Source organism: Gouania willdenowi, chromosome 1, assembly GCF_900634775.1.
Source record: "Gouania willdenowi chromosome 1, fGouWil2.1, whole genome shotgun sequence".
In the NCBI taxonomy this organism is placed as follows: domain Eukaryota; kingdom Metazoa; phylum Chordata; class Actinopteri; order Blenniiformes; family Gobiesocidae; genus Gouania; species Gouania willdenowi.
Window position 1 is genome coordinate 40,915,758 of NC_041044.1, and position 271,717 is coordinate 41,187,474.

The following is a 271,717-nucleotide window of genomic DNA, read 5'->3' on the forward strand; positions in this document are numbered from 1 at the left end:
TTGACCTTTGACAGCATGTGCAGACAAGGTTAAAAATATATGAATAAATAAAATAAAAAAACTGTGCTTTGATTGATTGGTTTTTTCACCATTTTTATTTATTTTGGGGAGATTTTGTTAAATGATTTCAGAAAACCTGCAGGATTTTGGAAAAATTGGATGCTTTGAAGGACTGGATTTGGCCCCTGGGCTTTGAGTGTGACACATGTGGTCTAACAGCTCCAGGAAAGACATCTACTGAGTATTTTGAACGTTTTCATGACTTAATTGTTAAAATCAGACATAAATCGCAGGACAAAGTTTTTTTTTTTAATGTTATTTTCTTTTTTAAACGATGAAATCATGATAATGTCATCAAACAGTTATCTACATAAATCCATCACCATATAAATGTTTAAGATTGTGGGAAAAAAACCAGATCACCTGGAGTAAACCCACGCAGAGAACATGCAAACTGCAACTCCTTCCCTTATTTTTTAAGTTGCAAACTAGATGAAAACCTGTTACAATGTGATCAAATTCACGACCCCACCACTATATCCTGTATATTCTATATTTACATTTTACCTCGACCCTCGAAAAAAAGCTGCTAAATGATCCAAAAATCAGGCTGAATGCTTCACTCCAATAAAAATCAATGGGATGTTTACAGGCAGTGGGGCCATGTGACGTCATCAATCATGTGATTTCAAGACGGCGGAACACAGGCTCTACAACTGTAAAGTATTCTTGTTTTTAAAATGCATTTAAATGAATATGGTGCATAATAATGTCTTGTGTAAGGCATAGATATTGTAATAAGTACATTTCAAAGATTTTAGGCCAATTGTGCGACGTCATATAGTCATCTATGTTGAATTGCCTTTGAAATGATATATCGCATGACTATTAAACAACTGTATTGTTTACTTTAATTTTGCCAAATATAAATCTATTTAAAAAAATTCTAAGCCACAAAAATCTCATTTCCCATAAGATCTTTTTGGCTTATTTGTTGTCTTTTTTTCTCTTTAACTTTTATTTAACCAGGATTGAGATTAAGAATCTATTTTCCAAGATAGTCCTGGAAACAGTTAGGTTTAGGGTTATGCTCAAGGTCCCACAGTGGGACCATTAGGCACCATTATGTGCGCCATACATGGACTTTGCTTTCTAATTTTAAACCATCTCTACTCTAAGGAGCAGTTAGGTTCATGTTGAGATGGCCCACACAGTGGATTTGAACTTGCAACCCTGTGCCTTTAACAGTCTACCGTGAACTATTAAATATCCAAGTGCTCCACAAATCATCCATGTTGCACTTTAGCATAGCACCACGTTGATTGATCAGAGCACAGAGCTGTCTTCGATCCATCTGATCAAACTGGTTGTTCAGATCCAGAAGTTCATCCACACTTTTGAGGCATCTCACCAGTTTTTCGATCACATCTTCCAGTTGTTGACTGACATTAGTCGCCCATCTCTGTGTAGAATCATTTCTATCACCGCATGAATGGGCCAATACTTTATAGTCATCACACAGTTTACTGATTTGTACTGACCATTTGACGAGATACGTCTTAATTCTTACTAAAGATCTCTCCATTTGCAGGGTTACAGAGCACTCGGGGATGCGCAGTAGGTCACGGTGATCCATATTGAGAACCTATGATCGCTCTGACAGCGTCTCGGCTTTGATTAGCGTCTGTAATGTCGTCACCAGTGACGTATTCTATTCTTGTCCTCCAATCAGCAGTTGCTGATGACAGTTGCATGTGCCCCCTGTTGGCCACCGTAGTTCTGGCTGAAGGAATGCTGCGTTCCAGGCAACTCGAAACTCTGCCCTTCTGAATTAAAACCTACAATCTCCTGAATTTCAGTGTGTTCCAGTATGGAGATTTGTGTCTTTATTATTCAATAAAAAACAAAAACAAAAAAATTTTTAATTAAAAAGTAAAATCAAAGTAAATATTTTCAATCAAAGCAAAAAAAGTGTTCAAATGCAATTTTTTGGGTTTCAATTTTTTTTATTTTTTTTGCATGTATAAACTGTATACATAAAAATTTGTGTAGAATATATATACAATGTGTATTGTAAAACTAGTAATACTTTATTTTATTTTATTTTTTTTACATATGATCTAAAGAGTCTCGTTTTGTTTTGTTTTTTGTAATGGGATAGGTGTGTATAAGCTTTTGAGTCAACCTTCACCCTTTCTGCTGATTAGTTAGACAATTGAGTGTTGTTTGTTCTGTTTGTTTTTTTTTTGTTTGTTTTTCGGAAGACTACCGAAATAAAATTCAAATTCAAATTATTATTATTATCATTATTGGTCCAACAAAGTAAGGCAACAATATGTAGCTAAAGGTGGACAACGTAAATATTGTCATATATTCTTAATCGGGGGGGGAAAAAAATGCTAAGTGAACAACTTATTTACAATTTAGAAACCTTTGTTTTACTCTTAGTTTCGTGGAATGAAAAGCTTTAAAAATATATAGGTTTACAACCCTTCCAACCCTTGCCTGCCATTGTTTTGCGAGCATTGTGGTTTGAAATTAGAAAGGGAGAAAAATATGTCCTGAAAATGTGCTGAAATGACATAGAACTTAAGTTTTACAGCTTTAAATAAGAGCATTTTTTTTTTAAATTGTAAACTTTTTTTTATTGTTAGTTTTAAACTCTGTTTAATATTTTCTGTTGCACTTTTTAATCATGTAAAGCAAATTGATGATATGCCTTGTGTATGAAATGCACTACAGAAATAAATGTGCACACTTTCAGTTATTATAACCAATAAAGAAACAAAGTCAACTGAAGTATTAACCATTGTTTGTTTCACTGTTCTGTCATTAATTTTGTCAAACCATGAAATCACTGACTGAAAATTTCCTCCATGACACAAATACCACAAAGACAAGTTTTTTTTTTTTGTTTTTTTTTTTTTTATACAAATGGCAGTGTATTGTTTCATAATTACAAATGTCAGATATGGTACAACAACCAGTGATACAACTTGTACAAGAATTAACAATGGCTGCAGTGGTTGAGCAACATGGCTGTACAGTTAGAAAAAAAAAAAAAAAAAAAAAGAAATTATACAAAAACAAAACAAAACAAAAAAAAAAAAAAAAAAACAAAAAAAAAAATAAAAAATTTCGTCTCCCGGTTTGAACGCCAACATTTGTCATTTTTCTCTTCAGAACAGTGCAAAAAACCCACAGCAGAATCTCTTGCATGTATTGGATGTTGTCTTTAGAAACATGAGGATTTCTCTTTTCTCACCCTCAACACTTGTTAATATTAATGAGCATTATATGTCACGTTTGTGGGTATTCAAACCGGGCTGGCTCAGATGCTCACTATGCCATTCATAAAAGATGTTCTCAGATACCAGTGAGATACGTGGCACAAGGTCGTCATTTACAAACACAAACCTGAAGTATTAAAACTGATACATGCTTGAGTAATAAAACATATGGATTTTTTTCCTTTTTTCTTAAAACAGGCATTACAATGCACTTAGTGCGGACATTCAAAACTGTTGAGCTGTTTAAAGTTCCTTTAAGATGAAGGAGTTTTCTCAGAATGGACGGAAAAAAAAATATGAAAGGAAGAAAAGAAAAAAAAAATGTATTAATTGGCACATATCACAAAAAAAAGGCTGTCAGTCTTCAGTAAGATTCTTAAGATAACTTATGCTGCTTTTGGTATCATTAGTAAATAAAGACACTTGTAGTCATTGTCGAAAAACACAACATAGTGCAATGAAACCAAGTGGTATTTTGTTACTGCTATAATAAGGATGTTAGTAGGAAGAAATCTCCTCTAAAACCAATGACAAAGAGGCATGGAAGCAAACAGTGTGTAGTTTGCCAGTGAGGTTGACCCAATGTGTTAGATAGATACACGTTAGAAATACATATTTTACAAGGTTTTTGAGGCTAAAGAGCTAAAAGGCTAATTTCTACACAGGCAAGCACAATCAGCTTCAGTGTGCCTGAGAGTCAATAAAAAGAAACAAAAACAAAAAAGAACACTCAGAGAACCAAAAGACTGTCAAACTAGCAACGGCTAAATGCACACGTTTGGATTACTAAGAATGGAATGTGCAACTTTTTTTTTTTCATCAGACTGAGGACAGACAACACACGTACCATTCCAAAACATGTGCGACATTTTTTTTTACTATGGCGGGAAAAAAAAAAATAAACGTTCCACCGAAATGTTCACGTTTGTAGTGGTGGGAACAGACACCGACCGCTATTATAAGACACAGAAATCCAAATGAATTTATCTGTCGTTAAACCAAAATCCCACAAAAAAAGTGGAGCTGATTCACTTGAATGCATCGGTGGTGACAAAGTTGCGTTAGCCTTACATTTGTAATTTACACACAGCTAACATTGAGCGTATGGGGGAGGGGGGGGTATTCACAGCATTAAAAAACGAGTGGTGGGATTGTATCAGAAAAGGAAGCTATAAACAGAACAAAACACAAAAAATGGATTTGAATGCCACTGAAATGCCAGTAAGACTTAAAAAAAGACGTGTGGATTTGAAATATGAATGGAATGTGAGAGAATACACATGCGTGTGAGGTTGTGGTTGCGTTCTTATGACATCCATCCATCATCTACACCTGCTGAGTGAAAATAAATGGAGCTATGAGGTTGAAGGGGGCTATTTTTTTTATTTAATTTTATTTTTTAAAACTTTATTCTGTATTTTTTTTATCACCTAAACAACTAAAGCCACAGGATCTAATTCACATTTAAAAAATAAAATAAAATAAATGCCTTACTGCATTTTGACAGTGCAGAGTCTAACGGCTGCAGACAGCACATCAAACGCACATCATCATCATCATCATCATCATCATCTAATGTGTAATGTACAAGTCCTTCTGCAGTAAAACCCTTACAGCAGGGGTGGTCAAACTCATTTTAGTTCAAGGGCCAAATACGGACCAGTTCCATCTCAAGGAAGCGGGAAAAAGAACAATTTTGACATTAATTGTGCCCTTTTTTTTTTTTAAAATAATAAAATGTCAGTCCCTGCCACATCTTCACTTTGAAAATCCCTGATTTTGTAACCAATTTTTTCTGTAATCTAAAGGAAATTTGGGGAATTGTTTGTGAGATATTGCAAGATTTGTGGGAAAAAGTTATTTCCACAATTTGCAAATTTAAAATGACTGCATTCATGTGATATAAACAAAGGTAAAACTGTGAGCCCGTGAAAACATTGTGGAGTTTCATTATATTGGTTAATTTGAGAAATATCTGGATTATTTGGGAATTTACACAATAACTCGTGTTTTCACTGTCTCCTGTGTGCCAAATTGGATGCTCGAAAGGTCCGAATTTGAACCCCTGGGCCTTGAGTTTGACACATGTGCCTTACAGGGTATTTATGAAAAACTACAAATACAGAAAGCAGACAACTGACAATCAAAGTAGGAAGGATCAGTTGTCACATTGGTTTCATCAACGAAGGAAGGAAAAGCAACGGGAAAAAGAGAAAATTGTTCTGCCTGAATAAATAAATCAATAGGAGAGTTTTAACTCCGTTTTGTTAAATTGTTGCACACGAAACCAAAGCAATCGGTCAGAGCGTTGCTGACTCAGGCAGAGTCTAACTACGGTAGTCATGTGGTCTAGTCTAATGTTCTAGCTCTGTTCTTCCTGGACATGGATTATCTAAACCATCTCATAAAGGGAAAACAAACGGAAAAAGAATGAGCAGCATGGCATCATGGTACACTGTATTAATTATCCCCTAAACTCAGCTTGATCAACAGGATTGATTCAGATCTACCTGGATTAGATTAGGATTAGATGGATTAATGACCGACGAATGGCAAGATGTTGAAACAACTGATGGAAAAACAATGCTACATTAAGAAAAATTAAAAAAGGACTACTGGTACTGTGCTTTAAACAAACAAACAAAAACAACTCCCCCAAAAACACATCATCCAAACTCATATCAAAGCAACATTAAAAAAAAAAAAAGGAAATAAAATAATGTCATGTATGCATTCAAGTGGTACTTTTATGGCTTTTTGTACAATACAACCTTTAGTGAAAATATACATCTAGACATAAATTCAAGTACAAATGTACAAAATCTTTAAACTCATACTTTTTTCTTTAATTATAATACACTTTTAATACAGCTCATAAATACAGGTCAACATTCACTGAGTTCCTAAGATTCTTGCTCGGTTGGAGTTGATGGAGGAGTCGGTGCAGGTTGGAGGGAGGGAGTGGTTTTAAAGTCGCGAAGGCTCCTCCACCTCATCGTCGCTGTAACCACCTTTAAAACACACCTGGAAGGAAGCAGACATGGCAACCCGTGGTCAACTCAGGAAACTTCTCAACATATGAGGTTTCTCCTCTAACGCCTTTTTTTATTCATCCACTGCAGACTATTGCACGCTTTCCTAACCTTTGGGGCCGTGAGACACTGGGAGGGGGAGGCGGTCTCCAGATGCCTTCAAGAAACTAGAAATATTTTTCTTTTACAATTTGAGCCCCATTTTTTGCTTATTTTCACCCTTTTTCTGCAACTACACCAAACATACCATATTTTAACCTATTTTCATCACTTTTTCTTGCCATACATTACTCCCATTTCTGCCACTTCTCCATCAAATTTAAAAACATTTTTTAGCACTTATAAACAATTTCTACCACTTTTCTCACCCAATGTCACAAATTTTGACCCACTATTGTCACTTTTACCTCTATTCACCATATTTAATGCTTATTTTAGCGAATTTAACCACATTCACGATTTGTCATGCCCATTATTTGCCAGTTTAAACTAATTATTCCAACTTTTTAAATGACGTCCCTGGCTCCTAGATATTGGGGGTCGCAGGCTGAAAAGGATGAGAACCACTGCATTATCGTATATATATATATATATATATATATATATATATATATAAAGCCCTGCTGCTCAGATCGTAAAGCTGCTGGAGACAATAGTTTTATCAAAATCAGATAAATCCATCATAAGACCTAAAAATCTAAGATCATTTGCTCGAGAAAAGAATGAAAAAGGTGGAATTTGCCACTTGAAAGTTTGTTTAAATCTCCACTGTCAACACTCTCTTATTGACATTGTCAGAAAAGTTTGGCCCATTGCATTGTGGGATGGATGTGGAGTCTTGTACACTTGGAATGTTATGATTTATGTTGGGCAAATAAGCATTTTTTGCTTCTGTCTGTTTTAGTCTTGTTATAGATTTGTTAAACTGAAACGAATAAACGGAAACTAAAACTTGATTTTTTTCCTTTTTTCCTTATACCACCGGCCGGATTCGGATATTTACGTGTTAGCTCCAAAACAAACACCGCCATCGTTTTTGCCGCAACTTTCAGTCCGTGAAAATACCAAAAAATTGTTGGGAAGTCACTTTGGGACAGTTTTTTGTGGACAAACACAAAAATTTTACGGTAAGAATGAAGTAAAAACAGTTCAACGCCACGGCTGCAACAACGAATCGATAAGATCGACTATAAAAAACGTTGGCAATGAATTTCATTATCGATTTGTTGACCTTCTCTGACCGTGACGCAGAGCCGTCTGCTTCACCTGCGAGTGTTTGTGTGCAGGCGCACGAGTGATTGTGTGTTTGAGTGTGTGCGCGCACGAGTGTTATTGTGTGTGGCGCACCATGAGTGTTTGTGTGCAGGCGCACGAGTGATTGTGTGTTTGAGTGTGTGTGCGCACGAGCGTTATTGTGTGTGGCGTACCATGAGTGTTTGTGTGCAGGCGCACGAGTGATTGTGTGTCTGAGTGTGTGCGCGCACAAGTGTTTGTGTGCGTGCACACGAGTGTTTGTGCGCGCGTGCAGTGTTTGTGTGTGCACGCACTACCAGTGTTTGTGCACGGGCGCATAAGTGATTGTGTGTTTGAGTGTGTGCGCGCACGAGTGTTTGTGTGTGCACGCACTACCAGTGTTTGTGCACGGGCGCATAAGTGATTGTGTGTTTGAGTGTGTGCGCGCACGAGTGTTTGTGTGTGCACGCACTACGAGTGTTTGTGTGTGCACGCACTACGAGTGTTTGCGTGTGCACGCACTACGAGTGTTTGTGTGTCTGCGCACGAGTGACTGTGTGTTTGAGTGTGTGCTCACACGAGTGTTATTGTATGTGCGTGCACGAGTATTTGTTTGTGCGTGCGCGCCAGTGTTTGTGTGACTTGCGTGCACGAGCGTTTGTTTGTTTGACACTTTTATTTCAGTTTAATCAGCTTAAGCAGGGTTTAAATGTGCTTTATATATAAACTGTGTTTTAAAAAAAAATTAGATGAATCAATTCATTTATTGACCGATTAATCGATTATGAAAATGACTGTTAGTTGCAGCTCTAGTCTAGGCATCCGTCAGATTAAAAAAATCCACACAATCTGCTACACTCCATAATGTTAAGGTTTATTTATAAATATAAATATATCCCTATTGAGTTGAAAAGGTCTTATTATTCTTCAAACTTTTCCCTTCCAAAAATATCTGATTGTATTGTAAAGTCAGTGCAGATGAATTCCTCACTCCACTTCACTTGATTGGACTCCGTAAGGAAATGAGGCGCCGTAGTGGGCGTGTATCATCTGAGGGAAGGACGATTATTAATGTCACAGTCTGATCTTTGACGTTATTTCAAAGTTAATCTATGCGAGTGTACAAGTTATTAGTGTTTTTTTCATGCCTCAGTGTTTAATTTGAATTCAGATCATCTCTAAATAGGTTCACAGACGGTCAATTCACAGTCTACTAAAATTAATCTGTGTCATAGATCTAGGATTTATCCTCCCACTATGAGCACACAGTGTGATCCTGCAGGAACACACACACCCAGTGACGAACCATTAGAGGTGAAGCAGGTCATGATGATCTCATGAAATCAAGGTTACAGTAGCCTTTTGGTTAGCCACCTTTTGTTTAAAAAACAGCGGCTAGCGTTGCTGAGTCACAATAGACATTATACATCAAATAAAGTCCCACAACACGCTACAAAACCACTGATTTGTTACTTTAGTTCTGGTTCCCATTAGATTCGCTCATTTATAGGAGCAAATACAGCAAAGAAGAAGAAGAAGAAGAAGAAGAAGAAGAAGAAGAAGAAGAAGAAAATAGAAATAAAAATAAATATATAAAGCTAAGGTTCCCAACCTTTTTTTGGGTCTTGACCTTATTTTTATATCACAAATGTCGGACATTTTTATTTCTTTCTAGAATAACTTTTTTGATATATATTTTTCAATATTTCTATACTGCATTTTATTTGACCTAGATTTATATTTGAGAAAGTTTAAGTATAGAATACAGTTTTTTTTTTTTTTTTTACTTAAGTTTTTCATTTTTAACCAATTACTAGACATTTCAGGGGACCCCATTTTAATTCCAGGCGATCCCACATGGGGTCCCGACCCCAAGGTTGAAAAACACTGATATAAAGAGAGATAGAGATACATTCCTTTGTTTATTTAAACCTTTATTTAACCAGATACATCAGTAAGAACAAGTCAGTGGATTCAAACCAATGACCCTCCTCCTTACCATTAGGGCAGGGTTTTTCAACCTTGGGTTCGGGACCCCATGTGGGGTCACCTGAAAAATGAAAATACATTTTTGATTTTTTTTTAAATTTATTATTCTTTATTTAATTATTCCCACACAATCTTAAATCTTAACAACTGTATTCTATCCGTTCACTTTGAGCGTCATATGATTAAATAAGTCAGACTTATTCCTACTCCTCTTTTGAACGTGTAAATGTTTGATTGAAATCTTCCTATTGTGTTTTTGAGTTGTTATATGACTTTCCTTTTTATTTATTTGTTTTTACATGTTAAAAAATAAACCAAATCAAATATTGATATTAAATAATTAAAAATTTAGTTCAGCTTAAGTGCAGTAAAAAAATATCTGTATTTATAATACAGTGTAACAAACATGTTCAAAAGAAAATTTTAGAAAACATTTTTTTTAGGGGTTGCTAGAAATACTTGTTTTCAAAAATGGGTCACGATCCAAAACAGGGTCGGGAACCACTGGTCTAGTAAATAATAATAATAATATTAATAATAATAATATTAAAAATACTGATAAAAAATAAATAAATCTGTTTTTTTTTAATGTAAAACAACAGAATCTTAACTAGATTATATTCTTTTACTTTCTCAAATATGAATCAATTTAAAATAAAATACACTATAAAAACTATATTTTTTAATTTTTAAAAATAGGGTCACGATCAAAAAAATGTTGGAAACCTCTGCATTAGGGTGTCACTTGTCTTTGGAAATAAGATTAGATTTAATTTAAAAGAAGAACAATGTTCAGAGGAAAGGAGCAGAGAATGTTAGAAATGACATTAAAGTGGGAGTGTCCAGCTCTAGTCCTGGACGGCTGCTGTCCCGCTTGTTGTGAACGTTTTCCTACGTTAACATATCATTAGCTCACATGTGTTGGAGCATGGAGACGTTAGAAATTAAAAAAAAAACACACACACATGCAGTACTGCAGCTCTCCAGGACTGAGTTTAAGCTCTCGTGGATTAGAAAAAGTAAGTCATCTCAAAGGTTATTATTAATAATCTGCTTATAAAACCATGTATGTACTCTATGTAGAGTTTGTAGAGGTTCAAACAAGTGTTTAGCAAAAGAACAGACCTTGCGAGCCAATTATTTATTATTACGTTAATGTACATTTAATGGTACTGAGAAGCTGTTGGCGTTATATTAACATGTAGTGCTTATAGTATTATTATAATTTGTTCCCTATTTTTAAACACGTCTATGTGCAAATGAATGTACATACAGTACATTTAAGGCAGTGTTTTTCAACCATGCGGGGTCGCCTGAAATGTCTAGTAACTGTATTCAAAACCTAAACTTTCTCAAATATATATCTAGTTGAATATAAAAATATGTTGTCACTGTGCACTAATTCTGGCTGCTCTCTATGTGTAACACACTTTAATAAACATGATTCATAACCATTTCTAGAAAGATATCCCGAGAAAATTGTGGTATCAAAATGGGCTCACAAAGGTTGGGAACCACTGATTGAAGATGTAATACATGTGTTTATAGACCTACTGTACTTACTGTACGTATGTGTTGATTTATGACTAATGCACATGTGTCAAAATGTATAAATGTTTGACTCATCATAGAATCTTGGTTTTCTAATTAGAAACATGAGTTAGGGTTCTTAATTCTTAAGGTTTTTAAACAAATTTTAATGTTTTAAAAAATTGTTTCTTATTTTATCATCTTTGTAATTATTTTATTAAATGACCTCTGTGTGTATTAGTCTCTAAACTTTTCTTTTTATCATTTGTAACTTTTGTCACACGTCAGCACATTTCTGTTAAGCACTTTAATCTACAATTGAATTGGTAAGAAAGGTGTGATATAAATAAAGTTAGATTGATTATTTTTATTGAAAAAGGTTTAGGTTTGATATCAAAGTGGTATAAAATGTGAGAGTTTGACATTATAATTAAGAATAATATTTTTTATCTGATTTTCACTGTCAGCAAAATCAACCCAAGGGCCAAAATTGGATGCTCTGGTGGGCCGGATTTGGCCTGCTGGCCTTGAGTTTGACACCAGTGGAACAAACTGCCAGCTGAGCTGAGGTCAGCATCCAATGTGAACATTTTTATATCCAAGTTAAAGGCTATTCTTATGTGAGGGAGATATTTTACGATTTTGATTATTTGTTGATTTAACGTTTTTACTGCTGATTTTAATGTTTTTACTGATAATTATAATGTTTTTACTTATAATTATAATGTTTTTACTGCTGGTTTTAATGTTTTTACTGATAATTATAATGTTTTTACTGCTGGTTTTAATGTTTTTACTGATAATTATAATGTTTTTACTGCTGGTTTTTATATTTTTACTGATAATTATAATGTTTTTACTGCTGGTTTTTATATTTTTACTGATAATTATAATGTATTTACTGCTGGTTTTTATACTTTTACTGATAATTATAATGTTTTTACTGCTGGTTTTAATGTTTTTACTGATAATTATAATGTTTTTACTGCTGGTTTTTATATTTTTACTGATAATTATAATGTTTTTACTGCTGGTTTTTATATTTTTACTGATAATTATAATGTATTTACTGCTGGTTTTTATACTTTTACTGATAATTATAATGTTTTTACTGCTGGTTTTAATGTTTTTACTGATAATTATAATGTTTTTACTGCTGGTTTTAATATTTTTACTGATAATTATAATGTTTTTACTGCTGGTTTTAATGTTTTTACTGATAATTATAATGCTTTTACTGCTGGTTTTAATGTTTTTACTGCTGGTTTTAATGTTTTTATTGATAATCATAATGTTTTTACTGCTGATTTGAATGTTTTTACTGCTGGTTTTATGGAAATGAAAGAGGTTAGACCAGGGGAAAGTAGGAAAATAGGAAGGAGTACCTTAGCCCCCACCCCCTCGGACAGTAGGCGGAGCACTAGCACTTGCCTCTCTTCTAAACAGGCGGTAGAAGAAGCCCCTCTTTGGTGGAGGGTTGGGTCGGTTCACGTCCAGGTCGGAGCAGAGCGTCCCGTCCGTCTCATAGACGTTGATTTCTTTGAAGCATTCCATCTCGATCATCTGCACAGGAAGGAGTAGAAGAAGAAAATACATCAGCTGAAAGTGGTATTACACATATAAAGCACTAAATCACATTACTGGCTGATTAATAACATTTAAATAGTGTTTATCAGGGTTAGGCTCAATTACATTTTTTAGTTACAACGACGTCTTCAATTATCCATGTTCAATTACAATTCAATTATGATTATGGTGACCAGCATTTTTCCAATGATAATTACATTCCAATTATTTATTATCCTCAGAAAGTCACAATTACAATTGCATTCTCAATTACTGAATTGCCATTACCGAGCCTGAAATACATAATCTAATAAAAGTTAACCTTCCTCTTGTGCTAGCTTTCTGTTAGCATCTCTTATGATAACGGGTCCTAAATCAGCTGTAAAATACACTAAAAACAACAAATATCTATCATCAAATTTATTTCCTATCTATTGGTTAAAATTGCTATGTTTCCTTATCAATGAAAATATAGGTTTTAATATATTTGGTGTGGGCATCTGAGCTTTTTTGTGTCAGTATAGCCCTCGATTTAAATTTTTTTTAATGGTAAAATGTGTGAAAACTTGCTATGAAACATATCATAACATTAATTACATATATTTTTAGAACTGTACATAGAACTGTAACATGGTTCTGCAGTTTTGGGTTAAATTAAAATGGACAATTATTATGGTAATTACAATTATGAAGTCAATTATCTAAACTCATTTACAATTTAATAATAATTACGACAGCAGCAGATTTATTAAAATTACAATTACGCCATAATTGTATTTAATTATCAATTACATGAATTGACCCCGACCCTGGTATTTCTCCACTGTGTGGCATCCTTGAGCTAGTATCAACAATGACATCATCTCCTGTCTGGAGCCTGCAGTACCTCTTTCTGCCACGGGATGGAAACGCTGCCTGTGACGAACTTGTGGTAGAAGTCGTCGTCTGTGGGGTCGAGATTCACGCCTTTGACTGTGGAGAACTGTTCAATGTCCAGGACGTCTTTGCAATACACAGCACGAGGCTGCAAAAATGAATAAAAACACAGACTTATTACATGTGTGAGCAATAGGATATGTTACGGAGAGAAATAGATATTTGATCATCAGTAAAAGTCCAAGTTTACAACAGTGAAATGGAATTTTCCAGTAATTAGAAGAAATAGAGAAAACAAAAGATGAAGAAAAAAAGAGGAAATGTATAAAAAGTGTCTTCGTTGCATCATCTCTGTGCAACAAAATGAAATAATTCCAGCATTTTCATTTAGCCTTTTTTTTTTTTAAAAAAAATAATATGTTAAGGTTTTTCCAGAAAATGTACTTTGATCTCGTGACACGTTTCGACTGTCAACTGGCAGTCTTCCTCAGGGGCGTCTGCTGATCGCTTTGATGTGTCCTCCTGAGTTTTTTTATGGGCCACATCTGGGACTCTCCCCCTCTCCAGAGACAATCGGGCAACAGGGCGTGGCCAAACTGACAATTCTGTCAGGCTGGCTACGCCCAAAAATAACTCATAAGGACACATCAAAGCGATCAGCAGACGCCTCTGCGGTAGACTGACATTTGGCAGGTGATCAAAGTGAATTTACTGAAAAAAAATTGTCAAAATAAAAAACAACCTTAACATATTAAAGAAAGGAAACGTAAACAGGTGAAGCGTCTAAAACATGCAGGACAGGAGTTCTCCAGGACCAGACTTGGGCACCTCTGCACTACTCCAATGTTTTCCCACTACAGAGAGCTTTTTAACACCTTTAGCAATGGTTCGGATGTAAAAATGGGCAACATTATCGGCCTTAAATTGTAGTATCGGTCGACATTTTTGTTGGTTTTCCACAGATATTAAAAAAACGATATGTGTTGTTGTTTGAGACAACATAATAAAAACTAAAATGAGACTTTTTCCAATACTAAAGATAAATAAGCATTAACATTTTGCACAGGTGATGTTTTATGTTGAATACATCCAATGGAGACTCTGATACAATACCGATATTGCAGCTTTGCGTATTGGCCCATACCGATATCAATCCAAATCATACATACTTTTATGACTTATTTTATAGTGTGGAATGTTAGAAAAGGCTTGATCAAGTGATGTCACTCAAACAGAGAACAATAGTCAGCAACAGTAGGTATGAGAAAAACTGACCAATTTATTATTAACCAATTGGGTTACATAAACTTTAACCTTCAACATAATATCTACGGTATTCTACAATTGAATAAATATAACATAATATATATCGGAAATTTTAGATGCAGTCCGCTAAATTCCGATCTTCGTTTTCTGGCTGATATCGGACAATATCCGACATCAATATCAGATCAGGACACCCCTACCAGTTTTATTATATATCTCTAATAATGCTGGGGGGGGGGGGGGGTCTGTGATTATATCAGTATCATTCAATATTGAAAATCGAATATTTAGTGTCATTTAACGTCTCAAATTAAAATGACTTGTAAGTGCAGCTCCTGTTTCCATGGACGCGAGACCATCACCAACAACCAAACCTGACCTCCTGATGTAAACGCGTTACGTTAAATCAGTGAACATTCATCTACAGCTGTGTCTTTATCAGCTCCTCTCGTCCGCCTGATTTCACCCTCAGCTCATTTAAAAAACATTTCTTTCCATCACACTGAGGCCTCGCTGTGGCTGTTTTTCTTCAGCGTTGCCCCAATGACCCCCAAATGGCCCGAAATAGAAATGTAGATAACACTATCTATTTTCAGCTATTGATTCAACCTCTCAGGTCAGGCACACGCTCACTCACTCAGTGTTTGTGAAGCTGCAAACGCTACGGTTTTCTTCTCTAACTGCTTTATGACCTCAGCGAAGGGGAAAACAGCAATAAACTGTTTATCAAATACAAGGCGAAACGCTGGTAATCTGTTTCCCCACAACTGATAAAAATGATAAATGATAAATATGTATCTAGGATGTCACACAGTGGTATATGTGGCCTGCGTTTTGCAGGTATAGAGCTCATTTATTTATCTAACGCAGGGGTGTCAAACTAGACCACATTTGGACACTGAACTAAAAGGAGATTGTGTTGCAGATTATAGGTGGAAAAATGAGCAATTTCTACATGAATGTGCTTTTTTTACACTTCCACATACAATTGACATGTATATAATGGCATAAAATATACCAATACTTAATAAAAAAAAACATAATAAAAGGTATATATTGAGATAGAGTATATTCATGCCACACTATATTTTGTATTTAAATTTTAATTAAAGAAATTTGTGTAGTAAATATGAAATAGTCAAATATTAATATTATGTACATGCATGTGTATGTGTTTAAATGTAATATGTACATATGTTTGATGTGCATGTATAAATTGTATATATAAAACTTTGTGTAGAATATATATTCAATGTGTATTGTAAAAATATTGATATTAGTCGCCTAATAATTTTTTTTGGTGATAATATCGAGAGCCTTGTTTTGTTGTTTGTGATGCAGTCGGTGTGTATAAGCGTTTGCTTCAACCTACACCATTTTGGCTGATGAGACATTTGAGTGTTGTTTGTTGTGTTTTTTTTTTCTTTTTTTTTCTGATAACTGCCAAAATAAAATCCAAATTAAAATGTGTAAAATATGTAAGTAATAAGTGACAGAGTTCAGTCCCTGCAGGAGCTTCACTTAAATATCCTTTATTTATTTATTTATTTTAGGATCAATTTTTTATTAATTTAGGGAAACGTGGAATAAGATGCTAACAGAAAGCTAACACAAGAGGAAGGTTTACTTTTAATAGGTTATTTATTTCAGGCTCCGTAATTGTGATTAATTGTAATTGAACTTTATCAATCAATCAATCAATCAATCTTTATTTGTATAGCGCCAAATCATAACCAATGGTATCTCAAGGCACTTTACAGTAGAGCAGTCTTAAGGACGGACTCTTCATTTTATGGATACACACATATGCATATATACGTATATACACATACATATGTATCCCACACCCAACATGAATTCATCATGGCGGCAAGGAAAACCTTCTGTTAAGCAGCAGGAACCTTGTGTGGATCCCATTCCTATGATGAACAGCCATCCACGTTATGCTGTGTTGGGTGTGTGCAGAGGAAAGGGTGGAGACAGAGCCGCTGAGACTCTGTAACTCCACACTGAGGATCCCACGGACCTGCAAGACAAAAGCCAGAAGGAGTACAGGAGCAAACACACAAGGGAGTAAGCAGACATAGAGGGAGTGTTTGAAAGAGGAATGGGACCCTCTCCGGTCCCTCTCTAACCTAAATGACCTCTCTCTTAACGCCCTCTCCAACCTCTCTCCAACCGAGCTTTTACTTTAGTAATTAAGAACGTAATTGGAATTTACTTTCTAAGAATAAAGAATAACTGGAATTAATTTGTAATTGTAATAAATGCTGGTAACTGTAATCAAAATTGAGTTGTAATTGAACATGGGTAACTGAAAATGTAATTGTAACTGACCACAACCCTGGCCCAATGGAATGCTCCAAAGGGCCAGATTTGGCTCCAGGGCCTCGAGTTTAAAACATGTGATTTAAAGGTGTGATTAATCATAAATGATCCACAATCGTCATCTTCCTTATTTGACTATATATTTGACTATATGTTTGAGGATGTGTTTGACTATATTCACTGATGTAATTGCTGTGAAGTAGAGCTTCTCATTTCTTCACAGAGCTACTGGATACACCCTGATCACATGCTTTCTGTTTATTTGTTCCAATGGCATTTCCTGCTAAGTGCGCGCACTGAGTGCTCGGAGCTCCTACGTCTGGGCTGAAGGGCGGGTCCAGTATGTTGGCCTCCAGTCGTTTGAAGTTGATGTTTCTGAAGATGGGATGCTGCTTGACCTCGATGGCTCCACGACCCTGGCAGCCTAGTCTCTCCTTAGGGTCTTTGGCCAAGAGCTAGGGGACGCAGCGGGGGGGGGGGAAGAGAGGAAACAGGGAAAGAGATGTAAACATTGGTCAACATGGGCCACATACTGCCCGTGTAAACGCTCAGCAAACACGATATGAGACGACAAGGGAAATAAACAAAACAAACTTTAGATGATGAAAAAATGACATTAAAAAAATTAGAAGATAACTTGCAAAAAATTGATAAAATGTCCTCTGAAAATAGACAAAGTAGACTATACAATTACATAATTTCACCCAAAGATGTGTGACAAATAGACACTTATACTTTTTATTTATCTTTCTATCTTTTTTTGTGTTTTTTCCTCTTTTTTTGTTCATTGTTTTCTTTGTTTGTTCTGTTCTGTTAAAAATAAATAAATAAATTGCAGTGTACTTTTGATGACATTTTACTTGTTAGTTAATGCAATAAAGTAAAAAAGAAAAATACACAAAACAACAACAGAAATACACATATATAACCAAAATACAGACAAGATGTCGCTATTTTGGTTAATTAATAACAGATACGTATAGAATAACGACAAAAATACACAAATATATATAAATACAAACAAAAATATATAAAATCACAACAAATTTATAAAATATTAACAAAAATATATAAAATCACAACACAAAAGCATAAAATTAACCAAAAGTTGCACAAGTCAACTAACAAGAAATTCTTATTTTCAATGAGGCTTTCCTGGTTAAATAAAGGTAAAAATGTTTTATATACGACTCGAGAAAAAATAAAATAGTGACTAGAATGAAGTGTCAAACACTTTTGTGCTCAGTGACAAAAAAGCAGAATCTGGTTTCTACTATGTAAACAAGAGCTTAGCAGGCTAGCAGCATCCTGAATACAGTAACATATACAGTATTTATATATATATATATATATTGTACATGGACTGATATGCAGACATGGAGCTGTGAGGAGGTGCAGATGTTTGTAGATGCTTCAAGAAACTCACAGGAATTCAGTAAAACTCTGTTAGTGGGAACACGACCAGAACAAGAGTAAACTCCGCCCCCTCATTCATAATTGTGCCAATCATCTTTGCACCAAACCGACATAAAGCAGCCTAAAGTCTGTTCATGTGACTTAAAGACCAGACCAACTTAATTGTGGAATTTTTTATTCTTAGAAAAGTCATGTGTTTTCAAACTGCTTTGGTCTGATACCACATAATCATTTTAAGGCAAAACAATTACACAAATGAGTAATTTTCCCTCTTTTTTCCCCTTAATTTTGAGAAAAACAACCTTTTTGTGTCATGCAGACTCTCAGCGCAGCTGGGCTCCATTTACAACTCACCAAACCACGTATGAGCACATTTATTTCCTGTATCTGATGCTAGCAGTGAGTTCTTTTCAAGCTTTTGTTTGATCGTTCTTTCACAGTTCCTCCCTGTCCAAAAAACTTGTCACTGAGATGTTCTCATTCTCACCTGTCTGCAGATGTCCTTTGCCTCCTCGGAGAACTTGTCTGAATATTCCTCCTGGTCTTCGCGCACTCTTCGGTCCACCTCTTCCCGTTTGACGCGCTCCTTCCGCTTACGGAAAGGCGACTGACCCTGGATCATCTCAAAGATCAGGCAGCCCAGCCCCCACCAGTCCGGACTGACGGTGTAGCTCTCGTTCTGGATCACTTCGGGAGCTGCAACCAGGACAGAGAGGCAGAAGTGAGATGTAATGGTGATGAGGAGAATAAAAGAGGAAGGTGAGGAGGTAGGTACCCATGTATCCGACTGTTCCAACTCTGCCTCGTATCGTTTCCCCTTCAGGGATCTGAACTGCAAGGCCCAGGTCGGAAATACGGATGTGACCTGAAATAAACAGAGATAGGGTCACATATTTAACACGTGTGGTTTGATACTAGGGGTGTGCATTGCCATGAATCTGATGATTCGATATGATTCACAATGCGATATATGTCGATAAATTCTGATACTAAACAATACGATTTACATCGCGATATATCACGATTTCAATACTTACAAATTTTGAGAACACTTTACTACCTAACCTCATTAGATCCCTCCACCTAAAACAAAAAATGCCAACATAGCTCCAAAAGTGTCATAATTTAGCAAATATCACTTATGGACAGCCTTTATTCTACACTAATGATAGCGTAATGTCAGCCTTCTGTATAAAACTTCAAGTAAAGTATTACCCAAATTCCACCTTTACAAGTACAAAATGGTATGAAATACTATTTATTTCATGTTTTTTTAAACAAGTAAATGGTAACAAACTGTAATTCCTGAGCCAATATCAAAAACAAGTGGTTTGTTTATTAAACGCATTTCATACACCAGGCAACTCAATGTGTTTTACATGATCAAAGAGTGCAACAGAAAAAAAATCAACAGCTTAAAAATCATTTAAAATCAGCAGCAAAAACATAGTCACACTCAACCGTCCCATAATGCATTGCATGCAGAATGTAAAATCACCCTGTGACCGGTGTCACGGTCTGAGTTAACCTCCGTACTGGGATTATAACCCTATCCTAACCCTAACCCTAACCTATTTCAGTAAACATATGAAACAATTATCAGTTCACTTTGAAAACAAAAATAAACAAAAATTAATATTTTTTCGAGCAAAAATTCATTTTTCGGTAGTGCGCATGTGCGCGTATGCCGGTTCAAGCCTCACCTGGGCCGTCACTGTGGGATGTTGAGCAAGTCCCTTAACCCTGAACTGCTCCCCAGGCGCCGCAAAAAAAATGGCTGCCCACTGCTCCTCAGGGATGGGTTAAATGCAGAGGAGGAATTCCATTAATGTAACATTACATGGCCAATTAAAGGCGAAAGCCCCGATTTAATCTTTAATCTTTAATCTTTAATATTCAATCTCAGTACAATGTGAACTCAGTACATGACACCGGCTTCAAGCTAAAAATCAAACATACCCTTTTCAAAATAAAAGCATCTCTTCTTTTCTCCCATTAGTTTATTTTTTTTTTAAACTCTTCTATAAATAGGGCTCTTGTTTTGAAGTTGACTGAAAGTTTTGTCAGTACGAGGGTCTGTGAAAATCTCAGAAATGTCGACATGAAATGTGTTTTCGTGAGTTTTATTGATCAAATGAGCACATGTTGATATTCTACTTGGTCACTTTCTCACTTCAAATGTTTTCAGAACTTTCAAAGGTGTAAAATCAACAGAGATATTTATCCTCAGTGTGAACAAGGTTTTTATCATTGTAGGTTCCAAATGCATCTTGGGAAACTTGGAAGTATACTTCAGTGGGAACGCTCATCATCCTAATCATACATATAGTTTATAGTACACAGTATATACTCATTGAGTTTGTAGTGTATAGTGCATTATTGTGACATTTCGAATACAGCCTAGATCTTACAAACACATGAAGCTAAACCCTTCAAGTATCATTTTTTGTAGATTATGAAGAAGAAAGAATGTTGAGGACGTACCACGATCATCGAGGAGGATGTTTTCTGGTTTCAGATCCCTGCAAAGGAAAAGCTGCGTTACACACAGGAATAAACAGGAACTCGTGGTTGTTTAAAAATGCATGAAAAGACAAAAAATAAATAAAAAATGACCCAGTGGTTTGTATTATTCACTGAGTGTGATTTTGTCTCTTTTTAGCGTCTTTTAATGGATTTACCTTTTCTAAAGAATACGTTTTCCTTCCAGATTTCAGGTCAGGTCATTACTTCCCTTGTTATCAACAGTGCACATTCAACGGCCTGTTTTAAATACAGTTCCCTGCAGAATACATGAGTACTGCTCATTTTGGCAGTGTAGTACTTTAATCTCATCCCTCATTCCAGTTTTAACAATTCCAGGCAATAAATCTGTTTTCAAACGGTACTTAAAAAAAAAAGGACTCTCCAAATGCTCTTTAAACTAAAGTACAATGAAGAGCCAAAGGATTTGTTAATACATATGTCTTGTGGGCTGGTGCCAGCCAGTATCAGTATGTCAAACTCGAGGATTGCGGGCCAAACGTGGCCTCAGAGCAATAAATCCAGCCCACGGGATGACTCGCACAAAGAGAATAAATCACAAGGGAAACCAAATACCAAATAAAATCCCACATAAGTCAAATCCAGATGTTTGAAAGTCATTTCCTGATTGAAACTCCAATGGAATGAGATTGGCCCCTGAAGTAAGAAGAGTTTGACGCAAAAGTTGTGCTTGGATGTCTGATTGATGTTAAGGGATGTAAAGGTAGACCAGCACAGTCCGATCCAACAAAAAGCTTTTTTTTAAATGATTAAATCATTGAAAACGGATACACAGAGCAGAGCATCAATGGTTGCATTGTCTCAGGTTCTGTCGCTGCAGTACAGAACCAAATCTATCAATACAAGTGTTCAAGAAACGCACTTAGGCTACAAATTCTCACCTAAATCACATGGATGACTGAAAGCAAGCCAACGGTGGCCCGCCAATGTTCTGAAGACCTTTGAGGACGTCCTTTGACATTCATAGCACTTCCTAAGCATTATTGCAGCCCCTATTCAACCCATAATAGAGACAGAATATCCCTAATGACAGGAACGAAGCAAACGTGCTTCAGGATTGTTCAGGAACATCTTCCTGGTGTTGACTTTGAGACTTTGAGTTTCTCAAAACTTGGTCCAACCAAGCATCAGTTGGACAAACATGATCAATCCATGGAGAGAACTTACACAACCTAAAACAGGGGTGTCAAACTCCTTTTAGTTCAGGGGCCAAATACGGAGCAGTTTATCTTAAGTGGGCAGCAGATTTTAGGTGGTAAAATATGTAATTCAATCATTATTGTGCTGTAGTTTGCACTTCCACCGTATAAATAATTGATCGAATATGTAACGCATTGATATCAAAGCAATAAGTGACTCATATCAGTCCCTGCAGGATCTTTACTTTCAATTTATTTGATTTTGTCACCCAAAATGGTGAAATTTTGGGGAATAATTTTAAGAAAATTGCAGGATTTGGGAGTTATTTAAACAATTTTAGATTAAAAATGAAATGAAATGAAAATGTGAGTTTCATTGAAAATAATTTGGAGATATCTAACTGAAATATCTAAAATTAGTTGGTCATTTACACAATGATTCATGGTTTCTATGACTTTTTTCCTTTCTGCTGCAGGCCGAATTGGACGCTCTAAACGGCCGGATTTGGTCCCCGGGCCATGAGTTTGACACATGCGACTTAAAGGATCTGCTCCTAAACTGTGCCAGATCAAACAGTCATCAGAGACCCAGTCCAGGGCAGAGCTGCTTTATCAGCAAAAAAAAGAGACCAATAACATTTATTAACCAGGTGCTCATTTTCCTATAGTTTCCTGCAGCAACAAAGATGACTTTCTGCACATTTTTGCAAAATTAGAGGATCATTTTTTTAAACTAGAGATTGGAGAGTAGATATTTATGTTTTTAACTATAATTGATTGATGTTTTAAAATGCCATTTTTTTTTTTTGCATCGACTCCAATTGTTCACGTGAGTGAAATTCAAAATGTTGTTAAATAAAAATAATAATCAATATTTGAGATAAAATTCTGATATTTTCCAAACATCTTTTAAAATGTATCAAAAATCTTGTCTTTTTTATATTTACATTGAAAATGTATTTCGTAAAACTATATTTACAATATAATTCTACTGTACTGTAGGCTAAATTTGTGATAAATCAAAAGTCTGTGTGGATAATTCGTTTAAAGATGTGCTGTAGAAAGTTTGGTGTCACTTGAGCAAAGATTGTGCAAGGGTTAATACGTTTTACAGTTTTTAAACAAAGCAGCATTATGGACTTCATAATTTGTGATAGGTCTGTGTGTACAAAAGTGTCTTTAGTATTTGGGTTACATTTTGGTGAAAGTTGCAAATCTGTAGCTCATTTGGTTGATTTGTTGTGAATTTTCAAATTTTTTAAATTTAGAGTCTTGCTGTAGAATCTGTGTACCCTTCGTTCTTTGGTTATTTCGTTTCAAAACCAAATTAAAAAATAGTTATAATAATTGTTTTTATTAAATTAAAACCAGAAACAGGAAAACAGAAAAAAACAAATACCAAAAAAAAACTGTGTATTTCTGATTGGTTTTAACATCACAATAACAATGGCAACACATTATATTGTTTTGTTTGTCTTTTTAAAAAAGCGCAGTTGATTCTATATCTATACCGGTGTTTAAGTAGCGACCATTATTACTGGCGACCGACTTCCGGTAGCGTGACTAGTTGCTGCAGCAACCGCAGATGTGGTCAAAGAGGACCAGGGTACTGAGCTGCCCTTGTCGATGCCGGGTAGCTTTTATTTATGTTGTACAACTGTTTAAAGTGTTGGTATGTAATTGTGTTTGCAGCTCTGTGTGCGGACACGTCTCATGTATTATCAGAATCAGAATCAGAATCAGAAATGTTTTTAATGGCCATGTACAGTTTTAAGGACAGTACAAGGAATTTGTCTTGGTAGTTGGTGCACAAAACAAACAAAAAAAAAAATAAAAAAAAAATAAAAAACCAAAAACCAAAAAAAAAAAAAAAACAAAAAAAAACAAAAAAAACAAAAACAACAACAAGGGATTGGACCTTTGAGCAAAATTTGGTGATGATGAAGAAGAAGAAGAAGAAGAAGAAGAAGAAGAAGAAGAAGAAGAAGAAGAAGAAGAAGAAGAAGAAGAAGAAGAAGAAGAAGAAGAAGAAGAAGAAGAGTTACAGACGTAGTGCTTCGTTCCCACTAAGCTCACCTGTAAACTATCCTCTCACGGTGCAGGTCTTCAAGGCCACAGCATATCTCAGCAGCGTAGAAGATGGCCCTTTGCTCATCAAAGCCAGAGTTGCCCATGTTGTAGATGTGAAACTTTAAGTCGCCACCATTCATTATGGTCAGAACCAGACACAGCGCATCCTTGGTCTCATAGGCATAAGCTAGACAAACCTAGATCAGGAGGGAGGGAGGAGGGAGGAGGACGAAGGAAAGAAAGAGTTGGGATGAAGAAAAAGAAAAAAGACACACAGGAGGGAGAAAGAGAAAAAAGTTTTGGTGAGAGACAGAACTGGCAAAACAACAACCATTTCTTCTTTTCTTTCCTTGCTTGGTGTCTGAAAAGAATAATCCGTTATTGGAGAGGGAATCTCAGGAATGTACACAAAGATATCACAGATTTAGAAAACCAGCATTGCTCTCAAATCCCCATCATCCATCTCTCTTGTCTTCCCATTAGCCTTTCCTCCTCTCCCTACTCGGCAGGGCAGTGACACACGGGTCAGTGTGTGTGTGTGTGTGTGTACATGTTTCTGTGTACGAGCAGGAGGTCAGTGTATTCTGGATGAATCCCATCTGCTGCCAACCAAGTCTTTTGAGGCAACAGAGGGAATGTGTGATGGAACAAAGCATTTAGCACAAACACACACACATACACACATTGGCTTTCATAATACGCAGTTTTAAATATAAATTGTTTAAACAGTTTCTGGTCCACCCTCATCTGCATATGACAGCTTGTTTCACTCTGTAATGGATCAAACTGTAACTTTACGTTGGACATAGTATGAAAATAGTTGAATCACTGTGACCAACGTGGACAGAAGTCTGCGTCTGTCAGAGTTTTAATTAATCGCGCAGCAGCAGCTGAGTGATCACAGCTGCTGCTGCATGACGCACGAGTCCCTGTGGCTTCAAATGTAACTAAGTCCATATTTCTAGAGCAATATAATGTTTCACCTTATCGGGGCGCTGCACTTATTCCAGGGTTAGAAGCGCGTAAGAGGAAAAGGACACGCACACCGGAGAATGCGCGTAAAGCTGGATTTGAATGTGAACACCCACATTTCAGGGCTGCTCTACCCACAACTGGGATGGAGGCGCGCAGTGACTGACTTCAGTACAGAGGGAGAATAGCGTGCAGCCAAAAACAGCGCCGCTGCACGGCTTTTTGGACTTAAGCACATGGGAGAATAGAGCCCTTAAAGAGTAACTAAAACCCCAAAACTCAACATTTTAATCAAAGTATTACAATATTTCAATTTGGAGTATTTTGTTGTAAAATGTCAGAGTGACTGCCCTCTATGGGTTGAAACCTGGCTATTACAAATAATTTTTGCCATTGGCTGAGAACAAGATCATGTGACGTTTTGTGACATCATTGTCTGTGCCTGATCCTTTGGGATCCTTTCAACGCATGTGCGTAGGCTACGTCACTTCTTTCACTCGCAATCTTTACGACTCTGGTGTTTTTAATTGTTAATTTAAAAAAAAAAAAAAAAAATGACAAACCATCGCAAGACAATATATTCAAAAACGAATCAAAACACACTACACAACATTAACAACCAAAAACCAAACAGAAAATAAAATAAAAACCAAAACAAATGGAATTAACTCAAAGCATACATTTGTAATTATTTTTAAATAGCAACCTTTTACATAGTACATGAACTACCGGAAAATAGGCCCATCGGATCTAGACGCGTTTCAGGCCCGTGAAAGGATTGGGCACTGACAATCATCTTGCATCACAAACAAAGCACTATTAGCCCCGCCCCATTTAAAAAAAAACTAGCACCTGTGGGCTGTACAATCTGTGGTGAGTAGGTTGGATTGAGAGAAGAGTAAATAGAGGGGAATATTGAGTAATTAGTAGCTAGTTAGCATAGCATAGATTGTTCATTGGAGATTTTAGAGTATAGACTTTGAATGGATGATTTTGTCCAATATAAAAGGTAAATGTTGTCCAAAGGAATGCACGGGCCACTGAAAGCTAAACAGAAGATTGCATGAGAGAGATAGAGAGAGAGAGACGAGAGGTTTGAGAGTGCACTTGACTATTCTCTCCTTCCTGGTGCTGTTTGGTCAGTGTTGCATAGCAACAGAGCAGCTAGGTAGGAAGGCACATGAAGAGTCATCGCTTCTGCCTGCAGCAAAGAACCAACACACACATACATGAATATGTAACACACACACACACACGCACACACACACACACACACACGCACACACACGCACACACAATATGCCAGGCCCAGGTGACATAAGCTGCCAGTTTAAGGTTCTCCAACAATCACGTGTTTCAAGTAGCATGCACAACAAAAAAACAACCATTTTAACTAAAGTTTGGGTGTGTAAACAGAGAATGGAGCAGAAGATGGTGTGTAGAGACTCAGATTTTCTGTGATCTTAGAAAACGGATGGAAAAAACTGAATTCAAGTTTGAAAACGGAAAAATCAATTGACCTGTTAGTTTTTTCTATCTATTAAAATAAGGAAATGCCTCATATGCATTATTTTGGATTAAAAAAAAAAGCGTTTACATGTGGTTTTTCACTGGGGACCGAATGTCGAGAAAATGTGACAAACGAACAAGGGTCACTTAGGATGTGGAGATTAACCATCACGAATCGGTATCTAGACACAAACGTGTGCGATGCGAGTGTATCGATTCATTCAGTGTGCATCGATACAATTGACGAGTGAAATCGTTCTGCATCGGTCACTGCGTGCCTGCATCGGTAAAATCCATGCTTGCATTGATTTTTTTCGTCCATACATTTTCTGACCCGCTTGTTCCTGTTTTCAGGGTCGCGGGGTGAGGCTGACTGTCGCCGGAACGTCTTCTTACATCGATCCATCTCTCTTCTGAGATGTTTCTGGGTTTGTTGGTTTGTTCCTGCTGTCGGCACTAACAAGAACTGACACCCAGGCCATTTCAGGTGGCAGTTCTCGTGACAGTGTTCAGTTTAGAGAGGCAAAGGAATGTTTTCATTTACTCATCTTTTAATTGTCATTACATTAAAATACGGGATATTTACGGGAACAACTAATACGAGACAATGGCGGGAAAGAAGAGTAAATTACGGGAGTTTCTCTGCCAAAACGGGATACTTGACAGGTTTGTTTATTTCCCCTTTCTTTTTCTCTTTCTCGTGTGCCTGTTGTGAAAAGGCACTGGTACTTACAGTAGGTACAGGTTTAGCTGATGGTGTATTAGCTGAACTGGTGATGAGTTTTCCTGGTGACATCACAGCAGAAACATGATTGTGCAGGATTTAGTGCAAAAACGTGACGATGATTCCCCGGTTGGTGGTAATTAAAAGTTTCACAAATAATGTGTCCTGTATTTATCACACACTTCTATGGTGTTTTTCAGTTAAACGGATTGGTGTGGGACTAGCAGTGCGGCTCTTTGCACTTCTGTAGAGATGACATCGTGGAGACGTGGGATCATTACATAACATCGCAGAATGAATGAATCTTCCTGCACTACGCAGAGGTGTCCTCTGAGCAGCAGAGCTCCATGTGGCTCCACAGCTTGAAAACAGCATTGAGAGAAGTCGTAAATTAGGTGACTCCCATCATAAAAAAAAAAGAAAAAAAAATAGTGGATGTGCCAAAAACCACGACTTACTCATCAGGACTATGACTCAATTTATAGAAAAAAAAACTCTGGGAAAAAAACCTGCCAAAAGCCACGCCCCCATGAAAGCAGGTGGCAGGGTGGTTTACTGGCAGGGCAACGATGATTCAAAACCAATGCTGGGAGTAAATAGAGCGCACTGAGTAAGGAACCATTGTTGTTTACTAAAAACTGTTTATATTCACAGAAATTAAAGCTGCTGAATACAATATTTTTTTTAACTGTCATTGCTCCAGAAAACGATATAAAATGGATGCATAAAAGTGTTTCAACCTTGGGGTCAGGACCCGACTTGGGGTCGTGGACACTGGGAGGGGGTTGCCAGATGCCTTTAAGAAAGTAAGAATTGTTTGAGCCCATTTTTCTGCAAGACCAAATTTTCATCACTTTTTCTTGCCACATTTTTGCTGCTTTTAATGCATTTTTTTCAATTTTACTCCCATTTCTGCCACTTCTCCATCAAATTTCAATGCATTTTCTGCACATGTTTTTCACCTTCAAGACATTTTCAAAACTAATAAACCCTTTCCACCACTTTTCCCACCTAATGTCACATATGTTGCCCCATTATTGTCACTTTTCACCATATTTTATGCTTGTGTTTGGCAATTCAAATTCACATTTACAAGTCGTCATGCCCATTATTTGCCAGTTTAAACTAATTGTTCCTACTTTTTTTAAGCAAAGTCACTTTTAAGCAAATATTGACACTTTCAACCCTTTTTACCACTTTTTCTGTTTGTTTACGGCCACTCTACTTTAATAACAACTTTTAACCAATTTCTGTCAGTTTTAAAATCCCATTTCACCACCTTTTCCACCATTTTTGGTCACTTTTAACCCATTTTATTTCTGATTGAAACAAAGATTTACATCTTTAGGATGACTACAGTATATACTATGGCACAAATAATAATAAACGTCCTGGATAACAGTGGATATTATTCAGATAAATAAATAGGTGTGGTTATTTTCATAGATTTATAGAACAATGGACTTTATGGATGGGCCACATCATCAACCTTTTACATCTTTTTCAGAGCAAACAATCTTCGATTACTGTCTTTATAATATAATATTGTAAAGACAGTCATCTCCAGCAGCTTTAATCCAATGCTCAACACACAATCTGGTAAAAAAAAAAAACCAGTGTGTAATATTAAGAAGACCACAACATTAAAAAACATTCAAATTTCAGACACAAACATACTGTATCACTCATGTTTCCAGCAGACTTCAGAAACAGATCGACACAAAACGCTACGAAAACCATGAAATTTGGCATGTGTGCAAAGTTGAACCTTCTTTTAAATGTTAAATTAATCTCAGGCTTCAGTGAAAGGTTAACATAGCATTTAAACAAAAATAAATATTTGAACAGCTTTCAGGATTTGTCTTGGTCAATAATGTCAGTCATGTGACTTTGTCTTTTGTGGACTAATCAGGTTGGTTTCCAATGAACTGCCTTTGCAAACATGTAATTTAATGACTTTTGCAGGATCCACACACACACGCACGCGCCCACACACACGCACACACGCACGCACACGCACACAGACAAAAGCAGAGACAATTCCATTTGAAATGTAAAATAAGAAAAAAAGTAGTACTTACTACAAAACTACTGTTAACTTTTTCTAAAATGCGTTTTTCGTTTAGTGCCATTGCTTCACCTTTTCTCTTCTTCACCCGTTTCTTTTCCAGCTTTTTACAGGCGTACATCTTACCGGTGGCACGTACTTGGCAGGCACAAACCTGGAAAACAGATGGAGACGCTCATTTAGTAGGAAAACACACACACACACACACACACATACACTTCAAAGACATTAAGTTGTGGAAGTAAACGTGTCACTTCACATGTCTCCACCTGGCGTCACCAGAGTGAGCACATAAACATGGCTGCATGAACTAGCTGCTAACAGCTACTTGGGTCAACTTCAGTCGATTTCCAAAAGTCGTGTGTAATGGAGCACAAGTTAAACAACTTCAACACGTTACACTCACCTCGCCAAATCCACCTTTTCCTAGTACTCTATAATGTCTGAAGGTATTTTTGGTTACTGGTTGCCTGCAGAGATGGAAGACACAGAGAGAGAAAAAAACATTCAATAAGTCAGGATTTAGATCTTTTTTCTTTTAGATTTTAGTCCAATTTTTGTGCATCCCTTAACACAACTACACAAAAGGACTTCACAAACACTCAAAACAACAACAACAACAACAAGAAAAAAGCACCCAAAAACACACAAACTGACAAAAACATACAAAATGTGTCCAGAAATACTTAAAGTGAATCAAAAAACACAAAAATTGATTTGAAAAAGAGCTACGAAAAGACAAAAAATTACGACAAAAAGACACAAAATTACATTAAAATACACTGAGTCAAAAAGTAGGTCCAAAGACACACAAAAAGACAACAAAAACAAACAAAATGACCCCAAACAACACATTAAATAGACAACACGGAATATGTCCAACAACACACAAACCAGAAACAAAGATAAACAAAATGAGTCCAAGAATACACAAAAGGACAAAAAAATCATATAAGCAATGACATATAAATACTCAAAATAACACTAAATGAGTCCAAAAATACACAAAACGTAAAATAAATAAAAAATCAAATTAAATGGACACCGAAACAAATGATCAGAAAAAACTCAGCTATGAAAACATAAAACACACAAAAAGACAACAGAAACACACAAAATCACATAAAAATACACTCAACGAGTCAAAAGACAAGGAAAATGAGTCAAAAAAAATACATATGAAAAGAATAAAAATGAACTTTGTGTTTAGAGTTTATAGTCCAGTTTAAACTCTGATAGACCCACGCAGGAAAATCACATCATATTCATTAAATAATACCATCTTCTTTTATTCTATGATACAAATTTAACCAGATGTTATAAACAATCCGGCTATCAAACCAAATTAACTCAGTGCAGCGTGAAAGAATAATGCCATGTCACCCAAATAAGGTGCTACATAAATCCAATACATTATTATTATTATTATTATTGCTAATAATAATACATTGAGAATTAAAGCTTCTTTTTTACAGAAATGTATCGATCAATTATAGTCATTGAAACATCAGTTATTTGATATCAATAGATTCACAGTCACTGCTCACCTTTCCAACCATTTCCACTGCAGGAAGCGAGAGAAGTACATGGACTCCTGGTAGGAGGAAAACGGAGCTCCACTCAGGTAGTCACGAACTATTCTGGAGGAAAAGACACAAAGAAAAACAGAGCTGATGCATTTTGACCAGGAAATATGGAGCATAAATGCATCATTTATTTATTTATTGTCCCAGCAGGAGTAAATGTAGACATATCCACTACCTGCAATTCACAGGTCTGTGTTTATCTGTAACTTACATGCATTGAACACTAAGGGTGTAAGCTATGAATCTAGATTATCTCTTATTGCGCTAACTTCTGGGATTTAATCAGTGTGTGCTGTCCTACTAAGCTCACTGAAGCTTAATCACTATGGCAATTATTGCTGAACAGCGAATCTGGTCGTGACCAGGTTTTTCTCTGGCTTGGATGTTGGCGAGTCCTAAAGCCCCGCCTCCTGACCAATCAGATCTCTTAGAAAACAACGGCTGAAGTTATTAATTAATTAATTAATTCATATGCTGGGGCTGACATTATCAGCAGGAACATGCACAATGTGCTCTCATACCAGTGTGTGTGATAGAGGTTTACTTGAATAGAAACACGTGTGTGCTGTAATAAAGTTAAACTGCAGAGCGCTGTCTGTCTATCATCTAATGGATTAATATAATAAATAATCTTGCGCTGTTGCGCATTAACAGTTTCAGCAGCTTCCTGCCTGATTTCTCTCATTCCTGCCTTTTCTGTAACAACAGGGTTATATTTGGTCTGAATTATGGATTTTAATTATTCATCATTTTCAAACTTCAGCAACCTGGTCGGTACCAAGTTATGAAGTGGATCAGATCTGAGCGTGTCTCAAAGCTCCGCCTCCTGCTGTGCGCTGCACTAATTCACTGTTGCTCTTCACTGTCATCATAGATTTATATTAATTATAATTGTTTAATATCATAAGCTGTTCCTCCATTCATTGTAAAGACACTCTCTCTGACAGTTCTCTCCAATGATTGGTCAGACGCTGCAATCTCCTCCCCTTTCATGTGCACGCGCACGTAGCGAGGCTGTAATCACTTGGCTTCAATTAGCGTGTTGTGATCATAGGTGATCGGTGTTCGTAGTACAGCTCCTGTCTGACAGGGAATGTTTGGATAGTTGAAGCCAGCTAAAAGAGATTAATCTAATCTGGATTAGTAGCCTAGGCCCTTTTACACTAAGCGACTCCAATAACACACACAACAAACATACAGAAAACACACAAACAACACAAAACACACAAAGCAAAAAATAATCCAAGAAAAACACACAAAAACTTAAAACTAAAATACACACAAGCACAAAAATACACAAACAGAAAACAAAAGTAAACAACAAAAAAATCAAAACAAACACAAAAAAACTCCACACAAATACATGAACAACAAAAAACACAACAACACTAACCAACAAAACTACACAAAAACTAGAAAAAAACACACAAAACCACAAAAATATAAAAAACACAAAACAACTAAAATACACCAAAAAATTTGGAAAATGAGCACACAAAATAACAAACAGAAAACAAAAAAAAACAGAACCACAAAAATACAGAAAAAACACATTAAACAACAAAATTACATCAGACAGAAAAGAAACCACAAATAAATAATAAACAATAATACTAAAAAACAACAGAACTACATAAAAACACACAAAATCTAAATTATACAAAAACAAACAAAACGAAAATACAAAAATTGTCCAAAAAAAAAAAAAAACAAACAATCATAGAACAACTGAAATACATCAAAAAAAAATTGGAAAATGAGCAAAACTACAACATTAATATACTCAAAACAACAAAATACACACTAAACACAAAAATACAGGAAACAAAATAATACACAAAATAACTCCCCAAATATACAAACTAACACATTTTGTTGCTCCTGCTAATCAAAGCTGTCCATCTGAGCTTTAAAGCTTTTTTCAATAAAAAAAAAAAAACATGCATGAATGATGACAATTCCCTTCAATAGACACATTCCACTGAGCTGAACTGGGAAATATAGCAAACCAGTATTTTCCACAGTGGATCATCCTCTCTCACCACACCTGCCACATGAACGTGCTCGTTACATCACAGGAAGAAACGTACACTTAGAGAAAGTTGGAAAGATGTGAAAACACCTGCGGAACATAATTCCCTGTTAGGTCAGGAAAGGTTGTCGTGCCATCGTCTCTGGGGCAAATGTCAACCATCGTTGCTCTGAGAGACGTTTGACACCAGTCCGTCAGCGTGGCGCGTTGGAGCCACTTTAACGGCTCTAACTGTGGTTGTTACCCATTACCAAATGGTTCTCTACCCAAGTGTGTAAAACACACATTTCTACAGATGCTTTAAAGCATGTGTCCAACTCGAGGCCTGGGGACCAAAATTGCCAGGGCTTGCAGTTTTCAAATGCTGAACTTGAAAAACTTCAAAAATCCTGCAATTTTCTTAAAATTGTTTCACAAAACTTAAAAAAAAAAAAAAAAAAAAAAAAAAAAAAATGGTCAAAGCAACACATTTTAAATGAAGACTCTGCAATAACTGACATCTGTCACTTATTGCTTGGATATTGTAGTTGAAGTGCGAAGAAGAGCACGTTAATTAATGCTGAAATTACTCGTTTTCCCTGCCTATAATTAAACTTAACAACACTTAAGCTAGTGTTTTTCAATCTTGGGGTCGTGATCCCATTTGGGGTTGCTGAAATGTCAAGTAATTGATTCAAGAAAGCGATATTACTTTTTTTTTTTTTAAATTGAAACACAACACAACAATCACTAGAACCACTTTATTCTGTCTATACTTTCACTTTCTCAAAAATACATCACATACAAAAAATATACATCATATACATCAAAAACATCATATACAGAATAAAAGGTGTGTTTATTAGCAGTGCCAGTAGTAAAAGCTATAGTCCAATCAAAAGACAGGAAGCACCATACGCGGAATGGTCAAAAAGTTTCATTACAGTTTTCCCAAAGTCATTCGAAAAATAAATAAATACACATATATATATATTTTCTCCATAAAATAGTCTGCTGCTTTGATTCTAACCAGAGCCGTTTAGAGAGAGAGAGTTGTGATAACTCACTCCAATGGTTCATTATTTTACAGCAATGGCGGCTCATGGACCCTCACAATAGTTCCTGGAAATGAGAAGTTTACTGTTGCAGCCAATGAAGCTAGTGCAGATTAGACAGTTTGTGACGCACTTTTGAACGGTAAGACGTTTAAATAATCACGTCGTATATTATTATTATTATTTTTATCAGTGTATCTAATAACCTCACGGGAACAAATTGAGTCTACATGAATCACGTGACGGTCACACATTTCAGACTTCCGTTGTCGCAATTCTCTCTCTATACGGCTCTGATTCTAACATATTACTGTTAGTTTCATGTCACATGTTCTACCTCAGGTGTGTAGTATACGTTTACAGTGAAAGGGTCGCACACTTTTGAGACTTTAGGTTGGTTCTTCTTCTGTTGCGCAATTCTTCTTCACAATGTAAATGGTGAAGCGACACTGCACCCAGCAGTTCATGTATGGTACTGCAGTAAAAATGAAGCAGAAAGCCTGATTTTATCATGAATTTACAACATTAAACGACGCGTCGACACAATTTTTTATCATCAACATGATCAATTATGTTACTAATCATTTTTGCATCATGGTATATGTTACACACATTGTGGTGGGCGTGAATCTCGAGATGGTGTATACAGTATATTTAATTGTATTTTGTCTTTTGCCCCCCCAGGCAAGAATCTCCAGGAAGCACCCGTGGAAGAGTTTCAAAGTAAAGCAGCCGTGACTGAATCACTACTATTCCACATCACGTTGGTCTGACGACTGCTGAGCCGTGTGAGCTCACATGACTGGAAAAAAAAAAAAACCTCATGTCACAGCAAAGATTTTACGTTTCCCGTCCAGTTGTTGACAAAACGCACACGTCTTGGCTGGGGAAGATTTTTCCCTTTAGCTATTTTCAAGAATTACTTCAACACTTTGGAAGATGGGGAAGCTGCCTGTGGTTACCTACAGCGTTGGAAATAGTAAAGAAAGAAAGAGAAGAAAGAAAAGGATGGAGATTTTCCACGGAAGGAATGACCTTTCCTGTGTGAAAGAAAAGTGAATCATGTCAAAACAAGGTCCAGTTCGGAAACAGATGAGCTTTATGGAGGTCCAACATGTGGCTTTGGAAAAGGTGGAGAGAATCATTTGTTTTAAAAGTTGTCATTTCATTCATTTCTATCAAGTATATTCAACAGTTACATCATACGTATATGAAGGAAAGTGCATAATATACACCACGTGTGTCAAACTTAAGGCCCGGGGGCCAAATCCGGCCCTTTGGAGTAACTAATTCAACCCGCAGCAGAAATTAAAAATGACAGAGAAAACATGAATCATTATGTAAATGAAAGTCAACGATATATGCAGGGGCTCACAGTTTTCCCCGTTGCTTATACTGCATGATGGCAGACATTTTTAATCTTAAACTATGAAAAAAAAGATTCAAAATTCGTACAAAACCTTTTAATGTTCCTTAAATTATTACCGGTACGTAACATCTTACTTAATTAAATAGAAATTGGTCACAAAATCAAACTTTCATCGATCACTTATTGCATGAATATTATCGGTTTCTTACATGTTTTGTATTTTATGCATAGGTAGAAGTGCAAACTAGGGCACAATAGTGCTGAAATTACTTGTTTTTAAATTTAAATTTTAAATTCCGTGGCCTACAAGAGATCAAACTGATACGTATTTAGCCTCTGAACTAAAATGAGTTTGACACCCCCGATATGCACACTAGGGCTGCACAATTATTTGTGATCACAATTTTGGTTGCCACGCTTAAATTAATCAGATCGTCTGCAATATCTACATCTATGATACTGGCTCTGCACTCAGTAATAGTGTATTTATTCAGTTAGCTTTTACGTTCTTGGGTAAAATAATTTATAATAATAATAATTATTATTATTATTATTATTATTATTGAGCTTAATTTTTCACTGTAAACTATACACAGTTTGATCAAAAGTAATGTAATAAAAACACAGATTTTTACCCCACATGATAAATAATTACAATATTGATAAAAAAATAATCGTGATTATCATTTTGGACATAATCGTGCAGCCCTAATACACACACACTGATTTTTTTATACATGTTTTTTAAAAAGCACCAAAAAGATTTCCCACACACTGACACTTGATATGAGCAGAATGAACTCCTTGGGACACATCAAAGCCATCTCAAGATGCTTTGATGCTTTGCTTATGAGGTCACCTCTGAGGAAGCCTGTCAGTTGATGGTCGAAACATGTCGAGAGATGAAATTTCCTGAAAAACCTTGTCTCGATGAACAAAACCTTAACATATGTTTAAAAAAAGAAGACAAAATGAACTTGACGTAATAATTAATAACCACAGCCAAAACAGGAAGAAATCATGGGGGACGTTTAATTAGTGACTCATCATTTCTAGCGCTTTGATCCTCTGTGAGTGGCTAACCAAAGTCACATGGTTCTTCTTTCACACACATGACCGTGTCGTACTGTATGCCTGCACTGATATCTTAACTTTTAGTGACAACAGGTGAAACAATGGGCGGATGATAAATGAAGTTATTTCTGCTCAGATTCCCATCAATGCTGGCTGGTGTTATTATTAGGCCTGAATGGAGCTCCACAAAGAGCCCACAGTGGCTGAGCTTTGAGCTGAGCTGCCGACAGACAACACCAGCTGCGGAAATAAACGCAAAGAAGGGAAGGGAGGGGTGGTTGTCATGGGGGGGGGGACGAGCTGAAGCACCATTGTCAAAACAAGTGTTACTTAAAAACTATGTGAAAAAAACCCCAAAAACGATGATGTGGTAATAATGAGTTGTTATGACACAACCACGATGTTCCACCAGTGAGCTCATGTGTTTCTACTGGGAGTGTTTTCCACGTGCACCACCACGCTTTCCTACAGGCTTTTACTCAGAGGGGGAATTACATATTGGAATAAGAATATTAAAAGGAAAATTAAGTAATAATGATAGTGGAAGGAAGAAGTCTGGACAGAACTTGGACACGTGCTGCTGCGTTTGCACTCTTTATTTACATCTCTTTTCATTTTCTTTCCTGCTTTTATTTTGAAATCTCATGTCGTGACTCGGAAACTACATTCAATGCAGAACTTTCCTGCGTGGTACTTATAATCCATTGTACTGCGAACATTTCGGGACATCCATCCAAAACCTCCATCAAATGACACGGCCTCAGGCTTCAAAATAAAAGTCGTCAGACTCAACGGACACAGTCTGTAAAACAACGGGAATGAACATGACGTCATCGATATGTGCTGCTTCGGATACGAGAGAAGGTTTTAAAATTTAAGATGCATCAACGTTTCATAAATTACAGGTGAAAGTAACTGTATGTTACCGTAATTGAGTTGCTTTTATGGGTACTTTCTTGAGTATAAATCTAAATCAGTAAATTTAATTCATCACATTTCTACACCCAACAGTTACTGAGTTAATTATTATTTTTTTATTTTAAAATGATCAACGGAAATTGTGAAACTACAAATAAGGAAATGATCAGACAACAATCAAATGCGTCACATCATAGCGGACCAATCAGGTTAAACTTAATGCACCACAGCAAAATAGCATTGAATGTTGGTTATTTTATCAGTTTTTAGAGTTCATCATTGTAGCTTTACTTACAGTAGAGCCTGAGAATTTTTTATTTAAATTTTGAATTGAATTCATTCGTGTTATCTTATTTAAAAAAAAAAAAAAGAATTGTACATTTTGACAAACCTTTAATTTTATACAGATGCCTTTGTGGAAAATAAATTAATTTGGTATCTTCCTTTTTAAATTTCTACATGAGATGTTTACTGTATGCGAGGGAACCGTGGCAAGATTTATTACCAAAAATAAACGTGGGGGGTGAAAGGAACTAGTAACTTTTACTTTTTAACTTTACTTTACTTTGTAATTGAGCAAATTTTTACTTGTACCGGAGTAATTTATGTATGACTTACTTGTACATGTACTTGAGTACAATTTTAATCAAGTAACAGTACTTTTACTTGAGTAGGATATATCAGTACTCTTTACACCTTTGGTATTTATTAACCAAACAATACATTCATATATCTTAACATTAAAAAATAAAAGGAAAGAACCGCTTTTCAACTAACTTCTTCATGTGTAGTTCCGGTTCCTTCAAAATAAAATGCCATGTCGTGTTTTGAGTGTTTGTCGTCGAGTCTGATTACTTTTATTTTGAAGCCTGAGGCCGTGTCACCTGACGGCGTTTGGTCTGAGAAGTGACGCCGTTTCATCGGACGGAGGTTTTGCTGAGTCATGAGTCAGTTTGGTCCAAGGAATGACTAATTTTGTGCGGCCCACAAAACAAAATAGAAATTTATGAATTTGGAAGTTACATGAAGCCCAACATAACACACAAATTGACAACAAAAGTAGACAAAATGATAACAAAGACACACCAAACAACCACTAAAACATGAAGTGACGACATAAACAACTACATATACAAGAGGACTTCAAAGACACACACAACACTAACGAAATTGCACAAAATGACAACAATAACACAAGAAATACAACAAAAACACACATAAGGACTTGATAAACACACAAAAAGGAACAAAAATTTGCAATATTGACAAGAAAATAGACAAAATAAATACAAAAACACAAAAAAAAACTGCATTAAAGGACTAAAAAGACAAAACCCATCTCTGCCTGAGGACGTCCTATTATGTGCACGTGCTGCTCAGACCCTCCACGGTGTCGTTCCACCTCCTAAAATCAACACGTCTGCAGCTCGACAGTCAGGGGGTGGGGGACCGACGTCCACAAAAGCAGCGAAATGCGTGTCCAAATAAATGTAATAATCTACAAGTCACTGGAAGAGATTTTTTCTCTGCCAACGCACAAACAAGGAAGATTTGTGAGGAGGCCGAACACGTCGTCGTACTCAATTAAAATCATGTGGTGTGAGAAAGTCCACGCAGGGCTTCCACTCAGCCTTGGAAACGTCTGGCATCGTCAGAGCTGTTCCTCACAGTGAAGGAGGAGCTCACAACACTGCGTGCTATTGATTTTAATAAATCTGACTTCTCCTCTAATGAATTCTGACACCAGTGCAGAACATACACCAACCAAATGTTTTCCCGGCTGTGATTCCCTTTTTCTTTTTCTCCTAAAGTTCCTTCTTAGAGACTTTTGGCTTTTCTCCGACAAAGCTGAAGCGAATCAGTGCTGAAAATCGCAGCTTTGTTCCACAATGTGGCTTCAGACTGACAGAGACTTTACAGGATTCAGGCTGGATTGAATAAACTACAGCCGACCTCCTCCATTCTAACGGGAAAAACGTACACAAAACTGCTTTATTTATTCATCAGGTCTTTATGTCACAGACGATGTTGGATCAATGCTTGTATAAAGTAAAGCACGGAGCACACAGAGGGGACCAGGACACATTTTATGTCTGATTCATTGGTAAATGTTTGATATTGCAGCCTGTTTTGGACAGATTCAAGTTGTGCAATAGCTCAGGGGTTCTCAACCTTGAGTCAGGACCTCATTTGGGGTCACTAGACACTGAGAGAGGGTCGCCAGATGCCTTCAAGAAACTAAGAATATTTCTTTAAACAATTTGAGCCCATTTTTGCTTATTTTTTTTTACCCTTTTTCTGCGACTACACCAAACTCGACATATTTCAACCTATTTTTGTCATGTTATCTTGCCATATTTTTGCTCCTTTTAAAACATTTTTGCTGCATTACTCCCATTTCTGACACTTCTCCTTAACAATTCGATGCCTTTCCTGCACATTTTTTCCACAGGCAAGACGTTTTCAGCACTTATAAACCCTTTCCACCACTTTTTCCACCTAATGTCACATATGTTGACCCATTATTGTCACTTTTAACTTCTTTTTCCTACTTTTGTTATTACATTACCTCAAACCCCAATGTTGACTCTTTAAACCCTTTTTACCACTTTTATACCATTTTTGCTACTACACCAAACTTGCCATATTTCAACCTATTTTCATCACTTTTTCATGCAGTATTTTTGCTTGTTTTAACACATTTTTGCTACATTAATCCAATTTTTCCATCAATTTTCAATGCGTTTTCTGCACATTTTTTCCACTTTCAAGACATTTTCAGCACCTTTTCCACCACTTTTCCACCTAATGTCACATATGTTGACCCATTAATGTCACTTTTTACCTCTTTTCACCATATTTCATGCTTGTTTTTGCCAATTTAATGACATTCACCATTTGACATGCCCATTATTTGCCAGTTTAAACTCATTGTCCCTACTTTTTAAATTACATTACCCCAACCGCCACTTTTAAGCCAATATTGGCACAATATGGGCGACCGTGGCTCAGGTGGTAGTGGGTCGTCTTCTGATCGAGAGGTTGGGGGTTCGATCCCAGTACCTGACTATGTGTCGAAGTGTCCTTGGGCAAGACACTGAACCCTAAGTTGCTCCCAGTGGTTGACTAGCGCCTTGCATGGCAGTCCTGTCCCACTGGTGTGTGAATGTGTGAGTCATTGGGTGAATGAGCTGATATGTAAAGCGCTTTGAGACTGCTTCAGTGTGGGGATAAAGCGTTATATAAATCAAGTCCATTTTACTTTGAAGCCTTTTTATCACCTTTTCTAACATTTTTGGTCACTTTCAACCCATTTTATTTCTGATTAAAATAAGGATTTACATCTTTAAGATGACTATTCACTATGGTGCAAATAATAATAATCTTCCTGGAAAACAGTGGATATTATTCAGATAAATAAATACATGTGGTTATCACAGATTCATAGAACAATGGACCATCATTTTGCAGATTTTATGGATGACCCCAAAAATATCTCCCCTTTATTCCCTCTGATAGATGCCCTGTCTCCACATGACACCTTTATTTTGGGGGTTGCAGGCTGAAAAGGTTGAGAACCACTGCAATAGCTCACTGGCCAATAGGAGCAACGCACAAAGTCACATGACTGGTGAAACGTTATGAAAACATACATAAGTCAAAGTAAAATTTGGAGATGATGAAAATCACCTGAACACATGTTGGTGTTATGTGTCGACTGGTGCCCCTCGTTACTCATTTCCACTTTTTGTTTCTGCCTTAGTGCTTTCAGGCAAAGAAATGCCACAAAGACATCGTCTGGTTTCCTGGAGCCACTGACTGACAGCTCAATAATAATAATACTGGTAAAATATTGCAAATGAGGGAGGTTTTGGATAATGTAGTGGATTAAAAGAAAAACTTACTTGGTGCAGTCATTGAAGAGCTCCTTACACGGACTCTGCTCCAACTTCTCCCGGCACCCAGCGACAACATCCTGGGGAATATCGGGAAGATGGGCTGCAGACTTAATGGGGAGAGGAGAATGGAAACGATTAAAACTCAAAGGGTTAAAGTGATAAAATCCTGAGTGAAAAATCAGGCTAATGACGCAAAAAAAAAACCCAGAATAAACGCACATTTCAGGGTAACATTTTAGTGACCTACACATTCAAAATTGTCCATAAAAGCCTTTAGAAATGGCAAAACTAGCAAAGGCCACAAAGCAGATCAATAATGGCAGCGTAAATGGCAATTGATGAATCCCAACGCAGCGTATTGGAATTGATTTTTTTTGACGGCTCATTATCGATCGCAGCCTGCTGTCATTACAGGACATGGAAACATAGCATTTGAACTGGCCAGACACACACACACACACACACACACACACACACACACACACACACACACACACACACACACACACACACACACACACACACACACACACACACACACACACACACGTGTCACATGACTGCTGTCGTCACAGTGCATGTGATTACAGCATGTAGTCTGTGTTATGCTGCGTTCATCATGCTTCACGCCCCTAGTTGGACGCTTAGTGCTCAATGAATCAGAAACTGGGAAGAGAGCACGTTGAGCGCATTTAGGGGAGGGGCTTCTCTGTTGCCGGTGGTGTTCATACAATGGATGATATTGTGGCGATCAGTTACGTTCATAATTCACCCAGTGACTGTGATATGATGGGGAACATTGTGTTGAGAAGGCAGTGTTTCTGGTCAGATGTATTTTGGTGTGACTCAGTGTGTGCACTGTGATGTCAGAGGGTTATAGAGAAGTGTGGTTGAATGGAGAATAAAGTTTGGAGTTCCTTGCTGAACACGCCCCCTCCGACTCCCGTTCATCGGCTCTACATCATCCAGAGAGTGGCTTGGTTTTATTTTCGCTTCGGCGCCGTTTCTGGATTCACCAGAGCTGCTCAGACAATAGTCGCTTTCAGCGTTATTTATTTTTTCTAATATTAATCTTGTTTCTTCTAATAATTTCTGTAAATTTTTATTCAATTGTAGAATACACTTACATTTACAGTACACTAGTGCTTGTTTTGCACTTAAATACCATATTGTATTTTTATTGGATTTATTGAGGTAAATTTTTGGGGTTTTCTAATTTATTTTCTATATATTCTATTAAATTGTTAAATAGTTAAATATGCTTATGTTTACAGTAAACTAGTGGTTATTTTGCACTTTAGAAAAATATATATTTTTGTTTTTATTGGATATATTGAGGTTATTGTTCAGGGTTTCCTATTTTATTTTTTTCTAATGTTTTCTATTAAATTGTTAAAAAATACTCATGTTTACAGTAAACTAGTGCTTATTTTGCACTTTAAAAATATTTTTTTTTATTATTTATATTGGATTTATTGAAGTTACTTTTCAGGGCTTTCCAAATTTTTTATTTATTATTATTATAATCATTTGTAGAATATTCTTATGTTTACATTAAACTAATGCTTACTTTGCATTTAAATAAAGTTGTTATTTGTATTGAATTTCTAAATATTCTATTAAATTGTTAAATATACTCAACTTTACATTAAACAAGTGTTTATTTTCCAAATACAATTTTTTTTTTTTTTTAATACATTTATTGACATTATTTTTCAGCATTTCCGAATGTGTTTTTACAAATATTAATTTGTTTTTTCTAATTTTTTCTATTCAATTGTTGAATATATCTGAATATGCGTATTTTGCACTTAAACGATGTTAATCTTTCATTTTTATTGGATTTATTGAGGTTAATTTTCTTGGTTTTCTCATTTATTTTCTAAAATATTCTAATAAATTGTTAAATATGCTCACGTTTACATAATAGGAGTGCTCATTTTGTACTTTAAAGATGTCTTTTTTTTTTTTTTAATTCAATTTATTGAGGTTATTATTTAGGATATTTTAACGTCATTTTTACTTACTTTATTAAATCGTAGAATATTCTTACAAGGTTAAAATGTATGTAACCCATTGGTTAATAATACATGAGTCAGTTTTTCTCTTACCTACTGAGTCCAATTATTGCTCCACACTATAAAATAAGCAAGAAAAGTATGTATAATTCTTGCTGATATTGGTATTAACCAATAGCCATTGATGTAATATCGATATCGTATCGGAAGTGAAAAAATTGGGTCAGAAATTCATACAAAAGACTTCCACATGGGTCACAACCAGTTGCTGGGATCCAGTGATGATGCACAACACAGCGTGTTTGCATATCTTACCCCGTTATTAAAGTAAGTGTCTAAAACATTCAGTCCACAGTCCCTCCTCTTCTCATCCGGAGTGAGCTGGTATAGATCCTGATGGAGAAAAAGCAGAAGCGTGAGCAGCCAGGGCCATGTTGTCTTATTAAACTTTTTAATAGCTCTCCAAATATGGCCAGAGAGACATGGACGCCAGGAGCCACAGAGCAGGACCAAAACAATAGGGGGACCATCGGGGACGGACATGATCAAAAACAAACACCGAAATACAGGGAAATTAAACCAACATTACATATGTTTCAAATGATTCACGGAAAAGGAAACAAAACTGGTCAAAAGTCTTCATCGTGAAGTTTTTACCACCATCACAAACATCATTTTGTAAAATCTATTTAATTACAAAAAAAGTGACAAATATCTTGAGAAAAAAAACCTTTCCTACCCCTAAACTAAAAATGATTTGCACTGACTAAATTATAACATAAAAGAAAATGTAACTATAAAACTAAAATGTGGCTTTAACTAATTCTCTTTGGTTGAAATTAAAAATAAAAATAACACTGCTTGAATAAAACAAGACGTTTACAATAGAATCAAAAATGTGTAGGTGAAGCTTTACCTGTTCTAACTCTCAACCAATAGAATCAGAATCAGAATCAGAATCAACTTTATTGACCAAGAATGTATGTTATACACACGAGGAATTTGAATAGTACGACACAGTTGATCTTGGCCCTGTCCACCAGCACTAATGGTGTTTTTGGTTAAATACGACCAAAGGGCTGCAGATGGGGGCTTTACTCTGACTGTTGTGTATGAAAACAAGTCGTGAGGAGAGGAGTGGAAACCTGCAGCCATGCTGCACGTCATCAGGAGAACGTGAGGTCCTGCAGAGAGGACTACAAGCATGTGTGTGTATGTGTGTGACTTTGATTGTGTGTGCGTGGTTGTGTGTGACTACTTTAAAAAAAAAAAAAAACGCATGTTCTCATTGCCCCCCCCCCCCCCTTCAGCCCAATGTTTTCCTTACCGCATACCACCAGAGAGCGAGACACAAGCTCAGGCCTGTGTTCTGTAACCTGCCTCTGACGTGTGTTTGACCTAATGGAGTACATGGCAGGAAAAGGGGCGGAACTTGATCTATGACAGCCTGTCTGACTCCATTAAACTCCGCCCACTCCTATACTGATCGCACTATCCCATGCTGCTGGGAGAGAATGACAAGAACCCTAAGGACGTTTCTCTAGACCAGTAGTTCTCAACCTCAACCAAGATTATTATTATTTACAGCATAGTATAGAGTCATCTTAAAGATGTAAATCCTTGTTTTACTCAGATATAAAATGGGTTGAAAGTGACCAAAAATGGTAGAAAAGCTGGTGAAATGGGATTTTTAAAATCACAGACATTGATTTGAAGTTGCAGAGTGGCCAAAAACGGACAGAAAAGGTGATAAAAAAAAAAGGGTTCAAAGTGCCAATATTGGCTTAAAAGTGGGGGTTGGGGTAATGTAATTTAAAAAGTAGGAACAATGAGTTTAAACTGGCAAATAATGGGCATGTCAAATCGTGAATGTCATTAAATTGGCAAAAACAAGCATGAAATATGGTGAAAAGAGGTTAAAAGTGACATTAATGGGTCAACATATGTGACATTAGGTGGAAAAGTGGTGGAAATGGTTTATAATATAACAAAATATAATATCCACTGTTATCCAGGAAGTTTATCATTATTTGCACCCTAGTATAAAGTCATCCAAAAGAAGGGTTCAAAGTGTCAATATTGGAACAATTAGTTTAAACTGGCAAATAATGGGCACGACAAATCGTGAATGTGGCTAAATTGGCATAAATGAGCAAGAAATATGGTAAAAAGAGGTTAAAATTGACCAAAAATTGTGGAAAAGGTGGTGAAAATGGATTTTAAAAACCACAGAAATTGGTTAAAATTAGAGTGGTCAAAAACAAAGTTGATAAAAGGGTTCAAAGTGTCAAATAATGGGCATGACAAATTATAAATGTGCTTAAGTTGGCAAAAAAAAAAGAGGTTAAAATTGACAATAATTGGTTAATGTTTGTGACATTATGTGGGAAAAGTGGTGGAAAGGGTTTTTAAGTGTCGAAAATGTCTTGAAAGTGGAAAAAATGTGCAAAAGAAATTAGTTTCTTGAAAGCATCTGGCGACCCCGGTTCCAGTGTCTCCCAAGGTTGAGAACCACTGCTCTATGAGACCCTGATGTGTTCAGAGTCATGAAGTAATTGATCAACGACAAAATAAAAGAGGAAACTCTCACCACAGCATCCATGAACTCGATGCAGCGCTTCAGCTCCGGCCTGGTGTCACAGTACTGACGGAATAACAGCCGACCAATGGGCTGCTTATCACATAGACTGGTATAGTCCCTGTCTGAAGGAAAATAAACAATATTTATTATTTACCATCACTAAAAATCCATTTTATTTCTCAATTGCTTCTTTAGACATTTGCCCAAACTGTGAAAAATGACAAAACCCCATAAACAAAACCCAGAATACAGTGGTTGTTTTGACATGATAGATGAAGTAACATTTAGAAGTGTCCTGATCCAATATTGATATGAGTCCAATATCAGCCAGAAAATGAATATCGAATTTTATCAGACTGCATCTAAAATCACCGATTTTCCGCTCCAGCACTTCTATCCATGTCTGACTGTGGTTCACACTCCAACAAGTTGCTGACTATTGTTTTCTGTTTGACTAACATCACTTGATCAAGCATTTTCTAACATTCTACACTACAAAATAAGTAAGAAAAGTATGTATGATTCGTGCCGATATCATATCGGATTAATATCGGTATCGTCCGATACGCAAGGCTGCAATATCGCTATCATACCGGAAGTGAAAAAGTTGTATCGCGACATCCCTCGTAACATTATACCAAATAAAACAATATAATCATTCACAGTATAAATTACAGTCGTCCAACATATATTTCAATAAACTAACTAATAACACATTTATTTGATTAATTAACGCAAATAAATGAAACCAAAATAATAAAAGAAATAAATAATATTCAATTGGAGAAAAATAAAAGAATAACAACAACAAATGACAATGAAATGGGTAAAAACAAAAAAAAAACAAGAAAAGAAAAATTACATAAATTACAGTCAGCCAACGTTTCAACCCTGATTAATCAAAGCAAATAAATTAATATATATATATATATATATATATATATATATATATATATATATATATATATATACTGTATATAGTTTCTTCAATTTGAAAAAATAAATAAATAAACTTCCATCCCCCATCACAATAAAATACCTTTATTGAAAAAGGTAAAAATTCAAAACTCATAAAAACAACATAAAATGTGCAACCACATACAGTATTTCAGAAGAGTAATAATACGGTTCTTTGAATGCAAAGGAAAAAATACTATACATTTTTCATGCTCACTGGGATTTCAAATGTGAGAATGCCTGACAGCGCCAGAGGAAAGTTCTAAAATGTTTGAAATATCATAATAATTCATTTGAAGCCTTGTCAACAAGTGACAACATGAGTTGATTTGAAATGTCCCTCAGTCTGTTCATTTTAGTTTAAACCTAGTAGATTTGTATTTTTCTACTGGAAATAAAAACAAAACAAACTCCAAACTTGTGTTCCTTTAAATAAGAACCTCTGCCAAAAACAAAAGAGTTCAATATGTCATTAGACATAATCACTGAAGAGAAGACAATCCTTTAATAATAAACATACAACACATGTTATATTAGGTTTTATTCTTAGAAAGTGCCTTCACTCGAGTAGCAGACCTTCAAAATAAAAGTGTCAAATGTCACATGCTCATTCTTTCTGTACGAGTTTGAGCATCAGTTTCTCTTCTGCAGCTGGTTTCATCTAATTAGCACTAATCGGTCCATTCAAGTCATAATTCCTCCTGCAGCAAATCAAGATGACACCACAGGACGTTTTCCATCTCTGGCCTACAGCCAGGACATGCATGCACATGCACACGCACACATGCACGACAAACGCACGCAGGCCGCACACGTTTAAATGCAGAGCGATGGAGGAGGAGGAGGAGATGGAAACGGTGGTGACAGCTTCAGGACAACATTCACTCGGAAATTCAATCTCCCCAGCCTCCCATCTGCATTGTGTTAGAGAGCCTTTCCTCTCAGCTCTGCCGCGTCTCATTCAGACCACAGAATGTCACTGAGCAGCAGATTCAACAAACACAAACAATTCAGACATCAGATCTCATCCTCTTTAGAAAAACTGCTATGTTTTACCCCTGAATCAGGTTTTTGATCAGACGGATACTGGTTGGATTGGTTATTGGATTTATTAAGGTTTTTTTCAGGGTCTTCTAGGAAATTTTTCAGCTATAAGTCGCTCCGAGCTATAAGACGCTTCGGGCTATAAGTCACTTCAGGCGATAAGTCGCTTTGAGCTATGAGTCGCTTCGGGCTATGAGTCGCTCTGAGCTCTAAGTCATTTCAGGTTATAAGTTGCTCTGAGCTGTAAGTCGTTCTGGGCTAAAAGTTGCTCTGAGCTATAAGTCGCTTCGGGCAATAAGTCGCTTTGAGCTATAAGTCGCTCTGAGCTATAAGTCGCTTCAGGCAATAAGTCGCTTTGAGCTATGAGTCGCTTCAGGCTATGAGTCGCTCTGAGCTATAAGTCATTTCATGCTATAAGTCGCTCTGAGCTATATGTTGCTCCGAGCTATAAGTCGCTTCAGGCTATAAGTCGCTCTGAGATATAAGTCGCTCTGAGCTATATGTTGCTCTGAGCTATAAGTCGCTCTGAGCTATATGTTGCTCCGAGCTATAAGTCGCTCTGAGCTATAAGTTGCTCTGAGCTATAAGTCGCTCTGAGCTATATGTTGCTCCGAGCTATAAGTCACTTCGAGTAATATGTCACTTCGAGCTATAAGTCGCTTCGGGCTATAAATCGCTCCGAGCTATATGTCGCTCCAACCAATAAGTCGCTCTGAGCTATAAGTCGCTCTGAGCTATAAGTCACTTCAGGCTATAAGTCGCTCTGAGCTATAAGTCACTTAGGGCAATAAGTCGCTCTGAGCTATAAGTTGCTTCAGGCTATAAGTCGCTCTGAACTATAAGTCGCTTCGGGCTATAAGAGGATATAAGTAACTTTTTCAACTTAAAATGAAAAATAGTAAAATACAATAATCCTTTAAAATGAAGACTCTGAAAGGCGGCTTCAGTGTTTAATGACGTGTTCAGGAATATTCAGAACTACAAGCCCCAGTGGGACAGTAAGCTGTGACATTTCCTCCAGCAGGATCGCTCAGCCAGCAGAGATCAATACTCAAATATTTGTGTCAGAAAAACTGTTAAAAAAAAAAAAGAGAGAAAGAAAGTGCCAAAAAAAGCCTTTAAAAAGTTTCACTCATTTAGTTTAGCACATGTTCACAATTACAAACACCAACGTATAAACGAGCCACAACAGACAGTCCTGCTTCTGTTTGACAACCTTTGTTTGTTTACAACCAGCAAATACAATCCAAAGTCCTACAAAGTCAACTTTTCCACAAAGATACCACAAACCTTGTGCCTTTTATCCCTTATTCCATATTATTGCAACAAGCAGGAAGTTTGAATAGGCTTGAGACCCTCCAGATAAGGCTTTAGAAATCTAGCCAGGAACTGGTTTTAATGGAGGGGCTAATTTCAGAATAGTTTCAGTCTAATTCCTGGACGTAAGTCGCTGAATCACATCAAACCTGGTTCTGTTTAACAGAGTAAGTCAATGATTGAAGCCTAAAACGTGCTGACATGAGTGGTGATGATTTGAGAAACTTTAAGTATAGAAAACAGTTGTTTGATATTTATTGTGTGATGTTTTAATATGAAAAATAATAATAATTAAAAAAAAAAATTTAATCTGTGACCTTTGTTTGTTTGTTTATTTCATTCAAGATATTAAAACTAATTTATTTCTCCTCCACAATGAAAAAAAAGAAGAAAAGATGAATGAAATGGAGCAGAAACATAACATCTGCACCTCCCATAAAAAAATTATTACATTTAAACAAAAGCAAACTGCCAAGCAGTCATTGTCACGAGTTCACTCATTTGAAACCACAATACAGTTACACTTTTATCTCAAATTTCTGCAACATAATACATTTCACATTCTTTTTTAACATATTAAGTGATTTTTGATTAGATTGAATTCTTTCTCTTATCACTGTTCTCAATTTGGGTTTTATGAATAGATCTATTTCTTGCAAGTTACAATTACTTTCTTAATTATTTAACATAATTAATTAATTAATCTTTTTTTTTGCAGATTTGTGGGTAAAACTTCTAAATGAGCTTTGTAGATTTGTGTGTATCCCTGCATCCATTAACTAGACATTTCAGGTGATACCATTTAAATTCCAGGTGACGCCACATGGGGTCCCGACTCCAAGGTTGAAAACCAATGGTCTTGTGCAAAACAGTGATTTTTTGGAGGATTTGGTGATTTTTGCACTGGCAAGGCTTTGACCTAAAGGTGCCACTATTGATCGTTTACCGAGAGGAAAATAAGTGATTGATTTTGTGCAAATATGATAATAAAATCATATAAAGATATGACAAAATTAATTTATTAACAGCAGCAATGGCTGCAAAACAGGAAGCTGAAAATGGAATAGTTGTAACTGTAATGTAGAAAAATAGGAATAATAAGTTTATACTTTCACCCACTCCCTTTCGAAGACAAAACATGTGTGTATGCAGTAATATATGTAATTGTTTTGTTTTTGTTTGTTTTTTTCTGGAGGGACGCCATCCGCATCAAAATGAATATCGGATTTTATCGGACCGTATGTAAAATCTCCGATATCAATATCGGATTGGGACAATCCTATAGAATACTGTAGATATTATGTTGAAGGTTAACATTGTGTAACCAATGGGTTAATAATAAATGGGTCAGTTTTTCTCATATCTACTGTTGCTGACTATTGGTCTCTGATCAAAGCCTTTTCTAACATTGCACACTACAAAATAAGTAATAAAAGTGTTTATGAATTTGTGCTGATATCGTATCGGATCGATATCGGTATCGACCAATACTTAAGGCTGCAAAATCCATGTATCATTCGTTTTTCATTATGTAACAAAAACATGAAAAAATGAAAGAAAAAAAAAAACACACTCATTATTTGATATTTGTTTCCAAAACCAAAATGAAAAAACGGAAAACGCCTTGTTTTTCAAATTCAAGCTCTTTTTCACGGATTCTGCAATATCGGTATCACATCGGAAGTGAAAAAGTTGTATCGGGACATTCCTATATGCAATATTGTTTTTTTTCATTATTGCATTTGTCTGAAATAAACCAGTATGTCAAAATGAATGACACATGTTAGGAATCACCTCCAGGGCAACAATAAATACAAAGATTTAAGTCAGATTCTGATGAACCTAAAGCACCAACCACGTCCACGCCAGCATCAGACCTGGACAGCAAGGCAATAGCAGAAGGTGGTCCATTCTGCTGACTCACAGTTTCTTTTATGTAACATGGATGACGAGGTGTGTGCGTGTACATGTGAGCCCGAATACAAGGCACAAGAACACACCATGAGAAGAACGAAAAGAAAAGAAAAGACGCTAAGCAGAGTAGTGAGCGTGCTCCTTTTCCCAGAGTTCTGCTGGGAAACCTTGGATCGACATGGATCACCTAACCTATAGAGGTTATTGTATATATTAATAAAACACACCGTCTGTAAAAGTCATCCCAGTTGATCTGTAGATTTTAAAATACTCAGAGGAGACAGTCTGGCACAAAGACACATTCCAAGTGAACCCTAAAGAGGAATAAAGGGAATCTGAGGGATTTTCTGAGGGATCTTCACAGATCTACTGGTCCTAAATCCTTAAAGCAGAAACCCATCACATAAATACACATGAAATGATCGTCTAAAGCTGAATAATAAAACTTTGTGACTTATTCATTTAAGGAATGTCTTTGAAGTGATTTATATCAACTTTTAGCCTCAAATATAGATATATCATCCTTTTATTTTGGAGATTTCAGCCATTTTCTTCATATTTCTTGTGAGAGAGAGAAAAATCGTCTCTATTTTACAATAATTGTAACTTTCAAATACTGTCATGTTTTGCAAAAGGAGCTTAAAGGAAACCACACAGTGGAGAAGTAAAACAGTTTTTGTATGAAAACTAAATTATTGCATTATAAACGTCTCTGTGAATGTAATTAAAATTAATTCAGTAATAAAATGACAGGGAATGTGTATGTGTTTCTAAGTGTATCTTTAAGTGACACACACACATGAATGCTCTTTAGATGATCGCTCAGAAGCTTATTAATAAAACTTTGTATAAAATGTTTTGTTTGACTAAATTCTATCAACGTTCAGCCTCAAAACCATGTAATATTACTTAATATGTGGGCATTGCTATTAATCTGACAATACGATACACGATTTGCATGTCACGATACAATACATCCCAATACTAAACAATACGATATACATCGAGATATCAATAATTACAAATTTCACCTTTACAAGTACAAAATGGTATGAAATACAATTAAATAAAAAAATGTATGGTAAATAACTGTAATTCAACTACAAATATCAAATACAAGTGGTATCTTTATCAAACTGTCAAATTACATTTTTTAAAAGGTTTAACTTTTGCTTCTGATTAAGTTAAAAAATTAAATTCTTTAACCACATACTGTACATCTATTGAACAAGGTTCACTGACACCTAGTGAACGGGCGTTTACGTGCTATGCATATGTTAGCGCAATTCAATGTTTTGGTTTTTTTTTTGTTGTTAAAAAACATGATTAAAAAAATTTATTTGGACATTTTTCTGATCAATACGACAATCGCACGGATGAAATATGGCAATATGTATCACCTGAATCGATTTTTTCTTACACCCTTAGTTCACATACGTTCTCAACACGTCATTTGAACTCCTAGTGTTTCCGCTAGCAAAGAATTTCTGTGACATCGCATTTTAATCCAACATTTTAGTGCTTAGTTGTGCGTCATCCAGTTCCTTGGACATTATGACATGGAAGGATTTGGACTTTTCACTTAGAAATAGAAAGAGAACTTTGAAGATGTCGGTGGGTGCAGCATTTGGACGCCACTATCGGACACCTTAACCCTCGGAGCATCTTTGTGACTAAAAGTGACCTTTTGGGTGTTTTTATTTGTTTGCCTCATCATTTTTAATGCTAGCTGTATGAAATGTTGCCACTATTGTTTTTTTCATTTTTATTTGCTTAATTCCAAAGTCCTGTGTATTAGAAGTGTATAGAAAAGGAGATATAATACGCATCATACTAACACTTAGTAACCTCATGACCTAATGTGCCCCATTGACTCCCATTGTAAGCATATATTTTTCAGACACTATAATTATGATATATAATGCTTTTACAATTAATATCTAATAGATCAAAGCCTCTACTTTCAAAATAAAGGGAAAATATGTTTTAGCTGTAATGACTCCCTACAAACCAGAGACCATAACGTTTGAAGGAAATTTCAGTGAAGGCCTGGATTTCTTATCTTATAAAATATATAAGGTATACAAATTCATTTTTTTCTTTAAAACTGTCCTTGTGCCAAAAATAATAATGCATTAAATCAATTCTTCCATCAATTATATAAGACACGATCAAGGCTGTAATATTTTGATCAAAAATGTTTAACTTTGTTCCTCATTTTTTGGAATACTGCATATTTAGTATTTTTTCCTGCTGAGAGAATTAGAAGTTCTTGTGATTAAAAAAAAAATCCATACAAACATAAAAAGGGTTTGAAAATTATAATAGATTTTCTATCTATGGAACGGTCTGAAGAAGTTGAAAAGATCTGATGCGGTGGAAGTAAAAATACAATTCACGGAGTACATTTTTATTGCACTTTTACGAGACGGGCCGTTTGTGTACACAGGGTGTCCAAGTGTGTGTAGATTTAAAAGAGTACACAAGGGTTAAAACAGGAAGTCTACGCTACCATGGCAACCATTGGATGCATTTTAACCTCATCAAACCAGTGTGAGTTAAATTCCTTGAGTAATCACCACATCACAGTTTTTCCAAACATGTCGACCTCCACTTGGTGCGTTTAAAGTGCTTTTTACTGAATATGTAGCTATTAAATCACCTCTTATTCTTACTAATAAAGTGTACATAGTTGAGAGGACTTTGTACATAATAAAGTGGCCGATTAGGACAAATTAAGAAAGAACTTCTTTTTGAACATCAATTTAACAGCCCTCTTCTTTTTCCCACAAAAACACGCACTTCCGATTGGGGAGTGCACGGCCACAGCATCTACTTATCTCCAGCTTCATTCTGCGTCATTCTTTGTTTAAAACTCTTGAAGGACACAAAGACCTGCAACTTCCTTAGCTAAGGACATGTGAATGATCTCTATTTAAAAAAAATAAATGTCAGTTTATTAAACATGTGCCACTGCTCGGTGTCACGACGACCTACGAGATGAAGATTAGATGAAGGTAAGTAGGTTGACGAGAACAAATGAACTAAGAGAGCGATGATGAGAGCCATAAACAGCATAAAGTAGCCGAGGAATGACAAACTGAAGATGGTAGAGGATAGTGCATCAATTTAAGTGTACACATTAGATGGATACAGTAAAAGCATATTTATACAGCATTTAAATCTATTACTTACATCTATCAGCAAATCTTCCCAGTTTTAGTAAGTTTACTCCAACGCTGTGTTTGAAATCACATACAAACGTACGACTCGTACTAAGTTTGACGTCAAAACAAGTATGTAGTGTGTTCACATTAGAGTAGATAGTATGGAGAGATTGAGTACGTGACAAATACCCAGATATATAAAGTATGTACAGCGAGCACACTAGTCATACTCAACTGCCCCATGATGCATTGCAAGTGGAGTGCAAAATCGTCCTGGGACCAGCTTCAAGCTAAAAATCAAACATCCCCCTTTCAAAATAAAATCATCTTTTCTTGCCTTCAATTAGTTTTTTAACGTTTTGAAAAGGCATACTTAAAAAATGTCCCCATATAGTATAAATCCAGGGCCCTACGCTCAGCAGTGCAGGCGAGAATCCTGGACGCTAACTGAAACACATCACCTGACCATTTCTTCAGCGCACAGTGTCCGAACCCAGACCGAGCCGGTGGAATAACGACGGAAATGAAGCCCGGACCGCCGGTCAGTAAAACACTAGAAAGTCTAAGCAGCAGCTCTTTAGAGAGGTACGTCTTATTGCTGCAGATGTGAAACCAACGTTTCACATTTCTTGGCCTCTAAAGTCAACATCTCTAATGGAGCCATTTGCGTCACAAATAATCAACCGACACATCTACAGCAGCTGGTAATGCTATAATCATCATCTATAATGTACAGTACATCATTTTAACACAGATGTGTCTCACGCAGTGAACATTAAACCTGTATCAGGGACTCTGTGTGTGTGCTTACGTTGACTAGCAAAGGGAAAGAAGACGAGGGTTTAAGGTGGAAAACGAGGGAAAAAGCGAAGGCGAGCAGTGGTGCTGGTAGACAAAGTGCCTGTAGCCCTCATAATGTAATCTGGCTTTCCAAGAACTACCGCTCACTTGTCAAGGCTAAGGTCAAATGCCTGGCATTATCGAGACACAACAAAGACACTGCTATCAGTGGCCGTACTGTACGTATCTCTCTCTCCGCGTGCCCGCTGTAAACCAGAAGACGGGTGTGTGTGTGTGTGTGTGTGTGTGTGCGAGCACGGACAAATCAAAGTGTTTTAAGAACATGGGGGGGGGGGATTATTTTGATCTCACACTCTCCGATAGAGGAATTACGCAATAGCATCTATGTAATAGTGACGTGCGTAACCCTCAACAGCTGGTGCAGACACACACACACACACACGCATGCAACGTCGATCAGTTTTCGACTCTGCAAAGTAATGACCCAAATATTGATAATTGCGTTACATAATATAAGCAATCCCAAAAAATAGATGTTTATTTACTTGTTTGTAAGATGTTTATTTATTTTGAACGAATAAAAAAATCTCTAAAATAATTTTAAAAAAAGTCAGTTTCAATATAATACACCACAAGTGTCAAACTCAAGGCCCGGGGGCCAAATCTGGCCCTTTAGAGCATTAAATTCAGCCCGTATCAAAAAGCAACAAACAAAAACAGAAAAACCATGAATCATTGTGTAAATTATATATATATATATATATATATATATATATATATATATATATATATATATATATATATATATAAGTAATAATAAAGTTGTATCTTAATTAAATCGTAAATTTATAAAATTAAAGTCAAAATATTCCAAGATTAAAGTCAAAATATTCCAAGATTAAAGTCATACTATTTCTAAATTAAAATAGTAATATTTTGAGAATAAAGTCGTAATTTTATGAGAATAAAAATGAAATAGAAACACTTGTCACTCGTGCGTTTTATGGAGAACGTGGAGCATTTAGTGAGATTATATTTCTTTATTGTATTGTATTTTTTCCACAAAGGCATCTGTATAAAATAAAAGGTTTGTCAAAATGTCCAATTCTTTTTTCAATAAAATAACACCAATTAATTCAATTCAAAATTAAAAAGAAATCTCAGGCTCTAAGCAAAGCTAAAATGATGAACTCTGAAATAGAGAAAATAACCAGCATTAAATGTTGTTTTGTAGTGGTGCATTACGTGTACTCTGATTGGTCGGCTATGATGTGATGCATTTAGACGTTATCTGGTCATTTCATTTTTTTAGGTTGACAATTTGATCATTTACTCAGTAACGGTTGGGTGTAGAAATGCAAAGAATTGCTTTACTTCTTTAAAAATGTACTTAAGTACTCGTAAAATTACTGATTTAGAAATATACTCAAAAAAGTACCCATAAAAGAACTCATTTACAATAACTTGAGTACTTGTAATCAGTTACTTTCACCTATAGGTAGGACTTGACGAGCCTCGGCTACTTCCTCTCCCTTGTCGAACGAATCAAATGTGTATTAAAGGGGCGTCAAACTCACTTTAGTTCAGGGGCCAAACACGGAGCAGTTTATCTCTAGTGGGCCACAGATTTTAGGTGGGAAAATTTATAATTTAATCATTACTGTGCTCTAGTTTGTACTTCTACATATCAATAAATGATAAAACATGTACGTCACTGATAATATAAAAGCAATAAGTGACAGATATCAGTCCCTGCAGGATCTTCACTTTCAATTATTTGATTTTATGGCAAATATTTATTGAATTTGGGGGAATAATTTGAAGAAAATTGCAGGATATGGGTTGATTTAGAGATATTAGTTATTTTCACCTCTGCCAATCGAGCTATTAAGAAAAACAGAACAAAAGAAGCTTCATTTTTTTTTCTAATCAAGTGAATAGTTTTGATTCAAGCAACAAACAACAAAAAGCCACACACAGACACACACACACACTCACACACACACACACTCTTCTGTACTTAAAAGATCTGTTTCTCTATGTTTCCGTTTTCATTCTTTCTCCCCCTTTTCTGCCACTCCAATGTTTCACTGAAGTGGCTGAAAGAGTGAAGAGAGACACGGATAGTGGGAGGGGGAGGGATCGAGAGGAGGGAGGGTAGTATGAGAGTTTGTGGGGGAGGGTAGCGCTGCAATCGCTGGCAGAGATAGCTTGTGACGCACAATGCCGCGCGCACACACTTGTGCTGTGGCATCCAGGGAAACTATGGTGGGAGGGAGTGGGTGGTGGAGAGGGGTGAGGAGGAGATAATGTAGTTGGAGGCAGCGGCAGCAGCAGCAGTGCTCGTCTGAGCTGCAAATGAGAAAAATCCTGCCAGGACTTTCATGCCTGGGTGTCGGAGAGCAGGAAGGAAGCTGGAGCGAATGCACATTGATCTGATGTGCCAACAGACACATGTGGGCCTGTGAAAAAAAGCCCACTTTGATACCGAGGAACAATAGATCCCCTGCCCCGAGACGTGGACGCAAACGCTATTTCCTGCCTCTCGCCTTCTCCGACTGTGGGTGGAGACGCATTAGAAGCAGGAAGGAAGCCCGATCTGACCTTCCTCCTGCAGCCTGGACCCACCCCGAAGCTGCAGTGTGTGGCAAACTGATCACAAACCAAACATTTAGCGTCTCACCAATAGTGCGGCGCAGCTCTTCACATTGGCTGATGTGCGGGAGTTTCAGCATCTCCTTCCATTTCTTGCTGCGGCCATTCCGCTTCCCGCCTCCACCTGGGACACACAAACACACGTTTATTATCATATTATCATTATTAACACTGCGTTGAGAAGTACAAAGACGTATTAAAGTAAAAAAATCTGGGCACTAACAATAATAGTCGGAATATTTCTCTTAAAAGAGAACACTTCACTTGACATTACGCTGTCATTATCTGGCATTAGCATGAATAGAGTGTCATGAAGACTGTCATTAAGTGTTGTTTACTTAAGTATGACACCTTTGGAGCTATGTTGGCATTTTTTGAGTTAGGTGGAGGGATCTAGTGGGGTTGGGGTTACTTTACTTTACGTTATTTGTTTATTTGGAGAGGACAAAGTGCAATACTTTGTGTAAATGTGCCAGATTTAGCCATAAGCTACTTTCCATCCTTAGGTCCAGACATGGACATAACATACACATTATTTACAAACAACCAAGCAAATTCTTATTGAAAAAAACTACTATAGATGATCACATGACTGATTTGCTTTCAACCATTTTTTCAGCTGTTTTTTAAAAGCCTTAAAGGTGGAACAGTCTTGAACAGTGAATGGAAGACTATTCCAACATGCATAAATTTACAGAAATGGTGTTTTGTCCAGTGGTGGTGAGTCTGAACGGTACGGGTTAAGGTTAGGTTTAGGGGTTAGAGCAGAAATGGGCAACTTCTAACAGAGCAGGGCCCACAAAAATGTGATCGTCTGATCCGAGGGCCACATTATCACCATTTATGTTAGCATTTAGAATAATGACCAATCGGAGCACTAATACAAGAAAGAACAGAGGGTTTCATCTTTGTAGTCATTTTGTGTGGGTTTTCTTGGTGTTTCTAGACATTTTGTGTTCATTTTGAACTTTGAATATTTGTCAATATGGCAACATTTTCTTGCCTTTTTGTGTGTTTTTTGAGTCATTATGTGTGTTTATGTTCTAATTTTTTGTGTTATTGTTGTCATTTTGTGCGTTTTCCTTTTGTATATGTTGCTGTTTGTGTAGAAATGTTGTGGTTAAGCAGTTGTTTAGTGTGTCTTTGTTATCACTTTGTGTACTTTTGTTGACATTTTGTGGATTTTGCAGTTGTTTTCTGTGTTTCTGGAGTTTTGCGTGTTATGTTGGGCTTCATATAACTGACAACTTCATGAATTGAAATTTTGTCATAATATTCCAATATTTAGGATGTAATATTTTGAGATTAAAGTTGTCATTTTAAGAGAATAAAAATGAAATATAAAATGTCGCTCGTGCGTTTTATGGAGAATGTGGAGCATTTAGTGAGATTATACTTCTGTTTAGGTTTGATACATGGTGAAATACTGAGCCTTTTGGCCCATCATCACCACACCATTATCAGTTTAAGGACTTTAAAGACACATTGCAGACATTTGGGTTTGTTCTGACCAAAGAACCAGACTGATTTGGAGCAAATAACCTCTTTTGTGGAGGAACAACTGGCTGGAAGTGGTCGATTTAAGGGCCATCAGTGTTACGTTTGCTTTCACTTCAACAGGAATTCTGAGTGCAACACCAGTGCAATTGTTTTAAGATACAACTCTATTCTAAAAATATTACAACTTTAATCAAATAGAATTACGCTTTAAAAGCTTTGCGTTGAAATGTGAAAGACATGCAGCGACGAGCAGCATTTTCCATTCCTCGTGACCACAATTAGCCTATCACAAACCACACGGGAGCAACACAGTGTTTTGCTGGCAGACATGGTTGGTCGTGATGACCTGCTGAACTTCAAAAGGAGCCTCAGAATGAGGAAGAAATATGCCTTTGAACGTGGAGTTAACATGTACTGAGATTTCACAGGGTCAGAGTCACAGAACAGTTGCCAAACTGAATGAAACGGCAACAACAGCCCTTCGAGTGGAACCTAATAGATAACACATGTCAAACCCGAGGCGTGGGAGCCAAAGTCGGCCTGTTGGAGTGTCCAATTCGGTCTACGGAATAATTTTACAGAGCAGAAATCACAGCAAAAGCATTATTCATCAAGAGAATTAGGGTGACCATTAGGCCTGGGCCGATAATCAATATATCTTTTAACCGGACGGTAAATAAAATGAACTCGATAAGTTTGCCGGCCTCGGTATATTGCCATATTCATGTGTATTTTGCAACCCGCCTGTCGGCTGCAGAGGCCAGTGTTAGCAACGGATATTAAACAGCAGATAACTCAGTCAGTTCTAATAATTTCTCAGTGAACCTGCAGCGTAATTACTCTAAAATAGTATACCACCGCCAGGCAATCTTCGATTTAGGTAAAGCAAACAGTCTGGTAGATGCGGAAACTCTGGACCTACTGCGTAGCTTCAGATTGCTACGCCGGCTACATCCAGCGGCCTGCGAAGCAGCGGAGCCTCGTACCCGCGGTGTCCGCCAGCGGAGGAGACGTAAGCGATGTGATCGGAAGCAGAAGCGGGGATGCCTAGCGGGGCTAGCAACCAAGCTAAGTCTAAGTACTTTGTTTTCCTCGCCTTTCGCCTCCAAACATGGATGGTAAGGGGGTTCACCCTCAGCACCTGCATGTTTGTTCTATAGCGGAATGAACGGAGTAAACTAGAAACTATTTGGTCTATTCTGTATAGTTTAAGACTGAATGAAAACAGAACAGAATGAAACAGGAGGGGCGGGGCCACTAAAATTGTTGTTTACAAAAGTTCAAACTGGATTGGAAGTGTCACCTGTTAAGGAATGTACAACTATAAACCGCTGTGCCTCAATGTTTCAAATTTATTGCAAGTGCAATTTAGTTTTTTGAGTGATTTGACTTGATAAAGCATTTTATTTATTGCTTTGGTTGTGTGTGGTTTTTCATTTGAGGTGTTTTTTTTTCTTAACAGAGACAGTGTCTATTTTATTTTAATTTTTAAAAGGTCTTAACATTCCAATTACAATGGTAAAAAATACTAATGAGAAATACAAGTCGATTAGATTTGAAAGGGTGTACTCGCTTTATTATGATACGTTATCATTACAATAATGGTTAATTTGGTCTAAAAAAGATTCGACAATTATATCATATATCGGCAATAATTTGTGGGACAATACAGTATATTGTTCAGCAAAACCTGTCATCGGCCCAGGCCTAGTGATCATACTTTGATTTGCAAAAAAGAAAACAATTGGGCAAACCTCGGAAGTACTCAAAGTACTCGAGGTTTTCTTGAATTTGCCTTAAAATGCAAAATACAATATAGTAGATAAATAACTTGTTAATGTCCATAGGGTTTAAAAACCATAAAAATCAATGTACACATAAAGACTAGCTACAGAAAAGCAGAAAAACATTTATTCATCAAGAAAGTTTCTCCCAGAGGCTTCTTCGTTTTCAAACCCCTCTCTGAACCTCCATGAGGAGGGTTTATCATCCAGGAGGATCTTCCCGCTAAAATTCTTCCATTAAATCCACCGGTATTTGGTCTCTGTTAATCCATCTTTGACTTTAGTCAGAGAGAAGAGGAGAGAGGCTCCTGTGAACACTGCTGCCAGCACCAACAAACTCAAACAGGGTGCAGGCAGTAGATCGTCATCTCTCCCCAATGACCTAATCTCAGTCTACACAAGATTCAAGAAGGACAACAACACCCAGCCCCGGAAGAAACAACGTCCATGCTCAAGCCCAGTGACTCTCACCTTCAGCACAGAAGATGTGGTGAGAGCTCTCAGGAGGACAAGAGAGAACAGTTCACCTGGTCCAGACAACATCAGTGGTCGCATCCTGAGTCACTGTGTTGAACAGCTAGGGGCCGTGTTTCAGACCCTGTTTCAGAGATCAATGGACAGCACTACAATCCTCCAGCTGTGGAAACACCTCACAGTTATCCCCCATCCCCCCTAAAAATCCCCGTCAAATCTCTGAATGACCTCAGGCCTGTGGCCCTCACCTCTCTTATGATGAAGCCAATGGAGAGGATCATAAACACATCATCAGAGAAACGACTCACAGATGGACCCGCTCCAATTTGCTTATCGCACAGGCAGAGGCGTCGATGATGTGAAAACAATCATAATAGACACTGTCCACAAACACCTAGAGCACCCTAACACCTCAGCCAGACTCATGTTTGCAGACTTCTCCTCTGCATTCAACACACTGCAGCCCCACATCCACGCTGTCAAACTCTCAGCCCTCTTTCATCGAGACGACCAGCTAAACCTGTGGATTTTAGACTTTCTGACCAACAGATCACAGAGAGTTCTGGTCAAAACACCTCCTCCGACCTCCATTACACCTCAACCGGTTCCCCTCAGGGCTGTGTGCTCTCACCTCTGCTCTTCATCCTCTACACTGATGACTGCAGAACCCCACAGCCTAACTATCATCTGGTGAGGTATGCAGACGACACAGTTCTCCTGTCTCTGCTGTCAGGCCCCTCTCATCACCACGGATCAGCTCTTCAGGAGATTGTGGAGTGGTGCGACAGCTCCTGCCTTGAACTGAATGTCAACAAAACCAAAGACATGGTGGTGACCTTCTCTAACAAGCAGAGGGAACTGGCTGCAGCAGCAAAAACTATAATCCACGGGAAGCCTGTTAAAGTAGTCGAGGAGTACAAATACCTGGGTACCATCGTTGACAGCCTGCTGAAATTCTCCTCCAACACAGAGGAGATCCTCAGGAAATGTCAGCAGCAGAAATATCTCCTTAGGAAGCTCAGACCCTTTGGAATTAGCAAGAACATCCACCTGACTTTCTACTACTCCTTCATCGAGAGCATCTTCACATTCTCCATAACCTGCTGGTTCCACTCCACCAGCCTCCAGAACAGAAACCGCCTGCAGAGCACGGTCAACGACTGCTCTCAGATCATCGGACTACCTGCAAGAACTCTGTCTTCCATCTATGAGCAGCAGACACTCAGGTTAGCAGGTGCAGGACCCCTCACCACAGTCTGTGGAATGCTCTCCCTGACCATCTGAGAGCTCCTCAGACTGTGGATTCTTTTAAACGTAGCCTAAAAACTCACTTTTTTTCAAAGGCCTTTCCGTAGCCTTTTTTTATGCCTCATTGTTTTTGGTTTTATACTGTTTTGCAAGTTATGTTCATCGTAGGTCTTAGGCTTTCTTTGTGGTTTGAGATTTCTTTAATGTAGTGCAATACAAATAAAATGTATTATTAATATTATTATTATTATTACACGCTCTTAACCCAGCGTTTGAGTGGCTCCCCTCAGGACACAGAGGAGAAGACCAACCTTTGTCCACAGGGCTAACCAGCTCCTCAACTCCTGACCCCCCACCACAAACAATCAAAAACAACCCCCAACCCCAGACTTTCAAAGCTGTGAACTTTGTTATATACCTTCCTTTTTCTTTTTTACCTCAGCTTGCACCGTAACCCCCTAATGATTTTTTTATGATGCTTATATTGGTCTTCATGCATGACCTCACTTTATTCTGTTTGATATCGGTTCTCATATCTTATCCATCATTGCACAACGGTCACTATATTCTTTCAGTAATCATCTTGTTTATATAGCTCTAGTATATATTTAGTCTGTTGTTCTATTATCTGCCATGTACCACTATCACTTTATTATTTACTATCTGCCTACTTGCACATAGTTATAGATGTATATCTATATTTATTTCCTATTCACTGCACTATAGTTCATTTGTTCACTACTGTATGTACAGTATGTCTGTTTAGTCCAATCACTGTCCACTTATAGCTTCTTTTTTGTATTTAACTTTGTCATTTTGTATTTTAACTTTGTACTTTTATCTTGATACTTTATTCTTTTGTTGACACTTAATCTTTGGTTGAATTTTAAATATAGCTGCTATTGTTCATTTACTGCCCCTGTGCCTTTAAATTGCCCCCTATAAGGGACAGCACGTGTGAGTGAGTTGGGTTAGAACGCACTCAGAAATCCATCTAACTGAGCTTTTCAGAAAGCAGCGACTCCAAAAACAAGATTTTTTTAAATACAAAATAAGCTCTAAAAATATATAATTGTAATTTTTCTTTTTTTCTTGCACTTTGTCTGAGCTGTCATGACAGTAAATGTTCCCACTGCGGGATCAATAAAGCAACTCTACTTTCCTATTCTACTATTTAGCAATGAGACTGCTGTGAATGGCCAGGTCACATTCTATCCAACATTTACGTCATCAAAATGTGATAACATCATCATGTTGTATCCCAGAAGGAGCTGCAGGGGATGGGGGGGATTCCCAGTGGAAGACGGAGTGGAAAATAGACACTTAAGGGTCGCATTCCGTTCATACTCCAAACTGATAGAAGATGCATTTAATGTTTAATATGAACGAGCACACAAAAAGTCTGATTTAAAAAAAAAAAAAAATCCAAATAAAGCAGTAAGACCTGCAGTGTGTAAGTAGCCAAAGTGGCTTCCCAACACAACTCTGGTGTTTTCATTGATTGAAAGCTGTGTCAAAACAATGGCGGATGTTTATTTTGTGGCTTTCCACAGAGATACTTGAATGTGTAATGTCTCTATGGCTACGTTCACACTGCAGGACTTAATGCTCAAATCTGATTTTTTTTGCCCCAATGCGACCTGTATCTGATGTTTTTATGGCAGTCTGAACGACCCAAATCCAATATTTTCAAATGAGATTCACTAGGGATGTCCCGATACAACTTTTTCACTTCCGATACCAATATTGCAACCATACATAATGGCCGATATCGATCCGATACGATATCAGCACAAATCATACATAGTTTTATTATTATGGTCGTTTAGTCGACTAATTGGTCAATTCCAAGATTTTCATTGGTCGACCAGCAATAGTGTCAGTTTCAATACCGTTAAAAAAAAAAAAATGCAATGCACTTATATAGGTGATAAGGATTAAATATCAATATAATGTATTTAATGCCTAAACATGATTGTATGTCTAGTAACAGCTGTGTGAGAGCGTGCTCACTGCTACAGCTGTCAGTGCACAGTGTGTTGTCGTCAGAGCAGAGAGGGAACGACAGGCTTGAAGCATGCTATTGATTCAATCCCTTTTCTGCACAAGAACATGGATTATCTTTATATTAATCCTTGGATCATGTAAATAGATCCTGTCTCTGCGCACCTGTGGTTGACGTGCGTTTGTTTCCCCGTGTGCTGATCTGATGTTGACATTAACAGTTTATTAATAAAAGCAGACTTACCACTAAAACAAATGTAAATATGTCATTTGTATGAGGAAAAAATAGGTTTTCATTGTCGGTTTCAGGTCGGGCTCTGATATAAACACCTAATGTCTGTCAGACCTGTAGGTTTCACGTTTGCTTTGTCGGGTTCTGGTCAAAGCTTGAATAAGGTTCATATGATAAATGGTCTGTGTTTAAAAGCAAATTGACACCACAAAACGAAAAACAGAATATTTGTCTCTATTTTTCTTTCTCCTCGTCCTCCTCTGCACCTGATCATTCATTCTCCGTTTTCTTTTTTTCTTGGTCGACTAATCACTACGTGTGCCATAGCCTTGGTCGACCAACCATTGCCTTCGTTGACTACAGCCCTACCTATTTTGTAGTGTGGAATGTTAGAAAAGGTTTGATCAAGTGATGTTACTCATACAGAGAAAAATAGGCCACAATTCAAGCTCACTTCCGTTATTTTGTACTGTCAATATATGTTTGACGGGGACAAAAAACAACAAAAACTTATCGGAACGCTTATATCGGAGATTTTAGATGATCTGGCTGATATCCGATATCAATAACGGATCGGGACACCCCTAATACAAACACATATGCGTCATTTGTGTGAGAAAAAATTAGGTTTTGATTGTCGGTTTCAGGTCGGGCACGGATATAAACACGGTCGGTTTCGGTTCTGGTCAAAGCTTGAATAAGGTTCATATCATAAATGGTCTGTGTTTAAAAGCAAATCGGGACCACAAAACGCTAAAACTAAATATTAGTCTCTCTGTTTCTTTCTCCTCAACCAGTCGTCCTCCTCCACCTGCTCATTCATACTCAGTCAGTTTGGAGTCTGATACAGCTCACATTTTAAATGGCAATGTGAACGGACAAACATAAAATCGGAATTGAGCATTAAGGCTCGCAGTGTGAACGTAGCCTAAGTCTGTGGTGCTAGGGATTGGCACCAGCAGCTTTGATCTAAAATCCAACTTTTGAGGCATTTGCCACCAAAAACATTCAAAAGATCAAATTGTCAAATTATATTCTTTCGTCACATCCATAACATTGATTACTCAACTATACAAAACAAACTGTATGCACACGACGGCTAAACGTTTACGTGCCACAACTGTGTGTGTACAAGAGACTACTACGGTACATAAATGTGGTGCCTGCCGACCTCACACAAGTATGCATTAATAATGCATTGGATTTTATATAGCGCTTTATCATAGACACTCAAAGTCGCTTTACAGAATTAAGGCATTATTCTTTCATTCCACACTTAGTGGTGGTAAGCTACTACTGTAGCCACAGCTGCCCTGAGACAGACAGACAGAAGCGAGGCTGCAATCGTGCTCCATCGGTCCTTCCGACCACCACCACCACCACCACTCACACATTACATTCATACTAGGCAATGTAGGTGAAGTGCCTTGCCCAAGGACACGATGACAGACACCACTGGGGGTGACTGTCCCCCACTGTGGCACCTGGAATTCTCAGAGGTCTCCATCCAACTACGAACCAGGCCCAGACCTGCTTAGCTTCAGAGATCTAACGAGATCGGCCAATGACAGACAAGTAGATTTAACCTGTTGTATTAAAAACAGCGCTAACGCTACAAAAGAAACCGTGCCACACCAAGGCAATAAAATGTATCAAATCTAAAATGCAGATGAATCACTCATGTGCTGCTGTGGAAGAAGTCAAATGATGGATCCTCTGCAGAAATAAGAGCCCACGAGATGTAAATGTACATCAACAGCTTCATTTAGAGGAGAGTCCAAAATATTAGAAAAAGCTGCTGGAGACAATTTATTTATTTTTTTAGTGTAAGCCTCGTAGATCAATAAATCAAAGATTATTTGCTCGAGAATAAGATGTAAAAGGTTGAAATTTTCACTCAAAAGTTTGTTTTGATGTACATTGTAAACATTTCGTTATTCACGTTGTCGTAGAAGTTTTGTGCATTGCATTATGGGATGTGGAGTCCTGTAGACAGAAAAATAGAAGTGTTTTTATTTATTTATTCTTACAGTGATTTCTTGTGTTTGCCTCCAAAAACTTCCCAACACATTTCTGATGTTTTCATGAACTGAGAGTTGCAGCAAAACAATGGCGGACGTTTATTTTGGGGTTTATACAGAAATATCCAAATCTGGCTGAAATCGAATGTCTCACAGAGTGAAGTGGTATCATACTGGGAACAAACTAGAACAAATACGATTTCAAGAGAACCACCGTCATCCTTGTCTGGCGAAGAAATCCCGAAAAGAATGAAGCGAAAACACTTCTATGATCTGTCTACGGAACACCACATCCCACAATGCAATGCAAAAACTTTTTCCTACAAAGTGTTTACAGTGGAGATCAAAACAAACTTTATCTGATTTTTTCTTTCATTTTTTGTCTGCTTTAAACCAACTTTTGTAAATGCTTTTCCAGTATTTAGTTCAATCTCCTCATTTGACGTTTTACGCAATCTGTTGAAAGCCCATCTCTAACAGTGTCCACTTAGTGACATTTTCATTTTCGACACAAAAACATGAAGACATGCAGCCCAGCGTGAGCATTTAAGCATGTTGACCTGGCAGTGACCAGAGGCAAGGACAGCTGGCTCATCTCAGCGGTCGCCTCAATGCATCATGACAGAGCGTTGGAGAAAGAATGTTGACAGCGTCAGACATCATGGGGCGTGCGCACGACTCGTCTCACACGCACGCCTGGGCTCCCACTGTAGCGGGTGGTTGGATAAACGTAACTTAAACCTATCTTTAAGAGATTATCTCTGACACACACACACACACACACACACACACACACACACACACACACACACACACACACACACACACACACACACACACACACACACACACACACACACACACACACACACACACACACACACACACACACACACACACACACACACACACACACACACACACACACACACACACAGAATGATCAGATGACTTGGAAAAGACAGTTAAATGACCTACAGGCTCAATAGACACTCCTCAGAGGATAGGGGTGGGAACCTCTGGGTACCTTTCGATACGATACGCAATACAAAGCTCACGATAACAATTGTCTCACGATATGGCGATACTGCGATTATCGATATATTGGTCAGAAATCAATCGGCGATAATCTATGACATAACAAGAAAATAAAAGATTAATTGAAAAAAATGAAATTTTTATTTTAAATCTCTGAAAGACAATACATTGAAAAAGTGTCCTATGAACAGTGACACTATTTTAGTGCAACATTTCTGTAAATAAGTGTCAACATACCAATGTAAATGAATAACTATCTCCAATAGTGCTTTCTGTAAACAATAAATAGGGTCTTTCTTACCAGTGACACCATTATAGTGGAATATTCCAGTAAACAATATATTGGTTCCTTCAACAAACAGTGACAACATTTCTGTGAAGATCTATCTGCACATTTTAGTGAAAAAGCAGAAAAGTTTTGGGGAATAAAAAAAAATAATTAAAAATCCATAGTTAGCGCGAGCATATCGATAACCGATCATGCAAAAAATCATTGTGATACATCGCCGTATCGAGATGTCGTCACACTCCTATCAGGGGTCCGATGTACATTTACATTACATTTATGTGTGTGTGTGTGTGTGTGTGTGTGTGTGTGCGTGTGTGTGTGTAATCCGTCTCATCAGAGGTGAACTGAGGTATTTGCTGCGTGAGTCACAGATTCTTTGGTCTAAAACAGGCACGTCAAACACAAATCTTATTTCACAATTATGTTGAAATCAAAAATTACAACAATAGCAAGTTTCCCAAAATCCATTAAAAAGAATCCCAATTTGGCCTGTGATCTTCCTCGGAAAAACCAACGGAAAAAACGTATTCTGGTTCTCAAATGGAAAAAGCTTTTCTTCTTTTCTTTTTTTTCGCTCCGCAATTAAAATCAGGCCCCGACACGACATGTAAATGCCTCACGTGCATGTTTTGGGACAATATTCCATTTACACAATAATTTTTTTTTTACTGGAAAACGAATGATTGAATGAGGGAATAAAAAGTTATATATGAATGAAACAGCACAATCAAATCACACCAAATCTTAAGGGGTGAGCAGAGGTATTTAGTGCGTGAGTCACATATTTTTTTGGGTCTAAAATAATTTTGTAATATTTCCTAAGTCTATCTCAGCCAAACATTTTCTACACATAGAATTGTTTTAAGTTGAAAAATATGGGTGAAATAAATACTGGTAATAGTCTCAGACAACATGTAGGTGGGGGTACATTCTGTCATGTAGATATTTCAATTTCAGGAAGTTAATTCTGTGATTTCCATCTGTTTTCTATAATCGTAGAAAATCGGTTGTAGACTTTTGTTTTTCTCTACATTTTTTGTAGCTTTTCTCCAAATTGTTTTTGATGAGTTCACTTTGCGTGAACAAGGAGAGAGACCGGACATCCCAGTGGAGGAGACGGAGATGATATTCTAGTGATTCCAAGGATGAAAAATCCACCAAAGACAGGACTTGCCATATAAGTTCCCTACAGGTACATTTTAAACGAACCAACACTGAGAGAGAGGTATGGTATAGTTTTCCAACTAGCCAAAAAGTTTGACTTAAAGTTTTTACTAGTTTTTTACAAAATGGTCACACACAAATTGTGAAAGTTAATAGAATTTGTTAGAGGCTTTTTCCAAAAGGTTCAAATGAAAACAGACAGGGATGAAACCCAATCTACTGACAGAGAGATGTGTGCTGCGTTGCCTGAAAAAGTAAAGGAAATTCATATCTATTTAGTTAAAGTATTAACAAATACATGAACCGACTGATCTAAACAGGACAAACCTGATTGATGATCGTTCAAGGCAAACTAGTGTGCTGAAAAACACAGACTAGAACATTTCCATTAGGCACAAGAAAGAAAAAAAAAAATGGGACAAATATTTTTGCTTTGTTGCAACATGAATATTGAGCAGGAAGAGTCACTTGTTTCAGTTGAAGACGTTTAATAAATCCCACCTTGTAGTTAGAGACAGGTATGTTGACAGACCTGTTGAGGGACTGCAGGGCACAGCAAGAACAGACACAAAAACAACCCAAAAGTACTTCTGTTGTAGGAAAATCCAACGGTAAAATGATGGAAAGCTGAATATTTGAATGCCTCCATGACTCCGTGTGGTTTCTGTGGCTTCATTAAAAATACTAAAATCTTTACTCTTTTCTTTCTGTTTGCTAGCCTTTGAAACACTCTCAATGCCTTTTTTCTTGCCCATTACAGGCACTGCAGTAAAAATCTCTACACCTTCCTTGTTGAAGGAAGTATAATGCATTTAGACTAATCCATAATCCCATTTGGATGCTTTTATATACTGTATATATTGTCTGGTAAGTGCTTTAAAAAGGAAGTTATCCATTTGTCTTGTTGTGTACAAAATCTCCTGCTTATGCATCTGTGAATAAATCTGCAGAGATTCTGTGACATTTCACGGGAACCTTTTTGGCTCCGAAGCCTTTGTTTGACATGCCTGAAAATAATCCATCTGACTGACAAAACAGGTCACACGATTGCCAAACGCAGGGAAGCCAAACCCATGAGGGATTAGTTGAAAACGTGACTCGTTTATGAAACTTGGAACAGTTTTGGAGAAAAATTCTGAGAAACACGGGCTCAATAAAAATTCTGTTCTCAAAGAATCACAGCTACAGCTAGCTTCAAAAACCCAGACAGAGTAGTGAGGCTTCATCACAAGGACCCTGCATGAAAAATCATTAGATAAGGTCATTTTCTCTAGAGTTAAAGGACCTTTGAATGCATTTTAAAATAGAAAACATAGCAGGAAGGGGGTGTGCTTGAGTGAGGTGATTGAATTTCTCCACATTATAATGTAGGAGAGACTTGAGTATTGCATTATTACTTAAAAAAGTCTTAGTATTCAGTAGCCAGGCCAACATATATACACGCTCAAATAAACCAAAAACATGTTTTTGGTGGAAGGAACCTGAATTAGGACAGACATGTTCATGCTTACTGTGTAGATCAGTCTTAGTAAATGACTGATGATGGTGTAGATTCACTATAATGTTCATATTATTACAACCAGAAGTTGGCTGATAATTGGCAATATTTTCGTTCGAAATTTGCCATACAATGTAATATCAGTCAACATCTGTTTTTCCACCGATATTGAAGAACCGATGTGTCACACCGAACACGGCTGAAGCGACTAGATTACATTCAAAATCAATGTAAATGACGCGATCTCAAGCGATCTCCCTTCAAGCGACCTCCCTTCAAGCGACCCGACTTGCGCGATTTCGGCGACTAGGTCCTGCGCGACCTAGCCGCTCAAAGTTGAAAAATGTGAAGCGACAACCCCCTCGTCCGTCACTGTCTGTAGAGCCGAGACAGCAGCCCCTCCCTCCCGCTACAGTGCGATGGCTGCACACTCCCTCAACTTACAGGGACAAAATTAAATTTGTCAGCGTCTTGAAAAAGCCTACATTCTGGGGGAAATCATCCTTTAGTAACTCCGTAAGTTGAGTTACAGAGTAACTAAAACTGCACACTTCTCATGATAAGTGCTGTAAACAACCGACTCATCATGGGCGATTGGAATGACTGCAGTCGCGTTCAGTGTGAACGCACCTTTAGGGCTGCACAATTAATCACATTTTTTCAAATGTGGGCTCTGTTGCATATTTATTCATGCACTTTATCAAACCCAGTAGTCGTCCATCCACCAGGGGATGAACACGATTAAGTTCTCTTGGAAAAAACATGGCGTGTGGACAGAAGAGGAGATCGAGACATTTCAAAGCATTATACCTAAAAATTATTATTGCCACATTAGACATGAAACAACAAAGGAATGTGGAGTGTTATAAGGAGGTTTGGAGCGTCCATCTGCCTCCAGCAAAGTCTCACAGGATGACAAGGCTCTAGTCCAAAACTACCTTCAATGGAAACACGTATAAAGCGCAATTATACTTTGTCCACATTTAAAAATATTGCTTTTATTTTTGCCAAAACCTGTAATGGAATCCCAACTGGAGTTTTGGAGGAGGCTCTGCATTTTTCAAATGCTTCATCTATCGTAGAAACACAACTTTCCAAATGGAGATCATGTTTAACTTTGTAAATGTCACAACCCCAACACTGAATAAACAACATTGGACGAAACACAAGCGAAGTCAAGCAAGTGAAAACATCCACAAAGTAACGGACAAGGGAAGAAAGAGGTTTAAATGGCCAGCTGTGCGTGTGTGTGTGTGTGTGTGTGTGTGTGCCACTCAGAGACAGCTAGGCCACCCCACCCTGTTTAATGTCACTCTGACGTCAAAGCCATGTGTGTAGGGCCTTAATGCAGACAGGATGGAGGGAGTATTTATTTAAGTTTGGTTCTCCTTCTGAGAGAACGGGGCCCTCCATAAACACCGACTCCAGCGCCGTTCGTGCTCATTCACAGCCGAGCCACTGAGATCATCAGAACATCACATTGCTTCCTTAAACATGTTTACATGAGCAGTGTTGTCTTTAGAAGCGCGGGCAGGTAACCAGAAGTCACTGGTCTGAGTTTGGCTGACCACAGTTTGCCTCACATCAACCCCAATCACTATTTCCTTATGTTTCCTGTCGTTCACTGCTTACTGTGAGCCAACAAAAGCAAAACATTCTGTAGAAAAAAGGCCCAAAGAAAGTATTGATGGATATGTGATAATTGAGGATGTTTGACTTGTTTCCAGGGACTTTGTGTAATCTAACAGACAGAGAGTATTTCACTTTTCTTTCTTTCTTTCTTTTTTTTTATGTCACAAGACTATCGCTGAAATCTAATTTGCAGCTCTATTTTGAGCAGATCAGGATGTGTAGCAATAGTAGTGAACTGCATCTGAGGCACATGTGTCAAATCTGGCCCTTCAGAGCATCCAATTTGTTGTTTAAAGAACTCAAAATGTGTACTTTGTGCTTAGATTGTTGATGCCTTCCATACTTTGTCTAATTTATAACTGGAAGTGCAAACTTGGGCACATTATTGTTTAAATTGTTCGGGAACAAGTCAAAGAAGGAAAGATGGACAAACGAAGAGTAAGACAAAGACGAATATGACCTAAATGAAGAATATTATACAACATAAAAGGAATTTAAAGACACAAAAGGACAAACAAATTAGAAGAAAATTAAAAAAAAAAAAAGACAACACAATTAATACAAAGGCAACCAAAAGACTGCTTTATAGTTAAACTATAGTTTTATAGTAATTTATAGGGCAGCCTTCACCACTTTAGCACCCGTTATCGTCTATGTTGGCAATCTTACTAAATCACATCCATCAGATAAACAAACTAAATGTTTACTTATTTCATTTTATCAGCCTTTCCTAATTATAATAATGTAATTACTGATATTTGGCTAGTAGAAGTGGGATAATAAAAGATATAAGAAGGTTTAAAATGCAACATATCTCAGATAGTTTGTAATAGTAGGACTGAATAAACATAACAGACAGATAGTATTTCATTTTTATTCTTTCTTTCTTTCTTTATGTCACAAGACTATCACTGAGATCTAATTTGCTGCTCTATTTTGAGCAGATCAGGATGTGTAGCAAAAGTAGTGAACTGCATCTAAGGCACGTGTGTCAAATTTAAAGCCCGGGGGCCAGATCTGGCCCTTCAAAGCATCAAATTTGTCCCAATCTGTTGTTGAAATAATCCAAAATGTTTCCAAAATCCTGCAATTTTTTCTCAAATTACTCCATAAAATCATCCCAAATTAAATAAAAATTGGTCAAGAAATGAATAAATCTAAGGACATTGAAGTATCTGTCACTTATTGCTTAAATATTGTTGATGCCTTCCATACTTTATGTGTAATTTATAACTGGAAGTGCAAACTTGGGCAAATTATTGTTAAAATTGTTAATTTTCCCCGACTAAAACCTGTGGCTGGCGGCCCACATGTGGTCGAACTGCTCTGTATCTGGCCCCGGAACTGAAATGAGTTTGACGCCCCTGATCTAAGGGATAGTCAGCTGAAACGCTTTGATTTGGATTGTTTTGCTTTAACACTGAACTTTTGAAATTGTACCAAACTGACGGTAAAACCTACAAAAAGGGTTGGTATGATTTTCAGCCGTAAAAAGCAGTGGAATGAACAGGCAAAAGAAAAGTGAAGCAAGTCAGTGACTCCGTGACAAATGAGTAGAACCGGATACTTTGATTCTGCTGCAGACTTTGGTTGTCTGTTCAAACTAGGCCAGAGTTTCTGGTGAAACGAATCCTAAAGTGAGCTCGGATTCACAGGTGTGAACGCACTCTTTCGTGTTAAACCAGTTTCAGCAAGTGGGGATTAAGATGAAGACAGGGAAAACTCACCAAGAGACAAAGAAGCCTGTCATCTTTTTACCTCATTGATGACGCTCATATCTCTCTAGTTGTATTTAGTAACAAAGCAGCAACATTTCGCAACAACTTCCCTCTGCACAGCCACACCACAGTTCCTCATACTTTCGCAAAACTAAATTCGATTTGGCAATTAATCGCAATATTTCACCGCACAATTATCGCATGAATCAATTTTTGTAATCACGTTTAACGAAAAACATACTGGGCACTTTTATAGAAGTATGTGGTTAATTTAAAAAAAAAAAAAAAAAGAAAAGAATTTAAGAGCTTAACAGAATCAGAATCTGTTGTAGAAGCAAAAGTTTAACTTTTTTGAAACATGCAGTTTAACAGTTTGATAAACATACCACTTTTTATATTGGCAGTTATATTACAGTTAGTTACCATTTACTTGTTCTCGCAAGTTTAAAAAAAAATTAAATAAATTGTATTTCATACCATTTTGTACTTGGAAAGCTGAAATTTGTAACTGTTGATATCACGATGTATATCGTATTGTTTAGTATCAGGATATATCAACATGTGAATTATATCGTCAGATTCATGGCAATTCACACCGTTATTACCCAGTAAAACCAGAGCACAATTATCTGAATAATATCCACTCTTATCAAGAAAGTTTATTATTATTTGTACCATTGCATATCGTCATCTAAATCCTTGTTTTAATCAGAAATGAAATGGATTAAAAGTAATCAAAAATTGTAGAAAAGGTGGTGAAATTAGTGTTTTAAAAAAGTAGGAACAATTAGTTTAAACTGGCAAATAATAGACATGACAAATCGTGAATGTGGTTAAATTGCTAAAAGAGGAAATATGGTGAAAAGGGGTTAAAAGTGACAAAAATGGGTCAACATATATAACTTGATAGAGAAGTGGCAGAAATGGGAGTAATGTAGCAAAAATAAATTAGGAGGAAAAAGAATATGGCAAGAAAAAGTGATAAAAATAGGTTAAATTATGGAAAGTTTGGTGTAGTTGCAGAAAAAGGGTAAAAAAATAAGCAAAAATGGGCTCAAATGGGGTCCTGACCCCAAGATTGAGAACACCTGGTTTAAGGTATAAAAACCAACATGAATTAATTCTTCTAAAATGCTTTAAGTGCCAAAAATGTTGCACTCAAAACTTTTATACAGGGTTAATCAATTTGTAAAAATGTAAATGACATTATAGCAAAAACTACTACTCAGTGAATGTTCCAGTTCAAACAGAAGTCATAAAAACATGTGGAGGAAAAACGACATTTCCGACAGCTTCAGCTGCCATCATTCCCAATCACTCGCTGCCATGTTCACAACCCATCTTTATTTTTTATCGCCATATGGGAAATGCCGATCACATCCTCTGATAAACACATGTTATGCACTGACACTCGGAGTAACAGCGAGTCTGTGACGGCAACAGACTCAGCGTGAGAGACCAATAGTTCACAAACATCTCAAAGCCAGTGTCTGCTCAGTGCTAGTTAACACCCAACACTGAAGAAAAACATCAACCCCCAACTGTAAAACCACTAATGTAGATTTACTGGTCACTTCAAGAGCTAAGAAATTAAATGTTAAATAAAAAAAGATTTAGTGTAATTTACAACATTTTGATTTATGCTTATGAACATGGGAATTCCACAAGCAATAAGAATTTACTCATCTGTGGCCAACTACCATAGAGGGAATAAGTCAAATAAGAAAAGATTGATAAACAAAGAGTAAGAAAAAAACAAATATGACCTAAATGAAGAATATTAAGAACAAGTAGACAGTCATCAACATCCTCCACCAAAGAAAAAACGAAACGAGGGCAATTACTCCGGAAAAAAATAATTGTGCACTTCTCATTTTCGAACTCCATCAAGGTATTGATACACTGAAGCCACAAAACAACAATGGTTATTGTATCGTAAATGATTTCTAAGAAAAGCTGTCCACTTTGAAGATACCTCAAACAGAGTAAAAAAATGGAACAAGGGCAATAACTCCAGAAAAAAATAATTGTGCGCTTCTCATTTTCGAACTCCATAAAGTTATTGACATCCTGAAGATACACATCGAATTTGGTTATCCTATCTTAAACAGTTTCTAAGAAAAGCTGTCCCCTTTAACTCGGATGGACGCACACACGGAGCTCAAACCCATACCCCCCTTCCACACTTTGTAGCGGGGGATATAAAAACCACTACACAAAAAGTCCACTAGCTTCATGCTAACGTCTATGTGAAAACCCATGTATATGCTCATGCTAACATTTACCGCGATCGGCGGTGATTTATATAGCACACCGTTTATGCTTAACTGTCACAAACACAGTCTTAGGAGTGTGATCAAACAGTACACTTAAAAATACTCACAAGCATATGTTTTTTCAAGCCGAAAATACAAGAACTTAGTAGAAACCAATTGGCCATGGGCTTTCAAGATCGCGACTTCCGACTTCTACGGCAATAACTACAGGAAAAAAAACTGCACACTTCTCATTTTCGAACTCCATCAAGGTATTGATACCCTGAAGCCACACTTTAACAGTTTCTGAGAAATGCTGTCCACGGACATACGAACGGACAATAAGTCATCTCACGGCACTCGTTACTAAAATTGATAAGAAAAAAACAACAATTCCATATGAAAAAGCAACAACGACAGTGACAAGGAATGTCTCCCTTTGAACAGGAAGAAACCTCCAGCAGAACCAGGCACAGACGTAGCAGCCATCTGCCTTGACTGGATACAGTAAAAACTGAGTATAAAAAGCCCTAAATGGACTGATATGCAGACATGGAGTAGTACGGAGGTGACTTCATGTGTAGATGAAAACTCATCAGTTCAAACTTATCAGATTACACAAGAATCTCCGTTAATCCCAATCTTCATCAACCAATAGAGTGTGGTCTATGTCACTAAGTGGCTAACACGTGGAGTTTTCCAAGAATGTTGTAAAGTTCTTGTAAAGTGGCCAATACAGCAGAAATACCACAGAAAATACAGAACATGTAGCCGTGCGACAGAACGGTACTCACGTAACGAACAAACAACTTTGCTATTATTCTATTTCCCCAAATGTATTACGTACGTGATATTTTTGTGTTCTTCGTGCCAGTCTGTGCCTCCCGTGACTTGATCTCAGGTTGTGCTTAGATGGGGTGGCACTCACCCAAAAAACGTGACACAAATAGTAGGAAATGAGACGGGGTCATGCACAGTTTAAGCCCATTGTAATATTACCATGCACACGCAACGCTGGCACAATGGAGCCCGGCTGTGATAAATGAATGCTGCTGCTGTGGCTCTCCCTCACACTGTGTGCGATTGGCTGGTGTGGCCCCTTGTTCAGGGAAACCTTAACTCTGTGTGTGTGTGTGTGGTGGCGTTCCAGAGCACGGGCCCAGTGTTTGCAGAAGGTAATCCGTCTGTATACTCGCACTGGAAGGCACACACTAGTAGAGAAGTAAACATTTCTCATCTGAACTTCTGCCTCTTGTCGTCCACACACAAACATCTATTTTCCTGTCAGGCCTTCATTAATCCATTACACGCACAGTTCTTCCTCATGTCGTCGATTGCGACATTAAACCAGATTGCAACACAGTAAATTTCAACAAACAAGGCAAACAGAACTCTGCTCACTCCCAAATGGACATTTTTTTTAGTATACCTAAACTTATGTATCAAACAATGTGAACCTAAAGCGTAGTTGAAACAACAAAAATATTAAAAATGTAAAATATTACCAACGTCCTGTTTAGCGAAGTGCATTCAAGTGCGGTCAAGATACCGAGTTTGGGAAGAAATAGCATGTAAACAGTCCATTACTGCAGCAGTGGTTCTCAACCTTTTCAGACCATGACCCCCAAAATAAAGGTTCCAGAGACCAGGAACCCCCACTGTACCTGAAGATAGTCTATAAGGGGGAATAAAGGGGAGAGTTTTTTGGGGTCCATCCATAAAGTCAGAAAAATGATGGTCTATTGTTCTATGAATCTGTAATAAACACATTTATTTATCGATCACAGGATGTTTATTATTACTTGCACCCTAGTATATTGTCATCTTAAAGATGTGAATCCTTGTTTTACTACAAAATAAAATGGGTTGAAAAGGCGGTGAAATGTGATTTTAAAAACCGCAGAAATTGGTGAAAAATTGCAAATTAAAGTGGCCAAAAATGGACAGAAAAAGTGTTAAGAACGGTTCAGTGTCAATATTGGCTTAAAAGTGGCAGAGAAAAGTAGGAACAGTTCGTTTAAACTGGCAAATAATGGGCATGACAAATTGTGAATGTGGTTAGAATGGCAAAAATAAGCATGAAATATGGTGAAAAGAGGTTAAAAGTGACAACAATGAGTGAACAGATGTGGCATTAGGTTGGAAAAGTGGTGGAAATGGTTTATAAGTGCTGAAAATGTCTTGAAAGTGGAAAAGCTGCAGAAAAGGCATTGAAATTTGATGGAAAAGTGGCAGAAATGGGAGTAATGAAGAAAAAATGCATTAAAAGGCACAAAAATATGGCACAAAGGTGATGAAAATAGGTTAAAATATAACAAGTTTGGTGTAGTTGCAGAAAAAGGGTAAAAGTAAGCAAAAATGGGTTCAAATTGTTCCAATGGGCATGTAAACTGCATTACAGTACGGTTTGTAATGACATAAAATAATTCTACTCTGACTTTGTGATTTTCCTTGAAACCCTAAAGTTGTGTAAATGATCATATTTTTAGTAAAAAATATTAATGGGTCGAGCACAAGATTAATGTCTGTCTTTTCTTTTCTTGCATTTTCTTTTTGAAGCACTTTGTGATCGGTGCAATATAGATCAATCAAGCTGATTTCCTATCTTGCATCCACCTGGCACCACCCTAAAGGAAACGTCTCACATGAGAGCGCACACATTTGATAAACACGCTCCGCTGCCCAATCCTGGTGTTTTGCAAGGCCTTTCCTTCCTCTGCTCCATCTCTCTGTGCTCTGTGCACTCCATTAAATCCTGCTTGAAAAGTGAATCCTTGTTTTCACAGCGTCTCGAAGAGGGGGGGTGGAGTATGGGGACACTGGGGGAAGACCAGTGTTGGGGTCAATTACATTTTCCAGTTACGATTACGTTTTCAATTATCCATGTTCAAATACTATTCAGTTACGGTTGCACTGACCGGCATTTTTCCCAATTACAAATCCTAACCTTCCTCTCGTGTTAGCTTTCTGTTAGCATCTCTATTAATGATAACGGGTCGGTTTTGACTGAAAATATCATCTATTATCTCGTTTGTTTAATTATAATGATTAACAGATTTTTATAGAATTTTCATGCCAATTACAGTTATAAAGTCAATTATCAAAACTCAATTATCATTTCAACACCAAGAGATTTTTACATTACATTTTTCATGTTTACAATTATTGATGTTTATATCAATTATAAATATAGTACTAGGGCTGGGCGGTACGACCAAAAATTTACATTACGGTATTTTTCAAAATTCTAACGGTTTCACGGTATTTTTTTTTCTTGTATAATCAGGTGTTCACAGCATTTTCTACTGGTTGAGAGATGAATTACTGCAGTAGATTAACTTAGGATGGTCTATTTTACTGTCATGATGAGTGAATATTGTAGAATAATTCCACACTAGTTTGCAACAGCAGCCCAATGGCTCTTTGCCGCGCTAGCTTAGCTTTAGCATTAGCTTGATTTCTAGCTTTAAATGCTGCATACTCAGTGGTGTGGTGGTTTCTTACGGTGAATAAGGTAGAGTTTTGTTTGCAGCTCCACCAGAAATGACAACTTGCGATCCTTTGCTCTCTTTTTTGTGTATTACTGCCGAAATGCTAAGCTAACCCTGCCTCTGTGCCCGTTAGTGTTGTTCTCCTGTAGCAGAGGAATGCGTACGCAGACACATGCAGCTTCAGAGCTTTTAGGGTAAATTGACACCAAAAATATTATAAACCTATAGATAAATAGATATATTAGGAAGCATAACAAGGTAACCAATAAATGGGAAATAAATTAGATGATAAATATTTGTTTTTAGTGTATTTTACAGCTGATTTAGGGCCCGTTGTCATAGGAGATGCTAACAGAAAGCTAACACAAGAGGAAGGTTAACTTCTATTAGGTTATGTATTTCAGGCTCAGTAATTGTGATTAACTGTAATTGAACTCCAGTAATTGAGAATGAATTGTAATTTAATTGTAATTGGAAAAAATGCTGGTCACTGTAATGGTAATTAAAAAACGTAATTGTAACTGAAAAAACGTAATTGACCCAGACCCTGGGAAAGACGATACCAAGTCCTAGTAAATACACCAATTAGGGTGTGTGTGTGTGTATACATTCTGAGACTGGTCATTCATTGGTTAGCAACAGTGCAATGTGTTTGATTTAATAGAAAAACGGCCTTTCAGACGTGGAGCCCTTGAGCGAGGGACATCTAGCACTATACGACACCTTGAAGTTTATCTCTGATAAAACAACACAACAAAGTCATATTTGAAACGCGGCGCTGACTCAAAGTTAATCAAGGGCAGACGCCAACACTGTGACTCTGATAAAGCTCCAAAAAACCTTTGACACACACAAAAAATAACACATTTATCTCTCCCCTGTGTACCGATTGAACCTTTTAATCACACATTCATCAATTCAGAGGACATTTAAAACGATGCATCCCTTAATATTTATGAAGTATGTGATTCCGGGCAGAAGTGTAAAGAATTAGTACTGATATATCGTCCTCAAGTAGAAGTACTGTTACTTGACTGAAATTGTACTCAAGTACAAGTAAAAGTAAGTCTTACATAAAATACAAAAAGTAGCTCAATTAAATAGTACTCAAGTTACTAGTTAATTTCACCCCCCACGTTTATTTTTGGTAATAAATCTTGTCACTGTTCCCTTGCATACAGTAAACATCTCATGTATAAACTTAAAAAGGAAAAGACCAAATCTTGCACAATTGGAACTTAAAGGTCCTATATCATGCTAAATCAACTTTTTTGATTTTCTGTATAGAAAATCTCAATATATCTTGAAACTTGATATATTGCCCAGGCCTAGTGTCTGGATTTGCTTCAGTAACGGTAAAGGGTGGAAAAGTTTAAAGAACTGGCTGGAAATTCCCTGCGATGTTCATTAAGCTCCAAGAAGCAGCTCTTTATGCTTAGTCAGCTTCCTGAGAAAGTTTGCTAATGATCGAGGATCTCATCGCCGCTAGTGCCATGTGGCACGGCCAAGTACGCAACACGCTGCCTCGCCTTCCTCGCACACAGCCCGTTTGTGGGTGCAATAACTGTAAAAGAGAAGTCCCACATCAAGCAACAGTGACAAAGCTACGTGTTTTATGAGGCTCAGCTGGAGGAAACACCCCAGAGTGATGACAACAAGTGTTAGCCACAGCGTTAATAAAGCTGCACTGGCTAACGTCACAGAAAAATCCTCACAAGCTGTCTGAAAGGACTGGGCTTATGATAAAGGGTGGTGGTTAGAGGTTAGTGATGCAAACAACTAATGGTAGAGTTTTAAAACGGTGTTTCACACAAAGAAACCAAACCTTTAATTAGCTCGGACAGTAGGATTCTAACTAAACTAGGAATATTATTTTGAATTTGAATGCATTTGTGCTTACTTTTACCATTTTTCTGCAACAACACCAAACTTGCCATATTTTAACCTACTTTCAACACTTTGCCTTCCATATTTTTTTCTTTTAATGTTTTTTTGCTAAATTACCCCAATTTCAAAGCCTCTTCTGCACATGTTCTCCACTTTCAGGACATTTTATGCACTTATAAAACCTTTCCACCACTTTTCCCACCTAATGATGCATATGTTGATCCATTATCGTCACTTTTAACCCCCTTTCACCATATTTCATGCTTATTATTTGCCAATTTAATCACATTCACGATTTGACATGCCAGTTATTTGTCGGTTTAAACTTACCCCCTCCCTATTTCTGCCACTTTGAAGCCAATATTGACACTTTGAACCCTTTTTACCACTTGTCAACTCTAATTTGCAATTTTTAACCAATTTCTGTGGTTTTTAAAATCCCATTTCACCACCTTTTCCGCCATGTTTGGTCACTTTTAACTGATTTTTTTTTTTTTATTTCTGATCAAAACAAGGATTTACATCTTTAGGATTACTATATACTATGCCACAAATAATAATGAACTTCCTGGATAACAGTGGATATTACTCAGATAAATAAATAAATGTGGTTATCACAGATTCATAGAACAATGAACCATCATTTTGCTGACTTTATGAATGCAAAACAATGTAAACCTCTTATCATCACTCATACAAATCATGAAAAACCCCTCTATGCCTTTATTTCCTCCAGACTGGACTACTACCAAAAACCTCCAGCAGCTTCAATACATATACAACAGTAATGCAAGACAAACCTGTTCTACATCAAAGCATCAAACAGCTACAGCTGGTTCAGAACGCTGCAGCTCAGGTATTAACCACAACAAAGAGGTCACAGAACACATTACTCCAGTTTTAAAGTCTTTCCACTGGCTCCCAGTCAGCCTCAGAATAGACTTTAAAGTTCTGCTGCTGGTGTATAAATGTGTGAATGCGGGTTTGGGTCCAGCAGGTCTCTCAGATCTATGGACACAGGTCAGATAGTAGAGCCCAGAGTTCACAGCAAACATGGTGATGCTGCTTTTAGTTGTTATGCTGCAAAGAAGTGGAACAAACTGTGGCAGAGCTGTTAACACATCAAATTGCCTTGTATATCAAAGGCAACCAAACTGGTGACAATAGAAAATCAAGCCATGGTCACCGGTTACTGCTTACTAGGTCAGTACTAGCACTCAGGAGTATTTACCAAATCTAAGAAAATAAAGATCTAGGCTGTGTCTTACTAGTGTACTACTCGCACTAAAATTAGTATGGAGTTTGTTCACATTAGGTAGTATGAAGAGATTGAGTATGCGAGAAATACCCGGATGTATACTACATTGGGACATTTTTTAAAGTATGCACAGTGGGCACACTAGTCATACTCAACCGTCCCATGATGCATTGCAAGTGGAACGTAAATTCGTCCCTTCAAAATAAAAATCAAACATCCCCTTTTCAAAACAAAAGCATCTGTTCTTGTCTTCCATTAGTTTTTTAATGCTTTTGTAAATGAGGATCTTGTTTTGAAGTTTTGTCAGTAGCACAACGGAGGGTCTGGGAATGAAATGTCTACGTGAGTTTTATTGATGAAATTACCTCATGTTGATATTCTACTTGGTCATTTTCTCACTTAAAATGTTTTCAGAATTTTCAAAGGTGGAGAATCAACAGAGATATTTAGCCTCAGTGTGAACAAGGTTTTTATCGTTGTAGGTTCCAAATGCATCGTGGGAAACTTGGAAGTATACTTCAGTAGGAACGCTCATCACCTCAATCATACTACACAGTAAATACTCATTGAGTTTGTAGTGTATAGAACGGAGTGTGACATTTTGAACACAGCCATAGTATTTTCATTGTCATAGGAAAATATAGTATATACAGTACATACAGTATATATAGCATATAGGCAGCAACCAAACTTCCTTATAGCACACTGTTTTACTAAGTATTTTAACAACCAACAAAATTCTGTACAGCTTTTGAAAAGATTTTGGTTTTAAAGGAAAGCATATCTCCAGTAACATTCCCCAACCAAAGACCCAAACAGTTCACTCCCAGTAACTACTTTCACGTAGACAGAGCACGAGTCTTTTTCTGCAGCTCTTTACAGTCATTATATCCATAACTCACAGCTAAATGAATTCAGCAAACATTAGCTCTAACAGTGCTTACTGGGAAGCGTGGAAGTATATTTTAAATTGTAGGAGATGAGTCATACTGAAAATCTACGATAGCCAGAGTCAGCTTAAATCTACGTCGCAAAAAAACAAAAAAAAACAGAAAGCACAATATGAATATTTATGATAATAAACCTACTCATGTGGTTTTTTCTTATATTCACAAGTGAAACTTCATTTTCTTTACATAAACTCTTTCCTATATCATGAAGTTTAGCTTGTGTCTTGATCTGCAGGACATTTTTTTTTCCACAGTTCTTCTCAGGCTCCTTTGTAACATTCTAGTTAGCAACACACCCTCAATGTTTACCTAAAAAGAACATTATAATTCTAAAAAATCCTCTTCCTGTTTCAAACAAGCCAGGGGTTTATATGAAACATCTGCGCACTGCGGTTATTACCGAGCTCTGACAAATAAAAGTAACGCGGGCAGGATGATTTTTTACTGCCAAAGGGTAAACACTATTTTTCCTCAACACACTTCACACCACCATCTGCTGCAGCGTGATAGGCTGCCCTGCCAACTCAGGTGCTGCAGAGTACTGTAAACATTGGAGTCTGCAGGACATAAACCAGTCGACCATAATATTATAACTAACCACCAACATTATGTTCTGTAGATTGAGGTCTTTCCTGCTTCTTTTTGCCATTAAAATAACATTAAATTCCAACAGCATTGACTCAACAAGACTTCTGGAATTTTTACTATTGTGTCTGGCAGCAAAAAGTCAGCAGCAAATCTTTTAAGTCTTCCAACTCGTGAGGTGGAGAACCAATGGATCAGAGCCATTTGCCCTCAACACTGGATTCACATTAGGGAATGCAGAGGCCATGCAAACACCTCAAACCTTTAAATTCTTCATTCCTGCACCATTTTTTCATTGCTTACGGTGGGGCCACATGTCCCGCTGAAAGATCTTTCACTCCCTACATGCATCAGTGAAACATGGCTGCATGTGATCCTGTCGCCAACGATCTGTTTATCTTTTCCGGGAGTGTTTTTTTTTTTTTTTTTATAGACACTGACCACACGTAACTTGTAAAACCACTGCAGATGAGCTGTTGTTGAGGCGATGCTGTGAACTACATTAAAGCTACTGGAGACAATGATTTTTTTTTTTATCAGCTAAAGACATTGTTTAGGCCTAAAAAAAAATAATCTATGAATCAAAGATAATTTGCTTGAAGAAAAAACAAAGTAAAAGCTTGAAATGACCACTTGGAAGTTTGTTTTGGTTTCCACTGTAAACACTTAGCTTGGAAATGTTTCGCGTGTTGCATTGTGGGATGTGCAGTCCCGTAGACGGACGCATAGAAGGGTTTTCACTTCATTCTTACTGGGATTTATTGCATTTCTTCACGAAACAAGTAGGACAGTGATTGGCTTGACACCATTTAAGTTTGTTCCCAGTATTCCCCGTGATAACAACTCACTTCCAGAGACATTTGATTTTGGTCGGATTAGGATCTTTTCATGTTAGTACCGAAATACGAATCTGCCATTGTTATGTTGCAACTTTCAGTCCGTGAAAACACCAGAGATGTGTTGGGAATAGGGCTGGGAATTATGGACAAAAAATGTTTATCTCGATATTTTTTCTCAAAATGACGATATACAATATAAATCTTGATCATTTTAACTCAATAAAGTTTTAACAAAAAGATATTTCTATCTGGGTTAAATTTGTACTAAATGCCACACAGGCACATTTATTAATAAGCAGCTGTAAAATATGTGCAACTTTTGGCTTTTTCTCCTAAAAGGGACAGCATGTGTGAGTGAGTTCTGTATTGTGACTTGTTTCGGGGTAAGCCTGGAATAGGATGCACTCAGTAATCCATCTAACTGTGCTTTTCGTGCTGTTCTGAGAAGTAGCAAAAGCAGCAACTCCAAAAACGAGTATTTTAATAAAAAATAAGCTATGAAATAAAGATACAGTAGATCATTATAGGCAGTGATGTAATTTTTTACATCAGCAAAACAGAAATGTCGATATATCTTAACTCTCGATATATTGCCCAGGCCTAGTTGGGAAGTCACTTTAGGGTGAATAAGAAACGTTCCATTTTAAAATTTATCCAGTTCTGTTTCAGGGTGTTCCCATTTACGTGACAGGCAAGCGTCACGTCACACATTTTCGTTTTGCACGAGCAATAACGATAGTGAGCAAAACTAGACATATTTGTCTATTTGCTTACTTGCTAGACATTCAATCAGCTATTTTCTTGCAAAAAAAATAACGTGGAAATTAGTGATATTGTCACAAAACCTGCATGTGAGGCAACGCTGTGTCACGTTGGGGCCAGAATTTAAATAAAAAGAAAAAAACCCCGGTTCAAATTGCTCATAAAATGAATTTCTGCATTTTCCATCTATATTTTTGTGAGGAGGTAAAGTCTGAGGCGCTACAAACTGTAGCTCACCTCACGAACTAGCCCTCCAAACTGTGACCTCTTTAGTTTATTTAAAATTCAAAGTCAAGGAGAGACAGACTGTAACAAATTTGTCAATGAACAATTGACACGGTTGGGGTTTCGATTTGGGGAGACGGATGCTGAGTCATCTTAAACCTCTTCCTGTAACGAGTGTCATGTTAAACAGTGTCAGACGAGGCACACCCTGTCCACACAGTTCTTTCTCACTCTCAGGCCACCCAGTTTCTCATCCACGACGTGTGCCATGGATTACTCAAACAACTCTTTCAACCAGTCTGTCAACCATGAAGACGCATAAACAGGACATTCAGAGCAACACAGGATATTAAAGCCAACAAGCCACGGATGATAAGGCTAACAACACAGAAACATGATGTGACACAAATATTTGCACAGATAAAGCGAGATCCCAACTATGTGCTTCATCACTCACCTCTGACCAATACTAGGGCCTGGTTTACTGTCGCAAAATTAAAAAAATGGCGGCGCGGCGATGGCGGCGCGGCGAAGGCGAGGGACGTTTATCGCTGCTTGTGGCTATATTTTTACATTTGTATTTGAATTACAGTTAGTTATCATTTACATGTTCTTGCAAGTTTGAAAAAAAGTGTTAAGTAGCCTACTTTAAATTATTGATATTGTGATATATTGCGATGTCAGATTCATGGCAATGCACGCCTCTGATGCAAAGGCGTGATATCACAAAACATGCATGCGAAGTATTTCCGTGTCATGTTGGGCCAGATTTTAAATAAAGAGAGAGAAAAAAGACTTACACTCCGCCCAACACTAACATACAGATTCATTTATTCAAAATTGCACGATATAAACCACTTGCAGGTAAATGTGATTAAGTAAAAAAGTAATGGTTTGAACATTTGAAGTCGTTTCTGTCTATTTGTAATAAACTCATTGATCAACAAAAGGCCTGAGTTACAGCCCTAGTATGTCATTGTTAAAGACTAATTGAAGTGAAACAGAGTATTGATGTGGCCTCCCAGCTGGAAAATTAGTAGTTTTAAATGAATTCCACCTTGGATTATTATTATTTTTTTTTTTTTGCGTGCACATATGAACACTATTGATCCTCATCACACAGTCCTGTCCCTTTAAGACTACCACCATGATGTCAGCTGCAGAAACCTGTTGCTTTCTGTTGAATCAGTTAATATTCAGGCCAGTTTAAGTGAAACCGCTGCCAAACAAACAACATTACTTCACGTTACTGATGTAAACAACCAAACAGGAACATACAATGATTTTCTGCAAGCTTTCATCCTGTCTAAATGTTGGTTCAAAACCTACACTTCTGCACGCACACACACAAAAATGCTGATGTTATTATAAGTTCCAGACGTCTGTTATTAAATACGGCACCCAAGTTAATTGTAAATATGTTTGTTTTTTTTTACATAAAGAAACTGTAGTAGGTTCAGGTTGGTACACTTGATTATTGGTCTACAATGAGTTGGAAACCAATGGTTTAAGTTAAAATAACATTTTTAAAAGAACTATTATTTGTGTTGTATCATGAAAATTCACGCAAATTGTGTCTATTTGACGCAAGGATTATGAGGGGTCCTTAAAAATGTCACCCCTGTACACGTACCCCAAAGGTTTAGAGCAGGAATTCTCAACTGGTGGGTCGGGACCCAAAAGTGGGTCGCGGACAGCTGGTCAAAAATAAATGAATAGCCTACTAATGTCTCTCATGTTGGACTTGTCTTTTATTTTGAAATAAACTTTTCTTTTGACAGGCATGCTGTGAAATGCACGTTGCACAGGACGGTATGTATATTTATGTTTTTAAATAGAGATTTTATACGTGTGTTTTTCAACTGCTATTTTTGAAAAACTAATTTTTGGTTGGTTGAATTCTCAAAAATTGATTTAATGACCGCAGCAAAATGTGGATCCCAGGGTGAAACCAGTTGAGAACCCCAAAGGAAACATTGCAGGCGGTACTCAGAAAGTGTGCACATGATGATTAGACAAAAACGCAAAGAAGGTAGGTCTACGTGGGACGGGGAAAAAAGTTTGTGAATATGGCTTGGCAAATATATTCAATTTGATTCAAGATAAATCGAGATTTCTATATTGGTGATATAGAAAATGACAACATGGCCTATAACTTTACCTTTATATTTTATTGCATATTTTGTATTAAAATACTTGTTTTCAGAGTCACTGCTTTCTCTACTTCTCAGAACAGAATGAAATGTACAGTTAGATGAATTACAGAGTGCATCCTATCCCAGACCTAGACAAGCCACACTACAGAACTCACTCACACGTGCTGTCCCTTAGAGGAGAAAAAGTGTCACATACTGTGCAGCGCTTTGTTAATAAATGGGACTGTGTGGCATTTTTCATCAGCGATTTTAAGCCAGAATTGTCTTTTTGGTCAGATTTTATTGAGTTAAAACAATGTCAAGATTTATATCGTATATCGGCATTTTGAGAAAAAATATCAAGAATATGAGTTTTCAGTGCTATAATAACAAAATGAGCTATAAAATAAAAATGTATTGTTATAGGCAATATTGATATATTGCCCAGCTCTGCTATTCACAACCCTTTTTTGCAGAAAAGCCTGAGATTATTGATATGGACCAAAACTCATATCTCAATATTTTGTCTGCAAAATGTCGATATACAATAAAAATCTCAATATTTTCAACATGAAACAATCTTACCAGAAATATAATTCTAGGTTAAATTTTCTTATGCAAAATTAAACACAGGCACATTTATTAACAAACAGCTGCACAATATGAGCCACTTTTTGCATTTTGTCCTCTAAGGGACAGCATGTGTGAGTGAGTTCTTTAGCGTGGCTTGTTAAAGGTGAAGGTATGGGTTAGGACGCACTCAGTAATTCATCTAACAGAGCTTTTCATGTTGTTCTGAGAACTAGCGAAAACAGCGACTCCTAAAATGTGTATTTTAATACAAAATAAAATATAAAAACGAGTGTTTGTTGGACTTTATTCAAATAAAAGGTGAAAACATTTGGAATGAAATGTTGTTTACTTGTTAGTTTATGTCCATAATTAATTTTTAGATGTTTCCCTTACAAACAAAAACATCAGGAATCTATAAAACCTCATCTGTACTGTACAGTATTGAGGTATGTATTTCACTCACACTAGTTGAATTATTATTTTGGTTAAAAAGTGACAGAATCGATTTCAAATTTCGAATCGAACTGTTGCTAAAATGAATCGCTACACCCCTAGAATTTTCCATATTGTCAAAATAGAAATTTCGATGTATTGCCCAGCGCTAGGGTGCACATGATTAGACAAAATGCAAAGAGGGTAGTAGGCCTACATGGAACAGGAAAAAAGGGTTGTGGCGTGTTTAGTGGTTATTTTCATTATGTTCTGAGAAACAGTGAAAGCAGTGACTAATAAAACCAGTATATTAATACAAAATAGGCTATAAAAAAAAATAAAAAATTATCGTTGGAGGCAATATTATGGCCAAAATGGAAATCTCAATTTATATTGAATGTCGATATATTGCCCAGCACTACACTCTGCTTTGAATAACAGATGAAAACCTTGGTCCATTCAAAATCCTCAGGTTGATCTACTTGGGGGGGGGGGGGGGGGGGGGTGTCAGGACCTTCAAACATCTCAGTGATGATCAATGCAGTGGCTTCACATCTGCGTCAAAGCTCTTCTACTCTTCTTCTCCTCCTCCTCAGTGACTGACAGCATCATCATCATCATCATCATCATCTGCGCCACGTTACGATCCATGCGCAGGGAAAAGCGTTTAAACGCAGTTATGTCACCGTAGATCAGAGCTTTAATGTGTTATTGCTGTTGCTGCTGCTGCTGTTGCTGCTGTTGCTGCTGTTGCTGCTGTTGCTGCTGTTGCTGCTGTTGCTCACTCCCTCCTCTCTGGGCCTTGCGTGGTTTTTCCTGTCCGCTCAATCTTTGCGTCAAACAGCTGATTTTGATCGGGAATGAGGGTTGAGGACAAAAGCATCGCACATGGATGGAAACACACACACACACACACACACACACACACGCACACACACACACACACACACGCACACACACACAGGCCACACGCGCACACACAGAGAAGAGAGAGAGAGAGAGCGAACCGGGATTATAGGGGCGCGCTCCCCCGGATGGACTCACCTTCTCTCGCCTTGAGGAGAACCGTGTTGGCCACGATATTTTCAATCTCCATTGTCACAATGTGAATCGCCAGCAGTCTCGATACATTTCACTCAGTGGAAGAAGAAAAAACGACGGTTCGGAGGCAGGAGACGCGCGCGCATCGTCATAGCAGAGCGTTCACGCGCAGCCTCGGTTCTTCTCCATGACGAGGAAGATGTTAGAGCAGCAGATCAGATCAGATCGGATCGGATCAGATCAGATCAGATCCAGCCCACGGACTTGGAGCTCCACCGACACGACGAGGCTTGTTAGCATTCACTGCCTCCCTCCCTCTGCTCTCTCTCTCCCTCTAGCTCTACCTCTCTCTCTACCCTCTGCTCTCTCTCTCTCTCTCTCTCTACCCTCTGCTCCCTCGCTCTGTCTCTCTCTCTACCTCTATCTCTACCTCTCTCTCTACCTCTACCCTCTGCTCTCTCTACCCTCTGCTCTCTCTCTCTCTCTCTCTATCTCTACCTCTCTCTCTACCTCTACTCTCTCTCTCTCTACCCTCTGCTCTCTCTCTCTCTCTCTCTCTCTATCTCTACCTCTCTCTCTACCCTCTCTCTCTCTCTCTCTCTCTCTCCTTCCTGCTTCAGCTTCCTCCTCCTCCTCTTCCTCATCGCCCCTCCTGCACGACGCATCAGAGTGGGAGGGGTCACACACACACACACACACACACACACACACGCACACACACACACACACACACACACACACACACACACACACACACTTGAAAACATTTCTCATTAATCATTCTAATCCTCATTAAAATAAGATTCTTGATTTTTGTAAATATCTGTATTATAATTGTATATTTTATTAATATTGTATTTTTATTAATGCTTATTATTTTCTACTGTAATCTGTGCACTTATTGAATTAACAGTCTTTTACTTAATTATATATGCTTTCTATCTATCTATCTATCTATCTTCTTTTCTTTCTTTGCTTTGTGTTTATTCTTTTCATTTGTATAATTTCTTGAGTCTCTGTAACATAAGTAATTTCTTCCTGGGATTTGAATAAAGTTTTCTGATTCTGATTAAATCATAAAACATGTTATTGAATCATTATTAATATTACAATTATAACATTATTATCATTTTTATTATATATATATATATATATATATTTTTTTTAAATGAGTAACAATAACTAGACTATGACTAATTTAAAAATATATATCTTTTCGTCGACTGAAACTATAAATTTGTCACGTGTGACGCAATCCAATCAGAACTCGTGGGAACATGTGATGTTACGCATTGATCACATCTAATCTTTGTATATTAATTCCATCGCTTTATCAGGTTGATAAATACTAAAAGAATTAAAGAAAAAAACTAACAGTTTTAGTCGACTAAATTCTTATCATTTAGTTGACTAAAACATGACTATAAATGAAACGGTCCTGATGACAAAATGTACACTAAAACTACATTGTATTTTCATCAAAATGCTTAGTATGACTACAACTAAATTATGATTAAAACTGGTCGCTATTAGACTCAACCTTTTAACTATTCCACACTTTACAACCCATGTGTCCAACTCAAGGCCCGGGGGCCAAAACTGGTTGAAAGAACTCTCACTTTTTCCAAAACTCCTGCAGTTTTCCTGAAATTATTGCACAAAATTTCACTAAGATAATTATTTTTGTAACTGGTCACAAAATCATGGGTATTTAAAATAAAGATCCTGCAGGGACTGAAAATTTGATATTTGTCTCATTGCTTGAATATAGTGTTTTACACTGAAGGGCAAACTACAGCACGATCATGATGAAATTGCAAATTTTCCCGCCAAATCTTGAAATCAAACTAGTCCATATTTGGCCCCTGGGGCAAAATTAGTTTGACACCTCAGCTTTACAACATTTTAAATGTTTTGAATGTCATTTGATCAGAGTGAGTGGGAAAAACTAGTGAACTTTATTGTGTTTTTTTTCTTCTCTTGATTTTTGGTGACCCTGCAGAATAATGAGATAATTACTTTACACTTAAATAGATTACTTCCAATTAGGGCTGGGATAAACGATTATTTTTTAAACGATTAATCTAGCGATTATTTTTTCAATGTATCGATTAATCTAACGATTCATTTTTTTCAGTTCGATTTGACTCGATTATCGATTAGCTGCTGTTGCTGCTGCCACTGATGTCCCGTTGACGCTCTGCCTTCCGGCCACACCCAGGACAAAGTATGAGGGTTACGGGGAACAGCTACATTCGACGAACGAGTGCGTGTCTTCACTGCCTTGCACTTTTGAAACTCGGAGGAGCCACTCGCGTTAGTTACTGTATTTTACAGCGCCGCCATCTTTGTTTTGGTCGGAACGACGCATCAGCGCGCACAATGTCATCGATGACGTGGCGACATTGTCCTGGCCTTACTTACAATCATATCTGACCAGTCCTAAAGGACGTTTACTAGGGATGTCCCAATACAGCTTTTAATTTCCGATATGACACCGATATTGCAGCCTTGTGTTTCGGCCGATACCGATATTTATCTGATACAAATTATGCATACTTTTATTACCTTTAAAAAAAAATTATAATAATTTTATATTTACATACTTTTTAACCTTCAACATAATATTTACAGTATTCTACAATTGAATAAAATAAATAAAAAAAATATCGGACCAATATACGATATTCTTAAAATCCATGCGCAAATTTGCCGTTTGACAACATGTGGTCAATGCACAAAGTGTGATCAAACATTTATGAATAATAACACCTGTAGTGATCTAATTCTACCCTCATTTTGTGCTGCTGATACAAGTCTGACTTGTTTTTGTCGATTATCTCAAATATTTAAGAACACTAGTCTAGACCGGTGGTTTTCATCTGGTCTCACCCTGCGACCCAATTTTGCCACCGTCATTAAATCGTGACCCACTTTTTTTTTTTTTTAAGAATTCAACCAACCAAATTAAATTTTATTAATCCATATAATCTTTTTTTTTTAAAACATAAATCTATATATTTGCCTGTGCAACAAGCATTTCACAACAGGCCTGTCAAAAGAAAAGTTTATTTCAAAATAAAAGACAAGTCCAACCCAACCAGAGAGACTTTAGATATGTATTTATTTTTGACCAGCTGTCCGCGACCCACCCAGTACAGGTCCGCGACCCACTTTTGGGTCCCGACCCACCAGTTGAGAATCCCTGGTCTAGAATACTAGTCCAGCATCTACAGGAGGAGGTCCCAGTGGTTCCTATATACAACAGTAATAATAACACAGATATATATAACAGTAATGATAATAACACAGATATATACAACAGTAATAATAACACAGATATATACAACAGTAATAATAACACAGATATATATAACAGTAATGATAATAACACAGATATATACAACAGTAATAATAACACAGATATATAAACAGTAATAATAACACAGATATATATAACAGTAATAATAATAACACAGATATATACAACAGTAATAATAACACAGATATATAAACAGTAATAATAACACAGATATATATAACAATAATAATAATAACACAGATATATACAACAGTAATAATAACACAGATATATACAACAGTAATAATAACACAGATATATAAACAGTAATAATAACAGTAATAATAATAACACAGATATATACAACAGTAATAATAACACAGATATATAAACAGTAATAATAACACAGATACATAAACAGTAATAATAACACAGATATATATAATAGTAATAATAATAACACACATATCTACAACAGTAATAATAACACAGATATATACAACAGTAATAATAATAACACAGATATATACAACAGTAATAATAATAACACAGATATATACAACAGTAATAATAATAACACAGATATATACAACAGTAATAATAACACAGATATATACAACAGTAATAATAACACAGATATATAAACAGTAATAATAACAGTAATAATAATAACACAGATATATACAACAGTAATAATAACACAGATATATACAACAGTAATAATAATAACACAGATATATACAACAGTAATAATAATAACACAGATATATACAACAGTAATAATAATAACACAGATATATACAACAGTAATAATAACACAGATATATACAACAGTAATAATAACACAGATATATAAACAGTAATAATAACAGTAATAATAATAACACAGATATATACAACAGTAATAATAACACAGATACATAAACAGTAATAATAACACAGATATATATAATAGTAATAATAATAACACACATATCTACAACAGTAATAATAACACAGATATATACAACAGTAATAATAATAACACAGATATATACAACAGTAATAATAATAACACAGATATATACAACAGTAATAATAATAACACAGATATATACAACAGTAATAATAACACAGATATATAAACAGTAATAATAACAGTAATAATAATAACACAGATATATACAACAGTAATAATAACACAGATATATACAACAGTAATAATAACACAGATATATAAACAGTAATAATAACAGTAATAATAATAACACAGATATATACAACAGTAATAATAACACAGATATATACAACAGTAATAATAACACAGATACATAAACAGTAATAATAACACATGAACAATTCCTTTTCCCTCTTATTCTCTTCTTTGATTCTTTTTAGGTTCCTCTTTGATTCGTTTCAGCAACATTCTTCTGTGTCCGTGTATTGTTATAAAGTTAATTCTACATGCTCTGCACATGCTTGTAGTTTGGTCATTTCTAATGTGAACGTTTGGCATCAAAGCCTGCTTTTGAGTCCGACTTTGTCCAAGTTTTCCCCCTTGAGTTTACTGGAAACATCTGGAAAACAGAACTATTTCCCCACATTTCAAACTAAACTTTTTTTTCCGTCCAACTCAACTTTTCCTCTCAACAGTTTCCTGATGTACAGCAGCAGCTGCTGTTATCAGCACAAAGGCCGAATACGAAGCTCTCTCAGTGGGTGAACAATGGTGTGTGAGGCTTTAACTTGTTACATTATGCCAGATTGTGTAGCCTGGAGAAAAGAGATACATACTGGGTTCTCCAGCGCTTCCTTGGATCATTACCCCACACGTTGATCCATCAAAACCTCCTGAAAGAGACAAACTAAACTACTTTCCCTATTTTCAGATGATGAACATAATAATAACACAGGATTGAAGTCTCCACAATTCTGTAATGATCTATATATTCGACACCTAATTGTGTTTTTTTATTAATATTTACACTACAAAGCCATTAAACGATTGTATAGGAAAGTTAGTTTCTTTCCATTACATTTTTGATAATTTAAGTAAAATTTTAATAAAATGATAAATTTAATTTAACTGATCAATAAGCACACCTGCTCTACACACACACACACACACACACACACTCACGCACACACACACACACACACACACACACACACACACACACACACACACACACACACACACACACACACACACACACACACGTTTTGTATTTTATACAGAATTGGATTTTAGATGAAAAACAATGGATACAAGTAAAAGATTTTTTTGTTTATAACCCAATTTTAAATTTGCAATTTATTTTTCATTTACAGACGTAGATATTTAAAAAAGAATGTAAAAGGGAAAAAAGAAAATAATAATAATAACAAAATGTTTTAATTAGTTACATTTAATTTAACTTAATTTATGTTTAATTAATTTAATTTAGGTTTAATTTGTTTAACATAAACCTGCTGTTAAATTTTTCAAATTATTAAAAAATATTTTTTTTAAGTACGGCTCTGAACATTTTGGATTTTTTTTAAATCAGGTCTAGATTAGAAAAAAAAAACATAATTTATTAAATACTGTATATCCCTGTGACCCAGAAAAAAAGGAACAAGCCGGTTAAGAAAATGGATTTTAAATATATTGACAGCCATTATAAATCTGCCTTTACAGTTTTTTCATAAAATTGCCTGGCCCTGACCACTACTGTGCAGCAGCTATAATGCGTCATGGATCTCCAAGAAATAAACGTTGTTTAAATGAAGTAAATATAATTGTGCAATTAAAGCTATGTACATTGCAATCATCATACAATATTTGCTGGAATTGCATTTATGATCTTTTTAATTTGTTTTAGAGATAAAATCAAATCATTTTCAATAATAGTGTCTTTATAGATTAAATGCTGCCACCTAGTGGTTAAATTGCATGAATGCACCCACTTGTTAATCTGCTCATTAACACAGCAGCAACTCATTTCATTATGCATGTAAAATGTAATAATAATAATAATAATAATAATAATAAAATCACATTGAATTGGTTTCTTCAACACGACAATGATTTATTTGTTTTTAATGACCTCCACAGTCATACAATTTCAAACTAATAAAAAACATTTGAAATGTAGTGAACAAGGTTATAGAAGGTTATAAAACCATTCCCATGAAGGTTTCTGTGAAGCTGAGACTGAAGGAGATAAAAGCTCATCTTGTGAATAAATTGTTTTTAAATTCAACTTACCAACACATTCTAACTAATTGTAAATACTAGCACTTTCAAGACAAGGATGATTTAAAACCCTCATGTATAGATCATTTAATCCAGTGTTTTTCAACCTTGAGATCATGACCCCATATGAGGTCGCCCGGAATGCAAATGTGGTCGCTTTAAATGTCTAGTAAATTATTATTATTATTATTTTTTTTTTCTTATTTTTTTTTCTCTTATTTCTCTCTTCTCTCTGAAAAAAAAAAAAAAAAAAAAAAAAAAAAAAAAATGAAAAAAAAAAGAAAAAAAAAAAAAAAAAAAAGTAAATTATTATTTAAAAAAAAATCTGATTAAAATTATATTTGTGTAATTTCTAAAATAATAATAATAATAATAATAATAATAATAATAATAATAATAATAAACAATAATAAAAAATATTATTTTATTCTTTAACAACAACAGACGCAATCTCAAACAATTGTATCCAATACTTTCACTTCCTTAAATATAAACCTAGTTAAAAATACAGTATCGAAATTAAACAATTAAATAATCAAATATTAATAAAAAATATATATTTTTGTAATTTTTTAAAATTATAATTGTTTTTTCGAAATTAATACACCACACACAATCTCAGATAACTGTATTCTATACTTTCGCCTTCCCAAATAGAAAATTAGAAAGAAAAAAATAATAATATAGACCCCTTAATGGCCCACGTCACGAGTGACGTCACAACTCTAGCTAGTGGCAAAAACAGGAAACGCCGCTGGCTAAAGACTGTTAATGTTACAGCTTTAGAATGTCTTATTGTTGTGTGTTTGGGTGCTAGAATAGGAGGATTAACATTAGTGGACGTAAGTTAAAGTTTTATATGATTCCAGCGGACACTCGTGCTCAGAAAAAACGAAGACTATTGTGGTTTTGCTTCCAGGCAAAGCCCCGCCCCACAAATACGTCACAATGTTTACAAACAATCAAAGGGTCTAAAGTAAATTTGTTATTTTTTTCAGTTTCTGGGGTCGCCAGAAATTTGTGGTATCAAAATGGGGTCACGACCCTTAATAGGTGGTGAACCACTGCTTTAATCCAACAAAATAACAACAAAGACATTTCTTGGTAATGACTGTTGAAGTCTTCATGTTCCTTTGATAATATTATATTTATTAATATAATAAGCATTACATAGCCATTGAACGGTTGTATAGGCAAATTAGTTACTTTAAAAACCCAGATGTTCCCCATTTTTATTAAATGTTCTGTCATTGATTACAACTCGTTACCTTGTCAAAAAATAAAATTAATAAAGACACTAATGCAGTAGATGTGTAGATTAATAATTCATGTGGAGTCTTTTTTGTAATGTCATTGCTCAACATTGTGTACGCTTTGCAGTGTTGTGGTTTGTCTGTTATTTCCTGTGTGATTTCACGTGACCTCCTCTGAGGGCTCGTGCGCCCCCACGTGGACACCACCAGCAGCAGCAGCAGCAGCAGCAGCAGCGCGTGGATGAGGAAAAGCAACAAGGAAACACGGAGGAGCGGATCCAGCTTCGTCTCGTTTTTTTTTTTTTTTTTTTCCCTTTTTCAAACTACACGTTTGTTACTAAATATCCACGATGTTTACCCTCGGAGAGACAATGGAATACCTGATCGGAAACACCTTCTCTACACCCGTCGGTCAGAGAATAGGTGAGACACTGTTACTGCTACCATGTTATCTTCTCCTTTCCTTTTGCACATTTACAAATGTAATGTTAAAAAGAAATAATTCAGAATGACTTTGAAGTGTGCTTAAAACGTATATTTTACGTTTTAAAATGAATGTGGTCATTACTATAATAATAATAAAAAAGTATATTAACAACAAAATAGGTGTTCCTCGCAAACTAGTTACAGTTAGAGGTGGGATGACATCTGATTGGTCGTTACACGTTGACTGACATTTTTCTAAGCCAATCAACTTGCAGCTTTGCGTTTCCGCACAATTTCCTTACCTATGGTTTATTTTAACATCTGCCCGTTTATTATTTGATGCACAGGATTCACCCATAGTGTTGTTGTGGTACAAACTATCGTGTTTAAAAAAAAAAAACAAAAAAAACACGCATTTTATTTTTATTTTATTATTATTTGTATTTTTTTTTTTTTAATTTATAATAATAATATATACTTATTTTTTTTTACCATGACCATTTTTAAACATGACTCCAATGTTTCTACAGAAGTTTCAAGTCCTGCCTCAAAAGCTGTGAGTGTAAACTCATGAGGAACTGTCTGACACACACACACACACACACACACACACACACACACACACACACCACACACACACACACACACACACACACACACACACACCCACACACCACACACACACACACACACACACACACACTAACTTCTCCACACTAATGTGAGCTGCACAGAAGCAGCTGACAGTCACATGAAGCACTGGAGGAGCTGAAGGAAGGAGGGAGAGAGAGAGAGAGAAAGAGAGAGAGAGAGAGAGAGAAAGAAAGAGAGAGAGAGAGAGAGAGAGAGAGAGAGAGAAAGAAAGAGAGAGAGAGAGAGAGAGAGAGAGAGAGAGAGAAAGACTGCTGGAAAGGAATAAGGAGATTTGCAGATTTATGTGAACTCGGTGAAACCTACGGAAGCGGATTAGGATCAGTTTTGATGGAGAAAATAGTTTTGGGCAAATCAAGAAAATAGCCGAAATGTCAAGAATAAACTTAAACTACAACGTTGTGATAAAAGTCAAATCTACAGAAGCTGATTAGGGCCAATTCATTATATACTCCATCAAAACTGGTCCTAATCTGTTTCCATAGCTCCTCAATAACCCCAGATGGACTGAATGCTCCATCTCTTCCAAACGTCACTTCCTTATGAACAGATTATAATTTTGGCAATATCTCTTACAACACATTGTTTATGAGGTTGTTATTAAACCCAACTTTGAAGTGTAGTTTAACGCAGGGGTCACCAAACGTTCTGAAACATTGAGTTACATCATAGGTACTGTACAGTCTGAAGGGCTAACCGTTTGAAAAGAGGTTCTTAAATGATACATTTTCACGATTTTACTTAAACTAGAGGGTGAGATAATAATAATAATAATCAAGGCTGGCAGTAGCTTAAAAAGGTCGGAACTGTTTTAAGTTTCAACATGAAACATTTAATATGTGATAATATTTTCTTGTGTATACATCTAAGTTCTTAGATTTAGGACATTTAGGAAAAGGTTGTGAGTTATAATGATGACTGTGTCTTCTTGTTTGGCCTAATTTATCCTGTTGTTGCATTTTATTTGAACAAGTAAATACGCTTTATGAATGTGATTGCAAAAAACAAAACAAAAAAAAAACAGCTAATCTGGTTTAAACTAATCCAAACTAAACGTGTCAAACTCAAGGCCTGAGAGCCAAACTCATTGCATCCAGAAACCAAATGTTTTTCAAAGGGATTTCTATCAAATGAAAGTCTTAAAAGTGATGCATAATAAAGTTTTTTCTTTAAAATAATTCCAGGATTTTTCTCTTCCCACCCACTCAAGTTCAAATGAGTTTCACACCCAGCTCAAGTTCCCCTAATGTAAATACAATCACCCACAGCTTGATGAATTCTGCGTCACTTTCCTAGTGAGAACAAGCCAAAATGTTTCCCTTCACGTTCAAAAGTATACAGATTTAATAGTTTAAAGTTAAACAACTCTGTCTTTCTTAGTGTGTGCAAAAACAGAGATGAGATCCATGGATAGTGAAAAGTCTTTTACCTCTTTTTAAGGGTTATTCCCACCAAAGACAGTATCTGGTATGATTGTGTAAACAGGTACTGTGTAAACAGGTACTGTGTAAACACATTGAGTAAACAGACAGAAGCTTATAGTTGCGTTAGTTGGTTGGTTATTTAAAAAATAAAAAAAAATCATGTTCATTAAGCAGGTTCTCCAAACTTTGCTGTTATTCATTTTTCAGAAACCAACAATTGTGCAAAAAGCCTTTTGGTTGAATACTTATCAGAACAATTAGCCTATCTGAATACTAATAATTAAATATTCTTTACATTATTACCAACCTTCATCATGAGATCCATCCAAACTTATAGGGAACACTACAGTGCACATCTTGGACGTGGACATAAATTATTCTAAGACACAAGGGATTTTCAATATTTGCGAGTGGTGAAATAGCCCCAAAGTTGGGGTTCAAAATAAAAATGAAGATGTTGCATGAAGAAAAATTGTTGTCTTGCATTCCCACATGCAGTTATGGGTCAAAGAAAATAGTTAAAAAAAAAGTGTCACCCAAGAACCAATGCATATATGTGACTAATCATTAGTGATGTGAACAGTCTATGTTCATGGCTCAAAGCTGATAAAATAACAGGGAGCTGAGACATATGTTAAGTTGTTTACTGAAGACCCAAACATGTTCCAGACCCAAACCTCGACAAACTTTTTTCCAATTTTGAGGGTCTGGCATGTCCATCAGACACAATGTATAGCAGATTGTTTTTGTATATTCTGAGAGAATAGGTGGAGCTGTATTACTATACCAAATCTTAGTTTCCTATGTGATGTATATTGGAAGCTGAAAAAAAGACGCATGGGAATCGACACATACACCCCCTCACTAAATTGTCCATATCTATGACAAGTATTCATCCAAGCAAACTAAACATTTACAGTTGAATAATCACGAAAAAATTGTTAAAAATTTCAGAATTTTTTGAGACCTTTTGTTGAAATGACGTGGAATGACACTGTAGTTTGGTTCCAGTCGTTCCAAGTTAGAAATTATAACAGAAATGAAAAGAAACACAAGCAAAGGATACATACTGTACATGAATACAAACAAACATAAAGACAAAGACAATGGTTATATTAACACAAGAATAAGAAAAAGGATTAAAATACGTGGTTAAATAAATTATTAAATAGTGTGCAAATACACATGATGATATAAAACAAATATACAAGTATTTGTGAGCTACTCCAGTGACTGAATAACCCAAAGGGCTACCAGAAAATAAGGGAACATTAACTTAAAATGGTGGAAAATATCAGTTTCAACATAACTTAATTTATGCAACTGATTCATTTTCAAATGACCGCTTATGAAACATTTCATAGGAAGTCATCATGTTCCTATTTTTCAAGCCACAAGCTATTTTTAACTAATGGAAACATGTTTTCACAATTCAACAATCATTTCAGATTTTATAAAACCCCACTTTTATTTTTTAAATTTGAAAAACATCATAATCTGCTGCGTCTTTAACAAAAACCTATCTGCAATACTTGAACACATTTGTCATAAAGTTTCAGTAAAAATGAACATTTAAAGATGATTAACTTAATATAAAAAAAACATATCAGGTTCAGCAGCATTGGCCCTGACTATATAACCTGTATTTATCTTTGTGAGCGTGAAGCCTGGTAAGTGAATCAGATTTTAGACGTGAGGGCACCTGAGGGCACCCCACCCTTCCATGCGGGCACCAGGGCACCGTGTTGATGACTACTGTCTTAGTGCAATGGGAGATTTCTAAAGAAGTGTTTTTTTTTGCTCACAGAGCGAGCGACCAGTGGAGCTCTGCAGGTGGAGGACTGGGGGCTCATCATGGAGATCTGTGACATCATTAATGAAACAGATGAGGGGTAGGGATGGATTCTTTTTTTTTGTGTTGTCATACTCTCAGAAATTGTTTTTTTAAAAAAAACATTTCATCCTAAAGTTGTGTTATTAAAAATCCTAAATATCAGCTGTGATCCCTAAGGTTAGGATGATCCTTCCAGGTGTGACACCCTCTCATAATTTAGTCTATTGTTTTTACAAGGTATAATAAAATCTCTTCAACATCAGTTAAACTCAATCAAGTTCAGATCTTTCCTGATTTTTACTAAACATAATAAATGCTGGACAACTTTTCCATATTTATTTTGTTGGGATTAACATGCATGTACATGAAATATTGTGAGGCTGTACATGTTTTTGACGTGTGTGTGCTTTAATTTGTTTATACTGTGTAATCCATTCATGATTATGGGTGAGTATTGGCAAAGATGTTGCAATACGATGCATATCACGATACTTGGGTCACGATGCGATTTTATTGCGATGTCATCACGATATTCTACCCAGTTAATATCAAAATTAAAGGTAGAGATGAAAAATCAAGTTGCTGTACATGTTCATCAGAAGATAATGATCATTCAGAGGACAAATTGAGTCAAAACTGTTTGCTTCAAAACGTCCTATTTATTATTTATTATTAGTGTTTTCGCACATTTTCACTGAAAAAAAAGAAAATGCAGTTTTACACACGCATCAAGTATCCATTGCAACACTTTGAAAGCATTGTACCGTATTTTTCGGACTATATGGCGCACTTAAAATCCTTTATTTTCTCAAATATCGACAGTGCGCCTTATGTATGAAATTAATGTGTTAAAATGTTTTAGTACAACTTTAGTAAACTATGAAGCTGCACCGCTTGATGGATTTTTGGCGCTTCAGGGCTACCGTAGTCAGGTGCCTCGTGGAGTGATATGTACCTGTACTGTGCTTCAACATACTGAACTGAAAAAGTGAGTGTAATGTTCTATATTTTGTGTTATAATAATAATAATAATAATAACAAACCAGTGCACCTTATGTATGAAAATAGAACCGGTCAGACCCATTCATTGATTGTGTGCCTTATAATCCGGTGCGCCTTATAGTCTGAAAAATATGGTAATCACTGAAATATTGCACAAATACACAAAAATATTGATTAAATCCCCCCCCCCCCAAAAAAAATAGATTTAAAAAAATTAAAAATCGATTTAAAATCGGCACTTAAAAAAATGTGAAATCGATGTTTTTTCACAGCCCTATTCATAATATGGACTTTAAGCAGAAGGCTCAGTGTGAGCATAAAACCTGCTGTGTTTGTGTCGTTAGTAAGATTAGTCCCTGTTTCACGTAGGGATCGACATTTCTTCCTCTTTTTAGACCTCTTTACGCCCTGTTATATTTGGACAGAAGGATTCTTGTATAGACTAGAGAGGATTGACGTTATGATCAACTTTATTATCAGGAAAACTCATATTTTGTTACAGTAAGTTTGATGAATGCTTGTTCTCTTTTCTGTCGACTCTAATGTTCTTATTGATTTTAAGCTGTTGAATGTTTTATCATGTAAAGCACATTGAGTTGCCTTGTGTATAAAATGCGCTATACAAATACATTTGCCTTGCCTTTAACCAAACAAACACTTTCTAATGCTTTGTGGGTTTTTTTTGCCTTCAGGCCTAAAGATGCCGTCAAAGCTATTAAGAGGAGAATAGTTGGAAATAAGAACTTCAGAGAGATCATGTTGGCTCTCACTGTGAGTAATGATCTGACTTCATGTTTACAGTTGCTGGAGATAGACATAGTGTTGGCTTCATGGAATAAATAAATCCAAGATCAATTGAAAAAAAAAGATGTAAAAGATTGAAGATGCAGCTCGAAAGTTTGTTTTCATCTCCACTGTAAACACTGCTTATTGACGCGGTTGGTAAAGTTTCATCTATTGCATTGTGGGATGTGGAGTCCTGTATATTAGTGGCTTTTGAAGAGTGAAAAAAATTCAGCCCCGGCCCCAAGCTGGCCAAAATGTATATTAAATGGCTCAAAATGTAGCCTTTAATGCAGTGGTTCCCAAACTTTTTCGGGTCGTGACCCAATTTTAAATTCACAAATTTCTGGCAACCCCAGAGTTTGTTATAGTGTGTTACGAATACAGATTAGAACAAATCACAGTAAGAATGAAGTAAAAACACTTCTATGCATCCGTCTACAGGACTCCACATCCCACAATGCATTGCGCAAAACTTTCTTATCGAAAATGTCAGAGTGTTTACAGTGGAAAAACAAACTTTCAAGCAGCAATTTCAACCTGTTACATCATTTATTTATTTTTTCAAGCAAATGACCTTCAATTTATTGATCTATGAGGTTTATTCTATGTTTTTATCTGAAAACTGGATAAGGACAAGGATAAATAGTTGATAGTTGTGTCTGTCACATAAAACATGGACGAACAAACATTTGTGTTTGTTTATTTGCAACGGGAAGAAAAAGTCAATTTTGTTTCAACTTGTTTTTTTTTTTTTGTTTTTTTTGAAATGCCATTTTCTTTCCTTTAGGTTCTCGAGACCTGCGTGAAGAACTGTGGTCATAGGTTTCATGTTTTGGTGGCGTCGCAGGAGTTTGTTGAAAGCGTTTTGGTTCGATGTATTCTGCCTAAATTTAATCCTCCCACTGCCCTCCACGACCGGATCCTCAGCCTCATACAGGTAGGGTGACGGGACGTAAAGGGCTCTACAAAATGGCGTCTTCAATAAATCATTGAAATACTTGTCTTCTGATTACAATCTTAGTTCAAATAAATGCTGTTTTTATGGGGTGGCAGTTGCCATCTTTCTTAAATAAAACCCCCCAAAATAAAACGTTTAAAAATGAACTGATGATATTTTCCAACAACTTTTGAATGAGCAATCTTTTGATTACCATAAAACTACCAGTGAAATATTTAGACACACCTTTTTATTTAATTTAAATGAGAAGGTGTGGCCAAATGTGTATGTTTGCACTTTCAGGGAATTAGTTTGTGTGTTTTGGCAGCATAAATATTACAGAAACATCAGTAATGAAAAGCAGTACAACCAATTACTGTATATTTACAGTGACAATAAGGAACAAAAGAGATAATTATCATCGTATTTTACAGGTTGAACTTTAGATATTTAATACAACTTCCTTCAGATAGTTACACATCACTCTTGGAAATAATGGCTCTGACATGTAAATGTGTAATCCTGTTAGAAGGAATGAAAACATTTAGCAAAGTGAGTGTTTTGAGAGTCGGACAAATGGGATAATTTTTGTTCTGTGAGCTGTGGTCGAGTATAATAATAAAACTTCTTCCATTTCCTTAACATGTTTATTTCTCTCTCTCTCGTCCCTAGTCATGGGCGGATGCATTTCGTAGCTTCCCCTCTTTGACGGGGGTGGTGTACGTATACGATGACCTGAGGAGACGAGGTCTGGAGTTCCCCATGACTGACCTGGATGCTCTGTCTCCCATCCACACCCCAAACCGGGTGAGAGACAGGAAGTGGCACACCGAGGCTGTGTTGTAAATGTCATACTAACGTACTACTCATACTAAGTCAAAATTAGTATGTAGTGTATTCACTAATTAGATAGTATGAAAGGATTGAGTATGCGAGGAATACCCGTATGCACGGTGGGAACACTGGTCATACTCAACCGCCCCAGTCCCATGAACGTAAAGTCGTCCTGGGACCGGCTTCAAGCTAAAAATCTAACATCCCGTTTTTCAAAACAAAAGCATCTCTTTGTGTCTTCCATTAGTTATTTTAACACTTTTGTAAATAGGGCTCTTATTTTGAAGTCAACCAGAAGTTTTGTCAGATTCTCAGAAAATCTCCAAAATGTCAGCATGAAATGTGTTTCCGTAAGATTTATGGATCAAATTACCACATGTTGATATTCTACTTGATCACTTTCTCACTTAAAATGTTTTCAGAACTTTCAAAGGTGGAGAATCAACAGAGATATTTAGCCTCAGTGTGAACAAGGTTTTTGTCGTTGTAGGTTCCAAATGCATCTTGGGAAACTTGGAAGTATACTTGAGTGGGAACAGTCACCATCCTAATCCTACTTATTGTATATAGTAGACAGTATATACTCATTGAGTTTGAAACACAGCCCTAGTCAAAGTCATGTTGTTGTTGTTTTCATCTCACCTCTCTGATGCCTCCTGCAGAGCATACCTGAGAACGAGGCTCCAGAGACCACGGCGATCCCAGCATCCACACAACACTCACAACCACCAACTCCCTCCAGTGCTCCCACTCTGAATAACTCGGCTCCAGTTCAGCCCAGTGGGAGGGCAGTGCCACTTTCTGCAGAGCAGGTACAATGAACTTTATAAGACAAAGAGTGAGAGACTACAGAAAAGAAAGAGAACAAAGTTAATAATAACAATTAGCTTTTAAATGCAGCAGGAATGTATCTAAAATTAATTAAAAAAAATTTCACAGATATAAGTGCTAATATATAATTTCACAAATTAAATCTAGATCGGTGATTTTCTATTTTTCACAGCTTCATTTTTATAAAAACAAACTGAAAAATGACAATGTTATGATTAAGCTCATGTCTGGATGAAGAAAAATTTACCTTTTCTTTAATTTTTAACTTTTGACAGCTTTTCTTCTCAATATGTTATTGGTTTATTTTATTCAGACAACTTTTTTTGATCTCCTGACATGTTTCGACTGTCAACTGCCAGTCTTCCTCAGAAGCGCCTGGTGACCGCTTTGATGTGTCCTTGAGAGTTTGATCTCTCAGGAGATCAAAGTAAATTTCTATAAAAAAAGAAGTTGAATAGAAGAAAACCTGAACATATTATTGATAAAGAAAGACAAAATGAACTTGCTGAAATTGGTGTTTCTTCTTCTCCAGGAGCAGAAGCTCCGCAGTGAGCTGGCTCTGGTGAAGGGAAATTTAACCGTGATGTCTGAATTACTGACTGAACTTAAACCTGGACAGAGTCAGCCTGACGACACAGAGCTGCTACAGGTGTGTGTGTATTTATTTTAATAGGTATTTATAATATGTTTATTTTTCCTGCGTGTTTTCAGTTATTTGACCCTCGTACTTCTCATAATAATGACAAGTGAGGTGCTTGTTTGCTGAGGGAAACAAGGTTTGAACACATTAGAGTGGAAGTGGCCAAGTCTGGCCCTGGAGAGCTGCTGTCCTGCATGTTTTAGATACTCCGGTGGTTATTCACAGTGGATTATAAAGCGTAGCAGGACAGGGGCTCTCGAGCACTGGACTTGAACATCCCTGCATTAGTGCATGTGTGCAACTTTAAGAAATAAGTTGCACGAAATGAATAGAAGATCATATGCTCGAGAAGAAAAATGTAAAAGGTTAAAATTGCCACTTGAAAGTTTGTTTTTATCTTCACCTTAAACACTGTCCTAATGACTTTGCATTGTGGGATGTGGAGTCCCGTAGACGGATGCATAGAAGTGTTTTTACTTTTACTTTCTTAAAACTGTTTGTTTTAAAGAAGATGGACGCTCCAAACCTCCTTATAACACTCCGTATTCATTTGTTGTTTCATGTCTAATGTGGCAGTAATACATTTAAAGTATAATGCTAAGAAAGGTCTCTGTCTGCTCTTCTGTTACACGTACTGCGCCGTGTTTTATGTTTTACGCTCTTGCGGAGAAAGTGTTTCCATGACGCTTTTCTGACACATTTCAATATCGAAACGTCTGAAATTCCTCCTCATGAAAGCGTTAAAACTTTTTAGCGATATGTCAGAAATTCACGTGTTCCCATCACCAGTTTTTCTTGCGCTATTTAGATTTTGTGCATTTCCAAGGGTAATGGAAACACAGCCAGTGTTTGGTTAGGTGAAGCTAACGGAAAGATATCGCGAATATATGTATTAACATGGCCACTTGTGCTTTTGCAGAGACCTTCTCAGAGGTTTCTGGGACATGTAGGAAAAGGTTAATTGACCTAAATCTTAATGAATACATTGATTCTTTTTGACATAGTTTTAACATTGTTTTACGTTCTCTTCCTGTGTTGGAGCAGCAGCTGTTCTCAGTGTGTAAAAACATGCAGAGTCGAGTGGTGGAGCTCATCCCTCAGCTGGTGGACGAAGGTTTCACTGAAGAACTGCTGATGGTCAACGACGACCTCAACAACGCCTTCATCCGCTATGAGAGGTGAACCCCAGCTTTCCTCTGTTTCTCTGTAATGAGCAGCGAGTATATATCACTAAACATTGACTCTGCTTTAGGTTTGAGAGGCTAAACAAAGCCCAAATCCCAGACACACAGCAGGTAAGAACACATCCTGTTGTTGGTGAATAATGAAGAAGTTCCTCCTTAGAAAACACAAGCTGCTTTGTGTCCTCACATTCTCAGAGCAACTCCACAAAACCACGTGACACTGATGTCGACCCCGAGCCTTCAGACGTTACACAGCCTGCAGTGATCACAGCAACCAGCCAATCAACAGGCAGCACCCAGGATAACCAACAGAAACCAGCCAATCCCAGTAAGCGGACGTGTGGCACTGCTTCTGCTAAACTGATGCAAACTTCATCCTCAAGCCATTAAAATGTTGATGTTTTAAATCCTTCAAATCTTCAGCAAACAATCCCTAAAATCTCAATCTTTGTTTGTGCAGAAGAAGAAGAAGATTTTGACATGTTCGCCCAAACCAGAGGAAGCTCACTGGCTGATCAGAGGAAAAGGTTAGAGGTGATAACTGTTGACTGTCATCAATGGAAATCCAGTTTTAATCCTTCTTTTATTCAAGACACAATAGCTTCTCTGTTGAACTTTTTTTAAAAAAAGGCAGAGAATGTGACTTAAATGTCCTATATCATGCAAATCAATTTTTTTTTTTAGCTTTTAACCTTGTTCCAATGTTAATTCCTTATCAAAACCACCCCCCAATGTATTATTGGGCTTCCTTCCTGCATCTCTGAGAAACCCTCAATAATCCTAGTGATAAAACAAACATGATCAAAAATTAATTCTAAAAAAAATGGGGTCATGATCCATTAAAGGTTGGGAACCACAGCTCTAACAATATAGTAAATAAATGGTCATATTTTCACCTACATTTGTTTGCTTGTTTGTCTGTTAGCAGAATTACATTATCGGTACTACTAACCAAAGATAAACCTTACACAATGGAAGATTCCATTACATTTTGAAAAGAGATCCAGATCAATATACTGATTCTGAATCAGTTTTAAAAATAAAAACAATCTCTGTCTCTCATCATTGGTCACATTTTGGTTTGTAATCAACTGATCTTCATGGAATTTGACTAAGTTATGACAATCTGGTTCCTCAGTTACCCCAATGAGTTTCATCCCGATCAGATCCCAATTGTGCATTTCATTGGGATTTTTCTAAATCATGAGGATATCCATACTTTTGGACCTACTGTATGATTATTAATGGTGGATATACATTTCTTCCAAGCCTTTAAAGTGTGAATAATCATGGTACCATGATCAGGATCAGTGATCCAGATAACTGCCAATATCTGTTTTAAAAAGTGCTTCATACTGTACATCTTTGATTTCTAAGTGTATGATACCCTTGCTAAAATTCTGGCCATTGGTCAAATATGTTTATTTTAGTTTGAGCAGTTTTACAACATTTACATTACTCAGTTATAGAAGCTCAAAAAAGGAGTAGGCTGAAGGTAGAAAGCTTACAGTATATACGCCTACCCCGTAATCACTGTAATAAACATTTACATTTCCCGGTGATATAGCACAATACGGTCTGTATCCAGGAGAAGAAATCAGAACAGCATATTCAATTCCAGATTATCTGATGACTGAAGCTGTAGAAGTGTCAGTAAATTAAAAAATTCTCCCTACCCGTGTTGTGTCAACAAACAAATAGGTGGCAGTAGTGCAGGTATGGCTGTAAAAGATTATTGAAAGGTTTATTAATATTTGTGCCACCAGTGTCAGGTATGAAGACCCAGGAGCCGTGGAGGGCCTCGCTGGAGCTCTAGACACGAGGTTGCAGGTCACAGCAGGGGTTTGTACACAAAAATACACACCCATTGTCACGTAAATAGAACATCAGGGTGTATTTATTGAGTTTTTCTACGTTTTTCTCAGGCGCTCCCAGCAAATAACCTGCCCAAAGAGATTGACAGATGGTTGTCATGTGACGTGGTGAGGCATAACGATACACATTGTTATATAATTTCACACGTTGTGATTTTATGGTATTTATTTATGTTTTTCTCTCTTAACAAAAAAAAAAGCCAGAGGATCAGTCGTCGGTTTGCGAGGGCATATCCAGTGAAGGTCTGATATTATTTTTCCTCCTCATAAATGCCTGTTTTCTGTTCTCAGTTAAGAATCAGTCACAAAAACTCTTCCTCTTTTACAGATTTTGACAAGTTCCTTGAAGATCGAGCGAAAGCGTCGGACCACGGCAGTCATGTGGTTGGAAACACGCCGTCCTCCACCGTCAGAGCACCGCCACAATCCAGCTGCCAGCCGGACACGTCACATGACCAGCTTTTTTCACTTTGAGCGATGAAATAGTGAAGTGTGAAGGTCAACAAACCAGCAAAAAAATGTACCTCCATCTAAAGAGACTGCTGCCTAGTTTATCCATTTCAATAATGCTCTTTGACTGTTTATTAATAGTTACTGTCTTCCTGTACATGTAAACAAATGTACTATATATCGTTGTGTGAGAACTGATATTATTATTACAAATGAAGAATTTAAACACGAAGCCACACTGTGCCTTCGTCTCAAAGAGATGATTTTATTAGAGGAGAATAAATGAGACATGTTTTATTATCTTGGTTAGTTAGATTTGATTGAATAAGTCACTCAGAAAAAGCAATGCTAGCGTGTTTCTAATGATTCAAATGTTTTTTTCAAAGAATAAAGATAATTACACTATTAAATACATTTTTCTTTACATTTTTATTCTTTTTTTATTTTACTGGTTCATTCATTCTAATTACCTATTAATATATACCACATGCACTTTCAAAAAAGGCACATTTATACTCACAGCAGTGCCTTGACTAAAGAATTTTTATTTATTTATTTATTTTTGTCTGTTAGCAGGATTACGTCAAAAATATTTACCGGATTTTTCCTTTCTTTTTCTTTTTTTTATTTAACCATACATAGACCTTATGTCATGGAATATTCCAATAAATTTTGAAGGGGACCTGGATCAATATACTGATTCTGGATCAGTTTGAAAAATAAACTGAAATTTCAAAAAAATCATATTTCAGTTTGTAAATATCTTTATGAAATTTGACTCAGTTTTGTCAGGTTGGTTCTTTAGCTACCTCTCCAAATTTCATCCAGATCAGATCCGGATTGCGCATTTCATCACTATTTTTTTTTTTTTTTTTTTTTTTTAAACATGGGAGTGTCCATACATTTGGTCCGAATGTATGGACACTCCCATGTTTAAAAAAAAAAAAAAATTGAAAAGTGTCAACATTTACAAATTAACATTTAGATTTAATAATTAACATTTAGATGTAACATTGACATATTTTCACGAGAAAAAAATATCACAATCTACACAAATATTGCTGTAAATTTGGTCAAAAGGAACATTAAAAAATTCACATACGTTTTGTGGTTCGTTGCTATTTATTTTAGCATGTGTATGTTTACAATCGGCGCCCCAATGCAGGAGACAAAATTTGGCGCAGGTTTGTGCTTTCTGAGCGTTGGCCAATAGTTTGTAACTTGCCGAGTGGCATAAACATCAGAGCCTTGAGAAAGACGTGGGAACTAATGTCTCAGAAATGTCTTGTGTTTGATAACGACTGCATATTCACTGTGTTATTGTTTTAAAAAGTCAAGGATGTCTGGTGCTGGGTACACGGAGTCACAGCAGCGTTTGAAATAAAACTGGATGCTAGAAAAGCTTTTTCTCCATCCCTGAGTAAGAACTGCTGCTCAGGCATGAACAACATCATGTGTGGACATTTGCTCTGCCTTTCCATGGCTTTGTGTTTATCGCTGGCTTTCACTGTCGATATTTCAACCACGAATCCAGCGTTGAATGGAAGTGTTGTAGAAGAACAGGATGATACAGGCTGGGGTTCATCCTTTCATCAGCTGAGACTCAGTTTACCCTCCTATCTACAGCCAATCCGTCCCTACACCCTGCAGACGCATCCACAAGACTTTGTCCACAAGCCCAAATCCAGACATCTGCGGCCGGCCCGCCTCCTGCGTCTCCTGGGTTCTTCTTTTGACCCATTCTGGATGTCCGTAGACGAAACGTCTGAGGCCTCAGAAGGTCAACGACCTTTGCTGCCTGGCCAACCACTAAACAACAACCTGAGTTTTCCCTCAGCGCTGAGAGACGCTGCTGCAAACATTCAAGTGGAGCTGGAGAATGAAGCAGCAGAGCTGGACTTTGGTTCTGTGCCTCTACCCATCGCTCAGATGATCAGAACCAGGTTGGTTCAATCAGCAACCTGTGTCCTACAGCAGCAATGGGTGGATCTGGGACCAACTTTCTGGCCTCGTTGGCTTCGACAGACGGATTGTAAAAGATCAGACGGAGAACAGAGATGCTCCTTTCCCACTGGGATGGAGTGTGTCCGAGATCAGACCATAGACATTAGGATCCTGGCATGGCACTGTGGGGATGTGAGGGATGGAGATAAAAGATCCAGGAAACGAAAAAAGACTAAAAGGTTTGATAGTAGTTCAAAGGCAAAAGGAGAAGACACAAAGAAAAGGTGTTTATGGAGACTAGTGCCTTATCCTGTTGTTACTGCGTGTCGATGCTCATGTGTGTAAACGTTTGCCATGTTCATCTAAATTCAAAAATCAGTCATTCTTTCAGTTTAATTGTTTATTTTAAATAGCGTTGTTAGTTTGTTTTGAAAGTGACCATTTTAAACCCTTTGTAAACGCTAAAAAAATTTAAACATTGTAATCGTGGCTTATACAAAAAAAAATTATCATGTTTTTTTAATTAAAAAATGTTTGTTGTTCAATGTTGTCCATACCTTTCTTTTGAATACTGCTGATTAAATAAAGTGGACGGTGAGTTTCTTTTTAACCAAAAACATAAAAAAACAATTGTTTGAAAGTTCAGTTTAATTTTTAAAACTTTATTGATAAAAAATATTGTTTAGATGTCCTTTTACTTGTTATTTGATGACTTAATAAATATTTGATATTCCATACTATTTCTACTATTGTTATTCATCTAAATGTGTTTTTCTTACTTTTTACATACTCGTGTACATTTTTTTTTGTTTTTTTTAATCATAAAAAAATTTTATAGATGGTTTTTGTCAGATGATTCTGGATTATTCCAAGACAAGTTGGTTGTCATTATTAGACCGTTGGACACTTATTTTGTCACCTATTTAAATAATGAATTAATTGAATAGTGTTGGAGAAAATAATCAACTGGCCTATATAAAATATAAAAAACAAGCAGCACCTCTGATAAAAATGAACTTTCTCTAAGAAATGTAAAATATACAAGTTTAATAATAGTAACATTCTAATTAGGTGCGACCATTGGACGACAATTGGTCCACGCCAAGAAAGAACTCATAATGGCACGTGAAAGCTATCAGTTGATGCGTTGATGTTTTCCCTATGAAAGAACTCACAGGGATACACCAAATCAATCAGTAGATGCCTCTGAGGAAGATCAAAGTAAATTTCCTGAAAAAAAAGTGTCTGAATAAATGAAACCATGACATATTATCTAAAAATAAAAAACAATTTTCTTGAGAAACAGTATATCTTTTAAAAACTTGGTGCTCGAGTAGGGCTGGGCGATTTTGCCTAAAAAAAAATTTGAGTTTCGATTCGATTTTCAATTTTTTTTCAGATATATTGTCAAAAGTGCATCTTTATTGCTGCGATTGTCCTCAAGAGTTAAAATGCAAAATAGAACAATCCCAAAATCTGTCATTCATCTATTTCAAGCTTTAACCCAGGTTTAAGCAAAAGTGCAACAGCAACTTCACAGTAGCTTAAAATTTCTGATTAAGAAATCATATAACTACATATTCTATAACATATAACATTACATTTAAAAAAATAATAAACTCTTCCCTTGGCATCTCAGCATAGTGCGAATAAAAAAAATTAAACATGCCTGTGGCACACATATAGTCTAATCAAATGGTAAACAAATGTAAACAAAGAAGGGGGCTGGCTCACATCAGAACGCAAAAAAGTCAGAAAACTGAGGTAGCAATTATTATTTATTTTTTTTAAACTTGAATTTGCAAAATAAAAATCGTTTTTATTTACAAATTCGATTCATCGATTAATTCGATTTTTTTTTTAAAAATTTTAACGGTGGTCAAAACTCCGAGGCTCCGTGAACGCAACGGCCGTGAGCTGACTGTACACAGTGAAGATGGCAGCTTCAGTAGAAGACGAGTTTGAAGATGCTCCTGATGTGGAGCCGCTTGAACCCACTCTGAAGAACATTATAGAGCAGAAATCCTTAAAATGGATATTTGTAGGTGGGAAAGGCGGCGTTGGTAAAACGACATGCAGGTACGTTTAATTTGAAAAGCCCGGATCACCCCCCATGATAATGTGGCTGCTTTGCTAGCTAATATTTCCATAAAGCTGTCACCGGCAGTGACGTGACACTTTAGATGACTAAGACCAATCTGTATTGTCATTCTTGTATTTATCCCAACAAATGTCAATTATTCAAAGTAAGTAAAGTAAAGATTATACGACCTTATGACTGTGTTAAAGCTGTTCGGTGCTGTTGGCGTTCGTTCATTGAATCTACTGGTGACCCTCGTAAATGATTACCGACTTCCGGGTTTTGGGAGTTCCGAAATAGCCTGTTTATAAAGATTTTCCAGAGGTGTTAAAAATTTGTTTTCAAATGCTGTCAGGTGTATTAAATACAGTTTAAAAAGTCTATTAAGATTTTAAAATCCCAACTTTACGACGAGGACACGTACTTTGGGTTTGAATGTAGAGTTATTTCAGGAAGTTTGTCATCTTTTAACGCGGATGCCAGTCTGCGTGTAACACCACATCACAGCACAGTCACCAGCTAACGTTAGCCTGCTGTTGGTGGCATTATGTTAGGTTGTTTTATTGTTTTTTTTTTTTTTTTTAAATTTAAAAACACAAGAATTTAATATGAACACAAATGTTAACAAATCTTTAGTGAAGGTGAGCAGAAAGAAGAATAATCGTATGTAATGTGCCCCTTTGCACCATGAACAACAACTATAATAATACATAAATAAATAAATAAATAAATAAAGTAGCTTTGGCTCAACACTGATAGTCACATTCTTTTGATTAAAATAAAAACGGGCAAATTGTAAGAAAAACAACAACAAACACTGTTTTAAAAATGATGCTCAATTGTCCAACTGATCTGTATTTAAATTTGTATTCATCCACTGAAAATTACATTTCTCGTGGTTTATTTTAAATTATTTAATACACTGATGAACAGTATTTAGATTTTTTTTGTTATAATATTTTAATGTAATGTTAACATTTGCACTAAATGCTGCAGTTATTTAACAATCAAAGGGGTATTCCATAAAGCGGGTTATGTTCAAACTCTGAGTATGTTCAGGCTCAAATGAGGGAAACTCTGAGTATCCCAATCCTAAACGCGAGGTATGTTCTTCTCTGAGTATGTTACCATGGCAACAGGTTTTATCAAAGAAACCCTCGGTTTCTACCTGGCTCCGCCCACCTGAACACCGTTTCTGAACACTTAAATGAACCTTAACACTTTTCTCTGAAACCCATTAGTAACATCACACACCACAGACGTGCTCACATCATTACTAATGTTGTGTTGCTTTAGGTTTTGAATTTTTTTTTTTATTAAACGGTAGTTTTCTTTATAACATTGTGGATACAGATCATTAAGTGAAAGACACTGAGAGGTGGATCTGCATTAAAACATCTACTGACGTCTGTAGTAAAGTTCCCTGAATACAAACCTGTGGATAATATAAAGGAGGAGATGATAATTTAAATGAATCCACTTTTAAGGCTCGATTATTGTTTTATATTGTTAAACAGTTAAATCTGTAGATCATGCATATTTGAAGCTATGATGGCACAGTGCGCTTGGGAGTGATGGGTCACGGGTTTGCTTCAGTGTTTTTCTTTTGACATTTTGAGATGACTCTGGCGACAATATTACATTACAAATCAATATAATTGATTCAATATCAAGCGGCTGTCATTGTCTTTATATCCAGTGTAACAGGAGGGCTCTATGCAGCTATCCTATGCCGCTGTCACGTTTCCTCAGACACATTTTATTCATATTAGTCACCGCTCGTCACGTCACTGAAGAGATAAAGTGATGAAGTGACCAAAAAGTGCAACTAATTACAGGTCATTTAAGCCACTATAATCACTGAAGACTGAACGCACCTTTAGAACAGGCTCATATTCCTCAAACACCGGCTTATTTCACCCGTTACGGTGAATAAATCACTCTCTTCCGTTTGGTTGTCATGGTAGTTTGTGTAATCTCTGATCCATTGATGATGGCTTTTTATCGCACGCGTGCACGTCAGTAACCCAAGGTTTACATACTCAGGGTTGATTGACCCACTTCATACCAGCTGTGATGGAATCAGATACCCAGAGTTTCCCATCGCGGGGTATGTTGACCCAGAGTTTATGGATAGACTCAGAGTTTGTTAACCCTCCTTTATGGAATACCCCTCTGATCATCTATTAAACAAAACGTACACACATTAATAATATGCAATGAGGAACTAGTCAAAATTCTACTTTTGTTTGTAAACTATTGTAAAACAGGTCCACCATCGCATTTATCTGCGATGTATTTAACTCCCTACTAATGCACTTAGTCAAGTCAAGTTTATTTCTATAGCACCTTTCATATACAAGACAAACCAAAGTGCTTTACACAAGACAAATATGATCACAGAAGCGCTAGCACAATATAAAATTACATTTAAGAACTGAGGAAGAATCTAAACATGTAAAACAATATCAATCAATAAAACAGGATAATATCACATTAAATAGTGTGACTGTTTGAGTATTAGTTGTAGTTTTCTAGAAAGGCAAAAATGATTTAAAAAAAAAAAAAAAAGTGTGTGTCCAGAATGAAGCCTTTTCCTATGATAACATGACTTGGCTTTAATTAAAACATGACTAACTTATTTAGATGCATCTATTATCTATGAGACAAACGTTGGAAGATGCTGATTTAGCTTTTGCTTCCTCCCTTTTTCACCAGCTGTAGTTTGGCCGTCCAACTCACCGCCGTGAGAGAAAGCGTCCTCATCATCTCCACAGATCCCGCCCACAACATCTCAGACGCCTTCGACCAGAAGTTCTCTAAGGTCCCCACAAAGGTCAAGGGCTACGACAACCTCTTTGCAATGGTGTGTAAACGTCTTTAGAAACTTTAAACATGTGGTTACTTTTCACCGCGTTTGTCACCCAAGTGATTTTGTGTCCTATTTCCTGGAGGCCATGAGAACAGGACGCTAGGACAGGAAGTGAACTGTGCTGACGTTCTACTATTTGTGTTGTTTGTGAGTAAAGGAGATCGACCCTAGCCTGGGCGTTGCTGAACTGCCTGATGAGTTTTTCGAGGAGGACAACATGTTAAGCATGGGCAAGAAGATGATGCAGGAGGCCATGAGTGCTTTCCCCGGCATCGACGAGGCCATGAGCTACGCAGAGGTCATGAGGTAACGACGGAAAAGCACTGAAAACGTCAAACTGTGTGTGTACGCTCATCCAGGGATGGATGACAATGACTGATGTGATAAATTAACACTAGGGATGTGCGCTCTATGTGTGGACCCTTCACTCACACATTTTACTTTCTGTAAGATCTGTGTAAGGTTTACATGGAGACTCCAACTTGTCTTCTGATGTTTTCAAATAGAATACAGTAAATCGACAGCTGTGTTATCATCTTCAAGCCCCAACCACCGTACCTCGTGCACACACCAAACGCACCATAAATGAATCCAAAACGTGTCACAGTTAGTCTGCAAATGCAGGTGTAAAAAAAGTTGCTGTTTGGAAGGAATATGAAGCAGTTGCTGCACAGACTGTAAATCCTTGCAATGATGCAGTTCAACAGAAACATACCTCAATAGTAGGAATGAGCGATATTTTATCGTTTATGATTTATCATCCAAAACATTCTCACCGGTAAGAATACGTCATCCCATGATGTAAACAATAAATTCCCAAGTCAGAAATTATCAAGGGCCACGGGCCATTTGTCCCTCAATTTAGCCAAAAAAAAAAACCGTGTTCCACGGACAAAAACTGACCCTGTTTGTTGTCAACTTATTATTCTCTGGAGCGGAACGTTGTTTACGGAAGCTCCACGGTGTGCACCGCCACCGCCCCCCCTCACACACAGCAGTTTGTCTGTGTGTGAGGTGATAGTCACAGCTGCCGTGCACGGACCGCTACTTGGTTAAAACCAGACAACCATCTAACAAAGGGAACCGATTCAAGTTCCTCCATCATGTCCACCCAAAGTTCCACAAACACAGGGACAGAGATGAACCTGTAGCAACGATTATGAACTGAAAACTCAACTAAAGCTAACTATGCTAAGCTAACACACCGACACACAGGCTGGGCTAAGAGCTAACGCTAGCCACTGCATATAAGGAACAGACCAAGTAAAAAGAACACGTCTTACTGTCATAAAGCCACAGATTTGTTTATGGTCAGATTTAACACTTGTATGGAAGGATAAAAGCAAACATGTCACATACGTTGTGTGAAATAAATGTTAGCATAAATACTAATGTCACTATTAATCCGTTCCAATTTGTGAAACGCAATATTTTTTAATTATATTTCACGTGTTCACAGACAAAGCTGATCCCATTAAACTAATGTAACTATCGAGATTATTACACTTAAATATACTGAATGATTAAATCATCAGCTTGATCTGGTTTAATTATAGAAAATCAGTTATTTATCAATCATGACTTTATGTAACTCATTATCAGATAAATAAAACAAGATTTAGCAACAGTAAAAACACTGTCTTTGCTTTTTCATGTGCTTTTTTTTTTTTTTTTAGAAAATAATTTTATTTCAAATGAGGAAATAAATGAATTACATACAATAACACTAATAGAGTGACCCACATGCACAAATATATTCCATAAAATATCAGCTCATGAACTCTTTGAGTCAGCAGATATTGTAGCCTTTTTAATGTGTCTAATGTTGATGTATTCACATTTATTTGTGTTTGTAAAGAACCTGTTTACACTAAGTTGTGTTTTTTTTTTATTATTATTTTTTATTTATAGTTTTTATTTATCGTGATTTTTATTGTTATCGTGATAAATACCAGAAATTATCGCGATCATTTTTTTTGTTGCTATTTGTTGCACCGTGACATCCTTTAATCAGTCATCACTGCTTCTCTCTGTTGTGTAGGTTAGTGAAAGGAATGAACTTCTCAGTGGTGGTGTTTGACACCGCCCCTACTGGACACACGCTGCGACTACTCAACTTCCCCACCATCGTGGAGCGAGGCCTGGGTCGCCTCATGCAGATCAAGAACCAGATCAGCCCGTTCATCTCTCAGGTGAGGAAGAACCAACAGATCTGTGGTCAACGTTGTGTCACACCACACGATCTGATTAAAACATGTACTTGATCATGTTTGTTTTTTTTATCCAGATGTGTAACATGCTCGGACTGGGCGACATGAATGCAGATCAGCTGGCCTCCAAGCTGGAGGAAACCCTGCCCGTCATCCGCTCAGTCAGTGAGCAGTTCAAAGACCCCGTGAGTCACTTTAACGCACCACAGCAGTGTTCAGAGACATCGCTATCACTCACACACGGCCTCCCATTTTCCTGTTTAAAATATCCCAAATCCCATTTCAGGGTTTATCCATTTCCACATCACTTTACACACTTTTCTGTTTTCGTTTCATCATCTTTCCCTGTTTAGATGACTTTACTGAATAGTAAACTTCCTGAAACCTGAGCAAACATGCTAAATAGTGTTAGTAGAGTCAACTGTTTTAATTTAATATTTTATATTCTTCAGATGGTTTACAAAACTGGATGGTTACGCTAAAATCATATGAAAGCAACGTTAGCCACCCTTTCAGACCCCCAGCCATTCGTTTAAGAGGAAAAAACCCCCATGGAAATGTGTGATATGGCCCAAAACATTGTTCATGAAACCTTTAATTTCCACCAACTAGGGCTGTAGTCAACCAAGGAAACGGTTGGTCGACCAAGACTCTGGCACAAGTAGTGATTAGTCGACCAAAAAAAAAGTAGAATGAATGATCAGGTGCAGAGGAGGACAAGGAGAAAGAAAAAGAGAGACAGTCATTTAGTTTTGGCGTTTTGTGGTGTCAATTTGCTTTTAAACACAGATCATTTATGATATGAACCTTATTCAAGCTTTGACCAGAACCCGACAAAGCAAAAGTGAAACCTACAGGTCCGACAGACATTAGGTGTTTATATCAGAGCACGACCTGAAACCGACAATTAAAACCTATTTTTTCCTCATACAAATGACATATTTACATTTCTTTTAGTGGTAAGTCTGATTTTATTAATAAACTGTTAATGTCAACATCAGATCAGCGCACAGGGATTCAAACACACGTCAAACACAGGCGTGCAGTGTGTCACGATCTATTTACATAATCCACGTGTTAATATAGGGATAATCCATGTTCTTGTGCAGAAAAAGGTTTGATTCAATAGTGGATGCTTGTGCTTCAAGCCTGTCTTAATTTGTTCCCTCTCTGCTCTGTAGACAGTACGCGTTGTACTGACAGCTGAAGCGCAGCGCGCACTCACACAGAGCTGTTGCTGAACATAGAATTATGTTTAGGCATTAAATAAATTATATTGATATTTAATCCTTATCACCTATATAAGTGCATTGCATTTTTTTTTTACGGTATTGAAACTGACACTATTGCTGGTCGACCAATGAAAATCTTGGTCGACCACGACGGCCAAAGTTGGCAGCCCGACCGCCAACTGGTGAATCACCCCCAATTTTTGCACGAAACCCTACGCAGTCGTGTAATGCTTAGGCCGTGACGAGTCACTAGGTAAACTCCTCACCAGATCAGCTAATACACCATCAGCTAAACCTGACTTTGTAGCAGTCTTTTCAGATTTAAATGCAGTCATACTAATCTGAACCACACATTAAAAACACACTTCAGATGAAGCTCTGCACTCATTTACAATCACAGGATAGCATGATCACAACTCCATCTGTTACACCGTAGCAGATTATCGGCTGATATAATCTGCATATTTGTCAGTTTCTGGTGAAAAATAGCACGTAAATGCGTGATATAACATGTTCAGGTTTTGTTTATACAGACAAATATTTATAGGAAATTTACTTTGATCTGCTGACATGTTTTGACTGTCAACTGTCAGTCTTCCTCAGAGGCATCTGCTGATCTCTTTGACGTGTCTTTGTGAGTTCTTTCTAGACGTGGCCAAGTTGACGGTTCCGTCAGGCTGGCCACGCCCCCTGAACTCATAGAGAACTCATAAGGACACATCAAAGCAATCAGCAGACGCCTGTGAGGAAGACTGACAGCAAGCAGTCGAAACGTCAGGAGATCAAAGTAAATATCCTGAAAAAAATTGTCTAAATAAAAGAAACCTAAAAAAGTAGACAAAATGACCTTGCTGGAATTATAAATGCGTGATATTGTCCCAAAACATGCATGTGAGACATATCTGTGTCATGTTAAAGCCTATTTTTAAGAAGGAGAGAGAGAGAAAGAATTGTGTGATTTGTTGTGGGGTTTTTTTTGTCAGGACGTGAAATACGTTTTCCAAGGATCCCGTTAAATCAGAGGCCTGACTCTTATCACTAATGATGGTAGAATAGTAAAAACACAATGATGTGAAAGGATTCTGAACAGTTTCTGTTTGTTTCAACTTGACTTGTTCAATACAAACAGGACCGTTTTGAAAATCAGGCCAAAAGGATGATTTTTGGGGATAAATGGAAACGTAGAGCAGCACAACAACAACAAGGGCCACGAGGACGAGCTTGCACAATTCATAAATTATTCGAGCTTACTGAACACATCTAATTGGTCTGAGGTCTTTGGTGATTGGCTGCTGTAATGAAGAGTCACTTCTTTGTTGTCTCGCTCTGTTGTCACTTTTTGGACGTGAGCACTGGTGACGACAGTAGAAACTGGTTCCAGTGCCAGTTGTGTTCCTAGATACAGATGATAATAATGTGTGTGTGTGTGTGTCACAGTGTGCTGTACACGACGTGCCTGCATCACACATGTATATATGTAGTTACTCTGGCTCCTCCTACTGCATGCACACTCATTTATCAGTAAGAAAAGACACTGTAATGTGAAAGGAAATCCTTTCTACTCATGTTTAAACTCTTTTTTTCCACATGAGGAATCCTGGATAGACTTTAGAAAATTCAATGTTATTGTCCAGGTTTGTTTTTCTGCAAAGCTGCACAATTTTTCTCCACTTTGTGCTCATTTCAAGTAAAGATTCTAACTATAGAAAACAATGCGGCTGCGAGACTGTTCAGATACTTCTTCGAATAAATGTGTTACATACAGTTAAGTGTTTATTACAGTGTGAAAACAAACGATTCTCAACCCAAAGGTCGTAATGTTTGTCAAATTTCTCCCACAATGTCGTGCAAATCGTGGCTAAGTTTGTTAAAGAGAAGGAAAAGGGACATTTTTAGAGATGAGATATGAATGTGTTCCAGACAGGTCAAAACCATTGCAAACGCATATATAAGAAAAGTAAAATAATTAAATGAAAATGATATTTTATTGTATGTATAACAACTTAATATAAATAAATCAATATAAAAAATTAAATGCAGTTTTTAAAGTATAAATATATAATAATATGATAAATAAAATATTGCATAGAATAAAAATGAAATGTATTTAGTGGATATTAACTTTAGTCTTCTCATCTAGCAGAAACATTATGAAAGAAAACTAACCTGACGTCACAGCATAACTCACATGTAAATGTGAGATCTTTTTTCTGAGAAAAAAGAGAGAAAATACATAAATAAACAATAAATAATGTGCTAATTAGTTTCTGGCGAGGCCCTTCTGGCACTGGATTAACTGGTTGAGGTTTTTATTTTTTTAAATATAATAAAATATATATATATATATATGTTAATTTATTATTATTTTTTTTCTTCTTTTTCTGCCTTCGTCCTCTAACCCTTCCCGCCGATTGCCCACACACATTTATAGATATCTACTCCTTGCCTACTGTCTCATTTCATTGTGCATGTGTATCATGTATGTATACACTGTATGGTTTTAAAATGAAATGAATATAAATTATTTAATAAAATGTGAGATCTCATTCTTTTTTTTTTTTTCCTTTTTTATTCCACTCAGGAACAGACAACCTTTATCTGCGTGTGCATCGCAGAGTTCCTGTCTCTGTACGAGACGGAGCGGCTGATACAGGAACTGGCCAAGTGTCGCATCGACACACACAACATCATCGTAAACCAGCTGGTTTTCCCCGACGCAGAGCGGCCGTGCAAGATGTGTGAAGCACGTCACAAAATCCAGTCCAAGTATTTAGATCAGGTAAAAACTGCCCCAATTATTCATAATTCTAACCAGCCAATCAGGAAGCAGCCAGTGTTACAGTGATGGTACTGGATGTCTTTTCTCTGCAGATGGAGGATCTTTATGAAGATTTCCACATAGTGAAGTTACCGCTGCTGCCCCACGAGGTCCGAGGAGCCGACAAGGTCAACACCTTCTCCAAGCAGCTCCTGGAACCCTACAAACCCCCCAACAAGTGACCGGCCTTGCCTCCCTCTAACCCACCTCGCACCCCCCCCTTCTCCACAGTCTGATCTCGTCTCCAGCCTCACACGCCTCCTTAGCAACAGCCTCGCCTGGTTCTCTGTCGGCCTAAACTCGTGGATGGTAGGGTAGATGATTCTCACTCTTCCTCCTCCTGTGACATCATTCCTAATCCATTTAAACTCTCCTCCTCATCATCATCACCCAGCGATGGTGCTGCTGTGTTCAGGTGGTTGATGTTTTTATTGTTCATCCCTGTGTGGTTGAAAATCGTTCAACATCAGTTCAGAGGCATCAAATATTCAATCAGATTCCTTTAAACTCTGAGAATTTACTTCAGAATTTAATTCAAGAGCAAACGTCGCCCTTTCAAGAACATGTTGAATTTCAGCATTGTTTTACATACTTTTAGAGCAGCTTATGGAGGTTGATCTGCTGTTTGAAGGCTTCAGGAGGAGTTTACATACGAAACCATTCTTTCTCTTCTCCAGTCATGTTAATCTAAGCCTGTGCTCTTCCCGTTTCCATCATATTAAAAAAACCCACTATATATAGACAGCCATCAGCCTTATTTAGTGCATTGTTAAAGATGAATCTTGAATGTGTTTTAATGCGATAATAAAAAGTGAGCTCGACCCCTCCCCCTCCCCTTCCCCTCTGAATGCTCTGTTTTCTATAGACTCTTTAAATTAAACCCACCGCTGAGTGGTCATTAAAACAAAGTCGCCTCAGCTGACAGCCTCTTGTGGTTCCTTCTTTTGAGCTGCCTGTTTTTTTCTGTATGTGCAGTAGTTAATTGGAGTAGATTGGGGTGCACCATGCTGAACGTAGCACAGATTGGTTCTGACAGCGTTAAATCACGGTTAAGCTTTTAGCTGAGCTGCTCAGGGGCAACAAACAGGCTTCCTGCTGAACAACACGTGATTTACTGCTTCATTAATACTTCATTAGGATTTTTTGAAATTATCTGTTTTTTAACATTGTTCCATTGTTTCCAAAACATAAAAACAACACATAAGGAAAGGAAATTTAGCGCCTGTACTACGAAGCCGGATTTCCTTTTATCGCGTTAATGTGTGGGATTTATTCGGTGTGTGCTGTACGACGACGCTGGCTAAGACGTACAAAAGTCCCGCCTCTTGACCAAGTGGTTCTCTTATTAGAATGAACTGCCCATTGTTAGAAGATCCTGGTTGGTGCAGATCTGACAGCTGACTGTGTTTAGGAAAGAAAGATAATTAAAAGGATACTCCACTGTTTTTACAAATGTGGCCTAAAACCTTTGAAATGTCCTTATTAGAACATCGAGGCCTAACAAAATGTATTATTTTTGCACCATATTCGTTTTATTACCTTTTGTGAGCCTGTGCGCCACCATGTTGAAATGACGTCATTGCTGACGCGAATCTTCCCTTTCAGCCCATTGACTTCTATAGAAGGTTTCTATAGCAGCTTATTCAGTCAAAATGACAACTTGTGCTGCTTTGGGTTGCTCTAAAAATCAGTCAAAGTGAAAAAAGTCAAAAATTTGATTCACAAAATTCACAAACGGAAAAAATCTGTAACCGCAGGGGGCGACAGTTCCAACTCTGCTGTTTCGTAGACGGCATGAAGAAGAGAAGAAGAAGAGCTCTGTGTGGATGTAAATACAGGCGACCAGGATCCACTGCTCATTAATGCCGACCCAAGTAGAATTTGTCTGCTGCAAAGAACCGGTGTTTTTTGCAGAAATGGTTGAAAGTTTGGTTTAATGGATTTTTTGCTTTTCTTCTCTTCTTCATGGCGTCTTAGAGCAGCCCAAAGCAGCACAAGTTGTGATTTTGACTGAAAAAGCTGCTAAATGATCCTGAACGTTTCACCTTCATCAATGACGTCATTTCAACATGGCGGCGCACATGCTCTCAAACGGTAAAATAGTCCCATTTTTAAAAGTTAATGAAACAAATATGGTGCAAAATAATGCGTTTTGTTAGGCATAAATCTTCTAATAAGGACATTACGAAGGTTTTAGGCCACATCCCTAGATAAATGCAAGCCTGTGGAGAGAAACTCTGTTTGCATGGACGATCATTCATTCATTCATTCATTCATACTCTTAGTGACACTGTCAGCCTCAATAGCAACATACAACAGTGAAACAATGTGCTCTCATCCCAGTGTGTGAGCGATAAATTCAGGACTACCTGAATAAAAACAAGTCTGTGCTGTAATAAAGTGAAATTCATCAGAGCGCTGTAAATTTATCATCCCATGGATTAATATTGGATAATCTCACGCCTTTACACATTAACAGTGTCAGCAGCTTCCTGCCTGTGTTCTTTTCTTCCTGTTTTTTCTACAGCAACACTGGCCACGTGTACATGGGAGCTTAAATTCCTCTTTAAAGTTGAATAAAAGGTCATTTACTGTCCTCGCATAGTGACAGCTTTAGCAAATATGACAAAAAGTCACTTTTATTGAGTTGCAGACTGCACCTTTAAGTGAACGTGTTTATATCCTGCTTCATAGTACAGGGGCTCTGACACAGAATGTTTGGTTAGGTGAAGCTAATGGAGAGACATCCAGGATATACATATCCAGCTTTGTAGTACAGGTTCTTAAAGTCTGAGCTACTTTTCCAGTGCTTGAAAACACCAACCTGTGACAGGCCATCAGTGATGAACCTGAGGTCATGGTATTTAATCATCAGACTTTCTCGCCACTCCTGCTTATTTACATTCAAACAGCTAGTCATTATTTCCTTTTCTTTACACATTTTGACAAAAATAACCCATATTTACATTTCACTTTAACTAAAAAAATATTAAATTAATTTTAACTAGTGAATATCAAACTGACAATTTACTTCATTTGTTGAAATACTTTTAATTTGAAAGTTGTTTTTTTTTTCTTTTTTTTTCACAAGCTCTGATTTAAATACAAATTTAAATAATGAAAAATACATATAGGTTTTTCACTGGCATATTTTAACTTTTATAAACTCATGTAAAAATTATGATTTTAAATTACATTTCTTCATTTTTTTTTTTTTTTATGAAATTTACATTAAAATATAAATATATTTGCTTGGTCGGTCAGTTCGCTCATGTTTTCAGGTATTTTACTAATTCAGCCAGGGATGTGTAAACCTATGAGTACAGCTGTTAGATATAATTGGAAATAATTAAAAATACATGTACATTTTTCACGTGAACTTTTATGAAAGCGTGTTTTTTTTTTTTTTTTTTTACAAACATTTGCATTAAAATATAAATAACTTTGCTTGGTCAGTTTTCTCATGTTTCCAGGTATTTTAAACCTATGAATACAGCCTTGTTTTAACCTAACATTTAAACAAACTACTCACTACCAGTCCATCTGATATCTGTGTTATCTCATGGTGTACAAAGCTGATATAAATGTACAAACACTTTGGAACAACTGACAATCTGTCGTAAATAACCTGCACATTAATGCTTCAGCATTCATTTCTTATTCCAAGGAGACATTAGTGGGTTTTCCTTCATTTGTCGTCGGTTCATTTGCAACAAGTGGAGAGTTCAGAGCTGTTAGTGGGACATTGCTATGTGTGTGGTTTTTTTTACATAGCTATCACATAACACCACAGTTATCCATGGTCCACTAGCTCCGTGTTTCATAACCCGGCCCGTGCTCTGCGGCCCTCTGCGCTCCGGCCTGTCGCTCACAGTCCATCACCGAGCTGCGCTCTCCCGGTCGGGTGCCGCGCTAACGAGCCCCTCCTCCTCCTCCTCCTTTTGGGGATTTACCCCGGGGCGCACTGACCGCTGGACGCGCACGGAGGAGGCACCGATGATTACCGCCATGCAGCGGCCACAGGAGCCTCGAGTGGAGCGATCTGACCCCAGAGGATGTCAGAGTTCTGAGCTGGTGGAGGACGCGCTGAGCGCAAAGGAGGTGAGGCTGCTGGGGATGGAGTCACTTTTACGCACGGAGATGCGCTGAGAAAAGTGCGTCCTGAAGGTAGGAACAAGTTATGATTCTATTAAAAAAAACTTAAATCTCTGTGTTTACATTTCATCTGTGTTATAATAAGTGTCAGTGATAGTTTCCATGGTTCCTGACCTTAATTGGACCCAATATGTTATGAAACTGTTGCGTCTGTTGGAATTAGTATCTTCAGCTTTTAAAATATGAAAAAATATCTTATAGATTTTTGATATTTCATCTGTTTGTGAGAAATAAATTGCCAGGACTAGAAATAATACGTTTCTCCTAACCTACTAGATCTGGTGTTAAACTCCTGGTTCGGGGACCTTATCCGGCCCTTCAGAGTATCCAATTCGAACCGTATGAGGAAGTTCAAATGACAGAGAAAACGTTGAGTAAACTACCAAATATTTCTGTTAAGATATATCACAGTCTTTCCAAATCCACTGAAACTTGTCATACTTGCAGGTTCTCGCTTTTATCTCGTAACTGCCATCATATTTAATCGCAAACTGTGGAAGAACTAGAATTTTTCAAAATCCTGCAATTTTTCACCAACAATTCTACAAGATCACAGATCAAATCCAGCCCTTCAGAGCATCCAATTATTCTGCCTGCAGTAAAAATGACTGAGAAAACGTGAATCATTTTGTAAATGACCAAATTCTTGGTGGATGGTGTGGAAAAAAACAAAAAACAAACCAGAAATAATATTAATAAATATAAAGGATAGATGTGAACATATATACAAGTGATGTAATATTAGATATATCTCAGTCCTTCCAAATTCACAAATGTAATGAAACTCCACAATATTTGCAGGTTTTTGATTTTATCTTGTAACTGTCATAATTTATAATCGCAAAACTGTGGAATAACTAAATTTTTCACCAACAATTCCACAAGATTCTAAACAATTACACAAAAATGTAGAAGTGAAGCTCCTGCTGAGACTGATTTCTCACATGTATTGATATTTACGTACATGTGGAAGTGAACAATAATGTTGAAATCGCCCTCATTGTAGGTCTGGGCAAGAGTTTCAAGATATATCAAGTTTTCTATTTTGGCGATATAGGAAATTACAAATAAATCGCCAATAACGATATATTTTTTTATTTTCATAGCTTCTTATGGCGCGTTCACACCAAACGCGTCGACAGCGTCTGGTTTACATTCACAATACATGGTGGACGCGCTTAGGGAGCGTCGGAGGTCCCGCTGTGCGTCCCGCGCCTCGTGTGCGGCGTGTTTTGAAGCTTTTCGGGCGGCGGACACTTTTGGCGTGCTTCCAACGCGGCCGACACTGAAGTTGGGATTGTTGAACTTTTGGGGCATATCGCGGTGCGTCGACCAATCAGGAGCGTTCCCCAACCGTGACGTATTCAGAATAATGAGAAGAAGAAGAAAAAACACTAACTGGAGGCGGAGACAGATGGACAGGCGCTCTTCTGCTGGAATAGAGCGCCTGTAGTTGGGGTCCTGGTAGGAGATGCAAGCACCGATGTGGGTCAGCAGGTCGTCAAACTGGGCGCGGGAGAGACAGAAGTAGTGCTGAAATCGACTCTCGTCTGAGCAGCTCTGGTGAATCCAGAAATGGCGCCTTCTCAACACAATGTTCCCCACCATATCACAGTCACTGGGTGAATGATGAACATAACTGATCGCCACAATATCATCCATTGTATGAACACCACCGGCAACAGAGAAGCCCCTCCCCTCGACGCACGTCCCGAGCATCTTCGACACTGGTGAAAAGCGTCTGTATTTAATGAGGCACGATTTTGACGTCCGAAACACGTTTGGTGTGAACGTACCATTATACTTGTTTTAGGAGTTGTTTCCCCTGAACAAGCCACACTGCAGAACTCACTCACACGTGCTGTCCCTTAGAGAAGAAAAAGCCAAAAGTGGCACAAATTTTGCAGCTGTTGGATAATAAATGTGCCTTTGTGGCTTTTTGCATCCACAAATTTAACCTAGAATTTTATTTCTGGTAAGACTTTATTGAGTTAAAAAAAATTGAGATTAATATCGTATGTTGGCATTTTGAGAAAAAATATCGAGATTCAAATTTTGGTCAATATTGTCCATCCCCATCCCAAAATCTGTGGACCACTTGAGCTCTAACTGTTCCGTATTGTGGCCCCTGAGTGAAAATGAGTTTGAGTTTAGATGGTTCTGCTTGTTCAGTCTGTTGGAATAAAGTGTTTCCTCCACACATGCAGCTCGTGGCGTTTTACCCTGAAGAAGCAAAGCACCAATGACGGTCACCTACACTGCCAGAGTGGCAAACGCCCGATTCTGTGGCTTCTCCAAGCTTCTCCTGGCCTGGAAAGGAAGCATCTACAAGGTGTTATACAAAGAGTTCCTGGCTTTCTTTGCTATGTACACAGCCATCAGCGTCACATACAGGTGGGACACAACAGATACTGGCTCCTCCACATGTCTGTCTTTAATCACAGGTAGACTCTGTTTGATCTCCTGCTTCTTTATAGATTTGTCCTCTATGACGACCAGAAGAGGTATTTTGAGAAGCTTGCGATTTATTGCAACCACTATGCCAGCCTCATCCCCATGTCCTTTGTTCTTGGTAAGCTTTGATGATGCTAAGGTTTGGTTTTTTGGAGCTTCTTCGTTCCATCACCAATGTGAGTTTCAATCGTTAAACAACAGTGATTCTAGCCATTTTGTGGGGAGTTCTCAATAAGGGTGCAAAGCTTTCTTCTCCCTGGGTATTCTGTTCTCTATGGATAAGACATCTGTATGTTCATTGAAGTTCCTGAATGGAATGTAAATGGTTAATTATAGGGAGTGTTTGGTAAAATGTTTAACTACTATTGTTACATAATGCAAACCTAAACTCAACATTTTTAAGTAGGTAATTATTTTATTTACATGTAAGGCTCAGACAATGCTTTATAAATAACACACAAAATAATTAATAATATTATTATTAACAGAATAAAAGCAAGCATAAAGAAATTATAAAAATCAAGCGGTGACTTGATTTACTTTCATTGGACGCTGTTCCAGGGTAAATCTGATTGGCTGAAAGGCCTTTTCTACCTACACGTCACTTCCTTAAGTTCTTCCACCCTGGCTGCAGCTGATGAAGGTTTTCTGTGACCATGTTGGACTAAATCTTAAGGAAAAGACAATGAAACTGTGTTCATTATTAAAGGTGCAGTCCGCAACTATCAGATCCCTCTCTCCCCCTCCCTCCCCGCTACTCTTTTGCCCTGCCTCCAAACTTTCCAAAGCCCTTCCCTCAGAGGAGCTAACAAGCTAACATTAGCCAGACAGCAACATCACAGTAATATAACATGCAACGTTAAAAGCATATTACTGCAGCACTTCTCTCTCTCTATGTGCACACACCTCAGCAACAGCAGCAACAACACAGTGTCACTTACAGCACCCAAACGGAGGCTGCTACGCACACACAAACAACACATGCACCACAGAGTTCTAGTGTAATAATTACAAATCAAACATAATGTAAATCAAGCAGCAGTAATTACCTTTCTAGCAGAAAAGTCACCAATTCCATCTTCAACTCCTCCAGACCATACATTGTAAAAAAGACAGCGCTCTAGCTCCGGGAAAGGGGCGGGGCCTGTGAGCAACAGCTGTCAGACAGCCCATCAAACACAATCCTGGCTCTGATTGGTTCTTTTTGCTTGGTCGTGGTGCATTCTGGCAATCTGCCAAAGGCTGCAGGAGCAGCAGGGGGCGGGGCTCAATGAGCCTGTTTTTTCACATAAACTACTAGTTTGATGTAAAGCTGTCCTTACATAGTGACAGCTTTAGCAAATATGACAAAAAGATACTTTTATAAGAGTTGCAGACTGCACCTTTAATGTTATTTATTTATTTATCCAAAAGCTTAAGATTGTGTTTCATTCAAGTTGTCTATGTTTTTTTTGTGATGATTATATTGCTAACACTTGTGGTGCTAAAATAGTCCAAATCTATCCAATATGGACACTGCTGGAATTCTGACAGTGTGCCGTAGTATCTGCAGTATAATTTTCCAACAGGTTTCGGACACACACTGGAAATCAATGCAGAAACATTGGATCTAGAAATATACTAAAAAAAAGTACAAATACCCATATAAGCAACTTAATTAGAGTTATGGGAGTACGGTACTTGCATTGCTGTCGTAAAAAGATTGCACTTCATGTAGTGTTGACCTCTGACAGAAAAAAATAAAATAAAAGAGTAACGTGAGCACTTGAAATCCGTTACTTTCAGCTCTGACTGCAGGTGAGTGGGGCTGATGTGTTGCAGTGGCGTTTCCAGAGGGGAAACCAGGGGTGGCAACGCCCCCCACCCCATGCATATCATTGGCCACCCCTGTGCAAACTTGGTCCTGAGTCTGACTCTTTTTGTCATCTTTATCCAATAAAATTATGATTACATTTTAAATTACAAATTACAAAACAATCTATTAAATCATTTTATTGATTTAATCAAATATGTTTATGGTTATCATAAAGTTGAGCATTTATTTTTTTATTTATTAATTTTTGTAATTTTTTTCTTCAATTAATCAAATATAATCTCTTGGTTTTAATTGACACTTTCATGTAATTTTCAGTGTTCCCGGGTCACACTTTATTGCTCTACCTATTTTTATTAAGTTAAATAATTTCTCTTGTTTTTGCTGATCTCTGCAGGTTTCTACGTGACCCTGGTGGTGAACCGCTGGTGGAACCAGTACACCAGCATTCCGCTCCCTGACCAGCTCATGTGCGTCCTGTCAGGCGGCCTCCAGGGCAGCGACGAGCGCGGCCGCCTGCTGAGACGCACCATGATGCGCTACGCCAGTCTGTCAGCTCTGCTCATCCTGCGCTCCGTCAGCACCGCTGTGTTCAAACGTTTCCCCACCGTGGACCACGTCGTGGAGGCCGGTGAGCAGGTGTTCCTATCATGGGCGTCAGACAAGAGGGCTAAAGGGTACTAAGTACCCAGGGCCCAAGACAGGGGAGGGGCTCAGAAGTATGTTTTATATATACAGTATATATACGAATATGCATTTTAAACATTAGTTTATTAAAAACAATTACTCATGCTGCATCAGGGCTCTAGCTACCACCTTGTCATGTGACAAGGAGCAGGAGATAGACAGCCGCAGGAAACCGTGTCTTTCCTCAACAAAGGAAAACCAGGCCAAAAATGCAAAAAAGGAGAGGGAGAGAAGGTGAAACGAGGGAAAGTACAGTAACTACTTTTTTAGGCAATATATTGCTTCGATTGAAATTACCTACGTGCACTCTCATGCATTTAAATGCTGGAACGTTTCTTTTCCACGTCAAATCTTAATTGATCATTTAAAAAAAAAAAAAGATTTTGAAAAATAAATTTTGCTGTCACCAAGTCATAAGTAGGTGGCCAGAGTGTCCTCATAATTCTAATCATTCTATATTTACCTTTTAATAACCAGATAAATATAGAAATCTGATTAATTTATTTTTACTAGTCCCAGAGTAAAAGTATATTAAAATGTGAGCATCACATGTGGTGCTTGGGCCCTAATAAACCAAAATATAATATATAAAGTAATGTCAAATATAGTAGAACAGATTTATAAAATTAAAGAAAAAAGAATGCTTATATAATAATGTAAGGATACTGCAGTTTCCGGGTGAAAGAAATTAAATAAAGTGTACACAACTTACAGTAGGGGTCCAACTAGATGGTTTGTACCCAGGGTCCAAAATGTGGTGCTCCGCCCCCTGCTTCCTATAATCTGACTGTGTGTGTTGTCACTCTGGTGTGTCATGAGTGTGTGCTGTTTTCCTTCTGTACGTTCTTTACACTGTGAGTGCCGAGGAACCACAGGGACAAGCACATCCTGAGCGTCGCTGATGATAAGAAGGAACAATCATGAACCTTTAACACATCGTCAGATACTAACAGAGTTCTCATTCGTTTATTGGCGGCAGAGAAAAGGTCAACGATGACTTTTTTTTTATCCTGCGTTGTGTTACTTTTTAAACCTGAGAAACAAGTCCAATAAATTGGTAGCATGACGACATTCTCTGGTTTTCCATTGGTATCTTACACATTTCAGTTGACTTGACTTACAGCTTTGGTTCTAAGTGACACAGACAATCACATCCAAACTATTTCAATTGTTCCATTGACCCAGGAACAGAAATTATTGTTGCTTAAAGTTTTTGCTGAAAAACGTTTCACCTCTCATTCGCGAGGTTTCTCTAGTAATAAACTGAGTAGCTGTGGAGTTCATAAGTCTTGATTATGTGACTCATTAGCTTATTAATGCATTCCTGGTATTAGTTAGCTTTGTTAGGAAATAGATTGTCGAGTCGTCTGGGAAGCGAACAGATGATTATAGATATTAGAAGGGTTGTGTCTTCTGTTTTAGAATGGTCCTTCCTGTTAAACAAACATGGCTTCTTTCACACCTCTGGCTGTGTTTGACATACTGTGCACTACAAACTCAATGAGTATATACTGTAGTATATACTGTATAAGTATATATATATATATATATATATATACAGTATATATATATATAACTAAGTATGGTTCGGATGATGACCAATGATGAGCGTTCCCACTGAAGTACTTCCAAGTTTCCCAAGATGCATTTGGAACCTACACCGACAAAAACCTGAAGCACAATGAGGCTAAATATCTCTGTTGATTCTCCATCTTTGAAAGTTCTGAAAACATTTTAAGCAAAAAAGGGACTAAGTAGAATATCAATATGTGGTCATTTGATCCATAAAACTCATTGAAACACATTTAATTCCCACAATTCTGAGATTTTCGGAGACCATCCAGTGTGCTACTGACAAAACTTCTGGTTAACTTCAAAATAAGAGCCCTATTTACAAAAGCCTTCAAAACTAATGGAAGACAAGAAGAGATGCTTTTATTTTGAAACAAGGATGTTTGACTTTTAGCTTGAAGCTGGTCCCAGGATGGTTTTACATTCCTCTCGCAATGCATCATGGGGTGATTGAGTAGGACTAGTGTCCACTGTGCATACTTAAAAATGTTCCCATTATAGTATACATCCGTATATTTCTCGTGCAGTGATGCTTCTTTCTCACGCTCACTGCTTCACTCTAACCAAACCGTAGAAACTTCTCTATGATAAGACGGTAAAGTTCTCCCTGCTTTCATTCAGGATTCATGACGAGAGATGAGAGGAAGAAGTTTGAGGGTCTTCACTCCCCTTACAACAAATACTGGATCCCCTGCATCTGGTTCACCAACCTGGCAGCTGTGGCCCGCTGCGAGGGTCGCATCAAAGACGACCACACACTCAAGCTCCTGCTGGAGGTGAAGTTACACACACATGCACTCACACAGTAGTTTACCATGTTTGGTGCAATGGTAAAACTATAAGCGTGAGAAGCAAGTGTTTGATCAGAAGGAAGTTCAGTGTTTGTCACTCATGACACATTGGCCTAATTAAAAAAAATGTCCTAAAAACAATTCAAGTGAAGATGCACAAGATGGACTCCTCAGAGTCAGTATAACCCCTCGGAGTCAGTATAACCCCTCAGAGTCAGTATAACCCTCAGTATAACACCTCAGAGTCAGTATAACCCTCAGTATAACCACTCAGAGTCAGTATAACCCTCAATTTAACCCCTCGGAGTCAGTATAACCCTCAGTATAACACCTCAGAGTCAGTATAACCCTCAATTTAACCCTCAGAGTCAGTATAACCCTCAGTATAACCCCTCAGAGTCAGTATAACCCCTCAGTATAACCCCTCAGAGTCAGTATAACCCCTCGAATTCTGACAACCCTCAGTATAAACCATCAGAATCAGTTTAACCCTCAGTTTAAAGCCCGTGAGTCAGTATAACCCCTCGGAGATGCCGTGCAACCTCACTAATTATTGGTAAATGAACAATACACGTGTGTGTAATTGATGATCAATAAATGAATCTAAATGGTGTTTGTGTGTGAACAGGAGCTGAATGCGTTCAGAGGCAAATGCAGCATGTTGTTTCATTACGACATGATCAGTGTTCCACTGGTGTACACTCAGGTGAGACACACACACACACACACACACACACACACACACACACACACACACACACACACACACACACACACACACACACAGCTCAAATTATTAAAACAGCAACAGACAGAGTGTTACTGTAGATCTTTATCTAAGTTGTGTTTATTGTGTTTGTGTACATTGTGCAACCGCCCTCAGGTGGTGACCTTGGCGGTCTACAGCTTCTTCCTGGTGTGTCTGATTGGTCGACAGTTCCTGGATCCCACCCAGGGTTACCCGGGTCACGACCTGGACCTGTACGTGCCCATTTTCACCCTGCTGCAGTTCTTCTTCTACGCAGGCTGGCTGAAGGTCAGAGTGACCGTTATACATTATACACCATGTTGTGCACTCTAATCAGTGCTTTGTGTAGGTTGTGTTACCAACGTGTGTGTGTGTGTGTGTGTGTGTGTGTGTGTGTGTGTGTGTGTGTAGGTTGCTGAGCAGTTGATCAACCCCTTTGGAGAGGATGATGATGACTTTGAGACCAACTGGCTGATAGACAGAAATTTTCAGGTGTTTTGCTTTAAAAAAAAAAAAAAAAAAAAGAAAAAAAAAAGTTACAATATTGTGAAATCGGCCTAAAACAGTGGTTTATGGTTTGTGTTAATATTGATATTATTATGTCAAAGCAGATCTGCCTTTAGCTGTGAGAGGAGGAAACCTAGTCTCTCCTCCCATCTTTTATAGGAGGGGTGGGGCCAACAGTGATGCTTAGTGATGTCACTGATCTAATCTCAGCTAATAGCAAAATTCAATTGCAGTTGCTGGCGTTCAACCCATAGAGGGCGATCACTCTAACATTTTGCAACTAAAAACGCTAAGTTTAAATACTTACACTAAATACTAAATACTAAAATGTAAAGAGCGAGACTTTAAACAAGCAAATGTAATAGATTATGACACAGTGTTTCACTGTGCAGGTTTCCATGATGGCGGTAGATGAGATGTACGGGGACCTGCCGATGATGGAGAGAGACCGTTACTGGAACGACTCCAACCCTCGTCCTCCCTACACTGCAGCTACTCTCTTTGTGCTCAGGAAACCATCCTTCCAGGGATCCACCTTTGATATGGCGTAAGTTTCATTTATTATTGAAAGTACTCTTTCTTTCCCCTCTTTGACAGAAAAAGCTGTTCGATTCATAAACAGTAAATTATGTTATTCCTTATGTTCTTCAAGCAAAACTGACTCAAAAGTAATTGGTTTGCTGGTGTTTTTTTTAGAATTCTCCCCAGAATTTAATCTTTTTTCTTTCTTCTTCTTCTTTATTTATTTATTTATTTATTTATTTTTTATAACCATGTCTGCATATGTCATCAACTTATCATAAGTTAGCAGTTGAAATAAATTTCAGAAACTGAAGATTTTGTGATGGGCATTGTTGTTGTTTTTTTTTGGAACCATGACTCATATATTGTTTCTAGAAATGAATCATTTAACTTTTGTTTTTGATAAGAAAATTTTAACTGCAATAATTGTTAGTATTGAATCACTTTAAATCACAATTGTAATATACATTGAATTGGCAACCAAATATCATGATATAATATAATCTGTACAAATCTCTCCTTGTCGGTGTCTGCGTTGAGGCTGTGTTCGAAATTGCATACTAACATACTATACATTGCAAACTTAATGAGTATATACTGTTTATTATATACTGTAAGTATAATTAGGAGGATGACCGTTCCCACTGAAGTATACTTCCAAGTTTCCTAAGAGGCATTTCAAACCTACGACGACAAAAACCTGAAACACACTGAGGCTAAATACCTCTGTTGATTGTCCACCTTTGAAAGTTCTGAAAACATTTGAAGAGGGAAAGTGACCAAGTAGAATATCAACATGTGCTAAGTTGATCCATAAAACTCGCGAAAACACACTTCATGTTGCCATTTCGAAGATTTTCGGAGACCCTCCATTGTGCTACTAACAAAACTTCCGGTTATCTTCAAAACAAGAGCCCCTTTAGCTTTTAAGAGGGATGTTTAGCTCGAAGCTGGTCCCAGGACTATTTTACATTCCGCTCGTAATGCATCATGGGACGGTTGAGTATGACTAGTGTGCCCACTATGCATACTTAAAAAAATAGAAAGTGTCTATTCGTACGCTTGCCATAGAGTCAACCCCCGGTGCTATTGATACGTTTACCGAAGTACACGTACGTAGCGTCTTAGGGTTAGGTTTAGGGTTAGCGTTCACACCGAACGCACCAGCAGTCACTTCAATTGCCCCTGATGAGTCGCTTAAACATTGTGATGCTTTTTGGTCACTCCATCACTCCACTGACGCGATGACCAGGGAACAGTGTGTGTGTGTGTGTGTGTGTGTGTGTGTGTGTGTGTGTGTGTGTGTGTGTGTGTGTGTGTGTGTGTGTGTGTGTGTGTGTAGAAGCGGTGACAGAGGAGAGAGAGAGGTCTGATCACAATTCATTCTTCTCCTTCTCCTCCCGCCGTACGTTAACAGCACTTATCATAGACAGCTCTGGTTTTATGGTTTAAATGATCAAATGATTAAGTGATCATTACTAAAGGATGAGTTCATTCAGAATGTAGGCTTATTCAAGAAGTTAACCGCTTTAATTTTGCCCTGATAAATTGAAGAAGTGTAGTACAGCCCTCTGCTGCAGCTGTCTGCACTGTAGCGGGAGGAACTTGAGGTTTACATTGATTTGAACGCATTGGTGTGAATGCACCTTAAGGTTATAAACCCTATATTGCAACAATTTTTAGGGTTAGGTTTACGGTGAGGTTTAGTCTTAGTCACGTGACCTATGCATCCGTATGCAGTGCCCCGCTGCATACGGATGGAATGTCGGTGTATTTCTTGCATACTCAATCTTTTCATACTATCGAATGTGAACAAAATAAAATGTCTGGAACATATATTAAAACACAAACGTGACTCTATCTCACTGCAGGATCCCAAAGGAGGAGATGCACTTCCAGCCTCTGGAGGACATCGCTGAGAACATGGAGGAATCCAGATCTCGTCACCCCAACATGGCCCTCTTCAACCGCCTCCTCAACGCCGCCCCGTCCCCCACAGGCTTCATGGGGGGGGCCCTCCGCCGTACCTCTGCTCAGCTCCAGAGGCTCCGACACTCCCCCAGCATCGACCGGTGCAGCAGTGACGAAGAGGAGGAGGGTGAGGAAGGCTGTAAGATTGGTAAAGGAGGATCTCTGCCATCGGGGCTGGGACAGGACACCCAGAGCACCGTGTGCAGCTTCATGGACGACAAGAGTGTCAGGACGCCTCTGCTGGACGTTCAGTTTGTGACACAGCATGACAGAGCTGGAGAACTGTGTGAGAACCTGGAGGAGAGTCTGATGGAGGAGAAGAAGAGCAGAGAAGAAGAAGAAGAAGAAGAAGAAGAAGAAGAAGAAGAAGAGGAAGAAGAGGAAGGGAAAGCACCAGCTGCTCTGCTTCCTCCTCCACCCCCGTCCACCCGTCCAGTGTCTGTCATCCCCCTCCCGGCCCGTCACCCCTCTGCCTTCCTGTTCCATCGGGCCTCCCATGCCAGTCTGGAGCACTGCAGCTCCCAGCCTTCCATCAGCCACAGCAGGGCCACGCCCACCATCCTCAGACCTCCACTAGGAGGGAAAAAACAGTCCTTTCTCACTGTACCGACTTATATTGAAACCCAGCGATCCCGCAGTGTCAGCATGGGTTCAGAGCTCACTGGATCAAAGGTTGATCATGTTTGATAGTATGTATGAAATCACAAGGTGAAAGAAATCACTCATTTTCCAGTTTTATCCTGTGCTCCACACAGTTTCCACACATGGAAAAAAAAACTTTCTACACTGTTGGTCAGAGATGAGGTGAAAAATCTGAATGTATGAGACAGAAAACATTTATATTTGTTGACCTCTGCGATTTATATTCACACAGTTTAGCTCGCCTGAAATGTCTAGAAATTGATAAAAAAAAAAAAAAAAAAAAAAAAAAACAAACAAAAAAAAAATTTAAAAATGTTTTGAATTATTGTTTTTAAAAACAATACACAATAAATACCAAATTAGTGCTGTCAAGAGATTGAAAGAATTGTGTGATTAATTAGTTATGCTCTGTAATCACAACCACTCACACAGCCATATTTTTGGATTGTGGGAGGAAACCGAAGTGGCACGGAGAGAACATGCAAACTCCACACAGAAAGGACCCAAGTGTCCACCCCAGGGCTTGAACCCAGGACGTTCTCGCTGTGAGGTGGACGTGCTAACCACGAATCCACCGTGCACTACTTAAACATGATCTAATATAAATATATTTAAAGTTAAATGCAGTATAAAAACATCTGAGGTGGTGCAACTTGCCAAATACTCTGTATTTGAAGCACACTTTAATAAACAATAAACGAAATGTCTCTTTTTTTTTAGATTCAACCAACCAAATGTAATTTTTAATAAATAGCTGCTGAAAACACACACATACTGTATATATTATTTTTAAAAACATAAATCTATATATTTTCCTGTGCAACATGCATTCACAGCATTTCCTGTCAAAAGAAAAGTTTCTGCCAAAATAAAAGACAAGCCCAACATGAGAGACATTTGAGTATTCATTTGTGACTCACTTTTGGGTCCCCACCCACCAGTTGAGAATCCCTGATCGAGAGTATAATAAATCACAGGCATCACAATGTTTGTCACTAAAGTCTGTTTTACAGATTCTGCAGAAAACTTGACAAAAAGGAACTTTTGTCCTTTCTTTATTTTACCCAAATCTTTTATAAACTCTTGTAAATATGTATATATAAAAAAGAAAACGGTGATCCCACTTTGATTTATGCACTGTAATCGAATATGGAAAAAAAAAAACACAAATAATGAACTTGTTTGTTTTGTTTTTAGATATTTTACTGAGGAATATATGCAAACATAATCACACAACAAAACAAATTGTGCAAAAATATGTGTAAATGCATTGCAAAAACACACCTGATTACATGCAACAAATATAACTAGAGACTACAGCGATTTATTTTATTTTATGCAGTAATCATTCAATGATTATAATAAAATGTTGGTTTCAAAGCATTCACTATCAGATCCAGTCAGCAGGGGGCGGTAGCAGCAAAGCAGTGACAAATGAACAAAAGCCTGTAGACACATTTCATTTTTCATGATGTCTTTTAAAAACATGCAAGGAGGAAATATTCATAATAAAGAAACAGAATTTGAGCATCAGGTCATGATAAACACTGTTACAATTGGTAGAAAAAAATAATAATTAAATCTATCTTTTCATGAAGTCCACTTCTCCTGGAACATTAGCCTCAGAAATGTTTCATTCATTTAATTCCAATCTTTTCAGTTCCATTCATTTTAATTTCCCTCCGCCACAGAAACACAAACCTATTTTCTCGTTGCACAAAGTCCAATTAACTCAGCTTGTATTAAATATTTGATTATGATCCAACTAAGTAACCTTTGCAACAGAAAAAATAAATACATGTAGTGTTGACAAGTAAAAGCAATTTAAATCAACAACAATGTCAGCTATGACTCATTTTTCAAATAAATATAAATGGAATGAGCTGTCGATGATATCGTTTGTTTTTTTGGAGTTTGTTAGTGTGACGAATATTTACGTTTTCACTGAATGATTGTGGATATTTTCCTGGTTTTCTGAGTCCCCTCCACAGAGAGGTTCACTGGGAGGTTCTTCTTCTTGTTCTTCGTCTGGTTCTTGTTCGTCTTAGTCTTTTTCTTCTTTGTGTTTTTCTTGTTCTTCTTCGTAATTTTCTTGTTCTTGTTCTTTGTCTTGTTCGTCATAGTCTTTTCCTTCTTTGTGTTTTTCTTGTTCTTCTTCTTCTTTGTAATTTTCTTGTTCTTGTTCTTCTTCTTCCTCTTCTTGATGTTTTTCTTTTTCTTGTTCTTCTTTTCTTCTTGGTGTTTTTCTTTCTCTTGTTCTTCTTCTTTGTCTTAGTCTTGTTCTTCTTCGCCTTCTTCTTGTTCTTCATCTTCTTTTTGTTCTTGTTCTTCTTCATCTTGTTCTTCTTCTTTTGTTCTTCTTCTTCTTCTTCTCCTAACCGTAACGTGACTTCGAAAAGTGAAAAGGAAACTTGTTTCGTTCTCTTCTCTCTGCTGTCTCATCGTTTGTGTTACTTTCAAAGTTTATCACTTGTTCTGCAGTTCTGACTCATTGTTTTCATCTGAAGTTCACAATTCCTGTAGTTTCCCTTGATTGTTATTTGACCAACATCAAAGCAAACCAGTATATGCACATCAGTGAAGATCAAACAGCAGAAAACTGTTCAATCATCTGTAGCTTTTCATGTTTCTTTCTTCTATCTTTTCTCCCAGAGAAAATTCCAAAGGTCAACCGGCTCCTGTGTACGAGTTGGTTTTAGAGGAAATGGTAGATTTTCTTTAAAGATTTTGTCATTAGGTGTGAAAACATGAGCGTGGGGTGGATTTACTTAGAAGCGTGCGTTTCTGTGGAAGCAGTAGTTGAGGTCAGCGGGTACGTTTACTGAAACCAGATCTTATGATAGACTCTGCTCGTCTCACGACAGTTCACTCACTGGGTTTGATCAACCACGCTTGCAGACTAAAAAGAGCTGAAATATGTGGACGGAACAGATGTGAAATGTGTGAGATGGGAACGATAAGGACACAACAAAGCTGAAGATTCACTTCAAGGAGCAGTTTTCCTCTTCTTTTCCCTTTGATCACAATTCCATAACAATAAGACCATAATGGAGGTAGATTTGCATCTTATTATTCAATAGAAAAATAAAGGCTGCTACATTAAAAAAAAAACAGCATATTTTCAATTAAAAAAACCTTCAATCAAATAAAAAGTGTTTGAATGCAAACAAATATTTTGAAACTCAAAAATTTGCAAAGGGGCACTTTTTTTTTCTTTGATTGAACATATTTTTGATAGAAACTTTTTTTTTTTTTTTTTTTTTGAAAAATAAATAAAAATGAAACGCAGTTTTTTGTATACAATCTAAAATAATGACATATTTTGACAAGCATTTTTCTGGTTAGGGTGACCATGCAGGGAATGGTTTGAGAGGTATTGGCCTTTGATAATATTACTACTTTGATGTTGATAACCATATACTGTATATCATGGCTTATGAAAATATAGTGTCACTGTAATACGAAATAAAAAAGCACGTGTGGACTGATGGCTGCGAGGGGACTGATGCAGGTAATATTTACTATATCAGCACATACTGTATCTATAGCTTATCAATGATAAAAAATCATGAAGGAGAATACGTCTAAACATTTAACAATTTCTAACAAATAAATGTTGAAGTTTGAAATTGCTGCTCGGAAGATTGTTTATGACTCCATCATAAACATTGGGTAGCTGGTCATGTGACTTGAACTCTGGAAGAGTTTCTTGCATTGCATTGTGGGATTTGGAGTCCCATAGAAGAAAGCAAAGCAGGCACCAAAGGCAAGGCAAATGTATTTGTATAAAGCATTTCATACACAAGGCAACTCAATGTGCTTTACATGATCAAAAAGTGCAACAGCTTAAAATCAATAAGAACATTAAAATCATCAGTAAAATCAATTAAAATCATCAACAATCACATTACATCATCGACATGACCAAAAATCTCCCTCTCGATCGTACAGAAAAAGAATTCCTTTAACTTTGATTTAAAAATGTTCAAATGTGATGCTGACATCGGTTTGTTTCACTTCTTTGCAGCATAACAATTAAAAGCAGCATCACCATGTTTACTGTGAACTCTGGGCTCCACTATTTGACCTGTGTCCATAGATCTGAGAGACCTGCTGGGTTCATACCTGACTAACATGTCACTGATGTATTCTGGACACATTTATGCACCAGCAGCAGAACTTTAAAGTCTATTCTGAGGCTGACTGAGAGTAAAGTCTTTAAAACTGGACTAATGTGTTCTGACCTCTTTGTTCTTGTTCAGACCTGAGCTGCAGCGTTCTGAACCAGCTGTAGATGTTTGATGCTCTTTTGGAAAGCGGAAATGTTTCTTTAAGAAGTGTTTATACTTGTTACTGTGATTCACCAGGTAAAGAAGACAGTGATTCATATTCTGGTGGAAAGCCACATAATAAACATTATTTTGGCATAACGTTAAATCAATGAAAACTCCAGAAATGTGTTGGGAAGAGTTTCTAGGGTTACTCTGGCATCAGTAGTGGATGAGAACAACTTTAAGATGAAACACAGGTACAGTTTAAAAAACGTTATTTATCATTTCCAGCAGTTTTAAGTCATTTTTGGACAGGAATTCACCAACTGTATCTGAAAATACATCCTGATTTCACAAAGGGTGGTGGATCTGTCACCTTAAGACACTGTTTTGTGCACGCCAACACAATTTCCTCATTTTTTCGCTCTTCTCGGAACAAAAATATGCTTCAGATGGATAACACTCGGTTAGACTGTTACTCAAGTACACCAGTTGGAAATTCATCCCAAGCCACACGCAAACATTTTGTTCCCAGTGATTAGAAAAATATGAGGAAATCGTGTTTGCACGCACAGATCAATCATTTCATTTATTTATGTCACAGTTTCACGATCCCTCATGAGACTAGGCTGGAAAACGATGGACAAGGATATAAAAACAGAATAAAAATAGAAACCTTTTTTGTCATTCTCAGCATGTAAAAACATACCTTTTTGCAATAAAAACTACAATATAGAAATAAAAAAGGTGTAAAAGAGTGATACAGTAACAGTTACAGAGTATCAATGGGAAAGTAATTGGAATAAAACAGTAGCTGGTATTTTGCACCTATACAAGTTGAATGCAACACTCCAATAACCAAGAAAGAAGAAGTTATAAAGTAAAACATGATAAAAAAAAAATGAGGGTTAATCTAGGACGATCTTTTTAAGAGTTGGACTGCCTCTAAATTAGCCAGTTTGCTACTTAATATTTGCCTAAATTGAAAAAAAGTTACATTCATTTGAGTCTATATACATTGACCCTCGGAGACAGTATGTGTGTGTGTGTGTGTGTGTGTGTGTGTGTGTGTGTGTGTGTGTGTGTGTGTGTGTGTGTGTGTGTGTGTGTGTGTGTGTGTGTGTGTGTGTGTGTGTAAAGCTTCAGTAATAGACATAAAGATGAATAAAATCTAAATATTACTGCTGCTTTTTTCTTATTACACCTTCAAGAATACGTTTTAAGATACTCTAAACGTATGTTGTTATTGTTTTAATCAGCCGACAGAAATGTTAAATCTTTTTAAATGTATAATGTTTTTATGGCTGATTTTAAATGATTTTATTACTGATTCTAATGAGTTTTTAACTGTCAAATGTTTTCTGTTCCGTTTTTTTTTAATCATGTAAATCACGTTGAATGGCCTCGTGTATGAGATGAGCTACACAAATACATTTGCCTTGCCTTGCCATATATCTAAATGGTTTAACTGTTGTGCAATTGTCAGTAAGTAGTACTGTACATTCATTCATTCAATTGTTGTCTGAACGGCTTGTTCCAGGTCACGGAGACATAAAAATAACTGAAACAGACCAACTGGTTTTAAACATAACACAAACATTGTTTGTCATCGTTTATACCATTTGTTCTTCCACGTGTGTGTGTGTGTGTGTGTGTGTGTGTGTACAGTGTGTACTGTGTGTTTAGGGCACTCCCAGTTCTGAACACTGACACACTGCCTTAGTGCAGGAGGATCCGTCCATCTTGTTCTTTCTCTCTCTGTGTGTGTGCGTGTGTGTGTGTGTGTGTGCGTGTGAATTCACCAAAATAATGACCTTGTTTTATTATTTTCGATGCAACGCTGGCCTCGAACGTCATTTAAACATTAATAATAATAATAATAATAATAATAATAATAATAATAATAATAATAATAATAATAATAATAATAGCTTGGATTTATTTCACTTTTTTTCGAGGAGACTCACAGCTTGTACAGAAACCATTATTCAATCACACCACTCACACCAGTGGTGGTAAGCTACAGTGTAGCCACAGCTGCCATTTCACGCCTACGGCCCCTCTGACCACCACCAATATTCATACCCATTCATACAAGGCAATGTGGGTAAAGTGCCTTGCCCAAGGACACAACGACAAAGACTTGAATCGAGTGGGATTTGAACCCCCAACCCATTGGTTATTGAACGACCCACTCAACCACTGAGCCCTGGGATTATTAAAGTATTTATTTATAGTATTAAGTCTTATATTTACAGTATTTAGTATTCTAATTAGTATGACCTAGTGGTCAACAGGTTTCATTGCAGTTTTCCCAAATTCATTAAATTTTTTATTTTATTTATTTTTTTTCGTGAAATAGTTTTCTGCTACTTTGATTCTAACATATTACTGTTTGTTTTATGTCACAGACGTTAGTTCTACCTCAGTGAGTAGTATATGTTTTCAGTGAAATGGTCTTAAACTTTTGAGACTTTAGGTTGGTTCTTCTTTTTTTGCGCAATTCTTCTTCACGTCCAGTAGTTCATGTATGGTACTGCAGCAAAAATGAAGGAGAAAGCCTGATTTTATCATTAATTTACAACATTAAATGACGCGTCAACGCAAATTTCTGTCATCAACAATATCAATTATGTTACTAATCATTTTTGCATTACTGTATATGTTACACACATTATTATTTCTACTTTTTCCTCAAACTCCGCCAATGATTTAGTCTTATTTGTGAAATAAAATATGTTGTTACATCCAATAGTTCTGGTTTCATCACTGATAGTTACTAGTTAATAGATTTTTGGTCATGTTGTTGATCTAATGTGTTTGTTGATGATTTTAAATGTTCTTATTGATTTTAAGCCGTTGAATGTTTTCTGTTGCACTTTTTGATCATGTAAAGTAAACTGAGTGGCCTTGCGTATGAAATGTACTATACAAATACATTTGCCTTGCCTAGAGTTTCAACATGGTGAAGTGGTTTGAACTTTGACCTCACAGCAGGAAAATCCTGAGTTGGACTTTTGGCATTGATATGTGAAGATTGCATGTTCTCCATGCTTTTCCATGTGTTGACTTTGGTTTCCATCTACTAAAACTTGAGGAATGAACCCATAACCAGAGGCAGGATGTAGATTCCAATTGAGTGAACATGACAACATTTACAACAGAGTTGAGCAATGACACACACACGCACACGCACACACACACACACACACACACACACACACACACACACACACACACACACACACACACACACACACACACACACGTGATAAAATGTATTTGTTTAAACAATCTCCTTTTATCAGTACAGTGTGATCCACAACCACATTACCTTTAATGGTCAGCCTGACAAACATGTTTTAAATACTGACGTACTGAGTATTTATTTCAGTATAATCTCTAAAAACAAGGATTTAATTTTATTACCATACTTTTATTATCTTATCTGAAGAGTGTTGTACCAAGGCACCAAATATCCTTTTTGCCAGATATTGCCACTAATCTGGATAAGTGATCAGTGATCATTCACAGTTTAAACACATTAATAATGATACAGTAGGTCCAAATTTGAATAACTGCGATTAAATGCGTAATCCAGATTTGGTCTGGATTAAACTCTGTGCTGTAACTGAGAAAACAACCCAACATAACTGAGTCAAATTTAATAAAAATTAGTCAAATATGAACCTAGATAAGAATTTTTTTTTTAATTTTCACCAATGATGAGAGATAGGGACTTCTGTGGTTCACACTCCAACAAAGTAACCAACTGTTGCTGACTATTGTTCTCTGTTTGACTAACATCACTTGATCAAGCCTTTTCTAACACTCCACACTACAAAATAAGTCATAAAAGTATGTATGATTCGTGCTCATATCGTATCGGATCAATATCGGTATTGGCCGATTCAAAAGGCTGCAATATCGGTAGCGTATCGGAAGTGAAAAAGTTGTATCAGGACATCCCTAGTAGCAGACAGCATGTGTGACGAGGAAAATCATGTCAGCTTCTTCCAACGAGTGGTCCATGAATGCAGCGCAGGTTCTGGTGATAATGGAAATAAAGAAGAGCTGAGCTCAGGGGTGAAGGTTAAACACAACCTGCTCTACTGCATATAATAAATGTGTAAAAGGCAATAATCACTGGGTTTAATCCGCACTCTGCTGGCATGAGTGACAATTATATATAATGCTTTACAAAGTTATATTTATCAGTCTTAGATGTTGCTCCAAAGGATCATCTCTAAAATCTCATTAAAAAGCCTTCATGGTTTAAACTGAAGCCAATTCCTTTTGGCAAAAGGAGAGCGTTGAGGTTTAGGTGAAGAGCCTTTGATATCTGAGCTTTAGACACCCACACTGTGTGAGATCATCACACATTCACCGCAAAGTCCTCCTGAGCCAAATGTCAGACCTCCAAAAACCTCAGGTTGGAGGGTGAAGGTCTGAGTTTCACACCTGAGAGTCCCAGACACCGTCTGAAGGCTGAATGCTGACTGCCACCTGCACCTGAAGCCTCACAACTTCCTGTTTCTTGGCACAAAACTGTTTATGTCTGAGCTGCTGCCGGCCAACGGCAGCAAAACATGTTTTTCCTCCAGGATCTGAAAAACGGACAGACTGACTGTAAGTTTTTCCCACAATCAACCTGAAGCTGTTATTAGAGCGTGGACACTGGACTCACACACAAACTTAAAGTAATCATTTATACGAGGGCAGGAATTAAAAAAAAACAACGATCCATCAGATTCTAGTTTGTTTATTAATTCATTGGATCCCCATTAGCTTACACATTTTCATTAACCAACAAATACATTAAAACTAATGATATATACAGGCACATTAAGATGGGTAAAAACGTGATTTTAAAACATTTTTAAATATGCGTAAAGTTGAAATTTCATGACTGAGAGGGAGATTTTTAATCATGCTATTGTTGATTTAATGTTTCTACTGCTGAAATTAATGTTCTTATTGATTTTTAAGCTGTTTCTGTTGCACTTTTTCATCGTGTAAAGCACATTGAAGTGATTTGTGTGTATGAAATGTGCCATACAAAGAAATGTGCCTTGCCTTTCAGGTCCCTAGGAAATTAATTTCATAAGTGAACAGCTCTAAAAAAGACAGACATGTGGAAATAGATGGTATTAGGACGATTAAAGACGGCTACATGTATTTGATCTTTTCTTGAATTAATCTTGGTTGGCCATTTAAAATAATCTTCTTTATAAATATTAGTAAATTACAATACATGATCAGGTCCAGTGCATATCAGTTATCATGGGAATAAAAGTGGCGTATATCTGATTATGTTAGTTGCCGTTTTCTATATGGGGGACCATGATAGATGCTGATCCACTGTTATGGTTTATTTGAACTTCACTTCAGCTAGAAAACAGACTTCAGGAGTTGAGCTGGTTTTTAGAAAAGATATAATATGACGTCGTTGTCAGCCGGTGGGAGGGTGGTTAGTGAAGAAGGCTAAACCAAAACGTGTGTGGTTGAAATTCTCCAGAATAGGAAACCCGAGAGTGACAGAGAGAAGACATCCGTGTGAAACCTGTAACCATGAATGAAACACTGTGGAGGTACGACTAACTCAGTGATGCATTCCTCAGGTTTGTGGTCAGGGGCTGATACAGCCAAAAGTATTGGGACAGGTGGTTTTACAGGCCCATATTTGGGTGAAGTCATTTCAAATTTGATAGAAAAGTGTCCTTTCATGTCATTTCAACACATTCTCAGGACATCCCTCACACTTAGGTCTAAAACAATATTCAGAATTTTTTTTTTTTACCAATTGTTCCGTGATTCGGAGAGAATATAGAACATGAGAAGTTTTTATCACAACAAATCTTATGTTTTCAAAAATAAATGTTTTTCTGATTTATTGTATTTTTATGTTACTAGTGAAAAACTAATAAACAACAAAAATTACAGTCATGTAAAAAATTTTCAATATTGATGAGTGGTGAAATAACCCAAATTTTGGCATGAAGTTGCATGAAGAAAAATTGTTTTATATCCCAAGAAAGAGTCATCTATGAATTAAAACAGAATTTTAATGTAAGGTTTTTTTCCTACATTCCCACATGCAGTTATATGCATATATGTGACCAGTCTATGTACAGTACATAGCTCAAAGCTGATCAAATAACAGGGAGCTGAGACATATGTTAAGTTGTTTACTGAAGGCTCAAACATGTTCCAGACCCAAACCCAGACAAACATTTTTCCAATTTTGAGGGTCTGGCATGTCCGCCAGATAGAATGTATAGCAGATATTTTTGTATATTCTGAGAGAGTAGGTGGAACTGTGTTACTATACCAAACTTCATCTTCCTATGTGGTGTAGTTCCTGAGATATTGGAAGCTGAAAATGGAAGAAAAATAAGGACGCACAACAACACATACCCCACTCACTAAATTGGCCATATCTCAAAAACTATTCATTAGTTCAAACCAAAAATGTACAGTGACTATTGAATAATAATAAAACAATTTGTAAAGAAAATAAAATTTTTTGAGACCAAAGTAAGTGGGCCAAACAAAGATCTTAGTTTTTCATGTTTTTGTTACATAATGAAAAACGAATGAACGAATGATACACGGATTCTGTAACTGAAATCGTACAGTGTTGATATGATTTTTAGCAGTAAAATTCGGTCATTGCTATAGGAGTTGTTCACAAATGTCCATACAATGCTGACTTACTGTGGCAGATAGTGGCAGATTTCAGTAGGAAAAACAGTGTTTTTGATTTTTAAAATGATCTGTCTGGAAAACACTTTTTTTTTTCTTCTTCATTTTCTCATCTTTTTCCGTTGTTAAAATGCCCACTTTGCAATCTCTGACTGCACATCACTGCACAAACCTGAAAGTTCACTGTCACGCCTCATAAACGATGTTTAGGTCACATTAATGAATGAATGCTCTTTATTAAAGCATTACAGAAGATCCACATTCTGGGCTCGACAAATCTCTTTCTCAGATATTGGCAGTTACCTGGATCATTGATCCTGATCATAATACCATGATCATTCATATCTTAAAGGCTTGAAAGAAATTTATATCCCCATTAATAACCATACAGTAAGTCCAAATGTATGGGTGCCCCCATCATTTAAAAAAATTGCGATGAATTGTGCAATCTGGATCTGATCCAGAGGTGAAGTAATCAAGGAACCAACGCAACATAACTGAGTCAAATTTGATAAAAGATCTGTTAATTACAAACCGAGATATGAACGTTGGAAATTTTACCAATGACAGAAAATAGATTTTTTTTTAAAAACAGAGTTATTTTTGTCTTTTTGAAGACAGCAGATGCCTCTGAAGAAGACTCGCAGTTGACAGTCAAAAAATTGTCAGGAAATCAATGTAAATATTCTGAAAAACAGCATATGATCCTAAATCAGTATATATATATATATATATATATATATATATATATATATATATATATATATATATATATACAGTATATATTAATGCGTATCCCTTCCAAAATGTATTGGAAACTTTCATAGGAAAAGCTCTATCTTTGGTTTGTGGAGATAATAAAGTTTTGTAAAACAGATGTTTATTTTGGTTTGCGCTGTTTTCAGGACTGAATCATAACATAACATAGAGCGGACATGGGCTCGTCTGTCAACGGTCGCATTTACAGACATTGTAGTCACTGTTAGCTTACCAATAAACGGAAAGAGATTCGTCACCTTTATAATAAGTGCTGACTCGGCCACTGGGAGTGAGGCCCAAGGCCAAGACAGGATGACTTGATAATAATGTATAATGTTTTTCTGCAGTCAGTGTCTTCTCCTCGTCCTTCTCTCTCTGCTCTGTTTCAGGTGTCGTGAAGCTGATGATGGCAGTTCCTGATCTGTGGTTCACGACTCAACTAGTCTGAGACACTCTGATGTTCTATCTCTCTATCCTGTTCTGTTGGTCCTTCTGTCCACTAACCCCAACCAGTCTACGCAGATGGCTGCCACCTCTGAACCTGGTTCTAACAGATTTCTTCCTGTTTAAAGGGAGTTGTTTCTTCCTACTGTCGCTAAACGCTTGTTCATGTTGATCTTTTTTTTTTTTCCTCATTAAGAATTTTATATTTTGATAAGCGCATTGAGATTTGTTGTAAATTGTGCTATACAAATAAAGTAGAATTTAATTTCATTAAATTTTCTCTTTAAATTAAACTGGCTGATATTTTCCTTTTTCCTACGGAATGTTTCCCTAAAAAAGGGAGAACATACTGTAAATCCAGCAGCTGCGTGGTGAACAGATGTGGACAGGAGGAGGAGGCGGTTGGTGTGTGTGGGACAGCAAACAAGTGAGGCCGAGGGGTGACTGGTCAGAGTCCGACTCCTTCATTCTTCTTTCCTGGCCTGGACCCATGTCCCCCCTTGGCTCCCTGATGGATGCTGACAGCAGCGTCTGTCCTCCGTTCCCCACCGCCTCCCCCCGAGCCCTGCCCTCTCATCACGCGTCCTCCCTTCAGTGTTTCCCGGTCTTTGCTCATGTTCAGCTCTGACCTTTGTTGGCCTCACTTTGGGAAGTTGTCGTCCAGTGGCTTGGCTCAGAGCTCCATCTGTGTCTGGCTGTCAAAAGTACATCTGGGATGTGATTTCCTGCCCAGTCATGACCACTAATCCCTGGTGTTCACGTCTCTTTCCCAGCACTGCAGGCGAGTTAGTGCAGTTTCACTTTATCGTAGACAAAACTTTTTTAGTGCTGTCAAGAGATTAATAAAAAATGAGTGATTCATTAATTATACTCTGTAATTACTTACCTACGATGGCTGTATAAGCTCACAACACAACACAAAAGCAATCTGGTAAAAATCCATGAAGAAGAGTGACAGTAGGATCAGACCAGTGAGAGGATTGGGCACTGACACCAACGTTAACATCACACTTTTAAATTAGTTACATTATTGTAGAAGATCAAAGTGGCTTTATAAAGTCATTTATTATTTTTAACAGACTTGAACAGATTTAGGCATAAACATTTACATTTCTCTGTAATTGAGACTAGTCCCAAAGGCTGCTGCCACCTTTTAGTTTAGACCAGCGATTCTCAACTGGTGGGTCGGGACCCAAAAGTGGGTCGTGGACCTGTACTGGGTGGATCGCGGACAGCTGGTCAAAATTAAATAAATGCTTAATGTCTCTCATGTTGTATTTTATTTTGAAAGAAACTTTTCTTTTGATAGGCATGCTGTGAAATCCATGTTACACATGAAAATATGTAGATTTATGTTGGACAAAATATTATATATGTGTTTTCAACAGCTATTTTTGAAAGACAACATTTTGTTGGTTGAATTCTAAAAAAAAAAAGAAAAAAAAAGTGGGTCGCGATTTAATGTCCATGGCAAAATGTGGGTCCCAGGGTGGGACCAGTTGAGAACCACTGGTTTAGACCATCAGGGGTTAATATCCATGTGTATTTTTGTCAGTCTCCAAATAATAGAAAATACAAATGAAACAAAACATCAGGTCCATATGTAGTGCTATAAGTTAGCACATCATAAACAGTAAGAACACTTTTCTGAACAATACAATTATTTAACACTAAACTAAGCTTTTTCTCTCCTTCAGATAATAATATTTATCCAGTGACTTTGTTCATTTGTTAGTTATTATTGTTGACTCTGAACCCTGTCATTTTGTCAGACATAAGGGGGGGACTGGGATTCAAAAGTAAGAAAAAGGAGGTACTTGATCCCAAAAAGTTGGAGAACCACTGGCTTAACACGTCACATGATGATTGCCATGAATCAGCAACGTTCCTTTTGCAGGGGCGTGGCTTCACCTATTGCAAACACACGTAGGTAAAACACACACACACGTACACACGCGTTCACGCCTGCATGCACTGATTTCCTGTTTCTTCTTGAGAAACATACGGTAAATCCCATCAAAGGCCAAACTTGTTGAACTGGATCGGGTCTGGCAGGTGATCGGCACGCCGGGACAAAACTGGGACGCTCCCGTAAACAAACAGACTGTCACGGGTCAGTAATGATGAAGTAAACTTTACTAAACAGCACGGGGAGGGGGGTTAGTGGAGACGCCGTCTTCGGGTAAAGGCACATGTTTTATTCATGTTGTCGGCTGAGACATCGGTGAAGTCACAGGAGTGTAAGTAACACTGTGTGTCAGACAAATCAACAGCAATGATGACCTCGTTTTACTGCACAACATGTCCACACACACACACACACACACACATCCATTCTTCTCCTTTTCCATCAGATTTGTACTAGTCATTCTTCAATCATCAGACTGGATTCATACTTCAAATCACTGTTCATTTTATCAACTAACACTCAAACAAAAACTTTTTGTCGACGATATTGTCATATATTGCACACTGATCCTAGAGCAGTCTGTTGTGAAGGAAGCGGAGAACCTCAATCGAGCTTGTAGCTCTACAAGTATCAGGGTTATTGATTATGTTAATAAATCTGTGTGACGTGATGAAATAAATAAATTAACTGATGTCCAGGCCATTGAAAACACCAGCATTAAAAGTTCTACGCTGACAATTCCTTATTCCACAACACATTTTGGCACGAACTTCAATTTAATCAGTATTAACCAGGGAAATGAAATCAAAATCTCTATGTTTTTATCAACTAATGAAAGCCAATCTGCATTACAACCGTCTTCAATGCCTTCGTTGATTTTCTTTTTAATCAATTAATGAGCGTAACTCAAATTTAAACTCTCTGGAGCGTTTGGAAGTCATTTGTTCAAAGACAGAAAATAAACAACAACTTGGGAAGAACATGATTGTGTTGCACTTTTTCTAACAGGCCTTTTTCTATTATTATTATTATTATTGTTATTATAAAAGAGTAATATATGTCCCATTCTTATTTTAAATGCCGCACAGTGAAAGGTATGATTACAATGGAGTTTTTACTACCATTCCAAACGGGTCATTCCACGTCTACACTCTCTTGAGGTGGTTTACGACAGCCTGTGCTGATTGGTCCTTTGATGCCCCTATAGGACACATCATTGCATGATGTATGAACAGCCGTCCTGGCTTGTACCCTCAGCCAGAAGACAATATCGCTGGCTACAGCTCATTTTTAAATGCATTTACTGTCATTATCCAAATTACTTATCGCAATATTTAGTGTTTTAAAATCTAGCCTTTGTCACAACGAACAGATCTTTTTTATTGTCCCTAGAGTTAATAGAGAACTTGGGAAATATGCTTTCTGTGTTAGGGCCCCTCATGACTGGAACAACCTTCCAGCATCCATTCGCTCCCTTACGTCTTGTCCTCCGTTCTGCTGCTAACACATCTTCAGAATACTTGTCTTTGTTTCTAACCTTTCGTACTTAGCATCAATATATGTTATGTATGTGTGTATATACAGTATGTATATAGAGGTGTAAACTGTCAGTTTTATTTGTGATGTAGTGTTACACTATGAAATGTATTGTTGTTATATGCAACATCTCACACCACGTACCAACTCTTAAAACGCTTGACATGCTGAGCCCAAGATTAAAAAATGGACTTAAACAGGGCATAAAACGTGTCTAAAATGTATCCAAACCTGACTAAATAATGTTTAAATAAGTGGAAACCATGTCTAATGATAACTTCAATTCCTTACTTTAGTATAATTAAAATATCGCATATTACAATAGAACCAAAAACATCTGAAGAATGATGATGACGATGATGATACAGTACATGTTTACTCTCAAAGAATATATTCAAAAAAGAAAGTAAAACTTTTCCCATGAACTGTTTTGTATTACAAACATTTTTGAGGGATGAATAAATCCCTCGGAGCTCGTCGAGTTTGCTTAGGACTGCATACAGATGTTCCAGCTGAGAGCTGAGGCTCGTTTGTCTGAAACCACAGACAACCACATAGCAATAAACTCTCTCTGCGCCACACACACACACAAAAAGTGCAAACAAACGCCTACACTTGTTGCCATTCATTGAGGGATAACTGCAGCAATGGCCGTTCCAACTGTCAAAACACAGACAGGATGAAACAGACAGACAGACAGACAGACAGATCAGAGCAGACAGAAACACAGACGGGCGGTCAGCACTGCCGCATCATGGCTGGAGGCGGTCCGGATCTTTCCCCAAGGATGTGAAGAGCATTGGAGTAAATGGACTGAAAAGGGGGCGGTCACTTTAATGCGTTAATTGCGATTAATTAATTACAGGAATAAATAACGCACTAAAAAAAAAAAAAAACGTTAATCGCTCCATTTTTTTTGCACTCCAAACAGCACGGAACTTTTCTCATTTCAAAAGTTACCGGTATACCCATAACACTGATGCACAGATTACAATACAAGAAGCTACCACTTGTAACGTGTGGTGGCGTTGGCGATGATGTATCTTGCCGTGGACGTGTGCTGCTGGATAGCGAAATGAGCAAGACTTATAGATTTCAACACAGTCTTATTTATTCTATAATAGAAATATCCCAGCTTCACCACTCGTAACAATTGGATAACACATCGGTGCGAGTACATGCGGCCGATGTCCACGACATTAAAGTAAAAGAGGAAGTAAAACCGAAGAAGAGTGACCTATTAACCATACCAAAATAAAGGAGGCACCACCTTGCAGCGTTATACACTCAAACGTGACTGTTATACACTGCAATGCTAAACATGTAGCAGCTAGCACGGACAGCTAGCGCGAACACTCGGACAGTGTTAGCTGCAACATGCTGCAAGCACGCCGTGTCTCCAATCCACACTGGACAAGAGGACTGGGTTCAGAGCCAAAAAGAATAAGTCCATGAACAACAAATGAACAAAGTCAGTGGATAAATATTATCATGTGAAGGAGAGAAAAAGTTTGGTGTTCAGTAAATGTTTCGCTCAGAAAAGTGTTCTTACTGTTTATGATGTGCTAACTTTATAGCACTACATATGGACCTGATGTTTATTTTCATTTATATTTTCTATTATTTAGATATTGACAAACGTACACATCAGTAATTACTCTAATGGTCTAAACTGAAGGTGTCAGCAGCCCTTGGGACTAGTTTCACATACAGTGGAATGTACAGTAAATGGCTACAAGTCTGTTAAAAACAATAAATGGCTTTATAAAGCCACTTTGTTATATTTCAATCTTTTGATCTGCTACAAAAAAATTGTGATTAATTTAATTGAAAATACCTCAAGTTGAGGGCTTTTATCAGCAATTTTTAGGTGAAATTAAAAAACAGATTATTTTATTTTGGCAGTCTTCAGAAAAAGAAAAAAACAGAACAAACAACACTCAATTGTGTAATTCTTCAGCCGAAAGTGTGCAGGTTGAAGCAAAGCTTATACAGTACATACCTACCCCATCACAACAAAACAAAACAAGGTTTTCTACATAATATCACAATTTTTTTTAACTTATATAACTATTAAATTACATTAATTAATTACAAAGCATAATTACTTCATCACACAGTTTTTTAATCTCTTGACAGCACTACTAAAAACCATATTCTGAATGATTTAAACAGGTTCAGAGGATCAATAAAAAGAAACAGACGCACAGACTGACAAACAAGTGTGACAGACAGACAGACAGACAGGTAGACCAACAAAAAAGGCTCAAATGAACAGATTGACCTGAAAATAACTTTGTGTTTCCCTCAGATTTCTCTACAACTCTGTGTAGGAGAGGTTCTTTGCCTCAGGCCAACTTGAAGCTGGGAGGGCACGTCAACAACTTCCAAAGCCTCTATTTTCCCTCTGTGTCATTGTCTTGTCTTGCCGTCGGTTAAATGTGCTGCTCTGGAGCTTTGAGAGGTGATCTCATCCTCATCCTCAGTCCTCCGCTCCTGCTCCCAAAACAACATTGTATTTATCTGACCAAAATAGACACTCAGAGCTGGAAAAACCCAAGACAAACCGAAATAGGCCGGAGAGTTTCCACGGAAGCCAGTCTGAACCGGAGACTCAGGGTTTGACTGACAACAGCCACAGAACGAGACTCTTCATTTACGATTTTAAAGTGATGGTTGGAAACGACGGAATAAAAACCTCCAATTACGAGTCCGTTTTTCAGAAGCGCAACAGCTGTGCAGAGCAACGCACTGCGAACAACACAGCAATTAGGGACAGTAAAAACTGTGGTTAACAAAGGACTGAAGCACTCGATTCACACTTGTCTGGTGATCTATGAGCGTAAGTAATGGAGCTGCATCACTACTGGCTCACAGTGCAGGGTTTGCATGTTTTCCTGGACATGCATGTACTTCGCCTGGGTTTTGGCATTGCCTGTGTGTGTGTGGTGTGTGTGTGTGTGTAGCCCAGTGTCACGCATGCCAACACAATTTCCTCATATTTTTTGTGCCGCATGGAACAAATTTCAAACCATTTGAAGCCTATTTCCAATGTTTTCATGAAATCCTTCATCTTGTTCTTTTCTCTATTGCTGAATATACAAAGGGAAATTAAAAAATAAATAAATGCACAACAGAACACCATCCACCCCTCAGGAGTGTATATGTGTCGGTATCCACCAAGCAGGTTGTGTTCCAAATTTAACTAATTACTACTTTCAACCTTTTAAATAGGACATTAATGGGCGCCAAACTCTTTTAAACTCTCCAAGCTTGTCTTTAAGAACAATTCTTATTCTTTCTAGGTGCAGAGTGCTTGTCAGCTCGGTTAGCCACAGTTTTACTGTTGGTACTTCCTTCTTTTTCCATTACAGGAAAATGAGCTTTCTAGCTGTAAGGAGCCCAAAAGGTAGTAAATGTTTGTGAGCCACGCTCAACTCCTTATAGGATAGGCAATATCTGATATTCCCAAAATAATTCATATTAGATCAGGGTGTATGTTTTCACCTATTACAGTGTTTCCCAAACTTTTTTGTTCCATGTATCGTTTTGCCTTTATTTGTTCTCTCAAGTACCCCTTAGCTCATGTTATACATTATTTAATTATGTCTGCAGGCTCGTCTAAGCTTTTTCCTGTGTCTCGTTCAACATTAACCTTGAATTAAGGCCTTTTTATTCGTTTATTTCTCAAATTTTGCTCGTTTTGGAATTTGAACTTCACCTTGTGCATGTAAAAGAAAAAAAAAACAAAAAACATTTGATTATGTTAAAGAAAAAACTAACAAATGTTTCTATGTGCCTGAGAGGTGTTCAAGTACCCCTAGGGGTACACATACCCCAGTTTGGGAACCACTGCCCTATTATATTTGAAAGTTTATCCAAATGTCCCTCTCCAGAAGTTCTGCAGATGAAGATGTGTTGCTTCCAGGGAACCACATTCAGTGACGTGCCGTGACCACTAGGGTTGGGTAGGCATGTTGCAAATCGAGACGACCAATGACAATTTCATATGTTTCTGCTGTCAAGTGTTAATTCAATTCAAATCAATTTTATTTGTATAAAGCAATTTACAACAAAGTCATCTCAATTTTCTTTTCAAAATATAAAATTCATAATAGAAAATAGAAATAAATGGACTTGTTTTTTTGAAACCTGAATTGCTCCCAGTGACTTTGTCCTAAGTTTGCCATGACACAACCTTTTGCCTTGTAACAGAAAGAAAAAACCCAACAAGATCCACATGAACAAGCATTTAGCCGTCTAACAAAATCAACATCGTAAACACCATTAAAGAAACATGAACAATTATTTAATATAGCCTCCATACTCTCCCAACAAGATTTATCTCATGACATGGCAGCACATCTGTTGTTTGTGTTGGAAACACAGAAACACGGAGAAAAAGACAACAACAACAACAACTCAGAACAGCCTCAGTGAGGAGCATCCACAAAGTCAATCCTTCCTGTTGTTCCATTCACTATGGAAAGTATGAAACATTTTCTGACCTTACCTTTGCTGAACGTCTGGTAGCTCAGGTGTTGGTCTCCCATCTTTTTAAAATTTAGAATCAGTTTATTGATCCAGATCTCCTCCAAAATGTAACGTCCTAAGGTCTTTCTTTGGATAAAATGTTGTCAAAATCTATTTACCATTTTTGACATAATCCTAACAAATAAACACACGCTGGTGTAAATATGAGCTACTTGGTGGAGGTAATTTCTTTGTTCACAACATAAACATACGACATATAGATAAACTCATACAAGTGTTGTGAAATCTCTAGAATGGAAAATAAAAGTGTTCAAAACAACAAACACATGATCTCACTTCTATTTTTAGGTGAGTGAGCACATTTAAACCTGTACTTTACACACACAATGATATCATTTGTGGTTGTCATGGATATGCCAAAACAACTCAAGAGGTTTAAACAAAGAGCTTTCTTAAAGAAACAAAACTACACAAATGTCTGGATCTACTGTTTTCACTTATGTGTACTCTTTTCCAACCTCGTCAGCTAAAATAATCAGTCAAACTTTAAATCCAAAGTGGATTTTTTTATTGTCTTGGTGTCATTTTCGGGGGTTTAAACTGACGTTTTGATTCCAAAGACTTTGAGCTCACTTTCTCCAGACAGCAGTGAAGTAATTTGGGTTATCTGTGCTGAGACATGCAAACAGACACACACACGCAGACAGGAAAACATTCATTCATGTCTGACCCTGACTCCACCAAACGAAGGAGGAAAGGGAGGAAAAAAAAAAGTTTACCAAAGAATTAAAAACACATTTCATTTCCCGTCAGGCTGAGAGAAGGAGCAGTGAGTCACTGGAGTCCCATTGAACGTCTCCACAGAGGTTTTCAACCGCTGAACATGATCCTCTCCTTCTACAGCCCAGTTCAACCAGAGGACACACAGGTACGACAGGAGCTGATAGAATAGATGAAACCTAGGCTCTAAATCTGGGTTTCTCAAAGGGGGGTGCGTGTACCCCTAGGGGTATGCAATGGCACTACAGGGGGTACTTGAGAGAGAGAGAGTGAGAAAGAGAAAGAGGAAAATAAACAAATTAATGCATTTAAAATATGATGTTATGATGTTTATTTTTAGTTAAAAATGATAATCATACTAAATGTTACCAGCAACTCACAAAACGACAACAAAAACACACAAAATGAGAGAAAAATACACAATATCACGACAAAACACACAAAAATAACAGCAAGACATACAAAAGCGACAACAAAAACAGACTAAATGAGAGAAAAATATACAATATCACGACAAAATACACAAAAATAACAGCAAGACATACAAAAACGACAACAAAAACACACTAAATGAGAGAAAAATACATATCACGACGAAACACACAAAAATAACAGCAAGACATACAAAAATGACAACAAAAACACACTAAATGAGAGAAAAATACACAATATCACGACAAAACACACAAAAATAACAGCAAGACATACAAAAACGACAACAAAAACACACTAAATGAGAGAAAAATACATAATATCACGACGAAACACACAAAAATAACAGCAAGACATACAAAAATGACAACAAAAACACACTAAATGAGAGAAAAATACACAATATCACGACAAAACACACAAAAATAGCAGCAAGACATACAAAAACAACAACAAAAACACAAAATGAGAGAAAAATACACAATATCACGACAAAATACACAAAAATAACAGCAAGACATACAAAAACGACAACAAAAACACACTAAATGAGAGAAAAATACACAATATCACGACGAAACACACAAAAATAACAGCAAGACATACAAAAATGACAACAAAAACACACAAAATAAGAGAAAAATATGCTGAATAATGAAAAGAACAGACAACAAAATACACAAAATGACATCAAAAACATACAAAATGATGATAGAAATGATCTTGATTAGAACATAAACTGAAAATACAAGGAATAATCTTGGTCCCACATCAGGAGGGAGATGACAGTACATGATAAAAACTATAGAAATAAATCTAATCAGGAAAAAATGAGATTATTTCAAATGTGTGCTAACACTCTTTATTTCATCCTTGAGCTTTATAGATGTTTTTTCACATAATTCTGAGCAAAATGCTGTAGTTGGTACTTCCATTCAAAAGTAAGAGAAAGGAACATTTGAGAACCACTGCTCTAAATGACACAAATGAACGTGTTTTTAATGAGTCTGAAAGCTTGTGAGTGTTAAACTTTAACATTAAAACCCTTAATTATAGACATGATCCAGTGAGCAAGCCACAAATGAATCCACAGCAACGTGTTTGTAACCGCGGTGTTTTTCCTACAATGATGCCAGGAAAACTGTTTTACGAGTCAAATTGTGAAACCTGGCAGCTGAAAAAATAAAATAAAACCCAACAACTTTCTTTGCGTTTCTTTGACTCTTTCTGCTTCCTCCCTCAGTCCAGACAGAAGCCCCTGAGGACCCACACACGCCCCAGGATGATGATGGTTTTCCTCATTGGTTCACAGACAGAATCCTGAGTCACCACAATCAATGACTCGCTAACAGAGGGTAAGCGGTAGGGTTCCCGTTCAGCTCTATACGAACGCACCATGCAAACCAGGTACCAGCCAACCCAACTCAGCGAGCTGAGGCCAGCCAGCAAGCAGCAGCCAGCAGCGAGCAGCGAACCAGCAGCCAGCCAGCCAACGAGCAGCGAGCAGCCGCCAGCAAGACAGGAGCAGCCAGCAGACAACCATAGCCAGCCAGCAGCGAGCCAGCCAACCAAGCAGCCAGCAAGCCCCGCCACCAAGGAGCAGCCACCAGCGAGCCAGCCAACAGAGCAGCAGAGGCAGGCGGGAGCAGCCAGCCACCCATCCATCATTCCATCCATACATCTATCCAGTCACCCATCCATCCTTCATCAATCATCCATCCATCATCTATCCATCTAACCATCATCCATCCATCCAACTATCATCTATCTATCCATCCATCAATCCATTTATCATCCACCAATCCAACCATCATCCATCCATCATCTATCCATCCAACCATTATCCATCCATCCATCCATCAATCCCTCCACCAATTTATCATCCACCATCTATCCATCCAACCATCATCCATCATCTATTCATTCATTTATCTATCCATCCACCCATCCATCATTCCATCCATACATCTATCCAGTCACCCATCCATCCTTCATCCATTATCCATCCATCATCTATCAGTCCATCCATGCATCAATCAACCATCCATCCATTAATCTATAAATCCATCCATGAATCTATCAACCATCCATCCATGCATGCATTTATCTATCCATCCATCCAGCCAGTCAGCCCGCCAGCCAACCATCCATCCTTCAATTCATCCATCCATCATCCATCCATCATCCATCCATCAGTTTGTTCTCCTGAAATTTAGTTGTTTTTTTTTTCGATTCTGTGAATTGATCAATTCTTCTAATAAACTGTGTGAATAAGGCCTACATTCAGACTACAGACAAATGGAACCCACATCCGATCTGTTTGCCCGTATGTGACCTTTAAAAACAGGTTGAAAGGCACAAATCCCGTTTCTTCAAATCCGAGCCAGGCAACTTCCATATTTGCTCCTAAATGCAACACGTGTCTGATATTTTACAATGCGACTGCTGCCTGAACGGCCAGATCACAGTTATTTGACCTTTACTTCATTTAAATGCGATAAACGTCAGAATTTTGCATCCCAGGAGGAACAGTGTGGAAATAAAACCAGTCACGATGGAGTAAAAAGTAGACGGTGGAAAATGAGTGAAGCCTCCATATTTACCTCTGTAAACAGTGTGTGCTGTGTGATCACATATTACTTCAAGATTTGACTCTGTTGGTAAAAAGATCTCGGACTGGCCAAAAAGTCATGTCAAGCTCCTGGATTTCGACAGTTCAAATGAAAAGCCAAGAAAAGATGCAAAAGTCCAGTGAACTCTCAGAATTCTTTGGATAACAATATGCTCAAAGTTGATTGTGGATTTTTGACCAAATGAAACCAAAAAAACTTACATACTGCAGCTTTAAGACCTGTTGTGTGAATGTAGCCTTAGTGTGTGTGTGTGACCTTCAACATCATCCGAGTGTCAGACTCCACACTTATAAGGGAAGTGGTGACCTGCCCAGTCTCGCTGAAATCGTGAAACTGTCACGTAAACAAAATCATTTGTTTCGCGTGCCAACAAAATTTCCTCATTTCTTTTCAACATCCTGTTTTCATTTTCAAATTGATGTTATTTCCCTAAACCTGAAACCTTGCCATTTGCACCAGCTGTAACGCTAACCAACCCCTTTTAGCCCTAGCACATGATTTTCTCGAGTTACTGCAGGGGTCAAGGACTGAAGCACATTTTTGGTTCCAAGAATCATGAAAAAAGATATATGTGTCTAGTGTTTCTCTAATGGGGGTACATGTACCCCTAGGGGTACGTGATAGCTCTACAGGGGGTACTAGAAAGAGAGAGGAACATTAATAAATGAAAACATTAAAAATGATGGTTTATGTTTATTTTTAGTTAAAATGATAATCAAAATATTACCAGCAACTCACAAAACGACAACAAAAACACACACACAGAAAAATACTTACAATTACCAGAACCGCACATAACAACACACACACACACACACTAAATAAGATAAAAATATACAAGATCACTACAAAATATATAAAAATAACAAAGAAACATATGAAACAACACCAAAAACACACACACAGAGAGAGAATAATTTAAATAATACCAACAACACGCACACAAAAAACACAAAATGATGATAGAAATGATCTTGAGAACATGACCTGAAAATACAAGGATCAATCTTGGTCCCAAATCAGGAGGGAAATGACACAAAATTATAGAAATGAATCTATTCAGGAAGCACTAAATAAATGAGATTCTTTCAAATGTGTGTTATCACTCATTCATTGCATCATAATGCTATATAGATGTTTTTTCTACAGAATTCTGAGCAAAATGTAGTATTCAGACATAAGGGGGGTAGTTGCATTCAAAAGTAAGAGAAAGGAGGTACTTGAGACAAAAAAGTTGAGAACCACTGGTCTAGAACAGTGTTTCTCAAATGGAGGTACGTGTACCTAGGGGTATGTGGTGGCACTACAAGGGGTACTTGAGAGAAAGTGGAAAATTAACTAATAAAGTGTCAGTATCTTGGTCCCACCCCAGGCGTGAGATGACTGAAAATATTCAGGAGGCACTAGATAAGTATTTTTCAAACTTAAGGTTGGGACCCCATGTGGGGTCTCCTGAAATTTCTGAAAAATTAAAAAAAAAAAAAAAAAAAAAAAAAATCAATCCAATTTTAAACAACTGTATTTCTATACTTTCACTTTGTGAAAAATAAATCTAGTTGAACTAAAATACAGTAAATATATATATATATATATATATATATATATCTGAGCTCAAACATGATCAAAAACTAATTCTGGAAGAAAAAAAAAATGTCTTTGGGGTCACCATAAATTCATGGTATCAAATGGGGTCACGATCCAAAAAAGGGTGGGAACCACTGCATTAAATACTGGTTCTTTACACGAAATGAGATTCTTTAAAATGTGTGTTATCACTCGTTCATACCATCATTGTGCTTTATAGATGTTTTTACATAGTTTTCTAAGCAAAATATTGCAGTCGGACAAAGGGGGTACCTGGATTCAGGAAAAAGAGAAAGGGGTACTAGAGCCCAAAAGGTTTGAGAACCACTGGTCTGGAAGACAAAAACAAGGAGATCTGATTATCAATTGATCTGATACGTATAACTATTTCTCACATCTTCGACCAACGTTGACCTTTTAGCTGCTCGTAGATGACAAATCATATTCAGGTGGTGGAATCTCGAACAAACAACACTTCAAAAGAACATTGGCTTGGACGGCTTCAGTGTTGGATGCAGTCACGGCCTTGAGTCATCAGGTCTGGGCAGCTCTACGGGACAAACAAACACACCCATACACACTAACGTATGGCGGCCAATACGCACACACACACACACACATCTCCACACTCTGTCCAGCACACACACAGGCACAAAATCTTCTACTTTGGCCTGGCTGAGCACCCAGAGGGACAGCACATGACTCACAGCGAGTCATACACACACACACACACACACACACACACACACACACAATGGACAAAAACTCACACATACTTAACCCAAATGTCAAACTGCAACAAACTTTTGGGTTTCAGTCCCTTCGAGCTCCTGTGAAATGAGTGTTTATCATAATCCTTCAACTTCTGGAAAGTGAAAGAGACAAAGAAACCGTTACATCGATCATAACAAACACTGAAAGAAGCAATCATGTGACCTTGTGCATAGGAGTCATGTGAAAACATCTATTACTGGTTTTAAAGTGTAAATAACATGCTTAAGAAAAGTTACAACAGGATAACGTTGAAAAACTGAAGTTATTTTATTTATTAGTGCTAAAGAAAACCAGTTTCCAGTGTTTGTTTTTTTGGAGGATTAAGGATTAAACCTTTAAATATAGGGATTGTTTTCCTGTCAAATTTAATCCATATTTTGTGTCAAATGTGCCAAAAGTGATAAACAAAGTCTTGGAACATGGCAGTGGATTTATTTATGGTAATAAATAAGAGATCTAGACTATAATAAAAATAAATGTCACATGTACAAAGACAGCTGGACGGCCTCTCACTTAACAGCCAGAGGTAAAAATAAGATTTAGGGTTTTGCCACAGCAGCATTGTTGCAGCGTTAAAAGTAGGTTGTAGATGCCTTTGAGGGAAAGAAGAAGAAGAAGAAGAGATTTGGCTGAGAAGAAGATATTTGGCTGTGTTCTCCATCCTCTACGCCTTCATCCTCTTGTTGAGCCATTAATCAGACACAATATGAAGTCATCGTTCCCTCCCGGGACTTTACTGCCTGTAAAAATAAATGCTAACGCTGATATCACGAACCAACAAGCTTTGGCAGGCAGTGGCGTGTGATTCTTCACTGGCCAAAATTTTATTTGGATTAAATAAGTTTGAAATGAAATCAGCAAAAAAAAAAAGGAGGGAGATTGATAGAGGTTTGCATGTTCTCCCCATTATTCCACAGTCCAAAAACATGTACACTAAAGTAATTCCATGCCATGTCAACAAATGGCCCACGTACATTGGTCTAAAAAAAAAATTAGGTGGAGCTGTATTACTATACCAAATTTCAATTTCCTTTGTGGTGCAATTCCTGAGAAATTGAAAGCTGAAAATGGAAAAAAAAAATAAGCACGTGCAAAAATCAAAAAAAAAAAAACCCTCACTAAATTGGCCATATGTCAAAAAGTATTAATCTGATCAAGCTAGAAAATCTGCAGTGTGCCTATTGAATAATTACAGAACAATTGGTTGAAATATCTGAATTTCTTCTGAAGTGCGTGGACCTTTTGTGAAATGACACCCCTCATTTCTGGTCATTTCAAAATTTATGGGAACGTAGTCACGTGATATATTGTTTCAAAGGTAGTTCAACGTAGATTACGATTATGCCTTGCACAATTCGATTAATTTTTGGCAATTTCCATTAAAGTCATTTTCTCATTTATTTGTGAGTCAAATATTGCCACAGTTGGTGGTACCAAAACATTGACATATACCAATGTAGGAATGAAGCCCATTACTCCGTATGCGCCATGGGGGCGCCAGGGACTGAATTCTCGGGAACGTGGTACGTGCTATTCGGCGCGAAGACGTTCCGCAGATCCGACTGTAGTTCATTTTTTATTTGTTAATGATACATTTTTACAAAAGTGTTTTATCTTGTGTTGATAACTAGTTGTTTACTGAAGGACTAAACAAGTTCAAGCCCCAAAACCCAACAATATTTTTTCAAAACTTGTGGCACTGGCATGTCTATTAGTCCATTTTTTGTATATAATGAGGGAAGTAGTGGAGCTGTATAACTATATGATTAAATTTCAGTTTCCTGGATAACCACCCCTACCAGTATAATGTTCTCATGCATTGGTAAACCAAAATTGAGTACATGTACTTCACATTTCAGCACAAGTGTAGCTTCACTATTGTTGATATCACTGGTTTGATCAAATTCACGGTCCAACGACTTTGGTTAGCCAATCAGCTATCAGACCCAGAAAAGTGTTTTACACAACGTGATATGGGAAAGACGGAGGAGAAGTAAAGAAACCGAAAGAATAACAAAAAGAGAGAAAAGGAAAGGATCAGAGGACAGATGGGTGGATGTTGTAACGCAGAATGGGAGGTGATGGAGGGCGCGAAGCTGGCAGAGAGTTATCGAACCAATGTGTGCGTCACTGAAGCTATTCCAAGATGTGCAAACGTTTCCTCCTACCCCCACCTCTCTCTCTACACACACACACACACACACAAATCTGTTACAGAGAATGCGGTGGCCAAAGACTACGCGCTGAAGCAAATGTTTGAGCACATGGACGAATTAAACCGTAATTAAACATTAACGTTATTCAGCAAGGAAAGCTGAATTAAAGTTTAGCTCTGATTGTATGCACTCTCCGTTTCTTTCGCGTGTGTAACAAGAGTCAGACATCATTCACTGATTGGCTATAGTCCATCAATTCAACAGTTTCTATTAATTAGTCATATTCAGCCAAAGACTGACGTGAACTCATTCAGCTAAAAAAGAACCCCACTGTTCTAATTCAAATCACCGTAACACCTTCATTCATTCCTGAAAAAAAGAAAGTTATTATTTTCTTCAAATAAAAAAAAAAAACTTAAATTACCTTCCAATGACAACATGCTTTCATTGACACAACAATACTCAGTAGTTGTACTACTAATAAATACACACACACACACACACACACACACACTGCACTACAGCGTTTCCTCTTGCATTTGGCACAGGATGTGAGGTCGGTAGCTCAGTGTTATTATGAATGAAAGCCACTCAGTGCACCACAGCCTTAGTCACAGCACTTCAGTTGAACAACAAGCAATCGTCATGTTTATATGAGATTCTTCCACTTGCATGAATGAAATGTGAGTTTCCTAATTGGCAGTGACGGCGCACGATTCTTGTTAAACTCAGGGTTTCTTTTTACTTGATTAAAGTGAGTAAAATAAGTGTAGTTCATATTGTTGTACAGATGCATCATTACCAAAAGATAATTAACCACAAAGAGAAAGATTGTGAAACCAAGCGGCTTAAGAGAGGAACCCAGGACACGCCAGAGTAGAGATTCTCAAACTGTTTGGATCCAGGGATCCCCAAAAGGTGGGCAACATTTAAAAAAAAAAAAAAAACTCTCAATCCTCACTGCAATAAAACACTTTACTGCCATTTATAGCCCTAAATACTGTAGGAATAATCTATTCTTTGAATGTTAAAACTAAAATATTTAAAATCTTTGTAGTAGAAATGAACATAAAGAGTTTCTGTACTAGTCTTGGAACATAAAGTGTAAGTACACCCTAAACCCACTTTTTTTCCCCTGCTAAAAACCTATTCATATACTGTACATGTAAAGTTTGTTGTTTTTTTTCTTTCCATACTTATCGTTATCATACAACTTCTCTTTTTTAAAGACATACATTTCACGGACCCTCAAGCTTTGGCTCGAGAACATATGGGGGTACTCAGACCCTGGTTTAAGACCCATTGCTCTGGTGGAAGTGGTTGTGGTGAAGCCGGTCTGGGCGTCACTGCAAAGGATGTTGCCTTTGCGATCCAGACCAGGTTGATGACAGAACTACTAATCCATTGATGCTACTGTATAATTTACACACACAAAGTCCTGTTGCATTCCTCTTTAAAAAAATAAAAAGCCTGTCTGTTTAACAAAGCATTACTACCACACCGAACACTAGCACTATAATCTTTGTCTGATAATTGCTTCATTATTGCGACAGTTTTAAATAAAAGTCTGCTCATAAAACCTGTTCATCTGCACTTGGCAGACGACTAATGATAGACTCCAGTCACTAGACAAGTTGCATGTAAACCTGTTTTAACTACGGTACCTGTTTGTGTTTAGAAGCGTGGGTAAAGTGCAACAAGGCAGAACTATAACCTTATAAGACATGATTTTCAGTTCACCAATTCAATTTTTGCACAAACTCTCTCTTTACATCTCACAAGTCTCACAAAACGGGTCTTTTTATAGATGTATTTGAAGCAGTCATTCATTTTGTTCGAAAGTAAAAATAAGTCAGCCGTCAGAGCTGCCAACTCACAGGAATACATTTGTGTTGAATTGTTTTTGACTTACAGAAGCCAACACACAGGAGAAAAAACATTCATGGCACAGACTTAGGTATTCAAAGAATATCAAATAAAAAAATTACAAAATATTGCGTCATTCTTACAGTGATTTTTTTTATGTTTCCCCCCAAAAAAATGCTGCCAAAACAACTTCCCAATGCATTTCTGTTATTTTTTACAACCTGGATGTTGCCTCAAAACAATGGTGGATTAAAGAGGAGAGAGGTGATGTCATGGGGAATACTGGGAACAAACTACAACTAAAATGGTGTTGATTACTGTGGTGAAGAAACAAGACATGAAGTAATTACACTTCTCCGGATCCGTTTACAGGACTCCACATCCCACAATGCAATGTGGGAAACTTTTCCAACAATATCAATGTGAAAGTGTTTACAATTTCAACCAGAGGTGGGAACAAGTCACTGCTTCTCAGGTCATGTGACTAAAGCGCTGAGTCAAGTCCCAAGTCAAGTCCAATGTCCTCAACTTTAATTTTACAAGTCATGAGTACATTATGTACCACAGCGAGTGCCATTTTACAGAGCAAGATTATTCAACTGATGTAAACATTGATTTACTCAAACAGAGAACATATTTATCAAAAAAAGTGATGTAATCTGACAAATGATAATGCTTTCATAAGCAAATCAATCCAGCATCTTTTAGATTTTAAAATTTTCACAGTTCCTCTGTTAACCAAACAATCAAAACAAGGTATAATTTATGATATTTCTAAAGTTTCGACAAAGTATAATTACACCAAGCGCGTTTCCATTGAAGGTTGTTTTGGAGCCTCGTAACCCCTGTGAAATCTCATCCTGCGAGATTTCGCTGCAGGAAGATGGACGCTCCAAACCTCCTTATAGCACTCTGTGTTCCTTTGTTTGCTGTCTAATGTGGCAGTAATCATTAGTATAATGCTAGGAAATGTCTCCATGTCCTCTTTTATCTACAAGTATAACGCCATGTTTTCTCGGAGCAAAATGGTCATGTGACCAGGTTTATCACGTTCTAGGACGTGTAATTTTGGAAAAAGTTTTTCCATTGCGCTTTTGCGACACATTTCAATATCGGAACGTCTAAAAAACCTCCTCATGAAAGCGTAAACTCTTTTCAGTGATATTTGAGTGTTTTTTCAAAATCTTGGCGTTTCCATTACTAGTTCTTATTGCGCGATTTAGATTTTGCGCATTTCCAGAGGCGATGGAAACGCAGGTACAATCACGTTTTCTTGATTAAAACACATCAAATCTTGCAGTTGATACTCCTCTGTTAATTTGACATGGATATTCTATGAGCGGATGTCTTTTTTTTTTTACTCGAAACCGAGTCATTTGACCAAATTCTCGGGAACGTGATATGTGCCGTTTGGCGTGGAGAAGTTCCGCGGGCCCGGCCATAATTCATCCAAACTTGTTTTTAGCTGATGAAATGGGGAAATGGGTTATATTGTGTAAAGTGCATGATTTCACCTTCATGTGACGCAGCCCCTGGTTTCTGTCATACAGTATGCTGTAGGGATGAAACGATTCACTCAACTCCCGATACGATTCGATTCACGATACTGGGTTCACGATACGATTCTCTCACGATTTATTTTACAAAATGGGACTGTAGACAAATTTTTTTTTTGGGAAAAAAAACTAGAAAATACTGTACTATTTTCCTTTTATTTTTCATTGTCAAAAGAATTCCTTGATAAACAATTCAAAACAATGCAATTTAACTAAAAATAAATCTTGAATGAAATAAATAAAGGAATAATACAAATGAAAATGAAGCCTATAAATTTAAATTCTGGTTCTATAATAAACAATGCAAAACTGCATAATAGTTCTTTTTCTTTTAAAAGTGTAACTGAAAATGTATTTTGTGCCTTAACAATTGGACTTCAAAAAAAAAAAAAAAATGTGATTACGCTGATTTACGTCATATTTGTTTGGACCAGCAGAGGGCGCTGGTAACACAGTGGTCGGTTGGCATGCAGATATCTTGCAGTGAAGAAGAGAAGCTATGCTAGCAGACAGAGCTAACAGAAAAATGTGACTTTTACAGATATTCAAGTAATATTACAGATATTCTTTCGGTGCTAAAGGAGTAAAGAATCATTTATTAACATATTTAAGGGTAGAAGGCAGCCAGAAAGAAAGTATTAGCAGACTCCGCCCACCGCCTACACTTGTGGATAGGTTAAAAAAAGTACTGCGATTCAATTTTCAGAAAATCGATATCAACCGTGATACCTATGAATCGATTTTTAACTGCCTTACGATTAATCGTTACATCCCAAGTATGCTGACATCACTGAATGGTGTGAAAAGCATGGCCCACAACTTTGACAAACTCAACTTTACATTTTCTTGCATTGGGTGGCTACGTGACAAGACGACTTTGCTTCATCATTACCGTGTTTATACCTGCGCTCCCATCTTGTAAACAGGGGTCAAGAGTTGCCCTCGGGGCTGAATTTTAAATACACTGCTTGTGCTAAGAATGTCAAAGTAGAAAAACAGCCACGGGGCAGACGCCCATGCTCAGCAAAGCAGACGTAACGTATGCATGTGCATGGCACGCACAGAATAAGCAGAGAAGGAATAGATAAGACAAAATGTACTAACGCGGGAGATTTCCCCGCAGATTGCACGACTGTTACAGTCATATATACTCATCAGAACAGGCGATAACACCCTCCACTTAAGTTTCTGGGCATCACATTCAATCACTAGACGACAACTGGCTGGCAGCAGCTGTGCAGTTTATCCGTTTCACTGCCTGTGGTCGTCACATTCAGAGCTTTCACTCTCAGTCTGTGGTTTCTCTGCAGCGAGTGTTAAAGAAAGTGTCAGTGGACCTCTCCCCGTCACACCCGTCTCGACTACAAGCAGACAAACTGACAAACGCCTCCCCACAGCAAAGGTTACAGGTTAAACTCCCGGTTTTATTACAATGGCGTCATGTGTTAGAAATGGCTTCACTTTCTTTTTCTATTTCTAGTGAAGAAATTTCACTGAGGTCACAAGAAATTTGTGACATAAAAATGGGATCATGACCCGAAAAAGGTCGGGAACAAGATGATTCATCAGAATAATATAAAAATGTGATCAAAGAGCAGAAAAAGTATTGGAGAGAAAAAAAGCAAACTGTATTAATTATATACAGCAGCGGTTCTCAACTGGTGGGTCGGGACCTGTGCTGGGTGGGTCGCGGACAGCAAAATAAATATATGCTTAATGTCTCTCATGTTGAAGGTGTATTTTATTTTGAAAGAAACTTTTCTTTTGACAGGCATGCTGTGAAATACATGTTGCACAGGAAAATATATAGATTTGTTTAAAAAAAAGATTGTGTGTTTTCAACAGTTATTTTTGAAGAACTAAATTTTGTCGGTTGAATTCTAAAAAAAAAAAGTGGGTCGGGATTTATTGGCCGTGGCAAAATGTGGGTGACAGGGTGAGACCAGTTGAGAACCTCTGATATACCGTATATATTATATATTATGCTTCTTACATTCCGTACTCTGAGCAAATTCTGGAACATGGTTGAGAAGGTACTGACAAATATCTGAACTAAATCAAAACCTGAAATTAGAATACCTTTTGGGAATACAATTATTAATAATAAACAAGGAAGATATCCCAATTTTTTATGTGTCGCAGGACATGGAAACAACAAATTTCACCTAAAATAAATCTTTGATGAGAACAATAGATCAAACTTTAGATTTAGAAAAAACTACATTAAAAATAAGAGATAACTTCCCAAAAATGAATACAATTTACTCTAAAAATAGACTAAGTAGAATACACAATTGCATATTTTGCATATTGCATATTACACTATATATTTATCCCAAATTTCCTTTTATGCATGTTTTTTTGTTCATTCTTTTCTTTGTTCTGATCTGTAAAAAAATGCAGTGCAGTGTACTTTTGATGACAATTGTCTGTGAAAATTAATTTTTTTTGTTAAATAGTGCAATAATGTATTTTTAAAAAAGAGCAGAAAGAGTCCAAGAGGGAAACACTGGCAGGTTGACAGATAAAACACAAACAATAAATCTCTATACATCACGATTTGGGCTCCATTTTGTCTCATTCATGTCCAAGCTTCGACACACACTGACCACATGTTAAAACATTTTTTCAGACCGTGGGAAAACTGTGTTAATGCCACTAAGAAGGGATGGCGTGAACCTACACCATTCTACCTTTAAGGCAGTATCCATTCATCTCCTCTAGGGTCAATGACAAACAAGGATTTTCACCACACGATATTTCATAAAAGGGGCATCATCGGGCAAGGTTTGCACTAATATTATGATGAAAATAAAAATAGAAATACTTTGAAATCTTATACAGGAACTAAAATACGGCAGAAAATAAATGTAAATAGATTTGGAGCAATTTTAAAGATTATTTTTATAACAGCAGTCATGGCCAGACAGTCACACCCACATGATATTTTGATACTAAGTAATTAAGTAATATTTAAAATAAATAAGATCAAAATGAGTGCATATATAGTAAGGTACTACGTATTTGGTATTTTTATGAATTTAAACCTGTTCCAACTAAAAAAAAAAATAAAAAAAAAAAGCAGTTTGACAGAATATTTAACTTTTAAGTTACGTTACTGACCCTATGCTCAGCATTCAAATCTATTGCTAATACTAATATTCTGCACAGACAATAAGAGCCAGTTCTCTCTCACACACACACACTTGTCTGTATAAATCCCATCTTACAAGCAAACAACACTGAGACACTGTTGCTTTTTAAAACCCAAATATCCAATCCTTAATTCATGCATGGGAAAGCCTTTGTGCATGTTGTACTTGTGTACTAACAGTGATATCCATTCATTCAACCTTTATTTAATCTCTAGAAAAATCATTAAGAGGAATTCCTTCATTGTCAATGACGTTGAGAGGACAACCAGGTGGACAAAGTTGAAAAGTCCCTCGTTATTCCACACTTTGTAAAAAAAAAAAGTCAGCTCCAAACGGGCGAATTCGATTTTTCCCCCAATAAAAGTCATAAGGTGGAAAAACTCCTCCTCCTGACAATCCTGGCTCCTCCCTCTCAGATAAAAACATAGCAAAGGCAGGTTGATATTACAGTTGATATCCTTAAAGTTTAAATATATATGCCAACGAGCAGTGAGAGCGCTCAATCAGTTTCATTTTTAGTAGCCATTACACCGCCTCATATCGCTTTTATGGGATGATCTGACGTGCTTGTGAACCAATGTGACGCAGCAGTCAAAACAATGGACTACCACCTTACAAAAAACAGCATAATACCGGACCTAGGTTCCCAAAGTGAGGTACGGGTACCTCCAGGGGTACGCACATTGTCATCGTGGGTACCTAATAAAAAAATAAATAAATTTGAAAACTAGAATATAAATCGACCAGCAGTCAGGAGTCTCCATGCATTGCCACAAATGACACATTAGCCGTTGTAAGACTAGCCATGGTTTCAGATTAGCGTGACCATTTTTTTTTTTTTTTTTTAATCACTAATTTTTGGCATCTTCAGAAATTTTTTATTTTTTTTTGCTCCTTTCTGGAATTACCTTTTGGTAATGTTTGTTGTTGCCTGGAGTAGTGCACAAAATAACAATATATATATATATATTTTAACTAGATTTATGTTTGAGAAAATGAAAGTACAGAATGCAGTTGTTTAAGATTGATTTGTGTGTGGTGTTATAATTTCAATAATAATTCAAACATTTTTAAAAATACATTTTTCATTGAGCATTTTTTCATTTTTATAAATTAAACATCTCAGAAGACCTCATTTGACTTCCAGGCAGCCACACATGGGGTGACGACCCCAAAGTTAAAAAACTCTGCAGTCAGTGATTAAGCGTGAATCAATGGGGGGTACATGGCTTCAGGTTAAATGTCTGAAGGGGTACAGGACTGTGAAAAGTTTGGTAAACACTAAACTAAGCCTACCAATACCGCCTGAAAATGAAGAAAAGGAAAATAACGTTAAATAAACAGAAGGTCCCCTATTAATGAATGTCCAGGTAAGCCCCACAATAAACAGAGACATGGTAGTGTACAATAAAAACAACCTTTATTTAACAGTGTAACATTACTTTATTATTTCTAAAACCACAACACAAACACTTGCTTACCCAAATAATGAAGGGGTTACAAAACCAAATCACAGCAAACTAATTCAGTAACACACACACACATCAAAATAAACTGTACAAAATGAATCAAGAAGCTTCACGGTTAAGTGGGAAAAAACAAAAACACTCATAACTCAGGCATAAAAGTAAGATCATAACATGACAGCAGTGGTAGAAGAAGAACAGAAATACATGAATTGGCTTTAATAGACATTCACTGCTACATTGTGTCAGTTTAGAAATAGTTACCTGGCTCACTCTGTTCCAGCACCACAAGACTTTAAGGGTATAGTCTGTTACACAGAATTCAACACACACCTGAAACATTAATGACTGTCATAACAAAACAGATATTAGAATAAAAGAAAGAGCTACTTACATCACTGCCACAGCAAACCAAGCCAACAGGGGTGCACAGGTGGTCTACATCACCTAATTAAGGCCCATAGAGGGGCAGGGAGTGGCACATGCAGCAATGGTGCATTCAAGGACACGAGGAAATGTCCAGTGTAACAATAGAATAAACATGCAGGCAACAGCGGCTCTTAATCCGTTTATTCCAGTGTTATTATGTCACATTTTTCTTCACAATAATCCAATATAACAACATCCCCAGTGTGTGAAAGTATCACCCTGTCAGTAAAAGTCTGTGACCACACCTGAGTGTGCGTGTGTGAGTGAAAACATGAACTGGTAAACTTAACTTCTGGTAAATAGACTGGTGGGCTTCACTAACAACCAGTGTCATTCACACAGCAGTGTGACACTCGGGGAGTTTGAGAGATGGACTCAGATGAAAGATAAACGGACTTGGGTGACTCATCAGTAGCATGTGTTATGACAAAAGAAATTTGATTATGAAATAACATGTCGATGTGGTGCAATGTTGCACTGAAGTGATGGGATGACTTGTATTTAGACAATAAAGTTTCACACATTGGAGACATGATTTAAAATATCAGTGATGAAGATTTTTTTTTTTCAAACAAAAAAGTGTTCGAATGATTTAAAGAATAGCTCCGCAGTGGTGTTTTCACCTTTTAAAGTATTTTAAATGTTTCCTGAAGTGCTTCTGTGACAAAAATTGTAGTTACTGTATATACCTTATCACAGTATTGAGTTCACAGCGCACTGGTTCGCTTTATTTCCAGGAAGTCTGTGAACATCTGTGGCATTGTGTGCCTACACAGTTTCAACCAGACTAACACACACAGCACAGTATTTCCCTTAGTGTCTCTGTGGTGAACATTTCTCATAATCAGTGCTGTTTCCAGCTTTGTGGGGGCCTTGTGTAACTATGGAGAAATCCCTAATCCATAATGTACGACTGCATGACGGCTAGGGATGGAAATTCAGAGACGCCGTCCCCGTTGTTACATGTGACGTCATCAGCCGTGTGTGTGTGTGTGAAAGAGAAAACTAAATACAACGATCAGTACCAGTCCGTCTCCCGTGTCTGATTACTTGTTATGAGAACATAAATTGGCCACGAGCTTTGTGTTCTTGCTGTAGTTTATTGTTTTCGGAAGAAAAGGCCGTGCAAGAAGCAACTTTTGTACAGAACCCGGAAGTGACTAGCGTAGCAACAGAGACGCTACAAACACAGCATGGAGGACAACGCTGCTGCGGGGGGAGGAGGTGGATTCTCCGCCGTGGACAGCGAACAACTATATGGTGGAAGGAGCTTGACTTGGTGCTAGCATAAACACACAATATACAGGACCTGGAGGGAATTGACTGCAAGCCAACAAATAATTCCTAGGAATTGGATTACTGGGAAAGGGTTGTCAGAAACAAGCGGTTTTCGATTCCCATCCCTAATGACGGCCACCTGTCAATCATTGCAATAAATCCACTGATTTTGACTCAATTCCTCACAAGCCTAGGACTCAGCTTTGGGGCCCTATAGTGGTTTATGAAGCCCACTATATCTATAGCCAGAAACTGCTCTGGTCATAATGCAGCACATGGATTCCAAGCTGCTGAAGACAATGATTTATTTTATTAGATAAATCCATAGTGTAGGCCTCATAGATCAATAAACCAAAGATCATTGCGCAAAAAAAAATAGACATAAAAGGTTGAAATTAGCGCTGGAAAGTTTAGTTTTCATCTTCATTGTAAACACTCGCTTTATTGACGTTGTTGGAAAACTTTTGTGCATTGCATTGTGGGAGTCTTGTTGAGGGATTTGGGCGACCATGGCTCTGTGGTAGGGTAGGTCGTTCAATAACCGAAGGGTTAAGGGTTTGAATCCTGCTCTATCCAAGTCATTGGGCAAGGCACTTTACCCACATTGCCTAGTATGAATTGTGCATGAATTTTGTTAGTGATCAGAGGGGCCGTAGGCGCAAAATGGCAGCGACACTTCTGTACCACCATTGGTATGACTGATGTGATTGAATAATGGTTTCTGTACAGTGCTTTGACTCTCCTTGTAAAAAGCACTATTATTATTATTATTATACATACGTAGAAGTGTTTTTACTTTATTCTTACAGTGATTTGCTTTGACACCATTTTTGTTCTAGTTTTTTCCCAGTATTCCTAGTAATATCACCTCCCACCATGAGACATTACATTTCGGCCTGATTCAGATCTTTCCGTGTAACCCCCCCCTCCCAAAAAAAAACACATCTGCCACTGATTTTCCAGAACTTTCAGCCTGTGAAAACATTGGAAATGTGTTGGGAAGTCAGTTTTTGGGGCAAACACAAGAAATCACAGTAAGAATGAAGCAAAAACACTTCTACGCAATGCACGAAACTTTTACGACAATAACAATAAAAGAGTGTTAACAGTGGAGATCAAAACAAACTTTTGAGCGTCAATTTCAACCTTTTACATGTTTTTGGAGCAAATTATCTTTTTTTGATGTATGAGGCCTCCATCATGGATTTATCTGATAAGAATGTCTCCAGTGGTTTTCAATGCCTCTTTTAATTAAAGAGAACAGTTAATTAATCGTGATCTTACCCTTACCTAAACTAGAGTCCATCCATCCATCCATTTTCTTCCGCTTTATCCAGGGCCGGGTCGCGGAGGCAGCAGTCTCAGCAGAGATGCCCAGACCTCCCGATCCACGCACACCTCCTCCAGCTGTTGTGGGGGGACCCCGAGGCGACACCAGGCCAGCTCAGAGACATAGTCTCTTCCCAATAGGACATGCCTGAAACACCTCCCGAGGGAGGTGACCAGGAGGCATCCCAAACAGATGCCCGAGCCACCTCAGCTGGCTCCTTTCGACGTGAAGGAGCAGCGACTCTACTCCGAGCTCCTCCCGGGTGACTGAGCTTCTCGCCATATCTCGAAGGGTGCGCCCAGCCACCCTGCGAAGGAAACTCATTTCGGCCGCCTGTATCCGAGATCTTGTCCTTTCGGTCATTACCCAAATTTCATGACCATAGGTGAGGGTAGGAACGTAGATCGAATCAGCTCCCTCTTCACCACAACAGTACGATGCAGCGACCGCATCACTGCTGACGCCGCACTGATCCGTCTATCGATCTCTCGCTCCATCCGACCCTCACTCGTGAACAAGACCCCGAGATACTTGAACTCCTCCACTTGAGGCAAGGACTCTCCACCGACCCCCCTAAACTAGAGTGTAGATGTTATTTAACATTGAGGTTTTGCATGGGTCACAACCCAACACCCAAACAAGAGTCCTAATAGAAAGTGAATTCCTGATGAAATAAACTCTGAGGTTATTCATTGACCGAACGCAACCTTGGTTTATTTACCTTTATTTATATTCCTTTAGAGACACTCTAGCTCAGGACTGAGAGGTAAACATAGACAGGATCTCATTTAAAAGCACCTGCTGGGAACCGGTGCAGACTGTAGTGGGACTCTAACCTCAAACCAATACCACCACCACCGCTTCTCATCTGATACCTCTGAAGTAAACAAGCACAGCCTTTTACAGTACGTGCTGCTTTGATTGACACACACACACACACACACACACACACACACACACACACACACACGCACACGCACACGCACACACACACACACACACACACACACACACACACACACACACACACACACACACACACACATCTATGAAGGCGGGGGAAAAAAGGAAAAAAACCTGACATTTAACGCTGTTTTAACCTCTTAAGCTCTGAAAATAAAAAGGAGCAGGTTTGGTTCTTCCTACAAAATAAAAACTGTATAATCAGTTAAAAATACCATACAAAGTGAGAGGTAGAATTTTTAAAGAAATCAAGCAATTTTTTTTTACATTTATGAACAAAGAGTCAAAGGTTAATGTCTTCAGTCATGCAGCTGAAAAACAGACCACAGCATGTGATCATCAGACATATTATAAAATAACCTTTACTAGTGCCTGTTTAGACCTAATTTACCCGCAGACCTGCTTTAACACCAGTGACATAAATTTAATTAAGGTCCTGGAAACCTGCCTCAGGGATTTTGGTTCATATTGATAAATTACAACCCAGCGTTTCTGCAGATTTGTGACGCAAATGTCTGATTTCACCACATCCAAATGTGCATTTTGCTGCTGTAGGGTAGCATATACACATATATATATATATTGGGTGGCGATAAAAAAACAGGACATCATCATCAACAGCCAACACAACGCAAGCAAGTGCAACCCAAATCCAATTTATTTGCCAGTATGCAATCTGTATGTATCCACTCTCTTTAAGACAATTTGAACAGCACACATCTGATTTCTATGTGCTCCTAAATCCGATATGTATCTGATATTTTGCAACGCGACTGCAGTCTGAATGGTCAGGTCGCATTTATCCGACCTTTGCATTATTGAAATGAGATAAACGTCACAATTCAGGAGGAGCAGCGGAGAAAAAAGACAACAGCTGCATTTCCATTGTTCTTGGAAATGCGAAAAAATCTAAATAGCGCAATAAAAGCTGGTAATGGAAACACCTGAATTTAGACAAAAACTCAAATATCGCTAAAAAGCTTTTACGCTTCAGACGTTTCAATATTGAAATCTATCGGAAAATGCAATGGAAACACTTTTTCTGCAATTACACGTCACAGGACGTAGCGTACCTGGTCACATGACCACTTCTCTCCGATAAAACATGGCGCGGTACGTGTGGACAGAATAGGAGATTGAGACAGAGGGATGAGATTTCATGAGGCTCCTGCCCCCAAAACCACCTTCAATGGAAACACGTTCAAAGTGCAATTACACTTTGTTGAAACTTTAGAAATATTGCTTTTATTTAGCAAAAAAACTGTAATGGAAACACAGCTAGTGAGACGAGATTCCGCCATATTTACATCTGTAGATTCCTCTAAAAAATCTGAATTACATTACACAGCTGTAATGTGAGTCTAAAAATCTTCAAGAATGATTTCAGGTTTTTCCATTCAACATGTAATATCTGTTTACTTGCTTGAATCACATTTTTTTTTTTTACCATAAAGTGGATTCATAACCTTCCTATAATCATGTGCACAATCTGATGATGCTACAGCTAAGCCACACCCACAGGCCTTATTGTTCCTGAATGTATGCTATGAGCTGCTTTAATTGTTCGTTAGGTAACTGCTTGGCCATGAATCCTACTTCCAGTCTTTACATCCTCATAATACAATGTTAAACATCCAAAAAATAACTCTGATATTTGTGTTGGTGGCCAGGCCTTTGAGTTTTTAAATGTCACATTCTTCTTCTCACCTATTTCTGGATCCTCAAATTGCTGGAAAATGATTCATCTGCAAATGTTAAGAACTTAGCGAGTGTGTGAATTGGGCCACATTATAAAACGTTTTAAAGCGATTACAGCGGCACCGAACTTACTTTTGCTACGTCATTCAACCATGACTAATAGAACCAAGCTCCGCTTATTGTTTGGCTAATTAAAAATAGTGATGTAAAAGGTTTTTAGGAACTCAGTGATCTAAGCTACCAATAGTGGAGTAACCAGGTAATTTTTTCTCTCCACTATTACACAAACAGATAATGTTTGAAGTGTGTGGGTCAGGATGAATAGTACTTGGCTGTGTAAAAATTCAAACTTCCGGTGATTTCAAAGCTTGCCGTTGCCACATTGACCTCACAGCAGGCCGTTTCCAGCAACTTATTGAGGAAATGAGAGCGCAGTGTATCCTATCCATATCCTCCACACCCTGCTCTCCTGCCACCACACATTCACTTCTCCTATTGTTACACAAAGAGCAGCCAAATACTGATGAGACGAAACACCTCTCTAACCCAGCAATATCAATTAAATCACAGACACAGACACGTGGCACAAAAAGATGACATCTGTCACTAAATGCTGATTTTTGTAAGAGACGTTCAAAGTTAACTTGCAATCAACATACTCATTTATTTCATTTGTCCAACAATTTAGACCCAATGTGGTTAAATGTTGTAAACATCACAACAGACAGAGTGAGACATTCTTCAGTCACTGACAAGAATCCATCTTTTTTTATTGTTTCACAGTAAATGCATGACGTGTGAGTTTACGTCAAAGGATTGGTTTGGTTTTTGGTCACATGAGTCCTTCTAGATTTTAATCAAGTTTACTTTAATCAAGTGTAATTCAAGTTAAAGTTGCTGTTTGGTTGATTGGTCGATTTGTTAATAATTTGGTTGGTGAGTTGTTTTTTTTAGTTGTTTTTTTTTCAGGTAGTCTTTGTATTTAGTTTCTGTAAATCCTGTTTATTATTAATTTAGTATTTGGTTGGTTGCGTGTGAGTTACGTAGTTACCTCCTGTTCCCACTCACGTGTTGTTCACTAATTACCTTATGTATGATTATTTTGAAATCTGAAAAAATACCTAACTAGTCATTTACTATGGTCTACTGCTGGTGGTCATTCATATACATTAATGTATATAAGTCCCGCCTTCGTCCTATAGACCCTTATACAAATGGAAACGATCGCCGAGTGCGCCCAGCCAATAGGCTTCGACTTCCTGTTTTTGAGACTGTCAATCAAAGTGAATGTGGAACTGTGGATGGAAACAAGGCCGCGCGTCACAACAGCAAACAGGTAAATATGATTTTGTCTCTTACCTGACCCATAGAACTATATCAATTACGACCTGATGCGACCTTGTTATGTTCCGCGTTCAGAAAAGTAGAGGCGTGGCTTCGGGTAGACTGGCAGAGGCAGTGAGAGGAAGTGAGGCTGTTTAGGGCGGGACATTGAGACGTTTCTCAGAAACTCCAGATATCAGCTTTAAAGGTCCCATGTCATGTTATTTTTCACCCATCTCCATTTGTTCTAAGAACCCCAAAAACATAGTATTTGAGGTTTATTTTTCCAAACTCGCCTGTTTCCCAGAGTTTTAGTCTCTGAAAAGTCAATTTCTGAACAACTCTACACAAACAGGCTGATTTGCGTCCTACTTATGCATATTCATGAGTGGGCGTGTCTATAAACGGGACAGTGACTTCCTCCTCCCCGCACGGTGACGTAGGGCCAGAGAACGGCCCACCCTCCTCCCACCCACTCCGTAGCTGAGCTCATGCTGCTTTATAAACACGAGACAGAGCGTGGGGGCGGGGCGTTCGCCGGTACATACATAGACTGTAGAAAATACATACATAGCACTGCACGAAGGACGCTGAATTGCTCACCTTCGTGGGCGTGTCTGTTTACATGTCAATCACAGCAGGGAGCTTCCTGGAGGCGTGGCTTCTCCAGCTCAGTGCAGCGTCAAATTCGTCATCAAAGTGGGAACGCATCATCAAATTGTAGTGAGGTGTTTGGGCTCACCCTGTAGTAAGAAAGGAGCAAATCACCCTCTAACTAATGATTGATGGAATCAATGATAAAACACTTTGTGCATGTGTATGAAGCCCTAATAACACTTTATGATGTTTAAAACACAGAAAAGTTGATTTAGCTTAACATGGGCCCTTTAAGGAATATCTGAATACTGACTGGGTGCTTTTTCATGTTTTCTGTTTGATGTCTCTCCATTCCATCATTTCTGTCCTGGTTTCCTTGGACTTGGATAGTTTTTGTTCCTCGTCTTGTCAGCTTAGATGTGTAATTTATAGAGTCTTAAAGGCATACTCAAAAACAGCTTAACTGAAATACTATTATTTTGGTTTTTTTTTTTAAATCATGCACCTTAATTTTCCTGTTTTTATTTTGTTTTGTTTTTTTAAAAAAAACGTAAAAATTATGTAACTAAGCACTAAAATGTCAGATTGAAATGCTATTTCTTTTTTTTACTTGCTTTTTCTTATTGTTTAATCATCTATAAACAGACATATACAAAGAATCAAATGAAATGCTATTTCATCATTTCCTCTCCGTGGGAGGAGTAATACAAAGAGTAATCCAGATGTGACAACATGATAAAGTGAATGCTGATTTGCTAAAATCTCCAAAATTACAACACCCACACATATACATCTGTTTGAAGGCTTATCGTTTATATATGTAAATGACTGCAATGACATTTCTCAAACAAATTGCTGACAAAGTTTTAGATCAATCATTGAAGGTACATTCACTTAATTTGTTGCGTATCCCATTAAGCTCGTACTTTACTGTCTATATTTTGGTTTTTCAGTTTATAACATGCACATAGACTCATAAACAAAAAGATAGTCCCAGATTTTGAGTCCTGGCTCCATGTACTGTATTAGTCCAATGTCATTTAAAAAGTAGGAATAATTCATTTAAAGTGGCAAATAATGGGTATGAAAAATCATGAATGTGGATAAATTGGAAAAAAAAAGAATGAAATATGGTGAAAAAAAATTCATAAGTGACAATAATGAGACAACATACGCAACATTAGGTGGAAAAAGTGGTGGAAAGAGTTTATAAGTGCTGAAAATGTCTTGAAAGTGGAAAAAAAATTGCAGAAAAGGCATCGAAATTTGATGGAGAAGTGGCAGAAATGGGAAAAATGTAGCAAAAATGCATTAAAAGGAACAAAAATATGACCAAAAAAAGTGATGAAAATAGGTGGAAATATGGCAAGTTTGGCGTAGTTGCAGAAAAAGGGTAAAAATAAGCAAAAATGGGCTCAAAATGTTCACAAAATCTTCTTAGTTACTTGAAGGCATCTGGCGACCGCCTCCCGGTGTCTCACGACCCAAAAAGGTTGAGAACCCGTAACCACTAGGCCACCACTGTCCTGTCTCTGGATAAATGAGAATAATAAATACAACTTTTATCTGTAAGTAAAGACACCCATGAGTCCATACTTAACGCCATTTCACTGTGCTTAAAAAATAACTTCAGTGTTTTTGTATTTAGGCAGGAGTTAGTTGGCAGCGAGCTCAATTAATAAACCAAATGAGCATGTAAAATCAAATTAGATATAATTGCCCCACTTCCCGCTGTTTGCCTTTCTAACAGGCTGGCAGAGTGACAGAGAGTTTAAGCATCCGTGTAGATGGAGGCGAAGTGATGAGGACAGCTCCATATGCGTTGTGTCAGCCCGGGGGGACGGCTGGGGGTCCGACTGCCTTTTCCTGCCACGCTCATTTGGCCCCAACAGTCATCATGTCTTGTGCTAAAGGTCTGTTGTCGCTACGAGGCTCCTTGGCACTATCTGCCAGCTACAGACAAAGAATATGCTGATTAAACACGCGGCCTTCATTAGAGCGATTACGTGCACAGGCCATTTAATTTCCCATGGGCGCCAAATAACGACCAAGGGAAGATGGACGAGAGGCTATGGCTTTGGTTTAAGGAAGAGAGGAAGGAAAAATGGATGGAAGCTAGTTAGCTTTAGTCCGTAAAGAGTGACTAACAAACAGTCTCTTGACTTAATACGTCATGTGTGACTTCTCCAGCCCTAAGCTTCAGGGGACAGAAGCTTTTTGCCCCCGACCAACACCCCCTACCTGACTCACCACACCTACAGGCCACTTCCAGGTCAGCGAGCTTCCAACAAGGGAAGACCTTGCCAAAGACACAGGAGAGCTTTTACTTCTGGTTCATTCAATAAGGCTGGCAAGTGTTTTAGTGCTTGAATAAGCTGTGTGTGTGTGGGTGGGTGTGTGTGTGTGGGTGTGTGTGGGGGGGCTTAAAGTCATGATGAAGGCCAAGTGAGCACTGGCAGCTGTCAGGGATTCTTCAGCTGTCACTTGTTTTACACTTCAGAAGTTCTGGAGTTATAAAGGATCATCATCTCACAGGGAAAACATAATTCCAGACTATCAGAAATATATGAACTTTGAGCTCAAAAAGCCGTTGCAGCTGCTAAATACAACAAGAAAAGCACTTCAAAAATGTGAATGTTTGAATAACTGAAGAGTCTTCAATTTGAAGTTGCTGGAAGCGATTAATTTTCTACCAAATAAAGACATAGTATAGGTTTCATAGATCAATCAATCAAAGAGCATTTGCTCTAAAACAAATGTAGCAGCAACTGATGAAATAACCCAAAGTTGGGATCCAAAATAAAAATGAAGAAAAATTGTTTTATATACCAAGAAAGAGTCGTCTTTATACTATATGAAATTATGGGCCAATGAAAATAGTAAAAAAAAAAGGTATTTTTTCAGATTTCAAGGCACTGTCACCCAATGTATATATGTGACTAATCATTATTGATGTGAACAGTCTATGTTTATAGCTCAAAGCTGATAAAGTATCAGGGAGCTGAGACATATGCTAAGTAGTTTACTGAAGACCTAAACATGTTCCAGACCCAAACCATGACAAACTTTTTTCCAATTTTGAGGAGCTGGTATGTCCACCAGATACAATGTGTAGCAGATGTTTTTATATATTCTAAGGGAGTAGGTGGAGATGTATTACTATACAAAATTTCTACTCTCCTATGTGGTGCCATTTTTGAGATATTGGAAGCTGAAAATGGAAAAAAAAAATACCACTAAAATGGCCATATCTAAAAAAAAAAAAGAAGAAGAATTCATATGATCATCATTCTTAGGTTCTTGATAATATTTTAAGGTTCAATTTATTCAGACAAGTTTTTTCAAAAAATTTACTTTGATCTCCTGACATGTTTAGACTACCAACCAAACAGTGGTGAAGAACAGACTTCTCTAGAAATGATTCATTAGTGATTCATAGTGAATGAACACTTATCATGTGCATGTCTTAGTTTTGGAGAAATTGTTGATTTCACCTTTATTTCGTTAGTTCCTCTTTTACCTCAGCCATTTCATGTGATCTACAATGAGCAAATAACCAGTAAAAAAATAGAAAATAATGTCTTTATATGGCTACACAGCCTGTTAGCACCTCCATGACGTTCTGTTTATTCCTTCGTTGTTTGTCTTCCAATGTGTCGACTCAAATCACACAACAAGCATTCAGAGATGACAAAAGAGAAGCGCACGAGTGAGGTTTGTGCAGCGTGTACTTGTGCACGTACGGGAGCATTAGCATTAGCATTAGCATTAGCAGAGCCTTGGTGCCTTTTGATGAAGCCACAGAAAACTCACTGGTAGTGGTCATTGACTGCAAATTTTGATTTCGTTTTAGTCGTCTTTTGACCAAAATGCTACTAGTCTTAGATTTTGACAACTAAATGACATTTAGACAGAGGTATAAAGTATATATCCTCCTACTGAAGTAGAAGTACTGACATTTATGAAAATAACCTCCATTCAATGCTGTTTTGGTGCGGTGCATTAGGTTTAATCTGATTGGTCGGCTATGATGTGATGCATTTGATTGTTGTCTGGTCATTTACTTTTTGTTGTAGTTTCACAATGTATGTTGATCATTTTAAAACAAAAAATAATAATTTACTCAGTAACGGTTGGGTGTAGAAATGTAATGATTTACTGTACTTCTTTTAAAACGTACTTAAATACAAGTAAAATTACTGATTTAGGAATATACTCAAAAAAGTACAAGTACCCATAAAAGCAACTCAACTACAGTAATGTAAGTACTTGTAATCTGTTACTTTCACCTCTGCTACCTCGTCTATTTTCAGAGTAAATTTTATTTATTTTTTGCAAGTAATCTGTAAATTTTATTGTTGTTTTTTCATGATCTAAAGTATACACACCGTTCTCAACCAAAGATTTATTTTGGGTGATATTTGTTTCCACCTAACATGTGACAACAGTAGTTTCATTCTGATTGGATTTCATCTCGTGTGAACATTAGATAGTTTAGCTTTTATTAGTCAGCGCATGCAAATGACATATGTTAATGTGTTTTTTAGTTCCCATCTATCTTTTTTTAATTAGTCATAGTCATACTTATTGTCAAAAACATAGTCGAGAAAAACCTTGGTAGTCAACAAAATTTCTTACTAGATGAGGATGAAGGGATTTTCAGCCTCTCATAAAAAACGTGTGTCAGGTTTTCCCCCATAACAATCTCATCTGAAACATATTGTTTTGTCAGCGCCAAAACACCACAGTTTAAAGGTCAAAGCAGTGACTGTCACAGGTGGATGAGGACAGCGTGAAACTGGAACTGACCATTTACTGCTTCTACACCGTTTCCCTGAACCACTTCCGTTTTCTCTGTTTCCTCTAAAGCGTTTCCTCACTGACAAGAAGAAGGTCCTAACTGGCACTGCACACACAGAGACGATAATAATCATCATCTGCTTATTAAAGAAAAGGCTTTGTGCTCATGGGCATCATAATTAAAGCAAGGGTGTAATCTTTAAACGATGCCTAGAAAAGGTAACACAAGATAAAACAAATTCCCTCTTTGTTCTTTAGTCTGAAAATGAATTTGAGAACAAACGAGTGGCGTTACTCATGAAATGTGATGTATTTCCGATGAAAGGTTCACAAAAATGTTGAAAACACTGATGACGAGGGTGTGTTATTTATATTCCGAAATGTATTCTGGGATGTGCAAGCTCCATGTGATAGGTGCCTGTTCATTTTCATAATCAATAAAAACAAAGAATTACTTTTAAAAAATAATTATATATATATATATATAGTTTTTCTTTTGTTTTTTGTTTTTTTAATTTTGTAAAAAAAAATCTTTAAAAAAAGGATGAAATCCATAACGACATCACTAAAGTCATGTGACTTTTCTCCCAAAAGGAAAGCAGTTTAACTATTACAGATTTGGACGTAGTTTGTTTATTTTTATTTATATTATGGAAATGATGTGTTAATACTGGATTATTAGATTTATTTCAAACACGTTTTTGTGTACTAAAATAATACAATACAATATCTTAACAAACTACAAAAAAAAAAAAAAAAAAAAAGCATGCAGGACTGAAACCCTCGAGGACTGGGAACTAATTAAGTCCCTGCTAGGGTGAGTTAATTTTTTATCTTAATAATATGTTATGGTTTCATTTATTCAGACAACTTGTTTCAGAAAATTTACTTTTAAATTTACTTTGATCTCTTAATATGTTTTGATGTCAGTCTTCTTCAGAGGTGTCTGCTGATCGCTTTGATTTGTTTAGTTTTTTTTAGATGATTTTCTTTGTATAAACAACGCAGTTGTTACCTGAAAAAGTTCGTCATCGTTTTTGTCGACTACATGTTTTTAAGTGACAATAATGAATGAAAACTTTATCAAAATATAATGATAATTTTGTCGAATAATAAAAAAAAAAAACTATAATTTCGTCACACGGGACTTTATCTAGTCAGAACTCTTGATCACAGACTTAGACGACTCATCTCAATGTCATTTAGTTGATTAAAACTAGACTATAACGTTATACTTTACATTATTGGATTTGTCTTAAACATGTCTTTATGTAGGAAAATAATACAACACAGGTTTCTTCATTGAAACCAATTAAAGAAAAAAAAAAAAAAATGCCAAGATGATTAAAGATATGCAAACACGTGTCGCTAAATACACAATATTGTTGAGTTTTGTGCATTCACTCACTCGCTCACTCATTCATTAGTAAATTTGCAGACAAAAGGAGTAGATTATGTGTAATCTAGCTATTAAAATGTAATTATGCAATGGCACTTCAGCTAATCTACCTGTTTACTACTGGGGATAATAATACTTTTGGAAAAAGATGAACTATTGAGTGGCTCTGTGGACACCTTAAATATACATAACTAGTAGAAAAATGATGAGAATACATAACACAGACAGACAGGGGGAGAATAAAATAAAAAGAGTGACACAGAGATCATTACCATACAGAGGAGACAGACGTGTTTCTATCTAAGAGGTGTTCACTTTAGGCCTATATAACCACAATTACCACATAAGCTCTGATGTAGACTAGGAAATGACATAAAATAAGGCTTTAAATAAATTTGGTTTTTTAAAAAAACAGACCAGTCACCACATCACGACCATTAGTTATCTTTGAGTCAGTGTTGTTTGGTTTGAACTTGAATCTTTTATCCCAAAGTTTGACGTATAGAGCAAGGGTTCACGGGCCAAATATGGACAAGTTTGAGCTTATCTTATCTAAATGATAAACTATGTGAGTAGTGCATAACAGTCCCTGTAGGATCTTCACTTGGGTGTCCTTGATTTGGGGAATTTGGGGACATTTTGTGGAACAATTTGAGGAAAATTGCAAGATTTTGAAAAAAAATGAGAGCTAAAAATGACTGCTGTGATGTGATGTAAGAACTAGACAAAGAGTTGTAGATATCTACAACTGAATTAATTGGTAATTTACAAAATGTTTAGTGCTTTTTCTATCATTTTTACTTTCTCGAGCAGGCTGAATTTGATGCTTTAAACGGCCGGATTTGGCCCCCAAGCCTTAAGTTTGACACATGTTACATTGTAGAGTATAAGAAGCAGAGAAAATGTGAGGAGTTAGGAAACGGCCATCATGTTCATTTAGACAATCAGACGCACCTCCACTAGGTGACGTAATAATCTGACGGCCGCGAAGGTTAGTGACGTCTGCCATGGTGGAAAATATGCAAATTTCCAAAAATGGACTAAAAGCTTATTTATAACACTTTCTCTTGATAGAATCTCAAAAATCACAAGGTTTGAATGTAAATCAAAGGAAAAGAGGCTACCATGGCTACGAGGGACAAAAGTGAAACTAAAAGAACGTCACAGTGAGAATGATTGCTCACATACTCACCTTCCACTCAGAAATATGAATTTTGTTGAATAAAACATAATGTGGCTAAAAATGTCTCTAAATCCTTTTTCTGTTTTATGTCAGTTATAATCTGATAATATGGCTGCATATCATAAAATATGGGTTTTACCGTAACTTATTTTTTTTAAAGTTATTCAAGCATATTATTGCATTGGTAACTTACATGATCTCCATTACTTGTCAGCGCTCGGGTGTGCATGTCTCTTTAAATGTTGAAAAAAAGAACAAAAATAAAAAAAAAAAAAATAAGAAGAAAAAAAGCAGAGAAAATGGGTGATAATAACACAGTTCCCAGTGCCGTGCAGTAACAGATAAGGTTTACTCATGGGGATGATGATAATTTTGATAGCAAATTTTGATTTATCATAGTTTTAGTCATAGTCTTTTGACTAAAATGCAATGCAGTGGTAAAACTATCTAGTCCTGGACTGTTTAGTCAATTTAGTCATCAGGACTATTTCAGTTTTAGTCTAGTTTTAGTCAATTAAATGACATTAAGATTTTAGTTGAATAAATCTGTTACAGATATAGTCGACTAAAATATACAGTCTAAGAGTTTATGCATTTTTAAAAAAGATCCAATTAGCATTTATCAACCTGATATTATGGTATTAATATTTATAAATGCACACAGACATATTTCATGTGTTTAACATGTAAGACAACATGAGTTCTGATTGGATTTCATCCCATGTGACAAAATTACAGTTATAAATATATATTATAATATAAATATATTTTGATATAGTTTTAGTTCACGTGTATTTTGTTTATTTATTTATTTTAATTGTCATAGTATAGTTATTGTTACTTAAAAAAATGTAGTGGGTGAATATTTTTAGTCAACAAAATAAACACTGGTTCATAAGTAACAATAATCAATCAGCGTAGCAAAAGTCAAGGCTGCATTATTCATAGCCGCAATCTAAGTCAACACTTTTCCCAGAAACCATATCATAAGACATAAAAAACATAAACAAGGTATGATTTCAGATCAAATCAAAATAGATAGAAGATGATATATTACACATCAAAACATTTATTGAAAGTTTTGTGGATGATTCATGATTTTTTTTTCTTCTTCTTTTAAAGGTTTTCTTCATTTGTTTTCACCCAACACTTATAGTTAATATGATGTTCATTTATTTAATGCCAACGTGTGAGTATGATTGTGTATTTTAGTGTATTATTAACCCTGGGAATCACTTGCTATTTGTAAATCTGTTTTAGAAAATGGCTCCAGCAACTTGATCGTATTTATTTTAATTTGAAAGGTACAACAAAAGGTTAACAAATGGATCACTCATATCATATGTGTAATAAATGTTTTGCAGCTTTAATTTCTTTGATTGAACTCGTTTTCTTGTTGCATTTCAGTTCATTTCTGGTCTTTCATTGTTTCTAGTTCTTCCCATCACACCAAAAACAACAGCTTAACTATAATATAATCAGTGTACGAACATTTAAGGTTAGATTATTCATAACCAGGATGTACATTTGGGTCATAATGAGGGAGTCAACAGTTTTTCACCATGGGAAGATTTCAGATTAAATCAAATATAGGAAAATAAAAGGTTATTTATTATACATCAAAACTTAGGGTGTCCCGATCAGATAGTGATATTGAATATCGGTCCGATATCAGCCAGAAAACGAATATATATCTCCGCTATATAATTCAACTTTATTTGTATAGCACAATTTACAACAAAGTCATCTCAATGTCTCCGATAAGTTTCAGTTGTTTTTGTCCCCGCCCTCAGTTGTTCCCACCATATACTGACAGTAAAAAATAACTGAAGAGAACTTGAATTGTTTGCACTTTAAAGGTATAATTTGTTTTATTGGATTTATTTAGGTTATTTATAATGTATTTTTTAATTTATTTTATTCAATTGTAGAATACTGTAGATATTATGATGAAGGTTAAAATGTATGTAACCAATTGGTTAATAATAAAAGGGTCAGTTTTTCTCATCCCTACTGTTCTCTGTTTGAGTGACATCACTTGGTCAAGACTTTTCTAACATTCCACACTACAAAATATGTCATAAAAGTAGTGATATTGTGGTGATTTTGTATAGGATCGATATCGGTATCGGCCAACACTCAAGGCCGCAATATTGGTATCGTATCGGATGTGAAAAAGTTGTATCGGGACATCCCTAATCAAAACATTTAATGACAGTTTTGTTGTAGATACATGTTTTACCTTCACTGAATCCATGAAAACAGTCAAAAGAATATGCGGAGAAAAAAATTGATTAAAGAAAAGTTATTTTTCAGGTTTTCTTTATTTGTTTTCATCCAACACTTGTTAACAACACACTTATAGTTCACATGTTTATTACATTAATGTCAACGAATGACAAGTGTGATTGTGTATTTTGGTGGCATGACTTGCCACTTGTACATTTATTTCAATTTGAAAAGTACAGCAAAAGGTTCATGAAGGGATCGCTCATATGTGTAATAAATGTTTTCCATGCTTTAATTCCCGATTGAACTCATTTTCTTATTTCCTCCACATTTCAGTTATTTTTATTGTTCCTAATCCTTCCCATCATACTCCAAAACTTGTAAGGTGTGTGTAACAACATATCTCACATTGGATCTTGAATTATGGAATCTTTTTTCTTACCTGTCCGATCATGATCTCGGAATAAATGTTCTCTTGCACAAACAGGCTTCATACTTTAGTTTGACTAATGCCAGACGCCCTTTGGGCTTTACGCATTTTTGAAGACGTGCACAGCACACCCGTCCCCTCCCCTCCCGTCCCCTCCCTGCCTGCGGGGCCCGGGACGCCTCACACACACGTTCCTGGACCTGGAGACGCGCCAGCCTGGGATTGGCTTCCAGCTGCTGTTGGGGGCGGAACCAATGCGCAGGATGCCCAAATATGGACATATGGAAATTCGCTTGGATCTTATGACTCAGCACCTGAATATATACCATCAACGATGAAGAAACTGAAGTAAGTTTTTTTTTCTTAATGTCCAGGTACCAGAACACCTGATATATTGTTGAAACATGTTAGTATTTAGGCTTTATATGCGGAATTAAACATTCATTTAACACTTGTTCGCTCATGATCAGCGGCGGTTATAGTTAGTGTCTTATTTGAATATTTATTGAAAACACTAAATACACAAAAGAGCTTAAAAATGACAGAAAAGGTAAGTGCAAAAAAATGTAATAAATAATAATAATAATAATAATAATAATAATAATAATAATAATAATAAAACAACACAAGCGTATAGCCAGAAATCAAGGTCTGTCGTAAAGAAAACAAAATAACAGCTTTATCATTATTATTATTATTATTAGTAGTGGTATTATTATCATCAACAACATTATTATTATTATTATTATTTTTTTTTTGTAAAATTCTGATTATTATCACTATTATTTCATAATGATTAAACATTCATTTCAAGCTGTCGTTCACTCATCATCACCTATGGTTATGGTTTGTGTTTTCTGAAAGTGTACAATACAGAGAAAAGCCCAAAAATGTCAGAAAAGAAGTAAGTGCAATAAATAAATAAATATAATAATAATAATAATAATAATAATAATAATAATAATAATAATAATAATAGTGACAGAAATAGTAATAATAATAATAAATCAAATTTACATAGTGCTTTTTTGGGATGTCAAAGCCACTTTACATAAAACAAACACAAATAAAGAAAATAAAGACATAAGGAAAATCAAGTTTGAACAGGTGGATTTAAAAATAATAAATATAAAACAACACAAACGTATTACCTGCATCTGAAATCAAGGTCTGGAGTAAAGGAATCGAGTAACAGCTTTAATATTATCATTATTATTATTTTTTTTATCATGATTAATAATGAATAGTGAGTATTTTTCATCATTATTAGGTCTAGTTAGTTTTAACATATAAGACTTGAATTGTACACGTGGTTGCCAACTTGACATAATGTTTATAGTGTTCTCGGCACTAACGTCATTCACATCCCGGGGGCGGGGCTTTTTTTATGCAACCAACCAATCAGCGTGTCTGTAGGAGCGCTCTGAGTCAGATGGTATAAAGCTTGGAGCGCGCGTGCACTGCTGTCATTTACAAGGAAACAACCGCGAGTTTCACATTAAAACAGAACAGATCGGGAAAAAGAATCACAAGTGGACTCAAATCTGCTGAATTAGTCACTGGACTCCGATTAAAAGGTACAAACCGACGACTTGGGTACAGTAGTTTTGGAAGTTTTGCTCTGTTTTCATAAAGCTTTGGTTCTTCAGAATATAAAGTGGACTTTTTTTTAAAACTTGGAGATTCATTGACTCATTTGGGACACTGGCTCTTTCTGCGCACTCTTGTTGGTTTTGACTGTGTGATTTTTAGAAATAATGTCCACAATAATGGAACAGCCTTTTTATGACGACTCGTTTCTCTCTGCTTATGGCCATCCAGGCGCAGCCCTGCCCGACTACAAGCTGCTAAAGCAGAATATGAACTTGAACTTCTCTGATTCATATCGGAGCTCCAACTTCAAGCCCCAGCAGCAGCACCACCACCAGGACTTCTACCCGGCGGGCACTGGTGCGGACCTGGGCTGCTCCCTGAAGCTCGCCTCCCCGGAGCTGGAGCGACTCATCATCCAGAACAGCAACGGGCTCATCACCACCACCCCCACCCCGGGACAGTACCTCTACAACCGGGGCATCACCGAGGAGCAGGAGGGCTTCGCTGAGGGCTTCGTCAAAGCTCTGGACGACCTGCACAAGATGAACCAGATGGCGCCTCCGAACGTGTCCATCGGCTCCGGCTCCGTGTTCGGCTCGTCCATGCAGCCCGAACCCATCGAGTACACCACGCTGAGCAGCTGCAGCACGAACCCGGTGAGCCTGAGCGCTGGGAGCACGTACCCGTCCACCACCATCAGCTACCTGCCCCACCACCACCACCACCACCACCACCAGTTCCACCCCCAGCATCCCCCCCAGGCGCTGGCGCACGCCTCCCACCACTTCCAGCACTCCATACCAGGAGCTGGACTTCACTCCCAGCGGTTCGGGGGGTTAAAGGAGGAACCTCAGACTGTCCCTGACATGCAGAGCAGCGACAGCGGCTCCCCTCCCATGTCCCCCATCGACCTGGAGAACCAGGAGCGCGTCAAAGCGGAGCGCAAGCGGCTGAGGAACCGCCTGGCAGCGTCCAAGTGTCGGCGGCGCAAACTGGAGCGCATCGCCCGGCTGGAGGACAAGGTGAAGGGGCTGAAAACGGACAACGCAGGACTTTCCACCACAGCCTCGGTGCTGAGGGAACAAGTGGCGCAGCTCAAACAGAAAGTCATGACGCACGTGACGAGCGGCTGTCAGCTCATGATCGCGCCCAAAGTGAAGAGTTACTAGGCAACGACTAGCTTTGATCAGACACTGGACAATGAAACTGCACTGACAGAGGACTGGAGCTGTGTGTGTGTGTGTGGTGGGACATTGACAATATTAAAACACACACACACACACAGGTAAAAAAAAACAAAAACACTCGGGGCATTTTGAAGCACATTTTTTCAGATTGTCGTCTTGGCTTTGCCTGTTTACATTTGGTTCACTTGTCGTTCTTCTTGTGTAACTTATTCGTGTTCGTCAGGTTGAACCTGACAAACCTGTTGTCTGGTATGTTATGTTATTATTATTTTTTACGTGTACAGTCAATATTTAAGTAAATGAAACTATGAATGAAGGAATGTCTTCTCGTGTTTTTGACGCGTTTCAAACGTCACTAAGTTGGGAGTTGTCGTGATTCTTCCATCTTCATTTAGTGAAATCAAAGTATGGGATTAGAATTAAATATTTTCATAGAGCATGTTTCTCAAATGGGGGTACGTGTTCCCCATAGGGACACGCGATGGCACTACTATGGATTCAGTGAAGGAAAAACACATCTTCAACAAAACTTTCATTAAATGTTTTGACGTATAGTAATAATAACCCTTTATTTTCCTTTCCATATGATTTGACCTGAAATCTTCCCCTTTATGATTTGCTGAAAAACTGTTTACTCCCTCATCACTACATCTGTAACAGATTAAGTCAACTAAAATTGTAATGTCATTTAGTTAAGTGTTTCTCAAAAGGCAGTCAAATTGATAGAAAAAAAACCTACTCAAATTATTCTACTAAATTAAATACATTTTTAAAATAATATTAAGGGAATGTTAGTGAATTTAAGTTTAAGGTCACTTAACATTGGATATTGCTGGTCTAATACTTTAATGTAATTTATACCTGGAAGTGCAAACTAGGACACATTAATGTTGAAATTGCTCTTTTTACTGTCTAAAATCTGTGGCTCACTTGAGATCAAACTGGTCTGTATTTGGCCTCTGAACTAAAATGAGTTTGAAACCACTGATTTAAGGTTTTAAAATGTGTTTCTTTAGCTTTTGTTGACATGGGTAGAGTGAGGTGTCTCGTCCTAAGCCTGACTAAAATCCCTTGAGGATAATCTTTTAACATATTTTTCCTTTTTAATGGTAAAGAGGAGAAATCAGATCACTTTTTTTTTGAATCTATAAAATGTATGTCATCTATAAAAAGCGATGGCATCGTGCGGAAATCCCGTAAGTTATGTTTCTGCTGAGTGGTTGTTACGGCTGCGGAGTAGGGGACTTGTTGCTTCTTGATGACGTCATGACGTCACTCCATATATGGTCAACGCTGCCGGTAATCGTCACATCACGCAGAGGTTTCCGGGAACTCCCTCCCACACTGTCCGATAAAGAAACTGCCTTTTCCCTGTGTGTGTGTGTGTGTGTGTGTGTGTCTGTGTGTGCGTGTCTGTCTGTCTGTGGTTTAAACAAAGAAAGGTTCTTTCCCCACTCAGGTTTGATTTTCCCCCAAAACAGCGTGAGAAAAGTAAACATTTAGCTCAAATATCCCAACTGGTCTATTATTCTAAAGATAAAGTGATTTATTGGCTCCAAAATATAGGAAAATTGTAATAACTTGTCTTTTGTTGCTATAAAGTGGAAAATACGACAGGAAAAATAATTTGAAAATATCAAAATTAACTTACCCGTAGGATTTTCCCTAGAGCAGGGGTTCCAAAACAGGGGTATGCGTACCCCTAGGGTTTTTTTTTGTTGACAAATTTACCACAAACCATGTGTTATTGCTTAATAAAAAAACTACATTTTATTTTAATTTATTAAAACAGGGTTATTTTATGTTGTCAAGGCCATTGTATCACACTTCTGACAATGGGACATAATACTTACATTTTACATAAGAGACTGTATTTACTTATTGTTGAAGTAATCACAAAAGTTGCATCAGTATTTTAAAAAAAAAGGAAAAAAAACTAAACTCATTGTTTTGAATTTGTTGATTAAGCCTTAAGGAACCAATGATCGAGACACATTTAGGGGTTTAGAAGAGCCAAGATTGGGAACCACTGCCCAATAAAGTAACTAAAGTCATTTGTATTTCACAAAAGTCTGTTATTTAACGCTGAAATCTAATCAGTCATTAATGACAAGGATTTAGATATCATAGGCCGATGTTTGCATAACTATTATGAAAAATAAAAATACTGTATTTTATACAGGACTACAAAACACTAACAGATCATGCCAAAAAGGTCAGACAATGATTTTGAATAAATTTAAATTAATTTTAAAGATGTTTTAAGTAACGGAGTAAAAACTCAACCCATTTAATATCTATTTATGCATTTATATGTTTTTTTTTTTTTTGTTTTTTTAACTGAATTAGACCATAGTTGGGCTGAACATTTGATATACCTCAACACTGACCCACACAGAGCAGTTATTTGGTGGGTAAAACCAGATAGTTAGTGATCAGGACACCATGCTCCCTCAAAGGCAAACAAGGAAGCTTTCAAACATTAAACACACACACAGGAATGAGGTCAAGGACATGAAGCTGTGATCATTATGTGAGGGTTGTACATTCAGAAAGAACTAAGCGTTACAGCCCAGCCGTCTAATAGAGCAGTTACAATATTTGGCCCTTTAGCGCATCCAATGTTGGCCTAGAGGAGAAAGTGACACAAAGAAATCATTGTGTTAATTACCAATTCAGTTCTTCATATCACGTTTAATAAAATTCTATAATAATGGCAGAGGATCGTTGTTTCGTTTATGCTTATATCACTCAATTTTACATAATTCCTGCAATTTCTCTCCAACAAACCCATAGAATTTCTCTAAATTACATGAAAATTGGTCACAAAATCAAATATCTGATGTGAAGATCTATTTCCCTCCCCCTAAAATCAGTGGCCCACATGAGATCAAACCCCTTCATAATGTGACACTGAACAAAAAGAGTTTAACACCAATTACCCACATTTCCTTTTATACGTTACTGCACTGATACAGTGAATAACCAGTCTAATAACCCAAACATTGCTATTTTTAATATTCATAATGTTATGTAAACATATATACCCAAGAGTTTCTTATAATCAAACACCAAATTTCTTAATTATTCAGTATTTGTCCTTTAAATGAATGAGTTTTAATTTATAGGACTATATGCGGTATTTCTCACTTTCAGTAAAGTGCGTAGGGGATCATCAGATATGTGCCCTGGTTAGTAGTTTTCTATTTAGATGATGTATCTCATTAAGTTTAAATAAAAACAAAGCACAGTTATTCATATTGCAATATATCAAACTCTAATCACGTTCCTTATCCCAGGATATTTCCTGAAAATTGACCATTAGTTTGAGTTCAGACTGTTTACAGACAAATAAAGCCAGGGAAAAAACACTACCAAATTGGCAAAGATACAAAAAAAAAAAAAAAAAGTTAATGTTAAAACTCAGATCAGGTATTTTTGCGGCTTTTTAAAAAGATTAATATTACATATTCTTATGAGTCCAAAAGGATTTTTGTGACTTTTGGCACAAAGTGTGTTGTATTGAGTCAATCTGAGCCACAGCAGCATTAATCAAAGCCTGAGATGTTCTCAGATCTTCTGCCAGTGTCAGGATCCAAAGCATTTAAACCACATTATTCTAAAGAAGTGATATTCAATTTTACTGCTTTAAAAGGCATGCGCTGCCCCCTAGTGGCTAAACCTGCTCACACACCATCAGTTTCCTGGATTAACAAAAACACACCAATTGTATTTTTATTTTTAATACAGAAAGCATTGAAAGCAGGGAAAATGATAATACTTTTTTCGGAAAAAACAGAGGAAAATAGCTTTAGTTTCAGTGCTTAAGACTATGAGGTTCCCCAACCATGTGTACATGGAGCGTACAGAGACAAACTGCAGATTGGTTGTAGAGTAACTTCAAACACTTCACTGGTAAACACCTCAATAAGGCAAGTGCTACAGCGAGAGAATGGGTTGACTGTCGCTTTGCGTTTACTGCTTGGAGAAAAAGGCTTTGCTTTTGTCCACATCTGGGATGATTGTGTCACTGCCGGGTTTCCAACCAGCGGGACAAACTGGAGAGGGAGGGAGAGAGAGAGAGAGAGAGCGAGAGAGTTTACTTTACCACAACATTGAGAGATACTGAACAGAGGAATGTCTGCTAAAGCTGGGTACACACGCACACTAACAATCAGACCAAATTATTTATGTTTTATAAGATTATCCTGTAGTCTGAGGTGTGTTTAGACCAGTGGTTCTATAACTTCAAACAAAGGTGAACTTTCCAGCCCCACCTGCACCCATAGCTCCCCAAATAATACATAATGAATCTTTTCATTTCTGCTAAATTTTTAGGCTTCTTATTACTGTCTGTGTGTGTAGGCATTTTGTATAGTGTTAATGATCTTTATTGGGCATTTCAAGTCCTAGTGGGACAATAAAACCAGTTAATTTCAATAGAAATATGACCTGTATGGTCAAATGTTTGAAACTAAAGACATTTCCGAGGGCTCTGCTGTTGTCAGCCTGTGAAATTAGCTTTGGTTTTTCTGTACTGTGACATTGTGGTGGACTTGACTTCCTGTTTCTGACAATTTCTTCTGTTCTTGGGATGCATCCAAACAGTCCCTCCTATTTCCTTTCCTATCCAGTTTTCCATAACACAGTGGATGACGACGGGGTTAAGGAAAGGTGTTAAGACAGGAGTTAGGAAATGGCGATCACGTTTGTTTTGACAATCAGATGCACTTCCACTAGTAGGAGTGTGACGATATATCGATACGGCGATATAGTCGTGATATTTTTTCGCACGATCGAATATCAATATGCTCACGCTAAGTAGCAATTTTTTTTCTTTCCACTTTTAAACCTTTTCTGCTTTTTCACTAAAATGTGCAGGTAGGTTTTCACAGAAATCTTGTCACTGTTTGTTGAAGGAAACAATATTTTATTTACTGGAATTTTGCACTATAATGGTGTCACTGGTAAAAAGCACTATTGGAGATACTTATTTATTTACATTGGTATGTTGACACTTATTTACAGAAATATTGCACTAAAATAGTGTCACACTTCATTGGACACTTTTTCAATTTATTGTCTTTCAGAGATATAAAATAAAAAGTATTTTTTCACTTAATCTTTTTTTTTTTCTTATGTCATAGATTATCGTAGATTGATATCTGACCAATATATCGATAATCGCAGTATCATCATATCATGAGATAATTGTTATGGTGAGCTTTGTATCGCGTATCGTATCGCGAGGTACCCAGAGGTTCCCACCCCTATCCACTAAGTGATGTAATAATCTGACGGCTGCGAAAGTTAGCGACGTTTGCTGTGTTGAAAAAAATGCAAATTTACTAAAAGCAGATTTTTTATACACATATATATATATATATATATATATACAGGTATATATATATTTAACATACACCTTCCGCTGATATAATCTAAAATATCCTAAGGTCTGAATGTAAATCAAAGGAAAAGAGGCTACGAGGAACAAAAGATGAAACTAAAAGAACGTCACATTGAGAATGGTTCCTCACACTCACCTTCCACTCAGAAATATGTATTAGGTTGAATAAAACATAATGTGGCTAAAAATTAGGGATGCAACAATATTCTATATTTTACCGAACCGTTCAATACACCCTGTTCGGTTGAATGCACAACGGCAAAAAACGGTATTTTCGGTACGTTTCCCCATCACAAAACGTTTCCAAAACTTTGTGCAGGCGCGCATGCTGTGTGAACCCCTCAGGAGCACAGGCATGAGAGCAGCACAATGATCAGGTTCAGTGCCATGTGCTGCTCATGCCACCTTCAGAGCCAATCACAACGGCCCTGAATTTCCTCGGAGCGCTGTGTTCCACTCACCCTCTCCGTGTTTGTCAGTGTGCTGGAAGGCCTGGACCAGACGCAGAGTCTCATCCACGGAGCGACCGACGGGCAGGTCGTTGATGGTGATTTGTCTTAAGATGCCCTTGTCGTCGATGACAAACAAACCCCTGAGATGTCCACAAAGTGTTTGTTACAGTGTTGCTGCTTAAACAGACCTGGCTTTATTAAAGATGTCATGAAAATGTGTCTGACCTGTAGGAGATGCCTTCATCCTCCTTCAGCACACCATAATCTCTGGAGATGGACTTTGTGAGGTCTGCCACCAGGGGGATTTTCATGGTACCCAGACCTCCCTGCTTCCGTGGGGTGTTGACCCTACACAAACAAAATAATTCAATCAAATACATTCCTTTTACAAGCTTAAAGCACATCAACAACAAGTCATTCTCTGTAGCAAGGGGCATCAGTTCATGTGTTTGTCATGTATTGGGGTCATGCTGGGCCAACACTTTTATATTAATCACACCCAGGGGTGCTGCCAGAGTTGTTGGGCCCCATGAAAAGAAATCTTACTGGTCCCAGGCCGGTGGGAAATTTTGATACCGTTTTACTTAAACCTATGCATTTTCATTGTATTTTCGACTATCATTAATTGGTAGGGGAAGCACTGAAAATATAATTAAATTCATTTAGATTCAATTATTTGCTCTATTTTCCAAAACAATTGTTCTTAAAAACATATGCATACAGTATGTTAAATTTTATGGAAATATTCTTTTTTTTTGGGGATTTTAGCAAAAAGTAAAACATTAAAAAAAAACCTAAATATTCTGGCTACATTTTGTATTTTCAGGCTTTTATTGTTAAAATCGTTCTAAAACAGGATTCAGCGACATTGGAACATTTACTCTGATATGTTTTGACTGTCAGTCTTCCTCAGAGGCATCAGGTGATCGCTTTGATATATCCTTTTGAGTTATTTATGGGCGTGGCCAACTTGACAGTTTTGTCAGGCTGACCACGCCCCCTGTCATCTTAGGTGTGGGAGAAGGAAAATGTGAACCGCAAACGCACGTCAAACACAGGTGCGCAGTTTGCCCGCAGCAGTGGATCTATTTACATAACCCACGTATCAAATATAAGGACGTTCTTGTGCATAAAAAGGATTGATTTAACAGTGGATTATTTCATTCCCTCTCTGCTCTGAGGACAGAGCACTGTGCGCTAACAGCTAAAGCGCAAAACTTTTTTTGCGGCGCAGCACACATTCACACAGCTTTTGCTGGACATAGAATTATGTTTAGGCATTAAATACATTATGTTGATATTTTTCTATTTTTTTGAATTAGATTTATATTTGGGAAAGTGAAAGTATAGAATACAGTGGTTTGACATTGTGTGTGGTGTTTCAATTAGGAAAAAATAGACAAACGTTCTCTTAATCAGCATTTTTAGGTTGAAAAACACTACTTTAAACTTTTCTGCTAAACAAATTTTAATAAATAAATAAATACTGAACCCAAATGTTAAAAATCACACCTTAAGACACAAAAATTCATAATTCATCCTACCCAGGAGTTAACTTGGTACATTTACACACCAAAAAAAAAAGAAAAAAATACTGCATTACAACTTGGCAACAACATAAATAAAAATGTGAACTTCGCTCTGAAGACACAGGAGCAGTAATTTAACACTTATCAATGCAATACAGTGTAGCAGTGCAGCAGCAGATAATGTGGGCTGGGTTCTCCTTAGGGACTGAAATAACTTCACTAACAGTTGATAACGGCCACTGAGGAAGCTTTAGAAACTCATCCCTTCACCTCAAGCACAGAAGTGTATATTTACCTTACATTATATTAATTATATATTAGGGCTGAACGATTTTGGAAAAAAAATTTAATTGAGATTTTTTTCCTCAATATCGCAATTTAAAATGCGATTATTTTTTCAAGGGCCTCTTGTCATGTATTTTTCAATGACCACAAGCAATAAACCTCTTCAACATTAGGGATGGATGTACTACTACTCTTATCGATCCGGTGCTTTATAGATACCTTAATTTTTGTGAATGGAAAAAAACAAAAAAAAACAAATAATGAACATCAATCTGTTTATTTTTAAACAAAATGAGTGAAAAACACAAAAGAAACAGTTCTAAATAAAACACTATAAATGTATAAATAAAACAGTAAAAAAAATACCATATAAAAAAACTTTAATATTAACAAAACACTAAACCAACTGAACAATACAAATATGCAAATCAAGCATAACTTAATGGAAAATTGTTCAAAAGGAGAATTAGTGAGCTGTGCCTCTGATGCTGCTGCTGCACTGGCTCGTGACAACGAGGCAAACTATGTTGATTTATCCCTGTTTTGCCGTATTAACTCAACGTTTTAGCTGTAAGATAATATATGATCGCAAGTCACTGCTCCAACTAAACGCTGCCGGCAGCCAAGGATCGGTAACGGTCAAAGTGCGGGGAAACCTACGCAGTCTAGGACTGCTACGCCGAGACGACCCGGCGTCCCACAAAGCAGTGGGCTTTCCTGCGAGGACTCGCCGCCACTGGAGCAGACAGAGGCGGTGCGACAGACGGCAGAAAGCGTGGCTGCTGTGGAGAACCCTGCACGGCGCGCGTACACAACTTCTCTGCTTCGGCACACACTTTTCTGACTCAAAATCACAATAGCCGCGTTTTACTGTAGTGTGCAGTTTTTTTGGCTGAAAACAATAAATGTGTAGACAGTCATGAAGCGAGGTGAAGAGTCAGTCAACTCTGCATGCGGGTTTTTAAGGAGGACTGACGGGCAGCACGGCAGTGTCAACGCTTGAGGATTAATGCTACCTTAAAAATATCGGTAACAGGGCCGATAAGGATGTAGCTTGTCGGTCCAAAAAAATCTAATAAATAATCGCAGCCTTTGCGATTAGAAAATAGCATTTTATGATATCGTGAGAATATTGCAAAAGCGATTAATCGTTTAGCACCTTATATTAATCATATTACTTTTATTATATACCTACACACCTATATTACATCTTACATTATATATATATTATATTTTATTAGAATTAAATATACTGTTTTTCTTATATTATGTGTGTGTATTAATTATCTACTTAGTTATTCTTACCAAGCCAGGTGACTGAAATGAGAGTCCACTGAGCAGCCGATGACCTCGCACCCAATTTTGCGAAACTCCTCACAGCGGTCGCTGAACGCAATGATCTCAGTGGGACACACGAAGGTGAAGTCCAGTGGGTAGAAGAAAAAAATCACGTACTTCCCTAAAAAACACAGCAGCGTATAAATAAATGAGTGACACGACGTCCCTGAAGTCGTCTCAATGACAGAGAGTGAAGGGATGAGAGCTGGTAGTAGTTGTTACCTTTGTACTCTGACAGTTGGATTTCTTTAAACTGCCCGTCCACCACAGCAGTGGATTTGAAGTTTGGGGCAGGTTTGCCAATCATTGCATTTCCAGCTGACATGGTGTTAGTGGCAAGTTACTGAAGGAGACGAAGCAAAGAAAGTATCACTTTATTTTACGATTCAAAGTCAAGCCAGTCGGACTAATTATTCATTTTATCTGCAGGACCCCTGCTTTTTTTCTTCAACAAAAATTAACTTAAATTAACTCTGCAGGGACAAGAATATCAAATATTTGTTGACAAACTTTTTAAGAATGGACAAATACTGCATTTGCCAAGTGGGCTCATGTAGGTACTTACTACTTTATCAAACTCACTGACTATGAATCTAGGCAACATTAAATACAGCATTCTTGAATTTATTGTGTGCAACATTTTTTCATTCTACATGTTTTCTTAAGGTTTATGTACTTTAAATGCAGCTTGTACACTTTTTTTATTGCAGATTTTAAAGGTAGTCTGCAACTCTTACAAAAGTGACTTTTTGTCATATTAGCTAAAGCTGTCACTATGTAAGGACAGCTTTACGTCAAACTAGAAGTTTGTGTGAAATAAAACAGTCTCATTGAGTCCCGCCCCCTGCTGCTCCTGCAGCCTTTGGCATATTACCAGAATGCACCGCAACTGAGCAAAAATAACCAATCAGATTGTGTTTGACAGCTGTTGCTCACAGGCCCCGTCCCTTTCCCGGGGCTGTAGCACCGTCTTTTTTACAGTGTATGGTCTGGAGAAGTAGAAGATGGAATTGGTGACTTTTCTGCTTGAAAGGTAATTACTGCTGCTTGATTTACATTATGTTTGATGTGTAATTGTTACACTAGAACTCTAGTGCATGTGTTCATGTGCTCACAGCAGCCTCCGTGTGAGCTGCTGTAAGTGACACTGTGTTGTTGCTGCTGCTGCTGCTGTGGTGTGTGCACATTGAGAGACAGAGAGAAGCGCTGCAGTAATATGCTTTTAACAGAGCATGTTACATTACTGTGATGTTGCTGTCTGGCTAATGTTAGCTTGTTAGCTCCTCTGAGGGAGGGACTTTGGAAAGTTTGGAAGCAGGGCAAGAAAGTAGGGGGGAGAGAGGAATCTGAGAGTTGCGGACTGCACCTTTAAAATAAGAAAGTTCCTTATGGTTCAGGCTTTGAGGCCACAGAACTCATAAGAACACATCAAAAAGATCAGCAGACGCTTCTGAGGAATGCTGATAGGTGACAGTTGAAACACGGCAGAAGATCAAAGTAAACTTCATGAAAAACTAACATTATTTCACATGCAGCATTATGGGAACAAAGTTTTTTTCTAAAAATTACTTCCATAGCTGGAAAACTTAAAGGTACCATTTTGCATTATCTGCATAGATAAACAATATGATCTGTTTAAAAACAAACAGACACACATTCCTTCTTTGCCGTTTGGAGGAATTTCTGGGTCAGAAGTTACTGCTTAAAATCCAAGCCAGGAATATTTACTGCAGCATTCTGATTATCACTTCCACTCCATTTTAAAGGGAACATTTAGAATTAGACGCAAGGACTGATTAAGTGCTAGCATTAGCATACTGCCTCTAAACTACATTGTTACGGGTTAGTTTGCACTGTAGTATATCAGGATTGTGTTTGTTTATTCCTAAAAGGTGTGTGAAGGAGAGCGGCTCTCACTGGGTAATACCGTTTACACACAGTCCAGTATCTCTGTACACCTTGAAATGGATTAGCCTTTAGTCCAGGGATTAACCTGTCTAGGGTTCATACTGTACTGATAAAAGCAGGGGGCCCCAAATAAGGAGCAGTTGTATCTAAAGTGGGCCTCAGATATGGGGCAGGGGGAATAAAAAGATTAATTCCAACATTATTATTGTGCAGTTGTTTGCACTTCCAACTGATATTGTAGGAATTTAGAAAAAAATTAAGTTATTTCAACTATTTGTTGTTAGAAATGACTGCAATAATGTCAATAATTTTATTCCCATTACTTAAATTATCTGTGTGATATTATGTAATATTATCTTAACATGCTCGAAAGTATGGAAGCAGATTTATTTGGGTTAATTATGATAAAGAAAATAATTTTAGGCTAATAAAATCAAAACGTCAAGAAAAAAAAAGCAAAATATGATGTTGAGAAAACGCGAGTAAAAAAAACACGAGATTAAAGTAAAAATAATAATAATAATTAAAAAAAAACTCAAAACACAATATTGCGCGAAAAGTCGAAGGTTTGCTAATAAAGTAAAATGTACGGAGGCTGCCGTTTGTTGTCCTATGGTGAATTGGCCCTCGTCAGTTTCTGTAGATTTGACTTTATTAGCAAACCTTCAACTTTTAGCACGATATTGTATTCTATATTTCGACTTTAAACATCGTTTTTCCGACTTAAATCCCGACATTAAATTTCAACATTATTATTGATATGATTTCATTCTTAATCAAAAGACACTTAAATGTCCCATCGATGCAGTTTTTTTCTGAGGCAGTGTTCAGCTGAAAGTCACATGCAAGTCATCATCAGGAGCTGAGAACAATAGTCCATTAGCAGGCTTATATAACCCAGGTCTGCACGGCTCAACATGTAGGAATGTATCCTTAAATCATGGTGTGCAAACCTTAAAAACGCTTTTACACATTAATAATCTAAAAAAGAAAAAAAAAAAAAAAACGATTAAAACAAAGAAAGAAAGACATCCAAGTTACGACGGTCAAATATTTGCTGTAAACTTGCTCATTTTCGGTTACAAAACGCAGTCCAAGGACTTGTGCGTTTACCATTCCAACTGCAATCGCTTTTACAACCTTTTTCTGGGCAGCTTGGTTCATTTAAACCCACTTTTACATGGACAGAGTTTATCCCTGTGAAAATTATTATAATTATTAGGTTTTCCTTGGAAAAAAAAGCTGAGCTGCAGCAACTGGGACAAAGAAAGATGCAGAAACACTTGCAGCAGCTGCAGATAACGCTCTACTTAAACCCGCTCAAGTGGTTAATTTAATGCGAAACCCATATATTAAAGTGGATAATAATGACTAGCAGACATTAACGCAGAACTCTGGAGGTGATTTCACCTTACCTTTAGAACAGAAATGGTGGGGGAGCAACGGGCAGGTCTGAGGCCAGCAAGAGGAATCCAAAAAGATCGATAGGAGGGTGGGTGGCGTAAAGAGCAGCGAGGTACGGGTGGTACCCGGATATGAAAGATTATACTTTCAAAGTAAAAGCTAGGTCCTGTTTCAATCATAAATAATGTAATGAGTTTGGGAAGGTATGCAACAGAAGACCCACATAACCTCGAAATACTTAAAACAGATAGGTTAACAAAATAATGTATGGAGTTTGGGAATCATCTTTCCTGCTATCTCGTTGTAGGATGTTTATTTTGAAAGACTGGCCGCCTTGCCAAAGCTACGACTTCCGGGTAGCAAACGATACCGAAGCACTGATGTTGTACGAACACACAATGACCCGAAATTGAGGTAAAACATTATAATTTTATGGAGCATTCGGTTATTTTGGTCTGTTGTTCACCCATGCTGCGTTTGTATTTTGTTCCTCTTCCATTTAATTGAATGTTTTTCGGCTAGCATGCTAACGTTAGCGTCCACAACATAACAAAAGAAAGGGGAAGAAGGTGGACGCAATTGTGGTTAACATTATAAAACAAGCAGTGTTGTTTGAAGATTATTCAACTGTTTTTTTTATTATTTTGTTGCTAAAGTGCAAATGAGCGTCTTCAGAAATTCGTAAGTGTAATTTAACCAGATTTGTATTGTGGCCGTGGCTATGGATACGTTAAACATATATGTAGACTGCCAATCTATGCATACAGGCCCTCATTGGCCAATTTAGGTCACGTGATAGGTGCACCACGTAACTTAAAGTTCCGTCAGTTGTATTTTAGCTCATATTTATTTTTAGCTACCTCGCTAACCCTTTTTTTTAGCCCTATCCCTAAAATAAAAAAATATATAAACACAGGCACATTATGCTTATGTAGAAAAGGTCCGGAAAACTTACCCATAGTCCCCGTGGGTGGGCTATTGATAAGTTTCTGTCTCAATAGACACTTCTTTGTATTATCGTGATACCTCAATGACGATATGTATGCTAAGATTCAATTAAAGCCTATTGATGTTTATTTATTTATTTATTGTACCAATTGGTCAGAAAATCACAACTATCAGCTTAATACTATGATTAAAACAGCTCTGTCTCTTTAAGGACTTATCTAATCAGACATTTGAAGGTGTGCTGTGGTATTTGACCAATAGAAGTTAGTAGATCATGATGATGATGATCATGTGCATTACTGCGTTCCAAATTAATTTTAATTCCGAGTTTCCCAAGAATAATTTCGAACCCCCCCCAGAAGCACACTAAAGCTGAGTATCTCCATTAAAGCTGCAGTATGTAAGTTTTTCGGTTTTGAAAAAAAGCGGAGGGAGGATTCTACTTACTGCAGTTTTAATTTGCCACTTTTGAAAGTTCGAAAACCATTTTAAGTGAGAAAGTGACCAAGTAGAATATCTAGTTGTGGTCATTTGACCCATAAAATTAGCAAAAACACATTTCACTCTGACATTTCAGAGATTTTCTGAGACCCTCTCATTGGGTCCTATTCCCTGGTCTGAACTTAAGTGCTTTTTTACACGCTTCTCATGCGCGTATTCTTCGTACCAGGTTCCTGACATGCCTACCCCGCGTAAATCATCCAAAAAGGATGTTAGAAAAAGGCCATCACGTTTGTTTTGACAATCAGTTGCACTTCCACTAGGTTACGTACTAATCTGACGGCTGCGAAGGTTAGTGACGTCTGTCGTGGTAAAAAAACTACACATTTCCGAAAATGGACTACTTACTAAAAGTGCATTTATAACACTTTCCCTGATATAATCTCAAAAAGCACACGGTTTGAATGTAAATCAAAGGAAAAGAGGCTACAAGGAACAAAAGTGAAACTAAAAGAATGTTACTTTGAGAATGGTTGCTCACATTCATCACCTTCCACTCAGAATAATGAATTATGTTGAATAAAACACAATGTGGCTAAAAATGTCTCTGATCCCTTTTTGTAGAACCACAGAGTGCCCTGTTTTGTCAGTTATAATCTGATAATATAATTAAGTAATAATAATAATATGGCTGCATACAATAAGATATGGGTTTTCTATTATTTAAAGTTGTTCAAGGCATGTTATTGCATTGGTAAATTACATAATCTCCGTCCCTTGTCGATCATCGTGAGTTTCCGTACGCGCTCGGGAGTGCGTGTCTCTTTAAATCTTGTCACCTTAAGGAATCGTGGGTCAGTATTATCTCGTCTCCTTTGGTAAAGGATGCATCAGTGTTTCCTAGGCTAAAGGAGGTTATAAAGGAACCATTGAGCCGTCCTTTCCTTAGCTTAAAGAGATTTCGAACGCCTTTTATCATGGCCACCACTTAAACACGTCTGGGGGTCAAGTAGCAGTGGATAGAAAAGGAGATATGAGGGAATATTTGGACACAGCCAAGGAGTGGATGGCACGGATAAAATTTAATGAAATGTAACACATTTTGTCCCGTTTAGAACTGGTAAATGTGAACATGTTAGAAACACTGATGGTCTTGTGTGACTCCCCCCACCCCCGTGACCGTGACAGTGTCTGTTTGGATAGATTGGCTTAGTTTACCTCAATTCATTCTCCCAGGTGAAATATCTGCGCTGATGAGACCTGGACTAATTGACTGTCTATTGAAAGCTGCACCACAAGTGTTAGCAATGTTATACTAAAACTGTCACAGCAGCTGTTTAGACTGTGACAGTAAGAGCTGTTCCAAGAAAGTGGAGGTTGCTGCAAATGACAGGCGGTTTAAAACCTGCGTCCCTCAGACAGGGATCCTAATAGATAGTTTCACTAAAGTGTCAACATTTCATGTGAACTTTAACTTTAATTTCTTAGTTTAAAACTAACTAAACTGCATTTTAGTGTTTATAATAATTATATAATAGTATTATATTTGATTTATAATTAATTGTTAGTAAAAATAAATTTGAAAGTGCAACAGAAGAAAAGAAAAGAAATACATTTGTTAAAAATCATGGAGTTTCAGAGGAGGGGGGCAGCTGAGCAGAAAGCTTGGTCACCCATAGTCTGCATTAGGGCTGCTCAATTATAGAAAACATTATAATCATGATTATTTTAGTCGTAATTGAAATCACGATTATTCAAACGATTATTTGTCAACCAAAAAGTTTTCTATTATTTATACAAAAACATATTCTTTAAACATAAATAAAATCCTTCAACATTAAAATCAAGTATGTTCACTTTTGCACTAAACAAAACACTTGTTGCACGTGATGTGTCTTTGCTCTAGGTCTTCATCATCAAACCCAAAGTGTTCCTATAGAAGAGAATTTGACTTAACACTTGTTTACCAAGTGTTTTTGCTGCGTTTCTCCTGCCATGTTTCAAGACCATTAGCAACAACTTTCCTCATGTTAGCTTGCAGGCTAGCTTTAGCTTTGAGGGGGCGGGGCGGAGGGGAGGAGCTTGCATGTGTGTGGATTAAACAACTCAAAGTTAGTATTAATAACGTGTGTGCCAAGCTTTCTTATTTGTAGATGTCCGAAATAACGGGTTTGTTTTTATTTAGCGAATAAAACATTATGTTTTGTATTTATTTTTTTAATAATCTTTTTTTTTTTTTTTTTTTTCAATTATGTTATTTGTGTAATCATTGGGTGTAATAATCAAAATCGTAATCTAATTTCGATTAATGGAGCAGCCCTAGTTTGCATGCATTTGATTTTTGTAATTTTCACTGCTGTTACTATTGCCTGTATGCTTAGTATCTAAAGTCATAATCAAAAAAATAACAGATTCTTTAACAAAAACAAAAAAAAACTTTTTTTACCTTTCAAAAACTTCCTAAGATTTATAGTAGTTGAAAAGGAAGTTGTTTTTTGTTGACTGGGAAGTGTCTAAGTATTGGTGTGTTAAAAAGAATCTGTGATGCATTGCAATGATAATGACCACTGTCTGTAATTTTTGAATCCCAACAGCTGTTAATCTGAGACATCTGGAACATATGTTTGGTGTGGAAGAGGCGTCTTAGCCTCACTCATCTCAGCGCTCCCTTTGTACTGCTTTATCAGCATTTCCCAGAGAGAGTGTCGACACAAAGAGTCTAAGTCCAAGACACCGTCTTTAATTTAAGAGACCTCAAACACCTGCTACATGTCAGGTGATCCAGTCATGACAACGTCCCCAAAAGTGGATCATCAGGCGTCTCCAGCCAGAAGAAAAGAGTCCACATCATTATCTTCTGCTAAACCTCTGTGGGCGCCACTAGAGACCGACGCACCAATCACCTTAGGTATGGATAACGTTCACTGGTTGGTTAACAATGTTTTATAGTAAAAACAAATTCAGAAACCTCTCAATGAAATGGAATATAATTAGGGGTGTAAGGATACAACAATTTGAATCCCGATTTAAAAAAAAAAAAAAAAAGAGAGAGAGAGATTAGTGAACATACAGATGCTTATTCATTAATTTTTTTTATTAATATATTTTCTTCTTATAACCTAACAAATTGTTTGAACTGTTTGAACTCAAACCAAAATAAACTGCACATTTCTTCATTTATCACCAGGAAAAGTTGAACAAAAACATGCTTTTTTAATAAAAAAAAAAAAAAAGAAACGTATAAAATACAAATGTAAGAAAAGTTTGCTTATGTCCCTGCCTTAGAATTTACATATTTTTCTCAGTTTGTGCGTGTGTGCGTTTGGACGTTATGCGCTAAATCAGGTGATGTGTCGTTTATATTAGCGCGAGAAAGACGCTCAAATGAATAATTCATGTGCGCACACGGATGGGAAAAGTGTCTAGTTGAAACGGGTTTGGGCAGTGTTCTGTCGGGCTCGGGTCTGGTCTCCGACGTGATGACAATAGTGCAACAAGCGTAGATCTTTTTCTCTTAACGGAGCCAGCAGAGGAAAATGACATGTAGTACGGGACAGACTTGGTTTTAAAGCCTCTTGTTGTGTTTTCAACGATGTATCCAGGTATTTTAAAACAGAGCAGAGCAGCAGCGCTTAAAGTCTTTTCTGTGGCGGGCGCCATGTTTGACACTGCTTGGCACCGGAAATATAATGTTCTTTCTGTACGGCTCTGATTGGCTCGGTTTCTTTTGAACTGAGGAAGTGAGCAGAAACTGCTGCAATACCATACTCACTTTCTTACAAAAAGTAAGGAAGTGGGTGTGGCTTATCACCCGGCTACTTCTCCCACCGTTGCGTTTGGTTCAGCCAAAGCGAGCAGCACTAAAACAGTCCCAGCACCCCCTATTGTTTAAGCAGAGTATCAAAGCACATACTGTGCTGGATTGATTTTAATACACTCTTATTTGCATCGATTTTTAACCGATTTAAGATGTATTCTTACATTCCTAAATATAATGTTTTTCATTGACCTGTTCTTCTCTGCTTTCAGACACTGGTCATGAGGTTCATGTCTGCCAGCTTTGTGGCTGCTGGTATGAGACGCTTCAGGGTTTGTCCAGCCATGCTCGCTATCACCTGCGTGAGATGGGCATCCCTGACGGCGACGTCAAGGGCAACCCCGTCGACTTCCTCCATAAAATCATGGAAGACGGAGAGCAGAAGTTTGTTGGCGCTAAGCAGCAGGAGAAGAAGCTCGCACCCGACTGCTCTGCAAGATCGTCCCTTAAACGTTCCTCCATGCAGTCCGCTCCACCTCAGTCGTCCAGCAAACGACCTAAACCCTCAGAGGACTTCACCTGCATTCTGTGCGGCGAGAGGTTTGAGAACAAAAAGGGCCTGGGCAGCCACGCACGCTCCCACCTGCGTCACATCGGCGTGAGCGACATCGTAGGGAGGAGTTCTGCAGTGGAAGCAGTTCAGGAGCTGGTCAACAGTGGGATGTTGGAGCCTGTTCGCCTTCCCAAAACAAAAACTGGAACCATTTCATCCATGGCATCATCACCAGTTCCTTCTTCTCCCACCGCACAGGCTCGACCCTCAGCTTCACGCCAACCCTGGACCTCGCTCTCCTCATCGTCTCTCTCTGCAGGCCACACAAAGTCCTCTCAGGCTCCTTCCAACAAAGCTCCAAAGGCCAAGAAAGGCTTTCGGTTAGCAGTGGATCCTCTTCACAGGAAACCAAAACCAGAACCGTTAGAGATGGAAGTGTCTGCACATCCACCTACAACCAGCAGCTCTCCCATTCAGTCACCTGGTGCCTCTGAAAGTCACGCTGACTCAGGTAAGGCAGAGATTTCCCCAATCTGGTTTTTTCTTCATGAATTTTTATGCCTCATGTGTAAGAGATTGGTTAGTTATAGGGGTGTGCCATTTAAGGAACCTCATGATTTGATTCGATTACAATTTGATTATTCAACATAGTTCACGATTTTTGATGTATCTTTTTTTTTTTCCCCATTTAGGTTTTTGTTCCCCTCACTTTGTGGCTATTTCATACTTTTAACCAAGGTATATGTGTCAGTATCCATTAATTAAAGTATCCAAACAGATGTATCACCATTATCTTTATTCATGTCAAATCACCAAATCCAACAGTAATCATATAAAAAAATATATAACAATATAGAAATAACTAAAATATTAGCTTATTCAACTAATTCATTACACAGACCAAGAGTGAAGTGGCCTAAATCTGCACATAGGAGAGGGAGGAAGCAGTAATCGTACCCAAGCTCAGGCTTGATCACCTTGTAGCTGGCCACCTTTGATGAGGGTGTCTAGTATTAAAAAAGGCCGAAACAAAGGAACACAACTGAATCTGATGATGCGTCCTAAATTTACATCCTTCCCATATCGGCTCCCACGCAACTCTCAAATCTTTTGACACAAAGGACGGTTTCACATCATGTTCCGTGTTTAATGATTCTGAATCCGAACCAACGCACAACACACAGTGTATATCATTCAGTAAAAATTAAGACTTCCAAACAAAATCCTCAATGAGCTTCATAAATCAGACAAGAAACTAAACATTTTGCTGCGCACATTTGTATAGGACGAAGGAGGAACTTCCAATTGCATGACTAAGAACATATGGACAATAACCGACATTCAATGATGTTTTGGTGCCGTACATTACGTTTAATCTGATTGGTCAGCTATGATGTGATGCATTTGATTTGTGTTCTAATCATTTCTAGTAAAATTACTGGTTTAGAAATATAGTAAAAAAAAGTACAAGTACCCATAAAAGTTACTCAATTACAGTGACGTGAGTACTTGTAATCTGTTACTTTCACCTCTGGTTACTAACCAACCACGTTGCCTTCCACAGACATGCAGTCTCCACCAACGGTCCTGTGTGACTACTGTGGTCAGCTGTTTGAGACCCGTAAAGCCCTGTCCTGTCACGCCCGAGCCCACCTGAGGCAGCTGGGAATCTCCTGGTCCATTAGAAGCTCTCCACTCGACATCCTCAGAGAGGTGATGATGGAGGAAGGGAAAAAAGAGGCGCTGAATGCCGGAAAAACCTCGTGGACCTCCAGGAAGTCCTCAGACAGCCTCCCGTCTGCATCTGCAGCCTCCAGCTCCTGTGCCTCACCCCTGGACTTCTCCATGAGGGAGAAGTCGCTGCCTTTGAAGGGTAAAGCAGACCTTTTTCTGAATTCTTTGATCATTGCATCATTAAGATTTAAAATGTAGTGAAACAGAAGATGAAAAAAAATTCCAGCTAGTTAATTTTGTCTTCTTTTTTTTTAAACAATTTGTCAGGGGTGTCACACTTTTTTTATTTGAGAGGATAAATGCTGACCAGTTTTGATCTCAAGTGGACCGCAGATTTTAAGTGGAGAAAAAAATAAGATTTTTAACATCATTGTTGTGCTCTAGTTTTCAATATCAGTTCAAGTCACTTAGTTTATTTTTATTTATTTTTTTTTACCAATTTTTGCTATAAACAAAGGGAAAATGGCAAGCCCCTAAAAATATTGCGGAGTTTCATTAACTTGGTGACTTTGAGAGAAATCAACAACTAGATTATTTGGTAATTTACACAATAATTCATTTTTACTTTCTACTGCGGGCCGAATTGGATGCTCTAAAGGGCCCTATTTGGCCCTCGGGGCTTGAGTTTGACATTTGTGCATTATGTTAAGGTTTTATTTATTCAGATTTACTTTGATCCCCTGACATGTTTCGACTGGCAACTGTCAGTCTTCTTCAGAGACGTCTGCTGATAGCTTTGATAACCATAGAGCAATCCAGAGACCTTCATGCAATAGGGGGCGTGGACAGCCTGTCAAGTTTGGCCACAGAAAGAACTCATAAGGATACATCAAAGCGATCAGCACAAGCCTCTAAGGAAGACTGACAGTTGGCAGTCGAAACATGTCAGAAGATCAAAGTAAATTTCAAAGTATATTTCCTGGAAAAAGTTGTCTGAATAAATGAAACCTTAATATATTGTAAAATGTGAGATATTTGATATTTTATTTATTGTTATTATTTAATCATCCATTAGCTTTGGTTGGTTCTTCTTTACAGAGGCTAATTATGTTAAACTAACCTTATCTTTAAACTCAGACTTTGAACATTTAGTTCACTGACCTTTTCAGTCTGAGCACTCATTACTCAACGATTAGTGTCATTGAGCATATTATTTACAAGAGAATATGTAGCCCCCGATTCACAAATGAGAGCCACAGAAGTACGAAGATACATGTCTTTGTAGTGTTTATATTAATATAAGGGTGTAAGAAAAAATTGATTCAGTGATATATCACGATATTTCATTGCGCGATTATCATATCGATCCAAAAACTGTCTAAATCCATTTTTTAATCATGTTTTTTAACGAAAAAACATCAGAATTCTGATTCTTCTGATTCTAGATGTATATGGTTACTTCTTTTTTTAAAATAAGAATTTAAGAACTTAACAGAGTCAGAATCTGTTGTAGAAGCAAAAGTTAAGCTTAGAAGAAAAAAAAGTAATTTAATAATTTAATAAACATACCACTTGTTTTTAATATTTGTATTTGAATTACAGTTAGTTACCATTTTAGTTGTTCTCACATATTTAAAAAAAGAAATTTGTAATTATTAATATCGCGATGCACAATTGTGTATCGTATCGTGAGATTCATGGCAATGCACACCCCTACAATAATATGATATATTCCAACTAAAGTAGTTTAATAATTTTGTCACAATTTGAAAAAAAAAAAAAGTTAAATTGTCAATTAGAATAATGTAATCCACATGGGGGGGGGGGTGGTGGTGGGGGGGTTGTAGGACCTATCAAATAAAAAATTTTTTTAATTTATTTTATTTTTAAAGAAGTTTTGTTTTGTTATGTGTTTAGGTTTTAAATGGTATTTATTTATCCATGAATTGTATGAAACACTTCCAATCATATATGATAAAATATGCAATTGGCTCTCTATGATCAAGTAAATATTTCTGCTATTTCTTTATTTCTTATACACAATTTGAATTTAAGAAACCCATAAAAGTCAGAGTTTTAAAAATCAATTTGAGCAAATTAAAGACAAAACGACAACCGTCTGATTAATTTCTTCCTTTTAGTCGGATCTCATTTGGTTTCTTTGTTATTGTCATAAATGAGCCCAAAAACTAAGGTTATTATTGCATGAGTGTGTACATGAACCTTATGGGAACTTAATGAAAATACAAAGTCTACAAATATGCTTTTCACTCAATTCACTCAATAAAGTTCATTGATAAACATTAAAGATGTAAAAAATCAGTTGGTTAATCCAAATCTAACTCACCAGCTTTAAGTTTGAAATGTATTTTCTAAAAAATAAGTAATAAATTAAGGTAATTATCCTCAACAAAGATATTTAAACAAACTACCTGTTTCCAACAATTGGTGCACTGAGGACCTAGACTTGTATCTGTAATAATAAACTGGTCTTTATGGGGTTCGATTGAGATGTCTACACTTTTTTATCTGATCAGCTGTTGCACACGTCTACGTATGTAACTGTTCCACACACACACACACCTAAACCACTGTGTGTTGTGTAACTCAGAAACATCCTGTGAACTGTGTGGTTTCGACTTTGAGAACCGAAAGGCTCTGGCCAGTCACGCTCGGGCTCACCTCCGACAGCTGGGAATCATCGAGTGGAAGATTGAAGGAGCGTCGTCACCCATCGAGCTGCTCAGTGAGCTGATCCGCAAAGACCCGCTCAAAGTCTCCCAAATAACACATCGCTATCGCATGGGAGACCTCTACATCAAGAAGGTGGGAGCGCAATGGCTTCTGTTTCTGATTAAGGCTGTGTTCCCATAGTCCCTCCTATCTCCTTTCCTAGCCACTTTTCCTTTAGCATTCCAATTCTCTAAAAGCTAAACAAAGGAGGCGCAATGTTTCCTTTATAGGCTTCTTTAGCCTAGGAAACACTGATGCTGACCCACAACTCCTTACGGCGGCATTTAAAGGGGCACGCTTATCAGAGGGTTCCCGGAAACTTACAATGACTGAAAACAGACACTTGGTTGTTCAAGAAAAAGGGATCAGAGACATTTTTAGCCACATTGTTTTATTCAACGTTTTTCATTCACCTAGGAATGCTTTGTTCGGTTGTACATTTGTATGCCTACAACGTGATGTAGGCCTTTATCTTGCATAAATGTAACAATTTCATAAAATCATACTTATTATCCCCCTTCACAAAATGTGGAAGGGAGATATACTGTAGGTTTGAGCTCCATCTACAGTATGTGTGCGTCCCTCCGAGTTAAAGGGGACAGCTTTTCTCAGAAACTGTTTAAGATAGGATAACCAAATTCACAGGGTGTCAATACCTTGATGGAGTTCGAAAATTTTTTTTACTCTGTTCGAGGTATCTTCAAAGGGGACAGCTTTTCTTAGAAACCATTTAAGATAGTTAGTAAATTTATATTCTGATGTGATAATATTTTTTTATGTATACATCTAAGTTCTTAGATTTAGGACATTTAGGAAACGGTTGTGAGTTATAATGACAAACAATTTGGCGGAGGATGTTGATGACTGTGTCATCTTGTTTTAGATTAATGTTGGTTTCTGAGTGGAAGGTCAGTGAGAGCAACCATTCTCAGTGTGATGTTCTTTTAGTTTCACTGTTGTTCCTCGTAGCCTGGAAGCCTCTTTTCCTTTGATTTACATTCAAACCTTGTGATATATAAGATTATATTAGCGGTTAGAGGCACAAAGAAAAGTGTTATAAATGCATTTAGCAGAACATTTTCAGAACTTCACCGCCGTTGGATTATTACATCACCTAGTGGAAGTGCGTTTGATTGTTAAAACAACGTGATGGCCTTTCCCTAACTTCTTTAGGAAGTCTCCTAACCTACTAAAGTGTAGAGGAAAGGAGGTAGGAGGCAATATTTGGGTCCAGCCTTAGAGTCAGAAGTAATCTGTGACTCATTTGGTTGTTATCTAATGAATTGTGACTCACTGTGATTGTCGTTCAGTCTCAGAGAAGCACCGTGTCGCCCTCTCCATCCACCGACTCAGACTCTGTGGCTGGAAGCAGCTTTAAGTCCTTCACCCAGCATCAGCAGCATCAGCAGCAGGAGAACAAGTCTGTGAGGACAGACTCTGGTGCAGCAGCCGGCTCATCCAGGTCGTCACAGGGCGTCACACGGACCATGGTGACGCACAACAGCTCCAGCACACGTTCCCCTAGAGGTGGGAGGTCCTGGTTAAAAAGTATCATTTAAAACAGGGGTTCTCAACCTTTTTTGGGGGGTCGCGAGACACTTGGAGGGGGTCAACAGATCACTTCAAGAAACTAAGAATATTGTTTTTAATGATTTGAGCTAATTTTTGCTTATTTTTACCCTTTTTCTGCAACTACACCAAATTATTTTCAGCACTTTTTGGCCATATTTTTGCTCCTTGCTGCATTACTCCCATTTCTGCCACTTCTCATCTAATTTCAGTGCCTTTTCTGCACACTTTCCACTGTCAAGACTTTTTCAGCAATTATAAATCTTTTCCACATCTTTTCCACCTAATGTCGCATATGTTGATCCATTATTGTCACTTTTAACTTCTTTTCACCATATTTCATACTTATCATTGCCAATTTAACCTAGGGCTGGGCGATATATTGAGATTCAACATATATCGAGTTTGGCTATAAAAAAATTACAATATTGTCTTTATCGATAGATATACATATATATATGTATATTTTATAGCTTATTTTGTATCAAATATACCTGTTTGATACTTCTCAGAACAACATGAAAAGCACAGTTAGATGCATTTCTGAGTGCATTCTAACCCAGACTTTCCCCTAAACAAGCCACACTACAGAACTCACCCACACGTGCTGTCCCTTATAGGAGAAATTGTCAAAAGTGGCTCACATTATACAACTGTTTGTTCATAAATGTGCCTGTGTGGTATTTTGCATCAGTAAATTAACCCCAAAATTTTCTTTTTTGTCAGACTTCATTTGAATTAAAATGATCAAGTTTTATATCGTATATCGCCATTCTGAGAAAAATTATCGAGATAAGAGTTTTGGTTCATATCGCCCAGCTCTAATTTAACCACATTCATGATTTGTCATGCTTATTATTTGCCAGTTTAAAATAATTGTTCCAATATTGACACTTTGAATGTCATGTTGTTTGTTGGTTTTTGTTCATGATCCCAAACTCCGCCCCTCTCTACAAGGGCCTATTTTAGTTTTGGACTTGGACTTGGTTTATATAGCGCTTTATCACCACACTGAAGCAGTCTCAAAGCGTTTTACATATCAGCTCATTCACCCAGTCACGCTCACATTCACACACCAGTGGGACAGGACTGCCATGCAAGGCGCAAGTCGACCACTGGGAGCAACTTAGGGTTCAGTGTCAGGATGTAACTGAAACTGAATTTCCCCTCAAAGATGAATAAAGCATATCAATCAATCAAATGTGGGGGTCCCTGGTCTCTGGAACCTTTATTTTGGGGGTCATGTGCTGAAAAGGTTGAGAACCACTGCAGTCTAAAACCAATACTCTGCATGTTGTCTAACACTTTTTGTCTTTAACTGCAGGTGTCCATCCACCAAAACATGGAACTACAGGACAAACACACCAGCATTCCAACTCCCAGCAGCCACCACGGTCTGGAGGAATCCCTGCTCTATTGCCAAAGCCTCCATTAACTCCACTGGTTAAACTGGTGGGCAAAATCTACTCCCTAAAGTGCAGGTAAGATGACAAAGCACATTTTATTATTATGTTGCTTTTGAACAAAACACAATGGGTATCAAATGCACTGCAAATGCAATATTGTTTGTATTGGTTTAGATTTATTTTACACCTTTTTTGCATCAAAATATTCATTTTTTGCACCCCAACAACTGCAACCCACGCTAACCATAACCCCCAAACCCTTGTTATATCTTGTTTTTATGGTTACCCTAAAACTGCACTCAGTGAAGGCTTTAATACAATATGAAATCATCTACATTTGTGACTTAAATCCTGTTGAATTTTATATTAATTGCAAAAAAATCATTTATTAACAAAATGCAAAAAAATGCAAAAATTGAACAACAGCAAAAAATTTAATTTTGCATATGAAAAAAATAAAATAAAATCAACCAATAATTTTTTTTTTCATTAAAACCAGATTGGTTTTAATAAATGTTGTTTTGTTTGATTTTAGTGGAATGAAAAGAAAAATGTAAAAATTGAGTGCAGGATTGAGTATATTTGATACATTTTATAACTCAGAATTGACATGTCTGCCTTGTTTAATCCATAAACTTCATTTCTAAATTAATCTAAAGAAACATTTTAATTTCATCAGGAAAGAGATTATAAAAACAATTGTGTTTAGAATAAGAGAAAAACTGCAATTAAAGATGTAACTAATAAAACATTAAAAAATCCAGGCTGAGTAAACCAAGGAGTTAAACTATTAAAATTGACATCATCGGTGCACACAATGGGCAAATAAAAGACAATTTCAAACAAAATTTAGCTCATTTATTGTTTTCATTAACCAGTCATGTAACAAAATCCATTTGAATTGGGAAAAAAGGTGTGAGTGAGTGAGTGAGTGAGTGAGTGAGTGAGTGAGTGAGTGCATGGAGCATATTTCTCCCTGACCTGAAACTTTTTTACAAGCATCTGTTATTTTGGACTTATTTAGTAATTACATTTCAAAACATTTATTTTCATTTTATTTTGAAATCAACGTGGGTTACAATGGACAGAGGGTTAGACCGGAGAGGGGGGAGGGCCACCTGATCAGCCGCACTCACCCTGATATACTATCAAAGCTCTCAAGTCTCACTCATTGGATATGAGAGAGACACGCATTTCAACCTGATGTGAGGAGTGGGTGCACGCAGTGGCTAATGCGTGTGCATGTGTGTGAGAATGCACCCATGGAGGAGTCCACGAAGTGGTGTATGCGCGCGGCTGATGCGTATGCGTGTGTGTGCCGGCCTGTCCTCTCTACATGGTACCATAATTACGAAGAGGAAATATTTTACAAGCACCTTAACACCTACAATAAGCAGCACTAACCATAACACACACACACACGCACACACACACACACACACACACAATCTAATGTTAAATGCTAAATAAATAGTTTTATTTGTACAAATGTATGCCTTCTATCAGATTCTACCTAAACCGCCGCATTGGTACAAACTTTATTTATCTATATATCATGCACATGTCCCATAGAATTAAACCAGGGAAATCACACACGCTATTTTATTTTGCACCTGCTAATAAACTCCTTTATAACATTGCTGAGTATGTACACCTCTTTGTACATCCAACCTTCAAACACATACTCATTTGGTCATAATTGACAACTCGACTTAAGCTCCTCCCACAATACATGAATACATACTTCCGATGAGCACTGTACTAGTGAGATTAATATAGACTGATCAAGCATAATTCATTACAGTCTCTAGTGATTAGACTATTTTTCTTAATCTAGTCCCACCAATAATAATAATAATAATACAACAAACCAAACAAAATGTTGTCAAAAAAAGCAACAACAAAAACGACAAGATAATTACTGTATACAAAGAAAGTATCATTAATTAGCCATAGCAAACACTTTAATGATATTCCCTCTGGAGTTAAAAGTGGAGTGAGTAAAGCTTAAGGTGAAATAAGTGGTTGACACACTAGGTTAAAGTCTAAGTGGTAAATGTATTTGTTGCCCTTTTTAAAAGCCCGTTCACGAGTGTGTTTGACGTCACTTCCTGTTGTTGTCTTTAGGTTCTGTGAGGAGGTGTTTGAGGGGCCCCTGGCAGTGCAGGAGCAGTGGATCACACACCTGCAGAAACACATCCTAACGGTGGGATTTAAGGGTAAAACGTCTCTCCCTGCTACTCCTGTGAACGCTCCTGCATTTGTGCAGCCAGTAGCCGTGTAAATAAGTGACTCAAGTGTTGGATGTTTAGATATTTGTTACATGAACTGAACTGAAGGGGGCGACCACGAGCCATTTTAAATCCTCTGTCCGTCTGAATTTTAAATAGATTCAAAATGTGAAACACTGTATTTTTTGTTACTGTGTCATTTAGAAATGAGTTATGTGCGTTTAGTTCCTTTTTTACTCTGTTTTAAAGTAAACACAAAGGTGAGAATATTAGAGTAAACGTTGTTACTGTGACGTCTCCGTCAAGTTGTTGTGCATTTAGGTAAGTCTGCTATAATGTGCAGTGTGTGTGTGTGTGTAGATTTGATATTCCTAATCCATCCAAATGAAACTAAAGGAAGAAAGAGTGATTCACCAGCATCATGACAGACATACAAATACTGTATTTACAGTTATTCCAGTACTGCTTACTGTGTCTGAAGTTTCTCAGTCAATCCAGTCTTTAGTAGAGACGTTTCAGAGCAATTTAATAAATTCTGCTTCTACTGGCATTTGGTGCTAAATATGAGGGTGCTGAGATATTCAATTGAACTTTATTTTATATAGCGCTAATTACAACAAAAGTCATCACAAAGCGCGATCAAAATGTAAATGAACTCATCTGTAGAACACAAAACCAAAGCGTTACTTATGAAAAAACGTGGCCTTTTTTCTCTCTGTTTGTTACTCTTCTACCTTGATTGAATAAAACAAGAACATGTCCTCGTGCCTACTTGTCTGTTGTATATGTCTTTAAACACAGATTGATAAATAAATCAAGTAAACAAAGTCCACCTTGAGTAAGGAGTGAGATTGTTATCATTATATATATATTGTCACTTTTGACCTCTTCTCACCATATTTCATGCTTATTGTTGCCAAATAAACCACATTCACATTTTGTCATGCCCATTATTTGCCAGTTGAAACTAATTGTTCTTACTTTTCTCTGTCACTTTTAAGCCAATATTGGCACTTTGAACCCTTTTTACCACTCTTTTTATCTGTTTTTGCCCACTCTAATTTCTGTTGTGTTTAAAATCCCATTTCACCACCCTTTCCACCATTTTTGGTCACTGATAATGGTTTAGCTGTAGCATGTGATTTAATAAGATTACCAAAGCAGATTATAACAGATGGAGACAATGGGTTCAAATGAGGGTTTTGCCCCTCAAACTGTGGCATGGGAACACAGAGTGGCCAAGGAAAGTGACCATATACGTCAAATTAATTGTGAGTGGAACAGGCAAATAGTTATATTACTCATATTATTATATCACAGCAAACAAATGTTAATGTAAGCAGATTAAGCACAATATGGGAGGCAATTGGGTAGAAAGTTAATGATGTGGGTGTGGGTAGATAATACATTCACGAATAGATGGACAACTAAAATAAGGAAAAAAAAGATAAAAAATGCTTGATTTTTGATTCATTCACTGCAGAAATGTTGACTTGAGTAGAAAAGATCACTTTTCTCCGTGGCTTTTCATTGCGCTTACATCCTTGACATTGCAGCCATCTGTGGGTAAAGCTGTGACAGTTAACACCAGCCCGCCAAACGGGACAGCAACATACTAGTTGCGTTTGTTATTAAAATCTTGAAAATAATGCATCATTCATATCTTAAATGTAAACACTTTCAAAAATAATGTAAAATATTCAAAACATTTTATTAATTGACCTTTGTGCCAGTTTTTTTTTTTTTTTTTTGTTAAAGGTGGTGAATGCAAAGCTTATGTAGGAGAACTAACATCTGAGTCATGTGCTTGAGGATTTATGGTTTGTTCGCTTCTTCCATTTTCACATTTTCCAACTCTTACTGTTAAAGCGTGCGCCATTAATCTTGCGTTGTCTGTATATCGCTCTTTACTGAAGGATCATGCATCACTCAGATAGCTTCGCATTTATTGCATTCATGAATGTCACAGATGCTAGAAATTGGACTTAAAGGTCATTCAGACGTTATTGATGTTGGTGAGTTAAGAAATGCAATTTTTTTTTTATTGATGACGTGAAGCACTTTAGATCTCCAGTGCGTCATCAGATTTTAGAATGGACACTCGTTAGTACGGTGATGTAGGAAAACAGTCAAGGTTTTCTTGCATTTGTCCATCCATCCATTATGGACAGTGTGTCCTCATTACCCTCTCTCTGCTGTGTCCTTATCACCGTTTCTGCGTAACTTTGCTTTCCCTGAGATGTTCTGTAATTTATGACCGTCTCCAGCTCCTGGCAGATGAATCTGGTGGAGTCTGACGTCTTTTTACTATGTGCCAGCCTTGAGGTATTTCATAGTGAGTTATTCCTCCAGACAGGATGTGACCAGGTTACGTCTCAAAGTCATGGTCACCTGATGGTCTGAGATGGCCTGAGGGCTCACTGCAGAGTTTAAAGTGTTGGTGTTTTACTGTCATGGACGTGTTGGAAGGATTATTGAGGAAAGACACAGAGATATAAATTAAGGCACAAACATGTACTTCATGATGTCAAACAAGAAGACAACTTAAATCTAGCTGAGATAAGGTAGAGTACTACATCCAAGCTGAACGTACTAGATGGGTTCAATGTTCAAGCATACCTTTCATCAGGGAATCCAAAGTCCAGTCAATAGCGATTGTAAACGTTAGCTTTCTTTAGCTTTGCATGATAACACCATCATTAGATCCAGGTGTGTTAGAGAAGGAAAACATCTACAACATGCAGGATATATCGTCTCTCCTCAGCACTCCTGCATTAAATAGTGCAGGGAAGGCCATCAGGAGATTGGGCACACCAGTGGAAGTTTTTACTCAATTTGCACGAAACACACACAAAAAAAGAAAAAAAACTATAATTTTGTCAAATAGGCCGAAATCCAATCAGAACTCATCTGTCTGTGTGTATTTACAAACATTAATACCATCCAATATCAGGCTGATCATTGGGAATTTAACCTTTAAAGTGTAATGCTGCGTTCACACCGGACACTTTTTGGCCGTCAAAATCGCGCCTGACGCCCCCAGGTTGGACGCTTGTGCTCAATGAATCAGACGCTTGTCACCGAGGGTCAAAGATGTTCGGTGACAAGCGTCCAAACAAGTTAGGAAGAGAGCGCATTGAGTGTGTTTTAGGGAGGGGCCTCACTAATCCTCCTCCAAGCTTGGTCCTTTCTATTCCTGTCTCGATAGTAATAGTTTGCTGGGTTATACAGCTCGGAGCGAGCACAGCATAGTTGTCTTGGCTTCCTGTTGTCATCCGGGTCCTACAGTCCTGTCACTACGTCACTATTGGAGAAAGCTCCTGATTGGTCGACGCGCCGCGATTCCAGCCAAAAGTTCAACAATCCCAACTCTAGCGTTGGCCGAGTTGGAGGCATGGGATGCGCATCGACAGCTTGAAATCTCCAAACCCGCAGCGTTCGCCACGCGAAAAGCTTCAAAATGCGGCGCGGGAGGTAAACCTGACGCATTTGATGTGAATGAGCCATTACCCTGCGCCCTAAAACCACTTTTTTCTGCTGAATACACATGACATACTATTTACTACCTACATGCTCCCCCTCGGCAATGTCATCAGCAAAACGGAATATCCTACCACCTTTATGCTGATGACATGCAACTCAATATCCGAACTGCCCCAAGTCCATCTGCAACGCTGACACGAGTCACGGCATGCCTTGAGGAGATAACGACATGGATGCAGTTAAACTTCCTCCAACTCAACAGCACCAAAACGGAGGGAATACTTGTTGGCACATCTCATCAGACTCACCCCTCATCCATACCACAGTTCATCTTTGACAATCAGACCATAAATCTCTCCTCTGCAGTCACAAACTCGGTTCGACCCTCAGCTGACTTTCTCTCAACATCAAGAACCTGAGTAAAACGTCATTTTTTCATCTCCGAAATATTGCCAAATTCCGTACTCTTTTAATCGTTCCTGATGCAGGAAAACTTGTCCATGCCTTTATTTCCTCAAGTCTGGACTACTGTAATGGACGTTTTATTGGGCTTCCTTCCAAAGAGCTGTAAACGCTCCAACACTTACAGAACAGTGCAGCTAGAATACTTGTGCGAGCCAGGAAGTATGACCACATCACACCCATTCTGTTCTCACTGCACTGGCTTCCGGTTTCTGCTAATATCGAGTACAAAATCCTGGTACTCACTCAGATATGCATCACTGGTCACCCTCCATTATACCTGCAGGAACTCATATCACAGCAACCCACCACCCGCACCCTCAGGTAATCCAGTAGCCTCCACCTTCATGTTCCTACCACCAAGTACCAAACCACTGGGGAGGACAGAGCCTTCTGCTCTGCTGCGCCAAGGCTTTAAAACAGCCTCTCCGTGGAGCAAAATACAAACCCTGGACTCTTTTAAAGCTAAATTGAAAACCCACCTTTTTAAGATGGCTTATAATTGTTGGTTTTTAAATATGTGTTCTCTTGTAGTGCCATGAGATTCCCTGTCTGAAAAGTGCATTACAAATAACATTTATTATTAGTATTATTATTAATATAATTATTATTATTATGATTAGGTTTGAAGTAATGTAGCTTATTGATCTGAGTCCGACTCTTCACATTTTAGTCTAAGTATTTAAATTTAACGTTTTTATTTGTAAAGTGTCATAGTGACTGCCCTCTATGGGTTGAACGCCGGATATTGCAATTGAATTTTGCTATTGGCTGAGATTAGATCAGCGACATCACTCACCGTCAGTGTTGGCCCCGCCCCTCCTATAAGAACTGGGATGAGGAACTGGTTTCCCCATTGATTGAACACTAAGCTCAGTGCGTAGCTGTGCTCCGATGCGGTGATGTTTTTGACTCTGTGCTTCTATAAAGAGCAGATTTTGGTCTAACCAGAGGGTTCGTCAAGCTACGCGTGTGTCTACAGACACACTGTGTGTGTATTCCCGCCTGTCTCTGCGTGTGCGCGAACGTGCACATACTTCTCGCTGCTGTGTGTGTCTTTATGTGTGTGTGTGTGTGTGTGAGGCCGCGGCGTTCTGAGGCTCATGGTGGAAGTAGAGCCGGAGCTGTTTGTGAGTAATATAGTGTCTGTGCAGCTGTGTGTTTATGCTTGTAGGCTGTGTATTGTATGTAGTAGTTGAGAAGACGGCGCTCTGATACTGCAGCACTGCCTGAGTGGGCGTGTCTTAACTACTCTAAATGTAACACCCATAATCAAGGCAGTTTTTGAATATCCCTCTAGTGGCAGGTCAGTAGAAAGCAGGGGTTTAATTGTTCTTTATATAAAATGCAGGGAAGGCAAGCAGGGCACACCTGGGTTGGACATGGAGGGAGGGGAATCTGAGGCTGTGTTCGAAATAGCACACTCCATACTATACACTACAAACTCAATGAGTATACTGTCTACAATGCACTATAAGTATGATACGAATGATGACCAATAATGAGCGTTCCCACTTAAGTATAATTCCAAGTTTCCCAAGATGCATTTGGAACCAGCACCAACAAAAACCTGAAACACACTGAGGCTAAATATCTGTGATGATTCTCCACCTTTGAAAACATGTGGTCATAAAACTTGCATACAGTATATACTGTACATTTCTTTCAACATTTCGAAGATTCTGGAGATTCCATATTCATATCCAGGGGTCTGCAACTTGCTCTGGCTCTGGAGCCTCATGTGGCTCTTTGGCTCATTTGCAATGGCTCCCTATAGCTTAACATTTTTTATATTTAAATAATGAATTGTTATTTCTTAGAGAAGGCATTGATGGCTAATGACATTAACTTCAAATAAAATTATGATAAAACAATTTGTTAACCTAAAAATAAATCACATATGTCACCTCCTGAAACCTCTACAGACCATCAACTTATCAGTTTTAAATCCCTGGTAAGATAACTAACAAAAAGAATATTTTGGAAGAAAATAGATATTTTATTTGTGTGGGGAACGATTGTATTAATTTAGTTTTATTTCCATGCTTGATATGTTGTAAGAAATGATAACTTAGCATGTGTTAACCGACATGATCCAAATATTTTTTTACATGAAATGATTCGATATAGTTTCAACTGTATATATCTGATACACTATATTGTCTTTATTGAGAATTTTTTATTTTGGCTCCGTAATGACTTAATCCAGGTGACATTAGACAAAATGGCTCCTTTGAGAGTAAAGGTTGCAGGCTCCTGGTTTAAACTGTAATTAAAACCATTCTCAGACACAGACAAATATCAAATACTAAAGTGGAGAGCAGCTAAAGCATTAATCCATACAGTAGGTCACCATTGCAGGGCCTCAATATCTGGTCCTCCAGGGTAGCAGTCCTGCATGTTTGATTTGTCAATGTGCTCCAGGAGATAAAACATCTTCAGATTCATGTCTTTTGTAAAATGTAACATCTAGAACAGTGATTCTCAACTGGTGGGTCGGGGCCCAAAAGTGGGTCGTGGACCCACATTGGGTGGGTCATAGACAGCTGGTCAAAAATAAGTAAATAATGTCTCTCGTGTTGGATTTGTCTTTTATTTTGAAAGAAACTTTCCTTTTGACAGACATGCTGTGAAATGCATATTGCACAGGAAAATATATAGATTTATATTTAAAAAAAAAAAAAAGATTATATAAGTGTGTGATTACAATAGCTATTCTTGAAAAACTGAATTTGGTTGGGTCACGATTTAATGACCGTGGCATAAGTGGGTCGCAGAGTGATACCAGTTGAGAACCCCTGATCTAGAAAAGTTTCTATCTACTGTATCTATTACAGCGTTAAAGTGAAAACATCTGACATGTTCACAATCTAATGACTACAGATCGTTCTTCACCTGATTTTAGATTTGAAATCCCACTGATCAATGTTTGAAAGGTAACGGTTTCATCCTCCGGGGAACGTGACCATGGAAATGTAATCCGTAGTTAGATTTAAAGCAGCTGCCACCACTGTAACGACTCTGTGAGCAAAACAAGTTGAACTTTTGTGCTGAGAACAACAAAGGAACGCTAAAAAGATGCAGGAAGAAGAGAATCGAAAGGCAATGATAAAACTAAAAAACAGAAATGTGCAATATTCATATTTTTTGTCTTAGTGTGTGGTAGTCGAAAGAAGAAAACCATTGTTTTACATTATGAAATTAAATCAAATAATGGAATAAAAAGATTTATTTTATTTTTTTTAAATAAAGCAAGTTTGTTAGAAAACAGCATCTGTAATTGATGTGTTTTCATCACTGTAGGCGACTCTTTCACATCTACATTATCTGATTATCTGATGCTTTAAGAACATTGGGAGCAGCTGCTTTACCACAGACTGAAGACACAGGAACATTGACATGAACAGGCCGTTATTTAGAGATCAGCACGTCTTGTTCTCAAGTTGGATTCATTTAGGAGGAGTTTGACTCAAAAGCAGCTCTGCAGCATTCCTAAATTTGCATTTCATATCAGAAAAATGCTCCATGTCCTTGAAACACTGAGCTGGGAAATAATAAACCAATCAAACGAAGGATTTAATAAGGATGATATCATCAGCCTCCTCTGCATTTTCACTCATTCTCTGATTTGTTTGTTTGAGGAAGAACGTAGGCACAGTTTCTGTGTGAAAGGTGTGTGTTAGAGTGAACAATCTCTTTTTTTTTATTCATTTGGAATAACTGGAGGTGATAAAGCCATACCATTAAGACCATTAACTTAGGCTACATCCTGTTTCTGGTGCAGATCCAACCCTCAAATGATCTCAGAGAGAAAAGTAAAAGTAAAACACTTTCTGATAACAAAATATTTTTATTTCTATTGTACCTCAGTTAATCACTAGCATGTATAGCCTTCACACTAGTAAAAAAAATACAGACAACAGAATATTATCAAAATATTATTCAAACATTATCAACATATGTCAGTATTTATAATAATGACCAATCTGAGCAAGAAAACCGGCAAAAAAACAAAGTGTTTGAGTGTTTTTGTTTTGTGTATATTTGTAGTCATTTTGTGTATTTCCTTTCTAATTTGTGCATTTTTGTATATTTTTTAAGTTCTTTTTGTGTCTTTTTGTAGCCATATTGTGTTTTTGGAGTAATATCGATGACGTGTCATGTCATTTTGTGTATTTTTCTGTCATTTTTGCATGCTTTATCTGGTAATTGCTGTCATTTTGTATCATTTATTGCATAATTGATTTCATTTTGTATGTTTTATCACTTGTTTGCTGTCATTTTGTGTATTTTTCTGTAATTTTGTATGCTTTATAGTGTAATTTTGTGTGTTTTTTTTTTTTTAGTTATTTTGTGCATTTGCTTTGGGGGGGCGCACAAAATTAGTGAGGGCCACCAGTTGGCCATGTCTGAGTTAAAGCATTTAATCAAATATATTGCAATTTAACCAAAATCGGACACCCAGGTTTCTGTGTCTGGGTGAGAAGGACTTATGAAGAGAGAGGATGAAGTAGTAGTGGATTGAAATAACTGTAAAAAAAAACAAAAACAAAAAGAAGCCGTGAACATTAAATTATTTCACAAATTCTATATGTATAAATAAAGAAATATGTATAGATATAATTGTTTTCTTACGCTTTCGGTTTTCTTCCAGGATTCCCCAAATAAACAGTGGTTCAAATGTTGTGTTAAACGTCCACGCCACTTTTTTTGTTGTTTTTTTTTTTTTGTTTTTACTTTAAAAAGTGATCATCGATTAAAATCTGTTGATTGAAACAATAAAAAAGTCCAATAACTCCCTTTCATAATTGTTTTATCTGTGTGGAGTTAAAATATAAAATAAAAATCAATCAGACAAAGGGGTGAACTAAGGGTTAAGAGTCGTTTAAACAATTTGCCATTTTGTTCACTTTCCTTCTGCAGCAGAAAGGCTTTTTCACCACTTTTCTTTTCTCAGAGCGTCTGATTGGACATTATTATGGATGATCATTCGTTCAACTGAGACACAGAGTGGTGCTTTGGGCAGAAATCTGCTTGTCTTTTTTTTCTTTTTGCTTTTCCCTCATGGTTTTTAAACTATTCCCTTTCAAACCCCACTGGTAAACATTTTCATCAGTGTCTCATTTCAAACCGTGCATAGGAGACCAATTTGAATTTAGATTAAAAAAAGCCGCTTTTGCTCCAAAAACTGCAAACTACACGACACATTAACCTGAGAGATGTAAACCACCTGCTGCAGAGTTAAAGATTTGGATACTTTTTGTTGCTTTCTGATGTTTTTAAAAACAGAGCGTCCAATAGGTCGTCTTTCTGCCTGCACGTCCACACATGCACTGTTTGCACCAACACGTGATGTTGGCAGTAGAAATAATGAGCCATTTCGAGAATGTTACTTCCTCGTCAGAATTGGTTGTAGCTGATGTTGACATTTGAGCAAAGGGCGAGAGAAATGAAACGCTGTGTGGATTCAAACGTCTACAACATGCATTATGACTCACATATATAATACACAGAGAGAAAAGTGCCCTATTAGAGCAACACATCCTAGGCAAGGCCAGGCAAATGTATTTGTATAGCACATTTTATACACAAAAGTGCAGAAAACATTTAACAATTGGAAAAAAAAACAATAAGAAGATTAAAATCAGCAGTAAAAAACATTTAAATCAACAATAATATGATTCAAAATCTCCCTCTCATTCATACGCAGTATAGAGAAAAATGCTGACTTCAGCCCTTTTGAAAGTTTCTTTGCAGCATAACAACTAAAAGCAGCATCACCATGTTTGCTGTGAACTCTAGTAGAATATTTTCTCTAATAAAAAAATAACCTTTTCACGTGTCATCACAATAGTTCAGTCATTCTGAGATATTGATGTTTTGATGTAAATGTATTAAACTGTGGTATTTTTCAATGGCATAAACCATTCATTATTGACACTGAAGTCAGGTTCAAAAATGTGATCTAAATTAGAGATGACCTTCCTGTATTTTAAACAATAATCATTGGCATCCATGCAGCAAAGTGAGCATATGTAAATATATATATATATACATATACATATATATATATATACATATTGTACGTATGCTAGCTGTATAAAATGGCATTTATTTCCTGTTTAAATGTCGGGTCACATGATTGAATGTAGGAAGTAATATTTTCACTGCCGTTAATGTATTTGTTTGTATTTGTGTATTTGCAGGAATACATCAAAAGAACTTAAAAGGATTTTTTTAATCAGGGCTTTCGCCTTTATTTATTGTCATATATGTTTACACATATATGTTTATACATATATATGTCATATATGTTTACACATATATGTTTATACATATATATGTCATATATGTTTACACATATGACAAGCTCCCTGTTTCACTGATTTACTGTATATACAGTAGGTTGTCTTTTTCTCCAACTATTTCCAGAGCAAGGTCATTCCATATACTGTATGATGATGAGCAAAGGTTAGAGATATGACCCTGTAGGATGACCTTTCTCTTGGCTATACAGGCACTAGCTTGTTGGGAAATGCTTTAGAGATTGCAGCGTTTGCAATGATCTGACCAGCAGCTCTCAGCAGGTTTTGACGCCCTGTTTTTGGACTCTGATTGTACAATAAATGTCATAATATTTGCCATTCAGTTGTCCCAAAGATTTATTCTACACCACCTTTTTTGTCATCACCATCCACACCACCAGATGCAACATCTGCATTTGGCCCATCCCTGGGGAGCAGTGGGCGGCCATGGTGGGGCGCCCATGGGGAGCTCAGCATCCCACAGTGATGGCCTGGTTGAGATTCGAACCAGTGACCCTCCAAATTACAAGCTCACTTCCTTAACCATGGGTAAGGAAGTGATATATCGGGATATACCCATATACTGTATATGGGTATATATCGGGATATACCCATCCCGATCAATATATCGCTCTAATTCTGGATCAATTTGAAAAATATAAAAGTCCAATTTCCAAAATTCAAATCTCGGTTCATCATTGATTGATCGTTAAAGAAACTTATCGTAGTTATAACAGATTGATTCTGTTATTACCACCCTGAGTTCCTTTGTGCATTTGGGGCAACCGTGGCTCAGGTGGTAGAGGGGTCATCCTCTGATTGAGAGGTTGGGGGTTCTATACCGGTCTATGTGTTGAAGTGTCCTTGGGCATGACACCAAACCCCAAGTTGCTCCCAGTCGTTGTCTTGCTCCTTGTATGTCAGCTCTGCCCCAATGGTGTGTGAATGTGAGTGTGAATGAGCACTTTGTGACCTCTGTCTGTGAAAGGTGCTCTAGAAATAAACATCAGTTAGTTACATTTTATCAAGATTTATTGGAAAAATATGGGGGTGGCTATACATTTGGACCTACTGTATGTACATTTCTTCCAAGCCTTTAAAGTGTGAACGATAATGATTCCATGATCAGGATCAATGATCCAGAATACCTGACATTATCTGACAAAGTGTATATACAGTAGTTGTGGAGGTTTGTGCTCTCTGTGTGCTCTTGTTTTTATGATGTTGTTATTAGATCAAATCTCTCATTCCCTCTGTGAGGTTACTGCACAGCTGACTCATGTTGTTTCACAGCCAGGTGGAATTTATCCCCGAAGAAATTCCGTTCAAAACACATCCAAGGTTGAATCACGTTAAGGAATAACAAAGTTTACTCAAGACTTAAAAAAAAAAAGAAAAAAAGAAAAAAAATCCCCCTGAACAGAGGGTACGTCTCCACACAGGAATGACCCCAAAAATAAAAAAATAAAAAATAAAAAATAACAAATAGTAGAACTGTTGGAATAATGGAGAACCAACCCAGCTGGACCTGAAAGACCCATTAAACAAAACCACAACATTCAGACACTCAGACAAAACATTATCAAAGCCATGATCACAGACAAGCCCCCACTTTTATACAGTAACAAGAAGTCAATGGCCATTTAGCTATTTTTTTTTTTTTTACTTATTTGATCAGATATGAGATTCTTTGTTGTTTTTTTGTTTATTTGTTTGTTTCAGTCTAACAAAATCTTCAAAAATAAATCACAATTTAAAAATATATTACAAGACTGAAACAGGCAGAAGCAAAAATGCGTATATGTCCAACATCCATCCATCCATCCATTTTCTTACCCGCTTATTCCCGTTTAACAGGGTCTCGGGGGTCTGCCGGTGCCAATCTCCGGCTCTCATAGGGCGCTTGGCGGGGGTACACCCTGGACAGGGCGCCAGTATGTCCAACATAAATAACATTCAAGTTAGTTCCCTTTTCCAATAATACATAGAGTACAAAAGAAATGCAAGCATTCAACAATTACATTTAATTAGCATTTTTTCAAATAATGCAAATATATACAGTATATACACATGTACAGTACCTTTTTTTTAAAAATACATTTAACAAAAAAACACAAACGTATTTCTATTGCTACTCACATAACTCTCTAAAATATATTGTGACATTTTATTTTTTAAATTAAATAGTGTGTCACTCATTTGTATTTCTTTATCAACAGGATTCCATTATTTAACCCGTAGAACAGACAAACATTTATGTTTAACTACTAATCTTGTTTTTGGTAAAATACATTTTCTGGTCTGTAGTGAGTAGTATTTTGTATTTTTGAACGCCTTCTGGACATGTTCTAAGTTTTGATTTAACAAAAAATGGATGTGTGGGATCATAATAAATATCCTGCTTTGTTTATCAATTGTGAAGCCTTTTTTTTTATTTATTTATTTTTATTTGCAATAAAACAATATCATTGATTATGGTTTTAAAAGTGGTTCCCCAGTGTTCTACACAGTACATCATATATGGCAGTATCAAAGTACAATACATTGTGAACAAGGAATTGTAAATAAATCTTTTGCTTTATATAACACACCAAGTCTTTTTGAGATTTTTGTCTTTGTATAATTTATGTGTCGCCTCCAAAATAATTTAGTCAAATATGACTCCCCAGAACTTGGTATCAAAGACACGCTCAATTTTATCTCCATTTATTTCAAGTTTTATTTCTTCAAATACCTCAATTTTGTTATTGCAATGTTAAGTGATATTTTGTTAATATCAAACCAGCTTTTAAGCACTGTAAGCATTTTTTTCCAGAACAAATTAAGGTTGTATCATCAGCAAACATAAAAAAAAATTGAAAAGGTTTGATAAATCACCATCACAAAGATCATGAATATTTTCTTGATATATTTGGGCTAGGACAGGTGCCTTACTCTAGTGGTTAGCATTGATGTCTAATGCTTGAGTGATGTGGTTTTTCATATTAGCATGTACTGTACTTTCATGCATCAAGACTGTAGCAAGTCCAGATAGATCATAGTGAGATTAAACGGGGAAAAATGTCTCACACTGAACAAACTTTACCCTGGAAAAGTTGAATTTCATCGCAGACCATTGAAGTTCTTTGGTATCATTCATACACATTCAGGAAGTACATGAATCTGTGTATCATTCGTTTTTCATTATGTAACAAAAACATGAAACACGAGAAAAAAAAAAAACACTCATTATTTGATGTATTTGTTTCCAAAAGCAAAATGAAAAAACAGAAAACGCCTTGTTTTTCAAAGTCAAGCTCTTTTGCTTTGGTACAGAAAACGAAAAACGGAAAACGAACACCTATCATCCATTTTGAGGGGAGTGGTGGCCTAGTGGTTAAGGACGCTGGCCTTGTAATCAGAGGGTTTCCGGTTCATCACTGTGGGATGTTGAGCAAGTCCCTTAACCCCGAACTGCTCCCCTGGCGCCGCAAAATGGCTGCCGACTGCCCCCCAGGGATGGGTTAAATTGCAGAGGACGAATTTATATGTGTAACAACATATACCAATAAAGGCTTAAAGCCCAATTTAATTAATTAATTAATTAATTTCTCCATTACCGATTTGCCAAAGTACGTGACCCGGAAGTGTACTCTCATCCGACGCTAACGGCTATGCTAACGGCAGTTCGGCATGACAAAACGTGTCCTTTTTGCTTTAGCTGGTGTTGTGCACAGAACCTCCTCACGGACATTTCAGAGGATTTAGAGACTCCCAAGTGTTGCAGAGCTAAAGATATCTCTGAATATGTAACGCTTCACTTCCGGGTCACGTACTTTGGCAAATCGGAAATGGAGAAAACAAAAAAAAACAAGGCGTTTTGCGTTTTTTTCATTTTGGTTTTGGAAACAAATATCAAACAATGAGTGTTTTTTTTCGTTTTTTCGTGTTTTTGTTACATAATGAAAAAAGAATGAACGAATGAGACACAGATTCATGTACTTCCCGAATGTGTATGAATGATACCAAAGAACTTCAATCGTCTGTGATGAGGGTAAAGTTTGTTCAATGTGAGACATTTTTCCCCGTTTAATCTCACTATGATCTATCTGGACTTGCTGCAGTCTTTAAATGCTGCAGTGTAATCAATTCTAACCACAAATTCTGCCAGACTAACGTCAGAATAATTGTGAGAAAAGCAGGGAGAACAGTAGACCATGTGTGAAATGCACAACTGGGAACCACTCCTGTTGTGGTTGTGCAGGAATGAAACAATCTCCGTATGTGTGAGAACAAAGCTGCTCTCTTCATCTTTGTCACACCTTCAGCCAAACTACACTACTGATGGTTTTACAGGGATTCTAATGTTTCTCTCCTTACGATATGAGAAAATGTTTGTTCAAGTTAAAGTCAAAAGTGTGTTTTTAAGTAATTGGACTAGGATTCACATCTGCAAAGAAACTTAGTGATGCCTGAATAAGTTTGGTTTATTTTTCAGCTAATTATTTCTGAAATAAGGTTCAGGGTTCACACCCTGGGGTGGACATTTGGGCCCTTTCTGTGTGGTGTTTGCATGTTCTCCACATGCTTTCATGGGTTTTCTCCTGTTTTCTACATGGCAAGAAAAGAGTGAAAAGTGACTAAAATGGACCAAAAGCAGTCAAGAGTGGCCAAAAAAACAAATAGGGCAAATAAAGAGGAACTCGGTGGTATTTTATGGCAAAGGGTAACTTAAATGGGCAAAAAGTGGCAAACAATAGTGAAAAAGGACAAACATACGGAGCAAAAAGAGGCTAAATGTAGGGAAAAAATGAAACAAGTGGTCTTTTTTGGGCAAATTGGATAAAAAGTGGCCAAAGAAAATTAAAGAAAGGGCAGAAATTGGATAAAAGTGTCAAAAAGAACTTGCAAAAGTGGGAAAAATTGGGAAAAAAGGTCTATTTATTGGCAAAAGGTAGTTGAAGTCTGAAAAAATGGTCATAACTTTTTGAAAATGGGAAAAAAACAGTACAAAAGAAGTTGCAAAATGGAATAGATAAAAAGGGGTTCAAAGTGTCCCCCTTTTAAGGTTTTCTGGGGTAATAATAATTGAAATGAAAAACAGCTTCTACATGGTGTCGCTGATAATGTAGTGGACTGGTCTGGACAGAAAATGCCAGGGTGGAATTTTGGTCCCAGCGTGTTAATATCTGGTTTCATCAACAGTAGCTACTTCTCAAGCTTTATGAGAAAAAAAAAAGACTAAATACAAACAAAGACAGGATGATAAAATCTACATCATTTCTGTCAAACTCAAAATGCTCTTTAATGAAATGCAAAGCCAGGTCCAGCTCATCAGCCAATCAGGGAGATCTGTTGCACGTGTAGAGTTGATCACAGCTGTGAGTCATTGGCAATCAGCTGGACTGGAGTTTATATAAGGAGGGGTTCCACACTTGGTTTAGTCACTGTGGGAAATGGGACTCAGAAGGTTCTGGGCCATATGCTGGCCTTCTGAGTTGGACTGTGAGTGTGTGAATAATTGATCCAAGTACATTCATGGTTTTCAGAGTTATGTCCCGTGTGCCTTGTCGATTTTCCCCCAAACCATGAATTGATTTATCCTGGTTTATCACAATCTCAGTCCTGTTTATTAAGAAATTAAATTGTGTTGCTGCTGACCATACTTTGTTACTGTACTTAAGTTGTTTTTTCTGGTATCTGTACTTTATTGTAGTATTTATTTTTTTGGCAACTTTTTACTTTTTTTCCTTACTTTGTTTGAAACAAATCTGTGCTTTCTATTTCTTACATTTTAAATAATGAGCTCGTTACTTTTAAGACCTTCGAAGATGACGTTATGTCATAAAAAGACACATAATTTTGGTAGTTTGAGATTTTTTTATTTCTATTCTGCAGGTGCCTTAGTTTTATGGCTAATGTTTTTTAAATGTTAAACTCAAAGCATGGGTTTTTATTTTTTTTCTTGACACACTATTTACTAATTGTATTTATTATGAGTGCTAAATTAGATTAAACTTGATTCCATGTACTAGTATTCTACAAGTTCTTAACAAAATAAAAAATATTGAATTGGCTTATTTAAAAACCTGTTTTATTATTGAAGGGGCATTTGTTTTACTTTTTTTTTTTACTTATGCTCAAGTAACAAAGCAACTTCAATACATTTACATTAACAGAGAAATTTTTCATTCAAATACTGTATCTATAGTTTTACTTGAGTAATGAAGACTACCATCTCTGACAGAAAAGACCCTTGTTTAAGAATGTGATCTCTGTGAGCTGTCAATCACACAGTTGCCATGGTAGCGCTTGCAATATAAACCAATTAAAAAGCTCAAAAGTCTTCAAGGCATTTGCAACTTGATGCTGATTGGTCAATGACAATATTACTCATTGGCGTCCTCTCATGCTTTTTCCTTCTACATACCAAAAATAAATAAGAACTTTTTTTATTTATTCAAAACTATTTTATGTTCACTCAAAATGTTGCTTTTTTGCCTAACGTCTACTTTAAATTTGGTTCACCTGTTGCAATAATACATTTCATTGAATTCAAAAGGAAGAGATAAGAAATGTAATTTATTTGACCTTTTTTCATTACAAATAAAAGCATATGCAAATAGTTTCTTTGGAGGCAGCTGCGTTTTGGCCACATAAAATGTGATGAAAGTCGGGAAGTTTTGTGGCTCTTGGGAATGAATTGCAAAAATCTATGAATAATATATTTCTCAACATAATCACATATGTAATAAAAAAGGTATTTTCTGTGTCAGGGTCATTTGGTGCCCGAGGCAAGGGTGGACTTTAATGCACTCCCCCAAATAAATGAATAGAAATAAAGTTTAAAAGAAGAAAAAAAGTCTATACAGTGTGTAAACATGTTTTTTAATTAGGACAAAATAATCATTTTTGGATCAGAGAAATTCATAGTGTAGGCCTCAAAGATGAATAAATTGAAGATCATTTGCTTGAAAAAAAGATGTAAAAGGTTGATATTTGCCACATATCTGCCAAAATATTGACACAGCTTTATGCAGATGATACTGTAATTTTTACAAAAGCAAAGTCTGATATTGAAGTATCCGAATAATTGAGATCTGCAATAATCTCTGTGGACAAGTGGCTCATCAAGTCATGCCTTCTTCTAAATGAAAAAAAAAAAAACAATTCTGTCTGTATTGTGTTCTCAAAGTGTCCAAAAGTGTGGTCAAGTTCAAATATATTTCTAGAAAGAAAAGCTCCAGAGTGTACATAAATCTAAATATCTCTAATGTTTAAAAAAACATCTTTAACATGTTAAAAAAAATGATGTCAACAACAACTTACAAATATCAGATCATTTCTCCCAGGTAGGGCTGCAAAAATGTTCCTTCATTGTATGATTTCTTTTTTTTCTCTCACGTAGAATACTGTTTTACCAACAAGCTTATGTACGTTAAAACCAGTAGAATCTATCTGCAAAAAAGCTGTAAAAGTAAAAAAATATGAAATAATTTTCCTCTCATCGCAGCTCTTTTCTCCAGAAATTCAATATTTTAAGTTTTGATAATTTTATAAAGTTTAAACTACTGTATCTCTGTATATATGATCCTAAATGGACTTGCTTTACCATCGTTTGGTGAGTTCATTATGGTTCAAAAAACAAAAAACAAAAAACAAATTCAGGCACTCAAAAGTTTGTTTTGGTCGCCACTGTTTTACGCAGTGAATTGTGGGATATGGAGTCTCGTAAACAGACGCGTAGAAGTGTTTTTATTTCATTATACTGTGAATTCTTGCGTTTCTTCGCCAGACAAGTGCTTTGCTTGTCACCATTTTTGTTCTAGTCTGTTCCCAGTATTCCCTGTGATATCGCCTCACTCTGCTAGACATTCAGTTTGGGCCGGATTTAAATCTTCCCATGTAAACCCCAAAATAAACATCCGCCATTGTTTTGACTTTCAGTCCATGAAACCACCAGAAATGTGTTGGAAGTTGCTTTGAGCAGAGTTTTTGGGGCCAACACAAAAAATGAAGGGAAGAATGAAGTAAAAACACTATATATGTGTATATGTATTTAATGGCTGACTGAAGGTGAAAAATCATTATGACTAAACTGAGCTCAATGTTCCTTTCCTTCACAGAATTCTTAAATCATATCCCAACGCCTAAAAAGTGTCAAAGTCAAGATGTTTCTGCTCCACCTTTGGAGAATACTGGGATTACTGTGCACACGTTATAAAGCACTAGCTTCAGAGGCTCATATCAAAAGCATATGTTTCCTATCAAAGTGTAAAATAAAACCACTCAGATCATTTTTTTTTTTTACAGAAGAAAGAAAACAGCACTTTGTGAATTCTAATCCAACATCAAATATACACAAAAAGAGACGGCTATGAAGGAGTTAAACTCTTAAAGATGTAAGTCCTTGATTTAATAAGAAATAAAATGGGTTAAAAGTGACCAAAAATGGTGGCAAGAGGTGAAATGGGATTTTAAAAACCAGAGAAATTGGTTAAAATTTGCAAATTAGTGACCAAAAATGGACAGAAAAAGTTATTTTAAAAAAAAGGATCCAAAGTGTCAATATTGGAACAATTAGTTTAAATTTGCAAATAATGGCCATGACAAAATCTTGAATGTGGTTAATTTGGAAAAAAATAGGCATGAAATATGGTGAAAAGACGTTAAGTGACAATAATGGGTCAACATATGCAAAATTAAGTGGGAGAAGTGGTGGAAAGGGTTTATAACTGGCAAAAATGTCATGAAAGTGGGGGAAAAAAAGTGTGCAGAAATGGCATTGGAATTTGATGAAGTGACAAAAATGCATTAAAAGGAGCAAAAATATGGCAAGAAAAAGTGATGAAATTGGGTTAAAATAAGGCAAAGTTTGGTGTAGTTGCAGAAAAAGGGTAAAAAATAAGCTGGTGACCTCCTCCTAGTGTCTCGCGAGTCACGACCACAAATGGGGTCTGACCCCATAGAGAACCCCAGCTTTAGGGGATTGTAATGTTTTTGTTATACTTCCCAGTTCTTTGATCAGCTTCAAGGAAAGATGACAGGATTATTTCTAATTATCTTTTATTCTAAGTTCGTCACAAGTAAAATCTTACAGCTCCATGCTGCCTGTTTGCAGGCCCTAGGAAGACTCAATACCAACGTCAAGTAATAACTTCTTGGGTTTTTCACCACCGAACCCCAACATGTTGCTGGTGATTGACTGGTTGATGTTCACACTTGCCCTTTGGTTTACCTTCATGTCAATCAGGTGTCGATACAGCAAACCCCCCCTAAAGCAACACAAAGGAACAATAAGTTATATTTCTCATGTGATACAGTCAAGTCTCAGAACTGGGAACTAATATCCCAGTAAATATCCTTCAGGGATTGTTTGTTTTTAATGTACACTGAAATAGTTGCTTGGCAACAAAACTGAAAAGCTGATAATTCACTTTGCTGTAACATTATCTTTACCCTGTAATGAAATTAACTACAGGCAATTTATTTTTGCCATTTTACTTCATATTGTCTTTGATTGCATAAATTATAAAAACAAGATAAAACAAAGCATTTAAATGCTTCATGGCTAAAATAAAGCTCTGCACTCATGAGAAACACTGAATCTGTCCCTGCACATATAGAGAATACATGGTTGAGTGTGACATTTCTGTACTTTGATTTTTTTTAATTTATTTTATCTTATATACACTTCAATTTTATTCGCATTGAAATAAAAAAACAACCATTTATTTTATAAAAATATACTTATTATTCATTTTTAATTTAAATTTAAATCAAAGCTCAATGTATTGCCCTTAGTATTTTTTTTTTTTGTTTTTACATTTTTATGCCATGATTTGCTTTGGGAATGATTTTTGGTCCAGATGTCTGGTCTTGTTTATTGGCTATGGGCTTCTCATAAATTCAAATTAAAAATTGCATTGTTATTTCCCTTTCCTGGGATATACTGTATATACCAATCATTTTAAATGTGAACTTAGGAAGCTGTCTCATTATTATCAATATCACCACCACATTATCGCCATGTCAACAAATAGCAATTCACACAATTCTGTTGAATTCTGAGTCTGTTAATTTCTATAAAACATCTATTTAATGATATGTGACTCAGTGTTTTTCAACCTTGGGGTCATGAATTTAAATGAATTCAAATTTAAATGGGGTCACCTAAAGTATCTAGTAATAAATTACTGATGAATACTTTAACATTATAATTATTTATCAATTTAAAAGACAAAATCTCAAACGACTGCATTCTATACTCTCACCTTCTGAAATCTAGTTCAAATGAAATGCAGTTCAAAGATAAGAGAGAAAAAGGAATAAGAATCAATAAAATTGTTATTATAGGAGAAAAAAAAAAGTATTTGATGTCGCCAGAAATTAGTGATATCAAAATATGGTCACAGTTCAAAAAAGGTTAGAAACCACTGCTGTAAAGGAAACAATACTTCTCATCAGGACTATAAAAAAAAAGGGAAATAAGGTGAAGTCAGGCTGAAAACCTTGAAATGTTAACAAAATGATGCACAACAAACACAGACGTGACACTTTGGGACAAACTGAGTCCAAACTCACACTCCTGAAGCCATTTCATACGTCATTTAACCTCATTTGTATACGATGAAGTTCACGTTGTTTTCCTTAGTCATCTGAGAACGTTCAGACTCCATCATAAGTTAGTGGTGTTGATCTGACACCTGCTCACAGCATGTTCAAAATGAAATATCTGTAATCTTATCCAGACTCTGTCGGAAAGCATTAGTTCCAGATGTTCTCACATCTGGATCCCTACTCCATGCTTTGAACTCTTACTCCTCACATAAAACAGTATTTTTTTGGGGTTTTTTTTGTTAAATATATGCTTGATTTTTAGTGGCGAAAGCATGAATCTTGAAATAACTGATTAGAGTTAAGTCAACCATGAGTCCATTCATTTAAACAACAATAAGGCAAGTTACATTTATTTGTATGGCACATTTCATACACAAGGCAAGATAATGTGCTTTACATGATGAAAAAGTGCAACGGAAAACATTCAATAGCTTAAAATCAATTAGAACATTAAAACTGGCTACAAAAAGCATTTCAAATCATCAACAAACACATTATATCAACAACAACATGACCCAAAAATCTCCCTCTCAATCATACGCAGTTGAGAATAAAAAGAGTGTCTTTAACTTTGATTTAAAAATGTTCACATAAAACACAACAGCGTTTTTATTACCAGCATCTGTGCAACTTTGCGATGTTGAGTCCTCGCTGCAGTTGTGAATCACGGCAGAATCTGACAAAGGAATGCAGCTGTGATCAGGATAACCTGAGGATCAGGACGTGGCATGGTTGCTGTTCCATAAAACCATCTCTAGATGTTACAGAGCAAGACAAAACACTCCTCTTTAAAGCAAAACGTTTTGTCAGAGGAGAATGGACGCACTAGACCAAAATCATAGACGGTGAAATAACTGGAATGTCATCACCAGGTTTTCCTGAATCGATTTATTCTCTATTATAAAGTACAGGGACGTTTGAGGGAGATGTGCCACATTACATACAATAAACCAGAAGAAGTGTGTCCGAACATTTATTTATCTACCTGTAGTGTGAAGGCAATCAAGAGATTGGGCACACCTGGGTGGAGACAAGAGGGTACGGAGCCTACCTTTACTCAAACATACATAGGCTGTTAGAAATTGCATACTAACGTCTACACACTCAATGAGTATATACTGTCTACTATATACTATTAGTATGATTCGTATGGTGACCATTCCCATTGAAGTATACTTCCAAGTTTCCCAAGATGCATTTGGAACCTACAACGACAAAATCCTGAATCACACTGAGGCTAAATATCTCTGTTGATTCTCCACCTTTGAAAGTTCTGAAAACAAGTGAGAAAGTGACCAAGTAGAATATCAACATGTGCTCATTTGATCCGTAAAACTTGTGGAAACACGTTTCATGTCCATATTTCAGAGATTTCTGGAGACCCTCCATTGTGATACTGACAAAACTTCCTGTTAACTTCAAAACAAAAGCCCTATTTTCAAAAGCGTTAAAACCTAATTAAAGACAAGAAGAGATGCTTTTGTTTTGAAAAGGGGATGTTTGATTTTTAGCTTGATGCCGGTCCCAGGACAATTTTACGTTCTGCTCGCAATGCATCATGGGACTGTGCATAGTTAATAAATATCCCCATGTAGTATACATCCAGGTATTTCCTGCATACTCAATCTTTTCATACTATCAGGGCTTTAAATAAAACACCCGTCAACTGCGGGTAAAAATGAACTTTGGCGGGTAACATTGTTGAGTTATTAGCCATTTTGGCTGGTGAAGAACAAAACAAATACCACTGCATGTGTGAAATTTAGGGTTTTTGTATGTTTAGATTTTAAAAACATAATGTATATCTGGCAACACAGCTGGTTGTATTAATCCTACATTTCCTATGAACACAATGTCATGACGTGTCATACAACAATTGGCTACGTGCTTACTTTAGCGTGATTGTGGTTTGTTATCGGAGAAGACAAACAGAACGGCGCAAAACAAACAATAGGATCTGAAATTAAGTTGTAAAATTAGTTAGGGAAAAACAAACAAACGTGGAGAGATTTATCGGGTGTTGAAAAACCTGAACCTCAAAAAAGAGGCTGCTGCCGACAAGAGAATCTGAAAAAAAGAAGAAATTGAGGAGTTTTATTACTAAATGGATGTCGGGTCATGAGTGGCAGGTGTTTGACCATTTGTTCACCTTTAAAATGTGTACTCTACAGTTTGTGGGGAGTGGGATTTGTTTACATTTGAAGATCATGCATGTTAGTAAAACATGTTTTCTCTACAGTACATGTAATTCTTAAAAATGACTACTTCTATTCAGTCTAACTTCAGTGTTCCAGGGATCCAATTTTCTTCTGAGTTAAGTTTGTTTATTAAGTTATGAGAATATACTTTATAAAGGTTCACTTCTCCGACACATCCAAAGTTCTTTTAGGCATTGTTACAACACTGGTTTTAAATTAAATGTTTATATTTTTACCATTTTAATGTATTTCTGCAATCAACTAAATGAAACATGAACGCTTAAATCTATTCTGTGGCACTCGTAATGTAGTTTATTTTCACTGGAAAAAAATGTGGCTGGTGTAAAATCTGGTTGGCTGGTAACTTTAAGAATCTACTCGCCATGCTGGCTTGTGATCTAACAAAGTGAATTTAAAGCCCTGCATACTATCTAATGTGAATGCTGTACATACTCATTTTGACGTCAAACTTAGCATGAACAGTACGTTAGTATGACATTTACAACATAGCCATGGAGTGTTGAAAACAACCAGGAATAGCAGCTGAACCCCCCCCCCCTCCAATCAAAAACATACAAGACCAACAAAATCCAACCCACAAAGCCTGGCTAAAGGAAATACCAGAACAACCCACCAAAGCAACCACACAGAATAAATAAGATAAAGAAAAAAACAACCCAAAAGACAAGCTCAAATCATCAAGGACATAAAAAAAACTAAATCCAGAGCAATCAAACCTAATTATGCTCAAAGTGATGAAATGCTCACCCACATTGTCAAGTTCTACCAAATCGAAGACATTCATACTAGTTCTGATACAGGCGTATCTGAAAATGTTACATTTTGTGCTCCGCGTGTTGACGCTTGTGTGCACACACAAAAAAAAAAAAACAACAACCACATGGTCTTCAGAAATGAGGGACAAAAAAATGAAGAAGGTGACCTGTAGCAATGAGTCATTCTTTCTTTTGCCTCATGCATAGCTGAAGGTGTATGCGTTGTTTGCTTTAGGGACGTTAATAGTGAACAAGGCACTATGGAAACTACTACATTATGCCATGTCAGGTCAGGAATGTTTTTACAGCTGAGTAGTTACGGCTACATAATAACACACTGGAGTTTATAATGTTTTAGTTGTAATAATAATATAGTGGTGGTAAAAAATGAGCATAAAGGCACAAAAACATCACAATGTAACAGTTTATATATACATATATACTATAAATAACCCAAGTTAACATTAATGAGGCGTTTGGTTTTTTGATTTAATTTATTTATTTCTAACATGTAAACAGATTATCATTAAAAACAAAAAAAAAGAAAAAAAGAAACATTTCTGAAAATGAGGGGAATAAGTATGTATTTTAACTCATTTGAGACAGTTGGAATTCTTAAGCATCAGTGTTTTATTTTGAAGGCAGCAACTTACCATTGTAAAAAGGAAGTGCTTCCATAGTAACCATAGAAAGAAAACAATCCAAACGGAATTAAATGGTTGTGATGAAAAGCAAAAACTGAAGAAGAACCATATGTTTAGAGTTCTAATGATGAAACTGTCACTTTTTCTAACGATTAGGCTATGCTGTGATGTCAATTGCAATGTTTTGTGTCTTTGTTTTGCTTTGGTTTTATATTCAAATATAATTTAAACTCATCAGTCATGTCCAAGACCTTCTATTAGAAAGGCTGCTGTACATAATGTATCAATCAGATTGAATAAAAGACCTCAAAAGCAGCAACAGCAGCATCAAAAAGCACAAATAAATCACTGAAAAAGACACGTTAACTGCTAAAAAAATGAGGAAAAAGGATGTAAAAAATACAAAGACCTGACACTAAAGAGCCTCAGACGTCTACCTGTAAACAAATTGAGTGATTAGTTCATTATCTGTGGTTGCTATATGTGTCATCATTTGTGTTTTGTTCATCAAATCCTGCAGCGGAGCTTTTTATTTTATGTTTTTGTCTTATCAGATTTTTGATGTGGTTGCAAGTTTAAAGGAACAAGACTCAGCAGGGGATCCTTTGATCCTCCAAGAACGCCCCATGAATCTCAGGCAAAGATCCGGACACCGACTGACCATCGCTCTGTTTCACTCCAGCTGTTGTGCAGAAATAATAAACACAATCACAGCTGCAGCAGGAAACTGTTATGTCAAGTGAAGCCTTGAGGAAGTCCTGAAAACCAGTTAAAAACATATGTGAAGTGATCATCAAGCTAACGTTGGCTGTGCATCTGCATTTATCTGTGTTTTTATACAAGAAATGAGTTAATTTAGATAGAGAAAAGGAAGCTTGATTACTAGAAACTAGAAAGGGCGTACGTGTTAAAAATGGATCACCAGGCAGAAATACATTAGAATAATTTGCTAACAAAAGAAATATTCAACATATAACTAGCCAGTGTTTAAAGGAAAGAGAAAAAAATAAACATTCATTTTAAGTGTATTGATGCTAACGGGAGAAAAGAATGAGCCCACACACATTTCTCCCTTTTGCCTTGAACAGACTGTGATGCATGTTGTTCTGCTATTCCGGGCTGAATTCATAGTTCTGCACGTTAAACGACTCTGATGAGTGTTCTCGACGGCTTGGAGAGGCATCCACTCTGCCGGAAATAAAGAAGTAGCAGAAGAAGATGGCTTGAAGACTGTAAAAAGCACGGTGGCCCAAACCACTGTTTTGTTATGCGGAGGCATGCGCGGAGGACTTGCAGCTAGAGTGCGGATCGGGTAGCCATTTTTTCTTATACAAATGACATATTTAGGTTTGTTTTAGTGCTAAGCACAGCTTTTATTAACAAACAACTGTTAATGTCAAAATTAGGGCTGTGCGATATAGACCAAAATTCATATCTCATATATGATATAAATCTTGATACTATTAAATCAAATGAAGTCTTACCAGAAAGACAATTTAAGATTACATTTGCTGATGTAAAATGCCAAACAGGCACATTTATTAACAAACGGTTAGGTTTTTCTCCTATAAGGGACAAACAGTTAGGTTTTTGTCCTATAAGGGACAGCACGTGTGAGTGAGTTCTGTAGTGTGGATTGTTTAGAGCAGTGTTTTTCAACCTTTTTTGAGCCAAGGCACATTTTTTTCATTGAAAAAATCACGAGGCACACCACCAGCCAAACATGTTAAAAAATGATACTCTGTAGCCTATGGCCTATATTAACAATATAGCCATTCTCATCAAAGTGTCTTGAATAGGAATCAAATAAACACAAAGAATAAAGGACTTTATCATCATTTGTATTTCTTCTTTCAAATAAAAAGTGCACTTAACATGTCCACTTCAAAAATACAGCTTGAACATAACAAATGAAACAACAATGTGGTCTTAAAGGTAGTAGAAAACGTCAAAGTGTTTTGCAAACTCTAATTCTGTCCAAAAATTTTAATTACCAGGAATACAGAAATATCGTGCTTATTATGACAGAAGCAATAATATTTGGGAAAGATTTCACTGTTCTACACTGAGAATCCAAATGAAACATAACTCTCGCTGTATTGCCTCGAGCTCACCGTCTTTGCTTTCTTTCCTCCACTCATACTAGGGCCTTCTTCTGGGTCCGAATTTTGTCCAGGGCCCAGTTCGGAATTGGTATTTTTCCTCTTCAAAAACTTCTCCATCACTGTCACCGTAGTTTCGCTTACCCACAATGCTTTTACCGCCAGCTGTCACTTTCATGCCTCACAACGGACAATGCAATTCGCTACCTGCTGCCATCTAGTGTTATGGAAGAGTTTTACATGATTACGCTCTCAAGGTGGGTTCACACCAAACGCGACTGAAGTGACTGAAGCGATGCGATTACATTAAAAATCAATGTAAATGACGCAACGTCAATTTATCCCCCCCTCAGCGACACGACTTGCATGATCAAAGTTGAAAAATTTTAACTTTTTAAGCGACGTGAAGCGATATCTCCCGTCCTCCACTGTCTGTAGAGCGGAGGCAGCAGCCCCTCCCTCCCGCTCCCGCTTCAGTGCTGACGGCTGCAGCGGAGGCTGTTCTACTTCCTCAAAGTATCAGGTTCAAAATTAAAGCGGTAAATTTCTTTAAAACCACAGTAACTACTGATCAAACACATTCTGAGTGAAGTCATCCTTTAATATCTCCGTTAAGTTGATCATTTAACCGTAGAAGCGGAGCAAGAAGGGAAAAAAAAGACGTCATCAACACTCTCTCTCTCTGTCTCTACCCTGTTACCGGGGCCACACGCACGCACGCACGCACGCACACACGCACACACACACACACACACACACACACACACACACACACACACACACACACACACACACACACACACACACACACACACACACACACACACACACACACAGAGCTCCCTAGTGATCGCGTCGCTGGAGCGATGAGATGATGGACTGACAAAAAAGCACCACTATGTGCAAACTACCGATCACCGATCAGGGACGATTTAAGGCAACGGCATCGCTTCCGTCGCGTTCGGTGTGCACGCACCTTTAGTCACTACTGCAGCACGGACACTCGACAATGGTATATTATTTGCAGATAATAATTAATATGTTTTCAAAATTTTTTTTTAGACCAATTAGGTGAAATTGGATAATTTCCCACGGCACACCTGACGATCTCTCGCGGCACACTAGTGTGCCGCGGCACAGTGGTTGAAAAACACTGGTTTAGAGGAAGGTCTGGATTAGAACGCACTCAGTAACGACTCCTATAACAAGTATTTTAAAACAAAAAATATACATATAGCGATACATGCGATATTGCACTTTTCTATATCGCCAAATCAAAAAAACTCAATATATCTTGAATCACGATATATCACCCAACCCTAGTCAACATCAGATCAGCGCACGGGGAAACCAGCAAACGTCAAACACAAACGAGCAAGAGACCCAGTCGATCTATTTACATAATCCATGTATATTGTAAAATTTGCGATATTGGGTTATAACCTAAACCTAACCCTAAAATGTTTTGCCATGTTGGGTTTTAACCTAACCCTAACCATAAACCAAAATCTAAAAATTGTTGAGATTTGGGGTTATAACCTAACCCTAAGACGCTATGTATTTGTACTTCGGTAACCATACCGATAGCACCCGGGGTTGTCCGTACAAATAGACACTTTCACTAAATAAACGGCTTGGCTAATGACTGCATTGTAATTGTTACACTAGAACTCTGTGGTGCATGTGTTGCTGCTGCTGCTGTTGCTGAGGTGTGTGCACATAGAGAGAGAGAAGAGCTGCAGTAATATGCTTTTAACAGAGCATGTTATATTACTGTGATGTTGCCGTCTGGCTAACGTTTGCTTGTTAGCTCCTCTGAGGGAGGGACTTTGGAAAGTTTGGAGGCAGAGCAAGAGAGCAGCGGGGAGGGAGGGATCTGAAAGTTGCGGACTGCACCTTTAATACAGACAGGATTATAATTATAGTAATCTTTGTTAGTCTGTATGGTTGCAATGAATCAAAAGTCTGATAATTCACATGCCTTTATTTTATAGATTACTTGTAGTTTTGCAGCAGTTTAAAAATGTTTATCTAAACAAATGAAATAAAATTATTAATTAATCAAACTGAATTGAAATAAATTAAATGTAATTCAATGTAAAATAAATTGTGTGGTTGCCACATTAGAGCAAATGTAGAAATATTATGTTAAACATGATACAGGAAGGATTTAGTGTTGGATTCTATTTAATGATTCAGTAAAAAGTGTTTTTATGATCCAGTTTCTGCTTCGGTCAGGATCAGGTGTTTGTATCTGTGATTTATTTGTTCCCTGCTGCACTACGAAAACCCTGCACGTCTAGAATTAAACCCACTGAATTAATTCATTACAATCTTGTTTGTCTCTTCCTGAAATGCATTCATACATGATCAATAGGTGATAATTACATGCCAGTTGATGGGTCACCTACCAGTGATATCTACAATAAATATGCATTCTAAAGACATCTAACCTTTATTTTGATCAATAGGGTCACTTGTCGCTTGACGTGTAACCAAACACTCAGCAAAGGTCACACTGGAGCATCCACTGGTGATAAATCAGCAGGATTTTCTCTATTATGTGAGCCAGAGCCAGAGCGGAACTTTAGCTGTGTCACCATGTACAGATTGTTCCTCCTGGTGAACCAATCAGTGCACATTCATAGTGCTGCAGCCAGCTCTCTTCATCATCATCATCATCATCATCATGGTTACACGCTGCTTTAAATCAGGCATCATGCTCATCATGTGTAAAACGCTCAGACTGTGACCAGAGCAGGGAGAGGAATGAGAGGACATTGTTCCACCTCCACCAGCTCTGTTTCTTCTCACACAGCTGAGATTTACATACTGTTTACTATGGAAGCCCGTTTCCACCACTAAAAATACATAATGTAAGTCATAATTACGAGTTAGTAAAGTAATAAATATGAGAAAGAAAGTCATGATTATGGGAAAATTATTTTTATTATAAATTTGCAAAATAAAACCTACAAAAATGTGACAAAATCATTTTTGCAATAAAGACTTATTCTAAAAACTGAATAAATAGCGAAAATATCTTATACTTCTGTATTTATATCACTTACTTATGACTTTCTATCTCCTAATTATGACTTTCTATCTCATAATTATGACTTTCTTTCCCATAATTATGACTTTTTATCTCCTAATTATGACTTTCTATCTCATAATTATGACTTTCTTTCCAATAATTATGACTTTCTTTCCCATAATTATGACTTTTTATCTCATTATTATGACTTCCTTTCTCATAATTATGACTTTATTAACTCATTATTATGACTTTCTTTCCCATAATTATGACTTTCTATCTCATAATTATGACTTTCATGTCATAATTATGACTTTACTAACTCATTATTATGACTTCATTTCTCATAATTATGACTTTATTAACTCATTATTATGACTTTCTCTCCCATAATTATGACTTTCTATCTCATAATTACGACTATACTAACTCATAATTATGACTTTCTTTTTATATTATGATTTTCTAATAATTATGACTTAACTAATAATTATGACTTTACCTACTCATAATTATGAATTCCTATCTCGTACTTATGACTTTCTATCTCATAATTATGACTTAGTGTGGTGATTTTTTGTATATTTTTTATGGTGGAAATTGGCTTCCATAGTTTTCTGTTTAAATCGATTATCATTGTTTGAAGCTGGACTGATGTGGATATTTGTAATAGATTAGATTATATTAAATTAGATTAGATTGGATATTTTTTATTGTCATTGTACAAGACAAGTCATACAACAAAATTGTAGCAGCTTGAAATACTGTTAAGACATAAAGAAAATAAAATAACAATAAAAGTACATAACTATCTACTTACAGCGCAAAGGTACAGCAGTGCAAATAATTTAACTGATAATAAACCAGTTAAAAAGGCTAAAGTCACAAACCTCTATGATTTCTGTACATCAAGAAAAAAAAACTATTTATTGATCTTGTTTGTATTGTTTTTTTTATTCCCTCCATTAAGTCCAAAGATTTTTCCCCCACCTATAGTAAATTATTAATACTTTCCTCATAACCCAATTCCAAGCCTGTCCTTTCGTAGATTTCCCGTCTTTGAATGTATACATTATAGAAATGTGTGGCTGTTACCTTTTGTTTCTTAGATTGGATCAAAATTGAAGGTTTTAAGCTGTAAATATATGAATTAAAGGCTTTTCCGATGTGGAAATATTGACTCATTATGTCATTAGAATCAATCACCAGCCTTATTAATATTGCTCAGATCTCCCCCATCACCACCACCACCACCATAAGACAATATATAACAATAATACCTGCGCTACATGTATGTGTTTATATTCCTTCTCTATATTTATTATTATTATTTATCATTATTATTATTCTACTGTTTCTGTTTTTTGCACCATCCACCAAGACAAATGCTTTTGTATTGTGAAAACGTACTTAGTAATAAAACGTATTATTCTGATTATGATTCTGAAGAACTGTTACAGGATAATATATCATTATTTTATCAAATAGTAAAATAATGCAACGATAATGTAAATTGAAAAGAGAGACATGCATTTCACTGATTTAATGACTTTGACTTGAACACATATCTATATAACTGTGAGAAGTGTATTTCTGATGTGTATCATGCATTTATTTAAATGTTACATGTTGGGACTTTGATGTAAATCTTTTCTCCTTTTTTTTTTTGTCCCAGTCGAAATAAATAAATATAAAAAACAAACGGAAACACAGCAGCTTATTTCAACATCATTCTATCACTCTAGCGAGTTCTTTTTGTCTTCTTTTTGAATAATATGTTAATATTTCGTCATTTATTCAGACAACTGTTTTTCAGGAAATCTACTTTGATTTACAGTGACATGTTTCGACTGTCAACTGCCAGTCTTCTTCAGAGGCGTCTGCTGATCACTTTGATGTGTCTTTGGCTACCGCGTAATAATTTCAGCATGTTCTTTTTGTCTTCTTTTTGAATAACATGTTAAGGTTTTCCTGAAAAACACTTGAAACCTTAACATATTATCATTCTATCACACAAATAGGAAATTTTCAGTCATGAAAACAAAACAAAAATGACAATATCACTGTGTTTGTTCTACCAATGATCAAGCATCTCCATCTCCACACAACTGTGGACTGGACTCATTTAACCTTAAACTGGTGTTTAATTTCCGTCCTTTCAGCTGCTGAAACCTTTTCCTATGTTGATGTATCACCTCATAGAGCTGAGGGGACAAAGAACTCCAGAGTCCTGTGTGCAGAGTTTACAGAGCCAGCAGTTTTTCAGCATTTATGAAACACTCTCGGAGATGAAAAACCAAGCAGTATTTGGACTTCAGCCAAGGTTACCCAAGATCTGATTGGATTTCATGACCATCTTATTCTAAATACCTTCTAAATAAAGGTGCTCTGCAGAGACGTATCTTTGTACTTTATGTTTCAACAAATCAGGAAAAGCAGCTGCAGACCCTTTTACGGTATTCGATAAACAATGTTCTTGTGGCTGTATTATTAATAATATCATTAGATAAACAGTGGTCTGAGAAAGACAATGTGTGTGCGTGACTCATGTCTGTGACATCGTTGTCCAGTAAGAACGACAAACTGGAAGGAAACATCGGTCATTCTGAGAGCTTTTTAATGACAGGAGGCCACTTTCCTCCAGATTACACACTTTATTTCTCTCACACCTCAATTGCCACAAAGTGGCAAAGAATGGTGGTCATAATAATATGGCACATCTGCAATTGTGTATTTTTCATGGTTGCATCAATTTGATTCAGATTAGTAGAAGAAAAGACATTAATGCATCCATCCTCATCCATCTCTCTATCATAAGGATCATGGATATCTATGGGCCAATGTTGATTCAAAGGACAGGATACTAATAGGAGACGACCCCCATAATGCGCCATTTTTTATTTCTATGTCTACATTATGTAAATATTGATTAGCCTCATATATGACCCAGTGGAGGAGTTATTATAAGCAGAGGTGAGGAGAGAATGACCTGGATTGGATTCTGTGCCAAAAGCTGCCCTCGATATTTTCCTTCGCTTGCAAAGGTCACTCCAGTATCGAGTGACAGTACACGCTCAGTTAGACCATGACTCCGCCCTCAATGGACTTTTTAATGGAGTTTGACCAGATAAATGAGCTTCTGTAGCTCATACTGCAGAAGAAGTTGATGCTAGTCCAAATGCTGATGAGGCGTTCAAGTATTCAAGCCTTAAAGCTGCAGTATATAAGATTTTTTTGGCTTCATTCGGTCAAAAATCCATAATAAATCAAGTGTTCTGAGTGGATACTAATTTTACATCTTCTCTTGGCTCTGTATTAGAGCTTCAGAAATCCAGGAGTGTGACGTGATTTTTCAGCCAATAAGAGATCTTTTTACAAACATAGTGCTCCATGAGCTGTTTTGGGACGTTACTATTGGCTGCTCGACTAAAGTCGATGCACATTCACGTCCCTATCTGTAGTAAAGTACAATGGCGGACGGTCCAGCAGAAGAAGTCACCATCGTGGCGTTAGGCACAACAGTTACAGGGCAAAGCAAGAGGAAAAAGGAAGACCAACGTGGTGAAGCAACAGAATAAAGGTCCAAACATACTCGGGTGAAACGGACTCCACGGAGGTCCACTTTGAGCTCCACGTGACTGCGCGGGGTCCGCCCCACGTATTGGTTTTAGAAGGAGAGTGAGCAGCCACTGTTCAGGGCAGTAACTACAGAATGATACGTAAATCTCTAAATCATCAGAAACTATCCAATACATGAGATAAAGTCTTTACATTTGTTACTAATCTCTTTTGAGAAAACAGATACTCAGAGCTTCACAGTTGTGCGCGTTCACGAGGATACCGGTAAGGGACCATAGGTTTCGAAACAGGGAGGAGAAGGGGGAGCATGGTTGTTTCTATACAATCATAACAGAACCCAACCACTAGAGCGGACATAGGCTTTTCTGTAAACGGTCAAATTTACTGGTTCAATAAATGGGAAGAGTTTCAAATTCTGATGTAGCTGGTTATGATTTACGTTCCACATTAACAGGACTGAATCATAACCTAACCACTTGAACGGTCACATTTACAGACATTGGAGTCGCTGTTAGCTTACCAATAAACAGGAAGAGATTCTTCACCTTTATGATAAGTGCTGACTCGGCCACTGGGAGTGAGGCCCAAGGCCAAGACAGGATGACTTGATAATAATGTATAATGTTTTTCTGCAGTCAGTGTCTTCTCCTCGTCCTTCTCTCTCTGCTCTGTTTCAGGTGTCGTGAAGCTGATGATGGCAGTTCCTGATCTGTGGTTCACGACTCAACTAGTCTGAGACACTCTGATGTTCTATCTCTCTGTCCTGTTCTGTTGGTCCTTCTGTCCACTAACCCCAACCAGTCCACGCAGATGGCTGCCACCTCTGAACCTGGTTCTAGCTGTTTAAAGGGAGTTGTTTCTTCCCCCTGTTGCTAGATGCTTGTTCGTGTGGATCTTCTTTGGTTTTTTCTTTCTTACTATAAATTTCATATTTTGATAAGCGCATTGAGATGACTTTGTTGTAAATTACAATAATACAAATAAAGTTGAATTGAATACAAATCTCACGGTTCTACATACCGCAGCTTTAACAGTTCTATGTTAGGGTATCCATTCATTTACTGGACTCTTGTCCACTTACTAATATAAGGGAACAGTGCAATGAAAACTATGAAGTGATCCAGCGTTATTGATTGATTGATCGATGGATTTTACTGTTATGGTGAAACAATGCAACTTAATTGGAAGACAAGAACATTTTGCCTGAACACGTTTTTCTTTTAACTTATTTGAATAATTTAACAAATCTGATTCTGAATATAATGATTACTAGAACTGCAAGCAGTTATGAAAGGGGGCCAAGCCTTTCCACGTGACTCGGTCCCCAGGTTTTGTGGAGCCCGTGAAAGTACGTCACGAAAGATGAAGGGCTTGGGGCGAGCGTCAGGACACAGGCCAACGTGCCATTTGCTGTGAACAAATGGTTTTGGAAGATGTGGTTTAAAATATGAAAGTTACAGGCCAAAATGCATCTGCACCATTATAGCTCCACCTAAATGTGCACATTTTGGTATGGGTGGTCTGTGTACTCTTATATATGTACCCTGTAAATTTCACAGCCCTCAACATAATAATTTAACTGAACACGGCCCCAGGAGCGACCCAAGGTCATACCCACCAAATTTGGTAAAAATCGGTCTTGCCATTTAAGAGATATAAATTTCCCGTATTTGCAGCACCCCTAGTGGCATAAATTATAAAAATTTTGCTCATGCCCCCACAGTCTCAGATTTGGTGTTGTTAGCATTTATTTTGACAAAGATATGCAACAGTTATACATTTTTATAGCTAGCTAGAAAACTTTACTCAGTAATTATTTGCGCATATTTTGAGCCAACAAAATTATTTTATCAACTTTAGATCAAGTCCAACTGAAGACTCTACGTGCCACACTGATTAGACAAAACCCCATGGAGGAATTTGAAAAAGAAGGTTTTTGATGTGTAGTGACTTACAAAGAGTAATATGCTGTGGGAGTGGGCGTGGCCTATGTCAGAAGATGCGACTCTATATAGGTACCCCCTTTGATCGACTACAACATTTTGCATAGAAAACTATTTAAAAACAACAATATAGCATAATGATGAAATGAACAAGTGAAAACACACATTTTAAAGAATCTAACTGAGTAAATAAATGGAAATAAACAGTATTTAATGCAGTGGTTAACAACCTTTTTTGGATCGTGACCCTATTTTGATAGTTTTCAATCATGTTTGAGATCAGATATGTATTTATTTTTACTGCATTTTAGTTTAACTATATTCACAAAGTGAAAGTATAGAAATACAGTTGTTTAAGATTGTGTTGTTTTAATAATAATAACAAAAGTAATTACATTTTTCAGAAATTTCAGGCGACCCCACATAGGTTAAAAAATAGATTTAGTGGCTCCCGAATAGATTTATTTCTATAGTTTTTATTATTTCCAGTCATCTCATGCCTGGGGGGGGACAAAAACAAACACTTCATTTGTTATTTTTCCACTCTCTCCCTCAAGTCCCCCCTGTAGGGCCATTGCGTAACCCTAGGGGTACACGTACCCCCATTTGAGAAACCCTGCTGTAAAGTAACCTACCCTCCAACGTCTAACAGGCCCCCGCACTGAAGACTTTCAAATCTTGCTTTAAATCAACTTTTAATTCACCTGAGTTTTTATTTATTTATTTATTGGTTGGGGGGGGGCTCTTAGCCCTGTTTAGATTTCTTTAATTTCATTATTTTATTGTTTGTTAATAAAGCAGCAGCAAATCATCATTTAGAATGTTGTGTTGATTGTAACCATGACAACAGAAATGAAAACAAACACAGGAGATGAAAGCAACATGACTTGAAAGCACTTGGATTCTTCTAGAGTAGCAAACACAGCTCAAAGCTCACAGCTCTAAAAACTACACTTTTTTGTTTAACATTCTCCTGCTTTTGTTTCTTGAAACATTGATGATGGATCAAAAACCAGCGATGGACGTTACTTTTAGTGACTTTGGGGATTCTGAGCCCTTATTTAACAAATTCAGAGGGGCGTCATTCCACCCGCCAAAGCCACCTCGGAGGAAGAAGTTTAAGACACAGGAGATTAAGGGAGACCAACCATCATCTCCTGGAGACAAGGGTGATGGTGAACAGGTGAACCATCCACCAGCCACCGTACCAGTGAGTCCCTGTGAACCAGGCTGCACACTGGTACCTGACCAAGCACCACCAGGGTGTATCACATGTGAAGACATGAGATACAAGTCATTCTTTAAAACGTACCAGATGGAATTACTAGACAGGGACCTGGCCTATCTCATACTGGCTCTAGATGTTTCCAGAAAGGAGTTCCATGAGCAGAACATTGAAAAGGACGTTCTGAGGGCCGATCTCAGGCAGGTGCAGGAGAAATTCAAAAGTCAAAGTGATCAACACGACCAACTGTTGGATGTGAACGCCAACATGTTAGAAGTGGTGAAGTCAAAGGAGCAGGCCTACTGCAGTCTGGAGGAGCAGGTGAAAGAAAAGGTGATCCTGCTGGAGAACGCCCTGGTAGAAGCACAGAACCAACTGAAAGCCAAAGATGTGGAATTAGAAGAAGAGCGGTCCAGACACGCTAAAAAGAAACCTCTATGGAAAAGAATCCGCCAGTGGTTTACCAGGAAAACCAAACATTAGAACAAAATAAACCTCAAGTTTGACTCTTAATCTCTATCCCCCCCATGATGATTTAAAATGTTCCTCTCTCCTCTCTTTCCATTCTTTTCTCCTTTGAATGCAGGAAGAAACTTTTATTAAAAAAAGATGAAAGAACAAATGAATAAACAAAATGTTTATAAAAATAATTGTTGCGTTGAACTGAGTTATTAAGTTGGGTCAGACCATGAAAATCATAGTATGACAACTTTTTTCCTCAATAATTCTGACTTTAAATGAAGAAATCTGACACTTTTCTCAGAATTCCAACTTTAAAGTGAGAAGTCTGACTTTAAGGTAAAAAATCTGATATTTTTCTGATTTTAAATTTAGAATTCAGATTTTTTTTCCTCAGAATTCCAACAAAAGGGAATTGGTATTGCAATGCACACTTTTTTAGTAATCTCTCAATGAACAATTTATGTCAAATTTGTGTTTAAATTCTGTTAGCTCCATGAATTTTAATTCCACTTTCATTCCATCATTGTGCTCTATTGTTCTTTTTTCACAGTATTCTGAGCAAAATGTTGTAGATGGACAAATGGGGGCAGGGGCGCAAATCATGGTGGGGGATGCAAAAAAATCCCATTGTAAACACAAATTAAATAAATATTACAGTATAGTTACCTTATTTTACTTTAAAATACAAGTCATGCTGCTTAAAAACACATTGACGATTTTAACAATTGAAATATTATACCCCTCAATTAAAATAAACAGTTTTTACATTATTTTTCAATTCTGATGCTTTTATACTGGCCATGTAGTTCATAGTGCTGTGGACTTGTAGCAACACATTCACACCAAAACATTTTTCATTGAGTAAAGTTTTGTATATTTCTAAGTTTTGTGGCATATTCAATTGTACTTTATAATTTGTGTAAATGTTTGTGTATTCTGTAGATTTAGTTTAACACATATTCTGATGACAAAAAGTATAGCCTGTATTTCCATGTCCCCAAAAAGTAAAAAGTGTGCCAAGTTTCGCGATGATTGGACAAAATCCCAAGGAGTAATTCTGAAAAGTAGGTTTTCCAGGATTTGCGATTTTGCTCCGACAAAAGTTTAGACGGAAATGGGCGTGGCCTAGCCCAGGTGATTCAGTGCTACTCAGGGAATCTGTCCATATGAAGTTTTTGAATGTGCGACATACAGTCTGGGAGTTGTAGGCCAAAACGCACTGACCTTGGTTATAGCGCCACCTGCTGGCGGATATATGTGAATTTTTGCGTCCAAGGTTCCCTGGGGGTTTTGGACCCACCCTCCAAAGGGCACCACCCTACCTTCCACGGTTTAGCCTGCAAAAACACTTTTACCAACGGAACTATAAAAGGTAACAATAATAATAATAATAATAATAATAATAATAATAATAATAATAATCGGAACGATAACAATAGGGTTCCTAGCACCGCTGGTCCTAGGAACCGCGTATGCTTACATACGCGGTTCCCTGGCCACGCGGGCTTGGCCCCCTAATAATGCTCAAACTATAATATTATGATGAAAAGAACTAATTAATATTGAAGATTTATTATCTGAGAATTTATCAAAGTAAAGATGCAATAACTCTTCACTTTTGTAGGATTTGGTAAAATATGCCATGGAGTGCTGCACAATCAAAGGAACTTATATTGCCTCAGTGAAGCCAATTATTTGTTTTTGTCATTGTATTTGTTAGTTGGTGAAATGTATTGGTCCGAACTGGAGCCAAACAACTCTGTATTTACAGTATGCAACAAAGGAGCTGTTTTCTAATCAATATTGAGCAGATTTAACGGCTTTTTCAATAATAAAATATATATCTTGAGTTGAGATGTGACTGAAGATAAAAGGTAAAATTTATTTACACTGATATGTTTGAATCATTCTTGGCGAGCGCACGTCAAAATTTCCCACAAATTGAGTCTCTGCTGAATGCATTAGCTTGTTAGTGCTAACCCACCTTAATTACCACTTCATTCTCTGTGAATGACAGAAGCAGCCATTAGCCACCACACAGGGGGGGGTGAGCCTTCCAGATTTATAACCGCAGTCATCAGAAAAGCCACCGTGCTCAATGCCCACACACGCCCGGAATTACAGCCATTGATTTTCCTGCTACATAATGCTGATCCTCCAAAGCTTTTTCATCTCCCTGTAAGTTAATCAAACTGATAGATTCCTCTTCATTCCTCCCACATCTCAGATTCCCGTCACTAGCAGCCATGACATTCTTCAACCCCCGTATGAGATCATTTCCCTCCAACAGAAGTTTCTAAGTCAACCACTGCTATCCATGCATTTAAACACTGTTTACGCAAATACACATCAGAACCTGTCTGCTGATCAGCCAACACAGCTGGAAGGAGCTGAATATGAGGTGAAAGAAGGAAGAGCATTTCACTGGATTTGGACTGTTAAACTGTGATATGAAAAAGGTTTTTCCACACTGAACATTTATTCATTTCAAATACATTTTATTCATGCATTGCCAATAAAATTTCTCAATTCTTATACTCATAATATTAAATTTCAAGAGTATAATATTTTCACATGAAATCTCTAAATGGTAAATGGACTTGATTTTATATAGCGCTTTATCCCCACACTGAAGCAGTCTCAAAGCGCTTTACATACCAGCTCATTCACCCAATCACTCTCACATTCACACACCAGTGGGACAGGACTGCCATGCAAGGCGCTAGTCGACCACTGGGAGCAACTTAGGGTTCAGTGTCTTGCCCAAGGACACTTAGACACGTAGTCAGGTACTGGGATCGAACACCCAACCTCTCGATCAGAAGACGACCCACTACCACCTGAGCCACGGTCGCCCTCTAGACCTCCAGCAGAACCAAACACAGGGGCGTTGTAGAAAAGAGGAACCTATGGTGAGAGAGAACATCAGAGGTTTGTTTGTTTGTCACACACAGATACAAACTATCAGGATACCTGCAGGGAAGAAGCAGTGGCGTGGACAGAAGGAGCTACGGAATCTCATTGGCAACTTCTTGTAGAGCTTTAAAGGGCCCATGTTAAGCTAAATCAACTTTTCTATGTTTTAAACATCCTAAAGTGTTATTAGGGCTTCATACACATGCACAAAGTGTTTTTTTCATTGATTCCATCAATCATTAGTTAGAGGGTGATTTGCTCCTTTCTTACTACAGGGTGAGCCCAAACACCTCGCTACAATTTAATGACGCGTTCCCACTTTGATGACGAATTTGATGCGGCACTGAGCTGGAGAAGCCACGCCTCCAGGAAGCTCTCTCTCTCTGTGATTGACAAGTAGACAGCCACGCCCACAAAGGTGAGCATTTCAGTGTCCTTCGCACAGTGCGATGTATGGATTTTCTACAGTCTATGTATGTACCGGCAAACGCCCCGCCCCCACGCTCTCTCGTGTTTATAGAGCAGCATGAGCTCGACTATGGAGTGGGTGGGAGGAGGGAGGGCCATCCTCTGGCCCTACGTCACCCTACACGCCCACTCATGAATATGCATAAGTAGGCCGCAAATCACGCTGTTTGTGTAGAGTTGCTCAGAAAGTGACTTTTCAGAGGCTAAAACTCTGGAAAACAGGCGAGTTTGGGAAAATAAATCTCAAATACTATGTTTTTGGGGTTCTTAGAACTCCATCTCCAAATGGAGATGGGTGAAAAATAGCATGATATGGGACCTTTAAGTTTTGGCTTAATTTCAATTGTGATACCATGGGCTCAGGTGGGGTTAGGAAGCTGCGCGGTAAATAAATAGTTAAGTGATGTGTTTCGATTAGCGCTAGACAAACGTATGTACCGTCCAGGGTTCTCTACAGCACTGTTGAGCGTAGGGGCCCCCGACCCTGTGATTTAGATCCCATACACTGTAATGTTTTCTGTTGTTTTTTCCTTTTTATTTTAATCAATACCGTCGTAATAATTATTGCACACTTGGACACAAAAGGGACTTCCAGGTGTTTATGGGTTGTTTTAATTCTCTTTTTAATCTGCATAACCCAGAAATGCATATTTAATCCAGGCAATTTGCTGAGCTTATAGTCATGAAACTGGCAGCTGGTTTCATAAAGGAGCCTGATAGCTGATAGCTGTCCCCCCAATATAAAAGCCAGGAGGTTCACACAAGTTAATAGACTCTTGAAATTGATAAAGGCCACATTGTCACGGCTAGTCGGCCAGGTTCACAGAAAGTGAACCTGGCCGACTGTTCAAACCGACTGTTCAAAAACAGACTGGTTTCTCCTGGGTCAGTCAGTCCCAATTTAAGCCATGCAGGATAGAAGGAGAGTGTTGGGCATAAGTCTAACAAACCAATACTTCGTTTCTCTGGTTTAGGTTTCTATTGAAAAACAATAAACACTGGCAGCAATGAAAGTCATAACCAGGCAACTCCAGGATGACGGATAAGGCTATTCCCAGCAGGAGGGTGATACCTTGTTATTGGATTCCTTAAAGACAAAACAAAAGGGGAAGCTACCAGGGATGACATCCAATTATCGCCCGTAGTGCTTCCTATTAAAGACAAGCCTTTTCTGAGATTGCCTGGCCTTTGCAGTATTCAGTGGTCAGAATTTTAAACCAAGGAAAGACAATGAAATGAAGAATTTGATCAATGAAAAGCGGAAATCATCTAAATTCTCAATCCTCAATCCAATGTTGAATACACAGTAGATCCCAGTTTGTCGCGTACGCATGTGTCAATGCATCGTTGCAGACAATATGCATCTTTTGATGAAAACTGGGCAACTTTTACCAAAGCGTCCATTAGTACTTAACAGACAGATAGACCTTACACTATGGAAGATTCCATTACATTTTGGAGGATATCCAGATCAATATAATGATTCTGTATCAGTTTAAAAATTTGAAAAATTTCTCTACGTTGGTGAAATTTAAAAAATGCTTGTCTTGGTTAATAATTGACTGATCTCTATGAAATTTGTTATGTTTGGTTGGTTTCTCAATTACTTCACTGAGTTTCATTCAGATTGGATAAAAAGAATTGTACATTTCATCACAATTTTTCAAAAGAGGGTTCTCATACATTGTGACGTACTGTATTGTTATTAATGGTGATAGAAATTTCTTTCCAAGCCTTTAAAGTGTGAATGATCATGGCACCATGACCAGCATCAATGATCCGGATAATTGCCAATATCTTGCAAAGAGGAAATTTTGCGCTTGGCAGTGGATTTCCGAGTGCTCTTGTTTTTCTGTTATTATTGTAGTTGTTTTATGCGTAAATGTATGTAAGTAAATTTCATTTTTTTGTTGTCCCTTTTTGCATTTTTTTTTTTTTTTTTCAGCAGGTGCCATTCCACACGGCAAAGACGGACTTTGAATAGTTTGTATAGCATAACAACATGGCTCACGGTAGTGTACATAGATTTAAAGTCCGTGTAAAGCAAATTCAGTCATTTTCTTCTAAACATATTAAATAGGTCATAAATGCATTCCTTAAAACATCCATCCATCCATCCATTTCCTTCCGCTTTTATCTGGGGCCGGGTCGCGAAGGCAGCAGTCTCAGCAGAGATGCCCAGACCTCCCGATCCACGCACACCTCCTCCAGCCATTCTGGGGGGACCCCGAGGCGACACCAGGCCAGCTCAGAGACATAGTCCCTCCAGCGTGTCCTGGGCCTTCCACGAGGCCTCTTCCCAGTAGGACATGCCTGAAACACCTCCCGACGGAGCCGAGGGACCAGGAGGCATCCGATACAGATGCCCGAGTCACCTCAGCTGGCTCCTTTTGACGTGAGGGAGCAGCGACTCTACTCCGAGCTCCTCCCGAGTGACTGAGTAATCTCTTCGAGGCCGACTGATAGTCCTCCTCCATGGCTTCTCCAAACTCCTCCCAGACCCGAGTTTTTGCCTCAGCGACCGCGCGGGCCGCAGAACGCTTGGCCTGCCGGTACCTCTTGGCTGCCTCCGGAGTCCTACCAGCCAAAAAGACCAGGTAGGTCTCCTTCTTCAGCTTGACGGCATCCCTTACTTCCGGACGCCACCACCGGGTTCGGGGATTGCCATCACGACAGGCACCAGAGACTTTACGGCCACAGCTGCGAAAGGCCGCATCGACAATGGAGGAGGAGAACATGGTCCACTCGGACTCCATGTCTCATAGACCTACTGTATATCAATACGACCTGATGCTACCTTGTTATGTTCCACAATGCGAGTGCAGAAAAGTAGAGGTGTAACTTCTGGTAGTTTGCAGAGGCAGCCTGCAGGGGGAGGAACTGGAGCTGTTGAGGGCGGGACATCCAGACGTCCTCTCAGAAACTCCAGTTAGCAGCTGCAGTGAAGCATTTGGGCAAGCTGGAAGCATAATGGTCTTGTGTATTTGTGGTTTGGCCTCACTGCTGGACAAACCAATCATCTTCCAGGACTTACAGGATCTGATGCTGATATTGTGGTGCCAATCCCAGCACATAGTGGAGTCCAAAAATCAATGGATCAGTGGGATCTTCTGCAGCTGCTCTGATGATTGACTAAAGTTTACCTGTTAAAATCAATAAGTAGAAGCCATTTTTGCCCTTAGAAAGTTTCTTAGCGTGATCTCAGCTCAGGAAATTTCTCTGTGCACATGCATAACACTGCAGGGACTATTTTGTGCTCCAACAAACATACTTTCCCTCCTCCAGCATTGGGAAATAAAGAACGAGAGCCTCCAAGAAAAACACCATCACAGAGCATTGGTGAAAATTAACAGTTCATATGAATGTTTCAACAGCAAGTTCAGAGAAAGATTTGCAGGAGAAAGTGTTGTGTGGACATGGAAAATCATTAGCACAAGGGACTGCTCTGTGCTGAAGGAACACAAACTTGGAGACGAGAGTTAAAAACAACAGCGATCGTGTGTCGTCACTTTAACCATTTTCCATTTTGCGACAGAGCTTTGAGTCTCCTTCTGTTACTCTGTGAAAATTTTAAACTGTGCACCAATTTACTGTTATTTATTTTTTTTCTTTTTATCTGCCACATATTTTAGAAGAAAGTTTTTAAGGTTAGGGTAAGGATTAGTCTTAGACGCAACCTAAACTGGCCAATGACTGACCCATCACGTGACCTAAACTGGCCAAATAGGGGCACTGCGTACGGAAAGAATGTCCGTATATTGCTACGGCAACCGTACGGATAGCCACTGCCTTTTTAGAAACTCAAGTCAAACCCTCATGTGTGAAGGAAATAATAATAGTAATAATAATAGCTATTATTAGGCTTGTAAAAAAAATCCCTAGAAAAACAGTTGTGGTAATCATAGAGAAAAAATTAACCAAACAAGAAGAAAGTTTAAGTTCAAGAACTTTGAATATTCAATCAAATATGACTGACTATAATGAGTCCTCACACAGTCAAAGCCTGTGTTGTTACTGGAAGTTAAAGTCTCACACAACCTATTATACTCTCTCTACAACGTCATTTTCATTACATCAATTATGTCCTTTTTTATATTTTAATGACAAATGTCATATACCTTCGAGCAAATGTCCCATGAATAGACTTTGACTTATTAAGGTGTTCTTGTAACTTTTTTTGTTGTAAGAGGCATCTATTGCCAACAAATCTTCCCATTCAGTCACTTTATTCCTTAACTACTTCCTCCTCATTCAGAATCAGAATTCCTTTATTAATCCCAGGGGGAATCTGCTCATTCTCATTTTGATCACGACCCCAGCTCAGCTCAGCTCAGATGAGATGATCCACTGGATGTCTTAACTCATGCTCTGATTCACTCGCATCATAGTAAAAAGGTGAAATCGTTAGAAATCGTGAAGGTTGCTGTGGTTTGATCATGTTGTTTGTGTACATCATCATGACGCACACAGATTTAGGGAAGCCAAAAAAACAAGCTGATGTCAGAAGAAAACTGTGCATTGTGTAGCCCTTATTTGACTGGATATTTGTGTGATTTCTTAAGGGAATAAGTTGATAATAGAACATATGATGATCAAAAACACTTTTTTCTTTGAATGAAAATATTTATTTTTGATTGAACTAAACTTTTTTTTAATTGAAAAGTTTTTTTATTAAAGATTTATTTTTTTTTTTTTATTGAAAATGTTTTTTGATTGACTAATAAAGACACAAATTGACCTCAATAGATACACAGTGCACCTGTTAAAATTGTGTCCTTTGTTTTAATATACGGATACATTCTTGCAAAGGAAACTTGTTTTTGACATTCATATATTAATTTACAAAGCATTTTTGACAAAAGTACAAACACATTACTGGTATGAGGTTGATAACTGTCATACAAACAATTTATTTTATACAAAAACAGCATTAATAGAGAAGGTGAATGAGAAAGAGGAAGAAAGGAAGCAGAGGTTGTTAAGAGGAGCTGGATGTGTGAGGTTTGTATGAGTGGGAGGAAAAATAAGATCGGGTGAACTGAAGAGCTCTAAATATTCCCGGTATTGTTAATCACATGAGGGAATAATGAGATCTGTAGTCTTTGTGAGACAAAAACAACTGGCAGAAGGGAACAACATACTGTAAGTCTCATTAGGTTTATTTTATTTTTGTCTTTCAGGGTTTGGAACTTTCATCTTTATTGCATTTTACTATTAGATTTCTAATATATTAAATATTTATTTTGGGAACCTTTAATATATGTAAAATTGGGGACTTTTCATTTATATCAGGTTGTTAGGAATCTGTGCTTCTTCAGAGGAAAGTCATTGAACCTGTTTCAGGTCTTAGACAGCGTGTTTTCCTTCTTCTACTTTGTCCCTATTTCCCTGATGGTTTCGGAGTCTTTCAGACTGATTCCAGATTGTGTCTAAACTTTCAACACCTAAAGAACATTGTCTCCATACAGTAACAGGGAAGATGAGCAGATAAAAGGAACCGGAGTCGACTGATTTCTTCCACTACATACTGTACAAAGAGCCGCTCTGTTTCTAACCACTCTGTTTCTACGCTGAAGGCCACCCACAGAGTTCAAGTTGTATAAATTTTTTTTCCAAATGACATCTGCCTCATGAAGCTCAATGACATCTAACTCCTACTGAGATTCACAAGTTTTCATGTGGAGTTTTTTGCTGCTATAACTCCTCGACCCTTCCTGGAAAGCTTTCTCTAAGGTTATGGTGCGTTTATAGGAAACTTGGACCATTCTTTGAGGAACAATTATGAATAAGCACTCTTCACTGCAGTTCAGCCAGAAGTTATTTTACCAGGTTGGTCAGTCAAGTACATCCACACACAACATTTCCACATGGACCTAGCTTTCCACACTGTTGTGTAGTGTTGTACTCTAGACCACAATACCAAGACCAAGACTTGCAATGCAACGAGACCAAGTCAAGACCAAACCTTTTGGGAGTAAAAGACAGAATCAATACCAAGACAAGCCGAGGCTGAAAAATCTATTTTTAAAACCAAGCCAAAGTTGAACAGTTAAAGAGCATTCTCTCTTTAATTTTATTTTTCTTTCAAATACATTTGACAGACAAAAACAAGGTTTCAGCAAGTCTTTCAAAACACAACATGCAAAAATTTCAAATCTTGAAGAACTTGTTCAACCAAATTCTCGAAAAAAAAAAATCATTATTTTATTTGTTCGGTGAATGAGGTCTAAAGTAAGTGTTCAGAGGTATTTCTGACTAGAAAAAGATGTACTGATGTTCAGGTTTTTGTAGGTGTCTACATATAAAGCA

At 37.3% G+C, this 271,717-nt stretch overlaps 8 protein-coding genes and 1 long non-coding RNA gene across 13 annotated transcripts; 7 read left to right on the plus strand and 2 right to left on the minus strand.

Annotated features, from left to right (window-relative positions):
* Window positions 1–3,150: 3,150 nt before the first annotated feature.
* grk4 (G protein-coupled receptor kinase 4) lies at window positions 3,151–91,359 on the minus strand. 4 transcript variants are annotated; one of them, XM_028454016.1, is made up of 16 exons: window positions 90,957–91,359; window positions 57,947–58,042; window positions 46,073–46,185; window positions 43,798–43,875; window positions 41,471–41,571; window positions 31,100–31,192; window positions 29,959–30,022; window positions 29,566–29,706; window positions 24,286–24,476; window positions 21,011–21,048; window positions 19,302–19,391; window positions 19,014–19,222; window positions 17,428–17,565; window positions 13,527–13,664; window positions 12,460–12,637; window positions 3,151–6,314 (listed from the first exon to the last, which is right to left on the minus strand). In XM_028454016.1, the coding sequence occupies exons 1-15, from the start codon at window positions 91,006–91,008 to the stop codon at window positions 12,461–12,463; spliced, it is 1,719 nt and encodes a 572-aa protein (XP_028309817.1). In that variant the 5' UTR covers window positions 91,009–91,359; the 3' UTR covers window positions 3,151–6,314; window position 12,460. The 4 variants fall into 4 exon arrangements, with proteins under 4 accessions (XP_028309817.1, XP_028309799.1, XP_028309808.1 ...); XM_028453998.1 differs by having other exon boundaries at window positions 12,506–12,637; window positions 90,957–91,357; XM_028454007.1 differs by having other exon boundaries at window positions 12,506–12,637; window positions 43,798–43,871; window positions 46,069–46,185; window positions 90,957–91,357.
* A 7,601-nt stretch (window positions 91,360–98,960) lies between these two features.
* Window positions 98,961–112,007, plus strand: LOC114467613 (target of Myb protein 1). The gene is made up of 15 exons (XM_028454051.1): window positions 98,961–99,147; window positions 103,033–103,117; window positions 104,754–104,832; window positions 105,635–105,784; window positions 106,457–106,591; window positions 107,281–107,430; window positions 107,982–108,098; window positions 109,134–109,267; window positions 109,342–109,384; window positions 109,469–109,601; window positions 109,734–109,800; window positions 111,040–111,115; window positions 111,199–111,255; window positions 111,348–111,390; window positions 111,476–112,007. The coding sequence occupies exons 1-15, from the start codon at window positions 99,075–99,077 to the stop codon at window positions 111,619–111,621; spliced, it is 1,488 nt and encodes a 495-aa protein (XP_028309852.1). The 5' UTR covers window positions 98,961–99,074; the 3' UTR covers window positions 111,622–112,007.
* A 1,019-nt stretch (window positions 112,008–113,026) lies between these two features.
* Window positions 113,027–113,886, plus strand: LOC114459600 (noggin-2-like). The gene has a single exon (XM_028441811.1). It carries the CDS (start codon window positions 113,038–113,040, stop codon window positions 113,884–113,886), a length of 849 nt encoding a protein of 282 aa, XP_028297612.1. The 5' UTR covers window positions 113,027–113,037.
* A 1,542-nt stretch (window positions 113,887–115,428) lies between these two features.
* get3 (guided entry of tail-anchored proteins factor 3, ATPase) lies at window positions 115,429–125,670 on the plus strand. Its single transcript, XM_028454210.1, has 7 exons — window positions 115,429–115,620; window positions 118,340–118,487; window positions 118,651–118,799; window positions 120,535–120,685; window positions 120,781–120,888; window positions 124,517–124,714; window positions 124,807–125,670. The coding sequence occupies exons 1-7, from the start codon at window positions 115,478–115,480 to the stop codon at window positions 124,933–124,935; spliced, it is 1,026 nt and encodes a 341-aa protein (XP_028310011.1). The 5' UTR covers window positions 115,429–115,477; the 3' UTR covers window positions 124,936–125,670.
* Window positions 125,671–131,150: 5,480 nt separating this feature from the next.
* Window positions 131,151–140,660, plus strand: best2 (bestrophin 2). Its single transcript, XM_028441882.1, has 9 exons — window positions 131,151–131,302; window positions 131,386–131,480; window positions 133,573–133,806; window positions 136,056–136,210; window positions 136,854–136,931; window positions 137,109–137,261; window positions 137,385–137,465; window positions 137,873–138,027; window positions 139,874–140,660. The coding sequence occupies exons 1-9, from the start codon at window positions 131,151–131,153 to the stop codon at window positions 140,658–140,660; spliced, it is 1,890 nt and encodes a 629-aa protein (XP_028297683.1).
* A 14,186-nt stretch (window positions 140,661–154,846) lies between these two features.
* LOC114467832 (uncharacterized) lies at window positions 154,847–163,311 on the plus strand. Its single transcript, XR_003674578.1, has 4 exons — window positions 154,847–155,034; window positions 158,551–159,081; window positions 161,547–161,661; window positions 163,189–163,311. It is a non-coding gene; the product is annotated as an uncharacterized LOC114467832 (long non-coding RNA).
* Window positions 163,312–196,245: 32,934 nt separating this feature from the next.
* Window positions 196,246–197,890, plus strand: junba (JunB proto-oncogene, AP-1 transcription factor subunit a). The gene has a single exon (XM_028454225.1). The coding sequence runs from the start codon at window positions 196,552–196,554 to the stop codon at window positions 197,554–197,556; it is 1,005 nt and encodes a 334-aa protein (XP_028310026.1). The 5' UTR covers window positions 196,246–196,551; the 3' UTR covers window positions 197,557–197,890.
* A 3,411-nt stretch (window positions 197,891–201,301) lies between these two features.
* Window positions 201,302–210,018, minus strand: prdx2 (peroxiredoxin 2). The gene is made up of 6 exons (XM_028454247.1): window positions 209,909–210,018; window positions 206,808–206,928; window positions 206,553–206,706; window positions 203,659–203,781; window positions 203,443–203,573; window positions 201,302–201,632 (listed from the first exon to the last, which is right to left on the minus strand). Exons 2-6 carry the CDS (start codon window positions 206,908–206,910, stop codon window positions 201,550–201,552), a joined length of 594 nt encoding a protein of 197 aa, XP_028310048.1. The 5' UTR covers window positions 206,911–206,928; window positions 209,909–210,018; the 3' UTR covers window positions 201,302–201,549.
* Window positions 207,568–225,970, plus strand: LOC114467573 (protein Wiz-like). Of its 2 annotated transcripts, XM_028453979.1 has the most exons (9): window positions 207,602–207,618; window positions 210,205–210,311; window positions 213,881–214,194; window positions 215,316–216,107; window positions 217,161–217,469; window positions 219,882–220,096; window positions 221,314–221,530; window positions 222,897–223,053; window positions 225,106–225,970. In XM_028453979.1, the coding sequence occupies exons 3-9, from the start codon at window positions 214,056–214,058 to the stop codon at window positions 225,260–225,262; spliced, it is 1,986 nt and encodes a 661-aa protein (XP_028309780.1). In that variant the 5' UTR covers window positions 207,602–207,618; window positions 210,205–210,311; window positions 213,881–214,055; the 3' UTR covers window positions 225,263–225,970. The 2 variants fall into 2 exon arrangements, with proteins under 2 accessions (XP_028309787.1, XP_028309780.1); XM_028453986.1 differs by lacking the exon at window positions 210,205–210,311 and having other exon boundaries at window positions 207,568–207,618.
* Window positions 225,971–271,717: the final 45,747 nt, after the last annotated feature.

Excerpts from the sequence above, each read along its gene's own strand:
- grk4 (XM_028453998.1), bottom strand. The coding sequence starts at position 91,008 with ATGGAGATTGAAAATATCGTGGCCAACACGGTTCTCCTCAAGGCGAGA. Across the intron at positions 17,566-19,013 it reads CAAAGGACATCTGCAGACAG|CTCTTGGCCAAAGACCCTAA; the intron begins GTGAGAATGAGA and ends TGCGTCCCCTAG. Across the intron at positions 6,315-12,505 it reads ACCGCCTGTTTAGAAGAGAG|GTGTGTTTTAAAGGTGGTTA; the intron begins GCAAGTGCTAGT and ends GCTTCCTTCCAG.
- LOC114467613 (XM_028454051.1), top strand. The coding sequence starts at position 99,075 with ATGTTTACCCTCGGAGAGACAATGGAATACCTGATCGGAAACACCTTC. Across the intron at positions 109,268-109,341 it reads GCCTTCATCCGCTATGAGAG|GTTTGAGAGGCTAAACAAAG; the intron begins GTGAACCCCAGC and ends ACTCTGCTTTAG. Across the intron at positions 109,385-109,468 it reads AAATCCCAGACACACAGCAG|AGCAACTCCACAAAACCACG; the intron begins GTAAGAACACAT and ends TCACATTCTCAG.
- LOC114459600 (XM_028441811.1), top strand. The coding sequence starts at position 113,038 with ATGAACAACATCATGTGTGGACATTTGCTCTGCCTTTCCATGGCTTTG.
- get3 (XM_028454210.1), top strand. The coding sequence starts at position 115,478 with ATGGCAGCTTCAGTAGAAGACGAGTTTGAAGATGCTCCTGATGTGGAG. Across the intron at positions 115,621-118,339 it reads GTTGGTAAAACGACATGCAG|CTGTAGTTTGGCCGTCCAAC; the intron begins GTACGTTTAATT and ends CTTTTTCACCAG. Across the intron at positions 118,800-120,534 it reads AGCTACGCAGAGGTCATGAG|GTTAGTGAAAGGAATGAACT; the intron begins GTAACGACGGAA and ends TCTGTTGTGTAG.
- best2 (XM_028441882.1), top strand. The coding sequence starts at position 131,151 with ATGACGGTCACCTACACTGCCAGAGTGGCAAACGCCCGATTCTGTGGC. Across the intron at positions 137,466-137,872 it reads TGATAGACAGAAATTTTCAG|GTTTCCATGATGGCGGTAGA; the intron begins GTGTTTTGCTTT and ends TTCACTGTGCAG. Across the intron at positions 138,028-139,873 it reads GGATCCACCTTTGATATGGC|GATCCCAAAGGAGGAGATGC; the intron begins GTAAGTTTCATT and ends ATCTCACTGCAG.
- junba (XM_028454225.1), top strand. The coding sequence starts at position 196,552 with ATGTCCACAATAATGGAACAGCCTTTTTATGACGACTCGTTTCTCTCT.
- prdx2 (XM_028454247.1), bottom strand. The coding sequence starts at position 206,910 with ATGTCAGCTGGAAATGCAATGATTGGCAAACCTGCCCCAAACTTCAAA. Across the intron at positions 206,707-206,807 it reads CCAACTGTCAGAGTACAAAG|GGAAGTACGTGATTTTTTTC; the intron begins GTAACAACTACT and ends TGTGTTTTTTAG. Across the intron at positions 203,574-203,658 it reads GATGAAGGCATCTCCTACAG|GGGTTTGTTTGTCATCGACG; the intron begins GTCAGACACATT and ends TGGACATCTCAG.
- LOC114467573 (XM_028453986.1), top strand. The coding sequence starts at position 214,056 with ATGTCAGGTGATCCAGTCATGACAACGTCCCCAAAAGTGGATCATCAG. Across the intron at positions 217,470-219,881 it reads GAAGTCGCTGCCTTTGAAGG|AAACATCCTGTGAACTGTGT; the intron begins GTAAAGCAGACC and ends TGTGTAACTCAG. Across the intron at positions 221,531-222,896 it reads CAGCACACGTTCCCCTAGAG|GTGTCCATCCACCAAAACAT; the intron begins GTGGGAGGTCCT and ends CTTTAACTGCAG.